Genomic DNA, 268479 nt, shown 5'->3' on the forward strand with positions numbered 1-268479 from the left:
TCCGAATATTCTAAACAATTATAAAAATAATAAATGGCTAAGTGAAAGAGCGATTCTTGCACCCAAAAATATAGACGTCCACGAAATCAACAATATTGTTTTGACCAAGATTCGAGACCAGGCAGTCCTTTACAAGTCAGTCGACACAGTTTTGGAACCGAATGAGGGGGTTAATTATCCATCTGAATTTTTAAATTCCGTGGATCTTTCAGGGTTTCCACCACACGTGCTACAACTAAAAATAGGCGTACCAATAATACTGTTAAGAAATATCAACCCACCAAAGCTTTGCAATGGCACGTGACTTGCCGTAAAAAAAACAATGGAAAACGTAATAGAGGCCACAATCTTGACAGGGCCTTTTGAGGGTGAGGCTGTTCTTATTCCTCGCATTCCCATGATTTCAACGGCCACCATGAATCACCATCAACAAAGCTCAAGGTCAATCATTAGAAAAATGTGGCATTGATCTTAATACTGATTGTTTTTCCCATGGACAATTGTGCGTTGCATGTTCGAGGGTCGGTAAACATGATAATCTATTTATATGTAGCGACAATTGGACAGCGAAGAATGTTGTATATTCGCAAGTTTTTCGCAGTTAATTTGTATTGTATCTATCTATCTATCTATATAAAAACGAGTTGTGTGTATGCATGTTTGTTTGTTTGTAAAAAGAGCGTTTGCATATGACGTCGTTATTAGTACATAAGGCTTTGTATATGTACAGACAATGGGAAAGCCAAGAATGTTGCATAGTCGCAAGTTTTACGTAGTTCAAAACACATATATAAATCTATCTATATTCATAGGTGGTACACAGGGACACAACTACAATGGCGCGTAACTAATATGGCGCGTAACGACTTACGCGCGCGGGGGGGGGGGCCGAAGCGCCCCCACCAACTAGGTGTTGGGGTGGCACAAAGCGCCACCCCAACAGCTAGTATACATATAAAAATGTAGTGTCTGTCCGTCCGTCTGTCTTTCACTAAGTATGACGACATAAAAAAAACTTAGAAGAATTAAAAACTATCTTTTATTACAAAACTGAAAAAATAAAAATAAATAAAAGAAAACTAAAAAAGGAAAAAACTAAAAAGAAAAAATAAAAAAAGAGAAAAAACGAAAAAAACAAAAAAAGAAAAAGACCAAAGGGAAAAAATAAAAAAGGAAAAAACCAAAAAAAATAAATTGGTAAAAGCAAAAAAGAAAAAAAAACAAAAAAAAACTGAAAAAGAAAAAAAAAACTAAAAAAAACTAAAAAGAAATTTAAAAAACCTGAATTACGTAACAAACTAAAAAGAAATTCAAAATAAAAAATAAAAAAAAAAGAAAAAAAAAGAAAAAACTAAAAAAGAAAAAAACCAATAATGAAAAAAATAAAATAGAAACAAAAAAACTAAAAAAAGCAAAAAAAGAAAACATTAAAAAGTAAAAAAGAAAAAAAACAACTAAAAAAAACTAAAAAAAATAACAAAGGGAAAAACTGAAAAAAAGAAAAAAACTATAAATTACGTCATGTTCGCAATGCGAAACCAGGCCTGCGGCTGATAGAAATAGTAAAAAAAGAAGGCGTGTTGCTGTATTACAAAAGTAATGCGTGTATAATTATCCTACAATGTCAACAAAAAGGGAACACCAGGAGGAAACACCAGAGCAATGCAAAACCAGGCTTGCAGCTCAAAGAAAAAGGACAGAGTAGAAATGTCACATTTACGTCATCATTTCGATCCAAAAAATGACATAGCGTTGGCCCTTGCGTCGTCCGGAATAGCCGCAACGTTGCTGCTTGGCGAAAAAACTGCTCATTCCACTTTGAAATTGCCTCTGAATATGCTGTCTACAGAAACTCCCACGTACAACATTTCTAAATCATCTGGGATGGGTAAAGTAGTTCAGCAATGCAAACTTATTGTTTGGAACGAGTGGACAATGGCACACAAGAAATCGCTCGAGGCTCTTGACCGATCATTGCAAAATTTGTGAGGAAATTTAAACCCTTTGGCAGCACATTAATATTGCTTGCGGGAGATGTCAGGCAAACATTATCTGTTATTCCTAGATCGACACCTGCAGAAAAAATGAATGCTTGCCGTAAAAATTCTAATTTATGGGTACACGTAAAGACATTACAATCCATACAAATAAAAGTGTAGTGTCCTTCCGTCTGTCCGTTACACTAGCTTTACCGTTACACGTTATTACCGTTATTAGCGTTACACGAGTCCACAAAATTGAGGCTCTTTTTAATTTTATTAAATTGCTTAAAATGTAAAAAATTGGTGATTGCACAAATATTTCGATATATTTCGACAATGGATTAAAGCAACTCGAAAACCTTAAAACAGAAAACCAAAAGTTTGAAGTTTAGTAGAAATTGTTGAAGTTTAGAATGCTTGCTGCTCAAAGAAAATTTGTCAAAGTGTCAATTAACGTCAAAAGCAAAGCAAATTATTATTAAATTGCTTAAAATGTAAAAAACTAGTTATTGCACCAATTTACGTCATCAATCCGATCCAAAAATGGCATAGCGTTGTTGGGACCCAGAGCACAAGGGAAAATGAAAATCCATATATAGAAGCCTGCCGCGTGTCATACTGGGGCCCGGCTAGTCAACTATAAATATGCGTGTCCGATTGCAAAACGATCACTGCTGAAATATGTTCAGATCAATTACCAGTTGTATATTAGATCAATTAGCAGTTGTATACCCGCGAGTTTTACGCAGTTGCAAATTACAACCTTGCATCCGTGTTGCTGGGGCAGAGTCCGAGAAAAAACTAAAAAATACAGAACAATAAAATAAAGAAAGAAAAAAACTAAAAAGACGAGAAAAAAAGGTAAACAACTAAAAAAACTAAAAAGAATAAAAGAAAGAACTAAAAAAATTAATAACAAACTAAAAAAATAAAAAATAAAATAAATTAAAACTAAAAACAAGGGACTACAAGAATTCAAAAACCTTAAAAAAGAGAACAAAAACTTTGAAGCTTAGTAGATATCTTTGCTAGAAATTGGACTTTCTTTGATAATCAAATATCTTTGAAAAAACTGCAATAGAACACAAGAGACAATAGGAATCCATATATAGAAGCCTGCCACGTGCCGTGCTGGGGCCCGGCGGCGAAGGCGCCAGAACCCAGCTAGTTCAATATATTATTATAATAAAGAACGAACTCTAGTGTATACTAACAAAAATCTGGGTTGCAGTAGTAGCTAGTGACCTTTCAGGGTTGGAGCAGTAGCTAACAACCTAGTAAGAGACGATCAAGCTCCATAGTACAAACTAAAATTAACTAAATTCACAAAGGCTTGTGGTCTGCTGAAGAATCTTGTGAATCAGGTACTGTCAAACTCTCTACAGTATATAATAATTGAAGACCTAAATACTGATATTAATAGATCTTCTGTGAGAAGTGATTCACTTTTTGAGTGTCTTCCGTCGTACCGCGTTGGGTCCAAATCCCACAATTTTTCATATGTTCATCATTCTGGAAGCACAAGCGATATTGACCATATTATTTTCTCGCCTGGTATTATCTCTTCTTCTGCTTCTGTTCATTATAATGAGTATAATACTGACCACATGCCGATTTCAGCAACATTTACAATGGATATTGATCTATCGGAAACCAATTGCTCGCGAGAAAAATCAAAGTGGTTTGAAAAAAGTAATTGGAGCAAAGCCAATATGCCGCACTACATCTCTAACTTGAAAACCCTTCTTTCTACCATACGTGTTTCATATCATCTTCTTCAGCGCCAGGTACCTACGAAGGGTAAAGCCGATATTGACTGTTATTATAAGCAACTTGTGATGTCCATGAAAAGGGAAGAAGAAGCTGCCGTACCTTGGCAACATATTTGTAAAAGAACACAAAAAACCTATCTGGTCAATGGACCTTTGTTTAAAATCGATAAAAATAAAGCGAAACTGTGGCTCCAGATATGGAATGAATGGTGTCGGCCAAGTTCTGGGTGTGTCGCTGACCTCAAAGGTAAAACTAAAACCAAACATAAACGTTATCTGAGGTCGGCACGTTAACGCGGTAAGAATTTATTATCTAATGCTACATAGAGATAAACTGTAATTAATTCTTACTCCTACTCCTACCTCTTTCTAGACGTTTCTGAAGGCTAAAGGAGTTAGCAGTTTGGGCATTTAAACTTGCTGTTTTAGGTATCCGCCCCACTCTTTCTTAAACAAAGAATTAACCCCACCCCTTTTATGATAGCTGATGCGCAATTACACATCACTAAACATAATTTTATTAAAAATAAACTGAATCAATTTAGTTTAATACAATCCTGCCTTTAAATGTTATCACTTCCTCTAGGAACATAAAATGTATTTTTCTTTTTATACTATTAAATTAATTAGTTTTTTTTGGATTTTCAATTGATTGTCAGTTGGTCTCTTTAAGAAAAATTCTACTTTTCCTAAATGAACTGTTGTTTCTGCATTAAAACAGGGACCCTTTTTTCAATATCTCAAAAGAATAATTTCCTTTTTGTTTTAGTCCCATAGTAAAGTTGACTAGTTTAGCAACCGGATCCCTTTAATCACAGGAAACCTTATTCAAATATTGTTTAACCAAAAATGATTTATTTTATCAGAAAAAATCTTGTTGCATCAAGCCGCCCACCCCAACCCCACGTTAGAATATTAGAGGCTTACAAAAATATCAGTACGCCAAAAAGCCTGTCTATATTTCCTTGCAACAAGATTTTACGAGGAATGCTCCATTTAGCGGAAGCAACAGTCTTTTCTAAGCAAGTTCCGATTATTTTCTACGAAAAATTCCAAATAATGTAAAAGATTAAGCATGGTGAGTTAATAGATCTGAAGCTAATAAACGATATGATAAAAGTATATAGTCTATTTGATTGAAACCCAAGCTACATCTTGATCACAAAATCCATGTTTTTGAAAAAAAATCTTTCTATAAAAACATTGGACAAAATTACAAAAATGTTATGCAATAATTCCATAAAGCTTAATCTCAGCTATCGACTAATACCAACATTGTCGTCTTTTTTTGAAACTTGAAGACACTACGTGATCTGAATAAAAAGCCATAAATATACATTGTAAACATAAACCTAAAATGACCATGGTACAGAAGAATCATAACAACTAATAAATACAAGTTTCCTTACGAAACCAGAATCGAAGCAACTTTTTGATAAAAGAATAAATGAACAAGTTGGTTTCGGAAAAAGAAGATACACAATTGATGCCATTATTACCTTGGAGAGTGACGCGAAGACTGCAATTAGAAACAAGAAGTGTATAGCAGCTGGGCTCTTTGATCTTAGTTCACCCTTTAGTTCAATCAGTTGGGATGTGGTTATTGGTAAAGTTTCACATTCAGTTAAAAGAAATGTGTTAAGACCTGTATACTCATAGTTAAAAACGGAGACACGAGCATGTTAAATCATGTGATTAATTTTCAAATAGTTTTTGCTTGAACCGTGGTGTCCCACAAGGAGGTGCACTGAGTCGAACATTATCTAGCCTGCATATGGGTGACTTTCCATTAAATTGAGTGAAAGGAAAAATATTTGCAAATAATATTGTAGTTTTGGCCACCTAAAGTAGTCCTAAGGGTGCATTCTGTAAAATAAAAAATGCAATGAAGGTGCTACAAAATGGTCTACAGATAAAAGTCTACTCTCCTCAAGTAAAAATGTGGGCCTAATTTTCTTTCCATTTAGACGTCAGCACTATTACGGTATAACCACCCATATTGATAATTTAACTGTACCGTTTGTAAATCAAATTAAGTGTTGAGGTGATCTGCTAGAATGATCATGTTGAAAATATAATGAGATCAGTTAATCATGCTGTAAATATCATGAATTGTCTGGCTGAGGAGGACTCGGGTGCCAATAAAAAATTATGAGACTATTATACACTACAGCTGTCAGATATAGAATTGAATTTCATTCCCGGTCCTTAAGGGAATTTTGATGAGCAACTTTAAAAAACAGTTGAAGTTGTGTGAAATTCAAGCTCCACGAGTAATTGCTGGTGCCATGAAATTTACTCCTATTCCTGTAATTATGGATGGAAACTAGAATTATGTCGATCAAGTCTAGAATTAACCAATAAGCAGTAAAATTCCTAATCATCTAAATCACCGATTAGTAAAATCTGTCCAAGATTTATGCCAAGTTTACACGCATAGGATTTTGTAAAAATCCTATAGCGAAATCCTTAAAGGTTCCAAAGAAAAGTGTTCACACGTAAAGAAGCGTCTGTATGCATAGGGTAAGCACGTAATTAGTGCCGAAAACATTTTTGAGGATGAAATATTTGAAAAGTTCAAACATGGATTCGTATTCAAATCTGGAAGAATTGGCGATTGGCTAGCCTGATTCAATTTGTGTGGCCAGAAGTATAATTTCAAGATTCTATATTGTGGTTTCCATTTGTCTTTTTATAGTCATTCCATTCAGGTTACCCTGGATGTTTTTCACTGTGACAGATTGTTGTAATGCTCTGCTGAAAGAGGAAAAATATTTTAATTACATAGGATAGGAAAATTTCAGTAGGCTAATCAGTTAAAAGTCTTAAACTAGCCAGGGAAGTGTTTATTCCACTAAAAAGTCACCATCTATCTTTTTTGCCTCCTTTAGCCTGTATCCAATTCCTGATTGCCATTTAAATTTCATTTTGTCTGTTACTCATTTCTTATCCATATTACTGAGGGGTCATAGCTAAGCACTAGAGAAGTCATCGTTAAATATATTGTGCTTAAGTATATATAGCTTGCTGCAATTAACTAGAATTTTACCCTTATTTTTTTCTTAGTATACAATGTTTGATGTGTTCTAAGCCAAAAGAAGGAGCTGTAGGCCTATTGAAGAAATTATTGTAAAAAAGGGATTCTTTATAATTTACATAATAATTATAGCTAATACATTCTACATGTAGCCCTACTTTACTTTACACTCAACCTTCCTAATATAGAAATATATTGCTGAAATTACATATTTTCCATTGATTCTTCCAATCAATCCCTTGACCCTAGTTCCTGTCAATTGAAGCAACTGTGAAAAAACAAGAACTGGAAAAAAAGTAACAGGTGGCACAGTACCCTGGAAATATATAATTTGGGCAATATATTTGCACATTAGACAGGTTGGGGGTAATTTTTTGTTCTTCATATTTTTGACATACAACTAAAGTGAACATGCCACTGACACCTTTTTATGCTCTTTCCAAATATAATAATTACTTCTATTGTAAATTCAAATTTAAATACTTTTTGACCTAACCTAAATGATTTTGGCACTGACAAAACATAGTAAATTATTTTGTCAAAAACAACCAAATATGCATACTTTAGTTGAAAATTCAACACCAAGAAAGAAGAAAACAGTATAATATTGTAAAATTTATTTATCAACTTAATTGTGGATAATCAGTGCTTTTGGATTATATGACATTTAAAAAAGTGGATTTATGATGAAACAGTAAATTTGAGCCCAATGTTTTAAAGTTTGAGACCAATGTGTTAATTATTTTTATGCCCAAAAACTAAAATGTTTGGTCATTTTCAAAATTTCAAAACTGCTTAAATTTGAATTTGCAATAGAAGCAATTATTATATTCATAAAGAACATAAAAAAGCATCAAGTGGAATGTTCACTTTATTTGTAAGTCAAAAATATGAACAAAAAAAAATTTACCAATTTATAGTATAGAGCTGCATGATTTTTCCCCTGGGTACATAGACTAAGTGGAAGGTCACTTGTACCTGATGGTGTTTCTACTGTTATTAAATAAAAAACACAAGTTTTTTTTAACTGAAAGTAAGGAGCACCATTAAAACTTAAAATGACCAGAAATTACTTTGTATATGAAAGAGGCTGCTTCCTCATCAATGCCTTGCTCTTTACGCTAAAGTTTGACTCTTTCTCTCAATTCTTCTTTTTAAAACAGTAAAAAACTTTAGTGTAAAGAGTGGGGCGTTGATGAGGAATTAGCCTCTTTCATATACAAAGTAATTTCTGGTCGTTTTAATGTTGCTCCTTACTTTCAGTTAAAAAAACTTGTTTTTTTTTTATTTAATTTCTGAACGTTTTTGAATCAATGCATGTTTTGATTTTGGCTCTCCGCAGAGGAATAATTAAAACAAAATTTGCATTTTTTTTTTGGCTAAATGGCTTTCTCATAATTTTGATCAAATGATTTTGAGAAAAAAAGAGCAGGGGAGGAAGCCTAGTTGCCCTCCGATTTTTTGGTTAATTAAAAAGGCAACTAGAATTTTTAATTTTTTAACAAATATTTTTATTAGTAAAAGATTTATGTAACTTATAAATTAGCTTACGTAAAGAACTTTTGTATTCTCATATTTTTATTACATATATGAGGGGGTTTGCCCCTTGTCAGATCCTCACTCTTTACACTAAAGCTTAAATTTTGTCCCAATTCATTAAGAATGACCCCAGAATCACAAAAGCTGTAGAATAAATAGTTGAAATTACTAAAAATACTTTAGCGTAAAGAGCAAGGTATTAGGAGGAGGTGAGCCCCTCAAATGGGTAAAAATTTCTGTTTGTTTTAAGTTTTAATGCTGCTCCTTACTTCCAGCTGAAAGAACTTTTTCATATTTATTTTTTCATTGTTTTTTTTTTTAATAATACTAGTAAATCCTGCACTCCCTTCATGGAGATTTTCTTCCCCCATGACAAATTATCAGTGGAAAGTTCCCCAAGCATATCCCCCTCTTCTCAACCCCTCCCCCAACCAAAAAAATCCTCCTGAAAACGCCTGTACACTTCCCAATAACCATTACTATATGTAAGCACTGGTCAAAGTTTGTAACTTGTTGCCCCTCCCATGGGAACTGTGGAGGAGTAAGTCGTCCCCAAAGACATAGTTATAAGGTTTTTTGACTACACTGAATAAAATGGCTATCTCAGAATTTTGATCCATTGACTTTGGTAAAATAATTAGCGTGGGAGGGGGCCTAGGTGCCCTTCAATTTTTTGGTCACTTAAAAAGGGCACTAGAACTTTTCACTTCTGTTAGAATGAGCCCTCTTGCAACATTCTAGGACAACTGGGTCAATACGATCACCCCTGGGGGAAAAAAACAAATAAACATGCATCTGTGATCTGCCTTCTGGCAAAAAATACAAAATTCCACATTTTTGTAGATAGGAGCTTGAAACTTCTACAGTTGGGTTCTCTGATACGCTGAATCTGATGGTGTGATTTTCGTCAAGAGTCTATGACTTCTAGGGGGCATTTCCCCCTATTTTCTAAAATAACGCAAATTTTCTCAGGCTCGTAACTTTTGATGGGTAAGACTAAATTTGATGAAACTTATATATTTAAAATCAGCATTAAAATGCGATTCTTTTGATGTAGGTGTTGGTATCAAAATTCCATTTTTTTGAGTTTTGGTTACTATTGAGCCAGGTGGCTCCTTACTACAGTTTGTTACCACGAACTGTTTGATTAGTTGGATAGAAGAAAAAACAAAGAAAGTTCCTATTGAAAAGAAAAGAGCCCAAAATTGAGATTGAATTGTCAAAGCTTGGAGGTTTGCCCCTTCAGTCTGTTTAAAGAAAACAAATTCATAATTGAAGCTTTGTTCATTTCAATCTTAAAGGTAACCTATGTTTGTGACACTTCATTAAATGTTTGTAAAGGGATACTTTTATTTATTCATTTATCTTGTCTGTTTGCAACAAGATTGTTTTTAATCTTTAAATTGATATGCATTTCTTACAAATTAATTAGTCATACCAGAGTTCTATTTATGAGTTTTTGACCTATTTTGTAATCCCTGGTCTCAAAATTTCATATAAATTTGTTGAAGCTAGGACACATAGAAATACTCTCTGTTCAAAGAAAATGGATAGACATAAGTAGGTTTTATTACACTAAAGCCCTAGGGTCATGGCAATTAAAACAAAACAATGAAGATTAACTTTAAAATACTTGACATCACATAATTATAACAGTCACAAAGAAAAACAAATCACAAAATTTTACTTCTCTGCTCAGTTGCCAACCTTAACAATTGTCCTACATTTTTAAACCTTGCAAAATATTCACCCTCATTACATTCACCAGCCATCACTCATGACCCCCACTCTTATCTATACATCAACAATTCAGGGAAAAGGAAAGACTGAAAAGGAAGTTCAATTGGAACCTAGGGCCCAGGCATCCTATGCTTTTGCATGTCCTTCCTGCTTACTGTCCCAAGATTGCTCTAGGTACTCATTTAAATTTTGGCCAATTCTTGCTTAGCTTAGAGAGTCACATCACTGACCCCTTTTCTAAGCCAAATAAACTGGCAATGCCAGTAATTAAACCTGTACTCCTTAGACAAGAGATTCTCAACCCAAATTGCCAACCACTTAGCAATGAACACAAATATGACCAGAAAATCAAGTCATAGTTGCTAGGATGCCTTGCTGCCATTTTCTCTACTGTCCTATAAACAATATATATTTTATTTAGACAAATTAATTTTAAGACAGGTATCAACAAAACTCCATCAGGGATTGTATTTACTCAAGATAAAACCAGCAATATTAATGCTTAGCTTTGTGATATTCTAGTCTTGAAATAATAAAAAAAGAAGAATTATATGTTCTAGGTTCTATTTCTTTTCTACCAGCTTATTTGAGCAAAATCATTTGTGACAGCAATATGCTTATGGTTGGCTTAAAATCTCTCTAAATGCTTTAAAATAGATGGAACTTTAAAAACAAAATATACTGATGAGAAAAAAGAATATTACCATAACTCTCTAAACTTTGTACTGTTTAAGACAATTTTTTAGCAAAGCAAAACTTTAATGCTGTCCTTTGTCATCTAAAAAAAAAAAAAAAAAAAGGTTAAAATGTATCAGATGTATTTTGATATAAGATGCTTCTGAGAGTTTTAACCAAATCTATGAATTAAAGGGCAAGGCATTCCTTCCCAATTTTTACAAAAGAAGAAGCTTGATTAACAGAAGATTAACAGAAAGCAAGTGACATTAATGAAATTAATCAAAACAAAATTAACTGAGATTAAAGAATATCAGCTATATATTTATCCTATAGAAGGTGGCATAAAAGATTGTTTCTCAAGTTAGAAAAACCCAGTGTTACAACTTAAAGTTCTAATCAATAACAGGAATTGTAATTTAAGAACTAAGGTCAGAGAAAAAAAAAACTGAAAATTATGGTAATATGTTGTTTTTTCAAAGTTTCAAAAGATATAGACATGTCATGTAGGCAAATTTTAGGACCCTCTATAGGGAGATGGAGTGGAGATAGGTACTTTGCAATACCTTTCTGGGACATACTTTAGCCTGTAGACACATCCCTGAAAGTTTCATTTTCCTAATCTAACCTCTTTCCAAGATAATCAAAAGCAGCTAAAGTAGAATTTAAGTCATTCTATTTTCTCCAACTGAAAATATAGAGTGGTTTAGATGCCAAGCCTGTTTGATATGGTAATATAAATCTTGTTTGAAGTTTTTCTTTTTTTAGTTTGATATAGGAATAATAAATCTCATTAATGCAACCTCCAAGCCCTGGGAATAAGAAAAGGATATAGGCTAAACAGTAGCCTAGCCTGGGGGAAAAATATTCAAGATATTTCTCAGGGCACCGCAGTCGTCCAATCAAAGTAACATTGGTAACCAAGTAAAAACCCTCCTTTTCGAGTTTGAAGATCGAATCACAAAAAAGTTTGATGATTCGTTCGACTTATTTAAGGACAGTATCACAAAAGAAATAAGCGAGGCAGTAAACCCACTCAGTGATCGGATCTCCAACATTGAAAGAGACATGGCATCTAAGTGTTCTGTTGCTGATGTCGATAGCAGAATCTCTAAACTAGTCGCGGAGGGAAAAGTTGGTACTGACCTAGAGGACCAAGTCCTAAAAGTGATGAGGCAGGATAGGGACAGACAACGCAGGAAACTGAACCTCATCGCTTACGGTGTCTCACCTACAGACGATGATACAAACTTTGTGATCCAGCACCTAGCCTCAGATTATAGTCTCCCCGGCGTCAAAATTCTGAACCTGAAAAGACTCGGTGCAAACAAACCACCCACCCAGCAAGTCCCACACCGCCCTCCCCCGATTCTTTTTAGTGTTACAGACATTGCCACCAAGGTAAAGATCTTGAAAAAATCCGTCGAGCTGAAAGCAGACATACAGTTCCACAGCGATGAGTCCCGAGAGGACAGAGCTAAACGTAAGAGCGCTACAGAGGAACTTAAAAGACGGATTGCAAACGGTGAGACTGACCTCGGAGTACGGAACGGCAAAGTCGTCTCAAAAAACGGTCAGCGAGCTCCACCCCCAGCATTGGGAGCGATGGAGCACTAGATGCACAGCCAGACGAAAGACATGTAAATAGTAGTTTAGTGTCATTTAACAGTGTATTATATAGTAGTTCCATATCAGCTCAAGAACATTCATCGGAATGCAGTTTTGAAACTGCCAAATCTGACACTAGCTGCGTTCTTTCTGTTGAATCGGAATACAACTCGCCAGATTCTTATTCAACTGACGCAGCATCTAGCGAAGCAGACGAAAGTCCGTCATCCAACGATGACGTGCTAGTTCCAGCGGGCTCAGGAGGAAGAAGAAGCAGACAGAAACAAGTGATGAAAGTGTTGTCAACAAACATTGACTCCTTGCCAAACAAGCTGAATGAGCTAAAAGTGTTGCTGGCTCACGAAGATATAGACGTTGTGTGCTTAAGTGAAATTTGCCCAAAAAACTCTCAAAATAGACTGGAGGATAGCCATATTCAGATACCAGGATACACAGTCATTTCGAATCTGGACAGACCCAATGTGAGGAGAGGAGTTGCCATATACATCAAGTCAGCCTTGAAGGTAAATAACTTTGACCTTTTCACAAGTGCCAATTATTTTTGGGTAGAGTCTGTCCTGGTTGAATTGACAGTAGGGTCTGAAAAGTTTAGAATTGGTGTGATTTACCGTAGCCCTTCCCCCCCCAGCTCCGAAGAATCATTTCAGTATGTGGCAAATATTATAAATGAAATGACAATATGTAACCCCAAAAATGTCATCATCACAGGAGACTTTAACATGCCGGACACCAGGTGGGTCGATGGTTTAGGCTTTACTCTTCAAAACAACTATACCAATCCAACTCTTGAAGCCTTTGCTGATAACCTGCTGGTCCAGACAGTTGAGTTCCCTACCAGACATAGAGATCATCAAACTCCATCTCTCCTTGATCTCGTTCTGTCAAACAACCCCGAAAAAATTATGTCAACAGCAAACTTACCCCCCCTTGGAGCAAGCGACCATCTTTGTATCCTGAGTGCAATAATCTTGAATCAGATACCAACCAACAAAATCAAACGAACGTTTGTTGATTACAAGAAAATACGCCAGGACCTACAAGAGATTGAATGGGAAAACTCCTTGCAACAAGACACTGAAGCATCCTGGGAGCTTTTCAAGGACATACTACTGAGTCTTGAGTTGAAGCATACGAAAACTTACTTCTCAGAACGTCCCAGAACCCTTCCGTATATGTCACCACAGCTAAAAAAAGTCATTAATAAGAAAAAGAAAGCTTGGAAAAAGTATAAAAATTGTGAGAGTGCAGCCCATCTAGAGCAGTACAAAAAGGCCAGGAACAAACTGAGAAATGCGACCAGAAAAGCAACCATAAGATATGAGGAGTCGATAGCACTAGAGGCAAAAACCAATCCAAAAAAGTTTTGGAGATATGTCACTTCAAACAACCCAAGCCGCAGGTCGATCCATCATTTTACCTCCAGCGATGGAACCAAAATAACCGACCCATTGGTAATGGCAGATACCCTCAATCAATGCTTCTCGTCAAATTTCTCTAAAGACCCTGGATGCCCCCCACCGGATATGCCAACCACCCACATCAAACACCCTATGCCACCGATCCAGTTCACAGCTTGTGATACTTACAAGCGCCTAAAAACTTTGGACCCATCCAAGGCAAAGGGACCCGATGGCATCCATCCTAGGTTGCTGAAGGAGACCGCAGCTGAAATAGCGGAACCCCTGACAAGAATATTCCAGATGTCAATAGCTTCCAAAACTATTCCCTCTGACTGGAAAACAGCAAATGTCATGCCAGTTTTCAAAAAAGGACAGAAAGATAAACCACAGAATTACAGACCCATCAGCCTGACTTCTGTCCCATCAAAAGTCATGGAAGGCGTCTTAAATGATGCAATCGTTGCACATCTGGAAACTAACAGCCTGTTATACGATGGACAACATGGTTTCAGGAAGGGTCGCTCTGTGGAGACAAACCTAATTCAATCATATGACATAATCACCAAGATGATTGAGGAAGGCCTTCCAGTTGACGTACTCTTGCTGGACCAAGCCAAAGCTTTCGAGAAGGTAGTACACTCGTACCTGGAAAGGAAACTAGAGTTCTATCAACTCCACCAAGATGTAAGAGAATGGATTATCCAGTTTCTCAAGGATAGAATACAGAGGGTGATGATGTATGATGAGGAGGGGAATCAAATCATGTCAAACCCAACTCCAGTGCTCAGCGGAGTTCCGCAAGGAACTAAACTGGGACCTACCCTCTTCAACATGTTCATCAATGACTCAGCCCAGTCAGTGCAAAATGACCTTAAACTGTTTGCAGACGACTCGAAATTGTTTGGCCCAGTCGCAAACAACCAACAGTGCGCAGCTCTGCAGGCAGATCTGCACACCCTCAACAACTGGTCCTCTTCCTGGTCCCTCGAGTTTAATGCTGAAAAGTGCAAAGTCCTACATCTTGGCCCTAAGAACCCAGGAATGACATATACAATGACAGATCGTACTGGGAAGCTCATAACTTTGGAAACTGTCACCGAAAAAAGAGACCTTGGGGTCATTGTTGATGACAAAATGAAATTCCATAGTCACAGCAAATACCTAGCTGCAAAAGGCAACAGGTCCCTTGGTCTCATCAGACGTAATATCACCAGTAGATCTCCCAGGACAATCAGGAAGCTATATACAGGACTGGTCAGACCGCAACTTGAGTACGGAGTCTCTCTTGCCGTTCCCCACTATGTCGTGGACAAGATGATCCTTGAGAGCGTTCAGCGGAGGGCTACAAAACTACCAACCAAATGTAAGAACCTCTCGTACCCTGAACGCCTCAAGAAACTCAAGCTCCCAACCCTGACGTACAGGAGGAAACGCGGAGATGCAATCCTGACCCACAAGCTGCTGGAGAATGGTGTCACACCAGGGCTTTTTAATAAGTCGCTCTCTAGCCACACCCGGGGCCACACCAAGAAGCTCCAGCAACAAAGAAGCTCACGGAGAGAACGTTCCAACTTCTTCTCAACTCGTGCTGTTCCACTGTGGAATTCCCTTAGTGAAGAAACAGTTCAGTCCAAAACTGTTGACAACTTCAAAAAAGCAATTGACCGAGACTGGGCAGCGATGGAGTGGAAACTACACTGGGAGGCCAGTGGATCTACTCAACGGAACTAGACAACGCACTTCCACCTCCATCACTCAACCGGCGAATCTACAGGATGTTCACCCAACCTTATTCGCCGGCCAGTGCGATTTAAGGTAATTTAAGGTAAAGATTACATTTTGGAAACAGGATTTATTTCTGATAATTGGATTCACAAAACTCAATTAGGCTATGTTCAAAGGTACAAAGAAGTTCCTAAACTTCTTGATTGGTCAAAATTAACCTAAGATAGACATAAGTACAGTTCTATCATTAATGCAATCTTCAAGCCCTGAAAATAAGAAAAGGGTATACATGGTAGCCTAGTTTGGGAATAAAATTCAAGATTGCATTTTAGAAACTAAATTTGTTTCTGATAATTGGATTCAGCAAACTTAACTAGCTACTTTCCTAGGTACAAAGAAGTCCTTACACTGAAATTTTACCCAAGGGCTCGTAAAGGGATATGTCCAAACTCTAAAACAATGCCCTAGCAGAAAAAAAGTGAAGCACCCAACTAAACTAACCTTTTTAGTAACCTTTTTAGAGTTACTGAGGATTACAACCAACCTATCCAAAGGTGATTTAAAACTATTTCTTCTTAAAAAAGCGTATGCATTAAGGCCTTTTTTCGCGTCAACCAAAGAGACTGTTTGAGCTCAACCACTCGGTGTGGTTGAGCTCAACCGCTGTTTTTGCGTGAAACAGTGACAAACCAGGTTGTCATGAAAAGTGATTTTGCGTGAAACAATTGACTGGTTGAACTTTAATTTAACCAGAACTGTCATTGACCGTGTCCGAAATCTTATTTTACAAAGAATGCTGCATCTGGATGCAGGGTTAATTCTGAATACTCAGTCCGAAAACTGTTTTCGTCATTTGTTCTTTGAAGCTCAAATCCCTACTCAACAGCAACTCAGTAGTAGGGGAAGAAACAGAAATCAACCATCAAATTGAAAATAGCTTCCATGTAGCTCCTAATCACTTTGCTACTACTGCAAATTAAAGTACTGGACATTCTTTTGCTCTGTCTGATAAAGGAGCAATTTTTTTTCTTGCAGATAATGCATGCATAATTGTCAAGACTTTGATTTTGGATAGCTTAGGTCAGACACTGGGTATATTTAGCGTTTACTATAGTCTTTGGTAGGCCTATGTCTAACAATAAGTAAGGCCCATGACTTTCTTATGATGGCAATCAAGATCAAAGGTCATCACTAGATTCAAGGATCGAATTTTCTCTGGCCTTTGAAATCTAGTGGTCATGCAAATTGGGTGATCATTAAATTTGTAACATAGTGTATATGCACTGCTGCACTAAATATATCTCTAGAGAAAATAAAATGTCAATGTCTCCAGAACCATCTAGACCATATCTAGTAGGCTAATAGAACTGAGATTTTCCATTACAAAGCTGCTGCTAAGAATCAGAAACACAAAGAATTGAGATTAGAAGGCAGTTGTGTTTATAGGCCTTGATTATTTAGACCAATTAGATTTGTCCTATATTTTACCACTTTCAGCTGAATTCTTTTGTTTTGCATTTGCTTTGCTAAAAAGTTGTCTTAAAAATTTCCAGGTTTAGAGAATTATGTTAGTACTTTTCTTGCTGATCAGAACAATTGTCTTTACAAATCCTTCTGTTTAAAGCATTTTAGAGAGATTATAAAGTGCACCATGGGCACATTGCAGTCTCAAATGAGCTTGTGGAAAACTAATAGAACATATAATTTTTCTTATTTGTATTATTTCAAGACCAGAATATCACAAAACTAAGCTTTCATATTGCTTATTGTATCTTAAGTAAATACAATTCCTGATGGAGTTTTGTTGATACCTGTCTTAAATTTAATTTGTCTAAATAAAATGCATATTGTTTATGGACAGCAACTATGACTTGAGTTTTTTTAAATATTTTCTTTTTTTAAACAATTGTTGTTCTGTGGTCACATTTGTGTTCCTTCCTAAGTGGCTGGCTCTCTAGCTTGAGAATCCTTTGTCTAAAGGGCACAGGTTTAATTCCTGGTATTACTAGATTATTTGGTTTGGGACAGGGATCAGTGATGTGACTCTGATAGCTCAGCTAGAATTGGCCCAACTTTAAAAAGTTACCTAAAGAAATGTGGGGACAGTAAGCAGGAAGGGCATGCAAAAGCACAGGATGGCTGGCCCCTAGCTTCCTATTGCACTTCCTGGCTAAAGGATCACCTTGTCCTTTACTGGGCTTCTGACTTAGCCGTATAAGCTTTCTTTTAAACTTATTAAACATAAATACAAATTAAGAAATGGCAGCAGGGTAGTTGCTCCTTTCCAATGAATTGTTGATGTATAGACAAGAGTGTGGGTCATGAGAGATGGCTGGTGAGGTTTTGCAAGGTTTAAGAATTTAGGCAATTGCTCAGGTTGGCAACTGAGCACAAAAGTAAAATTTGTGAATGGATTTTCTTTGTGACTGTTATGCTTATGTAATGTCAAGTATTTTATAATTAATCTTTATTGTTTTATTTTAATTGCAATGGCCCTAGGACTTTAGTGTAATTAAACCAACTTACATCCATCCCTTTTCTTCAAACAGACAGGAGTTCTATGTTCCCTAGCTTCAATAAATTTATATGCAATTTTGAGACCAAGGGTTACAAAGTAGGTCAAAACTTGCAAATGGAACTGTGGTGCAACTAATTAATTTGTAAGGAATGTATATCAATTTTAAGAATTAAAAAAAATCATTTGGAATTCAAACAAGACAAATAAATAAATAGAAGTATCTCTTTACAATCATTTAATGAATTGTCACAAATGTAGGTCACTATTAAGATTGAAATGAACAAAGCTTCAATTATGAATCTGTTTTCTTTCAACAGACTGAAGGGGTAAACCTCCAAGCTTTGATAAATTCAATCTCACTTTTGGGCTCTTTTCAATGGGAACTTTCTTTGGATTTTTTTTTTTTTACCAACAAAAAACAGTAGGGAAAGCATCAGGTATAAGGGACTTAAGAGACTTGACAACATTTAGAAAAAGCTACATGCAACATGATCTAAATAAGGATGCTATTGTAGAGTATCAAAGATAAGCCTACATATATCCCAAATAAAGTAAATGCATATTACAAAGAACAAGAAAAGGTTCATAGAATACTGTTGAAGTGATAAAGAAACAAGAAAATTGCAAAAGTTGAGATTATAAGATTAACAAGAAACTATGAAAATTGAAGTACAGTACTAGCCTCCTTCCAACAGGACAAATAAGGGGATTCACACCCCAAGGCTCTGACTACTTTCAAGAGCAAAAAAAATTAAATACATTTTTTTACATATGTCAAATATGACAGTTGACTCAGGAGTTTAGGGTCAGGGATTCAACACTCTGTGGTGCCACAAATGGAAGGACCTTTGCTGTCATAAGCATTGTTAATACTAGCACACACCCATACTCAAATATAACATTCTGTAAAGTCATAAACATCTTAAACAGCAAAAATAAAAGACTTTTTTTTTATTTTTGATAAATATTATTTGAAAAAGGACACTACAAGACAAATATCAGGTTCATCAGCATGCTAAATTTGATGTGACAATGATAAAATTTGTTAAATCTTTTCTGGGATCAAACGTGTTAACTATAGATAACACAGACATTGCAATTTCTATTTCTCCATCCATCTGTTTGATTGAGATTCTGAGACTATGACCCTAGGTCAAAAACTTTGCTCAATCCAAATTTATAAGGTTTCAAAGATATGCCAATACATTTCCTTAATTTTGAAGAAAAAAAAAGTGATATGGCTCAGAATCCTACTCATAACAGGAATTGCATTTTAAGAACTAAAGGCAGAGAAAAAGCAACTGGAAACTAAAACTTAAGATAAAATGTTGTTTTGTCAAAATTTCAATTTTGACAAACCTGTTAAACTTGTCGAACCTGTCAGATTGGCGAATTTTATGGCTCTCTAGAGGAAAAAGGAGTGGAGGTGGGTACTCTAGAATTCCTTCCCAGGATATACTTTAGCCTTTAGAACCACCCCTGAAAGTTTCATTTTCCTAACCTTACCCCTTTCTGAGATAACAAGAAGTCACTCAACTAGAATATTAACAATCACTTTATTAAACAACTATCAAAAAACTGCTGATCAGCTATTACTCTGCTTAGAGATAATCGTTTAGCAGGGCATGAGAAATTTTGTGTTTTCTCTTTGTTTGAAACAGCTTAATTTTTTTGCTTCAAGAATAACAGAACAAGAAGTCAATGATCATTGTATTTAGCAGTTATCATACAATTAAAGCTCTATGATCACTGAGCAAGGTGAAGATCTACATCCATAATAATAATCATCTAAAAGCTGCTGATCACAAATAATTTTTTTTAACTGAGATATTCTTACCACTTACACTAGAAGTCTTTTGTCACACATTTTTGGAATTTGAAATCTCTCTGGAAACAGATCTTTCTTCCTTATGCTCTGGTTTTCCTTATGCTTTGGATATGGATCGCCACTATCTTTCTTTAGTTTCTTCTGAAAAACCTCAGATAAATGCTGCAATTTCGTAGAATTTTTTCGTGGGGTTTTTGACGTCATAACCCTGCGATAATTACGGATGAAATTCTAGTCCGGACTGAGAATTCTTCGAAGAATTCCAGACGGATGCGAAATTAATTCTGCATACTTGAGATTTCGGACACGCTCATTGTTTTTAACCGTAGGGTTCTACCATTCATAATTGTTGGTTGATCTTTTCAGGCGTAGATTTCGAAAAGAAGAATTCGTAGGCTATAAATAAGTCTATATAAAATAAGAATTATAAGCTGACAAATAGAATTCTAGCCACGCAAAAGTAAGGTTTAATTTTGTTTTTTTTTCGTATTAGGGCTATTTGGATAAATGTTGGGTTATATCCTGCAATTTGATTCACATAGGCCTTAATACAGGAAGTCAAGAGTTTGAATATGCTTTTGAAAACTTATGTAGATACTTGGAAATCTTTGTTTCATCCTTTTGATGCCCTAGACTTGACCTTAGCTTGGTAATTTGGCTTCAGAGATAAAACCTTGATGAAGCAAGACCCTAGTGGTTATAAAGCATTGTTAATCCAATTACTATTCTTACTAGATACTTCAAGATGTGTTGCATGTTTGTCAGAACTCTTTACATATCAGCCTTACCCTATAGGGCCATGGATAAATTTTCAGGTCAAACTCTAGTTTGGCTACTGTTTGCTATCTTAGAAATGGGTTAAGTCAGGAAAATAGAACTTCCAGTAATGAATCCAAAGCAAAAAATATGTAAAATTCTAGTTTAGCTAATTTTCATTATCTTGGAAAGGGAATAGGTTACAAGAATGAAACTCAGTAATTAATCCAGGGTCAAAAACACTCTGGGAAGGTACTGCCAGGCTTCTATGTCAACCCTTTTCTGATTTCTAAGTCTTAGATAATTGCTTACTCAAAAGGTCTATACCTATACTGTTGAAATTTTGACAAAACAAGATTTACCTTAATTTTTAATTATCAGTTTCTTTTTCTCTGGCTTTAGCTCTTAAAATGCAATTCCTTTTATTTGAGTAGCATTTTAAGCCATATCAATATTTTTTTTTCAAAATTTAGGAAATGTCTTTGCATATCTTTAAAACCTTATAAAGTGGATTGAGGAAAGCTGTGAAACAGTTTCTTTGTACTCCATGTAAGCAGACCTTCCCAGAACATACTTTAGCCTTTAGACCCATCCCTGAAAGTTTTTTTTCAATCTCACCCCCTGGTGCTCTTTTACACATTGTATAAATTGTGAAGAAATGCCTGCCCCCTTGCTAAAAGTCTTAGAAGTATCTTATATCAAAATACACCTGATACAGTTTAATTTTTTAGAGATGACACAGAATAGCATTAAAGCTGAGTATTTGCTTTGCAAGAAATGTGTCCCTTCTGTTGTAAAGCATTTCGGATAGACACTAATCCAACCATGGACATATTGCTGTTGCAAATGGTTTTGCTTAAAATGGTTTGGAAAACAAATAGCAAATGTAAATTTGCTTTTTTATCATCATTTAAGACTAGAATATCACAAAGCTATGCAATCACATTGCTTGTTGTATCTTAAGTAAATACAATCCCTGATGGAGTTTTGTTGATACCTGTCTTAAAATTAATTTGTCTAAATAAAATATCTTGTTTATGGGACAGTAGAGAAAAGCAGCAACCATGAATTGAGTTTTTTTCAATATTTCTTTTTTCAAATAATAGTTCTCTGGTCACATTTGTGTTCCTTGCTAAGTTGTTGGCACTCTGGTTTGGGAATCCTTTGTCCAAGGGGTACAGGTTTAATTCCTGGCATTGCTAGTGTATTGGGTTTTTACCAGCTAAGTATTCACCATGCTAGTTTGCATCTTAAGTAAAGCAATCCCTGCTGGAGCTTTGTTGACACCTGCCTTACAATAACTTGTCTAAGTAAAATACAATGTGTATTGAAGATTAGTGAAAATGGCTGTAAATCCATCTTGTTTTTTTTCAATATTTTTTTTTAATAGTTGTTCTACTCTGGTTGTAATAATGTTCTTGGCTAAGTGGAAAGCACTCTTAGTAAGAAATCCTTTGTCCATGGGGTACAGGTTTGATTCCTAGTATTGCCTGTTTATTTGTTTTAAATGGGGGTCAGTGATGTTAGACAGATCTAAACCAGCTCTAAATAGGCAAATGGAGAAATATGCAAAAGGTAAGCAGGGAGGGTGTACAAAAGCACAAGATTTCTGGCCCCCAGCCCTTAATTGCAATTCTTGGCCAAAGGGTCACAAAGTGGAAATTAGCACTGCCAGTTTAGACCTTGATGTGTCAGTGCTGCCATACTTACTTACTTGCATATTGGTGTTGAGTTTGTCCACCTTTTATCTTCATTACTATCTAAAATCATTTAGACATTCAGCAAACTGTCTCAAACCACAATTAGTATTGAATAGTTTTTGGGCCTTACTGACTTTCCCTTTATAGCAAAGGTTTATTGTTGTGTATAATGTAGATATTTCAAAGTAATCAATCATTAAGAAGTCCCTTTTAGTTTTATCAAGTTTTTGAGTAATAAACCTTTTTAATTACCTTAAAATATTTATTCAGGTCCTTTACTATTGGCTGCCCTTTATATTACAATAATGATTGAAATATATTGTGGCAACTAAAAATTTGGATAATCCAACCTATTTTACCATCTTAAGGTTGTTTACAAAGGTGTATGAAATATTTAAGTACTGACTTAGCTACAGAAAACCTCTAGATATAATAAAATGTAAGCAAGATGGCTCTTACTTTGACCATATCTATGGAAGCACTAATGAGAGAGTGGGTTATTTGATGCATTTGTAGGATTGAGTGAGATGAGAAATGAAGTGTAGGCTTGATGAGAGATGGCTGGTGAATGTGATGAGGGATGAATGTTTTGCAAGATTTTAAAATTTTGGACAATGTCTCATGTTGACAGTAGAGTGCAGAAGTAAAATTTGGTAATTTTTTTTCTTTGTTTCTGTTATGTTAGACAATATTGAATATTCTAAAGTGAAGTTTCTTTTTTGTTTGGAATTGTGATGGCCCTAGGGCTTTAGTGCAATACAAATTACTAATGTTTATTCACTTTCTTTAAACAAACACAAGGTCTATGTCTCCTAGCTTTAACAAAGTCAAATGTAATTTTAAGACCAGGGATTTCAAATTAGGTCAAATGAACTTCTGGTAAAAATGAGCAATTTATGAAACATCTAGATTAAAAAAAAGTCTTTTAGACAACAAAGAAGACAATTGAATAAAGAAAAGTACCTTATATCATAATTGTTGTGCACCCTTAAGATAGAAATGAACAAAGCTTCAATTAAGATTCTGTTTTGTTTAAACAGACAGAAGGGACAAACCTCCAAGCTTTGACAAATACAATCTCACTTTGTGGCTCCTATCTTTTCAAAGGGGACTTTCTTTGGATTTTTTCAATCCAATTAAAACTGAAAAGGACAGCATGATATACAAGTGACTTTCCAATTACCCTACATAGCAAGAGAAAATCATTAAGTTAGGCTATGCTTTATCTCAATCCCCCTCCCAATGTGCAGAAATATGGCTCAAATTTCATATTTTCAATGCATTTAACCTCCTGTCACCTGTTTTTCTAGTTATTGTTTGTCACATTTGTTTAATTTACAGCTACATGGGATGAAGTTAGAGAGACAGATTGACAAAACAAATGGAAAATAGGAAATTTCAGCAATACATTTTTATATTGGGAGGATTGAGGGGTAAAGTAGAGCAAAGTTGAATATAAAATGTGTTACCAGCTATTATTCTAAAAATTATGAAGCATGAATTTTTTTTTTTATTATGTTTCTTTCTCTTCAGGTCCTTCTCTAGGGCTTTACCAAATCAAACATTCTATGCCCAGAAAAATTAGCAACAAGGTATAGTCTATATACAAAGGCTTATGTTATTTAACTATGAATATGGAATTTATATGGCAATCAGGAACTGGATACAGGCGAAAGCCAGTAAAAAAGAAAGAAAGAAAGAAGGAGACTTTTAATAGATTACTCTTCAGATAATTGCCTATGATACATAATTTAAATATTTACCCCTGTACAGTAGGGCATTAAAACAATCTATCACAATGTAAGATACAATATATTTAGATATGATGCTGATTTACAAATTCCAGGATTCTTTGTTGTAGTTTTCATAATTTTGTTGATAAAGTTTTATATATTCATCATATTTTATTTTTTGTCATTAACATTAGCCAAACTAAACTTCTCAATAGAACTTGAATGTGGTGGCTATAATGCACAAGTACTGCAAAAATCTTACAACACATTATGTGTTATGGTAACTGTTCAGTGAGAAAAAAACTATTTTCCTAGTTTAGCTTAATTTGTTATATTTTTGTGCTTATGAGAAATATTTTATTAATTTTAGGCAGCTGTCCCCCCTCAAAAAATTCTTAAACATTTGCTGGTTTATACTTAACTAGTATTCTACTGAAAACAAAAATTAATATATATTTTGTATTGAAGAAATATAAAGTCCTTTGCATTATTTTTTATTAAGATTAAGCAGTTTGCTACTTTCTTTTGTTAGGCTAAGCCTGTAATAGTGCTTTATTGTGAAGAGCCAAAATTTGTAGGGATTGCAAAGGCTAGCCTGAACAATATGTTATTACAAATTATTAGGTTAAACTTCTGTTTGGTAAAATTCTATTTTAGATAAATTTGTATTATCTTGAAAAAGGTTTAGGTTAGGAAAATGAAACTTTTAGGGATGGGTCTAGAGACTAAACTATATCATGGGAAAGTATTTTGGAGCATCTAACTCTACTCTTTCTCTCTCTTAAAAACGTTTGCCTTAAATTACCTTAAATCACATTGTCTAATGAAATAAGGATTAAATCCCATAGAATTGCTGGTTAGTGATGATCACAGTTGGAAATCTCAATATTTGGTCCACACCCTTAGAAATGCTTGTGTTATAAAAGTGAAACCCTTGCAAAATAAATCTTCTACTTAAATGACAAGAAAAAAGCGTTTTTAGTGTCCTAACTTTGCTCAATTTCAATTTATGAAGTTTCCAAGATTTGGAAACTTTCAGGATATACATTTCCCTATATTTAAATACGAAACACTGATATGGCTTAAAATTCTACTCAAATAACAAGAATTGCATTTTCAGAGCTAAAACCAGAGAAACAGAAACTGCTAGCTGAAAATTAAGGTAAGATGTTGTTTTACCATAATTTTAATAGTTACAGACCAGTCCAGTATGCAAAATTCCAAGATTTAAAAACAGAAGAGGGTAATCACATAAGCTTAGCAATAGCTTCTCAGAGTATATTTTTAGCTATGGATTAATCACTGAAAGTTTCATTCACCTAACATAACCCCAATCAAAGATAGCAAAAAGTAGCTAAACTGGAATTTGACTGGAAATTTAATCTATAGCCTGGTAGGCTAGTAGAATTCCAAATCAAAACAAAAAGAAGTCAAACTAGAATTTTATCCTCTGTTTAGGGTAGCTCAACAAAGCTAAAGTCTTATCATTTAGGACTTTCTAATAGATAATTTTGCTTTTACAGTATGAATACAACATTTTCCAATATATTACCTGAACAATTTAACCCAAGATTCCACTAATTCAGACCCTTCCTTTCTCTCCAAATATACCAGAGAGTATGCTAGATCATTTTTCAATTCTCTCTGACCTCAAACTAATGTGAAATATGTCAAATCCGGAGGAAATTAAGCCAGTGCTAAATCATTTAATTATAATAGAATGACACTCTTAACACTATACGGATGTTTTATGTTTGAAATTTTTTGCCCAAACCGACAAGCAAAAAGTGTTTTCGCGAACCAGTTTTGTTTGAGCTCAACCATATGTAATTTTTTCCATTTTTGCGTTAAACATACAAGCTGGTTAAACCAAAGCTGTCATTGGTTAAACCAGCTGGTTGACGCGAAAAAAGGCCTTTAGAAAAAACTTTAAGGCTTTAGCTTATTACTTTTGAGGATTTTGCTCAGAGCTTGAAATAATTTCAAGCTAAAAATCCTTTCGCCCTTTAAGGAAACGGCTTAAGTATTTGGCCATTATGACCAAATCCTTAAAGGATTTTTCCAAAATCCTATGCGTGTAAACTTGGCATTAGTCTTTAGGCCTTTTTTCGCGTCAACCAGCTGGTTTAACCAATGACAGCTTTGGTTTAACCAGCTTGTATGTTTAACGCAAAAACGGAAAAAAATTACATATGGTTGAGCTCAAACAAAACTGGTTCGCGAAAACACTCTTTTTACTTGTCGGTTTGGGCAAAAAATTTCAAACATAAAACATCCGTATAGTGTTAAGAGTGTCATTCTATTATAATTAAATGATTTAGCACTGGCTTAATTTCCTCCGGATTTGACATATTTCACATTAGTTTGAGGTCAGAGAGAATTGAAAAATGATCTAGCATACTCTCTGGTATATTTGAAGAGATAGGAAGGGTCTGAATTAGTGGAATCTTTGGTTAAATTGTTCAGGTAATATATTGGAAAATGTTGTATTCATACTGTAAAAGCAAAATTACCTATAAAAAAAGTCCTAAATGATAAGACTTTAGCTTTGTTGAGCTACCCTAAACGGAGGATAAAATTCTAGTTTGACTTCTTTTTGTTTTGATTTGGAATTCTACTAGCCTACCAGGCTATAGATTAAATTTCCAGTCAAATTCCAGTTTAGCTACTTTTTGCTATCTTTGAATGGGGTTATGTTAGGTGAATGAAACTTTCAGTGATTAATCCATAGCTAAAAACATACTCTGAGAAGCTATTGCTAAGCTTATGTGATAACCCTCTTCTGTTTTTAAATCTGGGAATTTTGCATACTGGACTGGTCTGTTACTATTAAAATTTTGGTAAAACAACATCTTACCTTAATTTTCAGCAAGCAGTTTCTGTTTCTCTGGTTTTAGCTCTGAAAATGCAATTCTTGTTATTTGAGTAGAATTTTAAGCCATATCAGTGTTTCGTATTTAAATATAGGGAAATGTATATCCTGAAAGTTTCCAAATCTTGGAAACTTCATAAATTGAAATTGAGCAAAGTTATGACACTAAAAACACTTTTTTCTTGTCATTTAAGTAGAAGATTTATTTTGCAAGGGTTTCACTTTTATAACACAAGCATTTCTAAGGGTGTGGACCAAATTTTGAGATTTCCAACTGTCATCATCACTAACCAGCAATTCTACAGGATTTAATCCTTATTTCATTAGACAATGTGATTTAAGGTAATTTAAGGCAAACATTTTTAAGAGAGAGAAAGAGTAGAGTTAGATGCTCCAAATACTTTCCCATGATATAGTTTAGTCTCTAGACCCATCCCTAAAAGTTTCATTTTCCTAACCTAAACCTTTTTCAAGATAATACAAATTTATCTAAACTAGAATTTTACCAAACAGAAGTTTAACCTAAGAATTTGTAATAAAATATTGTTCAGGCTAGCCTTTGCAATCCCTACAAATTTTGACTCTTCACAATAAAGCACTATTACAGGCTTAGCCTAACAAAAGAAAATAGCAAACTGCTTAATCTGAATAAAAAAAAAAATCCAAAGGGGTTTATATTTCTTCAATACAAAATATATATTAATTTTTGTTTTCAGTAGAATACTAGTTAAGTATAAACCAGCAAATGTTTAAGAATTTTTTGAGGGGGGACAACTGCCTAAAATTAACAAAATATTTCTGATAAGCACAAAAATATAACAAATTAAGCTAAACTGGGAAAAAAAAATTTTTCTCACTGAACAGTTACCATAACACATAATGTGTTGTAAGATTTTTGCAGTACTTGTACATTATAGCCACCACATTCAAGTTCTATTGAGAAGTTTAGTTTGGCTGATGTTAATGACATAAAATAAAATATGATGAATATATAAAACTTTATCAACAAAATTATGAAAACTACAACAAAGAATCCTGGAATTTGTAAATCAGCATCATATCTAAATATACTGTATCTTACATTGTGATAGATTTTTTTAATGCCCTACTGTACAGGGGTAAATATTTAAATTATGTATCATACGCAATTATCTGAAGAATAATCTATTAAAAGTCTCCTGAGCTAACTATGGAAGTTTTTTCTTTCTTTTTTACTTGCTTTAGCCTTTATCCAGTTCCTGATTGCCATATAAATTCCATATTCATAGTTAAATAACATAAGCCTTTGTATATAGACTATACCTTGTTGCTAATTTTTCTGGGCATAGAATGTTTGATTTGGTAAAGCCCTAGAGAAGGACCTGAAGAGAAAGAAACATAATAAAAAAAAAATTCATGCTTCATAATTTTTAGATAATAGCTGGTAACACATTTTACATTCAACTTTGCTCTACTTTACCCCTCAATCCTCCCAATATAAAAATGTATTGCTGAAATTTCCTATTTTCCATTTGTTTTGTCAACCTGTCTCTCTAACTTCATCCCATGTAGCTGTAAATTAAACAAATGTGACAAACAATAACTAGAAAAACAGGTGACAGGAGGTTAAATGCATTGAAAATATGAAATTTGAGCCATATTTCTGCACATTGGGAGGGGGATTGAGATAAAGCATAGCCTAACTTAATGATTTTCTCTTGCTATGTAGGGTAATTGGAAGGTCACTTGTATATCATGCTGTCCTTTTCAGTTTTAGTTGGATAGAAAAAATCCAAAGAAAGTCCCCTTTGAAAAGATAGGAGCCACAAAGTGAGATTGTATTTGTCAAAGCTTGGAGGTTTGTCCCTTCTGTCTGTTTAAACAAAACAGAATCTTAATTGAAGCTTTGTTCATTTCTATCTTAAGGGTGCACAACAATTATGATATAAGGTACTTTTCTTTATTCAATTGTCTTCTTTGTTGTCTAAAAGACTTTTTTTTAATCTAGATGTTTCATAAATTGCTCATTTTTACCAGAAGTTCATTTGACCTACTTTGAAATCCCTGGTCTTAAAATTACATTTGACTTTGTTAAAGCTAGGAGACATAGACATTGTGTTTGTTTAAAGAAAGTGAATAAACATTAGTAATTTGTATTGCACTAAAGCCCTAGGGCCATCACAATTCCAAACAAAAAAGAAACTTCACTTTAGAATATTCAACATTGTCTAACATAACAGAAACAAAGAAAAAAAAATTACAAAATTTTACTTCTGCACTCTACTGTCAACATGAGCAATTGTCCAAAATTTTAAAATCTTGCAAAACATTCATCCCTCATCACATTCACCAGCCATCTCTCATCAAGCCTACACTTCATTTCTCATCTCACTCAATCCTACAAATGCATCAAATGACCCACTCTCTCATTAGTGCTTCCACAGATATGGTCAAAGTAAGAGCCATCTTGCTTACATTTTATTATATCTAGAAGTTTTCTGTAGCTAAGTCAGTACTTAAATATTTCATACACCTTTGTAAACAACCTTAAGATGGTAAAATAGGTTGGATTATCCAAATTTTTAGTTACCACAATATATTTCAATCATTATTGTAATATAAAGGGCAGCCAATAGTAAAGGACCTGAATAAATATTTTAAGGTAATTAAAAAGGTTTATTACTCAAAAACTTGATAAAACTAAAAGGGAATTCTTAATGATTGATTACTTTAAAATATCTACATTATACACAACAATAAACCTTTGGTATAAAGGGAAAGTCAGTAAGGCCCAAAAACTATTTAATACTAATTGTGCTTTGAGACAGTTTGCTGAATGTCTAAATGATTTTAGATAGTAATGAAGATAAAATGTGGGCAAACTCAACAACAATATGCAAGTAAGTAAGCATGGCAGCACTGACACATCAAGGTCTAAACTGGCAGTGCTAATTTCCACTTTGTGACCCTTTGGCCAAGAATTGCAATTAAGGGCTGGGGGCCAGAAATCTTGTGCTTTTGTACACCCTCCCTGCTTACCTTTTGCATATTTCTCCATTTGCCTATTTAGAGCTGGTTTAGATCTGTCTAACATCACTGACCCCCATTTAAAACAAATAAACAGGCAATACTAGGAATCAAATCTGTACCCCATGGACAAAGGATTTCTTACTAAGAGTGCTTTCCACTTAGTCAAGAACATTATTACAACCAGAGTAGAACAACTATTAAAAAAAAAAAATTGAAAAAAAAAACAAGATGGATTTACAGCCATTTTCACTAATCTTCAATACACATTGTATTTTACTTAGACAAGTTATTGTAAGGCAGGTGTCAACAAAGCTCCAGTAGGGATTGCTTTACTTAAGATGCAAACTAGCATGGTGAATACTTAGCTGGTAAAAACCAAATACACTAGCAATGCCAGGAATTAAACCTGTACCCCTTGGACAAAGGATTCCCAAACCAGAGTGCCAACAACTTAGCAAGGAACACAAATGTGACCAGAGAACTATTATTTGAAAAAAGAAATATTGAAAAAAACTCAATTCATGGTTGTTGCCATTTTCTCTACTGTCCCATAAACAATATATTTTATTTAGACAAATTAATTTTAAGACAGGTATCAACAAAGCTCCATCAGGGATTGTATTTACTTAAGATACAACAAGCAATGTGATTGCATAGCTTTGTGATATTCTAGTCTTAAATAATGATAAAAAAGCAAATTTACATTTGCTATTTGTTTTCCAAACCATTTTAAGCAAAACCATTTGCAACAGCAATACGCCCATGGTTAGATTAGTGTCTATCCAAAATGCTTTACAACAGAAGGGACACATTTCTTGCAAAGCAAATACTCAGCTTTAATGCTATTCTGTGTCATCTCTAAAAAATTAAACTGTATCAGGTGTATTTTGATATAAGATACTTCTAAGACTTGTGTTTCACAGCTTTCCTCAATCCACTTTATAAGGTTTTAAAGATATGCAAAGACATTTCCTAAATTTTGAAAAAAAAATATTGATATGGCTTAAAATGCTACTCAAATAAAAGGAATTGCATTTTAAGAGCTAAAGCCAGAGTAAAAGAAACTGATAATTAAAAATTAAGGTAAATCTTGTTTTGTCAAAATTTCAATAGTATAGGTATAGACCTTTTGAGTAAGCTATTATCTAAGACTTAGAAATCAGAAAAGGGTTGACATAGAAGCCTGGCAGTACCTTCCCAGAGTGTTTTTGACCCTGGATTAATTACTGAGTTTCATTCTTGTAACCTATTCCCTTTCCAAGATAATGAAAATTAGCTAAACTAGAATTTTACGTATTTTTTGCTTTGGATTCATTACTGGAAGTTCTATTTTCCTGACTTAACCCATTTCTAAGATAGCAAACAGTAGCCAAACTAGAGTTTGACCTGAAAATTTATCCATGGCCCTATAGGGTAAGGCTGAAATGTTAAGAGTTCTGACAAAGATGCAACACATCTTGAAGCATCTAGTAAGAATAGTAATTGGATTAACAATGCTTTATAACCACTAGGGTCTTGCTTCATCAAGGTTTTATCTCTGAAGCCAAATTACCAAGCTAAGGTCAAGCCTAGGGCGTCAAAAGGATGAAACAAAGATTTCCAAGTATCTACATAAGTTTTCAAAAGCATATTCAAACTCTTGACTTCCTGTCTTAAGGCCTATGTGAATCAAATTGCAGGATATAACCCAACATTTATCCAAATAGCCCTAATACGAAAAAAACAAAATTAAACCTTACTTTTGCGTGGCTAGAATTCTATTTGTCAGCTTATAATTCTTATTTTATATAGACTTATTTATAGCCTACGAATTCTTCTTTTCGAAATCTACGCCTGAAAAGGGGTAAATATTTAAATTATGTATCATAGGCAATTATCTGAAGATTAATCTATTAAAAGTCTCCTGAGCTAACTAGGGAAGTTTTTTCTTTCTTTTTTACTTGCTTTCGCCTGTATCCAGTTCCTGATTGCCATATAAATTCCATATTTATAGTTAAATGACATAAGCCTGTGTATATAGACTATACCTTGTTGCTAATTTTTCTGGGCATAGAATGTTTGATTTGGTAAAGCCCTAGAGAAGGACCTGAAGAGAAAGAAACATAATAAAAAAAAATTCATGCTTCATAATTTTTAGAATAATAGCTGGTAACACATTTTATATTCAACTTTGCTCTACTTTACCCCTCAATCCTCCCAATATAAAAATGTATTGCTGAAATTTCCTATTTTCCATTTGTTTTGTCAATCTGTCTCTCTAACTTCATCCCATGTAGCTGTAAATTAAACAAATGTGACAAACAATAACTAGAAAAACAGGTGACAGGAGGTTAAATGCATTGAAAATATGAAATTTGAGCCATATTTCTGCACATTGGGAGGGGGATTGAGATAAAGCATAGCCTAACTTAATGATTTTCTCTTGCTTTGTAGGGTAATTGGAAAGTCACTTGTATATCATGCTGTCCTTTTCAGTTTTAGTTGGATAGAAAAAATCCAAAGAAAGTCCCCTTTGAAAAGATAGGAGCCACAAAGTGAGATTGTATTTGTCAAAGCTTGGAGGTTTGTCCCTTCTGTCTGTTTAAACAAAACAGAATCTTAATTGAAGCTTTGTTCATTTCTATCTTAAGGGTGCACAACAATTATGATATAAGGTACTTTTCTTTATTCAATTGTCTTCTTTGTTGTCTAAAAGACTTTTTTTTAATCTAGATGTTTCATAAATTGCTCATTTTTACCAGAAGTTCATTTGACCTACTTTGAAATCCCTGGTCTTAAAATTACATTTGACTTTGTTAAAGCTAGGAGACATAGACCTTGTGTTTGTTTAAAGAAAGTGAATAAACATTAGTAATTTGTATTGCACTAAAGCCCTAGGGCCATCACAATTCCAAACAAAAAAGAAACTTCACTTTAGAATATTCAATATTGTCTAACATAACAGAAACAAAGAAAAAAAATTACCAAATTTTACTTCTGCACTCTACTGTCAACATGAGACATTGTCAAAAATTTTAAAATCTTGCAAAACATTCATCCCTCATCACATTCACCAGCCACCTCTCATCAAGCCTACACTTCATTTCTCATCTCACTCAATCCTACAAATGCATCAAATAACCCACTCTCTCATTAGTGCTTCCATAGATATGGTCAAAGTAAGAGCCATCTTGCTTACATTTTATTATATCTAGAGGTTTTCTGTAGCTAAGTCAGTACTTAAATATTTCATACACCTTTGTAAACAACCTTAAGATGGTAAAATAGGTTGGATTATCCAAATTTTTAGTTGCCACAATATATTTCAATCATTATTGTAATATAAAGGGCAGCCAATAGTAAAGGACCTGAATAAATATTTTAAGGTAATTAAAAAGGTTTATTACTCAAAAACTTGATAAAACTAAAAGGGACTTCTTAATGATTGATTACTTTAAAATATCTACATTATACACAACAATAAACCTTTGCTATAAAGGGAAAGTCAGTAAGGCCCAAAAACTATTCAATACTAATTGTGGTTTGAGACAGTTTGCTGAATGTCTAAATGATTTTAGATAGTAATGAAGATAAAATGTGGGCAAACTCAACACCAATATGCAAGTAAGTAAGTATGGCAGCACTGACACATCAAGGTCTAAACTGGCAGTGCTAATTTCCACTTTGTGACCCTTTGGCCAAGAATTGCAATTAAGGGCTGGGGGCCAGAAATCTTGTGCTTTTGTACACCCTCCCTGCTTACCTTTTGCATATTTCTCCATTTGCCTATTTAGAGCTGGTTTAGATCTGTCTAACATCACTGACCCCCATTTAAAACAAATAAACAGGCAATACTAGGAATCAAACCTGTACCCCATGGACAAAGGATTTCTTACTAAGAGTGCTTTCCACTTAGCCAAGAACATTATTACAACCAGAGTAGAACAACTATTAAAAAAAAATATTGAAAAAAAAAACAAGATGGATTTACAGCCATTTTCACTAATCTTCAATACACATTGTATTTTACTTAGACAAGTTATTGTAAGGCAGGTGTCAACAAAGCTCCAGCAGGGATTGCTTTACTTAAGATGCAAACTAGCATGGTGAATACTTACCGGGTAAAAACCCAATACACTAGCAATGCCAGGAATTAAACCTGTACCCCTTGGACAAAGGATTCCCAAACCAGAGTGCCAACAACTTAGCAAGGAACACAAATGTGACCAGAGAACTATTATTTGAAAAAAGAAATATTGAAAAAAACTCAATTCATGGTTGTTGCTTTTCTCTACTGTCCCATAAACAATATATTTTATTTAGACAAATTAATTTTAAGACAGGTATCAACAAAACTCCATCAGGGATTGTATTTACTTAAGATACAACAAGCAATGTGATTGCATAGCTTTGTGATATTCTAGTCTTAAATAATGATAAAAAAGAAAATTTCCATTTGCTATTTGTTTTCCAAACCATTTTAAGCAAAACCATTTGCAACAGCAATATGTCCATGGTTAGATTAGTGTCTATCCAAAATGCTTTACAACAGAAGGGACACATTTCTTGCAAAGCAAATACTCAGCTTTAATGCTATTCTGTGTCATCTCTAAAAAATTAAACTGTATCAGGTGTATTTTGATATAAGATACTTCTAAGACTTTTAGCAAGGGGGCAGGCATTTCTTCACAATTTATACAATGTGTAAAAGAGCACCAGGGGGTGAGATTGAAAAAAAAAACTTTCAGGGATGGGTCTAAAGGCTAAAGTATGTTCTGGGAAGGTCTGCTTACATGGAGTACAAAGAAACTGTTTCACAGCTTTCCTCAATCCACTTTATAAGGTTTTAAAGATATGCAAAGACATTTCCTAAATTTTGAAAAAAAATATTGATATGGCTTAAAATGCTACTCAAATAAAAGGAATTGCATTTTAAGAGCTAAAGCCAGAGAAAAAGAAACTGATAATTAAAAATTAAGGTAAATCTTGTTTTGTCAAAATTTCAATAGTATAGATATAGACCTTTTGAGTAAGCAATTATCTAAGACTTAGAAATCAGAAAAGGGTTGACATAGAAGCCTGGCAGTACCTTCCCAGAGTGTTTTTGACCCTGGATTAATTACTGAGTTTCATTCTTGTAACCTATTCCCTTTCCAAGATAATGAAAATTGAGCTAAACTAGAATTTTACATATTTTTTGCTTTGGATTCATTACTGGAAGTTCTATTTTCCTGACTTAACCCATTTCTAAGATAGCAAACAGTAGCCAAACTAGAGTTTGACCTGAAAATTTATCCATGGCCCTATAGGGTAAGGCTGAAATGTAAAGAGTTCTGACAAAGATGCAACACATCTTGAAGCATCTAGTAAGAATAGTAATTGGATTAACAATGCTTTATAACCACTAGGGTCTTGCTTCATCAAGGTTTTATCTCTGAAGCCAAATTACCAAGCTAAGGTCAAGTCTAGGGCATCAAAAGGATGAAACAAAGATTTCCAAGTATCTACATAAGTTTTCAAAAGCATATTCAAACTCTTGACTTCCTGTATTAAGGCCTATGTGAATCAAATTGCAGGATATAACCCAACATTTATCCAAATAGCCCTAATACGAAAAAAAAAAAAAAAAAATTAAACCTTACTTTTGCGTGGCTAGAATTCTATTTGTCAGCTTATAATTCTTATTTTATATACACTTATTTATAGCCTACGAATTCTTCTTTTCGAAATCTACGCCTGAAAAGATCAACCAACAATTATGAATGGTAGAACCCTACGGTTAAAAACAATGACAGTTCTGGTTAAATTAGAGTTCAACCAGTCAATTGTTTCACGCAAAATCACTTTTCATGACAACCTGGTTTGTCACTGTTTCACGCAAAAACAGCGGTTGAGCTCAACCACACCGAGTGGTTGAGCTCAAACAGTCTCTTTGGTTGACGCGAAAAAAGGCCTAAAAGGCCTTTTGATTTATATCGAGCGCTCTGTACTTGTTTAATTTGGCATCAACTTTAAATAAGAGGAATGGCCAGTAATTTCAAAGATATGAACCATGAAAATCAAATCACGAGTGAAATTGTATCTTTACAATCGACAATTCAGGTAATTTTTAGTATATTAATCCTTATATAGATAAGTGGTTTCCTACAAAAGACTTTTTCTAGGCCTACCTTGGCACATCCTTCTCATATAGGACAATGCAACATCAGCAAATTTCTGCATAGTTCTAGTTGTGGGACTTTTTATTATCTTGAAAAAAAGCTGATTTAGGTCAGGTGAACTATAATTCCAGGGGTTTGTTAAGAGTTGAATAATGGGCTACCATATAAAGGTCTATTGAAGCATCAGCTTTTATTCTCATCTCTCCAAAGGGCACTGATTTTTGATGGACTTACATTAAAGTTGCAGCATTGATGTCAGGAAAATTATGGTTTAATGGGTCTTCTGAAGAGAACATTGTAAAACCATGCATTAGCATAAATTTGCATTTTACTGGATAGCCTGAATTTAATTAGATAAATTTGAATACATATCTTGATGTTTTTTCTTAGGCTATTCTATAACTCAATAGGCTAGTTGTTTCTGGGGAACATTCCTCAATGGGGGCCCAGAAGGTAAAACAGTCAATGGCACCCTGGGGCAGATCCAGGATTTTTATTAGGGAGAGGCAGGGCTAAAACGATTGCCTGGATAAACTTGCAAACAAAGAATGCCTGCAGTTTAAAGGGAACCTTGACAATTATGTGTTGTAGATAGGTAGTGAAAATGGTCATAAATTTAATTTAAAATCTGCTTAGGGCTAATGTTCTGATAAATCTGTTGAAATTAAGATGGTATAAAAATATTAAAACAAAAAATATTAAGTTGTAAAAACTATCCTGCCAAAAGAATCTGTTCACCATCTGTAAAAAAATGATATTTAATATTTTCTGCATAGTTTTTGCCTTTGCACTTCTGACCCCTAGCCTATAGCAAGTGAGTTAAGCTTTTTATTGTAAAAAAAAAGGTAAAATTCTAGATAATTGACTTCTTGCTATCTTGGAAAAGGGTTTAGATTAGAAAAATGAAACTTTCAAGGATGGGTCTACAGGGTAAAGTATGTCCTGGGATGGTATTTTTAAGTACCTACCTTCACTCCTTCTGCCTCTAGAAGGCCTTGACCTTTGATTACCTTAAATTACCTTAAATCGCACTGGCCGGCAAATAAGGTTGGGTGAACATCCTGTAGATTTGCCGGTTGAGTGATGGAGGTGGAAGTGCGTTGTCTAGTTCCGTTGAGTAGATCCACTGGCCTCCCAGTGTAGTTTCCACTCCATCGCTGCCCAGTCTCGGTCAATTGCTTTTTTGAAGTTGTCAACAGTTTTGGACTGAACTGTTTCTTCACTAAGGGAATTCCACAGTGGAACAGCACGAGTTGAGAAGAAGTTGGAACGTTCTCTCCGTGAGCTTCTTTGTTGCTGGAGCTTCTTGGTGTGGCCCCGGGTGTGGCTAGAGAGCGACTTATTAAAAAGCCCTGGTGTGACACCATTCTCCAGCAGCTTGTGGGTCAGGATTGCATCTCCGCGTTTCCTCCTGTACGTCAGGGTTGGGAGCTTGAGTTTCTTGAGGCGTTCAGGGTACGAGAGGTTCTTACATTTGGTTGGTAGTTTTGTAGCCCTCCGCTGAACGCTCTCAAGGATCTTCTTGTCCACGACATAGTGGGGAATGGCAAGAGAGACTCCGTACTCAAGTTGTGGTCTGACCAGTCCTGTATATAGCTTCCTGATTGTCCTGGGAGATCTACTGGTGATATTACATCTGATGAGACCAAGGGACCTGTTGCCTTTTGCAGCTAGGTATCTGCTGTGACTATGGAATTTCATTTTGTCATCAACAATGACCCCAAGGTCTCTTTCTTCGGTGACAGTTTCCAAAGTTATGAGCTTCCCAGTACAATCTGTCATTGTATATGTCATTCCTGGGTTCTTAGGGCCAAGATGTAGGACTTTGCACTTTTCAGCATTAAACTCGAGGGACCAGGAAGAGGACCAGTTGTTGAGGGTGTGCAGATCTGCCTGCAGAGCTGCGCACTGTTGGTTGTTTGCGACTGGGCCAAACAATTTCGAGTCGTCTGCAAACAGTTTAAGGTCATTTTGCACTGACTGGGCTGAGTCATTGATGAACATATTGAAGAGGGTAGGTCCCAGTTTAGTTCCTTGCGGAACTCCGCTGAGCACTGGAGTTGGGTTTGACATGATTTGATTCCCCTCCTCATCATACATCATCACCCTCTGTATTCTATCCTTGAGAAACTGGATAATCCATTCCCTTACATCTTGGTGGAGTTGATAGAACTCTAGTTTCCTTTCCAGGTACGAGTGTACTACCTTCTCGAAAGCTTTGGCTTGGTCCAGCAAGAGTACGTCAACTGGAAGGCCTTCCTCAATCATCTTGGTGATTATGTCATATGATTGAATTAGGTTCGTCTCCACAGAGCGACCCTTCCTGAAACCATGTTGTCCATTGTATAACAGGCTGTTAGTTTCCAGATGTGCAACGATTGCATCATTTAAGACGCCTTCCATGACTTTTGATGGGACAGAAGTCAGGCTGATGGGTCTGTAATTCTGTGGTTTATCTTTCTGTCCTTTTTTGAAAACTGGCATGACATTTGCTGTTTTCCAGTCAGAGGGAATAGTTTTGGAAGCTATTGACATCTGGAATATTCTTGTCAGGGGTTCCGCTATTTCAGCTGCGGTCTCCTTCAGCAACCTAGGATGGATGCCATCGGGTCCCTTTGCCTTGGATGGGTCCAAAGTTTTTAGGCGCTTGTAAGTATCACAAGCTGTGAACTGGATCGGTGGCATAGGGTGTTTGATGTGGGTGGTTGGCATATCCGGTGGGGGGCATCCAGGGTCTTTAGAGAAATTTGACGAGAAGCATTGATTGAGGGTATCTGCCATTACCAATGGGTCGGTTATTTTGGTTCCATCGCTGGAGGTAAAATGATGGATCGACCTGCGGCTTGGGTTGTTTGAAGTGACATATCTCCAAAACTTTTTTGGATTGGTTTTTGCATCTAATGCTATCGACTCCTCATATCTTATGGTTGCTTTTCTGGTCGCATTTCTCAGTTTGTTTCTGGCCTTTTTGTACTGCTCTAGATGGGCTGCACTCTCACAATTTTTATACTTTTTCCAAGCTTTCTTTTTCTTATTAATGACTTTTTTTAGCTGTGGTGACATATACGGAAGGGTTCTGGGACGTTCTGAGAAGTAAGTTTGATGACCTTTAAAAATATGTGTGTTATAAAAGCAGAAATCTTACAAGATAGATCTTCTGCTTAATTGAAGTACAACAAAATTGTTTTCAGCTTGATAACTTTGCTCAATCCCATTGTATAAGGTTTTAAAGATATGCAAATACAAGATATGCAAAATGGACAAAACAGTGCTTTCTGTCTGATCTGTTGCTGATGGATTTGCAAGAATTGGATTATTGCTAAATGTAGATAGATACAAATTTCTTATATTTAATGGGGTTAGTTTGTCACATCCTTTGGATTGCATTTCTTTTTCCCTACCACAAGTTACTTATTTTCAATGGCTTGGGATTTCTGTTTGCCATTCCTTAAGTTCTTTTTGTTTTCAGATGATTTGAGATATTCAATTTAAGCTTAAACTGGGGTATTCTAAAATTGTTGGAAATTGTAGACATTTCCAGCAACAAGTACTTACAAAGCTGTACTTGAGTTTCTGCAACCATTCTGTGTTATTTTGTGCTGGTTTTTTATGCTTTCAAATAAAGGTGACATAAATAGGGTCAAGACAGATTACTATCAGTATTTAAAGTTCCTGCTTTTTTTACCACAATCATTTTGGAACCAAAGGTTAATTAGTAAATATCAGGCAATGGATATTGTTCTTTCAGTGGAAAAACTATGTTCAAATTTAATTGATGAAGCGCCAATCTGTCTTGGTCCTAACAATCATCTTATCCACCTCTTTTGCTAAATTGTTTTTTTTTCTTGTATTTGTGTTATTTGTTTTGCGTTTTTTTTTGCTCTTTGAGTTATTTGTAGTTCTTTATTTATCTCCTTGTACTCCACTTTTTCCCTTTTTGTAAGTGGGTAAGAAATAAATTATTATTTCATAAATTTTGAGAAAAAAACCCATTCATATGGCTCAAAATTCTACTCAAATAACATGAATTGTATGTTTGGAACTAAAAGCAGAGAATAAGCAACTAGTAACTGAAAATTGAGGTAAAATGTTGTTTTGTCAAAATTTCAATTGGTATATGTAATATTATGCATGTTAAATAATGATATGCCTGCTTGCTTTGCTTTTGCTTATTTGATATTAACTGCTTGCTGTTGCTATATAATGACTTTTGTTCTAGATGCCTGGGTTTAAATAAATCATATAATTGGTAAAATGCTACATGGTGTCAGAAGATGGAAGCAAAGCCACCAAGTATTGATTGGGATTCAGCTTCCCTCGGCGATGAATGGAAACGCTTTGAAGAGCATGCCAAACTGATGTTTCTGGGACCCCTGTCTGGAAAGACGGCAGAAAGCAAATGTGCTTACCTTCTCATCTGGGCAGGAGAAAAAGGGCACCAGATATTCAACACCTTCCCACTCACTGCTGCAGAAACAAACAATGTAGAAACTTACCTGCAGAAATTCCGCAAATATGCTGCACCAGTCACCAACAGTGTATTTGCTTGAAATATATTCCAGAAACATGACCAGTGTGAAGGAGAAAGTGTAGAGAAATACATCACAGAACTGAAAATCCTGGTGAAGGCTTGCAACTATGATAGCGCTGATGCAATGGTTCAGGACAAAATAGTTAGTGGCATCAGAGACCCTAAAATTAGAGAAAGACTTCTTCTGGAAGGTGATACCCTAACTTTGGCACTAGCTGTTGACAAACGCCGTTCTTACCAAACAACCCAGGCACAGCTAAGAACATTTGAAGTACAAGAACCACAACAAATCAAGAAAGAAATTGATGCTGTCCAGAAGTACAAATATCCAGTCAGAAAATACGAAGATGCATCTGTGTCATCTAGAAAAACAAAGGAATGCAATTTCTGTGGAGGAGTATACTCACCTAGCCACACTTGTCCTGCAAAGGGAAAAATCTGTGCAAAGTGCAAAAAGCCAAATCATTTTGCACGTGTGTGCAAAAGCAACAAATCAGTGAATGCGGTGATTGAATACAAGGAGAGCCCAGCTGACAATAGTGACGAAGATGAGGATGTCTTCTTATATGCCATAGAGAACAACACCAATAAGAGCAGAGATGAAGCCCTTATTACACTGGAGGTGAACCACTCCTTACCTGTCAAATTCAAGGTCGATAAAGGGGCACAAGCTAACATTCTACCTGCCAAGTATTTTGACGCCTTACCACATCCGCCATCACTGAAACAAAGTTCTCAGAAACTCACAAGCTACTGTGGATCCAAAATTCCTGTGAGAGGTGTATGCGAGCTGAGCTGCAAGCACAAATCAAGCAAGGCTGAAACCCTACCATTCTTTATTGTTGAAACGGATTCGGTGCCAATTCTCGGATTCCGGTCAAGCATTGACCTGAATATTGTAAAACTCGTACTGAATGGCAGTAAAGTTGAGAAAAGCACATGCAAGGACATGCATGCAATCAACAAGACAAAAACGGATGACATAATCAGTAGCTACAATGATGTCTTCCAAGGAATAGGAAAATTGGACGGAGGGTGCCATCTGTATCTGAAGGATGATGCAGTCCCTACAGCATACCTAGCCAGAAGAATTCCCTCATCACTTCGAGGAAAGTTAGAAGCAGAACTTAAACGGATGGAAGAACAAGGAATAATTGAAAAAGTCTCTAAACCAACTGACTGGGTGAATTCGATGGTTGCCGTAGAAAAAAAAGAATGGCAGTTTAAGAATTTGCATTGACCCTGTAGATTTGAACAAGTCAATCAGAAGACCATTCTACCCTATTCCCTCCCTGGAAGACGTAACATCCAAACTCCATGGGGTAAAATACTTGAGCAAACTGGATGCAAGGTCGGGGTATTGGTCACTAGTCTTGGATGATGAATCTGCAGACTTAACAACATTCAATACCATCTTTGGCAGATACCGTTTTAAACGGATGCCGTTTGGCATCATCTCTGCCCAGGATGAATTCCAAAGAAGAATGGAAGAGGCTCTCGAGGGATTAGACGGGTTTGCTGTCATCATTGATGATCTTCTGGTTTTTGGTTCAACCCTTGAGGAACACAATAAGCGATTAGTAGCTGTACTTGAGAGAGCCAGAGCAAAAGGTATCAAGTTCAACAAAGCGAAATGCAGCTTTTGTGTGACAAGTGTGACATATTTCGGACATGTGATTAGTGAACAAGGAATGCAGCCAGATCCTGACAAACTCGAAGCTATCAACAACATGCCTACACCATCAAACTCAGAAGAACTTGCAACTCTGTTGGGTATGTTAAACTATCTTGCAAAATACATCCACACATACAACTTATAACTGTGTTGATAATATAACAACTTATCTGTGTTGATACAACTTATCAACACAGAATAAAACCCTGCATGACCTCAGTAAAGCCACCGAGTTCAAGTGGGCCAAGGAGCATGACAAAGCCCTCCAAAACATCAAACACTCAACAGTCTCAAACTTAGCATACTTTGACCACTCATGCAAGTCCATCGACCTCACTGTGGACGCATCGTCACACGGTCTAGGAGCATACATCTCGTCAAACGGCAACGTTGTCGCATATGCATCACGCTCCCTTAGCAAAGCTGAACAGAAATACTCACAGCTTGAAAAGGAATTATACGCAATAGTCTTCGGTTGCAAGTACTTCCATCATTTCATATATGGCAGGCATGTAAAAGTAACCACAAACCACCGCCCACTTGAAACCATCCTACGAAATCCACTTCAAAAAGCACCTGCCAGAGCTCAACGAATGATGCTTCAGATTCAACCCTATGACCTAGAGTTCAGTTACAGACCAGGGACAGAAATCGCAGTCGCAGACACTTTATCAAGGCTGCACCTACCTGACATTGACGAGAAGCTCCATAGAGAAATCGAGGTGTATGTTAACCAGATTGCACGCGTACTTCCTGTTAGCGATGCAAGGCTCGAGGAAATACGACTTCATACCAAGGAAGATGAGCACCTGATTCATCTCAGAGAAGCCATACAAGGTGGTTGGCCCAACACCAGAAAGCAATGTGCCACGGATCTCCTTGCATACTGGAACCTTCAACACGAGCTGTCATACATGAATGGCATCATATTTAAAGGCGAAAGGATCGTTATCCCAAGGAAGATGCGACCCCAAATCCTCAAGCAACTTCACGTCTCCCACCTTGGTATGGAAAAGACAAAGCAACGTGCCAGGATGCTCGTCTACTGGCCAAAGATGAATGGTGATATCGAAACGCTAATCACAAACTGTCCCACTTGCCAGAAACATAGCCGTAACAACCAGAAAGAGCCTCTCATGAACTCCCAGATCCCATTAGGACCATGGCAGCAGGTAGCCTCAGACATATTTGATTGGAATGAAGCAAAATATCTTATAACAGTCGATTACCACAGCCGCTTCTTTGAAGTTGACCTGTTGAAAAACGTGACATCCAAAGAAGTCATCAGTAAACTAAAAGCACATTTTGTTCGACATGGGATCCCCCACACCATCATCTCAGACAACAGAACACAATACTCATCTGCAGAGTTTGAACGGTTCATCAAAGAATGGGGCATAAGGCACAAGACCTCCAGCCCTATCTACCCGCAGTCCAATGGACTGGTAGAAAAGGCTGTCCACACTTGCAAGGACATCTTCACCAAGGCAAGTGAAGGCGGAGATGACCCGTATCTGGGTCTACTGGAATACAGAAATACACCCGTAGACAACTACGCCGCCCCTGCACAACTGCTAATGAGCCGCCAATTACGCTCCACCTTACCTTGCACAGAAAAGCACCTGCGGAAGCAGATGGTTCCAACTAAAAAGTACCTGCTGAAGCGGGAAGAGGCCCAGTCAAGACAGAAACGATTTTTTGACAAACAAGCCAAGTCTAGGCCTACACTCCACTCGGGGGACACAGTGACCTACCAGAAACAAACTGATGGCCAGTGGAGCACCGCCAGCATCATAGCACCAGCAGCACGCCCTAGATCGTACCATATCAAAACTGAAGCTGGAACAATTCTACAGAGGAATCGGAAACACATATCAAATGCACAGCCATCAACACCAGTACAGAACAGACGTAGTCCAGTAAAATGCACTGGAAGCGATGCAGTTACTCCTACTGCGATCCCCCCAGCGTCGGACCTAACTCGTGCAGACGAAACAGCGTTTACCGCATCATCAGACATTCCCTCACTTGACAGAATAGCCCTGCTCCGTACTACCAGTAGCCCAAGCCCACCCAAGGAGGGAGTACCAGTGGTTATACCAGTAACTAAATCAAGGTACGGGAGGCAGAGTAAGCCACCAATCAAACTGAACTTGTGAACTTACCAACAAAAATCTCAAAAGAAGAGAAGTTGAAGTCTGTACATAGTGTATATAATACCTGGTGAGAAGTGAGCCAAGCGCCTTCTCTCGAGTGTGTGTTAAGTCAGTGCTATATGAGGAGTTCTCTAGTTTGTTTTGTGTCCGTACAAAGTGAAGAGAAGCGAGCCTAGCGCCTTCTCTTGGAGACGTTAGTAATAGTACTAACAGTTGGGTCTCCACTGCCAGTAAGTGATTAGAATCTTCTTCTAGGGAAGAAGGAGGATGTAATATTATGCATGTTAAATAATGATATGCCTGCTTGCTTTGCTTTTGCTTATTTGATATTAACTGCTTGCTGTTGCTATATAATGACTTTTGTTCTAGATGCCTGGGTTTAAATAAATCATATAATTGGTAAAACGCTACAGTATAGATAGACCAGTCATGTAGGCAAATTTCAGGGCCCTCTAGAGGGAGAACAAGTGAAGGTGGGTAATTTAAGATACCTTTCCCGGGACATACTTTAGCCTGTAGACCTATCCCTGAAAGTTTCATTTTCCTAACCTAAACCTGTTCCAATGTAGCAAGAAGAACTAGAATTTTACAAAAAAATGGTATTGAACCATCTTTTTGGGTCATGCACTCTTTGTGGCAATCTGTATAGGTCAAACCATTTAGCATGTTGCCTAACTTTGTGGCAGCACTTAGTAACTATGATAGTAATGAAGAGTAGGAAATGAGGATTAAGATACAGCTTGAATATTTGTTAAAGATATATTGAACAAATACTAGTTCTTTTAGGAATGTAACAAGAAAAACAGAACAAAGAAATAGAAATGCATAGGATACATTTAAAATGAGGGTTTAAGTATAGGCAGTAAAGCATTAACTAATCACTGTTTCTTTTGAAAAATAAAAAAAAATCTTTCATGTTTAAAAATTTGATATAATTTGCTTAAATTACAGAATTCACTCTTTTATAAGAAAAAGTCTATATCTCTATTTCCCTTCCTGCCATAGTTATTTATTATACAGTTGATGTATACCTCAATATTTTGGCGAATGTTTATTATGGCTAGTCCTGTCAGATTAGAGCTCTTTATTAGTATTTTTTTACCTTCTATTCATCCAAAAATATTTGAATAAAGACCAAAATCATCAGAAAAATATGAACTCTAATAAAGATGCATGTAGGTATTTGCTTCAAACTAAGTTTATGAGTCAAAATACTCCTTAAAAAACAATTTATTATGTGTTTGTTATTTTTGTATTTGATAGCTATAGATTGGTGATTTAAACTCTCAAGGTTTCAAGCTGTGGTGGATTTCTAATTATTTATTTTTTTAATCTTGAGATTTTCCGATATTTAATTCAAATATTTAAATCTTGGTTCATCTATTTAGCACAAAAATAAAAATTTGAAATTTGACTTTGATTTAGCATTAAGCTAGAGAATTGTCCTGTAGAAATTTATATTGACCAACAACTAATTATGGAAATATGACTGGATAGCATGTATCAAAGTAAGTATAAAAAAATCTTCAGCAGTATATATACCAGTTTAGACAATTCTGTTGTCAAATATATGCATCCCTTAGACAGAAAATAACTATATTTTATGACTGATTGGTATTGAGAATTTGAGAAATTCTGAAGTAGTATTGTAGTTGTATTCTGTTTCTGTGGTTTACTCAAGTTGTATGAATTTTCACTTTTTATCACTATTTTATTAGTAAATGTTTGAAAAAAATTGATGCCATTCCACTGATTCAAAATGAGAATTCAGAGACCCATCTATGCCAGCTAGATAAGAAAAATAAACACATAGTTATTTGCCTTCTTTTATAAATAATTTTTCGAAAAATCATTTTTCTTAAATGATTACTCTGACCTTGGAAGGAGTATTTTGACTCATATGCTTAGTTTTAAGTATAAACTTACACAAACTTTTATCAGAGTTCCAAAGAGTTTGGCTTCAATTTTAGTGTTTTAGGATGAACAGAGGAGATGATATGTCATATAATGCAGAGCTTTAATTAGATGAAAATAGGTAGTAAAGTGGCAACCATTTCCTTACCAAACTCCAATACTTAAATTAATAGTTTTGCACTTCTCATACATTTACTTTCTTATTTTACAAATTTCCTAAAAACAACAATACTGTAAAAACCACCTTGCTTTGCGAAAAAGCAAACCCACAAAACCAAAACAGACAGCCAAAAAAACTAATGATATCAATTTCTTTATCTCAAAGCTGTTGCAAGACTTGGAAACTAATTTTTGACTAAAAAGAAGTAAATATGTTGCTTTTCAGCCCTGATGTGACAGGACAATCCTGAAATATCAGTTTGACAGCCTAAAGAAGTTAAGATTTTAAATTTGCCCTCCTTGTTATTACAAAATGAAGACTTTTGCCTCCCACTTAGCTTTTGTGGTAATACAGACAAATTCCATTGATAAACTTAAATTTAATTAAATCCTTTTTGTGGTATGCAGCATTAGTAAAATATAACAGAGACCACACCAAATGACTTAAACCTGTTTTGCATAATGAAACTTGTCTTAATATTTAAGAACTTATTAAAAAGTCAACTATTAAAAACCAATTACAAAAGAAATAACTTTCATCCCAAACCAGAGTAAGTGGTCCCAACCCCAAAGCCACCACCACATTGGGGCCTGGATCTGCCACTGATAGCAACCAAAAGTTTACAAACATGTTTCTAAAAACAAACTGCCTAGTGAAAAATATTGCCCTTTGTAGCTGACTTAGGAATGATAATCATTATTTTCCTTATTCATAGTAGAAAAGATTATTTTGAAAACAAATTTGAAAACATCACACCATTTTGAAAACATCACACCAAAACTGGTGTTACTTTTGAAAGGTTCTGGGCACTTTTTAGGAATTTTTGTGAATTTGTTTCCAAAATAACATTTTACTATCAAAACTAAGGAAAAAAATAATTACCATTCCTGGTTGAGCTACAAAGGGCAAGTTTTTCTCACTAAATCCGTTTTTGAACCCTTTAAAGATTCAGAAAATAATTTAGGCCTACCCCAAAAGAAATTGTTGAATTTTCAAAAATTAAAAAAAAAGCACTAAGTAATATATTTACTTTTATTCTAGCTAAATTATGTTGTAAACTGGGAATTTACCATTACTGGTCTGAATTTTACTTGGCTTAGGCTATATAATTCTTATCACCTTCAGTTTGGATTTTGCAAATGTCACTCTACCAATCATGTGGTCCTATTACTAAAACAGTATGTCCATGGTATTCTTGACCATGGAGAAATTCCAGCTTCCATTTTCCTTGACATTAAGAAAGCGTTTGATTCAATATATCATGATATTCTAATGCATAAGTTGGATCATTACAGTATAAGAGGGCCAGCAAAATCTCTAATAGCATCTTATATTAAGGACCATTCTCAGTATGTTGATGGAGGTGATGTTTCATCTGAAATGACTTGTCAATCTAATACTGCTGGTGTCCTGCAAGGATCAATACTTGGTCCCCTACTTTTCTTAATTTATGTGAACGACCTGAATCTGATCTGAGAGATTTGAGTCTCCTCTTGACAGCAATGCCAGTTGAGACATCTTTCAATATGATTAATTTCCTTTCTTCTTGGCACTTCACCATTAGCTACAGCTACTTTCAATACAGCGATTATTATTTCATCTCAGCTTCAAACTAAACAGAGCAAATAATCTTCCTTTATAGCAGGTTTTTTTTTTAAATCATTCATCAAGTACCTAGATCACTAGTAAAAGACTCAGTCAAATAGAGTCCATATACAAATCAATCCCTATTACATCATTGTCAATACAGCATTTACAATATTATCAAAATCAGATAAAATCTTTTTCTCTACCACTTTCACAAATAAAAATAATAAATAAGTCTATCATCCTATGCTTCAAAGATTCATCATCAATCAAAATTCCTAATGCAAGCCCCTCTGAAAGCTCTCCTAGATTTTCCTCTTTACACAACATTCTCATTTCTTTTCTTAAATTTTCGTATTCTTTACAATCAACAACATAATCGAAAGTACTTTCTATCTCACCACAATTAAGCAACCATATTTTCTTTTCAATCTACTGTAATTTTTCATATCGAAACCAGGTTTCTTTTCCTGGGTAAGAGCTATATTTCTACTATCATCCCTCATTTCCTCAAAATGCTTTTGGTAAATACTTTTAACCATCTCTCTAATCTGTTTATATGGTTCTGTAGGAGGTGTATGAAGCAACTTTTGTGCTGCCTTTTTAGCATATTTATCTGCTCTTTCATTACCCACCACCCCCACATGGGCTGGACACCACCAAAATTGTATCGTTACTCCTTTCTCACAAATCTTCAGAATAGAACTATAACACTTATGGACCTCTTCCTTTGGTTTATTTGGACAATTCTTAAGGGATTGGAGGGCTGATTTTGAGTCGCTGCATATGAGGAACTTATTTTGGTTTTGATCACTTTCACTAATTTTTTCAATTACCCATTCTAGTGCACTTTCAATTGCTTTTATTTCTGCCCCAAAAACAGTCGATTCTTTGCTAAGTGGCTTTGTTATCTCTGTATTGAATTCGGAAACCATTGCTGAGCAGCCCACTCCTAAGCCATTTGTTTTTGACCCATCTGTATATATTTTCACATATTCTTCATTTTTGCTATTCAATACTGAGAAGAATTTTTGTTTCATTAATAGGGGGCTGTTTCCTGTTTTTTCCATTTAATCAATCTCATACTCAATCTCAACCCAGTCCCAAGGAGGAAGTTTTGGTGGTTTTTAATAACGTAGCATTTGGGTAATAGGTACTTCTATACCTTACTGAGTAAGTAGTTCTTCAAATTTTTCAAAAGGATTCAGACGCTTCCTTTTCCTAAGGTCTAGTGTGGGTCAGTCCAGGTTTAATTATCAGTTTCTTAACTGGGTGATTGAGATCTGTTTTCCATAGATGGTTCATGTACACTATAAGCTTTTTTTCATGTACACTATGAGTTTCTCCACACCAGACTCACTCAGGAGAAAAGGAGTTGGGGTACTCTGGTGAGCTCCAAATGCTAATCTTAGAGCAGTATTCTGTATTGAATCAAGTTTTCTTAGAGTGGATTCTGGGGCAATGCTGTATATCAAATTCCCATAGTCAATTTTAGGTCTAATGTATTTGATATAAAATTGTCTTGCTGTAACTATGTTGACACCATGCTTCCCACACGAAAGCATCTTTTAGATATTTTATATGTTGGCTAAATTGAAGTTTATCATCAATGTGTATTCCAAGGACTTTATGAAAATTGGTTACTAGCAGTTCCTCTCCAAAAATTTGGGGAAGAATCCAAAAAGAATCCAAGAATCCTTTTGGAAAGAATCCAAAAAGGATTCTTTTAGATATTTGATATGTTGGCTAAATTGAAGTTTATCATCAATGTGTATTCCAAGGACTTTATGAAAATTGGTTACTAGCAGTTCCTCTCCAAAAATAGTGTAAGTTGGGGAGGTCTAATATTCCTCTTGGATGTGAACAACATAACTTTAGCTTTGGATGGTTCAAAATCAAGATCTATTCCTAGGGACCATAACTGTATTTGATCTAATGTTTCTTGGACTGCTTTTTCTGCTTCTTCTACTGTGTTTTGGACTGTCCAAGTATTATTATCATCTGCAAAGATTCCTCCTTTGCAGCTATTGTCTTCTAGGGGGATATCAAATTCTCCAACGTTATAATGTCTGGCCCAAGAACACTACCTTGTGGAACACCTTTTTCCGCCCCTATTTCTTCTGATCTTTCTTGTCCTACAATCACAACAATTTTCCTATCTGACAGGTAACTCAGTGTAAATTTCATCAGATTTCTATTAATTTTTGCTTTAGACAGACCTTCTAGTATCTGTCTGTGAACCAAATTATCAAAAGCTCCTTTAACATCCAAGAACACTGCGATCATCACTTTACCATTATCGAGTGCATGAATGATGTCTCTCTGCATTCTGATCAGGTTATCCACTGTATTTCTCTCCCTGCGAAAACCTTTCTGAATATCCTGCAGCAGGTTAGCTTCCTCTGTGGCATATCTCAGCCTTTCCTTTACTAGTCTTTCATATATCTCACCTCCAACTGGAAGGAGAGTTATAAACGATGGTTTTCTACTTTGTTTGGTTTATTTGGTTTTGGTGTCATGATAGCTGTGCCATTCTTCTAAATTGTAGGGAAATCGCCCTCCTGCCACAACTTGTTGATAAGTTGTAGCAAAATAACCTTCCATTTGTCAGTCAACCTTTTAAAGAAAACTGGGTGTATGTTGTAAGATAAGATAAGATATTTATTTCAAAAAGATCACTATCACAAGCCCTCAAAGGGCTGAATTTGGACTTCGGAGTCGAAACAAAGCAAAAAACACAAATAATAATGAATAATCAAATTATGAGTAAAAAAAAGAAAAAAAATCTGTCAAACTAAACTTGAACAAATACAAGTCAGAAAAAAAGGGAAGGGGATAAAAAATCTAATAATACAGAAAAGAACAAGAAATAAACATATATATCTACAAATTAAAAGGGACACTAAAAAAAAGTCCAAAAACTCACAAAAAAAGGAACGAAGCATAAAACACACGTAAAACACATATGATTAAAAGGGAAACTAAACCAAAACAGAGGGGGGCAAGCAAATTAGTGTAACGACCTAAAGTACCTCACATGAAAAGGGGGGGGGAGAAACTAGTTGGCTATTTTATTTATTTTTTCTGTGATGAAGGGGACAAAGATTCAGTCATATCTGGAAGTAACGCAGCGAATGGGGGACAAAACTGGGATAGGCTCAGAAACAGCTCGAGGCTGTCGTAATCTGGATGGTGAGTGACGTTTGGGGAAAATACTTGCCGTCCGAGGGGTCATTATTGCATTATTTGAAAAACGGAGGCACAACGACGACCTCCTTCGCTCAAGGGTTTCTAAACTAGCTTTTTTTTAGGAGCAGAGAGTAAGGCACCTTGCCTTCTTTGAAAATTATTCGCAAGGCTCTTTTTTGGATTGACTCAATTTTGTCTGATTCTTCACGGGAGATGCCAGGGTACCAAACTGGACAAGCATATTCAAGATGCGGGCGGACAAAAGACGTGTACAACCTTAAGGAGTGAGAAGAGGGGACGCTATATTTATTTAGGAGCTTAAGGAGGGCGATAGATAGACGCATTAACTTTATAGATGATATCTTTAACGTGGATATCCCACTTTAAATTGGAAGAAATTGTGACTCAAAGTAATTTAAGCGAGGACGCATAAATTTCAGGAGGGATAGGATTAAGAAAACAGGACGAGGATTTGAGGAAACAAATCGGCATTATCATGGACTTAGAGGGGTTTACTGTCATATCTAGGTCCAAAGCCTCACTTCCAATTTCATTGAGGATACTCATAGGGTCGCTTATTAAATTTCTGAAGCAACTTTCAACAATCGTTAGGTCATCAACAAATTTCCAACGGTCAGGAATTTCCTTCGCGAGGCTGTTGATCATGACTGAAAAAGGGGGGGGGGCTAGGAGAGTTCCTTGGGGTATTCCATTGTAAATAGGGAGAGGATTTGAGTAATGGTTCTGGTATTTAACCACCTGCGATCTATTTGTTAAAAAGGAGGCAACCAATTTTACCAGTAATGGATCGATACTGAACTCGCTTTCTAGTTTCTCAATTAAAATATTGTGGTTAACAAAGTCAAAGGCTTTCTGAAGGTCAATGGAAATTAAGTCTAGCCAGGAATTAGGCTTTTCGAGGATTTTCCCGATGTAATCAATAAGAGAAACGAGGTAGTGGGAAGTAGAAGTTGATTTTAAGTTTCCGAATTGTTTCAGGTCAGTAAGAGGTAGGATTTTTTCCTTTAGCAAATCTGCAAGGAATCCTTCATACAATTTTGAAAAAATAGGAGTAAGTGTAATAGGTCGAACGCCTTCAAAGCCCGGCTTTCCGTTTTTCTTTTTCAAAGGGGTAATGAAACCCTGTTTCCAAATTGTTGGAATTTGCCCAGACTTAGTAATTTCGTTAAACAGGACAGACAAGGGCTTAGACAGGAAGTCACCAAAGGCTCTAATAAGAGGAAGCAGGATATCCAAAGGACAAACACTTGTCTTTCTTAGTTTATCAATTCTTCTTTCAATCTCAGACGGCGAAACAGTCGGGAAAAAGGGGGATGGGGCTCCTGTTGATAATTGGATTGGCAATGCTGGAAGGCTCTGGACAATGGAAGCGAGAAATTTATTTAGACTATTTGCAGTAACATCAGGGGGCTCTGGTAAGTTGAAATTAAGCTGGTCAAGACTCCTGCCACATAGCTTTTTAACCTCGGAATACCAGTGTTTTGGCTTAATAGTGAACAATTCTTCGATCTTATTTTTGTAGTAGGATCGTGCCAATTTACGAATTTCTCTTTTAATTGATTTTCTTAGTATATTGGCTTTATCGAGTTTACCGTTTTTAAGCAGCTTCAATTTGGTTCTAATTAGTGTTTTTATTGTTTGATTAATTTTGGATTCTTAATAAAGGTTTGATTAAACCTTTTTTCTGGGAAACGAATTTGATATTTATCAATTAGCTTTTTATGAAACGTGGCTGTTTTCTCATCAAGGTTTTGTAAACTATAAATGTCGGACCAATCTTCAGTACTCAGCCACATACCGAAAGAAAGAAGACCAGAATTTTGAAGAGGGTGGTAAGTGCTGTAAGCTATTGAGAAAGTATGTTTAAAATTTGAGGAGGGGAACAAAAGAATGGAAAGATGATAACTCCCACCTAATGGGGGCAAAGTTGAGGGAGGGCTGTAAAAATTGCACATATTAGTTAAAGTAACATCAAGAGAGCTATTACCCCGAGTCGTCGGTGTTTTAACAATTTGCTTTACTTTAAGTGAAGCACAAAAAGAATCCATTTTAAGGTCGTTGGCACCGCCAACTAAAAAAAGGCCAGCGTTGGGATACTTAGAAATAACAAAATCAGCATTTGCTTGTAATTGTTGGATGAAATTACGTTTTGACTCGATATTTTGAATTGGGGAGTAATAGATAACAGCTATTGCAATAATACTAAATGGACGAGGGAGTACTTTTGGTCTAACGCTTAGCCAGAGGATTTCATCATACTCGGATAAGTTAGGGACTTGAATAACCTTTGGGTAAAGGTGACTCTTAGTAAAAAACAAAACCCTGCCACCTTTTTTCCCAAGTGGGTGGTCTGAAGGACGGAGTTTAATAAACTCTGAATAATTTGTCAGGCGTATGGACCCTGGGTCATGGGATTGAACTTCAGTAACAGCTATAATATCTATCAAATTTGATTCTGAAACCACCTCGAGTTCAGTAAGTTTTTCAAAATTAAGACTTTCAGCATTAGTGACTAAAAGTTTAGGAAAAACAAACCGGTTGGGGAATCGCGACAGGGAGACTTGATGGGTTTGAGAATTTCCTGGGTAGGGTTTTAATTTAATTTTATTATGCTTTGGAGAAGAAGGGTAAGGGAAGGATTTGCTTTAGGGATTTGGATGTGGGGGGACGGGCAAGGATATGGACGAAGCACGAGGACTTATTATATGACAATTATTGAATGCAAAAAGTCTCAGACCTGAGTCACGTTTACAGGGTAAGCACGATGGATAAAACGGATTGGCTGGGGGTGGGGTTTCGTAAGGTGCTGGGAAAGGGGGCCTGGTTGGGAATAGTGATTCATGTCCGTCAAGAAATTGCTGGTTTGTGGCAGAGTAGGGAGGGTATAGGGCAGTATACTGTGAGGGGGGAAGAAATAGGACTTCTGTATGCGGGGAGGGGGAGGAGGTAGCAAAGGATAAGGGAGGATAGTTCGGGATCGGGAAGGGTTTGTCAATTTTTGAGCTGTGCCTGATGGACTTTGATGAGAAATTTTTGCTTGCGTACGGTGCACTAAAAAAGGACGGTGGAAGGGAGATGAGTGGCTCTTACAATTTTTATCTTTGGACAGGGACACTGGAACAGGGCCCCAGGGAGGAGAATTAACATCATCTAATTTTGGTGCGTGGGCAAAACTATAATATTTGTTACAATGCATGGTGGGAAAAGGTGGGGGAAAAGAGTGTATGGGAGGGGGAGGGTAACTAAAAGGGGATACTAAAGTAGGGGTATTTAGGGAGGGGGAGCTTGTTTTCCGAAACAACCCTCTTGTTTTCCGAAAGTCAGGAGTGACATGAGCGAAAACACATTCTCTGTTGCTACAAGTTAAGACACTACACAAATCTACATGGTCAAAACTGCAATCATTTTTGTTGCAACATTTTGATCGGAAATTTAAGCATATATGCATAAACCGACACTTTTTCTTTAGTCTGCAAAACCCTCGTTCAAAGAACCGGCAAAGCATGTTGTATTTACGAGTTCTAATGTCACTTTTCTCTACGAGCGTCGGAGGGGGTGCATTTGCACTAGTTGATGACGTATCACCAGGATTCATTTCGTCTGACAAGATCACACAGTCGTGGGCTAGGCTTGGGCTAGATGTTATGTTTTGCACTTTATTATCAATGGGTGCATTTCGGTTAGCAACAGCGATATCTTTGTCCGTTTGCGTTGACTGGGTAACTTGGTCACGGGGGATTTGCGAAGGGTCACAAGGGCGGGTTTCGATAGCTACCGAGAGTTCTTGTTTCAGCTGGGCTATAAGAAAATCTTTAACCTCCAAATGGCCTGTCAACACTTTAATTAGATTGTTCTTTTCCTCCAATTCTGACAGAAACGTTGAGTGCCTTGTCCGGATTTCTAGATTTTCTGCTTGACATACCAATAAACTTGCATCAAGGGTCTCAATTTTCTCACTTAGACGGGTAGTTTCGGATTCATAGTTGGGAATGTCTACACTTACCACAGACGGCTTAGTCCCTTTCGGTATATCAGAGTTAGTTTTAGGTCCCGTAATACTTTGTGGTGAAGAGGTGCCGATTCCGCTTCCTCTTACAGGTCTCTTCGCACTAGGCTTTTGTGGGGGTTGAGATGCTTGCGACTTCGGAGTCACGGGTATTTTTTTTGCAAGACACTCCATGCATAACCATTCGCCGGAATGGTCCTTTAGTCCGATTTGGGCCCATTTATTAACGCCCGCGTGGTACCAACGGCCACATCCTGACACGCATTGGACAGAATTTGTGGTTACCAGCAGTCGGTACTCAGGACAATAGTTTTTTGGTTTCGACATATCACAATAGTTGCTTTGGGACTCGAGTCAGGCAGTGGCAACACTAGACAGGGAGAGTCAAGCAGTGGCAACACAAGCAATTATGAGTCTTAAAAGCGTTCTAGTCTTCCAGAAACCCTTGCTTTTAATATTTGAAATCTTGTCACAGCCGGGTGAAGTTTCTGGTAGTTTCTTTAGGACAAATTCAAATTCTGTTTTTGAGAAGGGTTTATTGTAATTTGATTTTGATTGTTCTATAGAAAGTTTTCTTGCTTTAATGAAAGTTGTTGAGGATAGACTGGTTCCTTCAAATGGGTCTTTCTTACCTATTGTCTGGTGGAGATGACTTGTTCCTGCTTCAGCTTTTGTTTTGCTATCAGCAATCACTAGTCCTTCGAAGGTTGTTGGCCCCTGTGGATGATGGTAAAATTCTCTCCTATTCATCTTTCTAATGAAGCTGTACACTTTTCCAAATGGATCTCTGAAGCTGAGATTCTCAACAAATTGGTTCCAAGATTCTTCTTTAGCTTCTTTTACTGTTTTTCTAAATTCTGCCTGGGCCAATATTTTCTTTCTATAATTTTCTATTGTCAGAATCTTGTTGTATTTGTTAGAAGCTTGGTTGAGTTTCTTTTTTACTTAGGCTGCACACTTCATTCCACCATACTGGTTCATTTCTAGTCTTGTTGCCCACTGGCTCATGGCTCACTGGCTTTATATTAAATTATCACTGGCTCATGATCACTGGCTAGAGTCGGTTTAGGAGTTAAGCTAATATTTAGTTGATTGATTATTGCTACTGCTGAGAATGCCAGATCGATGGTAGAATATACTCCTGTAATTGGATTTCTTCTTGTTTGGAGTCCAAGTGGGGTCACTAGGCCAATATCATCATTTTTATCAAGAGCATTTGGGATACCTATACCACTACGATTATGAGATCCACATAAACACCAGGCATCTGAATGGGCATTAAAGTCAACAGTAATTATAAAAGGCTCTTTTTCTTTAATCACTTTTTTCACTTTATTAAATATGTCCTCTGTTTGTGGTTCATTTCCATCAGGGTTATATACATGAACAATAACTACTGTATCCTTCTTGCCCAGGAATACTCGATTAGCTATTATCTCAATTTTAGAACTTGCAATTTCTTCAATATCTAGTTTTTGAAACATTAAAGGCTTTTTAATATAAATCAGTATTCCTCCTCTTGACTGTCCTGGTCTATCTTTTCTTATTACTTTAAAATTTCTAAGTCTACATGAATGCTGGGGCTATAGCCATGTTTCTTGAAAGCACCCAACATCAATTTTTTCTTTTTCTAAATAGCAATCTAGTAAATCCTTTTTCCCTTTCAGAACAGATTGGATGTTAAAAGACAGCACTTTCATTCTGATTTATTTGCTATATTCCAAACTTCTTCGGCATTGATATCAACTTTGAGCAGTGAGTGCAGAAGATGACATAACTTCACAATCCTATCTTTCATTTCTAATTCCTTTATTTCTATCACTTCTGGCACTTTGGATACAAATAACGCTAGCTGTTGAAGTGTCTTTTTAGGTTCGAGGAGGGCTTGCTCTTTCACAGTCTTCTTATTCAGTGCATCTGAATAACTCTGGTATGCCCTGGCTACTCTGTTCACTGGTAAATTTTGGGCAACTGAAATTTTTATGATTTCACTGTTTTGTTGGCGGGCTGGGCAGCTACCAGATGTTGTTGAATGGTTTTTCCCACAGTTAGCACAGACATACTTTTTGTATTTTCCAGACTCTTTTGTTTCTAATTTTAAGGGACATTCTTTAGAAGCATGTTTGTTTGCACATCTCAAGTATACAGCATGTGGTGACCCATTTTTCTTGAGTATGACCATACTTTTGACACTGAAAGCACTGTATTATTGGTCGGTTGCACCTCTCAATATTCCTTCTTCTTCCTTAAAGCCAAATGCTCTGGGGAAGAGAGCTGCTCTCAAACTCAACACAAATACTCAGGCTATCCTCTAATTTTCTGGTCTCTCGATAGTATCTTTTCAACCTTTTTAGTTCCTTAATCTCAATATTAGTTTCTGCCCTGGGGTCTGTTATCAGTTCTTCCTTTGTTTAATCTAGCTCTATTTGCTTGATTACACCATAGCTGACCTGTCATTTCTCTTCAGATGCTACTTCAACATTGTCAGACTTCTTTATTTTCATTAAAGTATCCTAAAGTATCCAATGCAGTTTGTGATTGGTCATCAGTGTTTCCACTATGGGGATTTCCCCCCTAAAATGGAGATTTTTTAAGTCTTTTAGGGGCAAGATTTTTTTAGGGATTTGGGGATTTTCTAAGGATTTTTTCTCTCCCATCTCCCATGGACTTGTAGGGAATTTTTACGGGTTTTCCTTTAATTTGTTCATCATCTTCTTGATCAGAGAAGCAGGATAATTCGAATCAGGGTCTGTTTCCTTACGAATTGAGCTTGGAATCACAGAGAATTACTTCTTCAGTTAATTAAACATTTTTAACCGCACAAATATTTTGAGATGATTGAAAGATTAAAAGATTTTGAATTGGTAAATTTTTGTTGTTCATATTTTTGACTTACAAATAAAGTGATCATACCACTCGATGCCTTTTTTATGTTCTTTACGAATATAATAATCACTTCTGTCGCAAATTCAAATTTAAGCACAATTTGAGCTCTTGAAAATGACCAAAATATTTCTAGTTTTGGGGTATAAACAAGGCTTAAAACATCGGTCTCAATTTTTTAAACATTGGTCTCAACCTTTAAAACATTGGTCTTTAACTTACTGTTCCATTATAAATCTATTTTTTAAATGGATTACGCAACAAATAAAGTGTTTTGTAGCAGAATTTGCCTTGTAAAAGTTGTATGGATTCTAGTTATTTCATTGGCTACCATTCAATGTTAGATGACATTAGCATAAGCAATGTACCTCTACTCGCCTGACACCATCTGCTCCACTAATCATGTAACAATTGACACTCAGGCATGCCCTGGCTAGTCTGATGATTTTGCCCTCCTCTATTATGCTAGAATACTTTTGTTTCAAGAGTGGTTAAATGACAGTAAACATGCTAACCTTTTTTTTAAAATTAAATTGCAACAGTAATATTTGAGACTGTTTCAGCTTCATCTTGATGGAAAGTTCTTGAGAATTAGTTGTATGAAGTTTTGAGTTTTAGCAGTGTAGCCTACAGTAGTGATTATTGCCACCGACCTCGATCTATAAAATCCCACCTAAAGAGAAACAGAAAAAGGGTGAACCTGTACATGGTGCTAGTACACAGTACTGTCAAAAATTTGTTGATTCTTGGCAGACTGACCCACAACTGAAGGCGTGGCTGAAAAAAAGCTCATACCTTGGATACTGTGCAGTTTGTAATACTGACCTCAAGTTGGAAAAGAGTGGCAAGTCAGAACTAGTAAAACATGCTAAGACAAATAACCACCTATCAAAGTCTGATACTGATGCATGAGCGTCAGAAAATACTCTTGATTAGTGTTTTGCAAGCTGAATTCACTGATCAAACAAAGCTTTTAGAGACCCGGATCTGCAATTTTTGGTGGAGCATGACCTCTTTATTTCAAAGGTTGAGCCTCTAGTAGATTTTTTGAAATCATTACTTTCAAAGCAGGTAGTTGACAACGTCAGCCTCAAGAATCAAAAAGCTACCATTGTTATACGAACAGGATTAAGTGGCTTCTATGAAGAACATTTGACTGAAATCCTGCAGAATCGCAGCTTCTCTGTCATAATTGGCGAATCAACTGATGTATCAACCAAAAAAATTCTAGCAGTTGGAGTTATATTTTGCAATGATGACCTTTCAGTTCAAATTGACATACTTGATTTAATTGAGTGCCCTGATTCTTCAGCCAAGTCTATATTTGAGGAGCTAAAGAAATGCATAATTAAAACACACAAACTTCCTCCTGCTAATTCCAAAGCGTTCTGTTCTGATACCACTAACTCCATGATGGGAGCATAAAAGTGTTTCATCCATGATCAGACAAGAATTCCCATGGGTAGTGATTGTGAAGTGCTCTTGCCATATGGCCCATCTAGTTGCTTCTTACGCATGTAAGAAATTACCAAAATCCATGGAAGATATCTGTCGGTCCATCTATGGCCACTTTACACATAGTGGTAAGAGGCAGCATCCTTTTATTGAGTTCCAAATTTCTATCAAGTTGACATGCACAGGATTCTCCAGGCTGGACAGATCAGGTGGCTTTCAGTCAAAGCTGTTGTTGACAAGATACTGGAGCAGTGGGATACTCTAAGTACCTACTACAGAGTTCTACTAGTTGAGGATCCAACAAAGCTATACGAGGTTGTCTACACAAATCTGAACCCTGTTCATGGAATGTCATTTTGAGTTTTTGCATTTGTATTGGGCTTGTTCATGGACTTTAGTGTAGCTTTTCAGGCTGACTAGCCACTGTTTTATCACCTTAAACAAGAGACTGAGTCTCTGATCAAAGAGTTGTCTCTAAACTGCCTGCAGAAGGACTATGCAGAATCATCTAGTGCTTTTGAAATCGATGTGAATAATCGGAAAGTTTTAACTTCCTCTTGAAAGCATTTACTTGGGTCCAAACGGACACGTCTCTCTAGACGTTAAGGTCAGATACCACTGTCCCTCCTGATTCAATCGAAAAAGTTCTCGAAGCTCCACAGGCGTTCTATATCAAAGCAGTAGAGCAGATAAAGAAAAGGTTCCGTTTCGAAGACAACATTTACAAATATGCTGAAATGGTTGATCCAGTGTCAGCCCAATCACTTCAGCTTGCCTCTCTGCTACCTTTTGTTAGGAAGTATGGGCAGGTCCCATGGGATGGAGCCAAAACCGAGCAAGAATGGAGGGGACAGAGCCTCATCGATATTGAAAACGCCAAAAAAAAATGGATGCCGTGACTTACTAGTGTTTGGTATTGGCAAAAAATGCTGCCGGAAAGAATTTGTATCCTAACCTGAAATTGGCAGTCTTGTTTATTTTCACCCTTCCATTTCAAATGCCAGTGTTGAGAGGTTTTTCAGCGCTGTAAAAGTAATAAAAACTGACCGTCAGAATAAACTGAAAACAGAAACTTTGCGGAGATTCTAAAAACAAAATATGGAATGAAAAGGGCTCAAGAAAGTGTGGAACGTGAAGATGATCAATTACTTCACCATATGAGAAGGGTGAAAGCTTCAGCCACCATACAAAAGAAATGGTTAAGACACATCAGAGGAAGATATGGTCTGATTAAGTTTTACAAGTTACGATTGAACAGTGTTAAACATCTTGTACTGTAATCTACATTACAGCATTACATTTTCTTTTCTATTTGCTTGATATTATTTGAAGTATGTTTGAAACTATTTGTATTTAGTTTATGATTAAAAAACATTTTAAACGACATGACGAGAGATTATCTATCATGGTACTGATATCTAGTCTTCAATCTAAGAAGCCAAAATATGCTACCTTTCACTAGTACTGGTAAAATGATATAGGGAGAAGCGGTTTATGGAGTAGTTAAAAAATGGGAGATTTTTAGTGATTTTGGTACTGAAGATGGGGATTTCTAGGGATTTTTCAGCTCTTCATTAGGGATTTCAAAAATAAAAAAGTGGAAACACTGTTGGACATATACATTTAGCCTATTCCTATCATAATTTGAGTAAAAGTCAAACTTTTCTGTTTTAAGAATTTTCTTTAGGTCTAGAGTGATTGCTCTGTCTGATGGAAGTTTTACCTGTGAGGTGAAAACCACTGTTTAGCCACTGATTCACTGCTTACAGAATCAGTAGTTGCCTTTATTCTATTATTCCTTGTATTGGATTTCTGTAAAAATCTTTCCACTATAGGAGATTTAACAGTTTTAGAGGTTTCTTGCTCAAGAGGTGATCTACTTCTCTTACCATTTCTTTTTAGTACTTCGCTAGTCTCTTCAGCCTCCATATGATTTACACCATTTGTGATATCCTCCTCTTCTTCTTGGGGGAGGGGAGGATAATCAACTGATAACCCTGAAAATCTATTATGGGCGCTCACTGAAGGTACAAATTGTAAATTCTGGGTTTGGGGGGTATGATATAAATGACCTTGATGGCTTGTATATGGCAGGGGGGTGCATAGTAAACTGTGTGGGGCCCTTGTGTTTCCTGATATGTTGACTGAGGGTATTGTAAGTGAAAATTTTTAGGTGGGTGATGGGGCTGTCCAGAGTATACTGGAAATGCCTGGGTGTGAGGTGGTGAGTATGCTATGTGTGGAGGTGAGAATGATGCTTGTGGAGATGAGAATCCTATTTGTGCTGGTGTTGACCCTGTTTTGGTTATATGGTTTGTCTGTTGTGGATGGCTAGTACCCAATGTGCTACTTTCCCCAGGGGGAACCCCCATTAAAGGGTGGAAATTCATTAATAACCTCTAACCTAATTATTCTAAACGGTCTTACCCAGATTAAAATTTATGTTACCAATAAATCTGAAAATAATCCTGGGCAAAATTTTATGCTTCAATTTTACCACGTTGGTCCGTTTTCATCCTCCCATCAACGACCTGAATAATTCAATAAGAATATTTGGTTTAAATTTACAGTTTGCGGATGACACTGCGTGTAGTGTCGCAGGGAAAGATGTGAGCTGTTTGAAACTTGCATTGGAAGAAGCTTTCAACCATCTTCTATTGTGGCTTGAGTCAATTTACCTAGCTCTTAACGCTGATAAAGCGAAATTTGTCGTTTTCTCGCGTTGTAACACTGCAGTTCCTGAGCTTCAACTAATTGAATCAAGTGATTTTAAAATAAATATTTCACGAGCAGCTACTATATGATACCTTGGAGTCCTCCTTGACTCTAATCTATCATAGAAGCCTCATATATATAATCTACGGATGAAATTGGGGATTGGATGAAATATAGGGATAATGCGAATACTCAGGTCATCCCTTCCATTTGAAGCAATGAGGTCACTTTATTATGCACTTATTTATTCTCATTTAATGTTTTCATCACTTGTTTACCTTAACACATTTAGTTCTCATATTATGCCACTTCAGAGACAACAGAACAAAGCTTTGCAGGTCCTCAAGAGTTACTTGCCTTCCCCTAAATTATATCCAGCGAAGTCGTCAGCTGATTCTCTTTATTGCTTCCTTAATATTCTTCCTTTAAGACATTCTGTGATGGTTGAATCTATCCTCTTCAAACTGAAGTATGACCGTGGTTTGCTTCCCTTGTTTTTTCGTTCCTCGAACCTTTTCCCACTTAAAAGTATTGACCACAGACATATAACTAGAAATCTCAATAAATTATATCAGCCAAGAATAATAAATGAAAGATGGAAATTTTCCTTCGAAACTCGGTAATTCGGTATTGGAATATTTATACGTCTAAATTGGATACTTCAAAATCAATTAAAACGGCTAAACGAAAACTTAAATTTATGTTGATTTATTAAAAATTGTTTGTGATAAGTGAATTGTTGTTGGTTGGGGGGGGGGGTCGCCTTTGGGATGTTAAGTTTGTTCCCATTTTATATGTTTTTTTATGATACTGGACCTTGGCATTCTCCAGGGTTCTTGGTATCTTTTATTTATTTTTATGTTTATTTCGCTGAACGTGTCAACGGGTGGTGCTGTTGACCGGGCAATTGATGGGGGAATATGTTTAATTACACTTGTTTGAATTGCATGTAGTGAAGTATGGATGTTGTATTTATTTAAAGAAGTTTTTTTCCATCCCGTGCATTACGAATTTGTCTTCTGAGCCAGGCTCTTGACATTTTGTAACTTATTTTATTATTAAAATGAACCTGAATCTGAACACTAGAGGTTCCTAAAAAAAAATTTCTCATAGACCACTTTAAAAAATTTCACTGGTTCTGGTGGACCCCTTCAGCTAGATTTCTACCATACGTCCAAAACTAAAAAAAAATTGAAGATCAGATCTACCTATGGAAATTTGCTTTGTGGCTGAGTTCCAACCATGAATTAACAATTTTTAAGAAAAAAAAGATAATTGATTGGTTGATTAATAAATTGATTGTGAAGGGAGTGGTTGTCAAAATGCAAGATTGAACAATTAGAAAATTGCGTTTATTCAGCTTATTTTTTTTTTTTTTTTTTTAATATCTACTCACATCACAAAGAACCAATAAATTCTCACGTATTTTATTTAGAAAATATTGGAATGAAAAAAAGTATACTTTCTTGTGTTGTATTTATTCAAATACGAAATTATTACACTTTTATTTAATAATGTAAAGTAAGTTCTACATTTCTACAATAACAATCACTAACAATAACAGTCATATGATAATAGGAAGGATGTACTTGATGAACTGACAACAAATTATCAATATTAGGGTTCAAATTGGTTAGGAATAACTGCAAATCTCCTGTTCTATGATATTCACTCTGCTCCTATTTCTTTTAAAAGGTTGTAACAGCACTGAAGCTCTTTTTGACAAGATGTGACAAGAGGAATACTATCAGAAGTTTTCTTGCAATTACCCACAGTCTTGGATATTTCTTGGGTATTTCTGTCTGCAACTGAAATGTTCAATACCCTCTTTTAAATTTCACCTTCAGCTCCTCATTAGTGCTAAGCTTGATTAGCTCCTCTTGTAATATAACATTGCCCAATTCTATTTCATCAAATGGATTTATGATCTATGGTGGTATTTCCATTATCAGAATATCTTCAAATCTTATTTCGAAGTTATCATGCAGGGCAATTAAATGCTGAGCATATGTCTAAATATCCTCATAAAGGAATTCTACCTGTGAATAGTTTAAAAATTGGGAAAATTTGGGCCAACTAATATTTTGTTTCATATATTTCAATTTTCCAAGAAAAGCTGAAATTACACCCTTTGCTTTTACTAAACTGAGACTGTCACCTTGTAATTGTAAGTTAATGTGATTAAATTTTTTGAACAAATCTGTCAAATATGCAATGTCTGCTTTTGAATTGATCAGGTTCTTTTGGCAATGTCTGATTTTGAGGTGAAATCTGGATCTTTACTTTCCAGAAACTCTAATACTGTTTCAAAAACTGAATAAAATCTTGTTAAACTTGCACCCTTCATTAACCCTTCATTAACTAGTGTACTTCAATATGTAAGAGTAATTGTTGAAATTCTTCATCATTTTCATTGCACAATTGTGCAAATAAAGACATATTCAATCCATTGCTTCTTATTTTTTTTTAGCTGCATTAATCAAAAATTATAGTAGTTGTTGCAATTTCTCACTCAAATTTTTTGCTGCTAGATGTTGTTGGTGGATGACAGTACTTTTAGGAATAAGCAAGTTACCTGTGACTGTTTCAAAACAGTTTTCTAAATTTTTAGGATTAACTTTAAACTTGTCTCTTTGCTTAAGAATTACCAAATCCTGATTTGTAAAGTTTCAGAAATTTAGAAAGTCAATCCTAAACTTGAAAAAAAAGTAAAACTCTAGGTTAGCCTAACAGCTCTTTTTGCAACATTAGGAAGTAGTTGACTTAAGAGATAAACTTTCAGAAATGAATCCAGTGCCTATGTTATGCCGTGAAAAGGTGTTTATGAGCTCCTATCTCTACTCCTTCCTTGTTTCTTAGGCTTAGAAAATTGCATAAAACAGAAGGCTTGAACAAATTTTTTAATATTACTTTTAAGGTAGGAAATTATGTTGTTAGCTGGTAAGCTTTTTTGTATTAAATTAGGAGTTATGCAAAATATGCCTTAAATATCAACTTTTTTTAAAGTTCCTTTTTAAACCCTTTATTCTTGTTAAAGGATCCTACACTCTCCCCCTGTACCCTTCTATCCTTTTATCGTTTATCGTTGTTAAAAAAAATTACCTCTTACTCAATTACCATAGTTATTATGGATTTTGGTGGGAGAGGAAAATAGACCCAGGACCAAAGAGATGTCTAAAATACAGGTTATTGTGAACACAATTAGTTCACAATATAGAGTTATAACATGGCACCTAAGATAGTTTTCTGTTCCAGAGTATTGGATGTGTTGAGGGTTATCAAGATGAATACTTTAGTTATTGTAGAAGTGCAAGAAGAAAGCTGAAGCATGTAAAGGATCTTATAACAGAATTCAAAGATTTATATCCAGATGAAGAAATGATTGCTTCCTCGTTCCATGACTTATATCTTAGGTAAGGCCAATATTTACTGAATATGTGTCAAAACTACAATGTTAATAGTTCCCTGATGATAAATGTTGTACCCTGGCGAAATGAAATCTTGATTAGATTTTTTTAAGCTAGTTAAAGATTTTTTTTTCTTTGAAACAAGCCATTTAAAACTTAAAGTGGGGTAAGGGGCTGTAAGAACAATATTTGGACTTGTATTTCAAGTAATGTTGCAGAATTTTTCAGTCGCCATGTTAACCATAATCAAAAGCTCTAAATCAACTATTTGGGGAAGAGCTTGTTTTGAAGTTCGAAATTACGTTTATAACTTTACGTTCTGAACTACCTTAAATGGTGTCTTGTTGAACATTTCTTCTTACTGAAACGCTTTCCTAAATAAACTGGCTTTATTCTTGATAATTTGCTTCTTCTTCCTCCAATTGGTTCGTGTCTATTCTTTTGAATTTGTATTATTTTGAAACATAACTGTTGTCTCTTTATAAAGTCAAAATGACCAATTCCCCCTGAAATCCAAGAACTAGAATTGATGGAGAAATTTATTTCATTTTCAAATAGTTTATAAAAAGCTTTATTTTCTTGTAGGTTTGGTTATTAAAAATTAAATATAAAAAAAACTAATTTTTTTTAGCTGAAAGTAAGCAGCGACATTAAAACTTAAAACGAACAGAAATTACTCCGTATATAAAATGGGTTGTCCCCTCCACAATCCCTCGCTCTTTGCGCTAAAGTCTTTAATTGTTTTAAAAAGTAGAATTGTGGCAAAGAGTCAAACTTTAGCGTAAAGAGCGAGGGATTGCGGAGGGGACAACCCATTTTACATACGAAGTAATTTCTGTTCATTTTAAGTTTTAATGTCGCTGCTTACTTTCAGCTAAAAAAATTAGGTTTTTTTTATTTAATTTCTGAACGTTTTTGAATTAATGCATGTTTGGTTTTGGCTCTCCGCACATAAATTATTAAAATGAAATTTGTATATTAATTCTTTTTTTGGCTAAATGGCTTTCTCTTAGTTTTGATCAGACGATTTTGAGAAATAAGGGGCGGAGAAGGAGGTCTAGTTGCCCTCCAATTTTCGGTTACTTAAAAAGGCAACTAGAACTTTTATTTTTAACGATTTATTAGTAAAAAATATACGTAACTTAAGAATTAACTTACGTAACAAACTTTCATAATCTTATATTTTTATTATGTATACGAGGGGGTTTGTACCCTCGTTAATACCTCGCTCTTTACACTAAATCGTAAGTTTTGTCCCAATTCTTTAAGAACGACCCCTGAATCAGAAAGGCCGTAGAATAAATAGTTGAAATTACTAAAAATACTTTAGCATAAAGAGCGAGGTATTTATCTCCTCCTAAATACCTCGCTCTTTATGCTAAAGTATTTTTAGAACCCCTCATATGCGTAATATCTCTGTTCGTTTTAAGTTTCAATGCTACTTCTTCCTTTCATTTGAAAAAACGTTTTCATGTTTATTTTTCATTGTTTTCTTATAGTAATGCTAAAGAATCCTGTACCCTTTTCATTGAATTTTTCTTCCCCCATGACAGATTCCTCCAAGGAAAGATCCTCCAACATAGCCCCCTCTCCTCAGCCCCACCCCCAAACAAAATAAAATCCCCCTGAATACGTCTGTACACTTCCCAATAACCATTACTATATGTAAACACTGGTCAAAGTTTGTAACTTGGAACCCCTCCCCCAGGGATTGTGGGGGAGTAAGTCATCCCCAAAGACATAGTTATTATGGTATTTGACTATGCTGAACAAAATGGCTATCTCAAAATTTTGATCCGTTGAGTTTGGGAAAAAAATGAGCGTGGGAGGGGGCCTAGATGCCCTCCAATTTTTTTGGTCACTTAAAAAGGGCACTAGAACTTTTCATTTCCGTTAGAATGAGCCCTCTTGCGAAATTCTAGGACCACTTGGTCGATACGATGACCCCTGGGGAAAAAAACAAACAAAAAAACAAACAAATTATCACGCACCCGTGATTTGTCTTCTGGCAAAAAATACGAAATTCCACATTTTTGTAGATATGAGCTTGAAACTTCTACAGTATGGTTCTCTGATACGCTGAATCTGATGGTGTCAATTTTGTTAAGATCCTACGTCTTTTAGGGGGTGTTTCCCCCTATTTTTCTAAATAATGCAAATTTCCTCAGGCTCGTAACTTTTGATGGGTTAGACTAAACTTGATGAAACTTATATATTTAAAATCAGCATTAAAATGCGATTCTTTTTATGTTGCTATTTATATCAAAATTCAATTTTTTAGAGTTTTGGTTACTATTGAGCCGGGTTGCTCCTTATTACAGTTCGTTACCACGAACTGTTTGATTGATTTTTTTGTACATAGTCCTAGGAGCTTAAAATGCAAACAACACTAATGAAGGAAACATGTCTTTCATCATTAATGTGTTTACAAATCATATTAGCTGAACTGTTACCAAACAAAGGGACAAACTCCTAACTGTCTTCTTGTATGCGGCAGTGCTTCAGGGTGTTGGTTCTTTATTTCATTTGGCTCTGGATGTTAATTTCCAAAATGGAAACACAATGTTTTTAGTCGAAACTTTATATAAGATCTTAAAGATTTATTGGCTTTTCAATTAAACTTGTGCCTGTCCATTGTCTTTTGTTGGCAAATGACGGTGTTTTTCCCATGTCCATTTAGGCTTTATTATTGAATTGACAAGATTTATCTTTTAGCACCATCTATATGCTATCAGTCTTAGACTTTTTTCACAACACTTTCCATAGTCTAACTGTGAAAAGTATTTTCATAGCTATTTTATAATAGCAGTAAGTATATTTTTATTTATAGGGTAGGGGATGCAAACTGGAGAAATTACCTGTAAAACTTTCTCTCCAACTTTCCTGCGTATTTAATAGCAACAAGGCTTTTATGACACGATTGGACTGAAGAAGAAACAAAAATACTAAAAGGTTGGTTTGTTTGGAAAAGATTCTAGAGAAAATAAGGGCTTTACGTGAAGTTTCTTCTAACCCTCGAGTAATTATGAAGTCCCTGTCTCTTCCATGAAGAGGCTGGCTGGGTCCTGAAACCTGTACTGCCCAAAATGGACCCTTTTTAATAGGACTATAAACTCAGTAAGTTTATTACTCAGTATAAACTCAGTAATAAACTTATCTTAAATGTCTTATCACTAATAAACTTATCTAAAAATTATTTAAGATAAGGGAAATATTTTCAGCGACACATAAGGAAGATGCCGAAAGAGGTATTCAACTACAGACCCTATAAGCTTTATGATGCCTTATAAACAATAGAAAAGTACTTCAAAGAATTTATAAGCCCATTTTCTTTCAGTATCTTGTTAAGTTAGGCCTAACCAGACTTTTAATCATCTTATTAATTGACGATCTATTGAGGAGTCCACAGTACTTTTTACTGTATGTATTAATGAATTTGCTAATTTCATTGAAAAGATGCGAGCCTCAGTTGTATCACTAGTGTATACCCTATTTTCCTGTTTATTATTCTTTGACGATTCACTTTTAGTGGCCAAACCAGCTGAGGAGTGGCAAACTCACCTGAATTTAATTGAAGCTTACATAGAATCAAAGAATTGAAGTTGAGTGTATCTAAAACAGAGGTTGTCATCTTCCAAAGTAGGAAACCCAATAGACCACAGGATTATTCATTGATCTAAAATGGAGAGTCAATATAAATGACATCCAAGTATAAAAATTTGGGTTACATTGTTACAGTAAATGGGAATCGGAGCGAATATATTAAATTGACTATTTCGCAGCGTAAAACAGCTACTTGTGGTCACCTTCGACTAAAACGTATCACTGGAATTAAAGTTAAGATGTGCAATTACCTCTTGACTACTAAGATGTTACCTGTGGCCTTTCACGGTTGAGAGTTCTAGGGGGCTGCTATGGTGAAACAACTGGAATGTGTGTAGTTTATGTATTTTAAAATAGTAACAGCTCTCAAAAATAATTTTAATAATTAGGTCTTCAAGACCTTTTCCAATATCTAGGCCTACCGGATTTGTCCCATATGAGGGCCATGCAAGTGATTAAGTTTTGACTGCAGATAACACGGTTTCCTTAGTGTACTCTGGCAAAGGCAACCTATGTCAAGATCTACTAAAAAGGCAGCTTTGCCACAACAGGCTAAAGCCCTGCTCAATAATTTTGTTCTTGCGTAGGCATGGAATGAGAGTCATGGTCTTCTTGGTAGACCCAAAGATTTTTAGTTCTACTTCAGAAACCTGCCTATTGCCTTATGATGTTTTATGGAGAACGACATGGAATTGCAGAAGGCAGTGAATTAGGTTTTTCGAGTGCTATTTCCATCATTCTCAGGTTTGTCTTTGTTTATGTAGGTATATGACATTTTCAGGAACAGACCTCCGTCCCAGATTATGGCAAAATAAGGTGTATTTGCTTTATCTCCACCTCTTCCCTGTTTGCTGGGTTTGAGATATCCGGTGAAAACAGGTCTTTTTACCTACTTGTCTCTGCCATATTCTTGTCTTACCTGTCGGCAATATTCAAGCTCGATCCATGATTCAGCTTCGGTCCTAGAAACCACCACGGCAAGGCTCAGAATCTGGATAAGCAGAATAGCAAAACTTGGGTGATTTTTGAAGGTTAATATAACATTCATAATAGACCTATAATATCAAATTTTTTAGCCCTTTAAGTAGGGAAGGGAAAGATGGGAACTTGAAAAAATCTTTTCATGCTCTTAATTTGGTCTATAAATCCACTCTCAGGAGATTCATTGGCCTAAAACAACTGGAACTTAGCTAACAAGATCAAATATTCAATCAGCCCATATGCTCAATTAGACCCACCCTAGGTTGGATTTAAAAAAAACTAATAAATATTTAAAGATTCAAACAAAAAAAACAAGATTCCTTTTTAAATTATAATTTTTGCAGTTCTCAAAATGCGTACAGAAAAGCTTGCAGAATGGCTTTGGATCAAATGGATGTAAAGGACAGAGTTTCCCTTCTGAAGCCCGTTTCAGCGTTGACTAGTGCAAGGTTAGTTATGTACTTTTAATGTCTAAATGGTAGCTAAATTCATGTTAGAGGTGAAAACTGAATTATTGTGCGAAGAGTCACATGCCTGAGTAATTCAAGATAGAATTTGCCCAGTTGTTGTTGATTATGGTAGTGAAGGTGGTGAGATTTCAATCAGATTGCTCTTATTGGCAGGTTTTTAATGTGTATGACTTTGGTCATTTCCTTGTAAGAATGATTTCCTACTTTCTGTAAAGCTGTTGCGAATGTGTAAAATATCGATATTCTTCTTCCAGCTTTCTGCTAATTTTTTTTTGTGGTTTGCTGCAAGGAACTTTACTTGAGTCCCTACTGTTCCTTGCTGTGATTGAAATTACTGGTACAAGTTTACCCTTTAAATGGACATATGGCGATATGTTCTATTAGAGTTCTACAAGCAAGCATTAAAAAGCAATGCATTTGATATTCATGATGACATTTTCCTGAGAGCCTCTTTTGTCAAAATAAAAGTTAATAAGAATGACTTTTAAGCTCTCAATTTTCATTTTCTGAATTGGTGTCTGTCTTGTTAGGCCCTATTTTCCCCCATTGTCTACTTTCTATTCTAATTTCTTGCTATTATCCTATTATTTAATCATGAATGCGATGCTGCTGTTATTCACAAGGTAATACAAAGTTACAATTCCCTCCATCTACTTAGGCTTCTTTAAAAATTTAGAAACCAAGTAAATCATGCTATGTTCATTTATACATCTTTTTATTTGGCTTTCAGAGGAATATGTGTATCCTGTTTGACATTATAACTCGATCAGACAGGAACAAGCATATAATCTTAGCAATCCAAAGGAAAGCTCAGGAAATGGTTTTTAAAGAACACATTCCTTAAGCTTATCTTTTTTGGAGAAGCAGGTTTGTTCACTCGCATGGAATACTTGAGGCCTTTTGAATGGGCTTTGGTAGAAAGGCTACTATTAATTCCCACACCTAGAAAGTATTCTCGCTCCCTCCACAAGGCATAAGAACTTTTCCTCCAGTTAGGAATGGCAAAAATTTCTCCATTCTTACTCTACCAAATAGCCTTTTATTTTGTTTGAAACTTTTTTTCGTCACAAATGTTACCTTTCAATAAAAGATTTTTTACATTTCGTTTAACATCTTTTAACCTCGTTTATTTCGCCCTATTTCTACCAATTTCTGCATTCCATTCTTCCAGTTTTTGTTTTGTTTGATTAACCAATTTTTTTTAATTAAGCGATTAGTAACGTTTTTTTATGGCACTTGGTATTAACCAAGTGACATATAGCAATCGCCAATTCTGTCGGTCTGTCTGTCTGTCTGTCTGTCGGTCCTGGTTTTGCTATTTTAGGCACTTCCAGGTAAGCTAGGACGATGAAATTTCGCAAGCGTATCAGGGACCAGACCAGATTAAATTAGAAATAGTCGTTTTCCCGATTTGACCATCTGGGGGGAGTGGGGGGCCGGTTAATTCGCAAAAAATAGAAAAAATGAAGTATTTTTAATTTATGAGCAGGCAATTGGATCTTAATGAAATTTGATGTTTGGAATGATTTTGTGTCTCAGAGCTCTTATTTTAAATCCCGACCGGATTTGATGACATTGGGGGCGTTGGAGGGGGGAAACCTAAAGTCTCGGTTTTGCTACTTTAGGCACTTCCAGGTAAGCCAGGACGATGAAATTTGGCAAGCGTATCAGGGACCAGACCGGATTAAATTAGAAATAGTCTTTTTCCCTATTTGACAATCTGGTGGGGGGGGGGGTGGAGGGCCGGTTAATTCGGAAAAGATAGAAAAAATGAAGTATTTTTAACTTATGAGCGGGTGATTGGATCTTAATGAAATTTGATGTTTGGAATGATATTGTGTCTCACAGCTCTAATTTAAAATTTCGACCGGATCTGATGACATTGGGGGGAGTTGGAGGGGGGAAACCTAAAATCTTGGAAAACACTTAGAGTGGAGGGATCGGGATGAAACTTGATGGGAAAAATAAGCGCAAGTCCCAGGTACATGATTGACATAATCGGAACTGATTCGCTCTCTTTGGGGTAGTTGGGGGGGAGAGTAATTCTTAAAAATTAGAAAAAATTAGGTATTTTCAACTTACGAACGGGTGATCGGATCTCAATGAAATTTGATGTTTAGAAGGATATCGTGTCTTAGAGCTCTTATTTTAAATTCCGACCGGATCTGGTAACGAGGGCGGGGAGTTGGGAGGGGGAGACCTAAAACTTGGAAAACACTTAGAGTGGAGGGATCGGGATGAAACATGGTGGGAAAAATAAATACAAGTCCTAGATAGATGATTGACATAAATGGAACGGATCCGCTATCTTTGGGGTAGTTAGGGGGGGAGGGTATTTCTGAAAAATTAAAAAAATAGGTATTTTTAACTTACGAACGGGTGATCGGATCTCAATGAAATTTGATATTTAGAAGGATATTGTGGCTCAAAGCTCTCATATTAAACCCGACCGGATCTGGTGACATTGGGGGGGAGTTGGGAGGGAGAAACCTAAAACTTGGAAAACACTTAGAGTGGAGGGATCGGGATGAAACTTGGTGGGAAAAAAACACGAGTCCTAGATACATGATTGACATAACCAGAACGGATCCGCTCTCTTTGGGGCAGTTGGGGGGGGGGGGGTTAATTCGGAAAAATTAGAAAAAATGAGGTATTTTTAACTTACGAACGGGTGATTGTATCTCCACGAAATTTGATATTTAGAAGGATATCGTGTTTCAAAGCTCTTATTGTAAATCCTGACTGGATCTGGTGACATTGGGGGAAGTTTGGGGTGGGGAAACCTAAAATGATGGAAAACGCTTAGATTGGAGGGATTGGGATGAAACTTGGTTGGAAAAATAAGCAGAAGTCTTGCATACGTGATTTACATAATTGGAACGGATCCGCTCAATTGGGGGGGGGGGGGGTAATTCTGAAAAATAAGAAAAAATGACGTATTTTTAACTTATGAAGGAGTGATCGGATCTTCATGAAACTTCATATTTAGAAGGACCTCGTAACTCAGATATCTTATTTTAAATCTCAACCGGATCAAGCGTAATTGGGGGGGGGGAGTTGGGGGGACCGGAAATCTTAGAAAATACTTAAAGCGGTGAGATCAGTATGAAACTGGATGGGGAGAATAGAAGCCTGTCTAAGATACTTGACTGACATAACTGGACCGGATCTGCTCTCTTTAGTGGAATTGGGGGGAGGGGGGTAATTTTGAAAATTGAGGTATTTATAACTTACGAAAGGGTGACCAGATCTTAATGAAATTTGATATTTAGAAGGATCTTGTGCTTTAAAGTTCTAATTTAAAATTCCGACCGGATCCTGTGGCATTCGGGGGAGTTGGAGAGGGAAACCGGAATTCTTGGAAAACATGAAAATTGGGGTATTTTCATCTTACGAATAGATGGTCGGATCGTAATGAAATTTGATTTTTAGAAGGAATTCATGTCTCAGAGCTCTTATTTCAAATCCCGACCAGATCTTTTGACATTGGGGGGAGTTGGAGGGGTAAATCTTGGAAAAACACTTGGAGTGGAGGAATTGGGATGAAGCTTGGTGGATAGAATAAACAAATGTCCTTGATACGTGATTGACAGAATCGTACTGGATTCGCTGTCTTTGGGGGAGTAGGGGGGAGGGGTTCAGTCATTTGGCGAGTTCGGTGCTTCTGGACGTGCTAGGGCGATGACAATTGGTAGGCGTGTCAGGGAGCTGCCCAAATTGACTTGATAAAGTCGTTTTCCCAGATTCGACCATATGGGGGCAAAAGGGAGAGGAAAAGTTAAAAAAAATTAGGTATTTATAACTTACGAGTGGGTGATTGGATCTTAATGAATTTTGATATTTAGAAGGACTTTGTGACTCAGAGCTCTTATTTTAAATCTTGACCGGCATTAAGCCTCTTATTTTTCTTTTTAAATCAATCTATTGATTCATAGAATTGTGTTAGAGCTCATACCATATGATGTCTTGGCTCTTAGCTCTTCTCCCCTCGTCACAAGTGCCATATGAACTCTTAGCTCTTGTTTTTAACTGCAAAGGACCTAACGAAAGGTAAAAAAAATGTTCATGAAAAATAAATGTTCTTTTTTTATTTACCATCATAGGAGAAAAAATTTGAAGGTATTTTCATTGAAAGTAAAGTGTTCAATTTTAGTTTTACAATTTTTGGAGTATGTGCAGTGAAACTTGCTATTGTACTTCCTCCCCTTAAACACTGGCCCCGCTGTTTATTGCTATTTAATCCCTATATTGTTTCTTATTATACTCTGCTTCACCCTGATGTAATAGGCGAATTAAGGACCATGATGACATGTTAGCAGAATCATCGCGAGCCTGTGAGCAGTTGGATACTTTTCAGCATAGAATGTCAGAGATAGTTCGCCAAAGTAGATACACAAATGAAAGACTAGGTAAGACTCTTGTATCAAAACATCTTTGTTTCTTAACTGAATTTCTTCCTTTTCTTTTCTTTTCTTTTGCATGTGTATGTTCGTGTTATTAGAAACTAGACTTCTAGGGTGAGGCTAGAAAGAGCATCGATAGGTGGTTGAAGCGAAGAAAGACTAAAACTGATTGAGTTGATCAATCCCAGTGAAGTTCATTTGGTGATTGGGGTTAGGCATTGCCCTCCTCCCTAAATTTTTGTCCCCCTCCCCTGTATTTTGAAAAATATCTTCTATGTATTTTCCTTGAAGGTGCGTTTTTTTCTTTAAAAACTTCGACAAAACAGCAATAATGACCCTTCCCTAGGTTTTGAAAATAAAATTTTCCCCCACCTTAATTTTTGTGAAATGGCGCCTCTGGTCAAACTTATTTCTGCGCATTTTGTAAATGTAACTTATTTCCTTTTGGGCCCTTACTTGCGACGAGTGATGGAACTTCTAATGGATACTTTTTAGTAGAGCACTTTACTAAGTTGAGCTTTTTGCAAAATTTTAAACTGAGCATACAGATGGGTCCTGTCCTAAATAACAACTCAAATTTAATACTGATTTAATAAAGACGAAGATTTTAGAGCTAGGGATGTTGGTCATGGTGGTATGAAGGTAAATGATGAAATCGTTGAAGAAATAGATTTGTTCCTTTACCTTGATAGACCTCTCTAGAGGAAGAGGAGATATGAAGTTTTTCAATGAATTTAGAAAGATATGGGAGACCAAACGGATCTGAATAAATTAGCGTAGCCGAAAATGGAGCAAAAGCAAGGGCAACAAAAACTAAAAGCGACCTGCTAGATCTTTGAAGGTAATTTCAGGAACCATGCTTGACATCGACATTTCGAAGGCTATTCTATATCTACCAACAAGTTTAACTCCACTCGATATATGGATCGTGAAAAATAGGCTTCCTTGGCTTTGACTGGTCCCTTGGAAGACAAAGGCTTTATGGCTACGTTTAATTAAGTAGCCATCAATGTGGTAAGATAAAGCAAGAAAATACTGGATCAGATTGCAGGACAATACCTTCAAATATTTATTGCGATCTCTGGGGACTTTTGTCCCCAGATGCTGTGACAACTTCATAGTTCCTTAGACTTCAAATTGTAAAAACAAGAGTAGCATATTATAACCGGCTGGACTACTCAAAGGAATAGGGGCTTTTTCTTTCTTGAAAAATCTTTACATAATTTCGAAATTGCTTACGCAAGTGATATATCACGAAGTAGCTGATCGAAGTATAAAAAAGAAACAAATTCTAGAATATACACCGCTTTTTTTTCATAAATTTGCTCAAATCTCCATCTGCGATTGTGCGTTTCAAAAGTATTGTTCAAAGATGATTTTAATGAATAATCCAGTGAAGGAAAATATCTTGTAAAGAAAGACATCATTCAATATACATTGTTGGGCAAATTAAAAGACTACAAGAAAAGCTTGGCTCCCTAAAGCTGACAACATTGACATCATGCTTCCGATAAAAATTTGGTTGTTAACTCATCTCACTTTTCACAATAAATTTGAAAAGTCAATAAAAGAAAAAACCTAATCATATTTTGTTTTAGTAAATAGTCTATAATAATATTAATTTATTTGAACCCTCTATACATACAAAAATGCACTTAGAGGAGTAAGGAAAATAAATGTACATAAGAAAAACACTTATCATCACAAACACTAAAAAACACACAACAATGATTCACAAACGATTAATACACCTCAACGGAAAATCTACGACTGACTCAGATCACTGTCTGAATCTGCCTTCTAAAACATCCATCTTATCACATATCCCAAAAACTCCGTAATATTTGGAGATATAACTGTTACGGGACCAAATAGGAACACGAAAAAAATACTTACAAAATTTGAAAGAGATGAATCGAATTTGTTGACGTTCCTACGAGGTAAAAAAAAAAACTTCCGTAATGGCACCAGAAAAAACACATGGGGAGCAAAAACGTGGTTTAAAGCCAACCAAGCTTTTTTTGTCAAATTGACCTTTAAGTCTAGAGAAATATCCATAGGCCTTTCTCAACTTCTCTCTTAATGCATTTATTGTTAGCGACATTGTTGCTCGAATCGAGATCTCGAATGCAAGTCCAAGGTACTTGAGAGGCACACTGGCAAAAATTGAATCAGGACCAACCTGAATTTATGAGTTGGGAGGGTAATAATGACTAAAAACGAGAAATTCAGTTTTAGCAGAAGCAACTGACAGCCCGATGTATGTGAATATCTGGTTTAATATGTACTTTTTCTATGGTTAGACTAGTGAAATCATAGTCAAGGCAACAGCGTTAAGTTGTCATAGAGTGACTTGTTTTGTGTGCCTTTTTTCTGGCTGTATATAATGGAAGATCTTCGGAAATCAGGATCAATGAAAGCTATATTGATTGCTTAAATTCTAAGATTTGTGAAGCCACTCTAGTTTTCTAATACAATTGAAAGGAATGAATTTTAAAGGAAGCAAGAAGTGCCAAAAGGAAGTTCCATTTTCAAGTGTTCAGACTAACTTAACTGTCGCAAATATTTGTTTTTTCACGCTCGTAAAAATTAGTGCTGTATTAAAATAGCGGAACTGAAATGATCGCTTCAAAATTGTTTTATATCGAGATTTTTTATTCCATGAAATTTGACTAGTTTGAAAACTATTTGTTTACAAAGAGGTTTACTATTAAAATTATATTTTTTTTCAGTAAAGCACGAATGACACCATAGTCTTTTTTTTCAGGGGAGGGGTGGTTTTTCAGGGGGAGGCGGGATCAAATTCAGTTGTAGTTTCTGCTCGTTTTGAGTTTAAATTCATTGCTCAGTGCAATTTTTGTTCTCCTTAGGTTTTATTTCTTAGTTCATAGTAAATACTATTCGATTCAACTTTAATTTATTATAATAGTTCTAATTTTCCGATTCGGTCTTTACTGTTCGTCTTTTTATTTAATCAATATGATATTTGTATGTATTCATAGTGGTAATGTTTCTTAATTTTTAGTTTTCAGGTTAGAAATTTATAAATCTTACGCTTCTTTCGTTGACAGTAATATCCGGTCGTTTTTAATTTAACCTGTAAAGATTCTTTATTGTTGATGATCGTTTGTCTAATAATAACTAGGAAGTTTTAAAATTCTTCAAGCCCTGTTCACGAAACAGTATTGTATATCATCCACTGGGCGTGTATCATTAGATTTTCTCTTCTGAAGGACCTTTACTTGTATGGACTACCTGGCTTTTCAAGAACAACCCTGCGGCGTTACTTCCTCCTCAACTGCGACGCTTGGTATTTAGTTTTTTCGATGATTTCAAACCCATTGGCTTCCTCAGAATTTTTAATCGATAGCAACTTGCACCTCCATGGGGCAAAATCGTAGTTTGGTGCCAAAAAGTAACAGAAAACGCCACTGTGGCACAATCTTCTTGGTCACTTTGAAAATGTACTAGAACTTTTAATTTCGGTTCGGATGAAGTCCTTTGTCGGTCTTCTTGGACCATCGGTTCGATACGATCACACTTAGGAAATACAATCTAGGATACGATTCAATGGGGAATTCTCGGAAGGGAATTTTTCGAAAGAGAGATATTTCCGAGCTGCAACGATTTTAACGGTAAGCTACAGAGTGTTCAAATTTTTCGAGGAAAAAAAAAAATCAAGTTTATAGAAAGGACGAAATTTAAATATTTTTTGAATCAAGTAAAACTGGTCTTCAAAAATAAAAAAACATCTTCTATTTTTGGGAGCATTCGGGTGTAATTATTCTAAGTACGTTCAAACTAACGTAGCCGACAACAATGTTATCTTATTACGAAAGATTGTATTCTATACTTCCTAGTCTTTTTAAGAGCCAGGTGTATGTATACACAGAGCATAAATTTAAGGGGAGGCACCCACACGACGATAATATTACTTATTTAACTGGAACTTATAATTATGAAACATGTTTGCTTAGCAATTCTGTTTTCAAACAGTTCGTTGTAACGAACTGTAATAAGGAGCGACCCAGCTCAATAGTAACTGAAACTCTAAATAGAGGGATTTTGATACCAATATATACATCAAAAGAATCGAATTTTTGCTGATTTTAAATATATAATTTTCATCAAGTTTAGTTTTACCCATCGAAAGTTACGAGTTGAGAAAATTTGTCTTGTTTTCAAAAAAGGGGGAAACGTCCCCTGAAAGAGGGAAACGCCTCAGACTCATAAAAACTGAATGAAAATCACACCGTTAGATTCAGCGTATCAGAGAGCCCTACTGTTCAGGTTTCAAGCTCCTATCTACAGAAGTGTGGAATTTTGTATTTTTTGCCAGAACAAAGATCACGGATGCGTGTTAATTTTTTTTTGAGGGGTGGTCGTATCGAGCCAATGGTCCTAGAATGTCGCAAGAGGACTCATTTTAACGGCAATTAAAATTTCTAGTGTGTTTTTTAAGTGACCAAAAATGGGAGGACAGCTATGCCCTCTCCCACGGTAATTTTTTCCCAAAGTCACCGAATCAAAATTTTGAGATAGCCATTTTGTTCAGCATAGTCGAAAAATATAAAAACTACGTCTTTGAGGACGACTTAATCCCCCAGAGTACCCGGAGGAAGGGGTGCAAGTTATGAACTTTGCCCATTGTTTACATATTGTGTTTACTATTGGGAACTATACTGACATTTTCATGGGGAATTTTTTCTGGTGGTAGGGGGGTCGGGAGGGGGTTTTTACGTGAGAGGATCTTTCCATGGGGGAAGAGAATCTCAATGAAGGGGGCGCTGGATTTTCCAGCGTTATTTAAAAAAACAATCAGAAATTAAATTTTAAAGAAACAAGTTTTTTCAAGTGAAAGTAAGGAGCAACGTTAAGACATAAAACGAACATAAATTATAACGTATATTAGGAGGCTCTTCCCCTCCTCAATACCTCGCTCTTTACGCTAAAGTAATTTCTGTAATTTCAAGAGAGCTATCTATTCTAATTAAACTATCTTGGTGATTCAGGGATAATTCTTAAAGAATTGGAACAAAATTCGAACTTTAGTGTAAATAGCGAGTTATTGAGTAGGGGGTGAACCCCTTCATATACGTAATAAAATATCAGAATATAGAAGTTTATCACGTAAGTTAATTTTTACGTAAGTATATTTATTCCTAATAAAAACGTTAGTAAATAAGAATAAAAGTTTCAGTGACCTTTTTAAGTAATAAAAAAAATTGGAGGGCAACAAGGCCCCCTCCGTCGCCATTTTTCTCAAAGTCGTCCGATATAAAACTTTGAGAAAGCCATTTAGCCAAAAATAAAAATTAATACGCAAATTTCGTTTTTAATCATTCATGTAAGATGAGCCAATATCAAAACCTGCATTAATTAAAAGCATTCAGAAATTAAATAAAAAACATATTTTTTCAACTGAAAGTAAGGAGTAACTTTAAAACTTAAAGCAAGCAGAAATTATTACGCATATGAGGGGGTTCATTCCCTCCTCAATACCTTGCTCCTTATGCTAAAGTATTTTTAGCAATTTCAAAAGAAATATTTATTCTAATTAAACGGCCTTTGTGATTCAGGGGTCATTTTTAAAGAGTTCGAACAAAATTCGAACTTAACGTAAAGAGCGAGGTATTGACGATGGGGCGAGCGCCCTCATATACGTAATAAAAATATATGAATATATAAGTTCGTTACGTAAGTTAATTTCTAAGTTATGTATATTTATTACTAATTAAAACGTTCTAAAATAAAATTAAAAATTCTAGTGGCCTTTTTAAGTAAGAAAAAAATTGGAGGGCAACTAGGCCCCCTTGTCGCCCCTTTTTTCTCAAAACCGTCAAATAAAAACTTCGAGAAAACCATTTAGCCAAAAAATAGTAAAATCATTATGCAATTTGCGTTTTAATTATTCACGTACGGTGAGCCAAAATCATAATCTGCGTTAATTCAAAAAGAGTCAGAAATTAAATAGAAAAAGTTTTTTAAACTGAAAATAAGGAGTGACATTAAAGATTATAACAAGCAAAAATTATTCCGTATATGAAAGGGGCTGTCCCCTCTTCAATGTCTCGCTCTTTACGTTTAAGTTTGACTCTTTCTCACAACTCTAGTTTTTAAAACAATAAAATCTTTAGCGTAAAGAGCAGGGCATTGAGGAGGAGGGGACAGCCCTTTTTATACACGGAATAATTTCTGTTCGTTTAAAGTTTTAATGTCACTCCTTACTTTCAGTTAAAAAAACATGTTTTTTTTTTATTTAATAGTTAGTAAGGGCGAGGCACGAGTTTTTGTAGCTTAAACTGTAGATGCAAATCAAATGATTGAGTCTGGGAATCTACATGTTGGAAAGGCATCGAAAAAAGAAAATTTTCTTTCAATAAAGTTTCGAAATGGTAATCCATTAAATGGCTTAATTGCTACGGCTTACATAAGGCGTCATCTTTTTTGTTATGCCTCGTCCAACTATCTAAATTATTTCGTCTATTTCAGCTCAGTCTTCAGAAGTGATAGTCCAAACCCGTGATGAGTATCGATCGTTGCGACATTATGTAGACGTTACTAGGAAACTGCTAACTAAATACGATCGACGTGAGCTCACGGATACGTTTGCTTTCTTCTTAGCATTCACATTCTTTTTGGCCTGTTGTTTTTACGTTATTATGAAAAGATGTTTCTGATGCTCGGTTCTTTCTTTTTTCTTACAATAGTTTTTTTTTTGTTTCAAATGTAAGTTTGCTAAACATAGCTGTGAAATTAAATGATCCATTCATAGACCAAACCTGTTTCATCTATCTTTTGAGTGCTTTAATACGAGTAGAGAAAAATTAGTCAGAAAACGTTACTTATTAAAAGTAAAAAAAAACAAACTATTTTATAGATTTTTCCCACCATAGTCTCTGCTTCTCGGATGCTTTGCTGCGCTAAAACTTTTGCAGCGTTGTCATTATCTTCTGAAGTTCGACTTAGAATAGAATAGTCTATGGCAATAATGGTAGATAATCATCCAATCTTCGTAACAAAAGAGTAACAGGCCTTCAAAGCTCCAAATTTAAGCTAAAATGGATATTCTGATCATGGTTGTAGAATCATATCAGAATAAAACTTATATTTGATTTTACAAATTAAATTCAAAGTTTCCTTAAGTAACGAGAAGGAAATATGCAAATTAACTTATCTTAAGATACCGCATATATATATATATATATATATATATATATATATATATATATATATATATATATATATATATATATATATATATATATATATATATATTGAAGAAGTTGTGGTAGAAACTTCGGAGGGGCTCATCGATAGGAAAATGAGAGTTTTTGTTCCCTTTTTGAGAGCCTAAGTGTTTGGAAGTCAATCATTCCGTGTCTCGTCCTTTTTAGACCCCTCACCCCAAAAACACCAGATCAATATTTTGCGAAAGCCAATTTGTTCATAATAGTCGGAAGGTCCGAAAACTATGGACCTGGGTATGACATTACTCCCCGGTCCCCTCACAGTCCCTGAGGCAAGGGCTTTAAGTTATAAAAGTATGACGCACTTTGTCATCGTTACCCAGGGCATCGTTCTTTAAATTATTCTTTAAATTCCTAGATAAGACCTAAAATCAGGTAGAGAAGAAGAAGGACTTACAGAAGAGGTTGTAGTTTCGCCGATATAGAAGTAAACGCATCTTGAACTTTTAGCTCACCCTCTACATTTTTCCCGTCAATCACAACACTTGAAGGGACAGAAGGAGGCAGAAAAGATGATCTGATAACAGAATTGATTACTTTCCATGTCTTCCTAATGTCTTTACCGCATGCAGAGAATTTTCTATGATAAAATAACGATTTAGCCCTTCGGCAAAGCGAATTGTAAACTCTTCTATAAGCTTTGAAAAGTTGAAGCCGAGAATCACGCGAAAATGGCTTAGAGCACCTGTAAGCCTTCCAAAGATAATTTTTCTTCCTCCAACTTTTAAGGAGTCCAGGGGTCATCCCAGGATTCAAAGGGGTTGTTCTTTTCGATGCTGGGATTCGATTGGGGTGCATCACATGTATCAAAGATAACTTCTTTCAGTTATCTTTACTGAGTGAGACTATTGGTGAAAAAAAAGACCTAAAACAAATAAATAGCAGCACAAAAAATTAACGCAGCAAGTGCTGCTTCAAGGTCAATGAAAATAAGTCATAAAAAAAATTAATATAAGTCAAGAATCTATTTTCACGATCAAAATAGCGACAGTTTATATAGAATATTTCAGAGTAGCTAAGTATATAAATGGCTGGTAAATTAAAACTTTCACAGGCAAATACCTGAAATAAACTGCATCAAACATTAAATGTTTGTCAAGGTTATATTCTTAAAATACCGAATAAAACAAAAAACAAATGATTTGCAATATCTCTCGGTAATAGAGACTGGGCAAGTCATTAACTGTGGACAATTATTTTTATTTGTCGAAGTCTAGTGACTGGTCCTTCAGTAGGGTGGCTCTCAAGGTCGGATAGTAGACCACGAGGAGCTGGGTGATTCAGACAATTTAGTCTAAATCGATATGTTAACTCATGTCTACTATTATCAAGTGAATTCAGGTCGAGTTGTTTTAGTGCATCATCATATGTTGAGTAGTTACGTCCAAGTATAATTTTTACAGCTCTTTTTTGTATCATGTCAAGTCTATCTGATTGATCTTTCTTCAAAACCGGATGTCAAGCTGGACACACATACTCAAGAGAAGGTTTAACATAACTGCAGTATACAGATTTCAAAACCTCAGTTGGCATACCAAATCTCTTCAGGTTGGAAAACGATTGTAAAAGTAAGGCGCCTTTTTTAGTCAGATAGTCAACGTGCAACTTCCATCTTACATCTCCCCCCGAAAGTACTCCAAGTATTTTGACAGTTTTCCTTTATCGGCAGTAGGAAATAGAAGAGTGGATGTCAACCTTTAGGAAGAAAAAAGTCTTATAAGAGCTCTTAGTTTCGCTGACTGTCAGTTTTACCTTTCCTAATTCAGCTTTTAGGTCAATAAAAATCCTGGTCAAGTCAGACTGTTTGGTAGTCAGAGGGCTTTGTTGCAGCGATAAAACAGTCAAATCATCAGCAAACTTAAAACGCTCTCGAAATGTTGCTAAAATACGACAAAAAAAACAATTAGAAAAGAAAGTGGGTCTAATTTAGTCCCTTGTGGCGAATCGCAAAAAATATCTAAAAGCCCTGATGGCTCATGATAAGGGAGTTGGACATACTGAGACCTTTTAAAAAGAAAACTAGCAAGCATATGCACAACAAATGGCGGGCACCCATAACCTTAGCTTCTTCCAGTGCTACATTATGTTCAAGATTATCAAAAGCCTTTACTATATATGCAAATAATGCATCAACATCAAGCCCATTTTTTTCGATGTGTTTAAGGATGGTATCCAGCAAAGCAACCAAATAATGAACTGTACTATACCCGGGTCTAAATCCAAAATGTTGGGAATCTATGTTATCTTTTTTGTCCTCAAATAAATAATCGAAAACAAAACTTTCAAACGCTTTTGAAAGAGCCTTCGTTTTTTAAATCGGCCTCATATCAGTAATATCCTTAGGGACCTTACATTTGGGGATTGAGGTAACATATGCCTGTTGAAAAATACTAGGGAAAAGACCATCAATAAAACACTGGTTAAAAATTATCTCGCTTGGGTAACTAGATTTACGAGGATCAAGTGCCTTTAACTTCTTAACAAATGAACTAATCTCAAATGAACTGACAAAAAAATGAACTGATTCATTAGGTGGTAATACCGTTAGTCGCGGATGGATTTTGCAAATTGATACAAAAAAAAATCAATCAATAATCTTATTAGGTTGCAGGGGTTACCATCATTATCTCTAATTTCAATTTTGGTCACTTTTTCGTCGATGAAACTTCCGTGAATTGGATTTATATATTTCACTTATTTTTTTTAACCATATTGCTTACGTGAACGCCTTATTTTTTACATAATTATATTTCTTAACCTTTTGAAATCTTCATCAGGTCCAGTTAAATGCAATTCATTCCTCAATTTCATCAGATCGCGAATATCTTAAGTAATCCATGGTTTTTCATTCTCATATATACATTATCATATATTTTTCATATCATATATTTTTCAGATCTCATATATTTTTTTTTGTGGGAAAATTTCGGAGTATTTTTCGAACAGTTCCCTGCAAAATAAACGTGCCATTTTGTCACCATCAGACAATGAGAGGATATCACGCCGGTCACGATTTTCGAGCCAATTTTTGTAGAGGTTTACTAGCTAAATTTAAATAAATTAAAAAAAAAATTGAATTTTCAATTAATGAACAGATTGAATTAATACCTTTTTTGAATGAACAGAAATTATTACGTATGTAAGGGCGTTCGTCTCCTCCTCAAGGCTTCGCTCTTTTGCTAAAGTATTTTTAGTAATTTCAACTATTTTTTCTACGGCCTTTGTGATTCGGGGGATCGTTCTTAAAGATTTGGGACAAAATTCAAGCTTTAATGTAAAAAGCGAGGTATTGACGATGGGCGAACCTCCTCATATACCTAATAATACTAAAAAAATATAGGAGGTCGTTGCATAAGTTAATTCGTAAGTTACGTATATTTATTACTAATAAAAACGTTCATAAAAAAAGTTCTAGTTGCATTTTTAAGTAACCAAAAATTAGGGGGCAACTAGGCCTTCTCCCCCGCCCCCTTTTTTTTATCAAAATAGTCCGACCAAAACTATGTGAAAACCATTTAGCAAAAAAAAGTAAGTTGATATGCAAATTTTGTTTTAATTATTCATGTGCGGAGAGCCAAAATAAAAAAATACATTAATTCAAAAACGTTTAGAAATTAAATAACAAAAAAAGAAGTTTTTTCAACTAAAAGTAAGGAGCGACATTAAAACTTAAAACGAACAGAAATTATTCCGTATATGAAAGGGCTGTCCCCTCCTCAATGTCCCCATCTTTGTGCTCAGGTTCTTTTATTATTTTAAAAAGTAGAACTGTGACAAAGAGTCAAACTTTAGCGTAAAGAGCGGGACGTTGAGGAGGGGACAGTCCTTTCATATACGAAATAATTTCTGTTCGTTTTAAGTTTTAATGTAGCTCCTTACTTTCAGTTGAAAAAACTCGTTTTTTTTGTATTTAATTGACAAAAAGAATGGGGTAACCACTACCAAAAACAATATCTCTGATAAAATCTATTCCTTCATTTATATACGAAACGGAGCAAATGTTCAGGGGACGATCAATGAGAGAAGTTACTACTGCTCTTTTAACTTGTGGGGGTTGATTTGAATTAAAATGAAGATATCTGTTGTTTTGCCTTGGTTTTCTAGAAATAGTAAAATCAAGTTTATCAGTATTACGAACAATTTTCACATCTAAAAACATAACTTTATTTTCAGTTTCTAGAGTAAACTGCAAATTTCTATCATAAGTATTAAGATGCTCTAACAAGCCCCGAAGTTCTCTAACAGCCAAATGTTATTTTCAACCCTCTGAACTTCCTCAGACTTTCTATCCAAATTTTTTCTCAAATATGTGCAATAAAACTGAAGTTGTTCACCCATCCAAGCACTTTCAAAATCTGTATCTCATGAAATAACTCGAAATTTGTAATAAAATGTTCTCAAACCTAGTTGGCCCTCTGGAGCTATCCATCGATTTCCATGATCGTGCTATAATAGATAGCCTCTTTTAAAAATAAAAGAAAGCTATACCAGTCAATAGATATGCATAACGCCTCTTCCCCGGAAACGACCATGGTCTAACTGTCAATTACAAACTAAGATTCCCTTACTTGTTTCTGAGTTGTGTTTTCCCAATTCTTTTAATCAAATAAAAGGTAAGCTAATTTACAGAAGTTTCTAGCCCCTCATCCTTGAGAATCACTGTCCTCTAACAGTCTATTCTTACTTGCACTTCCTTCTCGATACAGGACGCGGAACCAGACTTTTCGCATAACCAAATGTTTCGGAAAGCAATGATAGATACATCCCGTAGCAAAATATGCCTACTCCTCATCGTGAAGATGACCATGCTATAAAAAGGAATTGAAAAGAAATGTGTATAGAAATATATATTGACTTAGCTGCCACATGAACCGCACTATTTTTAATCGTTGGCATCTTTAATAATTAAAGTGTAAAATATAATCTGATAGAGCCTAATTAGTGCAACGTTCGTATTCATCCCTAAATTTTTAGAATCATACTGTTTCCTATAATCATTGCGGGACCATGCCATTGGGATGCATTTTTATCTATAATTGCTTGGTAACTATATAGTGATAAGTTTTCTGACCCTCAAGTATTTGGGAAACCAAAAAGATTTGCACAAATTATTTGTATTAGCCTAAAATGTATATTAGGAGCCAAAAAGAGTTGTATAAACTGGAAACAATTGGAAACACCTTATTGACAAAAATGATCACGGCCTAGCGGCCAAATGTTATATTCAAATCTCTAAGTTTTCTCAGACTCTTAATCTGATTTCTTTTTGTCAGTGTGTGCATTAAATCTGAAGTTCTTAACCCCTCGAAAGTTTGGATCTCGTGAAAGAACTGAAATCTCGCAATATAGTTATAGTAATAATAATAATAATTTATTTATCACCCACTTCACAAAACAGAGGTTAAGTGGAGTAAAATACAAAAAAAAACAGCAAAAGTAATACAAAAGAAACAAATTTAATCACATACAGAAAAAAGACGGATAAGGCGATGAAAACATCCTAGCCTATAAAGCGCTTCAATAGCTAGCTTCGCAGATAATTTTTCGAAAGCACCAGTAATATCTGTCGCACAATACTTTTTAACCAGTTTTGTATTCCGGTAAGAACGAGGTAGATATAAAAGAAATTTGCAGCACCGGTAATAATTTTTGCGAATACGGTTAAGATCACCAGTCAACTGAAGTGGCCTAGTACCAGAACAAAAGAGCACAGAATGATCACAAAAATTCGAGTAAAGCCGAGTTAGCGCTCTTCTCCTATAGTGTCCACGATTTGCTACAATCTTAGAGTAACCGAGCCTCAGCTTATCACTAATATCTTTGTCAGCGCGAGACCGGAGAGCATTCACAGAATCGCAAACTGTTATACCAAGCAAATGACACGATTTAACACGAGGAATACTAAAACCATCACAGTATAGTGACTCTGAACTGACCAGACTCAGTTTGACTAATCAGAAGAAGTTCATCCGCATAAGCCAGATATGAGATATCAGATGGTCCTAGTAGGCACGTAGTCGATATTTTTGATAATATATTGTCAATACAAGTAATAAAAATATACGGCGAATATGACCAAAATAAGAATTATCTAATGACTTAAGGTGAAGGTAAGAATGGGAGCACCAAAAACGAAGCACGTGAATTACCGATGGATTTAGTCCTCTCTGTAATAATGTTGTCCATGCATGAGTATGACAAATACTGTCAAATGCTTTAGACAACTCTAGTGCTGCGAAATGAAGGACGCAACGATTGCGATGGGCATCTTTCAATAAAGAAGTCAAAGTACGGTGAGCATGCTGACAGCCTAGCGCAGATCTAAAACCAAATTGATTATCATCATTTAGAGCAAGCTTAGTGATATAAGGTAGTAGGAGGTGTTCAAAAAGCTTGCTAAGAGTACAAGCTACCGTTATGGGCCTATAAGAACTACAAGAAACCGGATCTTTTCCTGTTTTTAGAAGTGACGTAACGCTACCGCATAAGAACGAGTTGGGCACACACAACTACTCAAACACATTTGAAAAAACAGTTAGAGATGAGATACCAGTTCAAAAGAATTCGGAACAGGATTCAAAACACTAATCCCATCAATATCCAAAGATTTTGATTTTAAACCCTTAATACCTTTAACAATATCCCACTTTTCAACTGGAATCACACGTCTCTGACATAAACGTGACGGCAATTTTTTTTCAAGCAAATATGAGAAACGCTTATGCATTGCATAATTAACTTTCGAAACTATTTTTGAATAATGTTCCATCCAAGATGGACGAGATATAATATCACTAGAACTTGCATCCGGAAACTTGGCAGAATTTATCACTTTTCGCTGCTCACTATTACTTTTCGGGAAAGTTTCACCGGAGTAACGAACGGCACGAAGATGGCGTTTATATTTGAGCTTCGTCTTTTGTTTTATATCAAACACAGTACCCCGAGAAGGTCGACCACAGGCAGACCAGATGACTTTTTTCAGCAAAGGATCACACTTCCAAATTGGTTTTTGGGTATTCCGCCTGACACGGATCAGCGGGATGGCCAGATCTTCAGCTTGCTTTATACATAAGATAAAGTCACGATAATAGCGATTCAAATCAGCACGAGCATTGTCAATAATAGGGTACGCATTTGTGCAAAGAAGAAGGAAAAGGGACACGTACGGTGGACAGTAGAGCTCCAAGTGTAGCAAGGTAAAGAGGCATGTTCGCACTAGACCAATCACGTTTTTCAAACCACTTATGCAACATTGAGGGTTGGTTCGAGTATATGTCAGAAGTAACCATAATATCAAAATACAGAGGTAAATGATCATAATCTCTCTCATCTTCATCAACATGTACTGCTGAAGTTTGTAATGAATGATGGCAGATAGAGTGGTCTAAATTTGAGACAGAACCACTACAGTGGATATATGTATAACTGAGGTCTTTTGTTAGGACCTTAAATACTGTGGGTAGACACTGAAAAACCGCTTCCTTTCGTGTCGAGGAAACGGTGATGTCACAGTTTAAGTCGCCTATAAGCATCCAATTGTATCCCAGACGCTCAATACCAGATATGAGAGTCTTTAATTTATTGCAGGCATTCGCATAGCTGGAGAAGGAAGAAACAGATCTTCCATCATGGGGCAAATAGGCGTTGCACGTCTGCAAGCCGGATCGCAAGATAGTGTTCAGAGGATTAGTAGCAGCTAGGAGACAAATAGCTAGGCAGAGATCGCTTAATTATACAGGCAAGACCGCCAGAAGGCCTGCCTCGGGTACGTCGAGCATTCGTGATGAAAACAGCATGTTGAGAACTTTGCCTTAAAAAGTTTACACTGCGACTTGGGAGCAGGTGTTCTTGTAACAGAACAATATCATGATTAGCTACTTTCTCATCAAGGCTTAACACTTTGTCCTTTGTCCCATTGATGTTGAAAGAGACTTTATATTCATTCATGATTGCAAGCGAGAAGGTCGTGGAGCTTTGGAATTAGCAAGAGACTTAGTTTGGAGCAACGAAAACTGTAAGCAAAATGATCTCCACAACAATTTGCACACTTTGGGGTGTTACTGCAAGGTGAGTCACTGGAGTTCATATGGGGACCAGATCACCGTGAGTATTTGTAGTTTTTATCGGGACATTTTCCAGCAAGGTGGTCAGGTGATTGACATTTCCTGCAGCAACTAGGAATTTGCCGATATTCATACACTCGGAATAGTTCATAGCCTATCTTCGGTCCAGATTTAAGGGCCAAGGAAAGAGAAATTTCGTCTTCGAACGTAATTTTCACACAATTTGAGCTCCCAATTCTCATAGCGTCTCGAACACCCCTGCAAGCTTTAGGAGGCGAAAGATCAAGATCTTGTGCAACGCCTTTCATCCCCTATCTCTCTAATTCTCATCCTGGAGTCTACCGACATCATAGCTTCCCGAGAGGTAGTTACCCTTCCGAAATTTCAGCCCTTAAATGAACTCTAGACACTACTAAATGGTGATCTTTACTTTTAACATCAATAAAAGCACTCCTATATAACCTAGTATCTTGTATTGATCCTGCCAGTCTTCGGTTTACTATAAGATAAACAATAAGGTTTACTGTCTTACCATCGCGTGAGTACCATGCCAACTTATGGGCCATTTTACGACCAAACACCGCATCGGTTATAAGTAGATTACCCACAAAATTGCAAGTCTGAAGCCATTAATTTTTTCTTTTCCTACAACAAATTTATCTAGGCTAGGATACCGTATATCCCTGTTTTTACCGACCTGGGCGTTGAAATCATAGTAAAAATACCATATTTCTACCTGGGAACCTGTCTATTTGCTCCTGCAATTGTAAGTAAAATTCATCTGAGTCACTATTATCTCCGTTAGTTCGTTCAACAGGGGCATATACTACCATAACTGATACCCTGAACTTTTTAGTAATAAAATGAGCAAGTAGAATTCTATTATTAATACCCTCCCGGCCAAAACAAGACTTAGCAGCTTCCTTATTCATCATGAGCCATACTCCCTGTCTATCTACCCCATTCTTCCTGACTGAGTAAAAACAAATTCTGTATCACCTAATTTCATGCTTCCTACCCCTGAGATATGAGTTTCTGAAACTCTTAATAAGTCCAGTTCGAATCGTCTGAATTCGTCAGTCAAAATGTTATTACGATAGTCGTTTTTTAATGTCGTAACATTCCAAGTTCCGATTTTCGTGTTCTTTAAATCATTGAAATTATTTTAGCCTCAGGAAAAGCAATAATCCCGGATACCAGTGCAGGACGGGGAGCAATATATCTTCTCAAGTGTGCACCAAAGCGCTTTAGCCGGCTTAGAACCGAAAAGCAAGAAGTCCCTGGGACATCCAGTATGAATCAAGGTTTTGTGAAATCGTGGGCTCATTTTGGTCAAAAACATGGTTTTCAGCACTTGACGATGTTCTATCAAGAAGAGTCGAAATCCTGCACACAGTCCCAAGCCTATTTCATGCCTACAAATATTATGCTGCTACGGGAAGGCAACCCATAGTAGATAAATTAGCTAGGAAGAGGTTTTTCAGCCCAAAAACGCCCGTCAAAACAGACCAAACCCAGAAGAGTTATCCATGAATCAGAATCCTTTACGAATGCAGTCGTTTACCAGGCTAAAATTTCCTCAAGGGGCACCACTCCTCAAATGGGAATACACGTCACCGCAAGGTCCCCAGTCTTGTAGGTACCCCGAAAGGGTCGAGGCAGTTCTTTGATGAGGCCGTTGTTCAAAGATCTGTATCTTATACCCTGTCGCAGTTGTCCTCCTGTAATGGGTCCTCCCACGATGGTGTTCTCCGCCACCCTGCAATTTAACCCATTACTGGTAAAAGGTTTGTAACTCATGGGACGTGTGGACACGGCGGTGTGCCCTGTTAAGTGTACATTTGAGGGGCGATCTTCCTCTCCCACATGTACTTATGACCCCGGGCGAGGGTGTCCAAGTTTCTATCATGGACCCCAGGAACAAGGTCCCCCTTTGGTCCGTACCTCCTATGGTGGTACCCTACATATCTGTAAGGCATTCCCCTAGCGCCACCTGGGGGCACGCTCTTCGGGTGACAAAAAAATTAGAAAAAGAGACAGACAGTTAATGAAACAGACAAAAAAAAAAATTATTACATATTGAGAAATTATTACATATTGCAAATATAATAATTGCATATTGGTTGCGTGAAGGCAGCCATTTAATTGAGACAAATAGAAAGAAGCGTTCAGATTCCAAATCGATTCCATTCAAGCAAGGGTATAAATGAAGAATGCTTAGTTTCCTAAATAATAGTCTCTACTTTATTATAGATTTTTGGAAGTCTCTTCAGTGATGAAGCAAGGGTCGAAACTCAAATAACAAGCGACAGTCTCACGCGAAACATGAAATAACAGTCTTATGTTAAGCTGCAGAAAAGTATTCAAATAACTTGCCGTAGAAGTATGAGTTTTAGCGTTCTAAGGATTCCATGACTCCTGGAGACTTTCATCTTCACCAGTAGACTCCGGTGCAGCGCCGGTTTACTTTTCGGTGGCGAATAGCTTGTTTTTATGAAAACAGCTGCCCGTCGTGGCACGCCACTGAGAACTATTGGCATGTCGCCGATTTTCTTCAGTGACAATGCACTGCCTGACGCTGATTTTTCTTATAAGAAGGAATTTCAAATCTACTCAGAAAACCCCAGGTGATGTAACGTCCAGCTCCGAATAAACCCGAAGAGTCTCTTAAAGCAGAACACCGTGGGACGTACTGCAAGAACACCGAGAATGAGAACATCTTTGCTGCATAAAGACAAAATAAAATTCGAGGAAATACAGGATAAGCAACATTATTCAAAAATTTGAAGGATCAAGAGTTTTTTTTCTGATTTTTTTTTATCACTGTATTTTTCAATAAACGATAGAGTTCACTAGACTTGTTCTAGTTGAGTAGCACAGAGGTAAATGCAAAAAAAAATTAGTTGTGGAAGGCGAATAGGAAAGTTAATAAGAGGTTAAAGGCAAAAGCAAAATGCAATAATGCAGGAACAAGGAGATTAAAGATCCGACAATGTCAAAGTAGAATATTTCTTTTATTACTTTTTGTTTTTTCGGTTTTTCGTTTTCGAAACCTGCTTTGGGGGGGGGGGGGGTATTGGAAAACTTGTAAACATCAGAGACGAATTTGCAAGTTTTAGTGAAAAAACCTCCCTTGTCGTTATCCAACTACAGATCGCTGATAACGATGAAAAAACTAAACCAAACCAAAAAAAATTACGGATTTTCTGTAGACAGACTATTGAATAATCTTTCAATTTCAAATCCTGTCGAAAAACTAATATTCCATATTAGCTCGTAATCGTAATTTGTCACCTAAATATTCCACCATATAAGCTCCAACAATGACGATTTAGAATTGTTTGCTTTCGATTTGCTATTCCACAGACTAGAAAAAGATTCTTTAAAGGGAGAGGGGCAGTCGGAAAATTTACAAATTTCATAGGAGGAAAAATTCAAGTTTCAGAGGAAAAATTGATCTCTTGTCGTGATCCAACTATGACCGCTGATAATGATGAAAAAAAAAAAAAATCGAATTCAGTAGTTTTACTCAGCAGGACAACTAGTGTAGTAACTTTTCTTTTTTTCTATAATTTTGACCGTATGACAGCCTTTAAAAGCCTTGAAGCCTCAAAATCCATTGGCTAGCACCAAAAATATCTCGTTACAATTAGATTTTTACCTTATCCCACCTCGAAACTTTAAATAAGAATGAATTTCATTGGCTGGCTTGGGCTCACCTTAAATTTTGTTCTTGACAAATAAACTACACCAGAGTAAAAATTAAGAAACTTGATGTGAGCAGCTGCCTAGCGGAATAAGTCGGCAACTGCCGACGTAGAATTTACCTTAATACAATAGATACGAATTTTTTTTGTATTATTTTGAGTACAGATAACACAAAATTGTTTACAAGTCTCCGTACGAGAATAAAGTTACAAGGTCAACGTCATTAGAATTGAGACAGTTGGTTTTTACCTAGCGCTTCTGGCATTGAAGGAGTGTTGTTCAATTATTGAAGTTGGCTTATATCAGGCACAAGCGGTTTGAATGTACGGTTGCATTCAATGTTTATAGTAAAACTTTGAACGACATTCAAAAGAATCTTTTGAGCTGTGAAATAAAAGGTACTTAGTCACAAATATTATGTATTAAATTAAAAATAATCTTTCAAAGGTTCCTCCACAATAATCTCTGTTTCTTGAATGATTTGCTGCGCTAAAACTTCCACAGCGTTGTCAGTATCTTCAAGAAGTTCTGCTAAGAATGGAATAGCCTCTGGCAATAACGGTAGATAATCATCCTTGCCAAGCTTAGTAACAAAAGAGGAGTAGGCCTTCAATGCTCCCATTTTTACCTAAAATGACATATTGTGATGACGGTTGCAGAACCATATTAGAAAGAAACTTGCCTTTATCTATTACAAATTAAATTTCAGTTTCCTTAAGTAACAAGAAGGATATTATAAAATTAACTGATTTCTGGATACCGTGCGTCTGAACCCTTGTCATCTCAACCCCCATGCCACTCGTCTTTTACTCAACTCATCCCCCGTGTAATTTAACACTCATGCAACTCAATCCCAATCAAATCAACTTCATTCAGCTCAATCCTCCTTAAGTCAACAATATAATTAGAAAAATGCTATTTAGCCCACTTTGTTGGAAAGTGGTAAAAGTTGACTCGAAAGAAACGGGCTTTATTCATCGGGTAATTCTTATGAAAGTCTTTTTTGTTGTATGCTAATTTAATACAGAACTCCCACACCCTTCTGAAAAACGACGAATTATCCTTTTGTCTTACATATTTAAAAATAGCAAAAAATCTTCATGTCCAGGGTCCGAACCCACTTGGATTTCATGATTGCAGCAGTAGCTGCAACTGTACAAAGCAAACAACGGCCCACAGTAACCAAAAGATTAAAAACTCGTTAGAAGAAAAACTATCGCAATAAAAATTTGCGTTAATGCTGAATGAGGTATGATAGCTATTATTTGGTTCATCTTAACAGTCAAAGTTTACTGCAGAAACAAATCCATAGGAATTTTGAAAAAGAGCTGGAAACACTAATAAGTCTCCTTATTTTCTTTTTTATTTCTCCAGCACTAATAGGTCACTGGAACATCAAATAAGGCTGTTTAAGAGGCTATTTGAAAGCTCACATTTACGTGGTTCCTGTAATTTTGCCATGACCATGCCATCATAAAATACCGTTTGGACGCAATAAATGGCTGGGACGAAATTACCGCGTGGCGATTATTTATTTGGACAGAGCATTGGATGTAAAATATTCATCTTTCAGCTAGCGAATTAATCGAAACTTCGACAAGTTTACTGTCAAGACCTATACCAGAAAAACCTTAAAAAGCTTGATTTTCACTTAAAACTTTTTAAGAAACTGCAAGCGAAGCGAAAAGTAAGTTTTAAACTTCTAATCAGAGTTAGTTCAAACTTATTCATAAGGCAGTTTGAATGAGTGTTGAGAAAAAACAGGGTTTGAATTACATGGACGTGGAGATATGAGTTAAATGGGGGTTGAGTTGAACAATGGTTCATTCAAATGTGTTGAATCACACGCACAGCCCCCAGAGGGTATATTAAGTTTTCCTACTATGTGATACTGTACTTCTTAAAGTCTTTTTGTTGGTCAGTGTCCTCTAAAGGCGTAATTACGTTAGAAAAAACAGGGAAGATTAGGAATTGTTAGGATGAAAACGTTCCGATGTCTCTTGATCCCAGACCATCCCACACAAGTTTTTTTTAAATGCAACTGAAAAGTTTAATTTTCAGCTCGTACATCATACTTTATTACAAATTCTTGAGATACTTCAATCATCGAAAAATTGTCCTTAAGACCTTATTTTCACTCAGGCAAAAATAAAAAACAGAATAAGGGAGACCATTTGATTTAGACCATAACAATATGCAATAAAATTAATCAACAGAAAAGAGAAAAAGATAACTACATGTAAATTATTTTCATTATCACGTTTGAAAATGTTAAATATCATTGCATTAACAAGGATGAAATGACTCTATAGTCTTCGAACATTACGCGGTTGATTTTCACAATTAATATAAATAAAGTCAATCTTGACCGCGTTAGGTATTGGGCTCGGTTTCACGTATAATTTACTTTACGATATAATCGACATTAAAAATGTCAATTATAAAACATAAAAATGTCGACATCAAACATTAACGTCAATAAAAACAAAAACATTAACATTTTTTTTGGGCAAAATTTTCCATGTAAATTTAAAGTAACCAAGTATTTATGCGTTTTCGGTCAACTTTATAATCAATGTCTTCGAAAATATTACGCGGTTGATTTTCACGATTACTACAAATAAAGTCAATTTTTGATCGCGCTAGGTATTGGAATCGGTTTCACGTATAATTTACTTGATGAAATAATCGATAGAAATTACTGACAATAATAATAAAAGAATTAACATTTCGGAGAATAAACTTTTCCATGTAAACTTAAAGCTAAAGCTGCAAAAATTTTCACAATTACTATAAATAATTTTTGATCGCGGAAGGTATTGGACTTGGTTTCACGGATAATTTACTTGACGATATAATCGATAAACATTACCGTCAATAATAATAAAAGAATTAAAATATCGGAAAGTAAACTTTTCCATGTAAATTTTAAGTTGAAGAAGTTGCAAAAATTTTCACAATTACTATAAATAAAGTCAATTTTTGATCACGCAGAGTATTGGGCTTGGTTTCACGTATAATTTACTTTACGATAAAATCAATAAACATTAACGTCAATAAAAACAAAAACATTAACATTTTGTAGGGCAAAGTTTTCCGTGTAAACTTAAAGTTAAAGTTGCAAAAATTTTCACAATTACAATAAATAACTTTTGATCGCGCAGGGTATTGAGCTTGGTTTCACGTATAAGTTACCTGACGATATAATCAATAAACATTACCGGTATTAATAATAAAAGAATAAACGTATCGGAGAGTAAACTTTTCCATGTAAACTTTAAGTTGAAACAGTTGAATTTTTTTTTCACAATTACTATAAATAAAGTCAATTTTAGATGGCGCTAGGTATTGGGGCTGGTTTTCACGTATAATTTACTTTACGATATAATCGATAAACATTACCGTCAATAATAATAAAAGAATTAACATTTCGAAGATTAAACTTTTCCATGTAAACTTATAATTAAAGTTGCAAAAATTTTTACAATTACTATAAATGATTTTTGATCATGCGAGGTATTGGCTTGGTTTCACGTATAATTTACTTGACGATATAATCGATAAACATTACCGCCAATAATTTAAAAGAATGAAAATATCGGCGAGTAAACTTTAAGTTGAAAAAGTTGAAAAATTTTTCACAATTACTATAAATAAAGTCAATCTTTGATCGCGCAAAGTATTGGGATTGGTTTCACGTATAATTTACTGTACGATATAATCGATAAACATTACCGTCAATAATAATAAAAGATTTAACGTTTCGGCGATTAAACTTTTCTATGTAAATTTAAAGTTAAAGTTGCAAAAATTTTCAATTACTATAAATTTACTATAAATGATTTTTGATCGCGCAAGGTATTGGGTTTGGTTTCACATATAATTTACTTGACGATATAGTTAACAAACATTACCGTCAATAATAATAAAAGAATTAACATATCGGAGAGTAAACTTTTCCATGTGAACTTTAAATTGAAAAAGTTGCAAAAATCTTCACATCTACCATAAATAAAGTCAATTTTTGATCGCGCAAAGTTTCAAGTATAATTTACTTCACGATATAATCGATAAACATTACCGTCAACAATAATAAAAGAATAAACATTTTGGAGAATAAACTTTTTCATTTAAACTTAAAGTTAAAGTTGCAAAGATTTTCACAATTACTATAAATAAAGTCAATTTTTGATGGCGCTAGATATTGGGGCTGGTTTTCACGTATAATTTACTTTACGATATAATCGATAAACATTAACGCCAATAATAAAAAAAAAATATTAATATTTTGTAGGGCAAACATTTCCATGTAAACTTTAAGTAACTACGTATTATGCATTTTCGGTCAACTTTATAATTAATGTCTATAATAATTGTCTTCGAAAACATAACGTGATTGATTTTCACAATTACTACAAATAAAGTCAATTTTTGATCGCGCTAGGTATTGGGCTTGGTTTCACGTATAATTTACTTGACGAAATAATCGATAAACGTTACCGTCAATAATAATAAAAGAATTAACACTTCGGAGAGTAAACATTTCCATGTAAACTTAAAGTTGAAAAAGTTGAAAAAATTTTCACAATTACTATAAATAAAGTTTAAATTTTAAGTAACTAAGTATTATGCGTATATATGCGGTCAACTTTAAAATCAATGTCTATAATCAATGTTTTCGAAAACATTATACGGTTGATTTTCACAATTACTATAAATAAAGTCAATTTTTGATCGCGCTAGGTATTGGGCTCGGTTTCACGTATAATTTATTTTATGATATAATCGATAAACGATAACGTTAATAATAATAAAAAATTAACATTTTGTAGGGCAAACATTTCCATGTCAACTTTAAGTAACTACGTATTATGCGTTTACGGTCAACTTTATAATAAATATCTAACGGTTGAGTAGCCCACACAGCCATAATGTAAAAAAACTGTTTTTGAACACTGGAATAACTTTACAGATTTCATTGCCTACAACTTCATCGAAACTACACTTATCTAAAAAGAGGGTTCATTTTATAGTAAAAAAAAAAAAATTCCAGCTCTTTAGCGATGGCTCAATTTGAACAGTCTTCACGGACACAGCTATTAGTTCTGAAAATCAATTCTAAAAGCATTATACAAAACAAAAAGAGAAAGATGTTTTAGTCATAAAAGATAAATCGCTGGGTTTATATTTACTGGGCGTAGTTGCAGAGGCTTATTTAAACTCTTTTTTCATTACGACTTTTTCAGGCAAAGCTGACCGAGTGAAAACAGCCTTTTATTAACCGGATATAGCTTCTTTTTTTTTTAAATCACTTCACATGCGTTTGATCTGACTTATGAATCTTAAAAAGGACCAGTGAAGACTGGAGCTGCCAGAGAAATTCAAACACGGCATGCGACTCCGCCTGAACAAGCATTGAAGCTACGGTTTTAATCTATAATAGGAGGGGCGAACCGGCCAATATCGGAAAAGAAAATGCTTCAATACTTCTGGCTGCACAACTACTGAAAAATAGTTTCATTAGCTACATATTAAAAAGAAGTCCAATTATTAATCCACATTAGTAATATATACGTAGTTGTACTTAGTCATATAAAAGAACACTCCCCCCACACATGGACAAACTCACGTAACATTTAGAAAAAGTACAGTTTCCTAGCCAAAAAAGAAGCCAAGTCAACTTTACCTACAAAGTTACATCATGATAGCTTCTAGCAATTTTTTAGAAGGTACACCGAAAAAGAAAACAAGGACAAGGGTAATCCGGCTGAACCAATATCAAATGTGCCCATATTCGTCATATAAATAAGAAAAATAAAGCATAGATTATTGCGTGTTACACAACAAATGCTTAGTTATATGAGAAACAATTGAGGACACAGTTACCTATGATGACGTGAAAAATACTTAAAAGAAAAAATATTTTAAAAGGAAAATTATTTTGAAAACTGCTCTTTTTCACGCTACACATATATCTAGAACCGTTATTCTGGAGGTTTGTATCATAAAGGCTATCTGTTGATTCCCTTAAATGACGGTTCAAAAGATGTATAAAACCTAAGTAAAAGACTCGTGGCACATTGGACGGGCCAAAAGTTGCCAAGCTTTATCTTCACTTTCTGTGAAATATTAACTATGAAACAACAGAAGCGCAACAATGGAAATAAAAATTCTTACCCATGAGCGCTCATCTCGCATTTTTAATAAAATTTCATAATGAAGATCTTTCCAGAGGATATCATCAGCCAATGCAATAGCAAATTGTCCGATTAAAGGGGCAACAAGATTCTCAATTCTGCTTGAAGCCTTCGCTTCGCCACATAAAGGATTCTCCAACTAGAGAGGATAATGAAATTAACATCTAGCAATTTCAGATATAATTACCTTTGTCAAAGTGATTAGACAATATCAGATAATATGTAGATACATGTTGTATGCATATATTATAATAGGTTCAAACGTGTATTGTACGACAATTAAACTTATGAGTCTTTTTGTAAACCATTATATTTATATAAAGAATTGTCTTTATTTCAGATTTATTTATTACAATGCCTTCTCTACGTCTTCATGATGTATTAGATAGTTAAAAAATTTACAACCACTTAGAGCTGTATAATTTGCAGGTTCGGTTTTAAGTTATGGAACGTGATTATAAGAAATTTGATATTTTATTGCTCATTCAAGAATTAATCCAAAAAGGCTATTTTAGTGGCTGCATATAGTTCATTCATTGTGTTTATTTGACTTTGAAGAGGTTTCTCGTGCGTTTTAAAGATTGGAAATTCTTCCAGTTTTTTCTACCTTTAAAGGAAGGGGCACACATCTTCTAACAGGAGGTGAGGAGGGTAACTTTGTAACTTCAAGTGCCATCAAACGTTCTATAAATTGTAGCATATTTGGATTCAACAATGGAAGACAAGTACATTTCTTGTGAATATTTTTTTTGAATCTCCGTGACTTTAGAAAACCTTAAGAAAACCTCCTTGACTTAGAAAACCTTTAGAAAGCCTCCTTGACTTAGAAAACCTTTTGGCATCTTGCAGATGCCAAAAGTAGAACATATATTAGTATCAATGGCGTCAGTTGAAATTTTGAAGTTAAGCCCCGTCGCTCCCGAAACAGGATATTCGCATCATAAATTTTGAAGGATTATGGAGAGCTTTTGTTCACGTAAAATTCGTCTTGAAATGCATACCTCAGCCTTTTGTCTCTACAATACCTTATTGTTAAATTTTAATGCCTTAAAAAGTTTAACTTAAGGCAATAAAACTCGACTAATTCAAGATTTCTTAATATTCTTATTATAGTAAAAGAACATAATACCTGATTTACAATAGGCTTCATCAGTAGGTCAAATCTATCCTTGTTGAAAAACTGTTCGTTGTCATACAAGGCCAGTTTCATGAGACAGCACAGTAAGAAGATTAATAACTGATCTGACTTTTCATCATTTTTCTTCTCAAATAATTCAGCTTGTTTACTCAATTCGTTCAACAGATCAGCAACATGCTTAACAATTTGTCCAGCAAATAGCGAAAAGAGTCCTTTGATTTTTTCTGCAATCATATCCGAAATCCTAAGTGAGAAAAGAAATAATGTAAGTAAAAATTATTTCTAGGCTCTGGGCCACCAACTGACACCATTCCTCCTCCCAGTTCACCACACACCGATCCGCATCAGCAGCAGGTCAGATTAACCGCAGAAACGATTAGGCTTTTTTCGTATTGGAAGCGTTGATGCAAAACCAGAAGAACTAGGATGCTCAAGGACACCCAAGAAAAGGAAAAAAAATTCGGTAAATAAACGTGGAAAAGAAGAGAAAAGGCAAGCTAAGAAGGCGCCCTGGGAGGATCTTGAGCTGCAAGATTCATCTGATGAGTCATTAGATTTTGGTGAGGAAGATAACCTTGAAGACCAACCGTTCAGCCAGTCTTCCTGGTCAGCAAGAAATCACGTACGTTTTAAATTCCAGCCAAATAAGTCAACCCGTTGCTGCGTAAGCTTAGCCGAGGATATAGCAGAAGACGAAGCTACAATTAGCTTCCTCCGCAAAAAAAACGAAATGTTTGTTTTTCCAGAGTTAGAAGATAATGCAAGTTGGTATTTTTCTAATATTCACAAGTCTTTTATCCTGCCGAGGAACCAGCAGAATGCTTCGTTTTGAATTTCATTTCTTACCAGACAATATGACTCAATCAAACAAGCTGAAGACGTTAAATTTTCATTTGAAACTTCATTTTAATAATTTTCTACGACTGTATTCGAAGTATAAATACTATTTTATGTAACAACTTAGTATTCTTTTCAGAAAACAAATAATTTTTGGCATTTTGTTTTAGCTTGTCCGGTTCAAACTCCAGCGTGTCCGAACCAAGCCTACCAGCTAGGGTTGGTTCAAACACTGACCAGAAGTATAAATGCAGATTTTGTCCCGCAATTTCTACCTTCATCTTGTCAAGTGATGATACGTAACATGCTACTGTAATGTTTTTTCGTGTTTTCAGGTAATCGATTATTATAACTTTATGGCTATACCACAAAACCGTCACCGTCACTTTCCCAGCTGAACAAACAGTTTCGCTTGTTTTGGAGTCAATCTTCCTCTGCAGTCAACTGTCTTGACAGTAACTAATCGACTTCAAAACTCTGATTGATTACGCCTAAACTGCGCCAACAGAGCATTGGAAGTGTTCATTCGAACGTGTTGTCAGTCAAACCTGAGCAAACGCGGTACCCAACGTGCGGACAGCTATCTTATGCCTAAATCTTGATTCAAGACGCTCTTTAGACATATTCATAGCCTCTGCTGTCTCTCTCACTTTAATTCGATGGTCATCTAGCACTACTTCATGAACTTTAGCGATGACGGTATTGTCAATGGTTGTATTCGCGGACTTCCCAAACGTTCATCGTCTACCTAGTTTGTACAACCGCGTTTGAGTCCAGCAGCCAAAAATTTAACGGTAACGAACTAAGTTGCAGAGACCCTAGGTAGAGCATAAAATTTATTCTTGATTTGCGCGGAAGTATTACCTTTCCAAAAGAAATAAACGTTTTCCCGTATATGCCACCTTTTAGTTGTTTCCAGTATAATAATTGTTTATATAATAGTTTCCAATACAATAAAAAATATATGTATGATCGATTTTGCACTTGAGACGGTGAAATTTGAAACAGACCAATACTTTTTTTTTAATTATGTATAATTGCAGTACATTTTTAAAATATCAATCCCAAAATATTTATCTTTAAATATTTTGGTTTTATATTTATCCATAGTGCAAAGTATTATGTTCCCTACATTTACGAGACGATTGATTCTTAGTGTTTTTCCTTTTGACTAAATGTAAGTAGGTACTCCAGTTTTATACCACAGCATTATGAGGGACAACATATAGTATAGCCTACATTGCTAAAATAAGGCAATGCAAAAATCAGCTTCAATTCCTTTTGAGGTTAAAAACAAGCATACTTGACACTCACAAATGAGAGATACTCAAACTAAGTACCAATCAAATTTAGCCTATACCAGCCAATTCGTGTAGCACAGAGCAACACAAACATCAAACAATGTAACAAGAGAATAGTACAATATCTTCGCACTATAAAGATACAAAATGCGAATATTTTTAACAAAATAATAGGTATGTTCTACCTTAAAAGTTATTCCAGCATTCAGGAACTGTGATATTTACCTAGCTTGTAATTCAAGTTAAGGAAAGTTTGTATAACTATCAGTCACATAAGCGACTAATACACATGATAGTTTCAGACAAGAAATATGCTACTTGAAGTGTATTAAAACTATGACCATAGAAAAGATCCTCAACTTTTAGATAAGAATCCTAGACAAGTCTTATACAATATACTTCAATAACAAAAATATGCTTAATTTCAATTAGATTGCAAGTTTAATTTTTGAATGAATATCATAGTTACTAAGTTTGCATTTGCCACACTTCCTTAGAAAGCAACAAAACAACAAAATTAGTACAGGATGCCAATGCAAAAACAACAGATGCAAATGGGGGAAACAAAAGGATCTAACCAGGGTCGAAACTTGAAGAGTATTTGAGGTAAAAAAGGAAAAGGTGCTAAACGACTTTTATAGAAATCATTTAAGGACATTTTTAAGATACAAGACTTGAGTTATTATGAACGAAGAGGTTCAATCACACTTGTATGTTCAATAACATGTTATGGTGGCTTAGGTAGCTTCGGCATATCTTTCAGGAGAAATCTCTAAATCTCTTCAAATCTCTAGAATCGTTCTACCAAATAGCCCAAAAAGAATACAAAAGCACAACTGCTACCCCTCCCCATTTTTGACTGGATGAACCTATTAAAATTACTTTCAATTTACATAGATTCATTGGGAGATAGTCACACCAAAAAAAGTCATTGTCACTTTGTTGGTTTGAAGCGGATTAACTCAACAGCGTTTTTGAAAATAGAAATGAAGACAGGGAGGATTAACCTACTAAACTCATGTACCACGGAATGAACTACAAACTAATACACAAATGGAAGGGAAAACATACCAATTATGATAGTTAAAAAAAGAAACGGTTGCCTAGGCTGTGGGCTACTTATGTAGCCCTATCTCTGGGCTACCAGAGATAGTACTTCATTTTGTTTCTTTCGGCGAAAGAGATATTTTCGCGGGCAATCACGACATTTTTAAGAGATAAATTTTCCAAAGCAAAGGAAACAGAGAGTGAGCAATTACCTGTAAAAAGTAAGCATTCTCTCCTTATTATCGTCTTCATGCATCCAATCGTAGAGTTTGAAATATAATGGTCTGAAATGGATTTCTGGAAGTTTCATGACCATTGAAACCAAGGAATGTGCCACTGACAACTCCAAATTATCAACATCTTCTTCACTTAGTTGATACTCTTCTAACTTTCTTTTCTTTTTGCCTACCTTCTGAGAGAAGAAAAAGAATGAGAAAGAGAATGCATAAACATACCACAAAAGAGCTTTAACTAAACTATTCTATCGAAGTAAGGAAAAGGGCAAGTAAACTTTTAAGATTGCTGAAATACTTGTAAGAAGAAAAAAAAAAAAAAAAAAAGTTTTTCAATAATAATAATGGATGCCCGGTAAATTACTTCTTCATTATTATTGGTGAAAAAAGGAAGCGTTTTTTGTCTTTTTTTTATCATTTTACTGAAATAATGTATCCATTTTTTCTAATTTTTTTATTATTTCATTTTAATTGTAAATGGAAAGGCAGTGTGGTTTAAAAAATTATTTTAGAATCAAAACACTTTGGAAGTACAGGTTCTGTAAAGTACTGATTATAATTATTTCATAGTCAAATAAACCGATAATTACATTTAACCTCTCTAGTACCAACATTTTGAAAAAAGTTTACCTTTCTTTAAATTGGTAGACCGCGATATATACAAAATTTTGATTAATAATTTATTATTCTATAAACAGATTTATTGCATAATTAAATTTTCTATAGTTACATTATATTCTTAACTGGTTGGTAAATGCACGATTTTCCGTTAGTTTCTTAATTAGTCACTTTTTTTTTCTTCAACTTCTTTCGACATGTGATTAGCGCAGGAAAAATCTTGATTTGAGCACAAATATTTAAAGAATGCCATGTATTACTACAACTAACAACTAACTGCAGCACCAAGCCGTTGAGACCAACACAGCTACATATGCTCCTCCTCTGCCCCAACCTGATCAAAGCCTCCCTATTAAAAACCTCCCAGGAAATTCCCGTTTCCATTGGTCTGTCCTCTCAACCCATTTGGGGATAAACTGCTTTTAGTTTGTCCCTAGAAAATTGACCGACAAGGACAATCTTTGGCAATCTATCATCCTTCATCTGCAGCCATTCATCCTTTCTCTCAGTATAGCTCTAGAAAGAATGCAATGCAATTCTAAGAAATTCTATATTTGTAGAAAACTACCATATTATCACGGGAGAATTGTGAGGAAAATTGGAAAGCAATAACATCCTTCACTATTTGTAAGTGTAAATCACTATTTTTCCGCAGAATGAAACATTAAAAAAATTGTCCGTGCGCCTTGCATCTTGTGCGGGACGCGTATTCCCTTATACTAAAATTAAATAAAAAAAAACTAATTTTTTTAGCTGAAAGTAAGGAGCGACATTAAAACCTAAAACGAACAGAAATTACTCCGTATATGAAATGAGTTGTCCCCTCCGCAATCCCCCGCTCTTTACGCTAAAGCTTTTAATTGTTTTAAAAAGTAGAATTGTGGCAAAGAGTCAAACTTTAGCGTTAAGAGCGAGGGATTGTAGAGGGGACAACTCATTTCATATATGGAGTAATTTCTGTTCGTTTTAAGTTTTAATGTCGCTCCTTACTTTCAGCTAAAAAAATTAGTTTTTTTTTATTCAATTTCTGAACGTTTTTGAATTAATGCATATTTGGTTTTGGCTCTCCGCACATAAATTATTAAAATGAAATTTGTATATTAATTCTTTTTTTGGCTAAATGGCTTTCTCTTAGTTTTGATCAGACGATTTTGAGAAATAAGGGGTGGAGAAGGAGGCCTAGTTGCCCTCCAATTTTTCGGTTACTTAAAAAGGCAACTAGAACTTTTAATTTTTAATGAACGTTTTTATTAGTAAAAAATATACGTAACTTAAGAATTAACTTACGTAACAAACTTTCATAACCTTATATTTTTATTATGTATACGAGGGGGTTTGTACCCTCGTTAATACCTCGCTCTTTACACTAAATCGTAAGTTTTGTCCCAATTCTTTAAGAATGACCCCTACAAGAATGACCCTATTTATAGTTGAAATTACTAAAAATACTTTAGCATAAAGAGCAAGGTATTTATCTCCTCCTAAATACCTCGCTCTTTATGCTAAAGTATTTTTAGAACCCCTCATATGCGTAATAATCTCTGTTCGTTTTAAGTTTCAATGCTACTTCTTCCTTTCATTTGAAAAAACGTTTTCATGTTTGTTTTTCATTGTTTTCTTATAGTAATGCTAGAGAATCCTGCGCCCTTGTCATTGAATTTTTCTTCCCTCATGACAGATTCCTCCAAGGAAAGATCCTCCAAAATAGCCCCCCCCCCCCAAACAAAATAAAATCCCCCTGAAAACGTCTGTACACTTCCTAATAACCATTACTATATGTAAACACTGGTCAAAGTTTGTAACTTGCAGCCCCTCCCCCAGGGATTGTGGGGTAGTAAGTCATCCCCAAAGACATAGTTATTATGGTTTTCGACTATGCTGAACAAAATGGCTATCTCAAAATTTTGATCCGTTGACTTTGGGAAAAATGAGCGTGGGAGGGGGCCTAGATGCCCTCCAATTTTTTTGGTCACTTAAAAAGGACACTAGAACTTTTCATTTCCGTTAGAATGAGCCCTCTTGCGACATTCTAGGACCACTTGGTCGATACGATGACCCCTGGGAAACAAAAAAAAAACAAAACAAATAAACACGCACCCGTGATTTGTCTTCTGGCAAAAAATACAAAATTCCACATTTTTGTAGATAGGAGCTTGAATCTTCTACAGTAGGGTTCTCTGATACGCTGAATCTGATGGTGTCATTTTCGTTAAGATCCTACGACTTTTAGGGGGTGTTTCCCCCTATTTTCCTAAATAAGGCAAATTGTCTCAGGCTCGTAACTTTTGATGGGTAAGACTAAACTTGATGAAACTTATATATTTAAAATCAGCATTAAAATGCGATTCTTTTGATGTAGCTATTTATATCAAAGTTCAATTTTTTAGAGTTTTGGTTACTATTGAGCCGGGTCGCTCCTTACTACAGTTCGTTACTACGAACTGTTTGATATTATCTGCTCATTTCAGAATATCCATGAAGCTTTGCACTAACCAAATTATTTATAATTAGTTTTACGTTCACTAGTGAAACTGCTTTTTTCTACGACAAACCAATCGTAACTATGCTTAATACAATATTATAACTGATATGAACAATTATACGCCCCGCTAAGAAAGTCAACAAATAAAGATGATTTACCCTCCAAAATCTTATTCATACAGCAGTTTAGTAATTCGATGGGTATAATTCAGCAGCAACTCCAATGTTAATGTGTTTACTAAACTTGCGCTCAGGCACACAACGTGCGTTAACACACGCACTCAGGTGCAATTCTAAAGTAGGTGCAATAGTGGTTGGAAGGAAGTCAGTAAAGCATATGTACAGCATTCTGTTAATAAAATAAAAAGAATTATCACAAGGATTCAGTTTGAATGAGCCTTAAGTCCCTGAACGAACCTTAAGGACTTGAATGAACATATCACCAATGCCATGATAAAAATGGGAAACTCAAAAATAAACGGAAAGACAAAAGAAATGGATAGTTAACAATTCTCACTGAAGTTTTTGCTGCGATATTCCTGAAGTTCAAACTTTCAATGTAGAAGTTGGTGAGATTTTCAATTTCTGAAACGACGTCTTCTTTGGTGGTGTTTTTGAAAGTTTCTTGCATCAAAGCAAATAAATGTTGCTTTTCTTCATTGTTGAGCTCTTTGTAGACGACTTCAAGACAAGGCACAAGAGAGCGTACAGGGACATTCGCAGCGAGGGAAACTCTGAAAAGAAGTTAATCATCAGTTATTTAATCATCATTTATTTAATCATCAGTTATTTAATCATCAGTTATATAATCATCAATTATTTAATCATCAGTTATTTAACCATCAGTTATTTAATCATCATTTATTGAATCATCAGTTATTGAATCATCAGTTATTTAACCATCAGTTATTTAATCATCAGTTATTTAATCATCAGTTATATAATCATCAATTATTTAATCATCAGTTATTTAACCATCAGTTATTTAATCATCAGTTATTGAATCATCAGTTATTGAATCATCAGTTATTTAATCATCAGTTATTTAATCATCAGTTATCTAATCATCAGTTATTTAATCATCAATTATTTAATCATCAGTTATTTAATCATCAGTTATTTAATCATCAGTTATTTAATCATCAGTTTTTGAATCATCAGTTATTTAATCATCAGTTATTTAATCAGCAGTTATTTAATCATCAGTTATTTAATCATTAGTTATTTAATCATCAGTTATTTAATCATCAGTTATTTAATCATCAGTTATTTAATCATCAGTTATTTAATCATCAGTTATTTAATCATCAGTTATTGAATCATCAGTTATTGAATCATCAGTTATTTAATCATCAGTTATTTAATCATCAGTTATTTAATCATCAGTTATCTAATCATCAGTTATTTAATCATCAGTTATTTAATCATCAGTTATTTAATCATCAGTTATTTAATCATCAGTTATTTAATCATCAGTTATTTAATCATCAGTTATTTAATCATCAGTTATTTAATCAGCAGTTATTTAATCATCAGTTATTTAATCATTAGTTATTTAATCATCAGTTATTTAATCATCAGTTATTTAATCATCAGTTATTTAATCATCAGTTATTTAATCATCGGTTATTTAATCATCAGTTATTTAATCCCCCGCGGTTATGATAAGATTCTCATGAGGATCATGATCGTGCGGGATAAACTTTTTTTAAAAAGAAATTTAATGGCTTTGATTCAGAAAAAGTGACCAAGTGCAAAGGCCCATTGAGCCAGTGGTCAGAAGATAAGATAATACTTTATTGAAAAACGAGTATCAAAAGCTAAGAGAATAGCGAAATTCGTATTTCAAGTAAAAAAAATATATTAAAATCAAAACAAATATTAAACATAACGCGAGTCAAAAATCAGTAAAGACACAAGTGATGATATAAAAATGGCTTTAGGCCAGAAACAAAAATAAAAAGCTGTATTCGAACTCTGAATTTAAGAAACTAGAGCTCTACAGAACAAAGGAGCAAAGAAAAGAAACCCCACAAAAATGCCAATATTTTGACAATGCTCAAACAAATAAAAGAAGGAAACGAAAGAGCTCTATTTAGCTCAGGTCAGATGTCAAGAATTGTTAAGGCACTCCGAGATAAAAGGGATGAAATTTTTTCAGAGCCTCTAGGTAACAGCGTAGATTGGAAAGTAATGTTGGGACTGCTAAGGAGGCTAAATAGGGAGGACGGGGTCTTGTGGGGTTGTGAAAACCAGGGAAATGTTCTCTGTGCAAATATCGAAAACGATATCCTTGGTAAAACTTAGTAAAAGGCAAGCAAATGCTATCCTTACTATCTTTTAAAAGTATGTTACAAAGAAGGAGCATGGGATTTTACTCAATTTGTTAATGATCCTAAGTGAACGCTTCTGGACCGCCTCAGTTTTGTTGACAAAAACAAAAGCAAGAACCGGATGCCAGAGCAGACATCCGTATCCCAATAATGGCCTGACAAAGTACAGGCAAATACAGAGGGCATGCATCTCGGGACAATTAATTTTATTCACAAGTTTAAACAAGGATATCTATGCAATTACTTGTTTAAAAATATTTGAAACATGTATATGCCATTTAAGTGAAAATTATGGTCCCAAGGAGTTTCACTTGTTACACTGACACTTCGGGTCTAGAAAAAGGGGTATAGACTTTAGTATGTTTATTGCCATAATATTTGACTTGAGAGCATTTAATATAATCTTAGGTTGTCAAGGGTCAGGATTTCAAAGAGGTCAATTTTAGTATTGACCTATATCATACTTCAATGTGTTATCCATACATTTCCATCTTTGAGGAAACTCCTTAACAATTTCTAATAATTACTAGGAATAAAAGTGGTCCCAATGAAGTTGCTTAAGGAACTTCACAGCAAATAGGGAGGGGTCAGAGAACATATTTTTGTATTTCACCTTTTGCGATTTATTTGATAGGAGCAACATTACAATATTTACTACAAAGGGTCGAGTCAACCAAGTTCAAAGTTTTTGAGGTAAACAAGAACAAGATTAAGCCAAACGTTTGGTTTTTCTAGTTATTTAAGACGGTATAGAGCAAGTGCACTAGGTAATCGGTAATGAAAGTTTCGTTTAAGTTACCAAACTGTCGGACGTCAATGTATGGAATAATTTTCACTTTAAACCAGTCGCAAAGGTAACCTTCATAAGCTGTTGGAAAACCTACAGTAAGTGCAATAGGAGTAATTGCACTTTTCAAGCAACTTAGGAATCTACCAAATTTGTAATTTGGTTGAAAACATTTCCTAAAGATTCATCAATTTTATATGAAAAGGCTTTAATTGATAGTCAATAAAAAAAAAAAAAAAAAAAAAAAAAAAAAGACCAAACCTTGGCATTTGAGCAACAGAAATGTTTTTAGCACCAGAATGTTCAGAAAAATCTGCATAGTAATATATCCAAAATTAGCCATAAAGAAAAACCTCTTTTTTCAGGGAAAAGAGGGAGGAAAGTGTAAGGGGATGTCAAATTTAAGTTTGTTCAATATTTTATAGCATTTCCTATTAATTCAAGCCCGGGTAGACCAAAAATGACATCAAAACTAGAAAATTTCATCACTTAGTACACCATTTCCACCCAAGCAAGGTCAGAGGGGGATGAAAAACCAGAATCGTCATTTGTGCAGTTTTGGCGGATTGAAAGGTCGTTTCCTATTTATTTAAGTGTGGGGAGACCGAAAATAACATCAGAACTAAACAATTCCATCAATTAGTATCCTATTTCTACCGTAGGCGAGGTTAGAAGGGGTAAAACACCAATTACGGTGTTGTAATATTATAAGACATAATTAAAAAAAAAAAACAAATAATTGAAAGGTTATTTCCCATTAATTCAAGTCCGGGCAAACCAAATATGAAATCAGAATTCCATAACTTAATACCCTATTTCCACATTTTTTTTCAATTATGTAAATACTTTCTGAGACTCTTGCAGAGTTCACTTTAGAAGATTAGATTGTGTTTTTTTTCCCTCTTTCTTTTCTTTTTGAGCAATGAGGACGAATTGGCGGAGGTCCTTGTCGAAATGTTCGGTTGATTTTCATCTTCATATTTTGCTACTGGCTGACAAATCCTCGTTTTTTCACCTATTTGATTTTTCTCTTTTCATTTACTATTTCCTTTCTTGTTTTCGTATTTTAATTATGTATTCTATTATTATAATACCACAAATGGTATTTTTACCATTACCTCATAAAGCGGTTATAAACCTCATACATTACATTTTACAAACCTCCTAAAGCGTTTTCTAAATCGAAATTGCAAACAATCCCATTAACAAAACAAGAGCTAAGAGCTCATATGGCACTTGTGACGAGGCGAGAAGAGCTAAGAGCCAAGAGATCATATGGTATGAGCTCTAACAAAATTCTATGAATCAATAGATTGATTTAAAAAGGAAAATAAGAGGCTTAATGCCGGTCAAGATTTAAAATAAGAGCTCCGAGTCACAAAGTCCTTCTAAATATCAAAATTTATTAAGATCCGATCACCCACTCGTAAGTTATAAATACTTAATTTTTTCTAATTTTTCCTCTCCCTTTTGCCCCCCAGATGGTCGAATCTGGGAAAACGACTTTATCAAGTCAAATTGTGCAGCTCCCTGACATGCCTACCAATTTTCATCGCCCTAGCACGTCCAGAAGCACCGAACTCGCCAAATCACTGAACCCCTCCCCCCAACTCCCCCAAAGAGAGCAAATCCAGTACGATTCTGTCAATCACGTATCAAGGACATTTGTTTATTCTATCCACCAAGCTTCATCCCGATTCCTCCACTCCAAGTGTTTTTCCAAGATTTCCCCCCTCCAACTCCCCCCCAATGTCAAAAGATCTGGTCGGGATTTGAAATAAGAGCTCTGAGACATGAATTCCTTCTAAAAATCAAATTTCATTACGATCCGATCATCTATTCGTAAGATAAAAATACCCCAATTTTCATGTTTTCCAAGAATTCCGGTTTCCCCCTCCAACTCCCCCGAATGTCACAGGATCTGGTCGGAATTTGAAATTAGAACTTTAAAGCACAAGATCCTTCTAAATATCAAATTTCATTAAGATCTGGTCACCCTTTCGTAAGTTACAAATACCTCAATCTTCAAAATACCCCCCCCCCCCAAATTCCACCAAAGAGAGCAGATCCGGTCCAGTTATGTCAGTCACGTATCTTAGACAGGTTTCTATTCTTCCCATCCAGTTTCATCCTAATCTCACCGCTTTAAGTATTTTCTAAGATTTCCGGTCCCCTCAACTGCCCCCCCCCCCCAATTACGCTTGATCCGGTTGAGATTTAAAATAAGATATCTGAGTTACGAGGTCCTTCTATATATGAAGTTTCATGAAGATCCGATCACTCCTTCGTAAGTTAAAAATACGTCATTTTTTCTTATTTTTCAGAATTACCCCCCCCCCCAAATTGAGCAGATCCGTTCCAATTATGTAAATCACGTATGCAAGACTTCTGCTTATTTTTCCAACCAAGTTTCATCTCAATCCCTCCAATCTAAGCGTTTTCCATCATTTTAGGTTTCCCTACCCCAAACTTCCCCCAATGTCACCAGATCCGGTCAGGATTTAAAATAAGAGCTTTGAGACACGATATCCTTCTAAATATCAAATTTCATGGAGATCCAATCACCCGTTCGTAAGTTAAAAATACCTCATTTTTTCTAATTTTTCAGAATTAACCCCCCCCCCCCCAACTACCCCAAATAGAGCGGATCCGTTCTGGTTATAAAATGAGAGCTCTAAGACACGATATCCTTCTAAACATCAAATTTCATTGAGATCCGATCACCCGTTCGTAAGTTGAAAATACCTCATTTTTTCTATTTTTTAAGAATTACTCCCCCCCCAACTACCCCAAAGAGAGCGAATCAGTTCCGAGTATGTCAATCATGTATCTGGGACTTGCACTTATTTTTCCCATCAAGTTTCATCCCGATCCCTCCACTCTAAGTGTTTTCCAAGATTTTAGGTTTCCCCCCTCCAACTCCCCCCAATGTCATCAGATCCGGTCGGGATTTAAAATAAGAGCTCTGAGACACAATATCATTCCAAACATCAAATTTCATTAAGATCCAATAACCCGCTCATAAGTTAAAAATACTTCATTTTTTCTATTTTTTCCGAATTAACCGGCCCCCCACTCCCCCCCAAGATGTTCAAATCGGGAAAACGACTATTTCTAATTTAATCTGGTCCAGTCCCTGATACGCTTGCCAAATTTCATCGTCCTAGCTTACCTGGAAGTACCTAAAGTAGCCAAACCGGGACTTTAGGTTTCCCCCCTCCAACTCCCCCCAATGTCATCAGATCCAGTCGGGATTTAAAATAAGAGCTCTGAGACACAATGTCATTCCAAATATCAAATTTCATTAAGATCCAATCACCCACTCATAAGTAAAAAATACTTCATTTTTTCTATTTTTTGCGAATTAACCGGCCCCCTACTCCCCCCCAGATGGTCAAATCGGGAAAAAGACTATTTCTAATTTAATCGGGTCCGGTCCCTGATACGCTTGCCAAATTTCATCGTCCTAGCTTACCTGGAAGTGCCTAAAGTAGCAAAACCGGGACCGACAGACAGACAAACAGACAGACCGACAGAATTGGCGATTGCTATATGTCACTTGGTTAATACCAAGTGCCATAACAAAAAGCGTACACTACAAATTCTAGACAAAAGATTGTGAGAAACTGGAACGAGAAGAAACTTCCTTGCCTCTGTAATAATAATAATAATAATAATAAAAAAAAAAATCCCACGTCATCTAGCACTACCCATTAAAATCATGAAGTTATTAATAAAAGTAAAATAAAAATTATTTGTAGTGCTGATATTTCGAATGTGTCTTTTGTCTTTTGCTTACACTGGGTTGAAAATTCCATGAAATCATATTAGTAGAAAAAGCACAAGCAGTATATTTGGGACATACTTTGGACTAGCCTATGTTCTGCATGCTAAACTAGTACCAACTATTTAACAATCCGTGAAAATATTTTGAAAACAAAATTCTAAAGCTAAGCGAATTCAAGGACGGTGATAGGATGATTCAAGGACGAAAGGGTAGAAATTAATAATGTGAGTCACACATGCACTAGGAGGAGAGGGACCACTGGGAGAACCTTGTCCCCCTGTGGAGTGGCTGGTCTAGAATATATAGGGTAATAAAGCCGTTGAGAGCAAACATAAAAAACAATAGAAAACAACACAAAAATATGCAATAACATGAAAAGAAAACTCACTTGATTCTCATCAGCTCGGAGTGCAACTTCGTTGGCTTTTCTGGCTTTTTGGTAGCAGATCCTGCTTTATGGAGAGCAGAAAAATGACAATAAACAGCTAAAAGTTGCATCAAATACGGGCTTAAAAATTGAGGCAGGGTATCAACAATTTTCTGGAGGCTAGATATTGCAGCTGTCAACAATAGCTCATTCCTAGAAAAGAAAAAGTTTTTAAAAGTGTTTAATAAGCGCATTTCTTTTAGCCTAACCATTTGAAGCAAATTTACTTGACTTTTTGGAAGAGCCTTCATAGAATGCCGTCTATGAAGATGGAAGATGCCGTCCTGGCCGAGTTGGTTGGTGCGCTGGATTCGGGATCCTTTGTCTGAGAGGACGCGGGTTCGAATCCCAGTGTACCCAATTCTTCAGTTGGGACGGGGGTCAGTGGCGTGACTCTGTAAGCTTAGCCAGAGTCGACCCAGCTCTAAATGGGTACCTGGAGAAATCTGGGGAAGGTAAACAGGAAGGGTGTGTGAAAGCACAGGATGGCTGGCAACCAACCCCCCATTGCACTTCCTGGCTGAAGGGCCAAGAAACGGAGATCAGCACCGCCGGTAGGGACTGTAAAGTCTAATGCCGTATCCTTTACCTTTACCTTTTACCTTCATAGAACTACAATAGCAAAATGCTGCATTTTGTTTACAGAAGTAATATAACAAGTATTAATGCAAGTAATAACAAAAATTATACTACTACTAATACTAAGACTTCACGGGGGAAGCAAGCCGTCTTAGACCAAACACAGCTACACACGCTCATAATCACAATGTTTTCAAAGCTTCACTCATTACCCCCCCCCCAAGAAATTCCAGTTTTCTTATAACCTCTTCCAACCTCATTTAGAGACAACTTGCTTTTCGTTTTGCCCAGGATGGAAGGCCAAAAGAACGATAAGTGGCAGTATGTCATCTTTCGTCCGTAAAATGTCTCCTAGCAATCTCAACCTTTCTCTAAAGGGTGGGATAGTACACATTTTTTTGCACAACTTGCTGCTTAACATATATTCAGGGGAACCGCTAACGCATAAGAAATCTTTTGGAGATTTTTGGAGTACCTACGTTTCAAAATCATACTTGACCACTGTCATTGCCGTAGTTTACAATATTCTAATCTTGGTTTGCATACTTATCTTCCTATTCTTCAAATTTTTTTCAACTTTTCTCGTTGCCAAACATCATCTCTTCGCCTTCATTTATTCCTAATCTTAGCTACTTAGTTTTCATCACATTAATTTTCGAGCCCATTCCTGCACTTCGAACTCTCACCCCCCCCCCCAAATTCATTTAATTTACCGAAAAAATTTATATAGGATACTTAAATCATCTACATAATCCAAGTCTAAGAGTTTTACCTTCCATTTGATTCTATGCTCTCCCATAGCCTTTACCCTGTTCCTTCAGACTAAATCCACTAAAATAACCCATATAAACAGGGATACGACAAACTCTGCGTAGCTCCCCATTCAACACCAAAACAGCTACTAACCTCGCTTCCTATTCCAACGGCATCAATATTGTTTTTGTAAATAGCACTAAACACTTTTTTGTACTTATCTGGTATATCACAAAAGGATAGGACAAAATAGTGTACAAGCGATAAAATGGATATGAAGTAGGAGTTGAAAGTATGAACTTGTATTGTTTCAAAATTTTTGTAGCGCCTTTTTACACGCTGAACTCAAAAACGTAGTAGATGTTTTTTTAGTTGGAGATTTTTAAATTTTATTTTTGTCCAGAACACTAAAAAGTGAACCATATACTGAATTCAAAAACTTAGCAGGTGTTTTTTTAGTTGTGAACTTTCAATTTTATTCTTGTCCAGAGCACCAAAAGATGAACCAAAACTATTGCGTAGTAACTATACTAGAAAAGAAACAAGGAAAATACAATTAAATTTTTTAATTGGGAACAAAAAAAGCTTAGCAAAGAAACTTCTCTCACAATGTTATCCTATAATTCTATGAATTGGGAACAAAAAAGCTTAGCCAAGAAACTTCTCTGAATAAATAATAATAATAAAAAACTGAACTTCAAATAGTCCCAATCCCAAAATGTAAAGTTTCTTAGCACTTTCTATATAATTTTCAATATTTTCATGCTACTGTTTTTTGTTTTTTTTTATTTGCCCCCTGCCCCCCCCTGATAAATTCCAACACACTTGCCTAGTCAAAAAAAGATATATATATATATATATATATATATATATATTTTCATTATTTTTAGAAATTTTGTTTAAACATGCTGTTTCTAACTCGCATTGATAGCGTTTACTTGTAGTAAACACCTGTCTATATAAGAAGGTTCCTTAAGGAGCCTCTTTATTCAAGTTTATTACATGAACATGGCTGGCTCTTCAGTGCTGAAAAGTCAAGGGTATTTTCTTTCTTCTGAACTACTTACCCTTCAACGTTTGGATTTTCCTGAAGGATTCTTAGCAGGTGTGGCATAAAAGATGTCATTTCCACTAAAGCTGAAGCCCCACAAAGCCGTACTCCCTCACCAAGACACAAAAGAGTTTGCCCTAGTACTGGAACCGGAAGAATGTCAGATTTTGTCACTAAAGATGAACTTAAGGCCAGAATCTAAAACGGAACATGATTTGACATCACAATGGCGAAGGGTTTAACAAAAACAAGGTTTAAAGACAAAGTGAAACTACAAAAACTCAAACTCCAAGCAACCAGAAATTACTATTAAAAATAAATGAAACCCAAGACGAACAAACATTAAAAGAGCAATCATAGAGCCAAAAAAAAAGAAAAAAAAGAAGAAAAAAAAAACAACAGATACTAACATAAATGAATAAATAAAGGCTTTTACTGAAAATAGAGGTATCTACAAGTTTTTAGTTTATGTTAAAAAAATAGATCGCAGGTGAAACTAATCAAACTAGGTGAAATTCTCAATATAATCATATTAACAATACTTTATTTATAACCCACTATACGAGAAAAAGTTAGTGGATTAACAGAAAAAAAGAACAAGGCACAAGTTTAACAATAACAAACTAACTATATAGACGGATGAGCTGATGGTAAGGGTCTAGAACAAAAAAGAGCATTTTTATTTAATTTATGACTCAAACAATTGAAAACAGGAATAATATCTGTGTCATGGTACTTTCTAACATGCCTTCGGTTCCGATAAGACCTAGGAATAAAAAGAAGAAATTCGCAATATCGGAAATTATCAATTCGCATACGTCTAAGACCATGAGTATTGAGAATTGCGTGAAGACTAGTATACAACAAAATAGAATGGTCACAATAACTGGAGATAAATTTTGCCAAGGCTCTCCTGTTGTAACGGCCACAATTCGCAACAATTTTATAATAACCTATCTTTAATTTTGTTTTAATATCAACAAGAGTCTGATGCCTAATAAAATTAATAGTACTTAAAACAGTTAATCCTAACCAACGAATAAAAGTAATAAAGGGGATACAAAAACTACCTAATTTTCGGATGAAGAATCTCCCATTTCTCAACATTTAGATCTAAACTTATACTACGAAACGATGAGGCGACATGTTGCACAGAACGCAAAATCCCAAGAATATACTTCGTATACCCAGATAGAATAATTCTGGGCAATACAATTACCAGTAAATTAAAAGCAGGTGGAACGCGGCGCTTGCAGAAGACTTAATAACACGGGGAGAAGAATTTGCCCCTCCCTCCTGTCCCTATACGTTCAATCAGTTGGCAAAAGAATAGAATACGCGAAATTACGATGCAGAACACAACGGTTTTTACGAAAATCTCGATATTAGTTCTGCCAAAAAGGAATTAACGCCCTCATAGGCTAGAAAAAAATCCGCAAAATCCACTGAGTCCCATCTACTTCAAACACTTTTACTAGTGACAACTCTGAAGTAGGAGCGCAAGGAGGAATTGATAATGAAGCAAAATCCTATTTTGGTTACTTTCACAATTTGCACAAGATATAATTTACGGCAATCGCATCAAAATTCACGAAAATACAGCATAAATTAATCTTAACTTTTGCAGTTAAAAGTGTCCAGGAAATTCACTGCATTTCTAATAGCTCTGGAAGAGTATATGTTCATTTATTTTGTAATGTCCGTCAGAATGGTTTGGTACTTCCTATTCAACAGTTCACCCTATACGCAAACTAAGAATAATGCTATTAATCCAGGAGATCTTAAATCTGTGGTCGCCATACAAAGAAATAAAAAATGCTTGCTCAAGGATTTGCGTTATCATTATACACTGGTTCTATACACATAAGCGTTCAAATGATAGCCTTCCAGACGACTTTATGGGTGTATTTTGCCAGAGGGCTAACTTTCTTCATGGACATATTCAAACGAAAAATGATACTAGGGTCCTCGCCTGGTTTCAATTACCGGAAATTTTCTTAGTTATACAAGGATGGAATGATCTTCGTCCAAGCATAAAGAAATTAGATAATTGTGATCCATTTATATATTAGTTAAGTACGGAGCTTCTTGAAAAGGGTACCTTAGAAATTAATTGAATGAGATTTATTTGGTCAAGAAAATTGCTTGTTATATTATTGAAGCTCATGAAATTTAGCATACTCAGTACATACTTTCACCCACTAATTCTTAAAATAACTGTTTAAATATTTAATTCCATAGTTCCATCCACACTTTTTTTTACTGTTTGTCTGGCAAAACTGTCTTGTAAGCTCGCGTTTTGATGTCCAGCTGATTGACTTCTTTTTACAATAAATATGAAATAAATTGCAGTATAATTACTAAAACTAAAAATGGGTATAAAACAGCTTTGTATCATCCCACTACAGTTGTTTAAGTGTTAAATTGACTACACGAGCCTCAAAAGCTGATGAATATTACATCAATGTCCGGTGATACTGACTGCAGTAGCAAAACTGTGCTTACATGGGGGAGTGATATGTTCGAAGCCTTCGCTAGGTATCTTCTATGCCAAAGATCTGTTTGCTGAAAACTAGAGTCATTGAAGAATTTTATCATCCTATAAAGGTAATTAAGTACAATTCTTATTGAAAGACTAAATTAAGAGTGTACAATTGGAACAATTGCGAAAGCAGCTATATGTCAAAACATGTCTGCGAAATAAATATAGATTCTCCCCCCCCCCAAAAAAATGAAACAAATTAGATTTTTTCTTGGCAGTTTTTTTTTTTTTTTTTTCACAATCTCATGTTCTCAGTTTGTTGGACAAACTTGGAACATCAATATATGTGCATAAAAAAGCTGGGTAATTATGCACATTTCATTATAATTTGGTTTAATATTTAAGAGAGCTATATTTGCCAACCTTGAAGGCTAGAGCCCTGAAAAGACGCTCCATGAGCCCCTTAAAAGAATTTTGAAAGCGCTGTGAGCATTGGAAACACTACCATTGTTTCCCATTATGTCAATCATGGCGATAACCTAGAAAATAAAAGAAAGGAAAAAAAACTTACTGGTATTACTCTTGCAGTTGAATCAAGAGAAAAAACATGACTGACGTGAAGAAGGACATTCAAAGCAGACTGAAGATTAAGCGCAGTTGTCTCAGCAGATTTAGCACAATTCGTAGATTCATTCACAAATTTTATTAGCCAATTTGAAATAGAGGTCAATGTTGAAATCCTACTTTCATCAGCGAATACTGCAGGTTGAACTTCCAATTTGACAACAAATAGATCTAAAGCTCGTTTCTGCATATCAGGAGTACTTTTTAGAAGGTTGAATATGACTTCTAAGAACATATCACTCTTCAACAAGCTATTTATCTGAAAATAGAGAAGACAAATCATTTGAGTGATGTGAAAAGTAAAAAAAAAGTAGGAAAAATACACGGTTGCTGTTTTGACCAGAAAAGCAACCCTGTCTGCTATCAAGTGAGTTTTATCGTCAAACAAAAAAGGGTAGGGAAGTCAAATTTATTAAAAAGGCTTGAAGAAGACATAAGAAGACCCTGTCTATGATAGAAAGTTCCATTGATAATAATTTAGCCACCATAAGGAGGAACTTCCTGTGACTAGAAGTCATCCTTTTTGCAGTGTAGCACATTTTTGCAAGTGGAATAAATTTTACAGAAGTACAATGGAGAAAAACCACTCTTTGACTGTTATAATAAAGTAAAATTAGCTTTTCAAATAAATAATAATATTTAATGTAGGATTAGATTAAGCTGTTTTTAATATTAAATTCTACTTCAAAAGGAGTGCCTTAGCTACGCCTAGAGTTAAACTGAGATAGACGCGAGCAATCGCCTCGATTGACCAAAACCAGTAGACGTTTGCATTCACTTTGATTCAGACCAAATTAAATAATGAGTGATAGTGAATATAGTGATTGGATTGTTGGACAGTTTAGGTGATGAAGATTATGATCGTGAGAGGCGTGGTTCCCAGATATAAAATAAGCTTAGTTTTTCTAGCTTGAAAAGTTACAAAGAAGGAAACGGATAAAGGAAAACGAAAAGAAATGACCCGACAAAGATGAAGAAAAAATCAACTTCCAAAAATTTCAAAATAAAGACTTTATCGCTAAAACCCATCTAGAAAATACCCTTAAACTATTTATATTAAACACATCGTACTCTACATATATTTAATTCAGAGCATCTAACGGGTTGGGAGCAGAATATTTTAGCACAGCAAAAGTTTTCCTGCAAAATAACGGCAGGTTTAACAAAAACTTCAAATATCGAGAAAATTCCGAACAAACCTTCAACTACTCAATTTTAGACGGCGAATCCTAAGGTGGCAAAATATACAGGGCGTGGGGCATAGCCAGGGAATAATAAAATTTATCGAGTATATGCTAGCTTCAGCTGTACTTTAGCGCAGTAAGGATGGCATGATGTAAAAAAAAAATTTAGGCAAGATTTTGTCGAATTCATAAATTCATAAGTTAGCCAGTCTGAACTTTAATGCAAAATTTTCGGGAAATTTGACAAACTGTAAGATAGAAATACTACAGAAAGGAAAGTACTACAGAAAAATCGAGCTAAAAACGTAGCTTCCGAACGATCTATGAACAAACACAGTATGAATCCAAACAAGCCAAACAATAAATTTGATTGGTCTAGCAATTTTCTATTTTCCAGGTAAGATTAGAGAAAGAGAGAATTTTTCAGTCACCAGGTAATTAGTATACATTTTAAGGTCAGAGTAGATAACGGAAATAAGAAGATTTACTATAATGTTGAGTTTTGCTAAGTGACACTATCAACCAAAAGAAAAAAACAAGACACGCTGAAAAAACGTATCTATTCAACTAACAATTAATAACTAATTATGCCCAGTAGTGGACCAGTCAATTGATCTTTGGCTGGAGGAATATGACTCAGGGTACAATCTTGGCTTCCACAAGGATATTTGTAACCGAGAAGCACCGCTGAATAATGGACGAGTAATTAAAGTAATTTAAAAAACCACATAGTTCAAAATGATAAAACTGAAAATAATACAGACCTTACTATTAGGGGTCAATAAAAACACTATAGCTGAAAAAAGGGGCAACAACTTTATCGTAACGATACATTACCAAAGCCTGTGACATTTTCCAACTACTAATTGTAATAGTGGCAACTAAAATATTAATGTAATAACGTTCGTCAAATATGTATGAAACTATGCCATAGTCTAATATTTATTGTAAACTTAAGCCCAAAAACATTACTAAACAGCCAGTCTCTGGTACGAAGTGATATTCTTTAGACGTTATTGAAACCATTTTTGTAAAGTATATTGTTTAAGGCAAATAATTAGTGACTCAAAGACATAATCTCCAACCTTATCCATAACGTCTTGAGCTTGGTTTAGCAGCCCCTTGATTTTTTCCAATTTTCGGCCTTTTCTGGCATGGAACTCATCTAATCTTCTAATAACTGCTGTTACAGCTGTTACCAATGCACTAAATGTAGTATCAATTCCGGGCGTATCATCAACCAGTCGCTCTAGTAGATCCCGAGATTGCAGGAGGTAAGCCAGGAACTGCAGAATGTTCGAACGGAAAGAAATGAGGAAATTCATTTCAGCAGCACATCTTAGCTCTGTCTTTTCACCAACGAATGTCCACGGTCCAAATACAGGTTTGGTAGATTTATTTGCATCTGAAAATGCAGAAAAACAGAAGTTGTAATAAACCCTGTTCAAAAAACCTTTAAAAAAATAACAATTTAAAACCATTAAAATTTTAACTAAATGTTATTACTACTACTATTTCTACTATGATTAACTCACTACAACATCAATCCAAATGAGGCAAGCACGGCTGTGCATGTTCCTCCTGCGTCCCAATCTATTCGAGCTTCCCTCTTTCCACCCTTCTAAAAAGTTCTGATTTCCTTTAAATACTTTATTAGGACTTTTCCCTACCTCCTTTGTGGATGATCTTCTTTTCGATTGACACTCGGTGGATGGCCGAAAAGGATGATCTTTGGCAAACTGTCATCTTTTATTACCAAAACGTGTCCTAGCCAAGCCAACCTTTCCTCGTTTAAGCCGTGAATAGCGGGGTAAAACCACATTTCGTAGCTTACTGTTTGAAATACTGTCAGTCACACAGGTACCCAAAACAATCCTTAGACAATTCCTCTTGAAAAGATTTAGCAAATCCTCCTCTGTCTTCCGAAACAAATAGGTTTCACAAATTTTACGAATTAACTAATCTAATTAACCACAGTTTTATATAAAATACAATTCTCTTAAATAACAAGCGATTCTCTAATAGTGCAGAGCAGGTTTCCATACTCCATTTTGGATCTATTATTCTGTTTTCTAGTGCCATAGTCTAGATGATGACTAAACAAATTATCACCAGGCCCAATTGAGGAGAGATATTACAATACTCCGCACATAAGAACATGCAACAGTTCTTGATTTCAAAAGTGACGCGACTGTCCAAAATTTTTAATTTAAAACTAGATCTACGTTGCACGGGCAACGTGAGGTGTTCCGACAACCTTTGTTCGGCTTCGCCGGGTAAAGTGTAGTGAGAGCAACACTTTGGTTTTGTTTCCTCGCCTCGATTAAACGCTGAAGTTGTTAATCTGTAAGTATCTTAAAATAAATACTAGGTACACCAATTCGCAAAATTTTTAATTTAAAATATTTTAATAGACATTTGAATAGCCTAATTATAACATTTTTAATAAACATTTTCTGTTTAATAAACATTTGAATAGCCTTCAATATATTTAGAGCCTCCACGCATCCTTGTTTGAGATCCCCTTTATGGCCGTTACAACCATTTAATTATTGAAGGAACTAAATTCTTCAGTCATATGCTTCTGGTGATATTCAGCCTTGACATAGTTGACAAATTGAGTTTGCAATTAAAGCAATTCACTTTACACGTATGAATTATTTGTTATTCTTTTTTTATGTCTGCCCCATCTACCTTATTTTCAGTAAGTTGTAAATAGTAAATCTAAGATAAAAGAATATAATAAGCTACAAAAAAAGAAGAAAACTCGTTTACACAGAAATGGGTCTATTGGCTTATAAAACCAGAATCAGGTTACGGAAATTGACCTGACAAGAATACTAACTATAGATTTTTGGTGACATAGGAACGTAATAAAAAACAGCTGGAATAAGAGATGCAAAAATTAAGGAGATCTTTGGACATTTTTGGCAACAATTTTTTGGTGCTTCACTATAAATGCGGATCAATGCCTATCGCCTATCGCCTATCAATGCCTATCGTTCTCAAAGAGCAAAGGGATCTGTAGACCTAAACTTCTGCACTCAAGGTATTAATACATGTTGCAAATCCATTTTCGAAGCTCACTCCTTACAAACAAGACAACTTGAGGGAGTTTTCTTTTGGATAAACTAACTTTTCAAAAAGATATGTGACAATATTAATAGAGAAGGTACTTTAGAACACTAATTTTGGATAATCGTTCTATCATTTCTTACATATACCACATTCTTGGATGTAGTATTTTTTTAGTAGCCAATATTTCTCAAGTTATTCAACGTCAATATGTAGATAATCTGTCAACTACTACGGTTTTAGGTCATCAATATACAACAGAATCTAGACATTTCTTCTTTTTGCCAGGAATTTGGAAAATTTATCTGCGTTCCGCATTAAATAAGCAGCTGCTAAACAAGACACTTACAATTATTTGGGAAGGATATCAAGTCAGCTACTAATATACATATGTATGTATATATAAACAAGCAAATACTTGTATTATCTAAAGATTTACGGATAACAAAGAATTTTACAAATCAAAAGAGGAACAAGTTTCATTTTCAAGAAAAACATTCAAAGTCTACCTGATTGTCTCTTGAGATTGTTGCTTTTGAGAACGAGCACCTTAGCTACATTTGTTTGGCATATGAAATAAGAAACAAATTTACCTAGATCTAGCGGAAGCTCATTAACATACACCAACAAATCATGAACTGCTTTCAACTGCACTGTCACATCAAACAAGGTAAAAACTTCGAGAGCAGACTTTCGAATTTGATTTCTCTTTGCTTGATCCACCTGAGCGGCAGCAATCTGCATTAAGTGGGCAGGCCCAAGCCACAGATGATTTTCTGGTCCAATGATGCTTAGAAGTCTGTTGAATGTCACAATTTGCCGATATCGTGGCGTCTCGTGTATAGATTTGGCAAAAACGGCTACTATATTGTTGATGATATTGTTTAATTTGGCTGGGTCGTTAGGATCCTCGTTGGCCTGGAAATTTGCAATTGAAATTTTAGTCTTTATTTTACTAAAACTAAACAAAATAAGACAATAATTGTTTTTTGTGTCTGGACTGAAAGAAATTTGAATTTAAACAAACTTAATTAAATTAAGTTCAAACTCAAACTATACCAAAATAAATTTTTAAGACGTTTAAAAGTTGCTGATAATGTTAATTAGCCTGACTGGATCATTAAGGTTATGTTCCTCCTTTGGTTCGAAAGGGAGAAGGAATTCTATTCGTAAGTTTTTTTGTTTTTTTTTTCATGAGAAAGGAAAAGTGTAAAGTCTTGTGCATGCCTTACAACACAATCTCAAGTTTTTGAAAAAAGGTGTACCTGCCAACATGAATTAGCAACACATAAAACTGTTAGTCTGAAAGCTCCTTTGCTCCAAAGCAAGGGCTGTAGGATACTGACAATCGTAAGAGAAAACTAAAGCCACTATGCCATCTAGCGACTCTCGTTTCAACTGCAATGCCGTCTATGCTTTTCTATCAGAGGCAACGCTATAGGGTTGCCAATAGTAAAGGCCGTACGGCTCCTATGTTTTATTTTATTTTTTTCCCAAAGGCACTTCATATGGGAGGGGTCATCGCATAAAGTTCGGAAGCGGCTCATTCGATTGGAAATCGGAAGTTCTAGTCCACTTTTTAAGAGTCAAAAGCGATCGGAGGGCAACTAGCCCCGCCTCACCCTTCTTTTTTTCCAAGTTCTTCTGAAAAAAATTTGAGATTTTGCTAAAAAAGTTCAAGGATCATATAACAAAAAATCCGGTGCCGACACAGCCCCCTAGTGCAAGGGGCAGGCGCTGTTATTTATGTCCTGGTGGTATATATGGTTCTTACGGAAGGGATGCTCGTATAAACTCCAGAGAGGGCTCATTTGATCGAAAATTGAAAGTTATAGATCACTTTTTAAGAGTTAAAAGAAATAAGAGGGCAACTAGCCTTCCCCTCCCGTCTTTTCTTAAAAAATAGATCAAAGATCATATAGTGAAAACTCTAGGGTCGACACAACCCCCCAGGGCCCCAGAGCAGGCGTCGTTAGTTATGCCCTGGGGGCATATATGGTTTTTGTGGAAGGGATACTCGCAAAAAAATTAGAGGGCTCATTTGATTGAAAATTGAAAGTTCTAGTTAAGTTTTTGAAAGTCTAAAGAGATTGAGGGGCAATTAGCCCCCCCTCGCCCCCTTTTCTTCAATTGCATCGATACAAATTTTGAGATAGCCATTTTGTTAAAAATAGTTCAAAGGCGATATAACAAAAACTCAGGTGTCGACAAAACCCCCCAGGGCCCGGGGGCAGGCGTTGTAAGTTATGCCCTAGGGGCATGTATGGTTCTTATGAAAGGGATGCTCGTATAAACTTCAGAGATGACTCATTTGATTGGAAATTGAAAGTTCTGGCTCCCGTTTTAAGAGTCAAAAGAGATCCAAGGGCAACTAGCCCCCACCACGCCTTTTTTCCCCAAACCCATCCGATAAAATTTTGAGATAGTCATTTCGTTGAAAATAGCTAAAAAGTCCGATAACGAAAACTCAGGTGTCGAAATAACTCCCCAGGCCAGGGAGCAGGCCCTGGGGAGTTTTTAGTGATACCCTGGGGGCATATATGATTTTTATCATATATGCCCGGGATTTATACGCGGGATTTATCATTTATACGCGGGATGCGCGTATAAACTTCAGAGGCGACACATTTGGTTGGAAATTGAAAGTTCTAGTTCATTTTTTTTAGGAGGCAAAAGAGATCCATGGGCAACTAGCCCCTTCCACAAACCCATCCGATGAAAATTTTGAGATAACCATTTTGTTAAAAATAGTTCAAAGGCCAGATAAGAAAAATTCCAGTGTCAATACGACACCCCAGGGCATGGGGCGTTGTAAATTATGCCCTAGAAATAGTTATGGTTTTTATGGAAGGGATACTCGCATAAACTTCAGATAGGGCTTATTTGAATGGAAACTGAAAGTTCCAGTTCACGTTTTAAGAGTCAAAAGAGAGCAGAGGGCAACTAGTCCCCCAATGCTCTTTTTTCCTCAAACCCATTCAATACAAATTTTGAGATAGCCATTTTCGTAAAAATAGCTCAAGGGTCAGATAAAAAAAAGAACTCCGGTGTCAACACAAACCCTCAGGGCCCGGGGACAGCCTCTGTAATTTATGTCCATGGGGCATATATGGTTCTTATGAAAGTGATGCTCATATAAACTTCGAAGAGGGCTCATTTGATTGGAAATTGTAAGTTCTAGTTCATTTTTTAAGAGTCAAAAGAAATCCGAGGGCAACTAGCCCCCTCGCCCTTTTCCCCAAACTAATCCGATACAAAATCTGAGGTAGCCATTTTTTTTTAAAGTTCAAACATCAGATAAAATAAACTCCTGGCGACGGAACCCCCCCAGAGCCCGGGAGCAAGTGTTTTAAGTTATGCCCCGGAGACGTATAAGATTTTTATGTAAGGGGTGGTCGTATAAACTTCGAAGGCGGCTCATTTAATTAGAAATTGAAAGTTCTAGTTCGCTTTTTAAAAGTCAAAAGAGATGCGAGCATAACTAGCCCACAGCCCTTTTCCCCCGAATCCATCCAATACAAATTTTGAGATAGCCACTTTTTTAATAGTTCAATTATCAAATAAAAAAAAACTCCTGGGTCAAAATAACCCCAGACCCCGGGGGCAAGTGTATAAAGTTATGCCCCAGAGGTGTATAAGGGTTTTTATAGAAGGCGTGATCGTATAAACTTCGAAGGTGGCTCGTTTGATTGGAAATTGAAAGTTCTAGTTACCTTTTTATGAGTCAAAAGTTAACGGAGGACATCTACACCCCCCTGATGAAAACACCCTCTTTTCCCCAAATGCACCAAATGAAATTTTTAGATAGCCAGTTTTTTTTTAAATAGTCCAACAATAAGATAACAAAAACTTTGTTGTCAACATACTCCTCCCAGTGCCAGGGAAAGGGTTGTAACTTATGCCGCGGGGGCACTTAAGGTTTTTATGGAAGAGGTGGTCGTATAAACTTTGGAGGAGACTCAAACGATTAGAAACTGAAAGTTCTAATTCCACTTTTAAGCGTCAAAAGCGATCCGATTGCGACCAGCCTTCCCTTTCTCCCTACCTTCTGTCTCCCACATTTTTCCAGTCGAATTTTTTATATAGCCCTTTTGTTCAAAAGAGACCAAAGATAATATAAAAAAAAACTCCAGGGATAAAACATCCCCCCTCCTCCTAGAATCCGGGGGCAAGTATTGAAAAACGAACCCTGAGGGCATATAAGGTTTTTGTGAAAGGGATGGTTGTATAAACTTCAGAGGGGGCTTATTCCATTCTAAATCAACATTTCTATTGCTCTTCTCAAGAGTCAAAAGTGATCGGAGGCCAAGTATCCCCCCCAAGGCCCTTTTCCCCAAATGCATCCAATAAGTTTTTATATATCTATTTTGTTCAATATAGTCTAAAGATAAAATAACAAAACTCTTGGGTCAACACATCCCCCCAGAGCCCGGGGGTAAGTGTTTTAAGCTATACCCCGAGGGTATGTAAGATAATATGTAAGGGGTGGTCATATAAACTTCAGATATCGCTCGTTTGATTGGAAATCGAAAGTTCTAGGTACCTTTTTAAGAGAGATCAAAAGTGGTCGGAGGGTATCTCCCCCCACACCTTTTCTCCAAAATACGTCCGATAAGAACTTTGACGGCCATTTGGTTCAAAATAGTTTAAAAGTCAAATTACTATCAATTAGGGGTTGAGAAATCCTCCAAAGCACACGGGACAAGAGTTGCAGCTTATGTAAGCTGTAAGTTCTTCAGAATCGAAAATAATCAAAAAGTAACAAGCCCCCCCCTGTGCCTTTTTTTTCTCCAAATGCATCGTATCAAAATTTTTAAATAGCCTTTTTGTTAGAAATAGTCCAAAATTCAAATTACTATAGCCTAGGGGTTGAGAAACTTCCCTAGCCCCCAGGACAAGGAAAGTAACTTATGTAAGTTGCCCATTATTACAATGTATGGTTCTGTGCAAGGGGTGGTCGTATTAACTTTGGATGGAACTCATTCTATCGGAAAACTTCTAGCTCTTTTTTAAGAGTCAAAAGAGATCAATAGCCAACTAGCTCGCGCCCCACTTTCCCAAAGGACATTCGGTCAAAATTTGGAGATAGCCATTTTGTTCAAAATAGTTCAAAGGCAAAATAACTATGCTTCCGGGGTTGACACTCCCCCCCCCCAAGTCCGAGGAAACAGCTAGAGTTACGGAACTTAAGTATTGTTACTTTGACACTTGTTTACTTTGATACTTGGATTTAGTGATTTACGTGGTAACTTCGATTTAATGTGCAAAGGCTGTAAGTTATGCAAGTTGCTTATATTGTTACTTTGACACTTTGTTTACTTCGATACTTTGGTACTTTCATATTACTACTTTGATACTAGTTTTGATACTTTAATGAAAGTTTGATGTTGATGCTGGAATTTTTTTTTTTTTTAATTTAAAATTTTTGCTCTCAAAAACGAAAAAAGAATTAATTAAAAAAAACTTACAGAAAATTTTTCTTTCCCCAATTTTATTCCGAAAGAATTGTGGTTATGTATTTTTAATGAATAATGTCTTCACTACAAACAAGAGTATGGCTACTGCCAATTTGCCAAACGGTAGAAGTATCATTCTCATACTTAATTAACCAATTCTCCTACTTAGAATTATCGTTCTCTTACTTAAGTGGCTACAAAGTTCTGCTAAATTAGTTTAGATTTTTTTTATTATAATAATTGGGAGAACAGAATTCAACAAAAAGTGAGAATTGGATTAAAGCGCAGCTTTCACTATTCCCGAAGTTCTGGGGATTTCCCCCAAAATCTTGCAAAAATGGCGCGGCAAAAACGCTTGAGCATAGAGGTGTCAAAAATTTAAATCCGGCCTGGGTGAAACAAAATCTTGAGCAAGTGAGCTTTCAGCAATTAACATCATTATATATCCAATATTTAGTTTAATTTACTAGTTTTTACCAAAACTGTTAATTTATTTTGGAATAAATAAAATATTTTGAGACAGGGAATTTTAAAAAACTTAAAACTCTGGCAATCAAAAGCGAACAGAAATTATTTAAAAAAAAAACTTCCGAAAAAGAAGTTGTCGAAAGAAAAGTAAAGGCCATATGAATTATGGCGTCAAGATCAGAAGAAAAAGAAACCTACAGAAACTCAAACTCAAAGCAACCAGAAATTACTAATAAAGAATAAATGAAACCCAAGACAAGCACAAATTAAATAAACAATCATAGAGCAAAAAAAAAAAAAAAACAGGTACTGATATAAATGAATAAATAAATGTCAAAACGAGTAAAACTTAAGCTGAATATGCAAATCAAGATTAAAATGAACAAAAATATTTTGCTCTTGAGGCATAAATAAAACCAAAAAGGAACAGAAATTGAATAAACAATCATAGAAAAAATAAGAGCTAAGAGCTCATATGGCACTTGTGACGAGGCACTAAGAGCTAAGAGCCAAGAGATCATATGGTATGAGCTCTAACAAAATTCTATGAATCATTAGATTGATTTAAAAAGGAAAATAAGAGGCTTAATGCCAGTCAGGATTTAAAATAAGAGCTCTGAGTCACGATGTCCTTCTAAATATCAAAAATCATTAAGATCCGATCACCCACTCGTAAGTTATAAATACCTAATTTTTTCTAATTTTTCCTCTCCCTTTAGCCCCCCAGATGGTCGAATCTGGGAAAACGACTTAATCAAGTCAATTTGTGCAGCTCCCTCAAACGCCTACCAATTTTCTTCGTCCTAGCACGTCCAGAAGCACCAAACTCGCCAAATCACTAACCCCTCCCCCAACTCCCCCAAAGAGAGTGAATCCAGTACGGTTCCGTCAATCACCTATCAAGGATATTTGCTTATTCTATCCACCAAGCTTCATCCCGATTCCTCCACTCCAAGTGTTTTCCAAGATTCCCCCCTCCAATTCCCCCCAATGTCAAAAGATCTGGTCAGGATTTTAAATAAGAGCTCTGAGACATGAATTCCTTCTAAATATCAAATTTCATTAAGATCCGATCACCTGTTCGTAAGATAAAAATACCCCAATTTTCACGTTTTCCAAGAATTCCGGTTTCCCCCTCCAACTCCCCACAATATCACAGGATCTGGTCGGAATTTAAAATTAGAGCTTTAAAGCACAAGATCCTTCTAAATATCAAATTTCATTAAGATCTGGTCACCCTTTCGTAAGTTACAAATACCTCAATTTTCAAAATTACCCCCCACAACTCCACCAAAGAGAGCAGCTCCAGTCCGGTTATGTCATTCACGTATCTTAGACAGGTTTTTATTCTTCTCATCCAGTTTCATCCTGATATCACCGCTTTAAGTATTATCTAAGATTTCCGGTCCCCCCAACTGCCCCCCCCCCAATTACGCTTGATCCGGTTGAGATTTAAAATAAGAGATCTGAGTTACCAGGTCCTTCTAAATATGAAGGTTCATGAAGATCCGATCAATCCTTCGTAAGTTAAAAATACGTCATTTTTTCTATTTTTTTAGAATTAACCCCCCCCCCCCAGTAGAGCGGATCCGTTCCAATTATGTAAATCACGTATCTAGGAATTCTGCTTATTTTTCCCACCAAGTTTCATCCCGATCCCTCCAACCTAAGCGTTTTCCATGATTTTAGGTTCCCCCACCCCAAACTCCCCCCAATGTCACCAGATCCGGTCGGGATTTAAAATAAGAGCTCTGAGACACGATCTCATTCTAAATATCAAATTTCATTGAGATCCGATCCCCATTCGCAAGTTAAAAATACCTCATTTTTTCTAATTTTTCAGAATTAACCCCCCCCCCCCAAGCTACCCCAAAGAGGATCCGTTCCGGTTATGTCAATCATGTATCTAGGACTTGTGCTTATTTTTCCCACAAAGTTTCATCCCGATCCCTCCACTCTAAGCGTTTTCCAAGATTTTAGGTTTCCCACTCCCACCCCCACCCCCCCCCCCAGTGTCACCAGATCCGTATCGGGAAAACGACTATTTCTAATTTAATGTGGTCCAGTCTCTGATAAGCCTGCTAAATTTCATTGTCCTAGCTTACCTGGAAGTGCCTAAAGTAGCAAAACCGGGACCGACAAACCGACAGAATTTGCGATTGCTATATGTCACTTGGTTAATACCAAGTACCATAAAAATACAACAGGTACTAATATAAATGAATAAATAAATCCCAAAACGAGTAAAGCTTAAGTTGAGTATGCAAATCAAGCTTAAAGCGAACAGAAACATTTTTTTTATTGACGCATAAATGAAACCCAAAACGAGCAGAAATAAAATAAACAATCATAGCAAACAGACAAACAATTGGTACTAATATAAATGAGTAAATAAATCTTAAAACGAGTGAAATTTAAATTGAATATGAAAATTCAGCTTGAAACGAACAAAAATCTCTACAAAAAAGAGTTTAGGTTTGCCTCCTTCTTTCACTGTAAAAGTCTAAAACCTACTCCTTGTTTTAATTTTTTTTTTCAAATTTAATACTAATTATTACGCCCTTAAATCCCTCAATGTAGTGACTCTGAATACTGCCTCACAAATTTTGCGGAAGAAGAAGAATTTCTTATTTTAAACTAAAAATAAGCCATTAAACTAAAGATCATAAAGATAACATTTATGTATTTTTCCAAACATGAAAAAACTGAAATAACAATTTGATGTTGAACCTTATCGAGTACTAACTACTTTTAAACCACTGTTTCTAATATAAATAAAAAAGATATTCAACTAATATCATACTCAGTATTTCTTCGTCTAATTTCACCAATTTTACGATAATCACTTTTCCAACATCAAAACTAGGATTCGAAATTCTCGGCGTTTTTTTTTTTTTTTTTTTTTTTTTTTTTTTTTTTTTTTTTTTTTTTTTTTTTTTTTTTTTTTTTTTTTTTAGCATGGCAAGATGAAATGTATTTCAGTTTGATCCCTCATTAGACATATTTTTTCAAATTAAAAGAGCCAAATGCAAATCTGAAGACACGATTGAAAAATACGGAGCATTATAACGTGAGGAATAGTCGAAATAAATTAATTTTAAGCGTCGTACGACTAAAATATAAATTTTCACAGAAGGAGATCTAAGATAATAGAATATTAACTAAAAAAACAAAACAATGACAATCAACAAATAGGTGTAACAAAAAGTTAAAGGATAAGCTCTATATTTTGAATTTCCTAAGGTTAAAACTGAAAATATTAAGCAATAAATATCGCTTTAACTATACTTATTATGGGCGGAATTCGCCGATTCTTAGTACTTTTTGAATGTGGATTCCAATAATTAGAATCCTCTAATTGTCTCCTTTTTCCTTTGAATTGGTCAGTTAAACTATTATTGAAGGGGTTTTTCCACCTTAGAAAAAAATTTACAACCAACTATTTTCCGCCAACCAGCGGAAAATTTTTGCCAAGAATTGTTGTATATATAAAATATATATATATTATATATAAAAATATATAAAATATATAAAAAGAAATATTATTGAATATTGGCCGGCAGAACTTCAAAGCGATATCTAAAAACATTGAAGCATGAAAATGAAACATGTGAATGCATTCATTTAATAGATTATTGTAGGCGGGTTTGAGGCTTAAAGTTCACAGTCTGAATAATTTTGAAAACAATTTGAGAGATGCAAAAGCGCATTTTTCCAAAAACTTCAGTAAAAATGGCATGATTTATCCCTTTCTTAATGTTTAGCTTCTAATATTTCTTTTCTAATTCTTTCAGTAAGTTTTGAAGACAATAACCTTTATTAAACTATGCCTTCTCTTTCCGGAGTTTCCTGTGATTATCCAGAGTAATCATAATGTTTCATATGGTATTTAAAAAATAATCCAAGTCGTTTAAAAATCCCTATAGTTAAATGAAGGCGGACATGCCATCCTATATCTTTTTCAATCCATTGATAAAAAAAAAGTGGCTAGAGCAAAATTGTCTGCAGCCGCTTTGTTAAATATCTGCGTTATATATATATATATATATATATATATATATATATATATATATATATATATATATATATATATATATATATATATATATATATATATATATATATAAACATACCTTCATTTACCATGCCTAGGAGAAAACAAAAGTCGTTAGTTTAGATATTTTCCGATGTATCATCGGGTATCGATGTGACCGGTTTAGGTCAATTTCGTGTCTGTAGTACCAAGGATATTGCGCTTGAGACTAAATAAGGCTTATTTTTTAATTAAGACCCAATCTAGTTCATTCCTCGTGAGTTCACCCATTCCTCATCATCTACTAATTATTAACTATGTGTCAGTAAGTTGTTATTAACTATGTTAACCATGTGTGTAACTTATGAACTAAGTTACATCATAGTTTATTAACTATATTTTTTAAAGCTGGGGTTAACTTTTGTAAGGAATAAACTTAACCGAATAGGAACTTGCTGAAGTAGCGAGCTCTGATCATTCAAAATTGACTTTGACTAGAATGGAGAAGTGAGAGATGATTTCTTAATAAACAGGTCTATAATGAACTATGTTCGGAGTTAATGAGGAGAATAAACAAAATGTGAAAGCTCTATTTTACATGCTTTTAGAATCTTTGTTTACAGTTTAGTTCTATTTTCTAATTTCGTGAATAAAATTCAGTTTTTGTAATAAATGAAATGCTGATTACATATATGTTGATTGTCCCGCTTAGAAAAAACTCACAACAAAACTGGAGAAAATTGTCAAATATAAATATAAGAGAATAAACTTGGCTTTAATTATATTTCAGGATTTTGCGAGTTAAAAAAATTTCCAATTAAAGGGTGTTTGCCTAATACTATCTGCCCAAAAGAAACAGAACGCATTCGGGTTTTAAATAGCCCAACCGAAGGTCATCTTAAGCATTAAGACTGCTTATTATTCTTTCATACAATACCTTAATTAGTTCAGGTATAAGAGCAGTTAGGGTTTTGTCAATCACTTGAAGACTGTAGTCGTCATCCCTCTTTAGAATAGTGTTGCCCATTGACGTAAAGATGGACATCATTTTTTCAAGGACAATTTCCTAAAATAAATAAGAAGTAATAATAGAGTATGCAAAGGGAATTAACCAAAGATGTTAGGTAACTGGCATACAATTGTCAATTTTACTGCTCATCATAGTAATACGTTTATATTATGATGACGCAGAAAATACGCCTAATCTCTTTAAAACAATCCTATTTCTTCATTCTCGTGGAGGCATTTTGTGTTCATTTAACTTGTACAATTGTTATTCAAAAATTGAAATGACTTTTAGTGTTAAGACAAAAAAAGCAAAGAGAACAAAAATAATATAAAAACCAATAATTAAACTGAATGCTTCAGATACAAGGTGATGGTTAAGGTGGCAGATAAGTAATTAACATACAAGTCTTGCACTACCACTCTATCCCGCAGGGTGTCAAATGGAATTTCCTGATTGGTGGAAACTGCCAAGCCCTCACAGATCGTCTTAGAATAACAACCTTTGGCATCGACTTCCACTGACTCTCAAACTCCTTAAGAACTTATACTAGACAGAATATTCGTCTTATGATGGTGAAGCATTTTGAAACTTCGAGCAAAGTTGCCGTCATTTTCGTCATTATTAACTGACTATACATCTAAGAAAATTCGATATACGCTCGGTTTTAAAAATCATAGAAGTAGAAGAACACCATCGCTCCCGAGCAAGGGCGTGTCCAGGACTTTTTTTGGGACACATGAAATATTTGTTTACATGCATTTATGTTACGTTTTTATGACTCAGACAAAAATTTCGAGGGGTTCAAAACCAGTACCCCCCCCCAGGGATTTGGCCTTGCTCGGGAGGCATGTAGGCAATACGCATACAAATGATGCAAAAAAAGGGTGTCGGTGACTAATAAGAGTGAAAACTTGTTTTCACTCTCTTTGTAATACCTGCTCTGCTCTTTGAACGTTTTCAAGGATTTAACTCATGCAACAAAAAATATTTTGCCTACAGGACTTATATTTAACCCAGATTGGACTAAATCCATATCAAAATATACTTCGTCATTCGTCATTTTTGTTATTGGAGGCATTGTTTAATTAAGAAGCCTCATTCATTTTTTTTACCTGAGGTCAGTACGCAAATACGCATAAAAATGATACAAAAAAAGGATGTCGGTGACTAATAAGAGTGAAAACTTGTTTTCACTCTATATATATATATATATATATATATATATATATATATATATATATATATATATATATATATATATATATATATATATATGTATATATTATTCGAGTGTCAAATCACCTGCTCTGCTCTTTGGACGTTTTCAAGGATTTAATACGTGAAACAGAAAATATTTTGCCTACAGGACTTATCTTTAACCCAGATTGGACTAAATCCATCTTAAAATATACTTCGTCATTTTCGTTACTGGAGGCTTTATTTGGTTAAGAAGCCTCATTAATCTTTTTTTAATACCAGAGCTCAGTTGTCCTATAAAAAATACCCTTCACACAACGATCCACATAATTTAATTAAATAAATATAGAGCAAAAAATTCTGGAGCAAATACCAAGGTTTACCCCCCTTCCCTCATTAACTGCGTCCCCGAGGAGTTATCATTGAGGTGAGTGATAATAATATATTTTATTACTTACAGGAAAAAGTCTGGCAGCTTGCGATAGAAGAAGAAGAGCATGATGATGAGTTTGAGGGTTGTTGGAAAAGTTTATGCATCGAACCAAAAGATCCACGTCAATTTTAACTTTCACTTTGCTCAATTCCTCCGCTTCCATCTTTGTAATAAATGAATGTAAACAACTCAGCGTCAACTGTTTTGAATATTCATATGCCACAGGATCAGGCTGAGAAACACATCTAAAAAGAAAAATTATAAGAAACTTTAAAAGACAAAATTTGAACTTTTTAGAAATATTAAATAAAAAAAAACAAGTTTTTTTAACTGAAAGTAAGGAGCGACATTAAAACTTAAAACGAACAGAAATTAATTCGTATATGAAAGGGGCTTCTTTCTCACCAACGCCCCGCTATTTACGCTAAAGTTTGACTCTTTTTCTCAACTCTTTTTTTTTTAAACAGTAAAAAACTTTAGCGTAAAGAGCGGGGATCGTTAAGATTCTATGACTTTTAGGGGGTGTTTCCCCCTATTTTCTAAAATAACGCAAATTTTCTCAGGCTCGTAACTTTTAATGGGTGGAACTAAACTTGATGAAACTTATATATTTAAAATCAGCATTAAAATGTGATTCTTTTGATGTAGCTATTGGTATCAAAATTCCACTTTTTAGAGTTTTGGTTACTATTGAGTCGGGTCGCTCCTTACTACAGTTCGTTACCACGAACTGTTTGAAAGATTCGAAATCAAATACTAAGACCAATGTTATATGCATAAAAAATTATTAATATAAACACTTTAATTGTTCTTGGTTCAGAATAAAGATTGATTTTTCAATGAAAAGTAATTCGTTGTCAATTCTTAAGACAGAAGACATTGATAAGACTTTTTTTTTGTAAAGATTAACTGATCAAATAAATTTGAAATATATTCATCTTCAGAGCACATCTTATTTAAATGCCGCTGAAAGAAATTATTGTTCTAAAAATATACCAACGTTTTTCTGAAAAAAAGCAAATTTAATAAAAAAAGAACATAATATTATATAATAGAATCTCTCCCCCCCCCCCTGAAGTCAATATAACCTTAAAACTTGACACTTCATCAAAATAAAAAATTCTTCAGCAACTGATTTAAATTATACTCCATCCATAGAAGAGTCTTGAAAAAATTTACGCATTAGATAAAATGCAAAGGTCATCCTCGGACTTAGAGTCGAAAGTGATCGAAGTGAACCCAGCCCCCTCCCTTGTGCCATTTTCCTAAATACATCTGATAAAAATTTTGAGATTGCCATTTAGTTCAAAATAGTCCAAAAGTCAAATAACTACGCTTCCAGGGTTGAACCTCCCCCTTGGACAAGGGCTGTAAGCTATGCAAGTTGCTTATTGTTAACATATAAGATTTTTATGAAAGAGGTTGTCGCATAAACTTTGATCGGAAATAAAAAGTTTTACTGCCCTTTTTAAGAGTCAAAAGGCAACCAGTCCCAGAATTGAATCAGATTAAAATTTTGAGATAGCCATTTTGCTCAAAATAGTTCAAAGGTCAAATAACTACACCAAATAACTCCAGGGTTCTGACTTCCCGCAGTCCCCGCGCAAGGGCTATAAGTTATACAATTTGACCATTGTTAACATATAAGAATTTGTGTTGGAAAAGAGGGTTTGCTTGATCCTGGGTCTCAAAAAGCCTTAGGGTATTAAGGTGAAACTTCAAGGAAATGTTGAAAGGGATGCCGAGCGCAATCAAAACATTATGATCTTACTGGTTGTGAACAGGGAATGTCAGCAATATTTGAAGAGCGATTAAGGGTATTAAGTTGAAAATTCCAAGGTATGTTGAGGAGATTTTGAAGGATTTTGGGCAACCAGTCCCATCATCCCATCTTTGCTCTTTTTAGGCACCCCCTCTACTCAACACTGATCCAAATTTTGAAACTGCCATTTTGTCAAAAATTCCAGGCCATAATGGCCATGGGGCAAGGATTGTAGATTATGCAATTTACACATTGTTTACATGCACGATTTTATCATTAGGAAAAGGGAAAATATTTGATTGTGGGTCTATCTGAAAAGGCTAAGGGCATTAAGGCGAAAGCTTTAAGAATCTTGACGGGCATGTTATTCTGAATAAAAAGCCACTATGTTCATCCAGTTCATCAAAAAGGAGAATCTGCAAAAATTTTATGAACGGCAGAGAGCATTGAGTTGGAACTTTAAGAATATGTTGGCAGGGGATGTTGAAAAGTGGTTAGAGGGCCACCAGCCCAATCTCATGCCTTTTTGTTGCAATTCCTAAAAAATATATTATCATAAATAATGACGAAGACCGCACTGCCTTTCCATAATACAACAACAAAAGAGAGAATAATGAGGACTTTTTTCCCAAGACAGTGAACCAACAAAACCTATTTTGTTCAGCCAAGACAGTCTTGGCTGAACTTTTCGTTAAGAAGCAATGATGCCAAGGCTATTTTAAAATAGAAACAAATGGATTTTTAACTGAGAACTTTTATTGTAAGTGTTTTATTGTTTTTTTTATTTTTTCTTTGCTGAAGACGGCCCTTAGATATAGGGCCGAAATATTCAAATAGGTTTTGTTGGTTCACTGTCTTGGGAAAAAAGTCCTCATTATTCTCTCTTTTGTTGTTGTAATATATTATCAAAATTTTGGAATAGACATCTTGTTCAAAATAGTCAAAATAACTATGTCTATGGAAATGACATAGCCCCCCAAAGATTTGGGGAGGGAGGCTGAACACAATAAAACACATTGTGTGCTGCTGACTGTCAGAAGAATGTATCATCAATATCTATGAAACAGTTAAGGGTATTAAGCTGGAAATTTTAGGAGATGTTGAAGAGCTACCGGAGGTTAACTAGCCCCCTTGCCCTTTTTACACGCTCCCTCCCCTAATGAACGATCAAAATTCTGAAAAAGCGATTTTGTCACAAACAATCAAAACTAGTAACTATGCCTCCGGGGATACTTTCCCCCCTCCCCCCACAGCTTCTACGATAAGGATTGTAAACTATGCAATTTGCTTTTTTTACGAGCATGGTTTATCATTAGAAAAAAGGAAGAATTTTTTTTCTTAAATGTGTTGGAAAAGGCTAAGGATATTAAGGTGGAACTCCGGGGAATGTTGAGGAGCAACGAGAAAAAACAAAGAGAAAAAACAAGTATCTAAAATATCACAAGAAAAGCTAAGGGTATTAAGTTTAAACTTTCAGGCATGTTGAAGAAGATGTTAAAACGTGGCCGGTGGGAAACCAGTTCCTATCCCATTCCCATTTAAGCTACCCTCTCTCTAAATATATCTGCTCAAAATTTTGGAAGACTCGCCTTGTTCAAAATACTCGATAGTCAAATAACCTACTTAATCCCCACAGCCCCCGGGGCAGGTGTTGTAAGTTATAAGTTGCCCATAGTTTATATAAAAGGTTGGTTATTAGGGAAAGGTGGCAGGTTGGATCTCAAGTCTCCAAAAACGCTAAGAATATTAAGGTAAAACCTTTAAAAAATTTCGAGGGAGTTGTCAAACAAAATGGCAGCACACTATATGTAAGATGGTTTCGAAAGGACACAACAGCAATATTTGAGGAACGGCTAAGGGTATTAAGTTGAAACTTTAAAGGCATGTTGAGAGGCATACTTAAAAAGAAACGAAAAGCCGTGACCTCTCCCCCCTCGTGCTCTTTTAGTATTTTCTCCTTAAAACCGGTGGAGATCTTAAAAAGCCATTTTATTCGAAACAGTCACAAATTCTAATAACAAGCCTTTGGGGATGCCATGCCCCCGCAGCCCCCGGGGCGAGGAATGTAAACTATGCAATTTGTCCTTTTTTATATGCAGAATTTATCATTCAAAAAGAGGGGAATATTTGACGCTGGATGTGTCCAAAAAGGTGAAAGGTATTCAAGAAAAATTTCGGGAATGTTGAGCTAGATAAAAAAAAGTCATATGTATCCAAGTTAAAATAGTGTGTATATATAATAGTAGTATATGTATCAAAATGTGATTGGCCAAAAGGCCTATCTGCAATATTTAAAAACAGGTCAGGGTATTACTTGAAACTTTCAGGGTCACTACTACTACTGCTACATTTGCGGCTGAAAATAAGACTAGTTGTGAATCCTTCCAACTGCGACAGCTTGCAACTGTGACTGCTTGCAACTGCTACTACATCTAGTTGTGACTACTTTCAGGGAATTTTGAGGGGGATCTTGAATTTTTGGAAACTTTAATATTGACAAAAACATCACTTTGATATTCTGCTACTTTAATGGAGCTTCTGCTTAGGAGAATCACGACGAATCGCAAACAAAAAAGATGTAAAAAAATTAAAAAAAAATCTGTGGTTAGAATACAGACGACGAGCATGATTAATCGAAAAGTAAGCATTCGCAAAGTTATCGAAATTGCAACAGAATGAAAGAACACGTTATTTTACGAGCAGTAATATTGGTTGCAGCTCCAACCTAGCAAAAGACGAACACGTCCTATAGTAAAAAAAAAAAAAAAAAAAAATAGCCCGACACCCTAAGAATGTGTCAGATCAAAACATGAAGTATACCAACGGAACCACCTTGGTCAAAAACCCTAAAAAGGAATTTTACGCAACGAAATTTGCAAAAAAAAAAGAAAAAAAAAAAGAGTAGGTAAAATTAATACAGAGATTGTAGATCGCCCTCCAGGGAGAATACAAATACTAAAAAAATATGATTCAGTGAAGGATAAACAGGAAGGAGGAATTAAATTCACGCAATAGTTTTTTAATTCGACTAAAATTGCTGATTTGCCACTTCACGACTTAAAACTAAAGAATAACATCATTATATAAATATGTGATTCTTGCATAATTCAAGAATCACACATTTATATAATCTGCCAAAGTTTTGCCAACTCAAGCAAATTCTGGATTTTCTCCTTAATAATTTTAGAAGATTCCGCGTGATTTTCTTCATGCAACTGACAACCCTGCTCACTACACCTTAACATTGGTAGTTATTGAAAATTCGAAAACGTATTAGATAATAATAACAAAGCAAAAGTGAAGAGGCTTGAGCACCTCTCGCAGTTAATAAGATAGATGAACATGCAAAGAAAAAGTATCAGTTGTACAAAGGGATTTTTTTCAATGATTGTGCTCCACCAGCTCGAAAGCTGGAGCCTAGTGCTTCCTCTTTCTTCTCCCCTGGAGGACTAAATAAAATTAAGATCTGTTAAGAAGATTTTTTTTTTAATTTCCAATCTTTAGTTTTTCTCTATACCCTAAGACACAAGTGCTCAACCAATAATGTTGAGGAGAAAGAAAAAAAAAATGATTACCGTCTTAGCAGCTGCATCAAAGGCTCAACAAGCAAGTGAGTCTGGTGGATTCTTCTTTTGTTTTGAAAAGTTTCAAGTGCAACCATTATTCGCTTAAAATTCAGATCCGCATCTAGTCTGGGAGCGTTGCCTTTCCTTGAAACCACAGCTGTTGACCTTACGGTAATATTTGCTTCTGGACTCTAAAATAAAATAAGCTAAGACAAAAAGTATAAGCAATAGCGAAATTATGAGAAATAAAATATTATTTTTTCTATTAGTTTACATTTAGAGTGCTAGTGTCAACCCGACGTACAGTGATAGACGAAGACAACAACAACATGCACCTGTTATAAAAACCTAGCATCCATCTGATTTGACCATGGATTGACAAAACTCCTCTGGTTTTTATATATCGGTAAATATTCCTTACTATCATAGGCAGCATCATAGTACTGTCTAAGCAAAAAGCGAAGAGGGCTCTATGTATTAATTATTAATTTATTTTTCACCAAGTCACTTCGTATAGAAGGAGTTGTCGCAGAAACTTCAAAGGGGGCTTATCCAATCGGAAATTATAAGTTTTAGTGAGCTTTTTAAGAGTTCAAAGTAACTGGAGGACAAATACTAACCACACACCTTATTCGGTATTGAGTTGATGCTTACAGGAATTGTCAAGGGGAGTCTTGAACTAGATCAAAACGCACTGCTGTCAGGTTGTCAAAAGGTCATATCTCAGAAACGGCTTAGGGTATTAAGTTGGAAATTTTAGGAAATAATAGGGAGGATGATCTTTTGACCAAAAGGCAATATGTGCGTACTGCTACTTCTACTACTACTACTGCTACGACTAATGTTACCACTAAAATTAAGGGTGTTAAGGTGAAAGTTCCAGAAAATATTGAGGGGGAAGCTGAGCCATGTGCACTCAAGTTTCCAAAAAGGCGTATCACTTAATTTGAAACTTACAGGGTATATTGTGGGGGAAGTTGAACTAACAAAAAGGTACAATATGCATGCTACTACTACTTCTTCCACTGCTACTACTACTACTATTACTACTTCTACTACCACTACTATTAATAAAGCCAAGGGTATTAAGGTAGAAACTTCATATGTTGTGGAGATGTTGAGCTAAATCAGAGAACACTATGTGCATACAGGTTCTTAAAAGGACGTATCAACAATGTTCACTAAAAAGGGTATTAATTTAAAACCTTCAGGGTATGTTGTAGGGAATACTGGAAAAAAATAAAAGGCGCTGTGTGTATACTACTGCTACAATTGCTACTAATGCTACTAGTGAGGCTAAGGGTATTAAAGTGAAACTTTCGGGGAATGTTTAGGGGGAAATTGAACTAACCAAAAGCCACTATTTGCGTGCTACTACTACTACTACCTCTACTGCTACTACTACAACTACTACTGCTACATTTATTAAAACTGTTACTGCTACTACTACTAAAGCTATGGCTATTAAGGTGAACATTTCAGGGAATCTTGAGGGGATATTGCTCCTATGTGTAATATAACCTTGGTAAGGAACTTTTCACAGAGGTATCACACATAAATAGATACCAAAAACCATACGACCATCCATGGGAAAAAATGATGTAATTTGCTCTTTGGAACAAATGTTCGGCCTCGATACGTACAAGCGGCACCCCCTATTACTGCCATCTATTCCACTATAGGTGTAACAAATACGAGCAGCGCCCTCTATTGCTGCCATCTATATCAGTTGCAAATGCCATTTCGTTTCTCACTGGACAGTTGTTTTTTTTTAAGCATAGCTTTTAAATTTTTGGTTACATTGGCCATGGTTCGTCCCTTACTAGGTTGCAGTAGTAGCTGCAAACATGATGCTAATACACCAGATATTGGCTTTTTGATCAAAATATTATTCTACTAAGTAATTATAGGTGAACTCAGCTCTGGCCTTTGTATTTTAGCAATAAATATTTTACAATAGTTAAGGGGTGTGATACAGCTTTTTTGTCAAAATATTATTCTACTAAGCAATTATAGATGAATACAACTCCGGCTCTTGGGATGGGGTGAGTTATAAGATATTTCCTAATAGTTAAGGGGTGTGATACGGCTTTTTGGTCAACATATTATTCTACCAAGCAATTATAGATGAATACAGCTCCGGCTCTTGGGATGGGGCGAGTTATAAGATATTTCCTAAAGTGGGGAAGGGGGTTAAAAACAGAAGAGACTCTTTTTAAATTATTTTTCAGTACAGAAGGGAGTGGGATTCCATCGCTCCCATTCCCTGGGTGCAGATGGGCTGTAGAAAGTCTTATATATTTCCATCTTTAGACTAGAACTTGCATCCTAATTTTTTTGTCTTTTAGCAGTAAATATTTTACAACAGTTAAGGGGTGTGGACTCCATTTCACCTTAAGAAAAAAAAAAAAAACGGCTTACCTTCACAGCAAACATAGGAACGACAACAGAGGCATCTATAACCAAATGTTTTATACACTTTCTAATGCGATTTGCCCCTTCGCCGCTAATTTCTTCTGAGCTTAAAACGTCAAACAAGAATAGAAGAAGCTTTGAGCGTGAACAATCGTCAGGTAAAGAGACGAAAAATTCTTTATTGACCTAGAATTGAAGTAAATCTTGAAAGGTCAGATATCGGATAGTGAAAAAACAAAAACAAATATTATTCTCCCCAGAAATAAAAAATATTGTCATTGCCTTGAAAAAATAAAATCTAAGAAAAAATTAATCAGTGATATCAATGCACACTTTTATTTTCACCCGAGGCACGGGTCAGTTTTCTCCACTTTCCTCGTTTATATAATTAAAGACAAGAAGAAAACCTTCATCTGGGTTCCACTCCATGGGATAGTCGAAGGAGAAAAAATGTCAGCTGTTAACTGAGGGTAGAAATTGGATATATAGCTATAGTAGAAAGCTTTGTGGGGATCCAGATATGAATCCAACAAAAACTGCCCCATGGCATAATTTTAAGGTAAAAGACAAGAATTGTCTCGAGAATGATTGAAGTATAGGGGATGGGGGACAAATGTTAGGGAAATATGAAGAAAACCTTCTTCTGGGTTCCACTCTATGGGATGGTCGAATGAGAAAAAATGTCAAATGTTAACTGAGGGTGGAGATTGGGTATATAGCTATAGTAGAAAGCCTTTTGGAGAATAGGGGCTAATTGGTAATAGGAAAGAGCATCTCCAAGGGATCCTAGTTTTTAAAGGCTGGGCCTTGGTAAGGTAATCGCAACTGGCCATACAGTTGTCGGTAGAGAAAACTGACTATCGTCTTAGACCTACCGAAAGGATCCCCCCCCCCAAACTCAAACGAAGCCAAGTGCCTCAAAAAATTTATAGAATAGACCTCAAGCCTCTTCCGATACTCTCTTTATCCAATCCCATCTTGAATACTACCCAACTTTTACAAAAAAATAATTACTCTTTCTAAATAGACCTCCCGATCGCATCTGTTTTTCACTAAGAAGACAGAGAACTCCTCCTTAAGCTCTCCTCTCTTCTCGCAGTTGCGATCTAACAAAAATGGCCCCGGGAAAATCTTTTGCCAAAGACTGATTTTTCAGATTATATCTCTTTTTTGCATTTCATTATTCTTTTCCAGTATCTCTTAATTTTTCAGTCAAAATAAACAAGTCGTTATCAAATGGAAGTCGGACTCTAGTATCTACTATTTCAGGCTGAATTTTCCAGTTTTAGTTTTGTTTCGCAGATCTTTTCACTCTTTCAGTTTTCTTTACTTTGGCCGAGGAAATAAATAAATCGTCACTGAATGGGAACTGAATACTAAAAAAAGAACCTAAGATACTGCAAAAAAAAGCTAAGAAACACCTACGCTAAAATAATAATAATAATACTAAAGCAAAAATTGTTAGACATGCAGGAAAGCTACAAATACTGAAAAGAATTCTTAATACGTTCTTAAATTTCAAAAGAAAAGCTGCATTAGAAAACATTCGGTCTAAAACAAAATAACAATAATGTCTGTAAAAATAAAGTAAAACTAAACTTATATCATTTTCCTTGAAAAAAGTAGATAAAAAAATTAGTTTTTGGTATAAAAGTTGACGACAGTTATTTCGAATAAAGTTCACGACAGAATAATTTTGATAGCTTTTGGGTTCAGCATTAATCAAACAGTTCGTGGTAACGAACTGTAGTAAGGAGCACTCCAGCTCAATAGCAACTGAAACTCTAAAAAACGGTATTTTGATACCAATAGTTAAATCAAAAGAATACGAGCCTGAGAAAATTTGCCTTATTTTAGAAAATAGGTGGAAATACCCCCCAAAAGTTTTAGAATTTTAACAAAAATCACACCATATGATTCAGCGTGTCAGAGGAAGTTTCAAGCTCCTATCTACAAAAATGTGGAATTTTGTATTTTTTCCAGAAGTCAGATTACGGATGCGAGTTTATTAATTTTTTTTTCCAGGGGTGATCGTATCGACTGAGTGGTTCTATAATATCGCGAGAGGGCACATTCTAATGGAAATTAAAGGTTCTAGTGGCCTTTTTAAGTGACTAAAAAAATTGAAGGGCACCTAGGCCCCCTCCAACGCTCATCTTTTCCCAAAGTCACGGGATCAAATTTTGATTTTAGCCATTTTGTTCAGCATAGTCCAAAAATCTAATACCTATGTCTTTGGGGACGACTTAATCCCCCACAGTTCCCGAGAGAGGAGACGCAAGTTACAAACTTTGACCATTGATTACATATAGTAATGGTTATTGGGAAGTGTACAGACGTTTTCAGGGGGACTTTTTCACGTTGAGGGGGGGGGTGATTTTAGGGGAGGGTTACATGGGAGGATCATTCTCTGGAGGGAATTTATCACGCGGGAGGATAATATCCATGAAGGGGGAGCAGGATTTTCTAACATTATTAAAATAAAAACAATAAGAAAATAAATAAAACAAGAGCTAAGAGCTCATATGGCACTTGTGACGAGGTCGAAGAGCCAATAGCTCATATGGTATGAGCTCTAGCAACATTCTAAGAATCAATAGATTCATTTAATAGGAAAATCAAAGGCTTAATGCCGGTCGGGATTTAAAATAAGAGCTTAGAGACACAAGGTCCTACTAAATATTAAAATTCATTAAGATCCGATCAACAAGTCGTAAGCTAAAAATACCTCATTTTTTCTAATTTTTCCTCTCCTTTCAACCCCCCCCCCCAGATGGTCGAATTGGGGAAAACAACTTTATCAAGTCAATTTGTGCAGGTCCTCCAATACAGGCCTACAGGCCTACCAATTTTCATCGCCCTTGCACATCCAGAAGCACCAAACTCGCCAAAGCACTGGACCCCCCTAACTCCCCCAAAGAGAGCGGATCCAGTCCGGTTACGTCAATCACGTATCTACGACATTTGCTTATTCTACCCACCAAGTTTCATCCCGATCTCTCCACTCTAAGCGTTTTCCAACATTTCTGGTATCCCCCTCCAACTCCCCCCAATGTCATCAGATCTGATCAGGATTTAAAAAAAGAGCTCTGAGACATGAGTTCCTTCTAAATTTCAGATTTCATTAAGATCTGGTCACCCGTTCTTAAGTTAAAAATACCTCAATTTTTCCAAATTAAACCCCCCCCCCCTCTCCCCCAAAGAGAGCGCATCCGTTCAAATTATGTCAATGACATATCTAGAACTTTCGCTTATTCTTCCCATCAAGTTGCATCGCGATCTCTCCACTCTAAGTGTTTTCCAAGAATTGCGGTTTCCAATATTTCTGTTTCCTCCCTCCAACTCTCGAACTCCCCACAATGTCACCAGATCTGGTCATGATTTAAAATAAGAGCTCTGAAGCACAAGATCATTCTAAATATCAAATTTCATTAAGATCTGATCAACCGTTCGAAGTTACAAACGCCTCATATTTTCTAATTTTTCTCAATTAACCCCCCCCCCCAACTCCCTCAAAGAGAGTGGATCCGGTCCGGTAGTGTCAGTCACGTATCTTAGACTTGTGCTTATTCTTCCCACCAAGTTTCATCCTGATCTCTCCACTCTAAGCGTTTCCAAGATTTCCACCCCCCCCCCAACCCTCTCCAATGACACTGGGTCCGGTCGAGAATTAAAATAAGAGATCTGAGTTACGAGGTACTTCTAAATATGAAATTTCATTAAGATCCGATCACTTCTTCGTAAGTTAAAAATAGCTAATTTTTTCTAATTCTTTAGAATTAACCCTCCCCCCAACTTCCCCAAAGAGAGCGGATCCGTTCTGATTATGTCAATCACGTATCTAGGACTTGTGCTTAGTTTTTCCACCAAGTTTCATCCCGATCCCTCCACTCTAAGCGTTTTCCAAGCTTTAGATTTCCCCCTCCAACCCCCCCCCCCCAATGTCACCGTATACGGTCGAGATTTAAAATAATAGTTCTGAGACACGATATCCTTCTAAATATCAGATTTCACTAAGATCCGACTATCTCTTCGTAAGCTAAAAATACCCCATTTTTTCTAATTTTTCCGAATTTACGTATACCCACTCCCCCCCCCCCCAGATGGTCGAATCGGGGAAACGACTATTTATAATTTGATCTGGTCTGGTCTGGTCCTTGATACGCCTGCCAAATTTCATTGTCCTAGCTTATCTGGAAGTGCCTAAACTAGCAAAACCGGGACAGACAGACCAACAGACCGACCGACAGACCGACAGAATTTGCGATCGCTCTTTTGCGATTTGCGACAGAATTTGCGATGTCACTTAGTTAATACCAAGTGCCATAAATTTTTTTTTTCGACTGGAAGTAAGGAGCAGCATTAGAACTTAAAACGAACAGAAATTATTACGTATATAAGGGGGCTCGTCTCTTCAATACCTCGCTCTTTACGCTAAAGTATTTTTAGTAGTTTCAGCTATTTATTCTACGGCCTTTGCGATTCAGGGGTCACTCTTAAAGAACTGGAACAAAATTCAAGCTTTAGTGTACAGAGTGAGGTATTGACGAGAGGGCGTGTCCACTCATATACGTAATAAAAATATGCAAATATAGAGGTTCGTTACGTAAGTTAATCCGTAAGTTTCGTATATTTATTAATAATAAACACGTTCGTAAAAAAAACAAAAAGTTCTAGTTGCCTGTTTAAATAACCAAAAATTGGAGGGCAACTAGGCCTCCTCCCCCACCCTTTTTTATCAAAATCGTCCAATCAAATCTAGGCGAAAGCCATTTAGCCGAAAAAATATATGCAAATTTCGTTTAATTATTCATGTGCGGTGAGCCAAAATCAAAACATAGATTAATTCAAAAACCTTCAGAAATTAAATAAAAAAAACAAAACAATTTTCTTAACTGCAAGTAACATTAAAACTTAAAGCGAACAGAAATTATTCCGTATATGAAAGAGGTTGTCTCCTCCTCAACGCCTCGCTCTTTACGCTAAGGTTTTTTAATGTTTTGAAAACTTTAGTTTTTTTTATTTAATAGTTATATAAACCCCTACTTTAGTCATGAAGGTTGAAGTATGCTTTATGGAGGATCTCTCGGAGGAAATTTTCTTCTGTGCTCAGGTATTTTAAAAATATACCCTAGTAGGCTTCTTATGGTATCATGTATTATAGTCTAGACTTTAAAAAAGTGAATTAGCACGAAGTGGCCGAAAGAGGCTGAGAGACACTGCTTCTTTTAAAGCACTCCACAAAGATTGTCACAAATCTGCTAAGGCAAATAAACAAGCATATTGGTTTAATGTAGCCTGGGAAATGGAAAAAGCTGCTGTACGCAATGATTCACGGAAACTCTACCAGCTCCTAGGTGAATCAACCGGGAAAAATAAGTAAAGATCTACCCCCAAGCTACTTAGTAACCACAGCCAACCCATTCTATCCCACAACAATTGTGAGTCACCATACGGGTATGAAGATTGCAATATCGCCTCTTCAAGCAGAAAAGAAATTATCCATGTCATAAAACTATTAAAGAATAATAAAAGCCCTGGCATTGACGAATTACCAGCTGAACTTCTCAAGGCCCTTCCAGACGCGCCTATCGATGAGCTCCACAGCTTACTCAGGGATGTCTGGGTTAATGAATACATTCCTGTGGAGGACCTCTGTAATAATTCCTGTATCTAAGAAAGGGGATCGAGCTAATAGAGCAAATTATAGGGGAATTTCCCTGATACCGATTTCTGCAAAAGTTTTTACAATAACAGTGTTAAATAGGTTCAGAAAAATTAGAAACGATCGAACGAGGCCAAATCAAGCAGGATTCAGACCTGGTATGGGATGCTGCGATCACATTTTTAGCCTGAGACAGATCCTGGAACACCGTCCTATACACCAACAGGAAACAATACAAGTCTTTATCGACTTTGTAACGGCATTTGACTCGGTGAAGAGAAACGCTATCTGGGATGCCATGAGGGATGATGGAATGCCGGAAAAAATTGTCCGTCTAGTTAAGGCTTATCACGTGGGAAAAAGGGCATTTGTAAGAGCATATGGAAAAAACTCTAAAGAACTACCAATTGACAAAATAGTGCGACAGGATTGTGCCTTATGGCCATTTTATTAACTTAATCATCGATCAGATCATGAAGACTCTTGACAAATACAAAGGTGTGGCAATCAGTCCAACACTATCAATAACAGACCTTGATTACGCCGATGATGTAGATATCTTGGCTGATTCCGTAACAGAAGCACAGCTCATGATAGACGACATTGCTGGTAGATCCCTTGCTATCGGAATAAAGATCAGCCAACTGAAAACAAAATCAATGCGCACCTCTGGGCTAGATGAAACTCCAATCACATTAAATGGCATCCCAATTGAGGAGGTCCAGAATTTCAAATATCTAGGCTACCTAATAAATCCTAAGGGCGAAGCTGTAAATGAAATACAAAGCCGCATCTCTGCAGCCTGGGCAGCATTAATTCAGCTTCGGAAGTGTCTCTAGCTACGAAATGAAATCTCCGTTCGAATAAAGCTCCGGATATATAACGTGTTGGTTCTCTCTGTGCTTCTTTATGGTAGCAAAAAGTGGCCCCTCACAGCTGGGGAAGCTAATGACCTGAGCGTCTTCCTCCACAAGTGTCTGCGCTGTTTTTTATCACTGTTTTTCGAAGTGATGATGATTCATTGATTTACTGTGATTTGCTAAAAACAAATGAAAAGTAAAATAAACGGAAAGGCAGGGTGGTCTAAGAAATTTTTTATTAATGAATACCTCACATTTTTGGTAAGATTTTCAAAATTATATAGATATATTGGGTTTAAAAAGGGTATAAATCTTATTACATAAGCCACTTCTCTAAGGGCGAGTAAAGAAAATTGGACCACGTCACAAAAAAAGAGGCTAAAACAAAATACAATTGAGAAAATTGACATGTTCTCAACAGAACATGCTTGCATGGCCTTGCTGAAGTTCATTCAGAAGGAGCTTGATGAGGGTAGAATTCGAGCTGAAATTTTCCTTGATGTCAGAAAAGCGTTTGACAGCATATCATATCCTATCCTGTTTTCCATTATGAAACACATATGGATACGAGGAAACAGTTACCATTGGTTGGAAACTTTTTTGTCTGAAACGTCTATCAGTATTGACCCTAAGCTGCAAAATCAATTCCGTGTTGATTTTGGTGTCCCTCAAGGGTCTATCCTAGGGCCTATTTTATTCCTTATATTCATCGATGATATTTTTCTTGCTGCATATGAACAAACTAAACGAAGCTGCTTTAGTATTTGTCATCACGATTTTTCCTCACCTAGTGATACAGCTCAAGACCCAGTGCTATTCGCATTTGCAGATGATAGTACTCTTGGATCTTCAGAAATTAAGGAATCTTCCCTTATCATGGATATGTATTCTGTCCTGGAAAAACCTTTGCTTAATCGCCTTGCTCTAAATCTACCTAAATCAAGTCTACTTGGTTTTATCAGATCAGGTACTTCTTGTCCTTTGGTTTAACCTATGTCTACTGCATGGTAATATAGCTCGTCTTCCTGATATACATGTTCGACTCCTGGGTATTTTGTTGGACGAAAATCTTTCTTTTAAACATCACTGTGCTCTTGTCAAACTTAAGCTCTCCAGAAACCTCAGAGTTCTTCGGAAGATTTGTCATTATTTCCCTGGTTCAATGATAAAGATCTTCTTTCACTCTCTCATTAAACTTTATATGTACTACTGTCCAACAGTACGGCTATCCATGGGCACCCATAAGAAGGGGGAGGGGGCGTCAGCCCCCTAGCTGAATGACGCTGCCTTATATTTTAAATATTTTCGTTTTGAAATTTCTATTATGCCCCATTGGAAGCGCCGATTAGACCAGGTAAGCCCCCCCCCCCTAAATTCAGCTTACGGACGCCTACGTAGCTATCACCATTCGCAATTAAATTAGTATCTGAGGTAACAGGCCAGCTCAGCATTAATCCGTTGGGTGGTCAATCCACATACATCGTTCTTTCCTCTTGTTTCACTTTTAAGTATCTTCACGAGCTCCTCCCTAACTTCTTCAAAAAACTATATCTTTTAATTCTGAACTGTGAAAGAAATCTTGTGGGTTTTTTATCTCTAAAAAATGAAATGGATATTTTCATTCATAAAACTAAAACCATATGATCAGAATTTAATCAAATTTTATGTTTGTGTCTCGATATGGAATTCCCTATCCATTAAAATTCAGCTATGTAATTCTTATGGACAATTTCAAAATGAGCTAGATGACCACCTCCTATGCCTAGAGAGTTATTTTTTCCTTCCTTCTCTTTTTCCCCTCTATCTATCCTTTTCAACTTTTCTTTGGCTATTATTTAATGTATTTAGTGCTTAATTTAATGCTTAATTAGTGCTGTAATTTCATGTAATTAATGTAAGTGTGCTCTTATCTATTATTAGTGCTATTATTTACTGTAATGTTTAGTCTCCCACTCTAACAGGCCAAAAGGCTTTTTTGAGGGTCTAAAGTTCTGCAAGTAGTTCTCTCTTTTCTTTAAATAAATTGATTGATTGATTAAATTGATTGACTACCTAAGGATTTAGACATGAAAAATAAATATTAAAATTATTACCTGTCGTAGTATAATCTCTCCTGCAGAAAATTTTTCATGGCCTAGTTTGAATATTTCTTCCGACTGTTTCACACATGTACAAAACACTTCCCAGCCAATACCAGTATCAATTATACCAGCCACCTCAGGTTGATACCTCTGCAATATTAGTTTCAATGTCATCGTTTCAGAGGATGACAGCTTAGCTGATTTGGACGATGTAAGCAAATTTTTTGCTAAATCCAAGAGCAATATGGTATATTCCTGAAAAAAGAAAACAAAGATGCAAGTATTCAGACACGAAAAAGTCAGACTAAAAAAAGTTTAAAAAAAAAACCAGAAACCTTAAATTTACACCATGATCAGATGAGAGAAATGAATTCCGTCCGTGAAAAGAAATCAATTCTGCCTCTGGAAAGAAAGAAAACTTAAGTTGATCTTCGGTGTTGAAGTGATCAACTTTATAACGTCATAAGTACTCTTTGAGCACTTAAGAGATAGATAAATAGATATTTATTGCAAACAAAAGCCGCTTCGGGCCATGGCAAAAAAAAAATTCCCAAATTAATAACACAAGACAATTGCAAAACAAAAACAAACACAAATGAAACATAAATATTCAGCCGAACATAAAAGTTCGGCAGAGCAAAGAGGTGAAAATCCTCAGTATTCTTGCAAGTCGACTCCACATATTCTTAAAATTATCTGCAAAAGTTGATTAAAGAACTTCAGTTTGTATCAGGCATGGAATGAACACGGACCAAACATGGCAGCTTTCGGTATACGCAATACCAATAAAAGCTACAAGTACGAATAAAGGCCTTTATTTAAAAAAAAAAACTTTATAGGAAAACCAATACGATAAGTAAATTTTTACAAATCTGTATGCAGAACAAATTTTTAAGGAATAAACTAAACTTCACCGAGACTAAACAATGAACTAACCATTTACCAACGTTAAACTTGGTAAACTTGGTAAATCATCGTCCATAGACTCTCCAGACCCTAAAGATAATGATCCTCCATAAGGTGTCCATTTTGTCAAGCAGATCGTGAATCTACTGTCCTACCACATGGTAAATCAATCATACAACAGCAAAATGAATATTCTATCCAAAAAACAGTGATTATATATGGGGTTAAAAACAATTAACTAACACAGCTTAAAAAAAGAAGCGATAGGTCCCTAGTGCAGTCCAGATAACTACAAATAAACAAAAAAAAAATAATGAACGTAAACTCAATATCTTTAGAGACCTTAATTTGATTACAATATTTTTCTAATCTTATTCTAAACCGCTTTTTTTCATCATATAAGACATTCCAAGCTTTAATTCCCTATAAACAAAATAATTTGTTGATTTGGCTACGGCAATCCAAGGAGCGAGAAGATTATCGTTAAACAGGGTATAAGGAAGGTCCAAGGCATTTCAAAATCTGATCTAGCAGAAAATGTACCAAAAAAACATTTAGACACCTGATATTTTCAATACCTAACATAATCGTATACGAAATCCATAGGGCTTGTTATTGATAAAATTTTAATTTTTTCATACACATTCGTTAATGAAGCTTTGTTAATGAACATTTCACGCTGAATCACTATTACAAATAACTACTGTGCTTGCCTCATTGAAACAGGAGCGGAAACATTGCTCATAAGTTTACATATATATATATATATATATATATATATATATATATATATATATATATATATATATATATATATATATATATATATATATAGCCCGGTGGCTTCAGCGCCGAGCCCTGGTAAGGCTACAAGGCAGGCTTCTATACATGGATTTTCATTGTCGCTTCTTCTAACCGAAGACAATGTGAGCCTTTTCTTGATGTCTTGGCTTCGAGTAGTCTTCTTGAGGTCTTGGGAGGACAAGCTTGTATATATTGATTCTCTCTTTCGCTTATCTAGTCGCCGACAGCATGAGCCTCTTTTTAATGTCATGGCATCATCATAGGTTCGATACAACCACCCTGGGAAAAATACGAATTCTTCATTGAATTTTTTACCTATTTAGACTGTTTTTGTGGCCAGAAATGTGAACGCGCCAGTTTAAAACAAAAAAGATGTAGCCGATTTCGAAGCCGGGCGCCGGCATGGCTACGTGGCAGACTTGTATAAACTGATTCCCTTTGTCACTTATCTTCGAGCCGCAGACAATGGGAGCCTCTTTTTTATGTCATGGCGTCAAATTGGTTCAACGCCATTCCGACGAGGGAAAAATACAAATTCTTTCTTAAAACTGTAACCTTTTTAGATCATTTTAGAGACAAGAAATGTTCATTTCTTGAGACAAGAATGACACTCTAAAACATCGAGATTCTTGAGACTCTAAAAGGTCATTTTAGAGACAAGAATGGCCCCCACTCCCAGCACAAGTAAAACCACTCAACCGGGTGTTCATTAGTGGTCAAGCCTCAGAAAAGACTGAGTCTTGTTCAAATCAGAAACGGTTTATCGAGGAGTTTATAACCCCTGAGCATGCGCAGAAGATTCAGCAGAAGAAGTCTGGCCTAGTGGCTTATACCAAAACAGGCTCTGCTGCCCAAGCCCTAAGCGAATCATTATCTAAGATGCCTGACATAAAAAACAAATACCAGAGAGAAAAGTTCACGGCTGTTATAAAATTCGTCCCCCCAGGTACTACCCCAGAAGAGATAATAGCAGGTAACCCCCATGTCACAGAAGCTAAAAAATATGTTCGTCTTAAAGTTAGACTTGAATATTCATTAGAGTTCTGTTCATTTTAGGATTCGTTTATTCATCCATAACCGTGTCTGTTTTCTCTATGCCGATGTGATGATTTGTTTTAATTTCTGTTCGTTCAGGATTTCATTTTTCATTCATACTAATTTATGTTCACATAATGTTTGAATTATTACATGACTTTATTTCTGCATGTTTTAGGTTTTCTATGGCTCTTTATTTTTGTTTGACAAACTTCGTTTTGGAAAGCCTTTTGAAACTAATAACTGGGAAAGATCAATTATGAGTTTCCATTGCCAATGTTATCTTCAGGCACTTTATGGTTAGAATCTTCAAGTGTTGTTCTCTACACAATGTTTTTTTTTAATTTGAAAGACTGAATGGAAATCTGCATAACTTTGTCTTAAATAGGGATGAAGCCATTCAGACCCAATCCTGTAGACACCCTTGAATACGCCCGTGAATTTCCGCTATTTCATTAAAAGAATCTTTTCATATTATCTTTTGTTTAAGCTACTTGTTTCTTTGATTAAAAAAATGCTTTTCAAATTTATTAAAAAAGAGTTTTGTTTGGCTGTCTTAAAAACAAAAACAAAGATTGGACGACACGAATAACTACACCCTGACTTGTTTCAATGGTTTTCGTCTTAATGAATTACGCCTATGGCTTGAAGTACATGCCCTTAAATTTTCGAGCAGACAGTTTAAAAAATTAAGTTTTCGGTACTACAAATCGATATGACCAAAAGCTTATAATTCTCATTAAGTTCCCCTTGGTCCACTCTAATTGTTCTCAAAGTTCCGTGTCAATCAGAGAACAGCCAAACTATTTTTCAAATTTTATTCTCCTCTTAGGCTCGATTTGACCAACGTGTATGTAAGCAAGTTAAAGTTAATCGGAGAAAAACAATTTTAGACCTATTTTGGGCGTCAAGGATCAACAAGAAAAATTGGTTTTAACAGTTCTTCTCTTTATTAAGATCCCCTTGTCCCTGTCTACTTGCCTTCTAAGTTTAACCGAATCGGATCAAACAGAATTTGTTAGTTTACAGTGTCACATATCAATACAACCAAACTTCAAAGGCTTTTTCTTTATTGAGGTCTACCTGGCCATGTCTATAAAACCTGCAAGTTTTAAGCATGCCAGAGACAAAACGAATTTTAGGCTCGTTTTCGGGTATCATGAATCAACACCATCAAAATCAGTTTTAATTTTTATCTGCATAAGGGCCCACCTGGCACATGGACTTATGAATTTCAAGTTCAAACCGATTAAAGACAAGTAATTAACAGCCCATAGTTTAAAGTATCGCCGCTATTCACCTCCCCAAACACTCCAAGAAAATTTCATCGTCCCCACAAGTTTTGGGGAGATGCTGCCCCCATAGCTTCCGGAGACACTATTTCATAGCTTTTCTTGTGTGTACATAATTATTTTCAATTTACCTTGCTACTTCACGGTGAAAAAATTTAAGCACAAAAGCTTTTCAGCATATAGGAAATGCAATTTTCTTAGGCCTCTTCCATCCTTTTCACAAGTAAAGAATTTGAAGTCTCTTTAGTCTAGCCCAACGCTCTTGCAAGTTTAAGCTCAATCCCCTGAGTCATTCTTGAGATATTGCAGATACGTTATTTTGACAAAATGGGTTCATACAGAATCTTTCTATTTACCTAGCGACTTCACCTCCATATATTTCAAGTTTCCCTAGGGCTCACAGCGCTACTTTTGGAAGGATCAGTGACATTTTTGGCACTATGTATTCTGCTCTTTTTTCTCTTTTTTCTTTCTTTTTGAGGTTCATGTTTAGTAGCATATCCTCGAAAGCTCAGCTTTTGATGTGCTGTTGGTTGATTTTTGCATTTGATTTGAAATAAGTTATTATGTCACCAGTGCTAACAAAAATGTATTATCCAATATTTGATCATTACCTGGTCAAAAACCAGTTGAAGAGCTAGAAGAAGACCAGCTTTAACATGGTACGCCACTTCATGGGACAGAACTTCAGAGAAAATAAATTCTTTAATCGTTTCAATCTTTTTCTTGTCAATTGCTGATAGCATTTCTTGGGAAAAAACGCCATAGATGATTATTGGCAGCTGACTGAAATGATGAAAAATACATCTATGTTAAAAACTATAATATAATTATATCAGAAATATGAGTAAGTACGTTTGGATTTGCATGCAATGTGATATTGGTCCCTAATCAGCAAATAAACACAAATTCATGTTATTATGGCCTGCGTACTTACAACTTTTTTCCACAAATTAGTAATTGGGAGAACAGAAAAAAAAAACTAAACTAAGAAACAGAAAAAACAAAAGTGATATGGCACCACTAATGCCACCTATTAGTTCTTGTTTCAGATTAAGTTTGATTCACTTGATTAACGATTCAAATAACTATTCAATAACTCCTTAAGGACGCAGTGTTTATAGACGTTTAGAAGAAAGCTTAGCTACAAATGAGTACTGTCAACAAACAATTTAAAGCAGCCAATGTTTCAAAATTATTAATGCAACATTTGAAAATTCAGATTAATGATGCAAACATGGGAGTGGGGCTGAATTACTGTCCCCGACATGTGCTAGTTCGTTATTTTCTGCTTATGAAAAATTGCAACACTTCTGAAATACAACACGTAGAATAGTGAAAAATAGTGTGCATAGAAAGGAAAGGAGCAAAGCTCAAAAGAGAAATATGGCGTCAAAAGAAAAGTAATTAGGACGAATTTGATATAGAACTATTTAAGAAGTATTCAAAATACCCATTGCTACACGATAGAAGTAGAAAATCATTATTAGTGAAGCAAGGGATGACAGAAAGGCGACTCCTCCCTTATTGTGATAGTTTTTACTCATTTTAAGTTTCACTTTTTAATTAAATTAATTGGTGTTCGTACTAATTTTAGATCTGCTCTTAAATTTTAGTTGAATTTTTGTTTGTTTTTTTTCTTCGCTAAAAAAAAAAAAATGTCTCCATGAAAAGTAAAGAGCAAGTTTAAAACTTAAAACGAGCAGAAACTAGCTCGGAAAAATTTCAGACTTGACACAAACAAAAGTTGGGAGATTATTGACAACTAGGGGCATATTAGAATAGTAAAATTTAATAGACTATTTTCCAAATATACTGATAAAAAAAACCAAAAAACTCTGAGGTTTGAGAAGTTCTGTTGATGTTATTGTAATAAAAATTAAATAAAACCTATTATTCTCGATAATATGCATATCACACTCTAAACCTTGTGGAGGTTTGAGGGAAACGACAATACCATATTCGTGTTTGGTAATTTGTATTCGTTTTTAACTTTAAATCTATTTTTAATTGAAATTTATCTTGCGTTTTAGACTGCAATTCTTCTCTTATAGTAATTTCTGTTCAATTTAGGTTTGACGTCTTATATAAGCTAATTTTTAGTTTTTCTAATTTCTAAATTTGTAGTTTATTTTCCGCCCCAAAACTTTTTCCTGCTGTTTTTTTTTATTTGGGGCAACTTTGTAAATTTTAATAAAAGCAATATTGACAAATAAACTCATTAACATTAGTACTTTATTCTAAAATAATAATAAAAATGCAAGTAGTAGTTGCGGGGAAAGCAGTAGAAGCAATAGCTGTCTGACTGGTAGTCCTGGTAGAAAAACTGGAGATGGAAACAGTCGTCAATGGAAGTAGTCCAAATACACTTTGGAATGGAAGTAGTCAGGGTGGGAGTAGTGATATAGAAGCAGTGGTGGTAAGAAGTTGTAATATTAGCAGTCGTATTGGGATGGTTCTCAAAGACACAGTAGTTGCAAGAGCAGTCCTGGCTGGACCGACCGTTGAAAACTTAATTTCTTATAAATTGAATTTATGAAATCAAATTTTAATCGTTAATATTTGGTCTTTTAGGTCTATATTCTAAACAGTTCCTAAATGGTCAAGTGCCGACAGAGGGACAATACATATGCACCTCGAAGGGGGGAATAGCACTTCAACTCATGACCCACATTGTGCCCTTTAATCATAAAAAATAAGCCTTTTTACATGCTTTAGTTTTCAGAAAGGTGTACCATGACAACTTCTGTATTAACGTACTTGAGCCTCTTCCGTAAAATAAGTAATTTGAACAATTTCGTTTGTATATCCTGAGTTCGATCTCAGCTGTAGCAGCCGACTGCAGGGCTCAGAATTTAACCCCCGGGCTTACTGCACCGGTAGATCATGCAAAAGCGTCTCCATAATAATCAGAAGAAGAAGAAGAATAAAGATTCCCATGCTTAAGACTTTTGTGTAATAATTCAATTTTTAATTTTGTAGTGGATTACCCATACTTATGCTAGACATTGCTTTTTGTGCTTGTCATGGAGTATAAGCATTAGGTTAAAAATACGTTAATGACAAGGATATTTTCAAACTTTAAAGTGAGCTTTATTGGAAGTATCGGCCGGTCAGTAAGTGAATTATGGCTAGCAAAACTGTATGTACGTATAAAGTTGCTGCAATTTACTTGTTCTTTTTTTCGTTATGGGGGCCCACGACACAATAAGACAAGATGGAACGTGGACAAAGCATGATCGATACACTTTGCTCTCTGTCTTCTATCAACTTCAATAATTGCCTATAACACACTCTTTAAACAAATATAATAATACCAATAGACATACCTTTCGTCAGCAAGAAGCTCGTCTTTTCTTTCCAATAATGCATCAACAAGGATTTTATAAGAATCAGACGTGATTCCAGAGAATGTGTCTGATATTTCTGAAAGGATGGTCATTGCCATCTTTCTTACACTTGGAGACTCGCTGCTTAAACTACATAGTAGTGATGGTATTACAGGCGAAGAAAGCAAAAGAAGAGAATTATCCTTCGCACGTTTTAGCACAGCTACAGAGAGAACCATGGCTTGTATTTGAATGGCAAGCGGAACCGGAGTTGACGAAAGATGGCCAGCCCAAAATGGCATCAGGAGATTCAACTGCTCTTTTGGACTAGCAGCCACGGTCTGAAAAACAAAACCAAAAACAAATCTAGCAACATTCGGCTTATTACTTAAAAAACAGAAGCTGGTAATAGGCAATTTTAAAAGTCTAAATGATAAATATTCTTTGATTACTCGTTTATTTTGCGGTAGCTCCCACGTTAGCATTGCACTACTTCAAGTTTGTATGAAATTGGACCACATCACTGAGGCACAATGTTTTAGCATATAAACCATATACTATAACAATATGGGAGCGTTTTAAATTGGTCCTTTTAGCGGCAATAATATGGAGTTATGAAAAAAATAGCCGCATGAAGCAAAATTCTAATAATAAAATTAACTAATAATGTAATCAGGGGAGAATAATAAAATAACCAATGATGCAATCAGGGTTTCGCTTGCGATACGTTGTCATTCTCGCTGTCGGTTGTTTCCTAGCCTCAGATTTCATTCAGTAGCATTATCGATTGAGATTCATTGTGATGCTCGTCGTTGCATGTCTTTTAAGCGCAAATTCATTGTGCAATATTTTCATTCGCAATTCGATGTTATTCTCACTGTCACTAGTCTTTTAACCGCAGATTTCGTCATTTCATTTTGGTTTGCAATTTGATATGATTCTTACTGTCACTTGTCTTCTAGCCACAGATTTCGTTGTACATCATTTTCATCTGTGATTTTTTGGGGTGCTCGTTGTCACATGTCTTCTAACCGCAAATTTTGTTGTGCTTCATTTCCGTTCATGACTAATTGGATTTATTCTATAGACGAAAAAGGGGTTTATTTGGGGACTGTGCTAATCTGAGGGAAATAAAAGAAGTTTGCTATGGTGATGTAAGGACTAAGGTGAGGGGGGTAGCGTTGGCACCTGGTATTTGGCCAGGAACTCGCGAACTCGAAGCATGTTGTGGCAAGGCTCATTGTCGTGCCAGAGTTGCCAAGTGGTAGTTGTTCATTCTTGTCTTTAGGGACTTAGGGGACTGGTTAGCGTGCCACTCAGACCTTTGTCGGTTTTTTTCTGAATCGTATTCAAAAAGCCAGGTTTTATCATCAGAGATGAATTAGTTCAAATGATCAGGTTCATTTTCAAAATCGTCCGAAACAAAACGTTAGGCACGAGCTTGGTAAATACTTTCCTCCTCGCTAATTTTTCAGTAATAATGTGAAACACAACAGTAGACGATAAGTTCAGTTTACTGACAATGGCAACCATCTTGCTACTCAATCGTTTGTCGAAAACGAGCCACATTGCTGTTTATTTTAAGCCTCCTCCCAATCCACTTTAAAGGCTTTTAACCTCCATGAAACTTGCAAAATGGAAAAAGCAGAGTCCTAGAAGGTTAAAGAATCCTTTTGTTAGTCTCCTCAAGAAAATTTTTCAGTTTAGTTCAGAACTTAATTACGTAAGATTACTCTATAGTTGATTCAATTTTTTCCGTGACACGGTCAGTGCGCCAAAGTTCACAATAAGTGACATCTGCCACTTCTAAAGCTTTCGGAAGGACCAAGTATTACTTTGACTGGTTTATATTCGGCCATTTAGGGGATTAAGCCGAAGTAACTTCAAAATAGAATTATAAGGTATAAAATCTCAATAGTTGTTCAATCCAAGCACCGTCGACATGTTAAAATAGCAGGATATTTTCTCTTCTTCTCTTAAAGAAGTTCTACAATACTAAAATGCCCCCCAGTAGCATCAAGTCAGATACAAACTTACTGAAATGAATTGGTTCATATAATTCTTTCTCCTTTCAACGCTTTTCGGTCGGCATAAGATAAGGTTCATCCATAGGTAGAGACATAATCCAAAAAGTCGGAGGGGAGATTCTTGTTCCTCGTCTAAAAGATATATCAAGAGTTAAAAGGAGGAACCAAGCAGCTAGATAACCAAATCCTTATTTGGTGCAATCCAATAACACTTTTAAGTGACAATTTAGGTGGTAATAACTAAAAATGACAATATTGTCCAAAAGACAAACACAACATGATTAAAATTTTTCACATTTTTATATAAAAAGCAAAACTTTCAAAATCTAGAGCACGTTAAACGTAATATATATATATATATATATATATATATATATATATATATATATATATATATATATATATATATATATATATATATATATATATAAACTAAAACAAAAATACAAAAAAAACTAAAAAGAAAAAAACTGAAAACTAATAAAAAAATTTAAAAAAAGAAGAAAAAAGAAAAAAAGGAAAAAAACTGAAAAATAAAGGAGAAAAACAAAACTAAAAAAAAAACTAAAAAGGTAAAAACTACAAAAAAAACTAAAAAGAAAACAGAAAAAAAAACTAAAAAAAACTAAAAAAAAAGGTAAAAACCAAAAAAACTAAAAAGAAAAAATTAAAAAAAAACACAAAATCTATTTCATCATATACCAATTCAAAAACGAATGTATATACACACCGGGACACAGGGACACAAATGACGACCGGGACGCCGGGGGGCACTGGGGGATATATAAATGACGACAGGGGCACAGGGAATGTTCGATTAGCAATCACCATCAACTCACCATCAAAGCTCAAGGGCAATCATTAGAATCATGAGGTATAACTAAAAAAACTAAAAAAAAGGTAAAAAACATAAAACTAAAAAAAAGACCAATTCAAAAACGAATGTATATACAGACCGGGACACCGGGACACAGGGTATATAAATGACGACCGGGACACTCAAAGAGAGATTACAGACTGGGACACCGGGACACAAATGACGACCGGGACACAGGGAAGAAAAAAGAAAAATTAATGACGACGGGGACACAGGGAATGTTCGATTAGCAATCATCAGCAACAAAGCTCAAGGGCAATCATTAGAATCTTGAGGTATAAATCTGAATTCGGATTGTTTTGCCCATTGAGAATTATATGTTGCATGTTCAAGAGTCGGTAAACCTGACAATCTATTTATATGCACAGACAATGGGACAGCGAAGTGTGTCTGTCTGTCAGGTGACGTCATGTTTCTGTGTCGACTGACGTCATGAAGTTAGTTGTCGTCATTTTTGTTATGACGGTGACGTCATTAATGGTATTTAAGACATGCGTTCACGGAAAAATGTTTAATTGTAAAATGACTGAAGAACCTACAATAGCAACAGCCGAGGAAGTTGCTCAAAGAGTCTATGCCAAAAAACTTGCTGCTGATAGAGAAAGTAAGAAAAGAAAGCGTGGATATAACCGGGAATATAAATGACGACCGGGACACAGGGACACAACTACAACGGGGACGCCGGGGGCACAGGCGGGATATATAATTGACGACTGAGACACAGGGATTGTTTGAATAGAAATTACAGACCGGGACACCGGGACAAAAATGACGACCGGGACACTGGGACACAGGGAATATAAATGACGACCGGGACACTCAAAGAGAAATTACAAACTGGGACACCAGGACACAAATGACGACCGGGACACAGGGAATATAAATGCTATTTATATGCACAGACAATGGGACAGCGAAGAATGTTGTATATTCGCATGTTTTACGTAGTTAAAAATATATATTTATATCTATCTCTATTCACAGGTGGGACACAGGGACACAGCTACAATGGCGCGTAACTAATATGGCGCGTAACGACTTACGCGCGGGGGGGGGGGGGTTTGGGGTGGGGGCTTGGGGGGGGGGGCGCGAAGCGCCCCACCAACTAGGTGTTGGTGTTGTGCGCCCCACCAACAGCTAGTATATATATATATATATATATATATATATATATATATATATATATATATATATATATATATATATATATATATATATATAAATGTGCAAATAACTTCATCTTATTTAATCAACACTAAATTAAAGATAATTTTGTACTGAATAGAATTCTAGATTCTTTTTATCCTATATAGAATTACATTTATCGATTAGACCCTTGTGCGCATGCCAGGATCAGGCTATCGCGACGAACGGAGCGAATTTAGATCTCTCAGTATGATACTTGTAAATGTAGATACTTATTTTTGCCGAGCGGTATAATATGTAAATCGTGTGATTGGTAAAATAAATTTTGATTAAGGTAATATCACGGTAATTTCTTGATGTTATATTTAAATTTGAAAAGGATTATTCCAAAAGTAAATTGTTGAGAAAGTGGAAGTATATTTAAATTAGTATACAAAGACAAAGATTAGTATATCCTTCAGTTCACTTTTTGAACTAGAAGATAACCACAAACTTCTTTTTCTAGATTTATTAATTTTCAATAAGTCTCCTAGCCTTGAATTCTCCAATTATAGAAAGCCTACGCATAACGATAGGAATTTATATTTTTCCTCCAGCCACTCTCCCTGCATGAAAAGAGGAGTAGTTATTTCTTTGGTTGAGCGAGTTATAAGAATATGCTCGGAACCCCACATAGTCTCCGAACTGAACTATATTAAAGGCATTTTATTTTGCAATGGATACCATATAAAATTACTTGAAACCATTATGGAGAAAAGACAAAAAAAAGGCAGAAAAGAAGTCATCAACTCCACAAATCCTAACAGATATCATCCCATTGATGGATGAGAAGAAACTTTTCACTGTTCTACCCTACATTCCAAAACTCAGCAACAAACTGAAAAAAACCCTTAAAAAATATAAAATTAATGTCACCTATAAACGTTCAAATATATACAGAGCTTTTTCAACAGTGGCAAGGATAAAACCAGACCCATTCTGGGTAGTAGTGTTTATAGAATTCCTTGTTCTTGTGGCCGTTCTTATATTGGAAGAACCCAACAGCAATTAGGGGAGATGATATAGACAAAGTTTTAAGAGAAGAACAGTGCGGTTTTAGAAAAGGTAGAGGATGTATCGACCAAATCTCCATTTTTAGATTAATAATTGAGAAGTACCTGAGTCATCAACACTTTGAGTCCTCAGTTTTACAGATTATGAGTAAGTGTTGGATTCAGCTGACAGTAGAGCTTTATCGAAGGACTTATCCTTGTATGGTACACCAGACAAATACATTAAAGAGATAGGTGCTATGTACGAGAATAACACTGCTGCAGCTAAGGTAGGAAAATCTAGACGTAGATGTTCGGCAATTCTCTTCATGCTTTTTTTTTTCTGTGTTGCTCAATCATGTTAAGTTTTTTTTACTGTGTTGTTCAATCATACTTAGTTTTTTTTCTTATGTTGTAAGAAATAACGTAATTTAGTTGCGGCTTTTGCCAATACTATAAAAGCAGGTTTTCAATAAATGAATCTTGAATCTTTTCAGAGAAATTGCCTACAGACTGTTTTGGGTACCCGGCTGACTTGTCGTATTTCAAACAATAGGCTTTACAAAAAGTGTGGATCAATCCCGCTTTCTAGGGCTATAGCGAGAGAAAAGTAGAGATGGAAACGGCACGTTCTGCGTATGAAGGATGACAGATTGCCAAAGATTGTCCTTTTCGGTCAATCGTTTAGTGTTAAACGAAAAGCAGGTCGTCCTAGGTTGGATTGGAAGATGTCGTAAGGGAAGATTTAAGGGAAATGGAAACTTCTTGCGATGGTTTAAAGCGGGGGCTTTGAATAGATTGGGATAGAAGAGGACCGTGCGTAGCTGTGTTGGTTTCTTTCAGCTGGCTTGGTACTAAGGTGAAGTGTTAGTATTAGTAGCAGCAGCATTTTAGATTGTAGGAAGCACAAACTGGCTTGAACAGCCATTTGGTCAGCATGACTGATAATTTAAAACAAATTCTTAACATAAGTTAGATAGCCGCGTCTGCAATAGACAGATTCTAGTTTCTCTTTTCAAAAATATGGAGGAACAACAGCAACAATCCACAATAGAATAATGCAAATAATTGACATTATTAGAAAAGTCACCAAGACTGTCATGCTTGAGCCAAGAGCGTTAAATAAATAGTTCGAACGCTGTTACATTGGTTGCTATTATTATCCTGTTTTCCAATAAAGAATAAGAAGCAATTCAATTAAGACACGGTCAAGATACGAGGTGGCCATCGAGAATAGATGCCCAGTAAAAAACAGTTCAAGAATTAATCTCCCCAAGGTTTAAGCATCTTTGACTTTATCAGTCAAAAAAGACACTTTATTCAGAAAAACATTAACGGTTGTGTTTGCGATGGCGGAGGGTGGAGATATCCTAAAGATGTAACGTGTCAAAGCTTTATAATTCAACATTCCAGAAGCCATACATTAGTCAGACAGAATTACTTTTTAGGGAAGATTGGTCTTAGGCAGAAAGAACATGAAGTGACTTATCTTCGGCACGTATATCCCCTTGAGGGGGCACAAGGAGCAGCAACAAGATTGAAAACCAATTAAAATGCTAATGAAAAATAATGCTAAAATTCTAAAATGAAAACTAATTAAAAAGCTAAGTATATGAAGCATAAAAGAAGAAAAGAGCAGATTTGGAATGAGAAGGTGCTTTTATAAGGTTTATAAGCATTAAAAATTTTTACTGCTAACAACAAAATCATTCGAGTTCAAAAACCCTGTCTAATACTTCAACAGGTGGAGAAACAACTAACCATAAGAGGAAAACTAGAAATTTCGAATAACACCCACGATAAAATCTAGCCCTCAAATCTGAAAGAAAAAAGAACCAAGTTTTGTTTAAACTTTTTCAGCTGCTTCATTTTACCTACAAGGTAAATGCTTTTGTTTTAACTTTCTAATGTCAACAAATTTTATAGAAATATTTGAAAAAAAATAAAATCAGCTAAAACTTTTAAAACACTAAAATGTTTTTATTTTTATTTTTTTCCTGTTAGATTCCAAATATCTAACATTTAATAAAGGGTGGTATTTGAAACTTCCAAGGTACAGTTCCTTAAAGAAAAATATGCACCTCCTAATTTTCAGAAAAAATGTTGAGATTATCTTTTAGTGAGATTATCGTATTTAAACAAATGTACGGAATTATAACTTACACTCTTGACCAAACTAGTGCCTATAGGATTTAGTGTAGCATATTTTTTTCAATAGTATTCCAACATGGGAAGTGCTGCAAGGTCAAATACTCTCCCTGTAACTCTTTAAGCTATTTTACATGCCCTAATGTCCCTCCTTAAGGAAAATGTAGGATTGACCATTAACTGTTTGAACATAGACACCCTAGCATATGTCAATAATTCCGACAAGTATGCAGAAACAGAGTATAGTCCGAAGGCAAAAGACTAAGAACCTGAATACGCTGCAAATAGCTTCGGTATGTGTATAGTCACAAAGAAGGGCAAAGTTATGCACACCACAAAAGACCCAAACCCATCTTTTTTCCATCTTGTCGTGAGTGCAGAGAAGTCGAATCGGACACCGATTTCGTCTACCTAGGAAGCCTGCTATCATAAGAAATAATTGCTCTGGCGATATAAAACGGAGACTTGTCCTAGGAAGAAATAACTTTATTTCCTCTTTATATAAAGAGGGAGAGGTTGCTCACTCTCTTTAAAAACAAGCACCTATAGATACAGCTGCAAATACAGCTACTTGGTTCAATAATAGTCCCCGTTGTCAATTGCACCTACGAAACATCAAAACAAAAGTTGAAGGAATGCCTAAGAGTTTTGAAGTTCGAGAAGAAATTTTTTCGTCGCAGTGCAGCCAGAACATCGAGACAGGGTCTCAGACAAAGACTTTCAAAAGCAAGTGAAGAAGGAAACAATAATTCTTCAGAAAACACGACTACAGTAACTAAGGTGACTGGGCCACATAGATGATGTAAATATATCACGCCTACTGAAGGTTGTTTTGAATGGAAGGGTCACTGCAGACCCGACTCTGGGAGTCCTAGGAACAGAGTGCCATAAAACTTTGGAAGTGACTTCTCATGCCTTCTGGGACAAGCAGACGACCACACATAACATGGGAAGCTTATCCATGACAGTGCTAAGGATACGGCTCCAAGCCAACTAAAAGGGACGTCTCAGACATAGATAATTGCTTTTACAATGTTTGCCATTACAAAAAGGGTTTGCCATGGCCTGTGAAATACGGTCAACTGTATACACGTCATTCGCAATTACTGTATAGACACACTAATTTTTATTAAAGTATAGACAGAACACGACTTGGCGAACTGCTTGCTCTTTTCCTCCTGTTCCGCCATGAAAGGCTTCCTAAGGTGTTCGAATCAGGTAAAATATGTCATTTAAACCTGCCTTTCTATTAACATTACTGATAGCAACTATATTTCTTAGTCGCCTAGTGAACATTTGCCCTCTCGCGTATTTTAACGCTTTTTTTTAATTATCCGCTATCTACTCAGATAATAAATTTATACTTCATACCTATAGTTGGTGACTGCCAGGTACCAAAACGGGTATGAAAAAAGCATGCCAGGTAGTTTTAATATTATTTAAAATAGAAGGGGCACTCGGCGTACACACACACACTAATCTTTTTATGTTACTAACATATATAAAAAAAATTACCAAAAAGATGGTATCACAAATATCTTTAGGTCGGCACTTACTTTCAAGGAACTTGTGCAGCTGCATCCCTTTACATGGTGCAGGTGATTTTTTCCGAATTAATTCCGTGCAAAAATGAAGTAGAAGTTCAGTAGAAATTTTGGGATAGTTGACAATATCATTCATAAGTTTCTGCAAGTGCAGTGTTCCGTCTTCTTTTAAAGAGATAGGCATATCCTGAAAAGAAAGAATTGAGTTATTATACCCTTGGCAAACATATAAAAAAAAAGTATAGTTTAGTTTTATGTTCCAAGTACTTGGGTCTAATATATGTACCCACTAACTGACGTACCCAATAAATCAATTGTACCCAATGTACCCAATCAATCAACTGGTCAAGCCCCAATCTTAAATCAGAATTGAGAAAATTCAGAAGACACTTTGAGCTTATGTTCTTGGGTCCTATAAGTGGAGAGGAATTGTATTGTGGAGAATGTGTAGAGGATGTACTCTCCAAGTGAACCTTAACTGACATGGAACAAAATATGCCAAAAGTATATTTGGTTTAATCGAGAAAAATGCGTCTTTGATGCTACCTCCATAACATACTTCGAACACGGATTGACAACAAGTGGTATCGCCCCATGATCCAGAGAAAACCGAAGCGTTAAAAAACATGCCTGCTCCACAAAGCCAAAGAGAATTACAGACATTACTAGGAATGCATAACTACCTATCTAGATACATCCCCAACCTGGCTAAGTTGAAAGAGCCACTTAGACCTATTTTAATTAGACCTATATTAATTATATGTAGTTATAATGATATAGTAATATATATATTAATTAGACCTATTCAAACAACAAAAATTTGAATGGAATCCTAGTCACTAATAGACAAAAAGAGCGATTCAGAATTCAATCTGTCAAAACCTTTCATATTTCGAACTAGAAGCCAAAGAAATCGACGTGATTACAGATACCTCCCAGCATTGCCTGGGTGCACAACTGAAAGCGGACGGAACAACTATTGCTTTTTCGTCTAGGCAAAACAGAGCAGCGCTACTCGCAAATGGAAAAAGAAATGCTTACAATGACATTTGCTTGCAAAAGATTCCACCGGTATTTATTCGGGAGAAAGACCTGCGTCACCACGGACCACAAGCCTCTCGAAACAATCGTAGGGAAATCCATACAAAAAGCACCTCCAAGGCTTCAGCGTCTGGTGTTAGCTGTTCAGCCGTACGATATCAAACTCAGATACAGACCTGAAAAAACTATACCGGTGGCTAACGCCTTGTCTCGCATGCACCTTGCAGATATAGACATGAAGTTACAGGAGGACATGGTTGGTTCACTCAGTTCTTCAAACTGTACCCATAACAAGCCAAAGGCTAGCCCAAATACGTCTTGAAGCAACGAAAGACGAAGTACTGAACTACCTGATTCAAATCACAAAAGTGGGCTGGCCAAGCAATAAGAAAGACCTGGACACAGGACTCAAATCACTCTGGAATTATCACCAAGAATTAGCTGAATTCGACGGACTTGTCGTAAAAGAGGGGCGAATAGTTATCCCAAGATGCATTAGGGCAGGCATATTAGACCAGCTACACGCTTCTCACCTAGGAGACCAAAGAGAGGGCCAAAACGTCTGTATTCTGGCTGGACATTAAATGGGACATAGAAAGATTGGTCAGCTAATGCGAGGTATGCGCAAAGCTTGCCCCCAGCCAACAGAGGGAAACAATGATAACGAGCAAAATACCAGACTATCCCTTTCGGTATGTAGGCGATGACCTGTTCCAGCTGAAAGGGCAAGTTTATATGGTTACCGTTGACTGCATGAGTCGATTCTTTGAATTAGATCGCCTGACCAACACCACCTCACGGCAAGTTATTGACAAGCTGAAATCTAATTTCGTCCGACATGGGATACCCGAGCAATTCACAACCAACAACGGACCCTAGTCTAGTGCAAAGGAATTTGAGCAGTTCACGGTCGACTGGAGAATCACCCACTCAACCTCAAGCCCAAACTATCCCCAATCAAACAGCATGAGCGAAAAGGCTGAGCAAACAGCAAAAAGACTACTAATGAAAGCGAATAAGGGCAAGAGCGATCCACACCTGGTGCTACTCGAATATCGAAATCCACCAATCGATGGATGTTCCCTCGCTCAGATAATGATGGGACACCAGCTGAGATCGTTTCTACCCAGTATCACACAAGCTTTTCAACCCGGAATTATCCATTTATAAAAGTTTAGACAACAGAGAAAGATGGCGCAAAAGGCCTAAAGCAAATACTATGACCGGCATGCAAGAAACATGGAGCTCCCAGCCTGTTGAGGATCCCAGCAGATCAAGCAAGGATCTCCGGCAAGTTTCAAAACAGTGGTATGGATCCTTACCCTGTTGTTCTTAGAAAGTGCCTTGTGCATAATGTTTCCAGCTTGTTCGTGACGAGATCCGGGGGCGAAAAAGGTTCTTGAAGGGGAACTATTTACCCTCCGACCCTTTTTGGTTCTTAAAATGATGACAGAACTTGCAATTTCTGCTTGAATGAAATTCATCCCGTGGTTCAATGACCCTAGAATTGTTAGGGTTGCCCTTGGTCGAAAAAGGCAATAAATAATAAATAAAAAATAAGCACGCATAAATGACACTGAAATACAAAACTTTGTACTTTCGTGAGTCAAGGCTTAAATACCCTATTAGGGAGTTCTTAGCTACCCTGAAAGTGATGCTGCAGTTTTTATTATTGTGTCACTTTTGGTGGGAGGGGGAGGAATTATTCCTTTTTTCTGAAATCATACAAATTTTACATAGTCTAATAGCTTTAAATTAATACTTTTGAATTTTATAAATCTTGCATATTTGGAACCAGCTTGTTATGGAGCTGGTTCTAATGTATACATTATTCCAAAAATTTCATTTTGTACGGTTTTGTTTACTATGTCCAGGGTTTTCACAGCTGAAAAGAATAGGAGGTTTTCAAAGGTTCGGAAGAATAGTAAGATAAGTGTGCGAACCAAAATTTTAATAATGGAAGCTATAGTGATGACAATGGTCAAGTATGGCTCTGAAGCATAGGCGCTCTGAAAAGCGGATGAAGATTTGTTTGATATTTTCCGGAGAAACTGCCTACAGGTTGTTTTGGGTACCCGACTGACTGACCGTATTTCAAACAACTGACCGTATTTCAAACAGTAGGCTGTACGAGAATTATGGTTCAATGCTGCAAACTAGGACTATAATGAGAAAAGGTTGCGATGGCTAGGGCGCGTCATGCGTAAAAAGGATGACAGATTACCAAAGACCGTCCTTTCCAGTCAACCATCTAGGACAAAATCAAAAGCAGGTTGTCCTCCGTTGCGTGGGAAGATGTCGTAAAGAAAGATTTATAGGAAATTCGAGCCTCCTGGGAGGGTGTAAAGAGGAAGGTTTTGAATAGATTGGGACAGAGGAGATGCGTGCGTAGCCGTGTGGGCCTCAGGTGACATCGTGCTGCGGTGAGTTGTTAAAAGTAGTAGTAGTAATATATATATATATATATATATATATATATATATATATATATATATATATATATATATATATATATATATATATATATACATATATACGAACTGTTCTAACAAAAGTTCATGCTAAACTGCGGATTTTCAATGCCCTTGTCGGTTCTGTAATGCTTTACGGTTCAACCACCATGCTAAAGGCCATTGATGTGTTCCAGACAAAGAGCCTGAGAAGAATCGAAGGTTTAAGAGGGTTTGGTTTCGTTAGTAATGAGAAGCTGATGCGGCTCACCAATCAGTCTCGGTTTTCTACCGAGAAGAAGGTAAAGAATGCGACACTTGACCCTTAAGGTCCGAACCGATGGTGCTGATCTCCGTCTCAAGGCCCTTCAGCTAGTAAGTACAATGGGGGGATAAGGGCCAGCCATCCTGTGCTTTTGCAAACCCTTCCTGTTTACGTTCCCCAGATTTCTCCAGGTACACATTTAGAGCTGGTTCGACTCTGGGTGAGATTACATAGTCACGCCACTGACCCCCGTCCCGAACCAAATAATTGGGTATACTAGGATTGGAACCCTCGGCCTCTCGAACAAAGGCCGGATCCTAAATCCAGCGCACCAATCCAATTGGCTAGGACGGTTTTCTACCAAAGTAGCCGAGCTTACCGTAAGATGGTTTAGACATCTAGTTCGAATGCCCCTGCACTTACCCGCAAAGAAGATCTTAGACTGTGATCCTATGAAACCTGGTTGGAGGCGACCTCGCGGCCGACCAAAGAAACGGTATCCCGAAAGCCTGTTCAAGCTCCTGACGATGGCAAACATCATACATAGCGAAGTGCAAAGGCTCGCACTGGACCAAAGCGGAACTCTCTACGCCGAGCAGTGTCCGGCATGAGACCTAAGTCAAATAAGTCAAGTTCTAATAAAGACATATGCACTTATAAAATCACGTGCGGCTTGAGGAAACTTGCAAAAATAGTAAACTAAGCCTTTTTTTGCAAAACTACCTCAACACGGTTATGGAAAATATTTACGAAACCTAACAAAAGCTAAGAACTCATATGGCACTTGTGACGAGGTCGGAAGAGCCAAGAGCTCATATGGTACGAGCTCTGGCAAAATTCTAAGAATCAATAGATTGCTTTAAAAGGAAAATCAGAGGCCTAATGCCGGTCGGGATTTAAAATAAGAGCTCTGAGTCACAAGGTCCTTCTAAATACCAAAATTTATGAAGATCGGATCACCCACTCGTAAGTTAAAAATACGGATCCAGTCCAGTTACGTCGACCACGTATCTACGACATTTATTAGCGTTTTCTAAGATTTCCGATTTTCCCCTCAAACTCCCTCCAATGTCAACAAATCTGGCCATGAGTTGAAATAAGAGCTCTGAGAAATGAGTTCCTTCTAAATATCAAATTTCATTAAGATCCGGTCACCCGTTCTTAAGTTAAAAATGCCTCAATTTTTCTAGTTTTTCCAAAGTAACACCCCCCAGCTCCCCCAAAGAGAAGGGATCCGTTTCAATTATGTCAATAACTTATCTATAACTTGTCCTTATTCTTCCCATCAAGTTTCATCCCGATCTCTCCACTCTAAGCGTTTTCCAAGATTTCTGTTTCCCCCTCAAACCCTCTACGTCCCCAAATTTCGAATTGAAAATGGAGCATCTGAGACATAAGATTCTTCTATATATCAAGTTTCATTAAGATCCTATCACCCATTCGTAAGATACCTCGATTTTCACGTTTCCCAAGAATTCCGGTTTCCCCCTCCAACTCCCTTCAATATAACGGATCTAGTCGGGATTTAAAATGAGAGCTCTCAAGCACAAGATCCTTCTAGATATCAAATTTCATTAAGATCTGATCACCCGATCGTAAGTTACAAATACCTCATTTTTTTCTAATTTTTCAGAATTAGACCTCTTCCCCCCCCCCCACCAACTCCACCAAAGAGAGCGGATCCGGTCAGGTTATGTCAGTCACCTATCTTGGACTTGTTCTTATTCTTTCTACCAAGTTTTATCCTGATCTCTCCACTCTAAGCGTTTTCCAAGATTTCCGGTCCCCCCCCCCCTAATGACACTGGATCCGGTGGGGATTTAAAATAAAAGATCTGAGTTTCGAGGTCCTTACATAAACATAAATATATAAATAGGCAACCTCAACATTGCAAGATTATTCGGCAAAATTAATCACTTTCTAGCTTGATTAGTTCAATTAGTTTGAATAGCTTAATTTAACTTATTTTTCAGTGTAACACAAACGAACTAACAAAAAGAACAACGATTACTCTAATAGTTGTATACAAATGCACTCTCCCGAATTTTTTCCGATTTAATTTTCGGGTTTACAGGCACTTTTAAGTTTTATTCCCCACCCCCCCCCGCCCACATCCCCTTCCTCATTCCCAGATATAAATACCTACATATAGAACTACATCGATTGTCTCAGGCTTTTAAATGAGCAACCAAAGATAGTAAACATATAACTCGAATAGTAAAAATACATACAACAACTTCATTTGACTTTGCAAGAAGAGTTTCAATAATACACGATGCTTGTTTAACAGGTAGATCTTCTGTGCTTAAAATTAAGAGATGGGAAACTATTGTTACTGCGTCTCCAGTGGTACCAACTAAATTAACCGCCTTTTCAATGAAAATGTTGTAACTTTCCTTGTCAGACATAAACAATTGTGACTTCCTGAAAAAAGGAGACAAATTAACAGAAAAAAAATCCATGTTACTGAGTTTACGTATTTTCATATTAATGTGTTGAACAGACTAATCTAAATTAATTCCTATTCTTTCCTTCCAGTTAAACCGTACTATTGCTATCCTACTTGATACTCAGTAAACTCATAAACTCAGTAAGGGGTCAAAAACATTAGTGCAATGACTTTCAACGCTTAATAATATGACTATCAGTCATACTCAGATTGCTACTTAGATTTAATTCAGACGTTACCAAAGCATGGTGTCTTTTCAGAAGGACAAAACTGATCTTTCTTTTATAAATTCTACTAATTCAGGTCCCCTTGCCTTTATCATCATTTTTAATTGTCTCTTAACGAAAAGTATTATTTGCAAAATCTGCCAATAATTTGACTACCCTCAGCCTCCAACAAACAGCAACCTCTCTTGAGAAAGATTTAGACTTCATGCCCATATTATTGAAAATGACTTTGAAATTCCGAATTCACGCATCCTCATGGAAGACATCAGAGCATAAAACTATCCCTCAAGATTGTCAGTTATTATGATTCCATAGACAATACTATAAAAACTCCATGGTTGCAAGAAACATTTAAATTATCTTATAAACACGGTCAGTGAGAAGGCTAACCTGCTTGGTCTGAACACAAACGCGGGAAAAACTGTGTATGACAACGTTCCATTCCTCCCTTTGGATCAGCTGTAGAGAATAAAGAACTGAGCAAAGTGAACAATTCAATTTTTTTTAGTAATATCATAACCCTTGGCCCTAACAGTTGACTGTGCTTTGGCATCTTTGGGCCAAAATTTTTGACTTGCGTCACAAAATGGTAGAAAATTTGATTTTGCAATGGTGCAATATGTTTCGGAGCTGAGAAAGAGCTGAAAAACTTTTATCTTGCATTCAAATGCTCCTTGTTCAGTATTCTATGACTACTTGTTCCATACGGTCACCCCTGAAAAACAAGTTATGGTTTGAAACCCGCAAAAAAATGTTATGGTAACCACAAAAAAAGACGAGAGATTACATCAGTCAAAATTAGTAGTATTTTCAATTGAAACTCATTAGAATAAAACAATATGAGAAAAATTACCTTATTATTTTTAATCTCTTATCAATTTTGGCTGAGGCTAACTCGCAAATAATTGGGAAGTCTTTGGCGAACACGGACTCACTAGCTCCTCTCAGTATGGGTGAGCCTTCGTTAAAAAAATGAGGGACAAGAATCAGCATTGTTTCAGCTACCATTTTGCTTGTCTTTTCGCTTGAATACAACACGTTGCAGAGTAAAAATACAGCTTTTTCTTCTGCCTGAAAAAAAAAAAAGGTTAAACAAGGTATCAACCCTGTTAGTGAAGACCGTGGTCAGTACAACATTTCACATTTAGAGAGCTCTGTCAAAAATTCCACAAAAAAATTTCAAAAATGTATCCCTAAATGTTAAAGAGCAAATTGGTATTATATGCAGTGTGATTCCTTATTTTTCTATTTGAAAAGAGAAACACTTCAAAATGACTATTTTCTCATCTAAAACCCATCTCCGGTTACTAACGTGTTATAGCGACAACACTGTTCTTGCTCTGTAATGAAATCGGTTTTCTGTGTCCACTCGGAGATAATCAGCTTAGCCTGAGCGAGATAAACGGTATCTATTCAGGTGGTTGCGTTAGGTATTAGATTATATATTAGGTTAGGTATTAGGTATGCTTTCCGTAATTCTCTGTTGTAATTTCCATAAATTTGTTACTAAAGCATTATATTTTCATCTTTTTTTGGTATATTTCATTATGATTAATCTAACTCTACTTCTTTTGTGTGGTCGGTATAACACACAAGCACCCGTCTTTGCATAATTATTGCAGCTCCTACTCAAATTTTGGGTATGGCTTTAAGAGATATAACACAGGAAACATCGGCTGCATATAAATCCGGAATGACATCTTAAAAGAAAATCGGTTTTTCATGCTTTCATTCACATAAAATGTATAAATAGACAGAACATAAACAAAGAAAGTCCACTTTATTAAACAATATGGTAAATACAGTCCTTGCATATTTCATAATATGCTCATTTTAGGCAGAAAAAATCAAGACACATATTCTAGCAATGAACGGTTACCAAAAATTTTCCCTGGTCTGACTACACCTGACAATTCCGATTCTTATGCAGTACCCGAATTGAATCTTAGCCAAATTAAGGAAGCTTACCTTACCAGTATTTTATAAACATTTAGTGAGGCAATCTGAAGCGGTGACAAACCCCCTTCTAACAAAGGTAATTTTTGTTCATTTTAAATATAGTTATTCTTTAATTTAATTTGAAACCAAGGCATTCAAAATAATTTTTGGTTAAATTTCTGATTCCTGCATTAGAAAAAAATGAGTATAGTATCAGAAAAAAAAAATATATAAGCATCCAAATTCTATTTCCTCCTCATATTTATTAGTTTCAGTTTACCTGTTTTTAGCAGTTTTTACACTAACATGCTAGAGTGTGCAAAAAAAAACATTCATCTATCAAAGTAAATGGAGGCTGAAATACAAAAATAATTCATCCAGTTGAATTAAAAAAGTAACAGAAAGAGAAAAGTTGGGAAGGGGAATCAAAATTACGGAGAAGCAGAAAGTGAAAAGAAACAGAGACTGAGAAGCAGGAGGTAAAGAAGAGGAGACTGAGAAAAAAAATGCAAAATAAACAAGTGACAGCAACTGGATTGTAATAAGAGTAGTAGCAGAACTAGAAAACATATTCACGAAAGACTTGAAGAAAACACGAAAATAATAATTTAAATTCACATTGGCTGGTATTAAATTTACATAGGATGATATTTATAGGTGATGTAGAATGCACAATGGCTAAATTTAGAAAGATACTTTGATTTTTTTCTTTTTTGGCATAAAACAACTAAAAATGACAACTTAGCAGGGAAGCAGATAAACTATCAATACAATTAGTTGGGTTATAAATAATTCGAATATATCAAGTCACTACGCACAGTTTTTGAAGCGTTAGTTGAAACTAAATAGCACAATGAAAAGCGGGGTTGAAAAGTCACGAAAAATATCATAAAGTGCATGACTGGACGCTACTTGTGACATATTCAACCATATATCAGAGGCAACGCTCTAGCGTTGCCTGAAGATAAGATTCATAAACCTTTAATGCGATATTTTTTTTCTCAGAACCATTTCATATGAAAGGGGTTGTCACAGAAATTCTAGAGGGAGCTCATTCGATTACAAAAATTGAAAGTTATAGTTCCAGTTTGAGTCTTAATTAATTCGAGGCAATCACCCACCCTCCCTTGCCCTATTTTGCTACCCACCTTTCTTCGTAATCTTCAAAGATATTTGAGCAAAATTTTGAGATAACCATTTTGTTCAAAATGGTCAAAAGGCTCAATAAATATATCTCCGGGGATGATTGACCCTTACAGGCTCTATGGCAAGGACCGTAAATAATACAAATGGACCATTGTTCAAATATATTTTTTATAGTGGAAAAGGGGGGGGGGCAAGAACAAGAACATAAGACAACATGTGTATCCAGGTGTCAAAAAAGCGTACCTGCAATAACTAAGGAACAGCTAAGAGTATTATGTTGAAAAATCCAGGTAATGTTTGAGTAAATTAAAAGATACTCTGTACATCCCGGTTGTATAAAGATCGTATCTACAATATCTAAGGAACAGCTAAGGGTACTAAGCTGAAAGTTTCAGGTAATACTAAGGGGGATGTTGAGCAACATCAAAAGGCACTACATGGATCCAGATTGTCGAAAAGGCGTATCTGAAATACATCAGAAAAGGCCTAGGGTATGAGGTTAAAACTTTCAGGGGAAGTTGAACCAATTAACTTACACTTTATGGATCCAGGTTGTGAAAAGGGTATATCTTCAATATTACAGGAGCGATTAAGGGCATTAAGCGAAAATGTTCAAGGAATATTGACTGAGGTGTTGAAATAAATCAAATAACACCATGTGCATCCTAGTTGTCAAAATTGTGCGTCCACAATATCTCAGGAAACGGATAAGGGTATTAAGTTGGGACTTTCAGAGAATATTGGGGGAGATGTTGAGCTAAGTCTAGGGACTCTATATACATCTACTTTGTCAAATTCACTAAGGCATGAAGAAATATTCATAATGTTAAACAATAGAAGAATTTTGGCAAAAAAGAACAAAAACCAATTTCAATAAAAATTCTAAAAAAATAAGCTTTTCAAAGAAAAGTAAAGAGCCGTAAAAAAAGCACTAAGACGAGCAGAAATAAATTTCTATCGAACGACCAGAAATTACTCAATAAATAAATGAGAATGAAAACAAACTAGAATTACAATTAAAAACCAAATCAAACTTAAATAAACAATGAACTTCCCCCAACCCCTCTAAACCTTTTAGAAGCTATTGCGTCATTTGTGCTATAGTAAGAAACCAAATATATTGTGAACTTTTTTTTTTATAATTATAACAGTGCACAATCAAAAATGCTTTTAAGGAGAACCTTGAATAATGAATTAGTGAAATTTTCAGAAATTAGTATCGCCATAAATTAAACTACTTAAATACTACGAACAGCTCTCAGCCATACCAAGCCGCCTGAGGCCAACACAGTTGCGCGCGCTCCTCCTCCTAAACCCCAACTTGTAGGCCTCACTCTTTGACGCCTCTCAAGGAATCTCGATTGCCTTTAAATTCTTCCTTATGATCCCTTCTCTCCCCATTTCAGGACGACCTGCTTTTCGCTCGGCCCCAAATGGATAGTCGAAAAGAATAATCTCTGGCAATCTGTCATCGTTCCCCCGCAAACAGTGTCCTAGCTACCTCAAGCTTCACTCAGTTTATTTGCATAAGCTAGTTCTGGCCATTTTGATTATTACTGTAATTTTGTTTAATTTTTTATTTTTCGTTGATGTTTTGACAAATTAAGAAATACTGTTAAAAATACATATAGTTTTCAACAATTCGAAAATGACGCATTGACCTTTAAAAATTTAAGAAGGGGGCGGCAGTAGCCCCACTCCTGTTTGTAGTAATTTCCGTCCGTTTTAAGTTTTATTTGATTTTTCACAAATTTTTACTCGTTTTAGGTCATATTTATTCACTATATCAGTATGTGTCATCTTTACACTGTATGTGATTGTTTCTTTTAATTTCTGTTCGTTTTGGATTTCATTTTCTGTTCGTTATACGTCTTGATTATTGTAAGACTGTATTTCTGCTATTATTTTCATATGGCTCTTTACTCTTCTTTTAAAAAGTTCTTTTTTTATTGCTATTGTAGCAACAACAGTAAATGAGTAACTAACTGGTTGTATTGCAATTATTGCCATATGATCGTAAACATGCACACACGTAGAAATTCTTCCAAACCCACATCATCAGCAATTATCTATACTTTCCAACTGTTCAGCATTATCCGTTAAAGTCGCAAAATATTTCCTGTTAATTAATTCGTCTGTGGTATTGACAAATACGTCCCCACCCCGAAATAAATTACTTTGAATGTGCTCAGGGTTATACATATGGTTCTACACAAATATACTTTAAACTTTGTTTGAAATAAATTAAAGAAAAGACAAAATTAAGCATGATTCAATTTTCGTTAATAATTTAAAAAACTTCACAAATAATGCGACAAGCTTTATTTTGTCAAAAAAAATATTGTAGGTTGAAATAATAAAATCAATTAAAAATCAGAATCAAATGACTAATCTGACATTAGGCTTAAAACGAGGTGATAAAGCTTTTGTATATTATTATTACAAATACTAGCTGTTGGGGTGGCGCTTCGCGCCACCCCAACACCTAGTTAGTGGAGGCGCTTCGCCCCCCCACACGCGTAAGTCGTTACTTGCCATATTAGTTACGCGCCATTGTAGTTGTGTCCCTATGTCCCACCTGTCAATATAGATAGACATATATGTATGTTTTTAACTACGTAAAACTTGCGAATATGCAACATTCTTCGATGTCCCATTGTCTGTGCATATAAATAGATTGTCAGGTTTACCGACTCTTGAAGATGCAACATATAATTGTCAATGGGAAAACAATCCGTATTCAGATCTATACCTCATTATTCTAATGATTGCCCTTGAGCTTTGTTGATGGTGATTGCTAATCAAACATTCCCTGTGTCGCCGTCGTCATTTATATATCCCCCTGTGCCCCCCGGCGTCCTCGTTGTAGTTGTATCCCTGTGTCCCGGTCGTCATTTATATTCCCTGTGTCCCGGTCGTCATTTGTGTCCCGGTGTCCCAGTCTGTGATTTCTCTTTGAGTGTCCCGGGCGTCATTTATGTTCCTTGTGTCCCGGTCGTCATTTGTGTCCCGATGTCCCGGTCTGTATATACATTCGTTTTTGAATTGGTCTTTTTTTAAGTTTTTTACCTTTTTTTAGTTTTTTTAGTTATACCTCATGATTCTAATGATTGCCTTTGAGCTTTGTTGATGGTGATTGCTAATCGAACATTCCCTGTGTCCCCGTCGTCATTTATATATCCCCCTGTGCCCCCCGACGTCCCCGTTGTAGTTGTGTCCCTGTGTCCTGGTCGTCATTTATATTTCCTTTGTCCCGGTTCGGAAACTTTAGAAAGTTTTAATTCGCTTTAGGTGTTAAGACTTCTGTAGAATAAACCAGACCCAATTAATCTACTTATTTTTGATTCTGAACTCATATCTATAGTTATATTTGAAAACAGTCTGAGGCAAAGCTGTATCAGCCGCGGTAGGAATATGAAAAATTCTATCTTAACTTAAATCTACATTTACAAAACCGGAAATACATTTTATGAGTTCAAATATTGGTCAATTAATTCTTTATATGATTTCCGTTTCTCGGCCCTTCAGCCAGAAAGTGCAATGGGAGATTGGGGGCTAACCATCCTATGCTTTCGTACACCCTTCCTGTTTACCTTTCCCAGATTTCTCCAGGTGCCCATTTAGAGGTGGGTCGAATCTGGCTGAGCTTACAGAGTCACGCCACTGACCCCCGTCCCAAACTAAATAATTGGGTAAACTAGGATTCGAACCCTCGTCCTCTCAGACAAAGAATCTTGAATCCAGCCCACATCCACTCGGCCAGGACGGCTCTACCCTTACATACAAACCTTATACGCCCCAGGGGCATAACTTTATCACTTGCATCCAGACTCTGGGTTTGTGCTGATGTTGGAACTATTTAAAAAAAAATGGCCTCTCAATTAGTATCGGATAGTTTTGGGAGAAAACGGGCGTTGAGTTGCTAGCTGCCCTCATATCTCTTTTGACTCTTAAAAAGTGAAATAGAACTTTCAGCTTCCAATCAAATGAGCCCTCTCTGAAGTTTATAGAGCATCCCTTCCATAAGAGGTAAATATGCCCCCCGGAGCATAACTTATAACGCTTGGGGGGGGGGGGGGGGTAACAACACTGGAGTTTTTTTTTTCATCTGACCTTTGAACTATTTTTAACAAAATAGCTTACAAAAAACTTTCCTCGAATGAGTTTCGGGAAAAAAGGAGTGAGGGGGAGGGGGCTAGTTGCCCTCGAATATCTTTCGACTCTTAAAAACTGAGCATGAACTTTCAATTTCCAATCAAATGAGCCCTCTCTCAAGTTGATACGAGAATCCCTTCCATAGCAACCATACCTGCCCCAAGGGTATTATTTACGACGCCTGCCCCTGAGACCTAAGGGGTTGTGTCGATCCCGGAGTTTCGTTATATGATCTTTGAACCATTTTTAAAAAACATGGCTATCTCAATGCTCTTATCGGATGGGTTTGAGGAAAAAGGGTGTGGAGGGGGGGGGGCTAGTTGCCCTGCGATCTGTTTTGACTCTTAAAAAGTGAACTAGAACTTTCAATTTCCAATCAAATGAGCTCTCTCTGAAGTTTATACGAGCATCTTTTTAATACAAACCATATATGTCCCATGGACATAACTTACAACGCCTGCCTCTGGGCCCTGGGGGGTTTTGTCGACACCAGAGTTTTGTTATCAAACCAATGAACTATTAAAAAAATGGCTATCTCAAAATTTGTATTGGATGGGTTTGGGGAAAAAAGGGCATGGGGGTGGGCTAGTTGCCCTCCGATCCCTTTTTAGTCTTAAAAAGTGAACTAGAACTTTCAATTTCCATTCTAACGAGCCCTCTCTGAAGTTTATACGAGCATCCCTTCCATAAGAATCAAATATGCCCCCAAGGCATAACTTACAACGCCTGCCCCCAGGCCTGGGGGGTGTGTCGACAACGGAGCTTTTCTTATCTGACCTTCGAACTGTTTTTAACAAAATAGCTGTCACAAAAGTTTTATCTGATGGGCTTGGAGAAAAACTGGAGGGGGCTTATTGCCCTCCAATCTCTTTTGACTCTTAAAAACTGAACTTGAACTTCCAATTTAAATCAAATGAGCCCTCTGTCAAGTTTATACGAGCATCCTTTCCATAACAACCACATATGCCCCCCAGGGCATTGCTTACAACGGATGCTCCTGGACCCTGAGGGATTTTGTCGACTCCAGTGTTTTCGTTATACGATCTTTGAACCATTTTTTTTTAAATGGCTATCTCGAAGTTCATATCGAATGGGTTTAAGGAAAATAGGGCGTGGAGGGGGGCTAGCTGTACTTGGATCTCTTTTGACTCTTAAAAAGTGGGCTAGAGCTTTCAATTTACAATAAAATGAGGCCTCTCTGAAGTTTATATGACCATCCCTTGGGGGGCCCTGGGCGGTTGTGTCGACCCTTGAGTTTCAGCTACATAGTCTTTGAACCATTTTTGAAAAAATAGCTATTTCAAAGTTCTTATCGGATTGGTTTGAGGAAAAAGGGCGTGGGAGGGGGAGGCTAGTTGCCCTTCGATCTCTTTTAACTCTCAAAAACTGAACTAGAACTTGCAATTTCCAATCAAATGATCCCTCTTTAAGGTTTATACGAGCATCCCTTCCATAACAACTATATATGCCCCCAGGGCATAACTTACAACGCCTGCCCCCAGGCCCTGAGGGGGTTGCGTAAACACCAGAGTTTATTTTATATGATCATAGAACTATAACAAAAATGGCTATCTCAAAAAAATTTTCAGATGCATTTGGGAAAAAAGGGCGTGGGAATGGTTAGTTGCCCTCAGATCTGTTTTGACTCTTAAAAAGTGAACTAAACTTTTCGATTTCCGATCGAATAAGCCCTTTCTGAAGTTTATACGAGCCTCTCTTCCATAAGAACCACATATGCTCCCACTACATAACTTATAAGGCCTGCTCCCGGGCCCTGGAGGGTTGTGTCGGCATTGGAGTTTTGTAATATGATTTTTGAACTATTTTTAACAAAATTGCTATCTCAAAATAGTTATGTGATGCATTAGGGAAAAAAAGGCATAGGGAGGGGGGCTAGTTGCCCTCGAATCAGTTTTGATTCTTAAAAACGGCACTAGAAGTCAAATGAGCCCCTTCCGAAGTTTACGCGACAACCCCTTCAATATGAAGTGCCTCTTGGGAAAAAAAATATTAACAAAAAATTAAAGCCGTATGGCCTTTACTAGCCTTGCCTCTGATAAACAAGAGCTAAGAGCTCATATGGCACTTGTGACGAGGTCAGAAGAACCAAGAGCTCATATGGCATGAGCTCTGGCAAAATTCTAAGAATCAATAGATTGCTTTAAAAGGAAAGTCAGAAGCTTAATGCCGGTCCGGATTTAAAATAAGAGCACTGAGTCACGAGGTCCTTCTAAGTATCAAAATTCATTAAGATCCGATCACCCAGTCGTAAGTTAAAAATGCCTCTATTTTTCTAATTTTTCCTCTCCCTTCAGCCCCCAGACGGTCGAGTCAGGTAAAACAACTTTAGCAAGTCAATTTGTGCAGCTCCCTGACACGCCTACCAATTTTCATCGTCCTAGCACGTCCATAAGCACCAAACTCGCCAAAGCACGGAACCCTACCCCCTAACTCCCCCAAACAGAGCGGATCCAGTCCGGTTATGTTAATCACGTATCTACGACATTTATAAGCGTTTTCCAAAATTTCCGGTTTCCCCCTCCAACTCCCTTCAATGTCAACAGATCTGGTTGGGATTTGATATAAGAGCTCTGAGACATTATTTCCTTCTAAATATCAAATTTCATTAAGATCCGTTCGCCCATTCTTAAGTTAAAATACCTCAATTTTTCCAAATTAACAACCCCCAAGTCTCCTATTGAGAACGGATCCGTTCTAATTATGTCGATCAAATATCTTTAACTTGTGCTTATTCTTCCCATCAAGTTTCATCCTGATCTCTCCACTCTAAGCGCCTTTCAAGATTTCCAGTTTCCCCCTCCAGGTCCCACCAATGTCACCAGATCTGGTCGGGACTTAAAATGAGAGTTCTAAAGCACAAGATCCTTCTAAAGATCAAATTTTATAAGATCTAATCACCCGTTCATAAGTCACAAATACCTCGTTTTTTCTAATTTTTCCGAATTACCCCCCCCCCCAACTCCACCAAAGAGAGCGGATTCGGTCCCGGTTATTTCCGTCACATATCTTGGACTTGCGATTATTCTTCCCACTAAGTTTCATCCTGATCTCTCCGGTTTAAGTCACCCAACGTGAGTTTTGTCACACAGCAGTGTACTTTAAGTTTTAGCCATTTCCTTTTTTTAATTAAACCCGATTGAACCTTAAACCTTAAGCGTTTTCCAAGATTTCCGGTCCGCCCCCAATGACACTCAATCCGGTCGGGATTTAAAATATGAGATCTGAGTTACAAGGTCCTTCTAAATATGAAACTTCGTTAAGATCCGATCATTCCTTCGTAAGTTAAAAATATCTCATATTTTCTAATGTTCTAGAATTAATCCCCCCCAAACTACCCTAAAGAGAGCGGATCCGTTCCAGTCATGTCAATCACCTATCTAGAACTTGTGCTTATTTTTTCCCATCAAGTTTCATCCCGATCCCTCCACTGTAAGCGTTTTCCAATATTTTAGCCCCCCTTCCAACTCCCCCCAATGTCACCGGATCCGGTCAAGATTTAAAATAAAAGACCTGAAATGCGATATCCTTCCAAACATCAAATTTCATTAAGATCCGATCACTCCTTCGTAAGTTAAAAATACCTCATTTTTTTCTAATTTTTCCGATTTAACCGTCCCCCGCTCTCCCCCAGATGGTCGAATCGGAGAAACGACAATTTCTAATTTAATCTGGACTAGTTCCTGATACACTTGCCAAATTTCATCGTCCTAGCTTACCTGGAAGTGCCAAAAGTAGCAAAACCGGGAAAGACAGACCGACAGAATTTGTGATCGCTATATGTCACTTAGTAGACACCAAGTGTCATAAAAACCGTTAAAGGGTAAAGTCATATTAGTCTTCTAATTAGTCTCAGAAGCTTCTAATTATTTAAAGTTCCTAATCAAAATTAGCCAAAATTCCCAGGTTCAATTTCTAATGCACTATGCTGCTGACCACACATAAAATTTATGACATGGGTCTTCCAAATTCGTAACAAATTTTATTTTTAAAAATACACATAGTTTCTTTGAAAAACAACAACTATAGTTTATCAAAGTACCTTTTCTTTTTTCTTTTATTGTGTTGTTTTTCTCCTCTTTTTATGTTACTCTCTAGCATGTTTTAAGTGTTTAATCTTTTTTGTCCAGTCTTCTTTTCCTTATTGAAAAAGTCTTCCGGATGAGCAGCCAAAATATTCTGACTTTTATTAGCATATGTATGAAAAAAAAATCAACATTCACTATCTTAATACATTTTTACGCGCTATTACGTTTTGTTTCATTTTACTTATAAAGGAACAATCATCAACAGAACGATAACAAACTTTTACCTTCCCTATTTAGCGCAACCAATTAGATGAATATGAATAATATTTCCAACTAAAAAGTGAATATTAGAAACTACTCTAAAACAAAGAACTCTTAAAAGGTTTTAATGATTCTGTAAAAACCTTGTTTATATGGCATATTAATCATTTAATTCCGACTATGTCAATTCTCTGCCGTCTAAAAATGCATCAATTACATAAATATGAAAGTTAATTTGTAAGTGAAAGTATTTTCCTCTTATGAAAAAAAAAATAGAAAATATATATATTACCTACCGTTGAGCTCAAAATTTACAACGCTTCTCACAATTCAATATATAAAAATACAACTTACTTCTGACCAAAGATTAGGATCGCCAGCTTTACATGGAGTTAGAACTTTCTTCAAAGCCAATGCTACTTTTTCAACCGGTAGCTGAAGCACCGATGAACCAATTTTTAATGCTTCAGAGACAACGTTGGGATTGGAATCTTCAAGAGCATCAATAATACATTCCATCACACTGTCAGAAAGGACAATCTACGGAAAGAATTAGGGCATGAATCATTTCACGTGCGTCTTGAAGAATATCCTTTGTCAGGGCGAGGGGAATAATGAATTATAGATTCAACTTGGATTTTGCATTGGATAATATAATCGCACTGGAGTGATCTCCACTGTTTTCTTTCGTCTAGCCTTACTATGTTTTTTTTTCTCGTCTTTTCTTTCTTTTTGTCTAAAAATCTTTATTTTAAATGGCATAGCTTTTTTTCATTAATGTATTAAACTGACATATCGAGCTCTACTCTCCGTTGGCTAAGATTGAAATTTTGTTGTAGGCATGCTTCACTAGTAAGTCTTTCATGTACATATTCGTTCGATGCATAAGAGAGAGAGAGGGAGAGAGAGAAAGGAAAAGAAAAATAAGAAAGGGGAAGGTTGACAGAAAGAGAGGGCGGCGGAGTCAGGGAGAGGGAGCGAATGATGGGAAATAAGATAAATACATTTATCAATACCATGGTAATTAGTAGGGCTTTGTCTTAACAATTTACGTATAGCAGAAAACGTAATTTGTGTTTTATTTATTTGGGTAATAATCAGAAAAATAGCTTTAAAACGAAGTTGTTCATGTCCCGTATCCAGCTTTTAAAATTGAAGATATGTCTTTTCATTGGATTGATAACCCGGTATCAAGTAAATGGATTTAGCACGTATGTGGATAGCTAAAATTTTAAGATTCGAGAGAAACATATCAGTCACCGAAGCATTTTCTTGGATACTGAACATATTCGAAGTATCGGAATTTCACGTTTGCACAACAAAATTTGAATCAGCATGGTGAAAATCCCAAATAGGAATCACCGAAACCCTTTCCTGTATACTGAATAGATTCAAGGTATCAGGATTTTACGTTTGCAGCAAACCGTGGAGCCACCATGGTCAAATACCGCACATATGAGTATAACAGCCACCCATATTAAAAAAATTGAAAATCATGTTTTCGCATGGAAAGTACTGATGTTTCTCCTTTCTTTTTTTGTTTCATTTTTTCGCAAGGGTGATTTTGCTCCGTTGAATCACCATGGTCGAAAACAATACGCAGGGAAATTACAGTTCCCCATCTTGAACATTAAGGGAATCCCTTTTTTTTCGCGGGTAACTCCGGTGAGCCGCCTTTTTTTCTTATTTTCCCAGGGATGATCGTAAAGAACAAGCGGTCATATAATGTCGGAAGAGGACTCATTTGAAAAGATCGTACAACATTAAAGTGTAGTTGTCTGCCACTTTGTGCCACAAAACGTGAGTTTTTACCCAAAGAAGGTCAAAATGCCGAGAAATGTGAATTCCAAGATATCCAATCAGTTTGTCATGGTCCAAGAATCTTAACATGAGATTTTGAGCCTTCAATCTTGAAAAACAACCCTACAGCGGGCGAATCAGGCGGATTTAAAAACAGGTGTTTTTGCTGAATCTAATATCTATCAAACAGTTCGTGGCAATAAACTATAAGTAAAAACAATATGTGTCTATATCTAGCATTGCATATTTAGGTTAGCAGGCATCCTTTCGTTAATTCTTTTAATTAGTTTTCAGTTAGGGCTAGCAGGATAAGGCAAGACCGTGGAAACATTCACTCCATCGCAAAGTACCGTATGGTACCAAAAATAGCTTTTTTTGTTGCTATTTCGAAAGTGGACAGGTTGGGAAGCATATCGAGATTATCATTGTAACCTCCATGGTTGAAAACCTTAACTGAAGGTCTAAAATCCCCCCCCCCCGTCTCTTGTATGCGCAAGATATTTCTACAAATCTAGCACAAATAAACTGAGGCATGTTTTCCAATGTCTGTAGAAAAAAATCCTTGATTTTTTTAGAGAATTAAAATTGAATACAATTAGTCACCCATATCAGAATTCTACAGATATTGGAAAACATACACGAGTCCGTTTATTTGAGTTTTCTAGATATAGTTCGCACGATCTGGAAGGTAATAAACTGTGTTCGATTTAAATTCCAACTTCACTCTTTCCTTACGTAAGAGAAATTTCTTTTTTATATTCTAGGAAGGAATAAGGGTAACTTTCAGTTTTCAAATAGTAAATTTGGGCCTTTCATTCGGCCATTTTGGTCGCTTATTTACATTATTTTTCTGCATGCACAAATAACGCACCGTTTTCAAGTGTTTGGGGAGAAAAGAGAAAGTATATGTCAGATTGAAACCTCTGCGTTTTATACAAAATGTCTTCTAGTATGATTCCTACACGGTCCCGTGATTATTTAATAATGTATAAAACAAAGTTGTCACTGAAACAACAAAAGAAACGGTATTCAATAAATTACACCTCTCAGTTCAGAATAAATTGGTTTAAATTACTTATAGTAGCACACGGAAGATGGGGAATGTAATTCCCTAATTCACCCTTTCCCATCCCAGCTTCAAGGCTTGCATCCGTGTGTATCTGTAACGACAGTGATATATAAATTCAAATGTAAGGGCCACAATAAAATTTGGTCATACCTTTCCTGAATTCAGACTATCAACTAGGGCTGCAACAGCTTGCTGGCGGATCACATAATCAGGATTATGCATCTTCATGAACAAGGTAGTTCCATCTCCTTCAATCAAACTGCTATCAAAACCAAGGATTGAACATAGCTTTTCCTTTGCTTTTACCATTCTAAAAATAAATTATGATAGTCATTTTTAATCATACATTGACGGCGTATCTGGTTGATCGTCAAGGAAAAAAACTATAAAAAAAAATTAACAATTCTTTGTAATTCTTATTAAATTTTCTTTTGTAAAATGAGGATGACCTTCCTAATATCTAGATAATGTTGCAAAAAAGAGGTTCAATTATGTTTCCCTTTGTTCCCTTTTGTTTTGGACCCAGGTTTGTTGTTGGGCCATGAGCCATATGAGCAATGATTGCAAAATATCTAATGTTTTTGTAGGGCTTGTCCAATGAAATATTATTATTGTATTGTTATTAAATATAGTAATAGCAAAAGAAACTCCTTATACATGTTACCAAAATGAAGAAAAGGGTGAAAGCAAGTAAACAACAGCATAGAATGGATCAACACGAAGAAAATACAGAAAAAAACGTAGATGACTGCAAAAAAAAAACTATTGACGGTGCGTACAAACCAAAACGTCATTTCAAACCAGCCACCGCCCCTACCTCACGATTCGCCAAATAGTCGGTCTACAATTCGATGAAAAAATGATTCTAAATATAAATGACTAAAAAATTATAGGCAAAATATCAGTAAAATTTTGTGCTACATAGCGATATTCAGCGCTATAGTAAAAAAAAAACAAAAAAAAAAAATTAGTGCCTGTCGTGGCTTGCGCAGCGATACACGCATGGTCTGTTTAAGTGGACTTAAAAGTGCAAAAGATCTTTAGGAGAATTGCAATGTAAATGCACTTTTTAGAAGTTTTTAGAAGCCAATCTGACCTATCCAGTTTTTTCATCTTTCCATTAATTTTATATCACATTCCTTGCTTGATCGACTTTATATAATCACAAATACAATCCCAAAAATAAGAATAATTCTCAAAATAATAAAGACAAAATATATTGCCAACGAATGCTAAATCAAACAGTTCGTGGTGACAAACTGTAGTAAGGAGCGACCCGGCTCAATAGTAAACGAAACTATAAAATACGGAATTTTGATACTAAAAGTTACATCATCAAAAGAATCAAATTTTCATGCTGATTTTAAATATATGTTTCATCCAATTTAGTCTTTGTCATCAAAAGTTACGAGCCTGAAAAAATTTGCCTTATTTTGGAAAATAGGGAGAAACACCCCCTAAAAGTCATATAATCTTAACGAAAATCACACCATCGCATTCAGCGTATCAGAGAACCCCATTGCAGAAATTTCAAGCTCCTACCTACAAAATTGTGGGGTTGTTGCCTCTGAATTATTTGTCTTTACTGTTTTTATTGTTTGGTAAATGACGACTTATACTTATTGACGACATGACTGCCTGTCCATGGATTGTTCTTTATGGTTGATTGTGTATGGCTATGCTGTTTGACCTATGTGATTGTATGGATGAGTAGGGTTAAGGCCTCATTCAAGTGCTGGTCTATATTAATCTGTCTCCTTTTTTTTTTTAAATGTATTTGTGCTGTTGCATTGGTGATTTCTCTTTTCGTTATATATATTTCAAGTTGCCTAATCTTTGAGGCGGTGCTTGATCGCTTCACAAAATTTGTTCATTAAAAGAAAACAATAGAAAGAGTTAACTTATTTAACGTAGAAAAAATGACAGTCTTTTCAATAAAATAATCACGATAATTATCTTTTTTGAAGCTACAAGTAAAGAGCAACTCGTACAACAGCGGGCCAACACTCGAAAAACTAAAATTTTTGTATCGGTATATACACAATAAAATTGGGTTTATTAAGGTGATGCACAATATTTAACATTCATTACGTTTAAATTACCCATCCCAGTTATGAGCCTGAAAAACTTCGCCTAATTTTTCAAAAGATAGAAGAAAAAACAGCCCCCCTCCCATATTATAAATATCCTAGTATATATATATATATATTATAATATATATATAATATATATATATATATATATATATATATATATTATATATATATATATATATATATATATATATATTATATATATATATATATATATATATATACATATATATATATATATATATATATATATATATATATATATAATATATATATATATATATATATATATATATATATATATATATATATATATATATATATATATATATATATATCTTACTTGCTCGTCGTAAGTTGCTACGACGAGAAAATTTAGACAAAAATCCCCTCTCCCAGAAAATTCCTCCTTATGGAAAACTCCCCTCCGCAGAAAATTCTCACCTTTAGAAAATTCCTCCGCGTATTTATAACGCAAGAGTGTACTCATAGGACAGCTCCGCACATTTTCATACGCTCAAGGGTTAAACACGAAAAAAGTAAATTACCTTGGTTCGGATTCATCTTTTCGCTGGAAAATAGCTCGTAAGGCTTGGTCATAGGCAACAGAATAGACTCTCTCACAGGTCATGAGGAGAGATTTTAACAGCTTAGTCACTAAGCTAGTATAGTCATTATCTGCCAAATGCTCAACGATGACCTCAATCATTGCACTGAAAAACAGGGAAGAAAAATTATAATTACAATGGCGTTTTTCTGTTGAATAAACATCGTTGTCGTTATGAAGATTTTGTATATACACATGTGAAGTGGAATAAAAAAAAAAAAAAAAAAAAAAAAAAAAAAATCTGATGTAGAGTTGATAATTTATAGGACAGAGTGCCTGGTGTTTTTGATAAGAAATATAAGCATATCCTGCATTGAAATTGCTGAAAATTGAAGATTTTTTTCGGTAGTAGGAGGACTGACGTCCTCCTATCTAGGGCAAAAACCAATCTCTAGGGATCAACATGTGTGCATTTTTGATTAAAGAAATAAATAGTCAACTCATATTTTAGAAGATTCGGGTATAAAATACATTTTATAGTTACATTTAACGACATATCACACAAGGTTATATTCTGGGTTTCAATACATAATATTGCCACCAGTCAAAACAAACATCCTGACATAGACTTGGAATATATTACGTTAAATGTAGAATTTTTGCACCTTACTACAGTATACATACAGAACAATGAAATGGTGTTTATCATCAGTTCCAAAACTTACTTATAATACAACTAAAACTGTGGAGGTAAGAAATCGTCGGGGAAACTTTACTTTCTATATATCTGCATGGGCTATTAAGTAATTTAAAAAGAGATTAGAGTGCAAAACTGATCTTTAAAAGCTCTACATATGGGTTCAAGTAAAACTATGTGCTAAGTAAAACCCTTGGAGCAGGATAAATTGGATAAAGTTGTAATAAGATGGGCGAAAATTGGAATAATATGGCTCAAGTTACATAGAGCTAAACTATTTGACATTACGTCGCATGAAACTATTGTGTGCATGATTTCTTAGTATTTTAGAGCCTTGTTCGATATGAGACTGTTCTGCCGACAGCCAGTGAAACAAACAGAGAATGCGTGGTTGTCACATAAACTTAAAATAAATGATCATATTTGGCAAGCAAAGTTTGACCCATCGTTTTATAGAATATGTCTTTTTATTAAGAAAAAAGAAAAAATTAATACAAGGATTTAACACATGTACTAAGATGGTTCAGTTATTCCATGAAACAAACTATACAAAAACAGAACTGTTCAAATGCTTTTCGATTTTTCTCTTTTCATTTATTATTTCCTTTCTTATTTTCATGCGTCAAGAACTGTTTAAAGACGACGACTATACTTAAATACCAATTCCTTGTCTGTTGAAGAGCCCTATACAAGTTAGATTTTGAACAAAGACATGTACAGAGCATACACAAGTAGGACGCTAAATCAGAACTGGTGTGTGAAGAAATAAGCTTAGCCAAGTGTTGAAAGCAGCCTAAAAGCAGTATGCTGTCATGATACAATTATAAAAATGAAGCATATTTTTTATAAAGTAACCCAAACGCAGACACCAAAGAAAAATCCTACCATTTTCAGCCAAATGATCATTACAGTGTGATAAAAAGCGGATATGTATCTTTTCATTAAATAAAAATAGAAATAATATTTTAGTCAGACTAGATCAGGCAAGCAAGGGGAGAGAGGTCATTTGGGCCGTACCTCCATCTTCCAGATTGTAATAATATGCACAATATATCTTTAACCCCTTCTTTATAGGCCAAAGAGCGTTTGGGGAATAGTAAAATGTAATATTGTATGTGTATTTCATGATGAATAAATCTTATCTTATATCGATTCCCGTAAAATATCATATATTTCCTACTTTTGTGGCCTGTATAAGAATCAATTCCAGCCCGCCGAAATAAACTCCTCCGTTACATTTGGAGTACATTTTTTTGTTCTTAAGGTTTTTACAGTGAAAGACATAATTATAAAAATCAAGATATTAAGATGGTCTGAGAAGCAACTTATTTTGCTTATAGGAAAAAAAATGTTCAAAAAAAATGTTATTACCTAATCACAGATGCTGCATCCTTCTGATGTAATCTCACTTCATTAACGATCAACGATAATGTTTCTTGCAATGATTTGCATCGAGCATCTTCGAATCCAAGGTATTTTACTAGCTCTCCGACTAAAATACTTATAAACGGATGAATATGAAAACCGGCAAGAGCAATGCTATTCAGTGCCTCAACAAAACTAGACGCGTTTTCGTGTAAAAATGACAAAGACTTCTGAGGGAAGCTTGTAAGGGTCGCTTGCTGATACTGGTAGAGAATTACCAACATCTTAAGACTGCTTACATTTCCTATGTCCTATAATTTAAGGTAAGGCAATCAGAAGATGAATAAGGGTATCTAAATTGAAAATAAAAAGTTACATTAGTAAATTCCTTTAAACAATTAGACTATTAAAGACCAAACACAAATTTCGTTATAAAAAAAGAAAAACAAGAGCTAAGAGCTCATATGGCACTTGTGACGAAGTCGGAAGAGCCAAGAGGTTTTATGGCATGAGCTGTTGCAAAATTCTAAGCATCAATAGACTGATTTAAAAGGAGAATCAGAGGCTTAGTGCCGGTCGGGATTTAAAATAATAGCTCTGAGACACGAGGTCCTTCAAAATATCAAAATTCCTTAAGATCCGATCACCCACTCGTAAGTTAAAAATACCTCATTTTTCTAATTTTTCCTCTCCCTTCAGCCCCCCCCTCCCAGATGGTCGAATCGGGGAGAACGACTTTATCAAGTCAATTTGTGCAGGCCCTGACACACCTACCAATTTTCATCGTCCTAGCACATCCAGAAGCACCAAACTCGCCAAAGCACGTCAATCAAGTATCTACGACATTTGCTTATTCTACCCACCAAGTTTCATCCCAATCTCTCAGCTCAAGCGTTTTCCAGTATTTCCAATTTCCCCTCCCACTCCCCCCAATACAACCAGATCTGGTCGGGATTTAAGATAAGAGTTCAGAGACATGAGTTCCTTCTAAGTATCAAATTTCATTAAGATCCGGTCACCCGTTCTAAAGATTAAAATACCTCAAATTTTCTAATTTTTCCAAATTAACACACCCCCCAACTCCCCCAAAGAGAGCGGATTCAGTCCCGTTCTGTCAATCACGCATCCAGGACTTGTGCTTATTCTTCCCACTAAGTACCATCCCGATCTCTCCGCTCTAAGCGTTTTCCAAGATCTTCCGTTTCTCCCTCCAACTCCCCCAATATCACCAGATACAGTTGGGATTTAAAACAAGAGCTCTGAGACACGAGGTCCTACTAAATATTAAATTTCATCAAGATCCGATCACCCATTCGTAAGTTACAAATATCTCATTTATTCCAATTTTTCCTCTCTCTCCAGCCCCCGAGACGGTCGAATCAGGGAAACGACTTTTATCAAGTCAATTTGTGCAGGTTCGTGACACGCCTACCAAGATACGGTTGGGATTTAAAACAAGAGCTCTGAGACACGAGGTCCTTCTAAATATCAAATTTCATCAATATCCGATCACCCATTCGTAAGTTAAAAATACCTCATTTATTTCAATTTTTCCTCTCCCTCCAGCCCCCCAGACGGTCGAATCAGGGAAACGACTTTTATCAAGTCAATTTGTGCAGGTTCCTGACACGTCTACCAAATTTCATCGTCCTAGCACGTCCAGAAGCACCGAACTCGCCAAAGCACGGGAAATCCCCCCCCCAACTCCCCCAGAGAGAGCGGATCCGTACCAATTATGTCAATCACGTATCCAGAACTTGTGCTTATTCTTCCCTTCAAGTTTCATCCCAATCTCTCCACTCTAAGCATTTTCCAAGATTTCCGGTTTCCAAGATTTCTGTTTCCCTGCTCCAACCACATATGTCCCCGGATCTAATTCGAATTGAAAATGGAGCTTTCTATATATCAAGGTTCATTAAGCTCGGAATAACCATTCGTAAGATAAAGATACTTCGATTTTCACGTTTTCCAAGATTTCTGGTTTCCCCCACCAACTCCACCCAATGTCACCGGATCACTGAAGCTCAATACCCTTCTAAATATCAAATTTCATTAAGATCTCCTTATCCGTTCGTAAGTTACAAATACCTCTTTTTTCTAATTTTTCCAAATTACACCCCCCCCCCAACTCCACTGAAGAGAGTAGATCCGGTCCGGTTATTTCATTCACGTATCTTGGACTTGTGCTTATTCTTTCCACCACGTTTGATCCTGATCTCTCCACTTTAAGGATTTTCCAAGATTTCCCCCCCCCCCACAACTCCCCCAATGACACTGGATCCGATCAGGATTTAAAATAAGAGATCTCAGTTACTGGGTCCTTCTAAACATGAAATTTAATTAAGATCCGATCACTCCTTCGTAAGTTAAAAATACCTCATTTTTTCCAATTTTTCAGAATTAACTCTCCCCCTAACTCCCCTAAAGAGAGCAAATCCGTTCCGGTTATATCAATCACGTATCTAGGACTTTAGGACTTTTGCTTATTTTTCCCACCAAGTTTCATCCCGATCCCTCCACTCTAAGCTTTTTCCAAGATTTTAGGTTTCCCCCTCAAACTCCCCCCAATGTCACCAGATGTGGTCGGGATTTAAAATAAGAGCTCTGAAATACGATATCTTTCTAAATATCAAATTTCATTAGGATCCGATAACCCATTCGTAAGTTAAAAATACCACATTTTTCTAATTTTTCCGAATTAACTAAATGCCATAAAAGAAAAACCAAAAGTACAAAACCGTTCGGCTTCGGCCTGTTTCTCGTTTTGCTTCCCTTGTTAGTAAAAGGAAGCTTGTTTGTACATATACACCTTGTTTCGGATCTTCAGGATGCACAAAAGTCAACATCAACGTCTAAGTCTAGTGCGTCTAAAAAAATTTACGAGCAATAAAAATCAAAAAACATTGTTTGTTATCATTTAGAACAAAATGCGAAATTTGTTACAAAACGCGAAAGAATTTTTTCAGCTGTTTCCGATTAAAGTCTTAATTTAAATATGTTTCATGAGGCTATTTTAATTGATCGTCTTCGATTATTTACTGTTGTTTCATCCCAAAAATAACTGACAATAAGAAAAGTCCTTCCTATCCCTTACAAGATAGAAAGCACTACAATTCTAGTTCCTTTTACTAATTAAGAACGTACAAGGGATTAAGAATTTTTTAAAGTTTTAAACTAAAATAATAACGAATACTGAACGAATAGTCATGATGATGGACTTCTGGAAAGTCCACTGCTTCCCCCCCCCCAAAAAAAATAGAAGAAATCTTTAAGTGATTCTACAGGATCCATAATTAACCATTTCCAGCATACTTGAACCATGACTCATATGACGAACCTTGGTTCCCCAAAAATGAGGACTTTGCATCCAATTAGGAAAAAAAACTTGTATTCTGCCTTCTAAAGAACAAGATAGCTGATGTAGCTAAACAACTTAATCGATAGTAATTAAGCAAATCAAGTGGTTTAATGAAAATATTCGTCATTAAAACAGATGTTTTTATTCCAAAAGATTCAGAGAGATTCTCCTAGAAATCACATGCATCTATCATTTTAATAAGTTTTGTCTACATAAAACTTGTATTTCTTTATTTTTGTTCCTTGTTCTTTGTTCTCTAATATGATTGGGAAGATTACAGTTTTTTCATATTACAATACATCTAGCACATTAGCTAGAGCTAACAACTGAACCACCGATAGCATCAAAGATAACTGACTTACATTAAATTTCTTTTTAATCTTTAAATGATATTAGCTTTTAAGCTATTACACTATTTACTTTGATTTCTCGCCACAATCATGCATATTAATTCAATTTTGGTTTTACCTGCACAACTATTAAAGCTTTGCATGATTCTTATAAAATTCCTTTCTTTCAAAAGCGATAGGACTTCTTCTGACACACTTTGAATAGACATGGATAGCAGCACAAATAAAGTCAGGTTGTGACAACGAAAAAAAACGAAATTCGTAACCAGGACCTAACCTGATTCTTCTTAATTTATATTTTTAAGTCGTTTTTTATTTATTCGTGGCATTTCTAGTCTTTATAATAACTACCTCTTCCAAAGAGATTTTGGTATCAGCTACTATGTAAGATTCCCTTTATTAATAATATATAGTACATACAGTGTTCATCATCAGCAGTAAAACTCTGCTGATTTTTTCTGCTGAGTTTTACTGCTGATGATGAACACTGTATATGTGTTCGAAATATCCAGTTAAATAATTTTATATTTCACTGTCAATAAAAAGGTATCATCCCTATTTTGAACTGTTTTACTTTCGTCATGGAAAGGCAGTGTGGTCTTCGAAGTTATCTATGTGAAAACGAAGGCTGTGATAATCCCAGAAATCAGGAAGACCCCGATTTTGTCCCTTTGTACAAATTAATTATATCTAGTAGAGCACCAGTCAGTCACTGAGTCTGAACTACCATCATGCTGACCTACTGCAAAAGCTGAATTGTAATCATTTATGGTGGTAAATCCCCAAGTCCTAATAAAATATGAGCAAAACAGCCGCTTTCACCGACTTTTTGTTACCTCCCAAAGAAACGTGTTGCCTCCTGAAAAAATTATCTACTTGGTTTTAGTGTCACATTAAAGTGTACACAAAGAAGTATTGGAAACTCATAGAGAAACAATTGAGGTTCGCGTCAGGGGAAAAAAAGACAATATAGCATAAAGATTCTATAGCAAAGTCAAATCTAAATAAAAATTTTAGATTTATCCATTTGATCTAACTACTAACATAAGGTAAGTTTCTTTCTTTCTTCACCTATGTACCACTCACCTCTGAGCCAGACTTTACCGCAGTTTACCAGACGAGGCGATAAACACTTTAATTGGATTTTTCCCACTGTGCTGCCAGGTTCAACTTGCCGAACACGTTTTCTCAAGAATCCTTTCAAGTCTCAAAGTTTAATTATTCGTCAATTTTTGTAGCAATGAAATATTTCATTTCTCTTGTCTGTTAATGGCAGAAAAATTTAAACCGAAAAAAAATTTAATCTGATAATTTTCTAGAATAGCTGAATTAGGTGGGTGAGGGAACAGCTCGGCTCAGATTTATGTAAAAAAAAAATATTACTTTTCAAAAATCACTGTCAAATTTAGAGCGCACAAAAACCGAATGATAAGTCGAGATATAGTAAAACACTTCCTAATCAGTATTTTATAAGGGTAAAAATAATGGCTAAAACAATAAGTATATGATGGTTGCAGCCATAGCTGCAACCTATTAAAGAACGACAGTTAAATCGCTTTTAGAATCCTATCTGTAGTATCCATACGCTTCCAATAGCATTTACAACAAACAACTTACTAAGTGTTATGATTTTTTTTTTTAGAAATCTAGATGACAGAACATACCAGGTGATAACTGAAAAACAAAGATTTGGACTGATAAAAAATAGCATAGTACTGATTAGAGAAACAGCTGACCTTTCATTTCGAAGCATCAAAAACCCTGAATTAATAAGATTTCAGGTCTTTATTTTCTCCTTTTTAATCCCATGTCTTATTGTGTTTTAAGCCCATTTTAGTTTCAAATTAAATAATCAGCGGACAAAATGTATTATTCGAAGATAGCAAAATCAGGCTCAGTTTTTCGACTTGTTCTTTCGGAAAGTGCACAAGACATAGAGACCGCCATCAAATACCGCAGATTCCTATATAACCGAAACCTGAAACGATGTAAAACTAACCAGAATAAAAACCGATAATAGAGAACTCTAGAATATTTTTTTCCATTTTTTTCCCTATGGTCAGAACTGGAAAACTGAATCCCAATAGAAACGATAAACCTGAAAATGTTCATTAAACTGCTGTAGTTCTGACTTCATTGAAAGGGGGGAAGAAAATGAAAAGAATTGAATCTCTCTTTTGCAGGAAAACTTATAAACTACACCTAACAGAACAGCCTCTACAACTTCGTAAACTTGGTTATAACGATAACATCTCTTTGCTTTCTTAAGTCCACCAAGGCTTAATAGTTACAAAGGTCCTAGCAAAACTTGATGTTTTCTACATCTCCGCCAAGCAAGTTGGAGCAGAGATGGCTGCAAATGGCACAAACATAAATTTAGGACATTCCCATGAAAATATACAAAAAAGATGAATAGTTTAGGACTTTACTCTTTTTCGGCTAATCAGAGAATAGAGGAAAGCAAAATGAAGGGAAAAAGCAATTCAATTTAATTGAACAGTCAAGCGTAGGCAACTCTTTAGCTTACCTCTGAGAGTCGTAGAACAAGCATTTCAAGCACAGCTGTACTTAATATAGCTTTTCTAGCCAATTGACCCAAAATCATTAGTGCTCCAGCGCGAGATTGTGCATCTGTACGACTAGAAATACGAGGCGCAATTGCGTTCACTATTGTACTCGTCTGTACCTCACTGAAAACAGGAGTATTTTCCAAGGAGCCCATGACGGTTGACGTGACAAAAGATATAATACTTTGAACAGCTTCTGGTTTATGCTCATGAGCCTATGAAAAGAAAAATGAATAAGTAAGCTATACATGTAACAAATATGTTTGGACATTGTTGCACCTCATGAAGTGTTTATAATTTTGGCTGGAGGAGAGTTGAGTGGATGGGACTTAAAGAGTACGGGGTTGAATGGATGTGGAGTAATACAGTAGGGAATTGGGGGCCGGGGTTGCGCAGTCATAGTTCAATAGCATTTTCGTTAGGTATTTTAAAGAGCATTTGAAAACAAGATTAAAATACTACTTTTTCTACGTTTTAGTTTCAGAAAACTGATTTGTGGTTATCCATGAATATCATAATGAGTGTCTAAATTTCCTTTTTGAGTAGCACGTTCATTTTTATATATATATATTAGAGGAAGCAAGAATGGAAAGGAATTGCTTTAAATGAAATATTTGCATTACTTCATTTGATTAGTAGCTGTTTGACGTTGTAACAATGATTACTACGTTCCCTCCTAATAAATAACATCTATAAAACCGCCACAGCACAAACACCCTGAGGCTAATACAATTGCACAAGCTCTTCCTCCTCTCTTCTCAAAACTCTGTGGTAGCACAGTGGATTGTTTCTCTGTTTGGCAATATGGAGCCCGGGACTCGATTCCAGTTGGTGAGAGATTAAGCCACATGCTTGTTGTCTGTTCCTGTAAAAAGAGCCAGCAGCTGAAACGTCGATTTGATGCCCTCTACGCAATCAGCAACTCTGGAGAACCATTATCTTATCCTTTTTAGCCTGTCAACAATTCATTCGATGGTCTCCAACTTTATGTTTAATTCCACGTGGAATGGGCTAGCAGAAACGTATTTTTGGAAGCCTGTCATTCGTAAAACGCTCTATCTATTATTGGCTTTCGTTCCGGAGACAGATAGACCTAGACACATTTACATACAGCTTCTTGGTTCATCTGTAGACGCTGAAACGAAACATCTTAACAACAGCCAACTTACCTGCTGAAACGGTGGATAATCTCATACTTGTGTAGTCACAGATATAATACAAGATTGTAGCATCTCGTACAAACTTCAGCATTTAGCTGAATAGATAACGCAGGATTAGAAGAGTTTCAACACCCCTGTGTTTCCCATTTTCACTGGAAAAACTGTAAGAGTAGTTTGGTGAATTATGTAACTATGCTTTTTTCTTTTCTTTATAGAAGGTTTAATTTCAGATCAGATGCAGCAATCTTCTTAAGTTCATGAAAACATAAGAAATAAAGAGAAATAATTTTTCAAAGACAACTGTGCATTTTAGTGACAAGCACTCTAAATTATGATGCATGGACACTTAAAAAACCAAGAATTCCCAGTTTTATTCTTAATTAAGGATTCAAGTGTGATTTATCCAGCTTTCGCACCTCAACAACCAATCCTACAGATTGGCCATTAAACATTAAGTCTTCCTTGCCAATATTTTTAAATTAACGAAGTCAGCATAAAACAAGAGCTAATAGCCAAGAGCTCATATGGTATGAGCTCTAACACAATTATAAGAATCAATATATTGGTTTAAAAGAAAAATCAGAGGCTTAATGCCGGTCAGGATTTAAAATAAGAGCTCTGAGTCACGATGCCCTTCTAAATATCAAAATTCATTCAGATCCGATAACCCACTCGTAAGTTATAAATACCTCATTTTTTCTAATTTTTCCTCTCCCTTTAGCCCCCCAGATGGTCAAATCTGGGAAAACGACTTTATCAGGTCAATTTATGCAGCTCCCTGACACGCCTACCAATTTTCATCGTCCTAGCACGTCCAGAAGCACCAAACTTGCCAAATCACTGAACCCCCCCCCCAACTCCACCAAAAAGAGCAGATCCGGCCCGGTTATGTCAGTCACGTATCTCAGACAGGTTTTTATTCTTCCCGTCCAGTTTCATCCTGATCTCTCCGTTTTAAGTATTTTCTAAGATTTCCGGCCCCCCCCCCAACTGCCCTCCCCCTAATGACGCTGGATCCGGTTGAGATTTAAAATAAGAGATCTGAGTTACGGGGTCCTTCTAAATATGCAGTTTCATGAAGATCCGATCACTCTTTTGCAAGTTAAAAATACGTCATTTTTTCTAATTTTTCAGAATTAACCCCCCTCCCCCGATCGAGCGGATCCGTTCCAATAATGTAAATCACGTATCTAAGACTTCTGCTTATTTTTCCACCAAGTTTTATCCCGATCCCACCAATCTAAGCGTTTTCCATGATTTTAGGTTCTCCTACCCCAAACTCCCCCCAATGTCACTAGATCCGGTCGGGATTCAAAATAAGAGCTTTGAGACACAATATCCTTCTAAACGTCAAATTTCATTGAGATCCGATAACCCGTTCGTAAGTTAAAAATAGCTCATTTTTTTCTAATTTTTCAGAATTAGTCAAATCGGGAAAACGACTATTTCTAATTTAATCTGGTCCGGTCCCTGATACGCCTGCCAAATTTCATCGTCCTAGCTTACCTGGAAGTGCCTGAAGAAGCAAAACCGGGACCGACAGACCGACAGAATTTGTGATTGCTATATGTCACTTGGTTAATACCAAGTGCCATAAAAAAGGCTAAAACTGTACATTAACCAAGAAAAATGTCTAGGTGGCCATTTTTGCCATTTCTTGGCAGAAAATGGGAAGAAAAACATGCCCATTTTCAGAAATACGCCCATTTCGGCGTAAAAAGTGTTATTTTTGTTCAACTCTTTGGGCAAAGTGGCGAAACAATTTCAATTCCTCTAAGATATATTTTATCTGAATAGTGAAAACTTACTTACTAGATAAAAAGATCGGCGCTTGATCTCAGCTTGTTTTTGCAGCGAGTCAGTCTGCAGCATAGACTTAGACCGTGTTTGCATATAGTTAGGAGTTAGCTATACAAAATCAGGACCAGGCTCGCTTTCAAAACAAAAGGCAAAACTGAACTTGTTTAAGCATAAAAGAAAGTCTACAGCTTGGTTGAAGCTTGCTTGTGCATTGCGTCCTATACCGTCCAGCAGCAACTCGCCAGAAATCCTTAATTTGAACTTAGCTCGCGTTTCCTTAAAAGTAGGACTTATCTCGTTTTTCGGTCCAGAGGTTGGGCTGTTAATTTTTACGCCAAGTTTAGAGCTTTGTTTGTACACACAACCTGAACTTAGCTTGTTTTCGCACCTAGCTAAGACTATCCTTTCAGCACCACATTACTCGTGCTTGCAAAAATGAAAAGGACTCAGCTGGCGTTTACACTAAATTGTTAAAAACTGCATTTTATTTTAAATATTATATTTTGTTAATAATAAAGGGAAACAGATATAGCAAAAACCTTTCAATGAGCCTGTAAACATCTCTCTAGAATTTTCTGGGGCCAACTAACGGCAACTATAAAAAGAAGCAGCAGGAGAACGATAAATAAAGAAACCACATCGTTACTTCCCATGCGAAAAAATGATTTTCCTTGTTCCTCAAAATTGTAATTCTCACAAATGAGGTTTTCGCCAGTTCATTCTCACAAATGAGGTTGATCCGGTACCATTTTTTGGGATTTGGGCTTTTTTTTTAATTTTATCATAAACATTAATCAAAATAATAGTTATCATTTCTGAATCAGATTCAGATGGGAATATCCCTCACTTCACGGTTTTTTTTTGTTTTTTTTTATTAAGCACATTTTGAATTTTTGTTTCAATGGACTAGACTTGTTCTTTACAAAGTGGCCTGTAAGGGGGCACAGTCACGACTTGGCTGGTTTTTGCATCGATCAAGGACTTAGCTCATTATTGCACCAAGTCAGTCCGTAGCTTGGACATTGGTAGTTTTGCCCTAATTACCCCTAATCAATGATTAAGTTTAATTATAGCTTCGACTGTTTTGGTTTGAGTGAATCTGCAGCTTGGATTTGGCTTGGTTTTACACTGACACTCAAAATCCTTGCAAGACCCAAGTTTAAACAACATGTAGCACGCCCTCTTTTTATATTATATATATCTATGAAGATTAAGTCATATGCACAGTTAGGTGTCTTTATCCAGTCACTTCCCATCAGGATCTGTATTTTTTTTTTTTTTCCTTTTTACCTGTCCATTCTGTAATAAGTGGGGAGAAGATAAAAAAAAAGATCGACGCTTGATCTCAGCTGCGATCAGCTAGAGACCACTTGTGCTAATCTTCACAGAAATCTCATTAAACTTTCATATCAAAAATTGCTGCCAAACTCCTCCAGGAGATAATTACTGCATTAAACATGATGTCTCTTGATACATACCATGTTATCTTATTTTTCCTTCTTGTGACAACTTTGAGTAAACTTAGGACAGAGGTTCCTCACTATAAACAAAACCCAATATAACTTATTACTTACCTTGAGAATATTTTTCCAGATACTCAGGATGAACTTGAGGAACCCCATGTCAGATGCCACTCTGGTGCAAATCATAGATTTAGCCAAAAATGTTCCATTCTTTTGAGTACCATATAGCCAATGATATTTGTGGGTTGGTTCTTTAAAGCTCAAAAGTTGCAAAGCTCGTACAAAAATCTTTGAGTCATGGTGAGGAAGAATACAACCCAAAAAGGAATCAGGTTCAAACTCGTGAACTCTATATCTGGAAACATATATCAATTGTAAGATGTTTTTGACAACAAGGAACGAAATAAGAAATTTGAAAGAGCTATACCTCTTTCAAAGAAAATAATCTCATTGCTATACATTTACACAGGGTGGGTGGAAAAACGATATTCAAAACCCTTCCCCCAAGCTTGGAGAAACCTGGGGCAAGTAAACTGGTAGGGTGTGCGAAAGCACGAGATGGCTAGCCCCCAGCTCCCGTTGCACTTTCTGACTGAAGGGTCATGACACGGAGTTCAACAACGTCCGACATCGATTTGGACAAATTTGACTCTTTCCTACTATCTTTTCCCGTCCAAATTGGAAACAAAATAATCTACTCATATTAACAATAGGAAGGAAACCGAACAAACAAAAGAGGTGAGAAAAACGTCGGTTACGACCTATAACAAAAGCAGCAATGATGAAAAAACATATTTTACTTGTTAAAAACCTGCTAATACAACTCATACTGCTTAGAACTTGTTTACACTGTATTTTTTCAAGATTATATGATTAAAGTAGAGAATAACACAGAAATCCACCATAATATTACTTTTAGTATCTTACCTCTTCTTTTTTGCAACTATATAAAATCTAAAGGTGAAACAAAATAAGAACTAGTAAAAGAACGAAAGACAATACATCATTTATAAGCTAAATGAAGAAGACAAGTTGAAACCGTCCATAGCTCGTTGGCTAAATAAAATACATCTCTTCAAATTAAAACACATTGCAAATTTACATGCTCTGGCCCAACAAAAGACACTATTATATTAGCCTGGGTTGCTGGCTTGGCATGAATCGTAGGATTATAGCCTAGAAAGTCTCTGACAATATAATTGAAAATTTTCAATGCAAATATTTACACGAGTTCAATATTCAGACAAAAATAATAAGCTGTTGTCAACTTCCTGGCCTAAGTTAGGAGCTGCATTGTGAAAACATACTAATTCTATATTTAAGATTCAATTCTTAACCAAAATAGCTTTTCTTTAGTAAATTATTAGAATTACTGCCATCTATGAGACAACAGAAAGACTCAAATGATCCAGAAATACAACTGGTATTTCTGATGCAATAAAAGCAAGAATTTCCTAACATATGTTGACCACTTTTCAAGAATTTAACTATGACCAATGCTTTAGGGCTCTAGCACATAAAAGCTTTAACTCTAAGGAGCATAAATACCCCCGAAAGTCAAGTGATCTTAAACAAAATTACACAATCAGATTCAGCATATCCAAAAACCCTGTTAATGAGAATTCAAACACCAATTTACAAAAAGATGGAATTGTGTATATTCTGCCCAAAGGAAGATCAGAGATGCGTGTTTATTTGTTGCTTTTTATTTGTTTTTATTTTCCTAGCAGTAATCATATCAAACTAATGGAGATCGAAAGAGGGCTCATTCAAATAGAAATGAAATTAGTGCCCTTTTTAGGTGAACAAAAAGATGGAGGGACGCCCTTCCGTTCCCCCTTTACCTTAAGGAAATCAAATCAAAATTTTAAGACAGCCATTCAATTCAGCATAGTTGAAACATCCAATAGCCATACCCTTGGAGATGACAAGACCCCACACAGGCAATGGGAAAAGGGCTGTAAGGTATGGAATTTGCCCTCTGTTCACCTTTGGATTTGTATTGGGAAATGTACGAAAACGGTTTGGGAGGAATTTTCCACAAGGTTCGGGAAGATTAGGTAATTATCAGGCTTGATTTGAAAAACAGTTAGAAAATAAATGAAAAAAAAAATACTGAAAGTAATGAGCAACATTAAAACTTGAAACAAACAGTATTTTTTTTTCGTAAATGAGGGGGACTGCCCCTTCCTCGACACCTGCAATTTATCCTAAAGTTTGAATTGTTTTCACAATTTTTAAAGACAGATTGCTCAAACACAAGGGCCATTAAAGTCGAGTGAGAAGTATTTTTAAAGAACTTGAAGACTTTAGTGTAAAGAGTGAAATTTAGGAAGGAGCAGTCCCCGTCATATAAGGGATAGCTTCTTTTCGTTTTAAGTTTTAATGTTGCTCCTTACTTTCAGATGAAAAAATTTGTTTTTTACTTAATAAACTAAAAAGAGCAATTGATCAAGTCATCCATAATATTAGCTAACCAGATGTTGTGGCTAATTTTTTTGAAGAACCAACAAAAAAGCCAGGTTTAATTGAAGGTCCTTGGTATGTCAATACCAAAAAGGAAATGCTGGATCAGACAAAGAACTATCAATTTAGCCGACAAATGTCGAGCGTCTTGCTCTAAAACGAAACATAAGAAGCAAAAACCCGAAGTTAAGAAATCTTCCAGAATAAATAGGCAAAACTACTGAACAGAAATGGCAGATTCCATGGAAACAGCATCTAAGGCACGTGGTACCCGTTAGCACTACCATTTGCTGAGACAGGTCAATGGAAGGAAGCAACAAATCCCTGAAATCATTCGCCTGAAGGACGGGCAGATCATAATGGTCCGGTCTGCGAGAATACCAAGATGGAAGGAACATTTTCAAGAACTCTTGAATTCGTCAAATCATCCACAGATTATCCCGAGTCCTTCTCCAGCGGTCCCTCGAGCACCTTATGAAGTTTGTCCCGAACAACCCCCCACCCAACCGATTCCGATGAAACAAAAAAAGGCCATTCGTTCATTGAAAAATCACAAGTCTCTTGGTGAAGACGGTCTGCCTCCTGGAGTAAATAAAGCTGCTGATGAGATTGTCGCTGCTCAACTCAAACCACTGTTTGACCAAACTTGGACTGAAAAGAATTACTCGAAGGACTGGAAAGTTTCAATCCTTCTTCCTCTCTTCAAAAAGGGTGACAAGTCATATTGTAAGAACTACCGTCAAGTTGCTCTCGCCGATACCGCTGCAAAGTGGTTTGCCATTCTTCTCTTCAATAGATTTAAAGAGGCACGAGAAGAGAAAACGTGGAAAGAACAAGCCGGTAGTCGAATCGGGGGTTATTGTACCGAGCAAATTTTTATCCGTAGACTGCTTTTACAGCAGTGCCATAGATATGGTTTGCCGACGATCCTTATCTTCATTGATTTCGTAGCAACGATTTCGTAGCAGTTTGATTTAGTTGAGTGAGACATTCTCTAGCGTATCCTAGAAGAGAATGAAACATTTTAGGAGCTTTTGAAAGCATATTATGAAGGCACGCAGATGAGGGTACGAGCTAATGGTGAAGAGTTTGAAAATGTTGCAGTAGACTCAGTAGTAAAACAAGGCGACGTAATATTCCCCATCCTGTTCAATTATGTAATTGACTCGATTATAATGACAGTTTTCAGCACACACGAGGGAGTAGCAGTCGGAAAAGATCTTGAGGTCACTGACTTAGACTATGCTGATAATTTTGTCCTTCCCGAGGATGATCTACAGAAAGCCCACAAGATGATGGACAAAGTTGCATACTACTCGGTAACGGTCGGATTGAAAATTAATCCAACAAAGACCAAAGTGTTGTGCACCAATTCCCAAAGTCCCCCATCTATATCCCTAGAGGGCAATTACATTCAGCAAGATTTGTCTACCTCGCATCCCTTGTGAATTCGGAGGAGGGATCTGGTCAAGAAATTGAAAGGCGTATTCGCCTCGCCTCTGCCAGCTTTTCTCTGCTCAATAAATCCCTATGGAAGTGTCAAAGCACAAGCCTCAATTCGAAAATTAGAGTCTACGAGGCGATCGTCAGAAGTACTCTCCTATATGGGTGCGAGACACAGGTTTCACAGCTCAAAGTAGTAGTAAGTTCGATATCTTTGATCACCAATGTCTTCGTCGTATTCTACCTGTCAAACGCCATGAACGAGTATCCAACAAGGAAATCCATGAGAGCTGCAAACAGCAGTACCCAGTCTCGGAAATTGTAAAAAGACAAAGGCTCGTGCGACTGGGCCATTGCCTATGTCGTGAAGACTACCGATGCGCTCAAAGTCCACTATTAAAGCACGGCTGCTTGAAAATTGGAAACGTCAACCTGGATGCCAGAAGAAAGATTGGTGGTCAGTGAGGAAAACAACATAGAGCCGCTTGGAGGCTTCCGCCTCTTTGGTCGGCTCTGAAACAGTGATTGGTTGCACCACGTCGAAGCCATTGCACACAGCCATGCCTCATAGAAAACTTCAGTTGGAGAAATTGTGGGTGCCAGGCAAGGCGGAGCAGCGTCTAGTTCCCGTCAAAAGTAAAGTGAAAACAAGTTCTTTAAACTTTAAAATCTGTCTTTTAATATATACTTTTTCAAACTATAATTGGAGTACAAGGGGGAAGACTTCCCAGTTCACATATCTAGTAATTTCTGGTCGTTTTAAGTATAAGTTTAATACAACTTTTATTTTGGTACATTATAGGTTCATTATTGGTTTAATTTTTTTGGCTGAATTTACGCAAAAAGCAAATTTATGAATGTATACTTTTTTTAGTTGCCTTGTAAGCAACCGTAAATGAGCAAAATCTTTTAATATTTCTTGAAGTTTACATTTTGGGACACGTTTAGCCCAAGACGTATTTAAACATTCCTATTGTAACTGTATTTTCACAGTCATAAAATAGACTACAGACTAAATTCTAATTCAATTCCTTACCAATCCAAGTATCACTCTATTGTCTTTGAATGGTCATTATAAGAAAATTGATGGGTGTCGAAATATTATAAATTCCACCCTCCTTTCAAATTAAATTATAATCACAGTTTACAGCTATTGGCATAAAACTTGAAAAATAATCAAAATCATCATTAAGATCAAGGAAAAACAATGGATTATAAAGTATTTTTAAGACCTTCTAATTTCAACATAAGATACTAGATAACATGGTTAATTAGAATTATATAAATTGAAACTTAAACTAGTTTAAGTTTAAATTCTTTTTCTGTATGGCTACCAGCAGCCATAGCAGCTCCTCTTCAAACGAAGGGGACAAACGAATTATCAGATAGATCGTGCACAAAACACTTAAATACACAAATTAAATTGGCTGGTAATTTTCATGCTGCAATAATTTTGTTATAATGTATTCAAAAATACCAAGATGAAAGTGGTAGTCCATCATTTATTCCATATTTCTTCATATCCATGTCAAAGTCCTCCATATCTCTTTACCAAAACTGTATAGTAAACAAGAAAATACTATATGATATAGAATATGTGTATTGTCCAGGTGAATATGCATCAGAAAAAATGGTATTTTTCCCAAGTATTGAAAATTCTTTACTTTAGCAAAAACAATCCTTATTCTAAGCTTAATGTTCCTATTTCTCATAACATCGAAAAAAAAAAAAAAAAAAAAACAACAACAAAAACAACAACCAAGATGATAAAGGCTTGTATGTTATGAAGCAAGGGTAGGGGCAAGATTAGGATTATATGGCTTTGGAAGGGGGGGGTGATATCCTAAAAGACATAGATACTGGACTTTTCACTATGCTGAACAAAATTGCTATCTCAAAATTTTGATTGGATGTTTCAGCGGAATTCACGGTCATGGGAGGGGGGCTGGTTGGCCTCCAATCACTTTTGACTCTTAAAAAGGGCACTAGAATTTTCAATTTCCAATCCAATCAATTTTCAAAGATACTACTGATACGTCCTTTCGACAATCTGTAAACATACTGGCCAACTATTTTCTAATTTAGTTCAACTTTCCTCTCATAAATTTCTCTTATTTTCACTTCAATGTCCTCAACCTTGGTAATAATCGCTACAGAAGCAGCAGTTGTAATGGTAATAGTAGTAGTAGTGGTGGGGGTGTGCAAATACTGCCTTTTGGTCAATTGATCTTCCCCTTTAAGCATTCCTTGAAAGTCCCAAATTTAATACACTAATCGATACTGGAGATACTCTCTTTTGACAATCTTCATGCACTAGTGTCTCTTGACTTAATTGAAATTTCTCTTCTATATTCTCTCAAATTTCCACCTTCATACCCTTAGTCCTAGTGGCACTAGTATTATAGTCGTAGCAGCAGTAGTAGGAGCAGTAGTCGCAGTAGTAGTGTGCACATGCTGCCTTTTGAACAGTTGAACATCCCATAATTATGCTTTGAAAGTTTCAGCTTGATACAGTAAGCTTTTTCAAAGATATCGCTGGTACACCCTTTTGACAATATATATGCACACAGCACGTTTTGATTTGGTCCAACTTCCCCCTAAATTTTTCCTCGAATTTTCAATTCAATGCCTACAGCCTTGATAGTACTCGCTCAAGAAGCAGTAATTGTGGAGGTAGTGTTTTGATTTAGTTCATCACTCTCATCAATATTCTCTGAAACGTTCACCTGAAGGCCTTTTGTCTTTTTGAATACTAAAAATCAAACATGTTTTCTCAATATCAAATACTATATGTAGACAAGAGGCGAATTGCATAGCTTACAGTTCGTGCCCTGAGGGCTGTGAGGGGTGGATAGTCTAAAAGACAGAGTTACTGGACTTTTCAACTATGCTGAACCAAACAACTATCTCAAAATTTTGATTGGAAGTATTTCAAATCGAATAAACCATCTTCAAAGTTTAAACAACCACCCCTTCCCTAAAAACCTTGTATGTAAACGAAAGTCAACTTAAATACAGCCCTTACCCTGGGGGCTGTGGGGCGTTTTATCAACCCAGGAGGCATAATCATTTGACCTTTGGACTCTTTTTAACAAAATAACTATCTTGAAATTTTGATAGGATGCATTTGGGGAAAAGAGAGCATGAGGAAGAAAGGAGGCTAGTTGCCCTCTGATCACTTTTGACTCTTAAAAAGGACACTAAAACCTCCAATGTCTAATCGAATGAGCCCCCTCTGAAGTTTCTACAGCCACCCATTCCTTTAACACCTCACATGCCCTGGGGCATTACTCATAAACCTTGCCCCTGGGCTCTGGGGAGTTGTGGACAACCCTGGAAGCATTTTTATATGATCTTTAGACTATTTTGAATCTCAAAATTTCAATCAGATGCATCTAGAGAAAACAGAGCATGGGGGTGGGGCTAGTTGCCCTCCAATAACTTTTGACTCATAAAAGGGGAACTAGAACTTTATATTTCCAATCAAATGAGCCTCTTCCAAAGTTTTTACAACAATCCCTTCCAAAAAAAACCTTATATGTCTACAGGGAGTAACTTACAAGCCTCAAGCTCAGGGGGTGGGTGTCAACCATAGAACCCTTGCTAAATTATTTTTGGAATATTTTGAACAAAATAGTTATCACAAAATTTTGATTGGATAGATTTGAGGAAAAGAAGGGATGGGGGCTAGTTGCCTTCCTACCACTTTTGACTCTTAAAAAGGGCACTAGAACTTCTGATTCCCAATCATATCAGCTCCTTCCGAAGTTTATATGACCACCCTTCCATAAAAACCTTACATGTTAATACTGGGCAACTAAAATAACTTTTAGCTCTTGCCCTGAAGGCTGTGGGGGGTTGACATCACCAATAAACACAATTTTTGGACCTTTTAACTATGCTGAATAAAATAGGTATTTAAAAATTTTGATTGGATGTGTTTGGGGAAATTATGGGTATGGGGGAGGGCTGGTTGCCCTCTAATCACTTTTGACACACAAGAACTTGAACTTTCAATTTCCAATTCATTGAGGTCATTCCGAAGTTTCTACAACACATTCTTCTATACAAAGTGCCTTGGTCAGAAAAAAAAATAATACATCACTTTGCTCTTTACTTAGGCAGCACCATTGCGCCACCTATGATAACTAGTTTAGATTGGCGAATATGGAATTCAACCTTCTTACAGCTAGGATTATAAAGTACTTGTCAGTTGAATTTTGTCAACTATCTTACAATGTGAAAGTTCAAAAAAAATCTTTTATAGACTTTTTAAGCTTCTAAAAAGAAAAGTATTTTTGTTGCTAACTAATTCTTAAAGCATCACATTCCAGGTGCGAAAAGAAGTGTCTATTAATGATGATATCAAACATGAAATGAAATAGCAGGAAATTTGGAGTTATTTACATAATCCTATTATTGACTTTGTTGCAATTAAAAAGTAAACATTAGCTAAAATTTGATATTTGGACTGTTACAAAGACATCAATATGGGTGCCCAGCATAATTCTGCAGTTTAGTTATTTATAAAGCATAAAATTATAAAAATGAAGATTGCTTTGGAAAAATGGCAACCTAATCTCTGGGACTTTATCACATAAGACCAATTAAGTTGAAAAAAAGTATAACAAAATTAAGAAAGTTAAAAAAAAGAATCTAGCTCTTACCTAAAAACAAGCCATTCAAGTGCTTCTTGAGCTGACAGAAGGTGCATGTAAGGTGAAACTAGGCTTAAAAAGTCTCCGAGAATTTTGGAAACATTTCTATTGGTTTCTTTTGTTTCAACAAGTCTTTGAAATTTCTTTGATTCAACTGAGAATAATGATGTTTCATACCCAGAAAATTTTGTGTCTATCTTGGTTAGTTGTTGGAGACCTTTGACTCCTGAAATAAATTAAGAAGTTCAGTTAAGCAATAAAATAAGCAGTCATTAGATTAAAGAGTCTACTAACAAAATATAATGGTTAATTATCACATAACGTGTATGGACATAGTTTAAAAATTTAGGGAGGTGAAGATATCCTGTTATTAAATCAGAGATATACAAAGATTTTCAGTATATACAATTTAGGGACTACATCCGAATAACCTTCATTTTTGCCATGTGTTTGACTTCCCAGATCTGGTATTTATAAATTTCTGAGGTTATTGATTCAAATCTGACTCTAATATAGGAATATAGAAGTTGAAAACGAGACATTGTTATTTTGATATAACTCTAACATTTTCTCAAATTTGACTTTTTTTTCCATAATTTATCAATAATTATTAATATAGCTAAGCAGTAAACATTGCTGTGTTGCGAGAGCAATACTTTGGTTTTGTCCCGGGTTTTTTTTTGTTTTTTTTCTATGCCGCCGATCTCAGCTTATTCCTGGAAACTGGTAAGGGTCTAACCTTTGCGGTTTTTACGGAAAGTGTGGACCTCAGGCCGGATGGATGAATATGACATTACATTTTGGAAAGCTCCGCAGAACTCTTGCCTGGGGCCAAAAAGGATGGTTTTTGCTTGTCCACGAGCCAGAGCCTATGGTGTGCGAAGTGAAGTGGAGTTTTATAGCCTATGTCAGAGAGGAGTATCTGAAGTTGTGCAGCCAAGCTTTCGTGTCATCAAAGCATGTTTCTGCTTTCGAGTGGAAAGCTCCGTTCTAGCAGGCAAGCAGGCAGGCACCACTTTCAAATTGAAGATGGACTAAAATCTATAAGTGTTAAATATATGCGGCAGTTACCCGGCCCCACAGCCAATATATCTTCTTTGAGTGATAAATAGAAAAATTTACAGTAGCAAAAATGTGGCATTTTCCCACGGGTCCAAAAGTGCTGCCGTGATTTCGGCTGGGTTTATCATTTGTTTTTTCGGACTTGGGATTGAGGTAGAGAAATGTTATCAGATGTACCTCTTAAACTTTAAAAGTTCTGTCATTGCTAAAGAAATTGGAGCTTATCCTTTGCTCCTTTCTAAGTGGTGACGTTAGAAAGTTGGCCTACGGCAAAAAAAAATCAACTTTTGAACTAAGACAGATAGAATTTTTTTTTTCGACGGCAATCGATAGCTCTTGATGATCTGATCAAAGTATATGTCATCCATTTTTTGGGAAAAAAATTCCTTCATAGTTTGAAAGTTTCAAGGGGTTGACAACTTCAGCGTTTAACCGATAGCAAAGAAACAAAACTAAAGTGTTGCTCTCGCAACACTTTATTCGGCGAAGCCGGACAAAAGTTGCCGCAATACTTCACGTTGCTCTGTAAACGTAGGTCTAGTTGCTATTAACATATAGAAATAATTGTGTAAAACTAATTCAATAAATATTATGTGTATCCAGATTGTTAAAAGGGCACCCCAGTAATAGCTAGGGGAATTTATGGTTAAGCCCTCAAAATCATGCAGACTTTCAACCTATATATTAGAATGTTTTTCCTAGGACTCACCAATCCAAAGCATTATATGATATCTATGGTTAAAAATTGTTACAAAACTTCATCCAACACAAAAATTGTAAGCCAAAATCTGGGTTCTTATAGAGAAAAACTGAAGATTTAAAATTTTCTTTTCTTGACCAATTAGAAACACTATGTCAATTAAAAAAAAATTATTTGAGAAAAATTTCTCCACAAAGGAAGTTTTTCAAAGAAAAGAGCTACATTAAATGAGAGAGGAATAAATACAGTCAAATAATTTTTGAGGTGTAAAACTAGCATAAACCACTATTAATAAATAAATGAAACCAGAAACAAACAAAAATAACAATAAACAACCAAGTCAAACTCAAAACAAGCAGAAAGTAACAAGAGTAAGGCTAATGCCTCCCATATCTTCTAAAGGCCAGAACATATTCTGTAATATAGTGGAAAATACATATTAAATGTTTTCTCTCTTTTTTTCAGCAAATCCAAAATTACTGACACTTTCAGAAAAGGAATATCAGTACCTTCATTAAACATTCATTTGAATTCATTTGTTTTTTTTTCAGCAATCTTGGTTATGATAGTGATTTATTCTTTATAATATGAGAAATATAAACATGTAGCTTGAAATAAGAGTTCTTTGACCCTGTTGCAAACAGAAAGCTTTATGGGAAATGGTAGGCATATCCTGCTTTCTTGGGCGATAATGAGAGAAAGGTTGAGATGGTTAGGATATATTCTGTGGATGAAGGTTGAGAGATTGCCAAAGATCATCCACTTCAACCAACCATCAAGGTAAAAAAACGTAAAAAACAGTAGGTTGTCACCAAATGGGGTGGGAAGAGCAGGTAAGAAGGGATCTAAAGGAAGCCGGGGCTTTGTAATAGAGTGTAAAGAGGAATATTTTGAATAGATTGAAATGGAGAATGAGTGTACAGACGTGTGGTAGCCTCAGGTGGCTTGGTGCTATTAGTCATAGTAGTAAAAATAAAATGAACAATAAGAAACTGTTATTGCAAGGTATCAGTTTAGTTGTTTGTCCACTCAGAAGGAAACAGTATTAAATTCTGAAAACAGCTTTAAAAATTAAAAATACTTGTTGATATCATTTCTAAAAGGTATTCACTGTAGTTTACCTCTACCCCCCTAATGGTCAAACATACAGCCAAATTTGCATGTTCTTCATGAGTTTTATCATCACATTATATGGTCAATGTTGCTTGTTTGCAATTGAATCTATTTCAGGAAAAGTCACATATAGAAAATCCAATCAGAATATTTGACTTGCACTATATATTTGACCATTAGGGGTAAGTGGGGGGTAAATTAAAACTAAATACTTTTAGGAATGATATCCATATTTTAGAATTTTTCCAAGTTCTTTTCTGAATTTTATAGTGTTTTCCTTTGGAGAGGCAAATCAGTAAATAGTACTAATAGCAATATTACTATAATATTATGTTAAGCTAGCCTTAAGCATAATTAATAATATTACTATGAATTCCACTTTCTTGGTTGTACATTGGATATTTCAGTGATTATACCTGCATCAACAATTGTATTTTAAGTAACCAAAAAAGGTTTTGTTGACCAATATTGTTGGTAAAAACAACCCATAAATAAAATTGTTGTTAACCAGACTTGTTGGTCAAATTTAAGTGGGAAATTCCAAGGATGGATATCCTAGAGGAAATTTTATTTTGCTTTTATAATTTTAAAAGAAAAAAAAAGTTAACATGACATAGAGATTGTTGTATTTATTGTTAACTTGATCATTTACCTAATTTAAGACAAGAGAAGATTCTTTTTTTTAAATCACCTGCCCCATTTCCCTCCAAAGGACACTAGAAGAAATGTTGTTGCATTTAATTGAAACTTCAAGAATTTGATCAGACCGTAAAAAAGTGTATAAACAGTGACAATTCTTGGATTTAACATGTGCTTCATTGTAAATGATAAAATAATACTCAACTGATTAATAACATATTGCTGTTTATTTCCAACAATAACTAAAATTTGTGTTTTCACAAAAATTAATGTTGATAAATACATCTATTCTTGCAATTGTTGATCAGCATTGTTTATTTACATTTTGTTTCCTTTAAAAGACCTTTACCAAAGGCAGTCAAAAATCAGGTTGACATTGCATTAATATCAGTTGTATATCCCTTATAAAATACAATAATCTGGTCCAGCTGTCCAAATAATGAGGTCATTAGCAAATAGACCTAGACCAAAAGATGTGTTGAGAAACTTTGGTTCAGAAATAAAGGCAACAGTCTTGACTGGTGGTAAGCAAACTTATTTGCCAAAGTGTCAAATTTAAACATTACAACAACTAAAAATAAATGGGAGCCAAATCTGCTGGTTTAATAAAATTTTATTACACCAAATAAGTAGCAAACTAAACAAATATAAATTTTCGTACTTAATAATTGTTATTAATGCAAACAATGTGCTTACATCTTCTTGGAAAGCTTAAGTAAGTCAAGTTTGAATGTTGTTGTTCTTATTTTTAGGCATGGTTCCAAGTTCTTATCAATAAGATGACTTCTCAGTATATATATATATATATATATATATATATATATATATATATATATATATATATATATATATATATATATATATATATATATATATGTGGTACATCTTTGAACTCCTTCAGTTATTCTACTGTCATGGTTGTAGGAGGGGGAGGTCAGACACAATCCAAAATCCAAGAACAGCCAAACAATAGCCTTGTTAATTCCCATGAAGACTGTACAGGAGCAGCTGGTGATAGTGCATTTCATCAGGCCTGGACTTGAGTATACTGGTGGAGATGATTGTTATTGCCAAAATGGAGGGCACTATATTTATTGATGTTGAACTCGAGCAGCTATTCACTGGGTCCACTTCTAGATTTTCTGAAGGTTTGATTGCAGGCTTCGTTGAACAGCTGGTCTGAAAATTTTAGAGGCATTAGCATAAAGCGTGATTGTGTTTGTGGCTTCCTTTGTTGTATCATTTATGTAAATGAGGAAGAGGGTGGGGCCTAGGATGGTACGCTGGGGAACTCCACTGACAACATAACATTTAGTCTTCATCTAGCATCCAACGTGTGAGGATCTAGTGTTGTTAACTGTTGAGCCAATTTTTCAGCCGGACCATTAAACCTCTTAAAAAACAATGGTAAGACAAAGACTATTTTGTCCCGAATGTAGGCTGAGAGTCTTTTCAAACTCTGGGAAATGTGGAGAGTGCAATTGCTCGTTTCATGCAGGAGCGGAAAAGTGTGCCAAAATTAATACAGCTAACTGGAGTGAGAGCTGGTGTTGTCCTGGCTGCTCCTCTAAGAAAATGCCAATCAATCCAGTAAATTCCTTAAATTCACCTATTTTATCTTCACCTTGCACCCCTTGTTCTCCAAATTCAAGAACTAGGATGCTTAATATCTTAGAAGACCTTATATTGCCAGTGCTCCCTCTTCGCAGAAGTTGACTCTAACCTCTCCCTATTAACAACATGAAGTGACGCCCCCCCCCCTCTTGAAGTTTCTTGTCAGGGCCAGGCTTTTTATTCTGTTTACCCATCTTATGCTCTTAACACCACCATTGGAAAATTACGCACCTGCTCACATGAAGTATCAGTTCAGACCAAACCTTACTCATATGTTACCAGTGAAAATTCAACGCATCCAAATCCCTGTGTTAAAGATTTTGCTTGCTAGACTAATCTTTATATTCTTAAACCATTAAAAGACAGACTAGAAGAGTTATTAAGCTACATTTCGACCGTTATTTCTAAGCCCCTATCTGCAACTCAAAACAGTGATATAACAAAGAATAATGAAGTCATTCAAAACAAAAAAATTCAGAAAATGCTATATTGCCCTTTGTAAATTCATCTGAGAGGTCAAGGGCGTTTTAACCAGTGACAAACCAGGTGATTAGCAAAGACACTGACCAGAACGGTCAAGTTAATAATGTTGAAATGAAATCAATTATTCATGAACATAAAAATCCCACAGACAAATCCTCTATTACTATGGCAGAAGATCAAGCTCCCAAATACAGGAATAATTTAATGGCTTCCATTTGTATGCTGAATTTGAAAGGGGATAATGACACTTTTGTTTTAAAGACTAATGAGGTTACTACGAAATCCTATGCAGATATAGAAATTGTTTATGAGACACTTGTGGCATATGAAAGTGAAGGAAATGGAAGAATTAGCTGGAAAAGAAAATGGTGATCAGCATGTAATTGAAAATAAAAAAAAACAAATCAGTTTGCAAGGATTTTTTACGTGTAAAATGTAACCACGGGATTAATCAGCTCCATATTTGTAAATATTTTCTGATGGGTTCTTGCAATAAGAGTTTGTGCTTGTTTGACCATGTTTCAATTTGTTCTGTTTTATGATGAGTCACTGTTTCGGTTGTGGCAAGTATCATGTTTTTATCCCAAGGTCTTTTACTAGGTTATTCTCTAAGCCACAAGCTATACCTTCGCATGTATACGATGGTAGTACTAAGAATTTGACAAAAAACGGGGATGGATTTCGAAGGGAAGCCCCGCCCTTTCCGACTATGATTTCAGTTCGAAGCTCCCTGTACCAAGATCATTACAACTCGGTTCCTCTGGAGCTCTCCCAGACGCATCCGACTTCTCCCGCGTACCAAAGGCCGGAGTTTACATACCCATCCAAATTCACTCGCTCACATTTTTGTTTCCCCTCCATGTCTACCTAACCCACTTCCCCCGCCTCAGTCTCGTTTACAGCACCAGACAGCACTCGCATTGAACAACAGCAACTCACAGCAGCCATCCCACTTAGTAACAGGTTTTCACTATTAGAAGAAATTGATCTTGCAGAATCATTTGAACACCTGGAAACTTTTACCCAGGGCTCTCTCAATTTACTTCCAACTTTTAAAACTGAACCTCTTTCCCTCCCACTTCAAAACCAGATTAGTAGTTACCCTGCTGCCAGGCAAATTGATCTTAAGCCTACCCATAACACCTCCATCCCAGCAAAATGTGATAACCCCCCCCCCCCAGAAAGTGTTTGTAGAACTCCTAACCCTCATATTTCTTTCCAAATTGCTTGCCAGAAAAAAAGGGTGTTTCTAATGCTCATAATAGTAAACATAAGAACAAAAAAAAAGGTACAGGATACGGCATTAGACTTTACAGTCCGTACCGGCAGTGCTGATCTCCATTTCTTGGCCCTTCAGCCAGGAAGTGCAATGGGGGGCTGATGGCCAGCCAACCTGTGCTTTCGCACACCCTTCCTGTTTACCTTCCCCAGATTTCTCCAGGTACCCATTTAGAGCTGGGTCGGCTCTGGCTAAGCTTACAGAGTCACGCCACTGCCCCCGTCCCAAACTGAAGAATTGGGTACACTGGGATTCGAACCCGCGTCCTCTCAGACAAGGGATCCCGAATCCAGCGCACCAACCGTTTCCCTAGGTTGTTACTAAGAAATGCAGAAAGCCTTAATTTTGAAAAACTTATTGAGCTTGAAATTATGGCAAATAAGCAAGCATTAGATTCAATTTGTATAACCAAGGTTCAGTCCCAAAACCGGAATACTCTGAAAAAGGCTCATTTTAACGAGCTTATTAAACCCCGCCCACATGATCATTACCTTGGTAAAAAGGGTGGAGGGGTAATGATTTTTTGACATGATAATTTGTCACCAAGGGAGTTAATGTTCCAAGAATAAATGAGTATGATGAAATAATTTGGATTAAAGTTAAACCAAAAGTTTTCCCGCGCCCATTAGCTAAAATCACTGTTGGTTGTTTTTATTATTCACCCGGCCAAAAATCAGAGCAGCATAAAGATTTCTTGGAAAAACTCCATGCACTGCTAGATTATCTCAAGTCTAAACATCCAAATGCTGCGATCCTACTTACCGGTGACGGAAATGAACTAAATTCAAGTCATTTTTGTCAGGAATCTAATTTAAAACAAATTGTTAATATCCCAACCACAATTGACCCATTACTGGTAGTGGTCAACTCAATTTTGGTACATGGCTTTCAGAAGAGCAATGGGAAGGTGTATTTGCTGCCAACAATTCGAATAAGAAAGCCAAACTTTTACAAGAAAAACTTATCAATTATTATTTAATTCATTTTCCAGAGGTCACAAAGACAAAATGTTCTAATGATAAGTCATATATAATTGATGCAATAAAAAGATTAATCCATCAAAGATTAAGACTGCTCTGCCAAAGAAAAACTGAAGAAGCAAACCTACTGAGAAAATCTATAAAGAAGCAGATTCGGAAAGCTTCAGCCAAGTATTACCGTAATAAAGTAAGTGAACTCTTTAAGGCACGGCTGAAGCAGTGGTATAATACAGTCAAGAAAATCAGTGGTAAGACAGTCAAAAATGTTGACTTTAATCCTGATGTTCCTCTTGAAACTACAGCTAACTCATTAAATAAACACCTTGCTGCTATTGTACAAACCCTTCCACCTCTCTCATGTCATATTCTCCCAGCACCAGACCAGGATATCCCTGTAGTACAACCTGTTGATGTTGAGGCGAAAATACGTAAACTAAAGAGAACTTCAATATGCCACCTTGATATTCCAATTGATTTAGTAAAAGCATTTCCTGATAAGTTATCAAAAACTTTATCAATTATTGCTAATACAATAACTGGAAAGGGTTTATATCCTAAGTGCTGGAAAAAAGGACACATTACACCCATACAGAGGAAAGGTGTTAGATTGGATTTTTATGGAATCCGACCAAATACCTTAACACCAATATTCTCTAAACTGTATGAGAGTTTCGCAGCAGATTGGCTTAAAGACACAATCCTTGTACTTATTGATAAACAACAATATGGAAACATGAAAGGTTCATCAACAACACATTACCTGGTCAGTCTCCTTAATACTGTATATGAATTAAATAGAAAAAAACGAGTTTTTTAAAAGAAAGTAAGGAGTGACATTAAAACTTAAAACGAACAGAAATTACTCCTTATATCAAAGGGGCTTTTCCTTTTCAACGGCTTGCTCTTTATGCTAAAGTTTGACTCTTTCTCTTAACTCTACCTCTTAAAACAGTAAAAAAATTTAGCATAAAGAGCAGGGCGTTGAAGAGGCAAAGCCCCTTTCAATATACGGATTAATTTCTGTTTGTTTTAGTTTTAATGTCACTCCTTACTTTCATTTAAAAAAACTTGTTTTTTTCTACTTTATTTCTGGACGTTTTTTAATTAATGCATGTTTTGATCTTGGCTCTCCGAACATAAATAATTAAAACAAAATTTGCATATTAATTTTTTTTTGGCTAAATGGCTTTCTCATAGTTTTAATTGCAAGATTTTGAGAAAAAAGGAGCAAGGGAGGAAGCCTAGTTGCCCTCCAATTTTTTGATTACTTAAAAAGGCAACTGGAACTTTAAATTTAGTACAAACATTTTCTTTAGTAAAATATATATGTAATTTACAAATTAACTTACGTAACGAACTTCTATATTCGTATGTTTTTATTGCGTATAGGAGGGGGTTCACCCTCCTTGATACCTCGCTCTTTACACTAAAGCTTAAATTTTGTCCCAATTCCATAAGAATGACCCTTTAATCACACAGGCCATAGAATAAATAGTTGAAATTACTAAAAATACTTTAGCGTAAAGAGCGAGGAATTACAAGGAGGTAAACCCCTCACATGTGTAATAATTTAAGTTCGTTTTAAGTTTTAATGCTGCTCCTCACTTTCAGTAGAAAAAACTTTTCATATTAATTTTTTCATTGTTTTTTAAATAATGCTAGAATATCCTGCACCCCCTTCATTGAAAGTCTCTTCCCCCATGAGAAGTTTTTCCATGGGAGATCCTCCCACGTAGCCCTCCACCCCAACTCTCCCCCTCCCAAACCAAAAAAATCCACCTGAAAACGTCCATACACTTCCCAGTAACCATTACTATGTTTAAACACAGGTCAAAGTTTGTAACTTGCAACCCCTCCCATGGGGACTGCAGGGGAGTAATTCGTCCCCAAAGACATAGTTATTAAGTTTTTCAACTATGGTGAATAAAATGGCTTTCTCAGAATTTTGATCTGGTGACTTTGGGGAAAAAATGAGCGTGGGAGGTGGCCTAGGTGCCCTTCAATTTTTTGGGTCACTTAAAAAGGGTACGAGAACTTTGAATTTCCGTTAGAATGAGCCCTTTTGCGACATTCTAGGACAATTGGGTTGATACGATCACCCCTGGGAAAAAAAAAACAAATAAACACGCATCCATGATTTGTCTTCTGGCAAAAAATGCGAAATTCCACACCTTTGTTGATAGGAGCTTGAAAATTCTACAGTAGGGCTCTCTGATACGCCGAATCTAGTGGTGTGATTTTTGTTAAGATTGTATGACTTTTAGGGGGTGTTTTCCCCTATTTTCTAAAATGAGGCAAATTTTCTCAGGCTCGTAACTTTTGATAGGTAAGACCAATCTTGATATATATTTAAAATCAGCATTAAAATACAATTTTTTTTATGAAACTATTGGTATCCAAATTCTATTTTTTAGAGTTTTGGTTACTATTGAGCCACGTGGCTCCTTACTACAGTTTGTTACCTTACCATGAACTGTTTGATTACTTGACGAGCCAGATACCTGGCTCAATCTCCTTTTAATTAACCTCCAAAAGGCTTTTGATCTAGTTAGTCATAATGTGTTAGTTGAAAAATTGCTGAATGAATTTAATGTCCAACATTTTCTAGTCAATATTATTGCATCTTTTCTGTCAAATAGGAGTCAAGTTATTGAGAATAAAAATGTTTATTCTGATTCACTCCCTATCTCTTGTGGAGTTATAGAGGGTATGCTTTTAGGCCCTTTACTACTTTTGATAATGATTAACAATTTTGCTAATGAATCGGCCAATTGATGGAATTTTGTGGATCACATGTCATTGCTTGAAAAGGGCAGAAAAAATATTAAGAGCAGTGCACGTGTTTGTACGTCTTTTATCTATCCACAGCTTGAGTTTGCTTGCCCAGTGTGGCATTTCAGTCTTATGGATCAGTCCAATAGACTAGAAATTATCCAAAAGAGAGCCCTGGGAAACATTTACATGCAGGGTAAAGTGCCTTACATTTTCCTTCTCAAGGAATTCCACCTTCCTGCCTTGGCAGCCCAATGTGTTACTCTTTGTACCAATTTTCGAAATAATCTATGTTGTAACAAATGCTTTCAATGTATACTCCCAGTCCATTATTGCCCTCCAAAGCCCTGTTTACCTCAATCAAGAGCACAAAAAGTCCCAGTTTTAAATCCTATTAATGCAAGAACTGAGTGCAGAAAGCACTTAGTCTTTATTCAGAGTTCGTTCAGTAAACACCTCTTTTTGGATATTAACCTTTCAATTGAGTCAGTGATTTCCCTAGAGACATTATTTATCCGATTGTTTAGATTTATTTGCTATTGACATTTTTACTACGTGAATTTGAAATCGATACTTAAATATCGAATACCTTGGGACTTTGAACTTGATAAGTACCTACAGTGAATTTCTGACCTACAATAACTATCAAGATTTTGCCGTCAGAACCGGTTTAACGGACTATGCTTTTGGATTTTCTTTGGGACTCATAAGATGGGTGAGAAACTGATATTAAATGCAGTATTGAACTTCATTAGCAGAGCGCTTAACGATGGCATTAAAATGGAATCAATTATCAAATCAGCGGTAGGCTACTACGACCATGAGACAATTATACTAGCTAAACGAATTCTCCATACAAAACTTAATGAGCCTAATAGAGTAGTAATCCGTGCCAAAGATGAGGACAATATTCTCGAAATGTCGAAAACCTTAGTAAACGCCGCGAAGCAAAAAGTGAACATTCCTAAATTCGTGATATTAAGCCCCTGTGAAGTTCCCACAATAGGCGATGCCGTTAGCGCCACAGCTATTTCTAAACTAAACGAAATGTCTAGGAAGTTGGACGGTGCTCTAGCAACGCTAACCAGCCCTCAAATGAGCCTGCCTAAGCCCTCTCAGCAATCCTTAAATTGTGCACCCCCCTCAAAGCCGTCATACTCTGTTATGGTGAAAAACCCACCAACTGACCTTAAAGGCCCAAACGAACGCAAGGTTTTCTTGGACTCCATGTGCCAGAACTCTGTGGAAGACGTTACGGAATTAAAGTGCACCAAAAACGAGTGGAAACTTGTCGTTCGAACTAAGACAGCAGCCACAAAAATAGTTGAAACTATGAAAACATCAAGCCCAAGTCTAAATGCCTCATTAAAAGAATCTGCTTATATTGGCGTGGTCAAGCGCGTGCTGGAGGATATCGATCACTCGAAGCTGGAAGAATTAATACCAAAATGTACGAAGGTAACCCAGTGTGGAAAGTCGAGAACATATAAAGTATATTTTCCCTTGAATACTCGGTTAGAATTGGCTACGAACGATTACAAGCCCAAGAATTTGTCTTCCTTCCGCGCCGTTGTTTTAACTGCCACAGGATAGGCCATCTAGCTTCCATCTTTGAAAATCCATCAACATGTTCAAAATGTGGCTCGCACGAGCACATTTCCACGCGTGAAGCTCCCTCCTCAAAACTGTCTTTTTGTGTAGAGTGTAAAGTGCCGAGTCATACCTGCTACAGTATTAGTTGTCCCAAAAACAGGCAACTACAGAAATCATGAGCAAGTGCTATAGCTTCATTTCATGGAACATCAATGGCTCGTTCATTGAGAAGCTCCCGATCCTTAGTGATTTAAGTGTCGAACATGATGTAGTGTGCATTCAAGAGCACTTTATTACTGTGCAAAGTGAAAACCTGCTAGAACTGAATCATGCCACGAAGGCCTACAAAGTCCCAGGTAAACAAAGTGGCAGCCAAGGAAGACCTTCAGGAGGCCTAGCTACGTTTGTTCGGTCATGTGTTCTGTCCAGTCTATTCGAAAAGTCTGACAATTTTCTCGCAGTACGAATTGAAAGTTGTGTATTTATTAACGTGTATTTGCCAACAGATTATAAAGATGAGCGTTCAGAACGTCTTTTTGCCCTTTCTTGTGAGAAACTAAATTCATGTATATCTAAAATTAAGTGCCAGGGTTTTTCTTGTGTAGTAATTGGAGATTTCAACTGCAACCTTTCTGAGATTTCTTCTTTACAATCATCTCGTACCTCTTTGATTAAGAATCTTTTTGGTGATTACCTTGCTGTGGTAGGAAAAGATAGGGATTTTACATATATGCACAGCTCCTCCAGTGTGTCAAATCTAGACCATGTTGCCATTTCTCATAATTTAACTGTTCAAAATGTTAGGGTAGTAACGGACTATCAAATTTCTGACCACCTTCCTGTCTTGTCTTCTGTACATATTGTCTCTTCGAATGGTCACCAAACCCGCCAGGAAACTCAACAGCCTAAATTTCGTCTTGATTGGCTTAAGGCTGATAAGCAACTAGTTGCTCTGGCGACAGAAGAAATTCTTAATAAAATCCGTATTCCCTTTAATCTCCTCCAAAAACCGAAAGATCTCTCTAAAGAAGAAGTCCGAATTTGTCTCAATATTTATTGTACTGAAATTTGTCACGCTCTCCTTTATGCTGAGAGGTTAGCGGTACCTAAAGTAAAAGCTCGTAAAGGGATGGTGCAAAAATGGCCCGAAAATCATTTGCTGGTGGTCGCTTGTCATCGAGCAAAATTCTGGTTTTCGGTATGGAAAGATTGTGGGCGCCCAAGATCTGGTACCATTAATAGCATCAGACTTACTACAAAGCGTAGATTCTCGAAAGCGCTCTCCCTCCACCACAAATATCTCGTTGATAGCTATTCTCCCCGTGCAAAACAGGATCGAAATTTTCTTTTCAAGTCTGTATCTTTGGCAAAGCCTACCCCTCTGTTGTCGCCGTCTGAAATCCCCGTCGAGGATTGGTATTCTTATTATGCAAGTGAATTTGCTGCTCCTAACCCCCAGCTTGAAGACATGTACAAGAGAGAATTGGATGAGTTCCTTGATAAACTTCCGCATGGTGATTTTGTTGTCAGTTTAGAGTCCGTTATTCAAGCAATTCGTTGGTTGAAAAATAAGTCTTCTTGCGGAATTGACCATGTTAGCACTATCCATATTAAACATGGTGGTTCGGTTCTCACTATGCTTCTTTTGCTTCTTATGCAGATGATCTTCACACAAGTGTTGTTCCCTCATCTTTCTGTATAGGGGATCTTACCCCCATTCCAAAGAAAGGGAAAAATGAAATCAAATGCTCGTCTTTCTGCCCCATTACAGTTGCCAAATCCTTATGTAAACTATTCGAGCTTCTATTCATTAATGAACTGGAAACTAAATGCTACACCCCGCCATAACAATTCGGATTTAAGCGCTGCACTGGTTGTGCTGATGCCTTGACGGCTGTAGTGAGTGTGCTACTTGATGCGGATTTTTCTGGAGAGAGCATAGCCTTAGCTAGTCATGATATCAGCCATGCATTTGATTCACTCATACACGCTGCAATGTTATTAAAAGCTTCACAACGAGGTCTGAATCCCTGCATAGTTTGATCCCTACGTGATATGTACTTGAGGCTGTCCATTTGCCTAAAGCTTCCTCCTGACAAAAATTTGCCTCCCCGGCCTCATGAAAAATTGATCCCCGTTTTGAAGGGTGCCTGCCAGGGAGCTGTCTCCTCCCCTCATTTGTTCAATAATTATGTTCTTCAAGCACAAGATAAATGCCCAACCTCATGCATTCTTTCCTCTAGACACCTCCTTAGTATGCTATGCTGATTACATCTTGAACTTAAGTAGAACATTGCAAAAAGCTTCTGACATTTTTAAAATGCTTAAAACCGAATATCTAAAACTTGGCCTCAGTTTTAACACTGAGAAAACAGAGATAGTTCTCCAATTGGCAAAAAACACCACACGTGCCTTCACTGCTTTTTGGTGAAAATCTTGTGAATATTGCTGACCACATAAATTACCTTGGAGTCCATACGTCTTCTACTGATCAAACACCTCAATCGACGAATTTCCGGCTTGTATGCTTCCATAGTCTCTGCTAAATTCTGTTTTAGCTGCCCCCTCCTTGCCAGCCTATATAACGCTACTGTTTTACCTCATATTCTGTACCTGGCTCCATTTTGGAAACTATTCTTGAAGACTGAATTGTCTAAAATCTGTGCGCTTTTCTTCCATTTTGCTAAATACCTCCTACGTTTTCCTCCCTGGTATAGAAACTCAATCCTCATTAAAAAGTATCACATAACCAACCCTCATGTTGCAGTTGAAAATGTAATCAAAAGACACAATATTAAAATAGTAGATCACGATTGGTATAATCTCCTTTTACAATAGATCTGTTTTTGTTTTATTCATTTTAGTGCTATTTTGTTTGCCCTTTTATTAGTTGAGTCTCTTTCTAGTTATGTCTCCTCTGATATGTTCTTATATATTTTCTTATATTTATATGTTTGTGCTCTGTCTTTTTCATTTCGTATGATTGACGGGTTTTCAAATAAATAAATAAATAAATGAAATTTGTAATGCATCATGTTAATGTGTCATTTATATTGTTAATGTGTTAGTTTTGATGTTTCATTTTTATCTGACATTCTATTGACATTATTCTACTCCTATATTCATATTTATTCATTTAACTTATGCTACTTACTTTTTACTTATATACTTATGTTTGTGTGCTTATGTACATATTTTCATTCATTTTATTCATTGTACTCATTTTTATTTGACAAGCCAGTTGGGCTCATTGCTGTAGGTTATGTTTATATATTGTGCTTTTGTGCTTATGATATTTTTGTATATACAATGTAGGCAAGCTGACAGAAAGCAACAAGTTTGGCAGTTTTTTATGTTGTGAGAGTTTGCTTGTTAATAAAGTACTATTCTATTCTATCCTACACGGTTTGGAGAATACTTTATCACCATTATTGGTGAAAAGTTGGACCTGCTGCTTTTGACCTGTCAGGAAATTCATTGCTCATTCTACTACATCATTATGGATGCCAACTGCCAAATTTGGTCCTAAGGTATCTGTGGGGCAGCTTTCTGAATACTTTGGCAAGGTCAAGCAAAATAAGGTCAACAGGTACTCCCTTCCCCAGAAGGTCAGTAATGATATTGACAGTTTCAAACAGGTTGGTCTCCACTGACTCTCCAGGAAGGAAGCCATACTGGTCTGGTGACAGTATACCATTGGACAGAAGGTGTATCAGAATTTTGGCATTGATAATACATTCCAGAGTTTTTGTTACAGTTGAGGTTAAGCTGACCAGCTAATAATCCTCAGCATTTGTTCTGTCACCTTTCTTGAATATTGGTGTAATGTGAGAGATCTTCCAATCTGAAGGCACAGTCTTTGAGTTGTGGGACTTCTGAATATTTGACATAATGGAGTTGAGACCTCATTAGCTAGTTCTTTTAGGAGCCTTTGGTAGATGTTATCTAGCCCTACCAGCCTGTTAACATCTAGTGCTTTAAGTTAATTTGTGACAAACCCCAGAGAAATCATAATAGGTGCCAATGGGTGGCATAGGGTTTGGTACACCAAATGCTGGACTGTAGGGGGAATGGACCATCAGGTTCATTGGTAAACACTGATGCAGATTGCTTGTTGAGTAACTCAGCAATTTCTTGCAGGTCAGTAACTTCTGTGCCATCAGATTTCTTCAGCTTCTTTATTCAATGTCTACTATGATCTTTGCTAAATATGTAGTTCTAGAGCCTTTTGGGGTTTCTCTGCTATCATCCACAAGCTTGGACTAAAAATTTGAATAGAGTTTTTTAGTGAGATTTTATAGCTTATTTTGAGCCTTGACAAACTTCTCATAGTGTCATCTTTTCCCTTGTTGTGGTACTTGTTATAGTATTAGCTTTTTTGGTTTTTGTTCTCTATGTGTCTGAGGGGTCATGTGTAGAGACCAACCCTCCCTTGATTTAGTATTCTTTAGAAACAAAGAACAGCTAGAAAGCTCAAGTTACCACCCTCTTTAGGCAAAAGTGACCACCTTATCACTGAAATTAATTTAGCCTTCCCCAAGATCATAAACAATAATATCAAGAAGACATACACCAAATATGCAGCAATCAATGGAGAATTGAGTGTTGTGGACTGGGGGTCATTGCTTTGAGGGGAGGTAGATCAACAATGGATCAGTTTCTGAGAGGAGCATACAACACTTCAGAAAAAGCACACATTTACCAAACTTGTGCAGAAGCCAAAGATCTTGACATTTAGCCTATGCCAGTGGTCAGCAAAGTGCAGCTCCAAAGCTGCATATGGCTCCTCTGCCTTTTATGCACAGGTCTTGCACAATTATCCAAGGAAGGAACATATATATATATATATATATATATATATATATATATATATATATATATATATATATATATATATATATATATATATATATATATATATATATATATATATATATATATATATATATATATATATATATATATATATATTCTATATTTAATTATTCATCTATCTTTGAACTTAAACAAGAAATTATACATGTTTTTGGTTTATATAAGAATATTAATTTACCAAAATAAGATGTGATTTTGTTCTTACCAAGTTTTTTTTAGATATAGTTGTTCCTTCCTTGGATAATTGTGCCAGACCTGTGCATAAAAGGCAGAGGAGCCATATGCAGCTTTGGAGCTGCACTTTGCTGACCACTGGCATAGGCTAAATGTCAAGAGTTTGTAGATAATCCCTTGAAGCAGTTTAAGCCTCTTTCTAAGGACTAACTAGCATCTCTGTAATTATTTAATTGGACCAAGCTATACAAGACTTAGCAAAATTTATCAGCAGTGAAATTCTGGCAAAACCTTAAAAAAACATCTGTAAAAGCAAGTATGTGAAAGACTTGAGTAGGCTAAGCCAACTGTTTATGGAGAAGACAAGAGTAACTTAAAATTTTAACTACTGCTTTTATGTATTATTCTAAAGGCTACACTGCATAATTCTTCTTGACCCCTTTTCTCCTCTATTTCTTGAAAGCATCACAGGTTAAATTCAGAAAACTTTTGAAGTAACAGCATTAAGGCAACTTACAGAAATAGAAATTGGCCTAGGATTAAAAAGTGGACTGTCTGGCAACATCAGTAATCCATAACCTTACCTATTTGAAAAATATCATCAATCTCATAGTTTGACAGTTCTTCAGCACTAAATAACAAAGATGATTTTGCTTGTCGTACGGCTGAAACATGTGCTGGTGCAGACGTCTGCAGTGCTTGCAACTGTCGTGAAAGTGCAGTTTTTGCCATTTCTGTTTGTCAAAAGTAACGGATAGAAATCCCACTAAGTTATTCAAATGTCGAAAACCACGTTTTCAACTTGCAAATTTCTTATGAAATAAGAACACTCAGGCGATTTCCTATATAACCAATAGATTGACAATTATTATTTAGATGGCAGCACAAAAATCTACACGATTCAGGGTAAACTATTTTGAAAAATAGATCAACTTATTTATTCAAAATACACAGTTTGATTTCCCACACTCACCAAAATAAAACATCGCATACTGCAGTTTTGATTATGTGAACTTAACTCTAATTAGCCGTGGCTAAATTGGAATTCCTGTGTAAGAGATGCTGAAATTTCGAGAAAAACTTGATGTCTTAACTAATTCACATTCGTTTGGTGCTCCTTAGCTCAAACATCATCCCACGTTCAACGGAGCTTATTGCAACCAATTGCAATAGACTGTTGAATGCCCATACTTATTAAGCCCCATTGAATGTGGTTTGAGCAGCAAAATGAATTTCAGTAAAAAATAACTTAAAAAAACCTTCTATCCCACAGTGCCATCATTGAGGGTTGCAACAAGGGACAGTTTACCCCTCCCCCCCAACAATTTGAAAAAACTATAATTTATTAAACAGCGTTAAAACTGTTGTTTGTTTTAAGTGTCTCATTTACTCTTACTTTGAGCGGATAAGTTTTTTCTTAATTAAATCATGCTCGTTTTTAACATAAGGAAAACAAGAAAAACAGGGTTCCATTAACCTTCACAATATTTTCCAAATTAATATTTTTCCAAATATACTGCCTCTGAAAAAAATATTATTAAGTTAAAATGTGAACCTGGATAACTGCAAAATTGAAACATGTTCTTTGCTTCTTGTTTCGCTACATTTGCTCAGGTTAATTCTTCCCCTAATATTAAAGGTGCTTGTACTTCCTAAAATCTAGCAGTGGATGACTTCACTGTTTTCCGAACAGGAATTGAACCTATGGGTCCCGGACAGAATCCGTGGTGATACAATATTAGTTTACCTTGTTTTAAAACAGGAAGTGAATATCGCCTCTACATCTTCAGGTACGACAGAAACGGAATCATTGAAGAATAGCAGGGTAGATTTACAGTGAATATTATTTCTTGAATGGAAGAAAAATCACTGAAAAAGAATATAAGACTTATTGTTTTGGGAGGAGCTCACGAGAACGTAAATTTAAAGTTCTTTTAAAGTGATCATACAGCTTAGTTCAGGGGAAAGTCTTGTTTTCTGCCCTTTCAGGGCACTGAATTACGACTTTATCCCAAAGAGGACAAACTTGCAATCAGTTTAAACTTCTGAGAAGCTAATTGATTTAAAATATCAATAACTACATTTTATGCTTCCCAGTCGCAAGAGAATTAATGCCACACGTTGGCAGTATTGGATTCAACCAAATTGATTCGCTTTATTTGTTATTAAATTAGGCTACGTTTGGTGATTGTAATTGCGTACCAGCTATAATGAGAGGGGGTGGGTAATTGATTAGTTTAAGGGTAGGGTAAATTCCTAAAAAGAAAATGTTAATAGACAAACTGCTTACTCTTAGTGAGATTTCAGTTACATTTTGAAAGAGGTAGAGCGGAAGCAGGAATAAATTAAATTGCTTCTTTATATAGTCAAAATGTTACATTCCCATAGCAAAGTGTTGAAAAAGGGAAAGTCCTCCTTATATAGAGAGTAATCTATATTTATTTTAAGTTCTAAACTTGCTCCTTACTTTATTTGAAAAACATTTTCTATTTGATTAATTACATATCATAAAACTTTAAAGTTTTATAATGCAATACTTTCGGTAACGCAGAATAAACCATCAATATTTCAATGATATCTGTTTGGATTTTAATGGGTAATCAAACAGTTCGTGGTAACAAACTGTAAGGGGCGACCTGGCTCAGTAATAAAATGACCCCCTACAACCCCTGGAGAAAGGTTTTTAGCTCCAAAATTTATCCTTTGTTTTATTTATTATTGGGAAGTATGCTTACATTTTTCGGGCGGGGAGGGCCAAAAAACTAAAGCGTGAAGAACAAGGTGTTGAGAAGGGGACAACCACTTTCATATATATAATAATTTCATTCGTATTAAGTTTTGATGTTGGTCCTTACTTGCAGTCGAAAAAACTTGTTTTTTTATTTAATGAAGCTTAGAGACAAAGACTTTTCTAATGGCAATGGAAAAAGTATGTCAATTAAAGTAACCTTAGAACTTAGTTCCTTCTGTGTCGTCAGAGGCACCCAGGGAATCCAGAAAGACCCACCAGTCACTCCTCATATGTTCTGCTGTGCAGATGTCTTCCCATTGGGTTTGGACAGTCGAATCGATATACTTCAGGTCCCGCTGGTATGTACGAAGTGTATTTTTTTTTTTTTTTTGGCTTTCCTCTTCTTCGGGTTCCCCCTGGTTACCACTCAAGTACCATTCTGGGGAGTCTATATTCCGCCATACGAATAACGTGTTCCAAGTAGCGCCATCTTCGTTGGCGTATGATAGAGCCAACTGTCTGGTTAGTTATGTGGTCCCTCCAGTTAATATTCGGTACCGAAATAGCTCCGTTGGGAGAGCGTTAAACTGAAGGTCTAATATTCAGTATCCTGCAAAGACAGTTATTCTCGAAAGCAATAATCCTCTTTTCTTGCTGTTGGTTCAGTTTCCAGCATTTACAGCTACGGAGGAGGGCAGAGAGGACGTTACTGTTGGACAGCCTCAATTTCGGTTTCAGGGAGTACTTTTCCGGTGGCCAAACTTGCTTTAGTCGATTGAAAGATAAACTGGCTTGTCCAATCCTAGACTGTACCTCCTTTTCGCTTGATCCAGTTCGTTCGACTGTACTTCCGAGGTATCTCAATTCCACTACCTGCTCTACTGAATTGTCCCTGTACTTTATGCCAAGTGTTGAGTCACTAGTTGCCATGCTTTTTGTCTTGTCTGAAATAATCTTCAGTCCCAAAAGACTTACTTTCTCTCTTACGACGTCGAGAAGCCTTTTTTGCCTCAATCAGGGTGATGTCGTTGGCAAAATCAAGAAACTGCTTGACGTTTATTATCGCACATTTGGATCCCAAACCCTGTGCAATCTCGAAGCGAATAATCGATAATAAGGAGATAAAGCAGAGAGGAGAGGACACATCCCTGTTTGACCCCAGAAACATTACTGAAATACCATGCATTTCTTCCATAGGTCCGAAAAACACTCCGTGTTTTAGTACAGCGCAATGATGAGGAATATCAGTTTATCTGGAATGCCGTAGTATCAGAAGATTTTTCACAGCAACTCTCGGTGTATTGAGTCAAAGGCTTTTTCGAAATCCACATAGACAAGGTACATCTTTTGCCTCCATCCGTTGCATTCCTTAATCAACATGCACAGGACATATACAAGGTCTGACCAGGAGCGAGATGGGCGGAAGCCATGCTGTTTGTGTCTCAAGTGCTTATCTAGCGCTGTCCGGATGCGGCGGAGGATTATGCGTGATAGTAGTTTCCCTGGGATAGAAAGGAGGCTGATTCCCCTCCAGTTATCGCACTTCAATGCATCTCCTTTCTTGAAAAGCTTGATGAGTGGGATTCAGGGAATTTCTCTGATTTCCAGATGCATGCAAGGAATGTGATCCAGGCGGGTATGCAAGTACCTAAAGAGGTTTTGATCATTTCTGCTGATATCTTGTCACTTCCTGATGCTCTACCGTTCTTAATCTTGCAAGCGGCTTCGGTCGATGGCTCTTCTGTATAGATTGGAAGGTCAAGAAAAGGGGTTGAGGGGGTGTCTGCTATGTTTGGAGGACTAGACCTACTTAAAAAAACTAAGACATAAACTCCCAGTATTCAGTTCTGTTGAGGAATGACGAAGTGTTGTGAATATTTTGTAACAATATAGATAGTTTTAAACTTGGTTATCAAACACCAAAACATTTAATGCTTGTGGACTCAATTGTTTATAAGAAGTAACGCATTATCAAAGTAGTTTGTTAAAAGTAAAACAATGAAATTAAATTAAGAAAATAAAATAATTTATAATTCAATATTTTGAATCTAATTTTGATTATCAAAAACCGATATATTTGACGCCTTTATACTCCCTAACTGTAAAAAATTAAACCTTTATAAAGTGACAACTTTATAAACACAATCAATCCTGAAAAAATGGTAATAAAAACAAAAAAAAACGTATCCATTTAGAGGAAAAATACATAAATTCCCAGCATTCTGTTCAGGAGAAACATTTCTGATTATAGTGGCTTCATATATCAGCTCATACGTTCTCTTGCAATGCAAGAAAAATTTGACGACATGTTTTTACTGAAATTACCCCTTATTAAGTTGTTTTCCTTGTGCTTTCCATAACTATACGACCTTTCTTGTGCACTAATAACCACACTAATTACTAATCAACAAATACATACTTAGGATCACCATAAAAAACTGATTCTTTGATTGAATTTATCAATAGTTAGGCTCCTATGCTTTCGCTATTGACAATGATCGTTATCTACTTACCATTCATTACTATGAAAAATTAGATGTTTTTTTTTCGCTCCAACCAAATCATATGGAAAAATGTATACGGAAAACGGGAAAGCAGTAACTAAGTCACAAATTAGAACTTATATTTTCCTTATTTAGGTTAAAAATCTATTGGCAGACAACCAACAATGGGGCAGCACACGTTTATTCCATAGTTTTTCCCTATTCAGCTCTTTTCCCTTTGGTGTTCTTATAATTACTTTATAGTCCAAAATTTCCAGGGGGCCATGACCCCCCTGCCAATGTCCATGCAATAGTGCCTGTTTATACTTTAGAGCTTTTCCACTTAAGAAGTGGCACCAAAAGTGCCATTTCAAACAATCAAATAAACAACAAACAATCGAGAATGACGTGCTGTTTTTATTTGTGAGAAAAAGAAGAAGAAAAAACACTTATATATGCTAGTACAGTCATTGCAACTTGTAGAATGTCAACTAGGATTAAAGCAGCCAATAATAGAGAAAATATAAGAACAAGAGGTATATAATTTTTAGGTTGTATTTTCACAAATATTTTCTCCTTTGCCTGTGTTTGACTTTGCATCTATCTGAAGATAGATGCTCATACAGGCACTGCATCAATAACATAGTGAATGAAGAGGCCCCAAAACAACCTTCGAGGATGGATGGGACTTGAGAAAGTCAAAGTAAGTCAATGTTTTATTCTTTCATCCATACTCAAAATACAATGTTAGCTAATATGCCTGAGCCTTCTCTTCAACATTTCTACTACAGAAAATCCTCGTTGAATTGAAACACATTTTTATCACTAAGCACTGGAGAAAAGAGCTTAGATTCGGAATAATTTTATTTCCGGAGAAATTCTTCATCAATGTGTTAATAATAAAATCCTTGAATATCATATTTCTTTATTCTGATCCTTTTTCTTTTAGATGAAATGGACTAATTTGCTCTAATCTGTCTGTTTTCGTTTTCGTTGAGAAGTGAAAGAAAAACTGTTATCAATAAGATCTGATGAGCTAACATTCCAGGAAAATAAATGTGAAGTTTAAATTTGCGTTCAAGTCCCTGGTACTCGGCATGCGGCAGGCTTGAATATATGGCATTCTAGCCATCGCTTTTCTTCGAACTACTGATTAATATGGACTTCTTTTGCATCTTTTTCCCCTGAAATTATCTTTGCTTTAGATACATTGTCACGTAGTTCAGTATCGGTCATACGTGTTCTATTGCACATACCCTTTAATATATCCAGGTTTTGCGTTAGCATAATTACCACGTTATTCTTAAGATTCCAGTCAAGTGGTGACAAATCAAAAATTTAGATTAAATTAAGAAATCTTAAATTAAGATCTTAATAAAATCTTAATTAAGAATCTTAGTATTAATTTTACATATTTTTTTTTGAATTGCTAAAATAATGCGCTTCCTCCATCCACTGTAATTTTGATTGTTTTGCGAGCGCTTCATGTTTGATTGATGATGCTTGCTCTAGGATGTATTTTAACCGCAGATTCTGTTGTGCATCATATTCGTTTGCGATTCACTGGAATTTTCGCTGTCTCCCGTCTTTTAATGGCAGATTTCGCTGTGCATCATGTTCTTTTGCGATGTATTGCTATGCTCGTTGTCACACATCTTCTAAGTGCAAGCTTTGTTGCGCATTATTTTCGTCTGTGGTTTGTTGTGACTCTCGCTGTCGACTGTATTCTAACTCCAGATTTTGACGTAGATTCAACAAAATCTGTGGCTAGAAGACATTCTAATAACACATTTTGTTGTGCATCATTTTTATTCGTGTTATGGTGCTCGTTGTCGCGTGTCTTCTTACCGCAGATTTTGTTGTGCTTCATTTTCGTCCAGCATTACCCCATACACTTTTTCCTTTCCTTCTGCTTTAGCTGTTAATATTCATTTACCGTCTGATATAATTCAGTATGACATAGACACTAAAATACTTTCTTTCCAGCTTTATCCTATATTATTCTTGCTTTAATTGCGTTGTTGCATAATTCAGTAACAACCAGGCGTATTCCTTTTCCCATACCCACTAAAATATTTAAATCACGCAGTAGCATAGTTATCTAGTTATTCTTCAGTTTTAAATCGAGGGGTGGCAAATAAGCAATTTCAACTGAATTAAGAAATTTTGGCGTGAATTCAATGCCACCTTTCTATTTATCATTGAAAGAATCAAAGCTTTTCTAGGACTTGGGTTCTCATGAGTGATGATAGACAATCTCGGCATTAATATTATTTATTTTTTTTTGAGAGGCGCAAAAATAACGCGTTCCCTCATTTAATTGTAGTTTTGATGTATCTTCTGCAGATTTCGTTGTGCATTATTTCGTTTGTGATTTGTTGTGATTCTTGCTGAAGCTTGTCTTGTAACCATAGGTTTATTGCGCATCAGCTTTATTTCTGATTTTATTTGTGGTTTGTTGTGATGCTCCTTGACGCATATCTTCTAGTCGGCAATTTCATTCTGATTCATTTTCGTTCATTATTACCTCAGAAAATTTTTCCATGCCTTTTTTTAGGCCAGAAAATGTTAGTGCACCACTTTTCAGAAAAAGTTATCAAGCCGTTAACAAAAAATTAAAAATACATAAATATACAATTATTTCTCTTTTAGAGAGAGTAGATAGATAAGAATGGGAAAAGAATGTGGTGGTAAAGAATCCTTGATCTCAGAAAGAGGGGCTAATTTTGCTTTGGGGCAGGGGTGCAACTACCCCCTCCCCAGATTGATGTTTAGCGTCTTCGTAACTCTCATCTGAATAAGGAAGACCTGAGTAATTCAAATACCATGGTTGCAGCAGTAGCAGCAACCTATTAAAGAGCGAACCGCAGTCCATAGTAACCAAAAGTTGAAAATCATGTTTAAAAAAAACTGCCTAGTGAAAAAAAATTGTCATCTAACATGATTCAGGAATGGAAACTATTGTAGATAACTTGTTAAAGAGTTTGAAAAAAGAAGGGAAGATTATACCTCAACTTTACTACAAATGCTTACCAAGAAGTTCTTCGTGCCCTATATTATATGGACTTCCAAAGATACACAAGCCAAATCTGCCATTAGGGCCAATTTTGCAAGTATAAAGTCATCAACAAAAGCTCTGAGTAAGTGGTTAGTGTAATTATGTAAACCACTCATGTCGACACAAATTTCTTACATTAAGAATTCGTCAGAACTTGTAAAAAAAACTAAAAGAAGTGGAAATTTCTTCAAATTCTAAAATCTCAAGTTTCGACATAGTATCAATGTATACGAGTATTGATGTAAAAGCCACAGAAATTCTTCTTGAAAGAAAAATATTAGGAGATTTGGACTTACCTAGTAGTGAAACAGTTTTGGAAGTCGGTGTAATTATGAATTTAGTTAGGTTGTGCAATACGTTCTCTTATATTTTTAATTCAGAGGGGGTTTTTACGAACAAGTAAATGTTTACCCATGGGGGCCCCTTAAGTCCTTTAGCCTATTAGCAAATTGTTTTGTAGAAAATATTGAAACAATAGCATTAGATTCATATTTTTTAAAACACAAATTTTGGGGGAGATATATGGATGACATAATTTCAGTATGGAATTATGGGGAGAAGCAATTAAAAGGTTTTTTAGAGCATCTTAATTTTTTGGGAGGTGATTTAAAATGTATAATAGAATTAGAAGAGGATAAGGAACTTACATTTCTGGATATTCTTCTTTTAAAAAATGAAAACAGTCTGGATTTTAAAATTTACAGAAAACCTACTAACAATAATAGATTTTTGTCGTTCTTCTACGGTCATGGTCGCCAAGTAGAAATTCGTTTAATCATATCCTTAACTGACCGTATTTTTAGAATTTGTTCTCCAAATCAATTGAGGAGGAATTTTTGTTGTTAAAAGAAATTTTAATAAGCAACCATTATCCAGGTTGGTTAATTGGCCAGACTTTTTCGAAAAGAAGGAAAAAATTCCTAGAGTTTTCTAACGATATTCTGAAATCAACAGAAGAGAAAGATGTTTTTTGTTCTTTACCGTATGTCCCAAGGCTGAGTGAAAAACTTAAAAAGAATTTGACAAAATAATGGTTTAAAGGTAGCTTTAAGAGGTAGTAAGACTTTGGCTAGTTTTTTAAATAACTATTGTTTTGGTTAATCTTAAAAGTTTCTGAAACCCCTTGAAAATGGCGTCATATCGAAATAAAAAATATGCCATTGGAATCAGCATGGTCAAAAACCTAGAGTAGCACAATTACAATCCTCCAGCTTGAACACAAAGGAAAATCACTTTTTTGCATAGGTGGCACTGATGTGTCTTCTTTTTTTTCACCAGGGCTAGCGATTGACTGGAATATCCTAGTGGGTTTTCTAGTGCCTTATAAAAGTGACTAGAAAGACTGGTGGGCATCTAGCCCTCCTCCCACAAAAATTTTGAGATAGACATTTTGTTCAACATAGTTCAAAGGTCCACTATCTATGGTTTTGGTAATGATTTGACCCTCCATAGGGCCTGGGGAAAGGGATGTACGCTGTATCGGACGTATCAATATGGACGTGTTGGTATCGCAGGTATCTTATGCAGATTTTTAACAACTCATATAAAATATATTGCTCATATCTACGTCCTTTCTATAAATTCTAACATCAGCGAGTTCCAAATGGCACTAAAAACGGTACTTTTGGTGCCATATCTCAAGTGGAAAGCTGGGGCTATTGTCCTACCAAAACTTTTTAGAGTGATGTTTAATGGCTCCTTTGAGAGCTTGCTCATATCTACGTGATTTTTCTCAATTCTACCAGCCGTAAGTGTGACAGCACTAAGAATATCACTTTTGATGTCACTTCATAAGTAGAAAGTTGGAAGTATTAGTTATGACAATATTTTTGGAGAAACTAAATTTCCAAGGGGGGGGGGAGAGGCAAACTGGGTCTGGGAGAAAACTGAAGTCTGGGAGGGGCAGTTGCCTCCTCTGCCCCATGGCAAATTACACCCTTGACCCTAATTTCTTGCCACTTAGTGGTTGGAGAAGTGTAGGCATGTGGATCTGGAACTACTTAAAGTTGTATATTAAAAGAAGTATTACTTATTATTATGCTTACTTATTCAAATAATTTACTTAATAATTTCACCGTAATATTCTCTCCATAGGTAAGATTGTGCATCCAAAGAGGAAGAAAGACAAATGAAAATAGTTCTGTAGGAGAATTAATGTAATTATCAAGATTTTTGAAATGAAAACCAACTCAGTTTATAATACTGAGTTATCATACTAACATAAGAAATGATTTACCTTCAATTCTAGGACGGCTTCTTCGTCCAGCTCCTTAACAAGGGTTAAGGTATCTTATCTCCCATACATTGGAGGTGATTTGAAATTATGTAAACGAATAAGTTTTCAACTGAAACTAAGGAGCAACATTAAAATTTAAAACGAACTGAAATTATTCCGTATAAATAAAAAGATCATGGCAGTGTGTTTCTAAATTAAATTTTAATCAAAAACAAGCGAAGATTAATTTAAAAAATGAAGTTTTTCTAAGGGAAATAAAGAGCGAAGTTGAAACGTATTACGAACAAAAATTACTACTTTCCAGCCTATCTAACATATATCAATAAAACTAGTGCAAAAAATTAACTGGTGATATTTCCCTATGTTTGTAGGATTACAGAGAACTAGCACTATACTGAAAACTCAAAACGATATAGGAGTTTTGTTACGGTAAATGTAAAGCATTTAAGGATACTTTTAACAGCATAAAACTGAAGCATTTTTAGATTGTTGCTTTATCTTTTTTTTTTCGTTTAATTTGGCATTCAGTTGCTATCTGCCATTCATAGTGAAAACACCTAAACTCGCTTAACCAGTGTTATAATTTGTTCGTGTCATATCGGATGCAGGAAATTGATTTGGATTAGCCTGCTGCAAACCTAATTGGATAATATCTGGCACTATTTGAAGCTGGGGGGTCGTAAAAAAGCCCCCCTTGCGTGTAAGTCTTTGTCTCATGTTAATTAGAGTTACTAATTAGTAGTTTACGATGTCGTCCCGTCCTAAGCGCAAGGGCACTGTTTCTAACAGCACTGAACAACCAGGACATCTTCCGAAAAATCATCCGTCAAATTCAAGCCCGGATATAGGCAACCAATCTTCTGACCTGAACATGAGACTAACTCAGACTCAACAAGAATTGGAAGCTGTAAAAGCGAATCTCAGGGATGAAATCTCACGTAAAGTTTCCGATCGCATAAAAAATCAACTCCCGCACTCGGCTGAATCAATGATATCTGACGTATATGATTCTTTGATGGTGGAATACTCGCCAAAATTTGATTTTATCGAAAAGCAACTAAAATCACTAAAAAACAGCTTCATGATACTCGAAGAGAGAGTGAAAAAGATCGAAAGTAGACTTGACGATATTGAGCAGGAAAATAGGCTGGATTCACTTATTTTCAGTGGTGTCAAACAAGCTCCGGGTGCTGATGTAAAATCGTGTATTAATAATATTATCTCGGACAAGATGGGCGTACAAGTTTATGTTTCGGAACTAACTAAAGTGTATAGATTTACCCTTCCAGAGAATCCTACGCGGCCTGATATGATTGCACCGGTACTCGCCCAGTTTTCGTCTAAGGATGTGGCTAGAAAGGTATTTGCTGCTAAGAGCAAACTGGCCAAATCTGGTATATTTGTGTCTGAAAGTTTAACTAAGAAGCGACGAGAAATTCTGCAACTGGCTCGTGATAGGTTAGGTAACCACAACGTATGGTCCGATCACGGCCGTATTTTCGCTCGATCTGGAAATGACGCTCGGACACGCCGACTGTGGAGTTGTGACGACATATAATCTGAGTTTTTTTTTTTTTCTTTTCTTTCGTTTTAGTAGTTATAAATGTGTACTTTAGTATTTACATTCTTTCGTAGTAATAGTTCTTTAATAGGAAGTAGGATAAATTATTTATGAATGTTTTCACGATTACTTCAGTTAGAACAAAATCGCTTTTCGTTGGATAATATTTTGTCGAGTGATGTTGGTAGCCGGTCGGAATTTTCGGATAAACAGCCTGCAAGGCTTAGTAAATATGTTGCAGTAGATGATGTGAGTGCACCCGTTATGCTGTCCGGATTCCAGATTCTCCACTGGAATTGTCATTTAACTACTTCACATGAAGATGTAGTTGATATAATTAATAAACTTAACAGTGAGGTGCAAGTGATAGGTATTTGTGAATCATTTATTAGTGAACAATGTCCTGCTTCGTTGTTTAATTTTCCAGGTTACACACTTATTTCCAAGAACCGGTCATTGATGGGAAGGGGAGGTTTAGCATTCATAATCAAGGATGATATAAAATTTAAAGTAAGGGAAGATTTATCTTTATGGATTGAAGGTAAGATTGAAACTTTTGCTATTGAAATAGTGACAAGTAATAATAATCCACTTCTTATTTCATCGGTGTATAGACCCCCTGGTGCTAGTCCGGATTTTTTCCTAGAGGAAATTGAAATTTTAATATCTGAAATAAATCGAAATTTTGATAAAATTGTAATCATAGGTGATTTTAATTTTGATTTATTAGATCTTCAAGCCAAAAATTTGGATTTCCTTAATGTCATGCTTTCATTTGGTCTTTTCCCATTAAATTCTATCCCATCCCGATTAACAGACCATTCTGCAACTTTGATTGATAATGTTTTCGTCACTGAAGTTATGGTGGAAGATAGCATGTGTGACGTATTAATCCATTCTGGTTCGGACCACTTACCGCTTCTTTGTTTGTTGCAGAAGTTATCATATTGTAAAATTAAAAGAAAAAATAAGATTCTTCGGCGTGACATGAAAGAAGTTAATCTGGCTAAATTTAAAAATGAAGTTAGTTCGTTGGATTGGGAGGTGGTTTACAATGAAAAGGATGATGCTTCAAAAGCTTTTAACATTTTTTCAGATATTCTTTACCCTGTGTTTGAGAAAAATTGCCCATTGAATAAAATTAATTGCAAGAAAGCTAAACCGAGAAAGCCGTGGATAAATGATGAAATTTTGAGTTTAATAAGACAAAGAAATAAGTTGTATTGTCAATATCTTGATAATCCATCTGAAATGATTTTAAATGAGTTTAAAGAGTTGAGAAATTATGTAAATAATTCAAAAAGAAATGCAAAGAATGAGTATTATTTAAACCGTTTGAAGATTAAGGAAGGTAATATAAAAGATACTTGGGGAATTGTCCGTGAAGTGATAGGATGTGAAAAAAAAGATATGTGTATAACCAATTTAAAAACTAGTAATAGAATTATTCATGATAAATTGGAAATAGCAAATTACATGGGTGATTATTTTTCGAAAATTGGTAGTGTTATACAGAATGAAGTGTCTAGAGGTAGTTGTGCCGTCAACATTAAGGTAAATCCTTCAAGCATGCAGAATGGGTTTGAATTTGTACCATGTAATGTAGAAGAAGTTGAAAAAATTGTTTGTAGCCTTAAATCAAATTCTTCTGGTGTAGATGGATTGAACCTAAAGGCTTTTAATTATGTGTCGGTGTATCTTTTACCGGTACTGGTTCATTTAATTAATCTCTCAATGGTTAAAGGGCATTTCCCGTCGGAACTGAAACAATCTAAAATCATACCTTTACATAAAGGTGGGGACCCCTCAGAACCCTGTAATTGGCGACCAATTTCCATTTTACCTTTATTTAGTAAAATTTATGAAAAAGTTATTTATAAACTATTGTATGATTTTTTGGATTTTTTGTATAATTTTGAAAATTTTGTATAATGGACAGTTTGGTTTCAGAAGTAAACATTCCACTAGTCATGCAGTACACCATCTTTTAAGTTTTGTTGATAATGCATTTGAAAATAATATGATTCCTTTAACTGTTTTTGTAGATTTCCGTAAGGCTTTTGACACTGTTGATTTTAATACTCTTCTTAGTAGACTAAGTGGGCTTGGGTTAGGTAGTACTTGTGTAAAGTGGTTTTCATCGTATTTGCATGGCCGGACTATCAAAGTTGCTTTATCAGATATATCAAGCAGAGAGTTCGGTGTTAAGTGTGGAGTGCCTCAAGGTTCCGTGCTGGGACCTCTACTTTATCTTATTTATGTTAATTCGTTGGCTTCACATGTTGGAGTTGAAGCGCTGACCTCTTTCGCGGACGACACTGCGATAACAGTAATTGGTAGTTGTTTGGTGCAGGTTGCACATAAGGCTAATTTGGCACTTGAACGTTTGCGCAGTTTTACAATAGGTAGTTCCCTAGCAGTTAATGCATCTAAAACAAATTACATTATATTTAGTAGAACAGGTAGGTTACTTAATGATAATAATAACATTTTTTTTGGACATTTACCCATTAAACAAGTTTTTGAAATTAGGTATTTGGGGTTTTATTTAGATAATAATATTAGTTGGAAAAAGCATTGCAGTGTTATTGGTGCTAAAATGGCTAGGGGTCTAGGAATTTTGAGACGTGTAAAAAAAACTTTTCCGTTCAAGATTTTAAAAATCATTTATTTTTCCCTTGTTCATCCTTATATAGATTATGGTTGTGTTCATTGGGCTAGTAATTTCTTCTCTAATTATAAAAGGATCCAGATTTTGCAAAATAAAAGCATTCGATTGATTGCGGACATAAAAGAGCAGGTTGAATCCAAAACTACTGCTAGCTTTTCCCGGTGTAATGTTTTAAATGTTGGTCAGATTCGTGACTACCAGGCATCAATTTTTGTGTTCCAGAGCATGAAACATATATGCCCTGAGTATTTTCATGATTATTTTTCCATGAATCAGGAGTACCATAATTATGATACAAGAAATTCACAACTTTTAAGCCATGAACAAAGAAAAACAGTTCGATCATCATATGTGGTTCGGAATCTGGGGCCTTCTGTTTGGAATAGTTTGCCGGCTGGCATCAGGGAGTCTGTCACTTTATATGGGTTTAAAAATAAATTGAAAATGTTTTATTTAAGTAATAGGTTTTGAAGGGCAGTAGGTTTTTGATGTCTTTTTTTTTTGCAGTTTATTGATGTGGGGTGGGGACTGAATACCAGTAAATGATATTTAATATGATTATTTTGTTCATGTGTATGTGTTGTTATTTTTTATATATAAGATAGGCTAGGTGGTTAATCATGAGATGTTATGTTTAGATATTTATTTATAAGATGTAAATCATAATATTAAATTGCAGCACAAGTCCTTAGGACTTTCTTTTTGCTGCAACAATTTATTAGTGTTGTCATTTTTTTTATTTATGTTTGTATTGTGGATAAAATAAAACTTACCTACCTACCTACCATCACTTCTACACAATGAGCTCAGTTCAACGATTGACTGTTGTCTCGAATCTGAAAACGACATTTCATGACTAGTTCGAAGTGTAGGAATCTTATTAGTGTTAGGACCACAGACTGTCTTTAGAACTTGTATGACAAGTTAAAATTATCCATTTTATAGAGAGAAATGACTGGATTTCCAGAGTTCACATTACGGCTGATAAGTTCTTCATTTCGAGTAATACTAGGTAAAACCAAGACTTTACCTGATAAATCAATCCAAAATTTTGTATGCTGTTTAATGAATTAAATATATTATTTTTATACCTAAGTTTTTAAGATAATTTTAATTGCATACTGAAAGTTACTGATATCACAGCTCCGGTAAGACTTTGAAAAACATTATAGATTAGTTTGTTGTTGCGAGGCTACGTATTTACTTTTGACCCCCTAAATCAATATTCTTGTTTTTTATACTTGGCTTTTATGTCTTCAGTAAAGAGCTAGTTTTCTTTAATCCTAAAAACATAGGAAAATATCGCTAGTTGATTCATTTGCAAAAGTTTTACTGATAAACGTTAGATAGGCTTGGAATTAATAAATTTTTTTTCATTTTACGTTTCAACTTCACTTTTTTCTTCCCTCGAAAAACTTTATTTTTTCAAATTAATCCACAGAAACAGGCCAGTTTTCTTTATAATAATTTATTACTATCCATCAAAAACCAGACCAGACAAAGGAAATTGAGATATATCATTTTGCCCTCTGAAACGTAATACTTTCACAATTGCAGTTATAATAACATGATATATAAGAAACTTGAATCATGGTTGCAGCTACTGCTAATAATTGGAACTACTATTTTGATTCGTCTTAAAAGTAAAGTTTATTGCAAAAAGAAATTTATAGTGATTTCGAAAATAGGCCTGATATCCCTCAAAAATGACGTCAGATCAAAATGAAAAGTGTACCATTGGAATCAGCATGGTCGAAAACCTTACACAGGCTAATTACAGTCCCATTCCTTGAACAACAAGGAAAATCACTTTTTTGCATTGGTAGCACTGATCTGTCTCCCGTTTCTTTTTTTCTTTTTTCCCCAAGGCTCATATCTACGTGCTTTTTATAAATTCTACTATCTGCAAGTGCCATATGACACTAAAATGGCACTTGTTGTGCCATTTCTCAAGGGGTGGCACTAGCAGGCTACCAGAACATCGTAGACAGATTTTTTATAGCTCATATCAAAGATAAAGCTCATATCTTCGTTCTTCTTATAATTTGCACCATATGCAAGTTCCAAATGGCACTAAATTGGCACTTTTGGTGGCAAGTCTCAATTGGAAAGCTGGGGCTATTGGGCTGGCAGAACTCATACGAGTTATGTTTAATGGCTCATTTGAAAGCTATTGCCCATATCAACGTGTTTTTTTTCTATATTATTAATTCAACTATTCGTAAGTGCAATGTAGCAACTGAAACAACAGTTTTGGTGCCACTTCTTGAGTAGAGCAGGTACTATTGTAATAGTTATATTCCAGAACCCTTAACCCTTAACTCCCCCTTTAGTAAGTTTCATAAATCGTCTGCTCATCAGTACGTTAATAGCCTTAGCAGTGATTAAAGTATTGAAACTAGTAGCAGTAGTATGTACATAGTGCCTTTTGTTTAGTTCAACATCCCCTTCAACATGCAGGGAAAGTTTTGTAGTAAAGTTTTTTAGTTGTAATAGTAACAGTAGTACAAAGCATGCACATATTGCCTTTTGGTTAGTTCAACATTCCTCTCAACATCGTCTAAAAACTTCAACTTAATACTCTAAGCCTTTACTAAGATATTGCTGACACGCCCTTTTGACAACCAACATCCAAATGGGGTTTATGATTTAGCTCAACCTCCACCTCAACATTTCATTAGAATTTCACCATAATACCCACAAGCTTAGTAGTAGTCGTAGTAGTAGTTGTAGCAGTAGAATCAACATAATGACTTTTGGTCAATTTAACATTTCCCTCATCATGCCCTGAAAGCTCCATATTAAAACGAAAATAATAGTAAAGAAGAGAGGGACGAGGATAATACACGCCAGTGAAAAATATGGACTATAACACAAATATTTTGGTCAAGACCTCCGCTTGACCGTCCTCAGTACAGAATAAAACCGATAGAATAGCAGTAGCCTACAATTAAACTAATTAGCCAGAATGTTACTATCAATTAAACAAGCCTATATATAACATAGTTACAATTCTTTTCATTAATCTGTTCATTAAACTGCACGCCAAACAAAAATAAAACAAAAGAAAACAGTGGATTTATTTACATGTTTAGTTTCAAGCACAGAAATAACCACAAACTAAATTTGATTAACATCAATGATGGTGATCTTCTTCTTTAACAAACCTCAAACCACAGTACCCACATGCTTTAGGGCCAGGCTTATCCTGAAAGAAAAAATAATAAAAGAAGCCCTTTACATAATTAACTTATTTGCATAGGACTAACATGGGCTATTTGCTTAACCAAATATTACCACAGAGCTTTACATTCAAAAAAGAGAAACAGAGAGGGAAAGAGAGAGAGAGAGAGGGAGGGAGAGAGGAAGAGAGAGAGAGGGGGGATGGAGAGAAAGAGAGTAAGGGAGGTTATGTTGTCCACTTCAAATCATGGAATATTTCAAATTGACACAATTTTACAGAAGTTGTAAGCCTATCAAAAACAAACCTAAGAAGTATGAAACTATAGTAGTTTCTCGTCCTAATCATGTGTATTTTACTCAAACAACTGAATTTTAACCATATGCAGTTTTTATTCATTGTATTAGACAAAATAAATGAGATCAGTGCAAGACTTAAAAAAAAAAAAATGGAAATCTTAAGACACAGAAAATTCACACAACACTAATTTACTGTTCTGTTACTAAAACAGAATACTCTTTTTGAATACAGCATGATGAAAACAAATATTTTAAGCTTCCCAGATATAAGTAATCTTACCCCTCCACAGGAGAGAATTGAAAAAATTCACAGTCTAGATAGAAGAATTAGAATTCTTTATTAAACCTGCTACAAAGAATCGGAGCCCCTCACTCAAACAGAGAAATTTTCTATAGCCTTTTGCAAGGAATTAATTTTGTTTTGTTGTTTAACACAAGACATAAAGTAATGAAGCTAGGTCTTCAATATTTGCATAAAAAACACTAAAGGTGTTTTTACTTAGTTTCCACAAATTATAAATTGCTAATTCATTTCCTTCCAAAATATTTGTATTTACAGTAAAAATGTTGACTTGACCTGACTTAGGTCTCCTGCCGGGTGCTGCTCGGCGTGGACAGTGATGTCTGCCTCCTTCCTTCGCTTCGGTCCAGTGCAAACGTTTGTGCTTCGCTTGGTCTGATGTTTGTCATCGCCAGAAACACGAACAGGCTTTCGAACCATTATTTCTTTGGTCAGCCGCGAGGTCGCTTCCTACTGGCTTCTGTAGGGTCAAAGTCAAAGATCGTCTTTGCGGGTGAAGTCGACTATAGAATCCACCAAAGAGCTTCTAGGTTCACTGAGTTGAACGCGGCACAGAAGTCAACGAAGGCAAAAAAAGCCTTACATCAGAACTCTGAAGCTTTTTCTTTTATCAGTTGACTCGTGAAAATCTGTTTGATGGTTGAATGGTCCAGAATGAAACCAGCTCCCTCCAGTCACCGAATTGTACGAATAATATTCTGACATAAATCCAGAAGGAACATTGTGAAAAGTTTTCCGGGAACTGACAGCAAAGTTATTCATGGTAACTCGAGCAATTTCTTGTAGAGCCTTTCCTCTTCCATAATGGGATACTGACACCCTTCCGCCAATCTTCGGGGATTATCTCAGTTTGCCAAATTATAGAGAACAGAGTATAGAGTATAGAGGAACAGAAGCATTGCAGGGCCTGGATATTTCAGCAGTTCAGAGCTTAAGCCACAGATACCGGCGGTTTTATTATTCTTGAGCCTTTTAACTGCATTTTCGACTTCTGAGGGGCTGAAGGGCTCATCTAGAGGAAAATCTGCTTCAATTTTTTGACTGCTAGACTGGGTAGGACTATCATTTGGAGGGACAGACGGGCTGGCATTATTTAGGAAGAAGCAGAAGTGGTCCTTCCACTGCTCAAGACAGGAACCTTCATCAGAAAGAAGTGTCCAACCCCTGGATAGGATAGGTCCCAAAACGAGAGTTTTATAATCTGTTAGATCCCGGAGATGTTTGAACACACTACGGTTAAAAAATGTTGAGTTGTACAATTATAAAATATGGTAGTTCAAAGTTCCAATTTTTTTGGAAAACAGAAAAATTTTGAAGCTATTTTAACAAACATAAGACAATTCTGAATATATGCATTCATCTTGTAAAGACTGGAACAGTGATACTATAAAATAACACCTAAAAGCTTACAAGGTTTATGAATACTTTAGGGTGACCAAGGGCTCCACCACCTCCATTACACGAAACTATCCTTTCCTTCACTATTTTGGGTGGCACCTCAGCAATTAGATTGATTGCAAACTTTTCATTAATTTGCTTAGGCTTGTCAGTAAATCTTGCCAGTCGTCTATCACTATCTTCCCATTCCTGAAATTAATACGTGATTAAGATTTAAAAAAAAAGAAGCATACCAACACAAAAAATGTAGAATACCAACTTTGGTCTATCTCCTTTAGTCTACTGCCCATTAGCCTGACAGCTTTAATGCTGTGCACTTTGGCCCAAAGCCATTCTTTTGTTGTCAAGATGTCTCCTTATGACAGGAACTCTTGATCATAGCATTGCATGGCTTACGGTATAACATGCCTCAACAAATCCTAGAACCACACTTGACATCAATTTTTAGCAGAAAGGAAAACATATTGTACATCACTTGAATTGGAGCAATACAAATGTTTTCAATACATATGGTAGCGAGGCAATGACCCCGTAAAATTGATATTTTACCTATTTTACCGGTATTTTACATATTTTACCGGTATCTTACATATTTTACTGATATATTTTACGACGCCTTGCAGTTTTCAAAGCATAAAAGCGCGAAGAGACTGGCAGAAAAAGGATTGAATGCGATTTTGTTTTGTGTATAGCTGTGTTCCACGGTTTAAAAGGCCGACAGTCTGGCTTGGATCTCTTGTTGTCAGAACGGTAAAGTGTATTATAGTAAAGGTAATTAAAATTTTCAAATGGTGAAATATTAGCTGAAATAAAATTACATTAATCCTGTGAACTACTTACATTAGTTCTGTGAACTAATGTTCACAAAAGAAGAGAAAATTATAACGGCAGATATTTCATCAGGGACTTCTGCCCAGCCGTCTTCAGTGCTCAGAAAAAGGAAAGAAAATTAACCTTTTGAATTAACTCTAACAGAGCAGGAGAAAGACAGAATCGAACAAACCCAAAAACCAAGCCAGAATAAATGAAAGACTTTTCAACAATTTGACCGGGCAAGAATTATCTGATTAGTGATTGACTTAGCTTGTCTACTGACCTAATCTTCATTAAAAGTGTGGTCAGATGATCTTAATTTAAACTTAGGAAAAATACTATTTGAATCCTTTAATTTTAAGTTATTATAAACTGGGTTTATAGGAATATTTCCAGTATCTTTATTATGTCACTTGGTATTTACCAAGTGACATATAGCAAATGCAATTTCTGTCTGTCTGTCTGTCGGTCCCGGTTTTGCTAGTTCGGGCACTTCCAGATAAGCTAGGACGATGAAAGCTGGCAGGCGTATCAGGGACCAGACCAGATTAAATTCGAAATAGTCTCTTCCCTAATTCAACCATCTGGAAGGGGGGGGGGCGAGCGAACGAGATAGCTGAGAAGAATTTCATTTGCCAATAAAAGAAATGATTGTACTTCTTAAGTGTGGCTTGCTGGTCCAGGGGTATGATTCTTGCTTAGGGTGTGAGAGGTCTCAGGGTCGAATCCTGAACCACCTCAATTTTTACATGAAGAAGATACGAAACTAGATACGTTATCAATATAGCGATCGCTGAAAGTTGGCAGGCGTATCAGGGACCAGACTAGAATAAATTAGAAATAGTCTCTTCCCCGATTCAACCATATGGGGGGGGGGAGTGGAAGGATGGTTAATTCGAAAAAATTAAAAAAATGAGGTATTATTAACTTACGAACGGGTTATCGGATCTTAATGAAATTTTATATTTAGAAGGACCTCGTGTCGTCTCAGAGCTCTTGCTTTTAAACCCGGCCGGATCCGGTGACATTGGTGGGAGCTTGAGGAGGAAACTGGTAATCTTAACTGGAAAACGCTTAGAGTGGAGAGATCGGGATGAAACTTAGTGGGAAGAATAAGCACACGTCCTAGATACGTGATTTACATAAATAGACCGGATCCGTTCTCTTTGGGGGAGTTGGGGGGATTTCCAGTGCTTTAGCGAGTTCGGTGCTTCTGTACGTGCTAGGACGATGAAAATTGGTAGGCGTGTCAGGGACCTGCACGAATTGACTTGATAACAGTCGTTTCCCCGATTCGACCATCTGGAGGGCTGAAGGCTCTTGGCTCTCCCGACCACGTCACAAGTGCCATATGAGCTCTTGGCTCCTGTTTGAAGCAGGGTCTCTATTCATGGATTTTTTTTAATTTTAATTGCCTTCCTAAAAGAATATGGAAAGCCATTCGCTTCAAATATTAAATTTCTTATCAAAAAGAACTACATGATCTGGATTTTCAGCAATTTAGATGGCCAAAGCAGAATCAATATCCTCATTTTCATTTTAAATTTTGCATCTCAGAGAAATCTTGTGATAATGTCGTCTTTTTCCGGGGAGCCAGCGTTTGCCCCCCTAGAAAATACCCTCATCAGAATATTCTCCTCCCCCCACTGAAAATCCCCCTATTTTCCCTTTGGACAATTCAGGATTTTCACTAGAAGGGGAATTGAAATTTCTACTCTCCTGTTTTAGTCAGGGTACTGCAATACCTATAGTAAATATTTTTTCCCAGAGGCACTTCTGGTGAAAGGAGTGATCGAATAAGCTTTGGAGGGGGCTCACTCAATTGGAAATGGAAAGTTACAGTGCTCTTTTCTAAGATTTAGCCTCATTTTCAACCAATTCCTGCCGAATGAGTTGTTACTTGCTGCAGTGTATAAAAAAAATTCTTATCCTAGTTTAATGGCCCTTGTGTTTCAGCAGTTGTTTTGAAAGAATCTTCTGATAAATACAGAATTAGCTCTAGGGGAGAGACGACGGGAGAGTGGATGGAAAAATTGATATATAATCCTAAGGGTCGTGTCCAGAACATTCGTTGGGGGGGGGGGGAGGGGCTTCAGAACAGGCATGGTTACCTGAATCAGAGTCTAAGTTTAAAGGAGAGGAGCTAGATTTGCAAGCAAATCCTTCTAACAGTCTTAATGACTGTGAAAGTGACTGAATGTTCTGCTATTATGATCCGGTGCTTACTTGATCAAAATCATCAAAGAGTTACAAACCTCTATTTTACTTATATTTGGTACTTTTATAAAAAAAAAAACGAAAAATAATATGTATATGATATGAGGAATATGGCTGAATACGGCTATTTAAATATGTAAGGCTGTTAGGATAACATTTCTTATGCTTAAATATAATAAAAAAAGACTAATTTGATTTTACTCCCAAACAATGGTAAATGTAATTTTTTTGTAATTTCTTAGGTTTAAATACAGAAAAAAGTGACTAATTTGATTTTACTCCAAAACAATGGTAAATATATTTTTTTTTTGTCACAAAATGGATGCCCGAAATCAGGCACTGTCCAAGAGGTATTACCCTAGACACAAGATTACCAAAGGGATAAGCTAGACGGTTAATTGAACTGATGAGACTAGATGAAGGCATTACCTTTTTTTACGCCCAGTAAAATCAGAATCATTCAAAAATTTGGTACTTATCTCTTATAGCCCCGACCTCGAATTCTTCATCTAAGTAGAACCTAAGTAGAACTGATTTTTCTGATCATGTGTGAAATTCATTTAGTTTGCGATATAAATTGAATGAATGCGATCTGTATCATAGGTTTTTCCCGGTTATACTTAGATGAAGAATTTAAGGTCAGCACAATAACAGATAAGTATAAAAAATTCCATTAAAAACTGTTAGTGATGCTTAAAAAGAAATGCTCAACTTGTCTTATAGCTACAGGGTACCTCTAAAATACCAATTTTACCCTGTATTTCCTAGGGAGTACCTTATTTTACCAATTTTATCTTATTTTACTAATTTTAACAATTTTACTTACCGAGTTTTTATTTTACCGTAATTTTACAACGCTAGCCACAACCCCCATAAAACCACGTGAAATAAAGAGTGCCATTTGCAGCTTAGTGAAAACTAGACAAATGGGTCTGAAATCCACCAAATGATATATAAATTCTTTACTTTGCAGCCAACGTTCTACATTGATGAGCAAAATGAATTAAAAGGGAAAAATATAGCTACAAAAAAAGCTCTTTTAAAACAATAAACTAAATTAATTGTCAAATGTATTTCTTCTGATAACTTTTTGCTGATTCCTATGAAATTGATTGAATCTAGATGGACGAATTTTGTTTTTGATGATTATAATACAAAAAAGATGCTCAAAATATATGCTTATTTTCAATTAAGTTTAACCTGTTTAATTTATTAATTGTCCTTAATTTCTATTTGTTTAGCTTGACTTATTATACAATTTTTTTTGTTCCTTTTAGGTTTTAATGTTACTTTTTAATTTTCTAAAAAAAAGATTTTTGGGAAACATTTAAAAAGAATAAACTTAATAAAGAAATTTTCGAGCCAAGCTAACACATATATTTTCTTTGCCTTCTGATAATTTCCTACATACAGTTGTTGCTTCCACACGGATGATAATGATTAATTGACTCCTAGACCTACGAGAACAACTCCTAGAAAGAACAATAGAAAATCTCACGAATTTTCATTCAAGCCACTCTTTTAAAAGGCAAAACCTTTAGAAGGAACCTTAGACATTCCTGTGAAATAGCTCCTGCCTCCTAAACATGTTTATTCACATTTATAATAGACAAAGTAATATCATCATTTTCACAAATATATTACTCGGGCTATTATTTCTGGTGATTTCCTTTTATGATTCAGCCATAGTAGCATCTTTTTTTAAGTTTCAGATGATAATTCATTTTAATTTGTTTTTTGAGGCTTGACCTATTTATTCATAGTAACTTTTATTCCTTTTAAGTTTGACTTACCCCTAAAATTGGTATTCTTTCAAGTTTTACTTACCCCCTTAAGTTGTTCTGCAAGTTTTAGAAGATACTGACTACAAAAATAGGACTCAAATTGCCATTTCAAACACAGATATGGTAATCCTAAAACAAAACACAGCATGTAGACTACATTTTCCCAAGCATTTTCTTATTCTAACTTGTGCCAAGAATTCCCATTGAATTCAAAGAAAAAAAAACTTAATATATTGCCGAAGATCTTCCAATTTGAAAACAGATTTGTAGCTTTCGACGGGTAACATTAAATTTAATGAATTTTATTTATTTGAAATCAACATAAAAGCTAATTATTTTGATGCATCATCTGTTATCAAAATTCCATTTTTTAGAGCTTTGGTGAATGCTTGGTGAAGTTGCTCCTTACTTACAGTTCATTACCATAAACTGTTTGATTGTTGTGAATCCAAGATTCCAAAAGTTGTTTCCAATTTATTGTATGTCCAAGGAACAGCATTTTCTTCTGAAACAATTCTCCTGGTTATTAGTTTATAGTGCCTTTCTTGACCCTTTCTATGCAACACAAGGACACCCTGAAAAACACTCTCTGAGTAACAAACCAACTAAACCCAACTACCTGCTAGCTTACTGACTCCACAGATAAAGGGGGTCACTCCACTGTGTTATTAGCCAGTCTACACTGTCAAGATAGTGATTTCTCAGCCTGCAACACAATTGTCTTAGTCAAACAAATAATAAATTCCAAAGATGCTAATTCAAGACAAAATACAGATGGAAGACCACCTATCCACCACTTTTATCAGCCACCAGAAGACCAACCTTTTAACCAAAGAAAATAGAGGACTTTAAAGACCTGGATTCAATTTTAAGATCCTCCATTTGATCTTAGGGACAATATAACACTCTTGTTTTCTTAAAGTTAGACATTCAAAAATTAAATCCAAACTAATGAAGTAAAAATTGAAGCAAATACAAAGGCTACCCAGTCTATTGACTCCTACTTATACTTCAAAGTTATCTTCTATAGATTTTCGTTTTGAGAAATATGAAGACTATAAAATTTCTACAGAGATGGCTAAATTGGGGAGTATCACTTCAGTTTAGGCTTCAAACTGGAAACTTCTGAGACAATTGAGATAAATAATGATATTCGATTGTGTCTTTTAAAAAGTGCACTTCTGAAGTAGATAGGTATACCCAAAATTTTTATCATATTTCACTGATGGATCCCTGTTATTTTCCAGCAGCCCCATTTATAAACTTATATTTCAATTCAATTTTCAATTTTCTCATTTGTTTTTGTCTGAAGTCTAAATATAACCCTCGCTGTTAATATCAGATCCAAAGCTGAGCTAGTGTGTTTCTTTGATGTCATGAGCAACCCTAAAGCTGCAATTTTTTCTTCTAATGATGAACTGATTGGATTGCCGGAAATTGATAATACTGCTAAATCATTAGCCACCCTTAAAGACGCTTTAGAAAAAAAATACCTGGTGGAAAAATGAACACCATTTAAATCTGTGACAAATTACAATCAGGGTTGCCACCCCTAGTGATTTATCACTATTTCTAGTGATTTTTTATGTTGCCTAGTGATTTTCTTCTAGGTAGAGATTTTACACGATATAACGTTTAGATTCATGATTCAATCAAATAAATCATACAAGAAGCTACTCCCACGTCCCTTTTCGCCCAAAAAATGGTTCGATAAAAAGTTAAGCATAGTTGAAAGGTTCAAAAACTATACCTTCAGGTTTAACATGACCCACACAGCCCCCAAGGATAGATCTGGGGATTAAAATATGCTAACTATGATACGGATCATGTACGATCTATGAAAACTAGTTTCATAGCCACAAAGACAAGTAAAGGATGCTAGAATACATTGGAGTTGTATAATTTGGGCTATATATTTGCACATAGGAGTGTGGGGGCAAGGTAAGGTTAAGTTGCTTTACCCTCACATTCCTCTAATGTGCAAATATTTATCCCAAATTATGTTATTGAAGTACATTATTTTCATCACATTTTCGTATATTTCATTAGGATTGACATAACTTTACTTCTTGCATGTGTTCCATTTAATTAACAAGAACCTCTTTTTTAATAAAATAAGATTAAATTTAAAACCCCCTTAAGAGGGTTGTATTAAATGAGATAATTATGAAGGGTGGGACACACTTTTTCCACGAAAATATAAAAAGGCCATTTTCAAAATTGTCGCTGGTGTCCCAGTAATTATATTAGCTCAACTAGAATAAAAAGAAAATAGTTTCTACATTTTTTGGGAAAAAAACTGGAGTTTTGGATTAACAAGGGAAAGAATTAAAAAGAAAAAGCAAATGTTTCGATTAGATCACCAATAAACAATTTTCTGTGATCAGGGTATAAAAAATTCAAAAGAAAAAGCAAATATTTTGATTAGATCACCGACAATCAATTTTCTGTGATCAGTGTATAAGCCAAGGGTTGAAATTCAGGGAAACAATGGGAGGAAGAAATTTCAAGGGTAATTTCCGCTTGAGAAATACAAAATATCAATCTAAATATATTTTTCCACATCTAGAGGGGTAAGTTTACCCTCTTCCTGCAACTGCGCCTGCAAAGAACATGGTAAAAAAAAACAAACAATTATTAACTACAATAATGAAGAGTATTATAATTCCAGTGGTTTCTAGAGATTTATAGTCAATAATCTAGTGATTTATGTGCTGATTTAGTGTTTTTTTTAAAAGAATTTAGTGATTTTTTTCTTCAGGTGGCAACCCTGCTGACAATTCTTGTGTCACTCATTCAGTGAAGAAAATGCTAGTTTGCTAAGGAGAGAAAATGAACAATTGAAACGAATAGATACCCTACAAATGGCAATAACCAAGCTATCTCAAACTCCTCTGACTGTCCCTCCAATGAACCCAATAAAATCATATTCTAGTGCTGTTAAAGGCAAGGAATCTTATAGCATTATTCTAGAGCCCACATAAAGAGCCCATAGTGCTGAGAATACAGCTATGTTCAAATCACAACAAAGAGCAGACTCTGTAATGCACAAAATTATGAAAGCCATTAGTGAGGATTCTAAAAAAAATTGTGCTAAGAATGTGTTGTCCAGCCGAAATGATAAAATAATCCTGGAGATGAAATCCTGGCGAGAACTCGAAACAACAATGTTGGCGTTTTCCAGTAAATCCAAGACCATAAAATTTGCTCCAAAAGAATAAAAAAAGAAGAAGAAAAGATCACTCAAAATGATTTTAAATGATCTTCCTGATCTTGGTGAAGCCAACAATTACATTGAGCATATTAAAGAATCAAACCAAGCAATTGCAGATCTAGTCAAAAATGGTGAAAGGTTAAATATAGTAACTGCTTTTAAGGAAAGGCAGTCTCACAGGGTACTATTGGAAATTAGTCCAAAGATTTGGTTTCAAATTTCCATCAACGTGGCATCATAAGAGATTTTTTGATGGCCTGCTGTGAGGACTATATTAACTTGACTTGCTGTACAAAGTGATGTAAGTATGGTCATAGAACATACAAGTGTAAAGGGTCTCAAGCTTGTACCTGGTGTAAGGGGAACCATATTTATGAAAATTGCCCCAAGACCTTTTCCAGCCACCCATCTTGTGCATCTTGCCATAAAAAGAACATGCAAACCGCATGCCTCCTTTCAATAGTCTAAATGCCCTGCCACCTGTCAAATTAAAGAGATGCTATCTAAAAATATACGCTTCTCTTTAATTTATGACCAACATTCATATCTCTACCTCTTTAAAATTCCTGCAAATCAACCTACAACATTCTTTTGCGGAATCTTCACAGTTACAGTAATATCTCTTAGAATTAAATCTGGACATAGTGTTACTTCAAGAGCCATATATCAGCAAGTTTGGAAAAATTTCTGGTGTTTTGGATCAGTTTAGAGCTTTCTCCAAGTATGACAGAGAAAAGAAATTTTACACAGTTCTACACTCTTTCTTACAATACTTGAAAGAAAGTCACTCAAAAATTACTTGCATTATGAACAATCAAATAATGAATGTGTTACTATCTCAGTCTATTTAAAAAACAGACATCTAGCAATAGCTTCACTTTATTGCCCCCCCCCCCCCTTAAAGTTCTTTAAATAATCAGCTGTCTGCTAAAGACTGCTTAAAACTTCAGTGGTAAATTCAATGCAAAAAGCCCACTTAGGCTATCCAATGCTTCTACTGATGCAAAAGGTAAAGAACTGGAGGACTTCATCTCAAGTAGCTCTTACAAAGTATTAAATGACTTGGATTCACCCACTTATGGTCCTGATTTGTATTCCAGTCCTGATTTGACTCTAACAAATGAAAAACTTATGTATTATCTGTAAAACTGGCATGCAGTTGAGGATTACCTTCCCTATCAGACCCTAAGTACATTCGTTTTAAGTTATTGTTTAGTCCTAGTGAACATGTCCCTATTGCTAATTCTAATTTTAACTTTACCAACTGGAGTGCTTTCAATGCTATTTTGTTGGTTAGTATTGAAGATATTTATCCCCTGTTTTCTCAGCCAGAAATAGACCAAGCTATAAACGTATGACAAGTTTAATCCTTAAAGCTACCTCTCAATCTACCCCTGTTTACTCCTGTTAAGGGGTAAACAGGGGTAGAGAAAGTTTACCACTTACAATTAACTTCTAAAGCAATACACTTATTATATAGGTAGTTTTTTTTTCTTTTTTTCCTTTCTGTGTTTTTGTTGTGTTTATTTCTCTTTTTTTAGTGTCATTTAAAAATTTTTGTAGTTGTAGATGGGAAATTTCCAGGTTTCCAGTTCAGTCATTAATAAATTATCTATCTAAGCCTAAATTAGAAATGCAATAGGTTTTGCATTGTTTCTTGAAGCAACAGGTCATGTTAGACAATGACGACTTTAACAATACACCCTTATATACATGGCAGAACTAACACTGAATGAGCAATCACCATTAAGAAGATCTAAATACAATGAAGACAGAAGAGCCATAGACAAGTTGAGCATTTTGCAGGAAAAATCTAGCAACAGGCCTAAAAAGCCAGTCTTCTATTCAGATCATAGACAGAACAAGAAAGAACAAACAATGTCCATATAGACTAGGATTTATTGATTGAGTGATTTAATAAAAAGAAAAGGCTAGGGAAATGGTAACCTTTTAGGTACAGGAAAATTGGACTTACATTCTCTCAACCAGCAAATATAACTAAGTCTTGTTATGAATGGGCTACAAAGTTAAGTTAGGTTTAGGCAAATGGCATAGCAATTTGCTGTTCCAGTTCAATTTGCTGTTGCTGTTCCAATATGTTCAGTGCCCCACAATTTGGAATTAACAATTCTCATGTCCGGTATACAATGTACAGCCAAAAATTGCATTGACATTCAACTTCAAACAAGGAATGAAAAAAGAGTCCTAGGTTGGCAAGCAATGAAGCTTCACAAGCACTTGCAATGAGCAATGTCAAAAGCTAACTCAAGTTTTGGCCTGCTGAAATGCACAATTGCCAGCTACCCTTGCAGCCTTTCTGAGACTTTACAAGGCTATTTCAGATCTTTTTTGGAATGTGGTGCATATCTGACATCCCTCTTTTACAAGTGTGACAACAGGCTAATTGTAAGAGTTCAAATATATGCCACTAAATACATCACAGGTTTACAGAATACACCATATGACATAAGACTAGAGCAGCTAGAACTCCCAATACTAGTCTTTTGATGTTGCCGTACATCATAGTTGTCATGTTTGAGAGGTTTCAGGCTCTATAAAACTTCATGCATATTTATTTTCAAAATTAAATTTTACTATTAAGAGTAAGGAAAATAGTAATGACCATTCCTATATCAGCTACAATGCTTTCTCACAAGAGTTTATTTTCAAAAACATGTGTTTAAACTTTTGGTTATTATGAATTGTTTTACCTATTGGACCCTCAATAAGGGCTTAAAATAGTGTTTTTTTTAGAAGCAATTATTGAATTATGAGAGAGGATAAAAAGGCATCAAGTGATGTATTCACTACTATCCTAGCTAAATTATGTTGTCAACTATAAATTTACAATATGACCCTAGGATTCTTGTTATACATAAGGAAACAGGTTAAGAAAATAATTCTTACATCATAATATGCAGAACAATCCTATTTAACTTTTTTTTAAGGGGCATAACCTTTATCTTCACTTCCTTCAATGTTGTACAATTTTAAACAAATATTTCAAAAATAAACATGGATTCTGTCACATTTTTCCATTTTCAAATAGCCTACTATAAATATTTTTGAATTATTTCCTTATTTACCTTAATTTGCACTTCAGAGCAATAAGGTCCAATGGATCTGTGTTGCTCTGTGACTGATGATGACTGACATCTGCTACTGATCTAGATTTTGCCAGCAATATTTCAAGTTCCTGCATGACCACTTGCTATCCAATGACTTCTAGAAAGTTATAGGTGAGGTTGCTGACACTATAGACTCATAGAGGGAATTCGAGTCATTGACAATTCTTTCAGAGAAGAAGTTTTGACACATTCTTGTGTTCACATGGCATTTAGGAAGTTTCTTTGAATGGCCTCTTGCATGGGATTGGTAGGACATATTGAGGTTGAGGAGACTAGATGTGTCATTAGAGAGTCTATGGGTAAGCAGCATGTCACCTTGTCTGCAGTGGTACACCAGAGTAGGTAATTTGAGTTTTTTTAGTCTTTCATCATAGGGGAGGTCTTTCAGCCCATTTATAACCTTGGTGGCATGCCTCTGCATGCCCTCAAGAAGTCTTGTGTTGCCTTTATATTGGGGAGCAGCAATGCAGTTTCCAAAGTCAAGGTTCAGTCTTATGATGACCTTATAAAATTTAAGAAAGACTTTGGGTGATCTGCTTGTAATAAATCTCTTGAGTAGGCCAAGTCCTGTGTTAGATTTAGAAACCACATTTCGTATGTGGGAGTGAAACTTGAGCTGATTATCAACAAGTACATCTAAGTCCCTTTCTTCATTGTGGGTTTGAAGATCAATCCTTGTTTGCTTCTCAGGATCCCACATTGAGTACACTGTGTTTTCATTCTTTGGTCCAAAGTGCAAGATGCAGCATTTGCTGATGTTGAATGACAGTAGCCACTCTTCAGTCAATCATTGATATGGTCAAGATTGGCGTGGAGGCTTGTGCTGTGTGCCAGACCAAAAAGCTTAGAATCATTGGCAAATAGTGTGATATTATTGATGACCCTGGTGACTAAATAATTGATGTAAATCAAGAAGAGGGTTTGGCCAAGGACTGTACCTTGTGGGACATCACTGATGATATTGCAAGGTTTGGAGTATATCTTCTGACCACTGGATCCAAACAGTCTGACCTTTTGTGTGCATTTAGTGAGAAAAGACATGAGCCAATTGACCATCAATTGTTTCAGGCCTGCAGAGAGAAGCTTTATGCAGAGCCTTCTGTGGGAGACCTTGTCAAACACCTTGGCTAGATCAAGGAGAATCAGGTCAATAGGTATCAAGAAGCTTGGTGATGATGTTATAAGTTTCAAGTAGACTGGTTTCCACTGACTTGTTGCAATGAAGTTTCCATGTTGGCTATTAGAAAGTATCATGTGGGTTGTAAGATGATCATGGATTGCATCATTCACATTTCTCTCAAGAAGCTTGGCAACAATGGATGTTAGGCTGATTGGTCTGTAGTTCTCTGCTCTGGATTTGTCCCCTTTCTTAAAAATGGGGGCCACATGCGCCTCTTTTCAATCAGATGGAATAGTGCTGGAGTTAAGCAAAGGCTGGAATATGTTTGTAAGGGGTGCAGTGATGATGCTTGCAACTTCTTCTGGTAACCTTGGATGGATGTTGTCTGGTCCAGCAGATTTGCTGGCATCAAGGTTTGAAAGTTGCTTTAGTATGGCAGCTTTATCTACAATCATATTGGTCATTTGACTAGTGGTGTTGGATAAAGGTGCTGGTGGTAGTTGGTCATCTGATTCAGATGTAAAGATGGAGACAAACTGTTGGTTGAGCAGCTCTGCAATTTCTCTTAGATTGGTTGCTTCACTATCGCTTCTTGTAGCTAAAAAAAAAAGCAGTTCCTACCAGACAGGTTAAAATGAAAACAGAAATTCACAAATTCTCGCAAAATCCAGCCCTAGTTAAGTGTTGCAATGATGCTAAGTTTTGGTTTAGAATCTGGCAAGATTGTGATAGGCCCAAATCCGGTCCTGTTAACTGTATCCATTTATGGACTAAACGAAAATTTGACAAGCAACTGAAAGCTCATTGTACCAAATTAAAAGAAGAGTACTCCTCCAGAATCGTAAGTGACCCAAAACTAATCTGGAAAGCCCGGTTGAGCAAACCGGTTGCTGCAAAAACCCCATGATTTGATTAGCAAAAAAGATTGGGAATTGTACTTTTCCAATGAATTCAGTGCCCCAACCCAAATACGTCTAATCCCTTTGTAAACCAGCTAGAATTGGTATTATCCAGCCAGTGTGTCCCTGATTTTGTTGTTACTTACAGAAGTGTAGATGAAGCTATTTTAAAGCTGAAGAAGAAACATTCCCGAGGTGTAGATGAACTGTGCACACTAAATCTGCTACATGGTACTACTATGCTTATTGAATATCTGATGCTGCTATTCCAGATTATTTTCACCACTGGTATAGTGCCTGACTCTTTTTGTGTCGGTTTGCTCTCACCCATCCTTAAAAAAGGGAAACCAACAGACCAATGCTCTTTGTACAGGCCAATCACTGTTGCTCCAGTGCTCTGTAAAATTCTAGAGATCTTAGTCTCAAAAGAAATTCAATATTTGTGCTGATTGCCTGACCACCAGTTAGGTTTCCGACTGGGTCTGGGTTGTGGTCATGCTCTCTTCAGTCTTGCCGCTATTCTAGCAGATTCTCACGAATCCGGTGATCCTATAGTGATTGGTGCTTTTGATGTGAGTAGAGCATTTGATTTGTCAATTCATGCTCAGGCCCTTTTAGCTGCTTACCAGCAAGGTGTAAACCTCCGTGTCACTAGTGTACTGTACAATATGTATTGCCATTTAAAAGCACATATAAAAATAGGTAATCACATCAGTGGTTGTTCCAGTAAAGAAAGGTGTCCGCCAGGGTTCATTATTATCCCCAAGTTTGTACAATAACAGTGTTTTAAATGCCCAGGCATGTGTAAATGTTTCATGTATCTCCAAGAATATAAATGTGTTGCTACTTACAATATAAATGTGTTGCTACACGGATGATCTATTAAATCTAAGTTGGTCTATTAGGGGTCTGCAATCAAATTTCTCAATCCTGCATGATGAATACCAAAAAATTGGCCTGGCTTTCAATACTTCTAAATCTGCAGTTCTTTCTTTCAACAATAGTCCTTCTCAGCCTGAACACCTCCTACTGGGTAGTGAGTCAATTACCGTTTCATCTCATGTCATGTATCTGGGTTTACCCATAGGCTGCAGCCTTAATAAAACTTGTCTACTGCTTGTCAAACACATCAAGAAAAAACTCTGCACCGCGTATGGATCTATTGTCACCAGCAGACTCCACTTATGCCAAAAGTTCTCACCAATATGTATAACACTGTTGCACTGCTGCATATTTTATATATTGCGCCATTTTGGAATTTATTAACTGACACCCAAAAACGCAAGCTCCGGTCCCTTTATTTTAGGTTTGCCAAGTTCCTGCTGCAATGCCCCTTGTAGACAAGAAATACTTATATGATTGATAAACATATGATTGCAGGCCCCAGTATTGTGGTAAACTGGTTGATTTCTAATTTCCAGGCAAATTGGAACCACCGCTGGCTTAAACATTTCTACAGTTCTTGATTATGTATTTTTCCATGTTGTGTCTTAAATTTCTCTCTGTTTTTTCTTTTCTTTTATTTGTTTTTTCATTGTAATCTGTTTTGTTCCATGTGAAAAATATGGGTAATAAATATTTTACTTACTTACTATTGTCTTCCCTCACCAGACATTTGATGTTGCAGTGGTTATGATCTTTGCTTGAGATGTAGTTCCAGAATTTCTTGGGGTTTTGGGTAATAAATATTTTACTTACTTACTATTGTCTTCCCTCACCAGACATTTGATGTTGCAGTGGTTATGATCTTTGCTTGAGATGTAGTTCCAGAATTTCTTGGGGTTATTTCTGCAGTTGTCTGCAAGTTTGGACTCAAAGTTCAGGTGCAATTGCTTAGTCAGTTGGTGCAGTTTGTTACATACAGTAGCAAACTTAGCATAGTTGGCTTTGTGCCCCTTCTTTTTCTACTTCTTTCAGTAGCGGGATTTTTGGTTCCTCTCTTTCCTGATTTCCCTGGTCATGTATGGTAGGGTTTTAGGTTTGGGGACTCAGTCTTTTTTAGGTTCTGTCTCACTCTTTTCAAAACTTAGAGAATAGACACAAATATTTACAAATGTGATGGAAAAACTAGAAATATAAGGAAAGAAATGAAAATAAAAGTTTGGTAAAATTCTAGTTTAGCTACATTTTGCTATCTTGGAAAGGGCTTATGTTAGGAAAATGAAACTTTCAGAGATGGCTCTACATACAAAAGTAAGTCATCAGAAGGTACTTTCAAGTAGCCTACCTACCTCCACTCCTATTCCCTCTAGAAGGCAGTGACCTTTGATAACCTTTGAAAATGTTTGTGATATGAAAGTGACACATTGCAGAATGGATCTTCTACTTAAATGAAATACAAAAAATTATTTTCAGCAGAATAACTTTGCTCAATCCTAGTTTATGAGGTTTCAAAGATCTGCAGATACATTTCCTAAATTAAAAAAAAGAGTCAATTGATATGACTTAAAATTCTATTTAAATATAAGGAATTGCATTTGCAGGCCTAAAACAAGAAAAAGGGAAACTGACAACTGAAAATTAAGATGAAATGTTGTTTTGTAAAAATTTCAATAGGTCACCTAAGGTAAAAGACCTCTTTTTGGGAAACACCACTTTTCTTTGGCATTCCAAAAAAAGCAATGGCTTTTTGGACCACCCTTACTTTACTATAGCATGATGCAATAGGAGGGTAGTAACAAAACCTTGCCTTCTTGGTCAAATTTTCACCAAGAATTTGCCAGCATAAATTAAGGTAAAATTCTAGTTAATTCACTTCTTGCTATCTTGGAAAGGGTCTAGGTTAGGAAAATGAAACTTTCAGGGATGAATCTACAGACTAAAGTATGTCCCAGGAAGGTATTTTGAAGCAACTACCTCTACTCCTTCTCCCTCTAGAGGGCCCTGACCTTTAAAAATATGTGTGTTATAAAAGTGAAACCTTGTAAAATAGATCTTCTGCTTAATTGAAGTACAATAAAATTGTTTTCAGCTTCATAACTTTGCTCAATTCCATTTTACAAGGCTTTAAAGATATGCAAATACATTTCCTAAA

The 268479-nt window shown here is 35.8% G+C and overlaps 3 protein-coding genes across 3 annotated transcripts in view; 1 reads left to right on the forward strand and 2 right to left on the reverse strand.

Moving 5' to 3' along the window:
- The first annotated feature begins 35858 nt into the window (after positions 1-35858).
- Positions 35859-81992, forward strand: LOC136034779 (vesicle transport protein SEC20-like). The gene is made up of 5 exons (XM_065716191.1): positions 35859-35996; positions 65603-65760; positions 70683-70787; positions 75096-75217; positions 81704-81992. Exons 1-5 carry the CDS (start codon positions 35919-35921, stop codon positions 81889-81891), a joined length of 651 nt encoding a protein of 216 aa, XP_065572263.1. The 5' UTR covers positions 35859-35918; the 3' UTR covers positions 81892-81992.
- A 12645-nt stretch (positions 81993-94637) lies between these two features.
- Positions 94638-233166, reverse strand: LOC136034780 (HEAT repeat-containing protein 1-like). Its single transcript, XM_065716192.1, has 29 exons — positions 232936-233166; positions 215077-215293; positions 206612-206855; positions 202038-202292; positions 195809-196113; positions 193742-193906; positions 191251-191410; positions 188586-188771; positions 177539-177756; positions 176241-176433; positions 170266-170440; positions 163518-163639; positions 161481-161821; positions 158766-158937; positions 154127-154369; positions 145515-145694; positions 143103-143284; positions 137791-138010; positions 136064-136192; positions 125763-126087; positions 123180-123499; positions 120858-121169; positions 117821-118002; positions 115383-115574; positions 108605-108821; positions 104968-105167; positions 101562-101814; positions 100413-100571; positions 94638-94863 (listed from the first exon to the last, which is right to left on the reverse strand). The coding sequence occupies exons 1-29, from the start codon at positions 233081-233083 to the stop codon at positions 94663-94665; spliced, it is 6216 nt and encodes a 2071-aa protein (XP_065572264.1). The 5' UTR covers positions 233084-233166; the 3' UTR covers positions 94638-94662.
- Positions 233167-250147: 16981 nt separating this feature from the next.
- The window catches only part of LOC136034289 (NADH dehydrogenase [ubiquinone] iron-sulfur protein 6, mitochondrial-like), a 19153-nt gene continuing 821 nt past the window's right edge, over positions 250148-268479 (reverse strand). The window contains exons 3-4 of the mRNA XM_065715428.1: positions 252283-252459; positions 250148-250299 (exon numbers count right to left, since the gene is read on the reverse strand). Of these exons, the coding sequence (XP_065571500.1) occupies positions 250228-250299; positions 252283-252459 (249 nt within the window). The 3' untranslated portion in view covers positions 250148-250227. The remainder of the gene's footprint in view (positions 250300-252282; positions 252460-268479) is intronic.

This window comes from Artemia franciscana, chromosome 13, assembly GCF_032884065.1.
Source record: "Artemia franciscana chromosome 13, ASM3288406v1, whole genome shotgun sequence".
NCBI lineage: Eukaryota > Metazoa > Arthropoda > Branchiopoda > Anostraca > Artemiidae > Artemia > Artemia franciscana.

What these genes read in the sequence shown, in the direction of transcription:
- LOC136034779 (XM_065716191.1), top strand. Translation starts at nt 35,919, where the DNA reads ATGGCCAGTAATTTCAAAGATATGAACCATGAAAATCAAATCACGAGT. An exon ending in TCAGCGTTGACTAGTGCAAG is followed by an intron (nt 70,788 to 75,095) that starts GTTAGTTATGTA and finishes CTGATGTAATAG; the next exon opens with GCGAATTAAGGACCATGATG. An exon ending in ATACACAAATGAAAGACTAG is followed by an intron (nt 75,218 to 81,703) that starts GTAAGACTCTTG and finishes CGTCTATTTCAG; the next exon opens with CTCAGTCTTCAGAAGTGATA.
- LOC136034780 (XM_065716192.1), bottom strand. Translation starts at nt 233,083, where the DNA reads ATGGCAAAAACTGCACTTTCACGACAGTTGCAAGCACTGCAGACGTCT. An exon ending in TCTGGAAAAATATTCTCAAG is followed by an intron (nt 202,293 to 206,611) that starts GTAAGTAATAAG and finishes TTCTTTTCATAG; the next exon opens with GCTCATGAGCATAAACCAGA. An exon ending in TCCGAGCTGATGAGAATCAA is followed by an intron (nt 108,822 to 115,382) that starts GTGAGTTTTCTT and finishes ACTTCTTTTCAG; the next exon opens with AGTTTCCCTCGCTGCGAATG.